Source organism: Amblyomma maculatum, chromosome 10 (assembly GCF_055883805.1).
Source record: "Amblyomma maculatum isolate TAMU_Amacu chromosome 10, ASM5588380v1, whole genome shotgun sequence".
NCBI classification, from domain to species: Eukaryota; Metazoa; Arthropoda; class Arachnida; order Ixodida; family Ixodidae; genus Amblyomma; species Amblyomma maculatum.
This window is the reverse complement of record NC_139353.1, coordinates 40,245,956-40,533,180: the sequence shown is the minus strand read 5'-3', so window position 1 is coordinate 40,533,180 and position 287,225 is coordinate 40,245,956. Positions and strand designations below refer to the sequence as shown.

Sequence of the window (287,225 nt, the reverse complement as noted above, 5' to 3'; positions counted from 1 at the left end):
ACAACACTCGGAGGCACAGTGTCTCAAGTGAGCACAGACACAACACAGCCACTGAACACAGTAACGAGTCAGCAAGGGCATAATGTGCGAAGGCACAGTCAGTGAGATCACAACATGAGCGCACGGAGAGGAACGCAAACGAACGCGCACAGCACAACGCGAGGTAGCCACAGATTGAACACAGAACACATATGCACTGTGGCACAGGTGAGGCGAAGCGCCAAAATGTCATAGGCGCGTGATAAGGTTGGTGGACTCCAGGTAGTCCAGAAGTGCAAAGAACGCACGCTGGACTTTATGTCGGGGGCCGCGTGGGAACAGCAGGTCGGCGCAGGTAGCTGACGGGAACCCCAACTTGCGATAGCCGGCACAGAGTTCAAGTCTTTGCCCATCGTAGGCCGGACAATACACAAGTAGGTGATCGAGAGTCTCCACAGCACCACAGTCACTGCATGACGGAAGTCCGGTGCGGCGAAGGCGGTGGAGTCGCTCCGCTGTCCAAACACAGCCGATGCGCATTCTAAGGAGGGTTGCGCGCTGGGGAGCCGTGAAGTCGGCAAACTTGATTGTACGTGGAGCCTTGCCGGCTGCGACGCGGGCGTCTGGGTGGGCGGCAAGTGTCCGTTGTAGAATTCTTGCCCTAGCCACATCAAATTTGGTGATGGAATTACAGACAGGTGGATCGCCAGTGTGGGCACTCTTGGCTAGGGCATCAGCCCGTTCGTTGCCTGGGATGCCGACATGGGCAGGGAGCCATTGTAGAACGAGGTTCGTACTTCTGTCCTCGACCGCTCTAAGCTTGTTGCTTAGGGATTGTACAACAGGTATGTTGTACTCAGGCTTGCGTAGGAGCTGCAAGGCTGGTTTGGAGTCGCATAAAATGGCAGCAGCGGCGACATTAGAGCTGCTAAGGAGGAAGTCCGCGGCAAGGTGAAGTGCCGCTAGCTCAGCTGTTGTGGAGGAGGCTCTGAAAGGGAGTCGGCAGACAGTACTTGAGCAGGTGGCAGGAACAAAGCAAGCAGCTGTTGCGGCAGTCCCATCCCGTGCCACCGAACCGTCGGTGTAGATTAGGAGTCTGCCGTGTAGTTCCTCGTCTAATAGGGCGGCGGACTCTTGTCGCATTGCACATATGGGTGTGTTCTGTTTGGACCGTATTCCGCTCACTTTGAGTTTGATTTGGAGTGGTGGGCGAGAGTGAGGGGGAGGCCTCAGGGAGGACTGTGGAGGGAGGTCCGCGATCTCGGTGTTGAACGTGTCAGCTATGCGACCCATTTTAGAATGAGGGTCATTGTGAAGCCGTTCGAAGATGGCAGCAGTGTCAGGGGCTCGCCTCATGCGCTCGACCGCATTCAGGGCAAACCGTTCGGCGCGTAGCGAAACAGGCCACTGCGCAGCTTCCGCATAAGTGGCTGCAACTTGGGAGAAGTGGGGGAGGCGCAAGAATTTGCGGATGGCACTCCGCTGGTCAGTGTCGATGGCTTGCCATAGGAGAGGGGGGATGTTGACGAATGGCAGTGCATAAAGGATTTTCGCCACTGCGATGCCATTGTAAAACCTGATTGCAAGAGACGGGGAGCACCCTTCACCCTTGGATAGCAACTTGTTGGCGGTCAAGGCGACTTGTGAGGCTGCTTTTCTGAGGCAGGAAACGGCGGTGCGCCAGGAGAGTTTGTAGTCAATTGTGAGCCCCAAATAGCGGGCCGACTTTTTCCAGGGAAGAGGAACCCCTCCTAGTGTGAGTGGCGGTATGAGGTACATAGCCGCAGGGCGTGGGTGAAACACAAGGGCTTCGGTTTTTGTGGGGGACAAGGAAAGCCCGACACTTTGGGGAAACTGTTGGACAGTGAGAAGGGCAAACTGAAGCTCTGCGCGGACGGTACGGCCGCAGAGTGTCGAACCGCTGCAGTAAAGGGCTATGTCGTCTGCGTACAAGCAAATGCGCACACCAGAGTGGAGGGCTGTGATGCGGCGAGGAAGCTGTGACAAGACGAGGTTAAACAGGAAGGGGCTGAGTACACTGCCCTGAGGGACGCCGCAGAGGACACTGCGGGGGGAGCTTGAAGAGGAACCAGCCTTAACTTTAAAGGTGCGGTCAGACAGAAAGTTTTGGACGTAGCCAAAGAGATTCCCGACTACACCGAGGCCGCGGAGAGCATCTAAGATGGAGCTGTGAGATATGGAGTTAAAGGCATTTTGGACGTCCAGTAGGAGGAGATATGCGCAAGTCGCGCGCCGCAACAGCCGTCGTCCATCACCTAAGCGGTGGCGGGTGCAATGACGGCCAACAACAGATAAAAATTCGGTGGCAGGCTGGCCCCCGCCGCAAGGGGCGTTGACCTATCAGTCCCAGCCCCGTAGGGCCAGGAACAGCTGTTTTCAAGCCGAGCCAACGTTTCGACGAGGGAACTTGTCTTCTTCTGGGCTTGCCGAAACGTTTGGCTTGCCTAGCGGACTGAGGCTCCCCCTCAACCTTTCTTCAGTTCTCTTTCATACCGTGTAGCCGTCTTCTCTATCTCGTTTTACCCTGGATCTCAGAATGTTGAGGTTTGTAGCCGCCTCTAATATTGAAATTATGTGCGCAAGAGCCTGGATCGGGGCACTAATCCCGCTCGTGACTTGAGTGAAAGCTTTGCGCGCAATGTGCCTCGATGCGCTATTTTCACTTGTCAGGCAGAGCCCTCATGGCACGCTCACCGTGGTCTTCTGTGCAGGCGAACATGCGGCGCAGAAATTTCGCACCATGAAGACTAAGTACAAGGACCTGCGGCGTTCCCGCGAGCTGGCTGGTGCCGCGGCCGTGGGCAGGCCTCGATGGCGCTACTACGACCTCATGGACGACTTCATGCGCACGTGCGAGAGGGAGACTGGCAGCGGTTCTGCGGAGCCTGTCATGTGAGCAGTCCCGCCTCCACTACCGGCAGGATCTCGATCAGAATGTACTATAGTTGGGGATCGTTAGGATACTCTGTGTAGTGGTGGACACCGTGAACGAATAAGTTTGGCAAAAACTAAGCGTCTGTGTTTCGGTTGGTAATAGTCAAGATTCGATCGTTACGTACCGCAAGCTCTTGTGGCAATCGTCGCCTTGTGCTTATGCGCCTGGTGGCCGGCATGTGTTGGTTGTTGCGGCCCACCCGTTAAAGTTCAGACGAGTCTAGAAGCAGATTAGATGCCGCTATAGGTCGAAAGTGCTTCGCACCCAACTGTAGATCGGGCCAGCGGACTTGCTTGGATCGAGTTTTAATTTTTAAATCACCTTCGGAGAATGGTAACTGGAACTGTGGCACCGGGAAATCCCAGGGGCAGGGAAGACGTTGCAACCGATAAAGTATGTCTGCTTCAAGCAATTATACTGCACTGAGTTCGAGGGCAAGGTCCTTTTGAATGCACACAAGAAACCATGCACTACCTCTGAAGCATTTTCTCTCGGTAAATATCTGAAAAATGAGAAACAAAATTCAACAAAGCCTCCTAGAAAACAGTCTGTAGCCACGAATGCTAGGTTATATGGCAGCCGCGTAAATACCCCACTTCTTCGCGCCCACGACGTTATTTCCGATAGCCAACCGCTCGGCATGGTCAGTTTAGAAATAAAAGTTAAACTTGAGGGGCGGAACTCCAGAAGAATTTTCGCGCGTTTTCGCGTCGCTCAGCTAAACGCCCATTTCGCCAGCGAATAAAAAGTTCCAGATTCACTACTGGTTTCCTTTCGGTCCCGGCTCTCGCGCCTAGCGTAGGAGGCGTTCAGAGAACGAGGGCGCCGGTTCAATTTCCAGCTGCGCGGGGGCAGTAAATATGTAGGCGAAATGCAGATTTCTAAGTACGTGGAGCCCCCGGTGGACGATGTCCACACTGCCAGCATTGGCGCATCGCACTTTAATGCTAAAGGACTACATAGACCTAATTTATAGTTGTGTACGTGTCTTTTCTTTCAGTTGATGCTTTGGACGCTATATACAGTACATGGATCACAGCGTGGTATTCTCCTACGACCGCTAAATAATTTATGACTCAATTTTTTCCTTTAAGCTCTTTAGATTTCATGAACATAACGATGGCTGCTGCAGCCTAACAAGTAGTGAGGTTAAGGTCACGTGAGGCGGGAGGAAAATTGCAATCACTGATGCGCAGTTTTACTGGACTACAACACTTAATCTAGTCTGCTTCATAGCCTGGGAGGTCAATAAATGAAGCTTAAGCATTTATATTGTCGCTTTTCTCATGACTCACGTGATCTAAACCCTAACTACGCGTCACAGCCATAGTTCGATGGATCGAACCAAAACAGCATCAAGGAGAAATTCATTAAAAAAATTAGCGCTTGTAGGCGCATAAAACAGGATGATCCATTTGTAGTAAAGTATAAAGCATCATACCGAAGATAAAAAAAAAAACAGTAAAAAATGTGATGTCCGCATCCTATGAAGCAAAGTTTTAATGTGCGCGTATATTGGCCAAATATAGCGGTGTGCGCGTTAAGGCCGACTGTTCATATAAGAGGATATAGAGTTACCCTATTAAACATTCTTATGGATGAAGCAAAAAGAGACTTGGTCTAAATGCATTTCGATAACGAGCTCCGTAGGGCGAGAAGGTCGCGCCCTCTTTTACGTCCCGCCCATAGTAGAACGCGAAGTAACGTGTTCTTTGTTGACAGCAGTTGCAATCCTCGCATGCCCTGCCGCGCTTAAACAAACACATACGTACTATCGCCAGCAGAAGTTGGCGGGACACGACTCTTAGGCAGTGGTATACCTTTGCACTCAGTCGCTTCGTATTGTTCGTAGGAGATTGCTTCCCCACGTCCTGCCATACTTTGAGATATATCAGGATGTTCGCTTACGCGACTGCGGCAAGATAAATTTAAAAGCACGACCGCATCCCGTAAACGTTTCCTGTCGATTCCTGTCCCGCAATCAGTACGGCCTCCGCAGATCCACCGCTTGACGGGCCTGCAGGGGGCCTGCTTCTAGTGGCGCCCCCTGTCCGCTTTCAAACAAAGTACGAAAAGCGCTGTCGTGAGAAGTGGCAGCACTTAAAGATTTTTGAACTCCAGCAGTAATCCACCGGCTGCGCCCAACTACTTCCTGCTTTCGAGTCATTCGGAGTAGCATATCAATAGTCTATAGCTAGACTATCAGGGACGATCCCCGTCGTCAATACGAGCCACACATATATCTACTCATAAGCATGCCGGATTACGAAACTTTCTAACGACGAGTTTCGCAACCCCTTATTTTTCTCAGTGTCAGCTATCGGGCACATAATCAAATCGGCCTCCTTACCCCACCCTTCTAGCCATCGAACGTGAAACCACTCTGACCACCCCAGAAAAACCCCAGAAACCACTCTGACCACACTTCTGCTGGCGATAGTACATATTTGCTTCCCGCAAACTTCTGCTGGATATTTGTCTGTCAGTTGTTGGAAGTCGTCAACTTGTATTTACTGCCTCTTCTTTTGAACCCTGTTCCATAACGCATTCCTGGATGCTTTAATAATTTATTTCTATAGCTACACTGCAATTTTTCGCGTACTTATCACAGAGCTCAAATGTTTGGTTGCTTAGCGTAGCGAGGCCTGCCTTAATCAGATGTGTGCAATGGCTCCATAGGTAAACATGCTTTGCGTACAACCCTAACAGGTTTTTTAGCGTAGCTTTGTTGGATTCGTCAGTAAGGAAGGTCAGAGCGTCGGCAAAGGCCTCTTACTTCAGTGACCACTGTGCGGATAGGAATGCCCTGCCACAAGTGCGTTCTTCGCCCACCGTGTCTTTTTCTGTGCAGAAATTGTTGTCATTGCATTCCCGAAAAGTCGTCGCCAACTAACTGAGAGAGAGAAAACGAACTGAAACAGAATGCTACTAAGTGAGCGGTTGCATTTTTACGCAGGGTGATCTCGAACATCTTCTCGGTTCCCGAGGCTTCGGCGTCGCGAGCTGGTGCGGAACGTGAAGCTCCGATAATCCCAGAAATGTGACTACTACTACTACTACTACTACTACTACTACTACTACTACTACTACTACTACTACTACTACTACTACTACTACTAGTAGTAGTAGTAGTAGTAGTAGTTAGTGCCCGTCATGTATTCATGCATAGCGAAATCATTTTTGAAAAGGAATTACATTACGTTACTAATTACAATCATGTAATGTGTGACTGTAATTAAATCACATTACTAATTACTGCTTCCAAAATGTAACGCAGTTACTCTTAAATTACGTTTTGGTCTGCGTGCATGCTAAAGACTAAACAGACTAAACGAATAATAACTTCTTTCAAAGAGCGTTCCGAAATTCGCCTTTTTTCGGGTTAAATTTGCGAGCTGTAATAATATTTTTCTATTTTTTTTTTATCACAGAGTAACAATCAGGGCTATGTTTCAGGCTGATAACCGGAGGAAAAAAAAACGGAGTTTGCGACAAAATAATCCAAAATTCCGCGTTTTTTGGCAATTAATAATTACTGGCAGTAAACAGCTTGGACCAGTTTTCGGACACGAAGCATTTTATTCACACAAGATGGTTACCGATTTTTTCCGCCCTCTTGCTAACACACATGATCATCTGCATGAACAGCATATAGGTTTCCATACGAGACTTGTCTAGTCTTCGCAAATTTCTCGGCCTACATCATCATGTCTGCCTACATCATCATGTCATCAGCAATGTCAACGCAGCATTTGCTAGACGGGGTTAGCGCATATGTTGCTTCGTATCAGTGGTCCACGAATTCAGCGTCTGCATTAGTGAGGTTTGCCTCCAGCGTGTACTGGTTAAGCTGCACGCGATGTGAGTCTGCGTAGTCGTCACGGAATTGGCACGGGAAAATTCGTCCGTCAAATGCACATAACGGCAGTCAGTGCTGCCTAGCGAGTCATCAGACGACGGACTCAGGAGCTGCTTCTGGAATGGAGCTTTGTATTGCTCCCAGTTCAGTTCCGATGGCAAAGTTTTTCCAGAAATTCAAGAAAAATTACCTGATTTTTCAGGAACATGCTCGGGGTGCTGTGCCATAGCCGACGCAACCAAGGGTCACTTTGCGCTGCTGACTAGTTTTGAGGCAGCCACTCAGCGCCCTACATCGGGAAATAGTCGTGAATACCCATATGATATCAGCAGTTAGCGATCCGGCAACACAGAACGCCGCCGATGTCAGACGCCAAATCTGTCTCTCCTTGCCGATTTTTAGGCTCGTCCCAATTAAGCTTATCTTTCGAGGCGCCTTACAGGCCTACGTAGTTTTGTCGACATAACGAACAATTGTGCATATTACTAAAATTAATTTCGAAAGCATTAATTACTTTTGCTGAAAATGTAATTCCTTAAATAGTTCATTATATCACAAATTACCGGTAAAGTAATCGAATTACTGGCATGCCAGGTTCCGGCACTTCTAAAATCGGGCTAGTGAACGTCACAGTGACTAATTTTTATCCTTTCTTGCTTATAATTCTCTCGCTATATCAGTACATGGTATCCTCGTAAAAAATAAGAAAGAGAAAAGAACTTTATAAATTGCTCTGGTCTGTTTACAGCAGGTTGCCTGACGAAAGAGCCGAGGATGATGGACCTCAAAAGAAGTGAGTAAACCATTACGAGTGCTGTGTAAGCACTGGCTTACTAGAGAATTAGGCTAAAAAAGGGAATGAGAGAAAATTTGAGGAAATTACATGCCTACATTAGTCCACTGTTCTCACACCGCGAGTTCGGGTACTGTAAGCACATTCCGGAACAGTCAACGCTAATGCCCAGTTTGAGGTAATTTTCGAGTTTTAACCGTGAGAGAACACAGAATAGATTACAACAGCAAAGCTGACTTCTAGGTTCTCCCGGCCTTTGTCATCCCCGTGCTGAAGATCAAGTGGCTCTTTGACCTGGAGGGATGTATACAGGTCTTTTGTATGACTATCCGCAGCACCGATCGTCTATCTTATCAGTCCGTCTTTACGGTTAATCTCTGTACCGTAACTCGCTGGGGTGTCATCATGACGAATGTTCTAACAAAAGCTTTGCTAACCGCCAAAGCTATAGGCTCACAAACCATTATAAGCATTACATATCTGTCAATTGCTAAACTACATAGAAAAAAATGGCCGTCATTATTTTTTACTTAATCCAGCCACAATTAGAAATCGACATTGCTAGCCCATCGCTCTTTTAGCATGTGCTCAGCAAGTACTGTGTAAAGCAAGCGCAGGCCGGGAACTTGCCCCCGTGATAAGTCGCTATGGCAAAATCCTTGGTGTGCTCATCATCATCAGCCTGACTATACCCTCTGCAGGGCGAAGACCTCTCCCATATTTCTCCACTTAACCCGGTTCTGTGCTAGCTGCATCCACTGTGGGCTTGATACGTGCCTCAAAAGCGTTACCAAATTTGGCAGCGTCTTTCAATTTGTTTGTCATGAGGTCTGATGACGTCACATGATTGCGTACTAATTAATGCTCGGCCATGTAACTTGCGAACTACCACCTCCACGAGATGCGACCGTAAGGAGGAAAGAGGCAAACATCAAACGCAGTAACATCAAACATCAAACGCAGTTGGTGTGTTGCTTGAGCTCTAAAAGCTAGTGCTTCTGTTGAAAATGTAGCCTCAACTGAACCGAGCTTTCTTGCTCGGTGAAATACAGTGAAAAGCAGTGCACGTGCGCGACCGAAGAGTTGAACTTCACGGGCTGCGTAGAAGGGACCGAGCAAAGAACTGTTGTTGTATTTACCAGATGTCGCAACAAGCGCCAATGCACTTGTGGCTCAGGGAAGCATTAATGAAACGAGCGCGGCGCACCCCTCTCTGTTTCAGGCAGATCAAGCTGGAGCCCCGGGAGGAGGAGGAGGATGGGGACGATGAGTCACGTGACACGCAGCGCGCCGAGAGCGTCGGAGATGAGCAGCTGCTGCAGGACGGAGACTCGCGCACCACCAGCAGCCGCCTGTACACGCGGCTACCGCAGCGACAGAACACTGCCACACTAGAGAATGGGGCGGCTTCGACTCGGGCTTCGGCTTCAGCGGGGACGCAGGATGCTTTCCACTACTTCGGCATGATGATCGCCGACCGTCTGCGCCTTCTGCCCAGGGTGACGGCCCTGAGGGCCCTGAACGCCATGCACCAAGTGCTATTTGAACACGAGACTGGCTCCGACCGTTGACTTGTGAGGAAGATACCTGTTCTCTAAGTTGCACACTGCCAACGGATGGTCTCCCGCAGGTACTAATTCCCAGGGAGTACAAACCATCGGCACAATGGTGGGACTATATTGGCAATGCACCGACCCTATATTGGGCCGGACATTACCGGTATACTACCAATATTGGGCCAATATTTTCTGATGCTTGGGAACCGTTGCGGTAGATATGAGCGATAAGAGATCGAGGCATGGTGCATGGATGAACAGAGACGCCATCGAGCAGTGCAAGTGATGTTGGACTAGTCGTGAACCATGTTTCAAACTGAAAGTGGACAGTGTGTTGTTACAGCTGGAATTTGCTGCTAGCACTGCCACTGAGTGGAAGTACGGCGACTTTTTTCCTGCGTGTGCTCACAGGCACCGCGAGCATAGTTTGCACCATACAGCGACCGGATTTTCTGTGTGCTAGTTCGCTTGTCGAGTCTTCAGTGAATTGTCCACGAAGCTGATGGGAGCTCACCATCCGATGGACTAGTCAGTCATTGTGCTGCTGCAGGACGGCAATGGCATAGGGACCAAACATACGCGGTTCAGAAATGCAGTCCGTGTGTGTCAGCAGCTTTTGTACATATGTTTGAATGCCACACAGATAGCAGCTGGTGGTTTTTAATCTTTCCTCCTCAGTGACTGCTGTCTCAGCTTATCAACAGAAGCAGTACAGGATGCGTTTTTGTTTTTATTCTGAAGTAACCTTGCGTAGTTTTATGAAGGTTTATTTTTCTCTGTTGATCTGTGGCTGATGCGTTCGTAGCCGGTTCATATACAGACAGAATATATCAGTGATTGTACCGCTAATATGAGTACATAATGCTACAGCAAAGCAAGACACTCGGACTTTTGTTGACTTTAGTCAAACACTATCCAGTTTACAGAAATATCAAATATATGCATTGTGTCCTACTTGTATCTACAAGTTTTGGTTCCTCCTTGAAACACGCAGTATGCTGCCCCTATTGTTGCAGCTTTAAAGAAGCACTTGACAACTTCTATAGTTCACAGATTCTTTACAGTAGCGTGCAAATAAAGCAAGAGTAGAATTACTTGATAGGTCTCTACGCCGTCCCCCAATGCTTCTTTCAAGTGCGACCCGAAATCTGCCTATAAAAGGAAATAAAGCGGACAATTAAGCCTGCATGCACAAGCCTGAGACACGCCTCCTCTTCCCTTTGCCCGAAACTTGTGGAAGAACAACCGCCACACATTCAGAAAGTTCTGAGTTCGATCCGCAGTAACGGGACGTATACATACCCATTTTTTTCTCTAACGGGTGCGGGATTTCCCCCCTCCATGCCTTACTGATAAAAATTGTATGAGGCAATAACCTCACATTTTCTCCCACAATCTCACTTAATTCACATACGAAATCACATATGTCTCATATAATTGCATAAGGTCTCATAGTTTCTTGTACATTATCATAAATTATGTACAATATTTTATGATAATGATTTGCACTATATGAGAGTCTACGCGATTAGATGAGATTGTATGAGGCTATTGCCCCGTAGAACTTTTGGTTTTTCAGTAGGATATATATGGTACTGGACTTCTGTAGAGTGGAAAGGGGCTTTCTGTGAACTTCGCCCCTACCTCGATGCAAAATCTACCCTCGAGCGACTGATATATGCTTTGTCTGCTGAAACCCAGTGCACCACATTTTTTTTTTTTCGCGCGATGTAACCCGTAGAAATCCGGACTCGCTCACGACTTCAGTGATTCTCTCTTAAGTGAACTTCGACAGTGACAATCTTAAAATTTGCATCTGCTGAGATACGCTGGTGAGAACGCACGAACTTGAACTTCGAGTCCTTGCGCCCCGTGTAAAGCACGAACCACCTTTGCAGGCAGACGTAATAGTAACTGGGTTTGCCTCATTAAAGTATATCCCTGAAATGCCGCTTGCGGTAACATTCTAATGCTAGAAATCCATAGAAGTGGTCCTTAGAAGTATTCGAGTGAAATTTGAAAGCTTTGTGTGGAGCGAATAATTTACAAATAATATTTAAAAAGTGCTCCTGGTGACAGCTCACGACTGATTGAGGAGACACATACCCGTGCGCACCGTGCACAAACCTCCATGTGACGTAACGCAAGCTTGCTGGGCGCACCTGCTCATTGGACGCTTCCAAGTTACGAGGGCGGGGTGATGGGGCGCCGTCGCGACCTCTTTACTTCTTCCTTGCGCGCTGGCGTGGGCTGAGTTCAGAGGGGAGAGGATGAACATTTTTGATCGCCCATATCTTCAGAGCGAATAAAGGTAGATTAAAATTATTGCGCTGCGGTGACGATTGGTGGAATACCTATTGCTCGCGCGCGTTTTCTAGTCTTCGTATTTAGCTTTTCATGGGCCCTTTAAGGGTACAGAGGGCTTCGTGGAGCGCTCTTCCAAGCGCACGGCCGGGAGAAAGCTGGGCACTGGAACATGTGACACTTGTACCCGTTTGTACAGGTGGGTGTCTGTGGTTGGGCTTCGAACCAACTGCTACCCACAGCAGAAGCAAACGCCCAAGCCAATATAGGCCGTTCGGTATGGCTGTATGTGCCGTGGTGGTCAGCAGACACCCCTTGCATTGTGACATGTTGGAGATTACATAATGCATGTGATATTTTCACCACGGACCCTGGGATCACTGTAAATACGTGTTGAGTGACCACCAAGAATGCTTGCAAAAAGGTGCTTTGCGCACACCGGCACCGCAGCATATGCTGCTGCTCGAAAAGCATTCGCTAAGCCTAATAGAGGGGACTGTTGAATTGAGTCATTCCCATTCGGCACCCTTAAATAAGCAAGGCTTTTGAACACTACACTCAGCTCACACCGACTTCACATTTAGTGCTTCATGTGCGGCTTAAACACTGACAGGATACTCTTTAACGGTTTCAGGAGAATGGCCTCAATAGCAGCAGAACGGCCACCTAACCTACACATGGCAGTTGAGGCCCTACTCTCCAGAAAAATCCAGTGTCGGCGTTGACAGCTGAAAATCTCAAAATCACCGGCAACCTGCTGTGACATTGAAAATTCGTAGCAGGTTGCCGGCCAAAAAAGCCTGATTTTTCGACAGTGTTCTCACGCTACAGCCACGTGACCTAGCGCGGGAATTTCAAACATCCTACAAGGCCCACGCCGAACGTGACTTCATTTATGAGTTGGGCTGAGTGCTTGGGGCGGGGAGCAGAGGCCTCCTTATCTGGTGGAACAAAGAAGTTGTTATCAAGCAATCAAAGTGAATTCAAGTGGAAATTAAATGCGAATTGAAGGTCACTACATGTAAACATTCATCGAACTATTAAAGTGATTGGTTTCGCTTTCAGAAAAACACATCAGGTATGAGCGGGATTCTAACCCCATGTATTCCGTTAGTGCTTCCACCGACACGCGGCGAGAACCAGCGGTACAGGCGTATGCAAGGAAATTTTGGTCAGCTGCTCTTTCCGAGCATGTCCCCGATGCCACACATTCTCCTCTTCTGTTGATGGCAGCACTTTGCGAAATGTGAAGGCCATGCGTTCCCATGTTCCCTTTCATATTGCTTCTAGCTGTACCTTACAGGCGCATACTAACGAGTGTGTGTGTGTGTGTGTGTGTGTGTGTGTGTGTGTGTGTGTGTGTGTGTGTGTGTGTGTGTGTGTGTGTGTGTGTGTGTGTGTGTGTGTGTGTGTGTGTGTGTGTGTGTGTGTGTGTGTGTGTGTGTGTGTGTGTGTGTGTGTGTGTGTGTTATGAGAGAGGACCACGGGCCGCTATGACGTCATACCTTTGAGGAATAGGGGGCCCCAAGCTTTGGGGCCCCCAAGGGGCTTGGGGCGTCGAAATGCGCATGCGCAGAACGTAAGGCGCGCTTGGGGTCTTGGGTTAACGCTAGGGGCGGCCCCTATTTTTCGGAAATAGCGTTCGCCCCAAGCCGCCGTTGGGTCGCTTGGGTTACGGCAACATGGCGGCGACCGGCCAAGCGGCGGCCGCTCGCCTCGGCACACATTCGTCGTCACCGCTCCATGGTGTCACGCGTTAATGGCAAACGAAAGGCCAACGAAGCTTATGCTATGTCTCATGATGCCCGCACCACCAAATTTTAGCAATAAAACGCCGTATATTTTCTGATTGCTTCCGGATTTACCGAGCTGCTAGGCCTAGCGAGTTCGCCTCGTTTGGTTGCCATGGGGACCAGACGGCGGAAAGCGCGGAAGGTTCAAATGAGTTTTCCCGGCCTCGGCCTGGATTGACAATTGGCTGATTTCGTCTTGTATAGGGACCGGGCGCCCGTTGTATGGCGCCACTGTCGCCTCGGTGGAACAGCGCCGCCCGCGGCGGAGTGCCGAAACAACGGAATGGCGAGGCAGCTGAGCGGCGCAGTCGTTTCCGTTCTGCGAGGCGTTTTTGAGCCTGTCCCTACCCGTCGTTTTGCGGTGTGGCTTTGAGAGCTTTGAGCTGCTTTGAGTAATCGCAAGGAGTATTTTTTGACGGGGAAATCTTGAAAAAGAAAAGGGCCGTTCTCGGCAGGGCGTGCGTGTGTTTTTTTTTTTTTTAAACCGCCCGGCGCATGTTATTTCTGTTATATACTCGAAAATGCCGCGCGCGTGATTTCACCATGCGCTAGGAACACCTTCGTTAGGCACTTCTTAAGGCGACTTCGAAGACGGGAATTGCGCCTGCACTGTGCGTCTATCTTATATTAGGTCTAGTCGGAATCTGCCTGAAGATCAAATACCGCCGAGCCGTGTAGCCGTGTAGTAGTGGTAGTTGTAATGGTCAGTGTTCATGTAAAATGAAAAAGATGCTGCACCTCTCTTTTTTGGTAATAGCTAGGCTCAAACGATTCAGAGCAGAATAATAGCAAATGACATTCCAGTTTCAACCTTGCAACGAGAGCTGTAAAAGGAGAAAAATAAACAAGCAAGACAAAAGTAGGATCCTATTTATGGTTGGAATAGCAAACACACATATACTTCCAGGACTTCCAGCACAATTACGCTACAATAGCTCACTGAACCCGGTCTTGAGACCATCAAACTTAATCATAATATAAGCCAAATGAGTAATACCACCTCAGCATCATTTTTACATATAGGGCAATGTTCTTGTTGAGCACGTCGGAGCTGCTACATATAATTGACTTAGAAAATATTATACTATGCATGCCTTTCTCCCGACATGCTGCGGAGGTTGTGAAAAGAAAAAAAAATTAAATTTCCTGCTAGCGTTCTCTCAGCGCACGAAGTTCAATGCGATTGACCGCACCTACCTTGAACATCTGAAGGCAATAGTCCAATACTGTCAAACTGTTAAATACAATCGAAAAAAAAGCACAGTGTGATGTGTTGTAAGATAAGCCACCGACAACTAAGAGAGCGTTCTATTGTTAAATGAATCCCTCTGATGGCTCGTTCGCTAAGGTGGTGTACTTTCTCAGCGTACCACGAACTTGCGGGGCCGATACCTAGCTAACCTGATGAGTGTGAGAGGACACGACCATGTATGTAGTTTTCTATTTGCACGTAAAGGAATCCGGATAACTGAAAGCCATTCCTTTTACAACTTTGACACTGCAGCTTGCCGGACTGCTGCTAAATCTGTTTACATTGGCCACACCTAGAAGCAATTTCTGAGAGAGGTAAAACGGTCTTGTCATACTACGCCACAATCAGGAAATCTCACGTTCACTAAAACGCCGATGAGAAACACATGTATTTAGGCGGGCCAGGAAATAGACACTGCTGAGAAAATACGTAAAGCCGTGTCAGGTGCAACGTGAATGCGAAAAAAAAAAAAAAACTGCTACACGGCCTTCGAAATTAGAAAAAAAAAAATACTACGTTTTTGCTCGTTTCCACAAATTAAATTGTATTTTTTTTTCTTGTTCGACTTTTATATGAAGCCGATAGCAGATTTTCTGACAATGCGGTATTGATTGAGCTGTGAAATGAGTGATTTTATTAGGCGAAATGGACATGCCACAAACAAATGTTAACAAATTCTAAGAGTATCAACCAGAGCTCTCAGTGCATTTTTATTGGTTGACAAACGAAAAGAAGAAAAATGACTAGATCATGGCAATAGGAATTGTTCATGTCTCCTATCTGCTCTTTCAGTTAAGAGAAAAAAGTAAATTATCTTTGACTATGTCAGCGAAAGTATCCGCACAAACATTGTCTCTGCCCATCAGTGAAGATCGTAACGCAGCCCGAACGACGATGGTGGAGCTGCCTTTTCTTTTTCCGTGCTGGGATTTTCTTGTACACAGGCGAGGAAATGCTAGCGTTGTAACTTACGCTGTTGGGTTACTTCCATTTCCAATTGTCAATAAAGTGAATACAGATGAAGGAGTGCGGCTTCGGCTCCGAGACTCTCGTGCCGTCACTCTGGGGAACAGAAGGCACAGAGCATCCGGTAGCAAGCGGAATTTTAAAAATTCGACGCTTTCCATGACCACACGGTAACTAAATACGTAGATTCGTGCCTTTGCCTTTCAAAGAACCATGCTCAGGTCACCCGCCACTCATGCTTCTGTGGAAACCCGTAGAAATGAATCGACTTAAAAACGTCCGACGAGTTTGCGTAGCTGCAGTGGAGCCAACAACGCACCACGTTTCGCCAGCCTTGTTCGACCAGACTTCATTTCACTGGACATATTCACACAATTAACAAGCCCACCTTTCTGTTCTCTTGAGGATATATTCAGGCATAACGTCATCTAAACCTTAGGATTTCCAATTTCCACACAAACCAACGACAAACAGTACCCTCCAATGCGTTGGCAATGTGCCGGCCGGGGCCGGCGCATTCCTGCGACTGAGCGATGCGCCGAGAGGCGGCGCCACCCGTTCAGCTGTCCGGTCCCTATGGCAAAAACAGTTTATATAACTGGTAGTTTTAATATAGTTTTGTGCAATAGTAGCACTTTTTGATGAACAAAATAGCGTTGTTGGCTCTTATATATTTAAATGCTTTTTCTTGGTTTACCGTCGTGGCGCTGCAATCAACGAACGCAAGCCCGGCTCCGCTGCGTCGGGAAAACCCCTATTCTGAAAATCGCCGCTCGGCTAGCACGTTGCGCCGCCGCACGCTATTTCCTTGGGGGCCCCAAGGCTTGGGTCCCCCTATTCTAAAACTCCCTATTATACTAGATAAAATTTCAGTGCTTTCGCGGCCAGAAGGCTGCCGAGTATCTGTAAGGGAAAAGCATAGAAGATTACGCGATGGATGACAGCTACATTTACTGCAACCTCATTGGAAATATAAATCGCGGAAATCCGTCCACCGTATTCCTGCCCTCCGGATTTGCATGTGTACGCTATGTCGTGCTTTTCACTCCGTCACCAGTGAGTCCTGCGGATTCACTCTTGAGCGCGAGCCTTTGAGGTGTTCCTGCCATTCTTGTGCTCCAGAATTCAAGTTGTCGTCGTTGTTGCCTCAGAAAAATTCACTGCCGTCCACCACCTTCATCGCTGTCCCCTACTGTACGTCACTATGCCAAGAAGCACTTTAAACTAGGTAATTATACCAGGGACCAATGTATAGATGAGCCCCTCAGTGTACGGTATAGGGGAACGAAGCCTCGTATCTTATTCGCATTACTTGAACTTTCTGCGCTGAAAAAGAATTTGGCTCTTAGTATTTTGCCCCCCCCCCCCCCCCCCCCCAAAAAAAAAAAAAAAAGAAAAAACATCGGTGAGGTAGTGGGACTCCTTTCCCTAGGTTCGCACAAGCTGTATATCGTGTGAACTCTTTAAAACATTTATGTTATTTACTTAGAAGACCGTGAAGGATTGGGTTAACTGGAGGGATATGGAGGAGTCCTTCGCCCTGCAGTGGGTATAGTCCGGCTGATGATGTTGATGTCTTAGAAGACTTTTCAGATGACGGAGAGACTTATTAGATGGCTTAAATGAGGGCTATTAATTCTTGGCTAGAAAGCCGTACATATCACGGATGTCGAAAATCGCGAACGCATACGACGTAAAGACTATTAATGGGAATGAATTTGGTGGTGCCGTGACTTGTTTCGAAAGCGGTGCTGACGTCACCGAGTTAGATAATCTACGTAATACGTCGAACTGAGAACCGATGATTACACCAGAGCGGAAACCAAATATAAGAAAAGCACACAAATGCCAGCATATGCTCTAGTAAAGTTGCTATAGGACTGACGCAAGACGCACATATCGAGAGGGCCACTGGGACCTATATACATAGTGCTTGCGTCATGTAAATTCAGGACTCATACTCTGGTTATGGTAGCGATAGTGATAATTATGGCGCAATGTGCGTCGGTCCATCCGTAGCCGCTGCACAAGTCGTCACTCTTATGCAGATCTGAAGACGAAGCTCGCCTCGAAGCGTCAGTATGCAGCGGCTTCAGCGCGTCGCGGCTCATCGCATACACGTTTTTTGGCCAACAGCCGAGCGGCGCGCGCGGACTTCGTTAATAATGACCGCGCCGACTCCGCCGGTTGCCCGCTGGGAGGGACTGGGAGAGGAGGAAGGCCGCTCCACAGAAGGGGCGATTTTCATTGTTTCAGCACAAAATGGCCCGCTGACTTCTTGCTTCTGGGCAAGGGGGAAGTGGACAGCAGAGGGCTGAGGAGAAAAACCTGTTGTGCCTTGCCACTGTCCACGCTCCTTCCACGTATACCAGAAGCGTGTGCCGAACAGAAAGAATTCACAGGCATGTCTTGGAAGAGGAGAGAGAGAAGAAATATTGAGCAAGGAAGACAAGAGAGAGAGAGAGAGAAAGACAAAATGGAAATATAAAAAAAGGAGCCTGCTTGCTTGCCAGACGGGACAGCCGAGTATTCCGATGTGTAAAAGCAAAGTTGGCTACGCAGACAGCCTTGAGCGAAAGCAGACGTCAGTTTTTGAGCGTAAACAGAGAAAAATGCGCTGCCGCAGCCTCTTGGAAGAATGCCTGCGGGACTACTTTCGCGCACCTTTTAACGCGCCTTTGCCTGCGTCTGCATTGAAAGTTGGCAAACTTTTCCATGCGGTTAACAGGGAAGGAGAAAAAAGAAGAGAGTTTCGCGCAAAACACGGACGGACATCAATTACAAATGAGAGCACAGGACGAATGAACATTGCGCACGAGGCGACGTGCGTTGCGTTACGGTGCGGTACGTTACCTTCAAAATGGTAAATACCAGAGGTGTATACGCAGTGCGTTGGAAGAGGAAACTAGACCTATAGGTGCGGACGTGAGAAAACGGCAGCACGCTAATCACGCTGCGCAGTCGGACATAACTAAACGTTAATGTGTCGTTCAGAAAGCGCAGTAATCTCTACTGCCAGGTTGCACATACCACATCTGCCATGATTTCTTTAGTGTTATCCGCACCTGTATATATAGCACAATGACGGATATAGTAGGTGGAAGAAGTATCACAGAAAGAAAAATGACACCTATAAGGATATAATCATAAGTACGCGCCTTTGCGATATGTCATCCGCTTTGATCACGATTATGATTAGTACAAAGTGCGCAATGGCAGCGTCGGACGAAGCGCACCACCGCGCAAAGTATTTTTCTTTGGCACGACGGGCAGTCAAATACCACCTTAACGTAAAGGCGCTGCAGAAAACTAGTACAGGAGGCCAGATTAAAGACTATGTACCAACCTATCCACCCGATATCACCGGTGGGTACCGGGCGACACAGGGGATTGCCCATAGGGATCCGCATTCTTTATCCAGGGATGCCCCGCTTTGTCCAAGGCTGTTTACTCAAAAAGGGGGGGGGGGGGGGGGGTTACGACATGAAGAAGAAGCAGTTATTAGTTGTTGCAGTGCACTACGTTAAAAGACACACACGATTCCGCTCTGTTACAATCTTCACGCAAAAAAAAAAGAACAAAAAAAAACGACATTTTTTCATTTTAAATTCATGACCAATTCATTTAGATATATAGGGCGGTTGTTCAAAATAAGTGTCCTTGTTAATCCCAGTCTTGTTTTATATATATATATATATATGAAATAACGGTTTCAAGCGCGTGAGGAGAGTGCTTCTCACTGTAGCTCACTTTTAATTTTAGTGCAGCTCCCTCGATAACCGAAAGAAAACCGCGAAAAAAGATTTATTCCCCTCAAATGCTCCCGCAGCACCAAAAGGGGTACTCAGGTTAACTGCATATTAACCTTATCGCTTCACAGAGATTACTAATGCAACTTGGCCGCCTTGGAGAGTCATAGATGTGCGAGCCCATCTCCAGCGGCTACATAATTAGACCAGAGTCTCGAATCTACTTGGAATTTAAATACTTTAATTCCTTAGGAAACAGAGAAGTGGTCTTCAAGCTTTTTAATTAGTTTTGGATTTCCCCCTGCAAGACAATCTAGTCGAAAAATACTATGGAACCATGTGAAAAACACGACAAAATATCCTCTAGTTCTGTCGTGAACGTCAGATTTTTCTGTAGCTCTGTAATACTTTTCTGCTGTTTTCTGTTGTAACCACAAAAAATTCTGATGTCATTAGAGAAATTTCTGTTGTCACAACAGGTTTCCTCACAGAAAGCGCTCAGATTCTATCATAGTAACAGAAAATTTTCTCTGACTGAACGGCTAAGAAGATTCCAAGCCACTTTATTATATAGAATTTGTACGGGCTCAGCGCCCGTACCCTTGCATAGACGTACAAGCTGAGCTTGGTAACGTCTCCGCCTTGTTCCACATGTGCTGTGTGCGCGGATATACAGAGAGCCCAAACTAACTTTAGGCAAGGGTTAAACAATGAAACATTTGGGGTGGGCCCCAGAAACCACTTGTATACAGCTGCCAGCCATCTAGCGCACCTTAGGAATTTCTTTATTTTCAGTTAACTATTTAGTATCTAAGATTTTTTTCCTAATTTACTATTTCCTTTCGACACTAAATGTATTTGCAAAGCTGGAGAGCACCTTGTGAAACCACCATTCCATTTATTTCCGACAAAGAAAGCCTCGCGTGTATCATTTTTCCAAGTCTAAGAAAGAATTTAAGCCCGCGAAATATAAAAAAAATATCACGTGACTGGCGAATTCGTGCACCACGATTGTGCTGCTCTCAACCTGGGTTTCAGCGAACAAAATCAGCTGCGGCCTTGGCTCCACGACCCCGTTGCAGGCGACAGGCCTATACGTCTGCGGTGGTTTCTTCGTCTGCTGTTGGCAGTCTGCGCACGTGATAGTGCAAGTCGTAGCAAGCTCCCCGCGATGGATGCAACTATCGCCAACATATCAGCTTACCGCTGGGATTGCGCTGTCGAATCACGACCGCGGCTAATTTCGTTCACTCAAACCACGATTGAGAGCACCACAATCGTACGCACGAATGCGTTAGTCACATGATATTTTTATTTTTATTTCGCGGGCTTCCTTTAGAGCTTGGAAAAAAGATATGGCCCCGCCGGGGTGGTGCAGTGGTAAGACGCCCGACTACTGTGCCGGAGTACCCGGGTTCGATCCCGACCTCGGCGGCTGCGTTTCGATGGAGGCGAAACGAAGAGGCGTCCGTGTGCTGTGCGATGTCAGCGCCAGGTGGTCGAAATTACTCCGTAGCCCTCCACTACGGCTCCTCTTTCTCTCTATAAACTTTCACTCCCGCCTTCCTCCCTTCCCTTACGGCGCGGTTCAGGGGTCCACAGAAACAAGTGTGACGGATACTGCGCCTTTCCCTTCCTGTGAACCAATTTGGAAGAAAGGTACACGTGAGGCTTTTTTTATCGGAAATAAATGGAATGAGGGTTTCAGAAGGTGATCTCGCACTTTGCAAATCACATTTATTGTCTAAAGGCAATACTTAGTGAATTATAAAAATATTGATATGGGGCAGAAGTCTAGCACACGAAACCACAGCAGGTGATGGGCAAGTGTTCACAGCACAGTAGAGCGGAACACAGCAAGTCTTCTTCTTCTTCTTCTCCCTCGTTGTAATGGCACATATCCCAACGGTTTCTTCAGCTTCGTCTTCCTTTCGCGTCACTACTGTTGATCGTCCTCTTCTTCAACATCCAGCGACTCAGGGCATATATGTAACAAAATCTTAATTACTAATGGTTTATTGGGATATAAATAATTCATATGGTGCGCCAGATGGCTGGCAGCTGTTTACATGTGGTTCCGTGCTCGTTTGTGGAAGGTGAAGCGAAGTGCGTCGAGCGCTGGGCCCTCATTGCCTGGCTCATTGGCTGTCTCTCATCGTATATATGTTTAATCCTCTTTTGTAAACATATTTCTCCCTGTTACAATATTATGCCGAAATTTAAAAACCGTGGGCGATTCACAAATGCAGTAGAATCTTCAGATATGCATGGTGCGCTGCGCCTTGCACAAGGGCCTTATTGAAGTGGCCGTAATTACTAGCGCAACAAAATTATGCAACATGTTATTAGCGATTTTGAAAGCTGAGGTAAAGGAGAATAGATGGACAAAGTTAAAAAACTATCAAAAATGGATTTTTCTTTTCCTTTAATTGACCTCAGTTTTCATTGTTCGCTGTTTTCTTGAAATTAGCCCTTTAGCTGTGTGATAGATAATTATGCTGAGAACACAGTATATAATTATTTCTGTTCTGCCATAAACGTTATTTTTTTAACTAAAGCCCTGTAGAGTAGGTAAAAATTCGTTTCCTGTGCCCGTTATGAGAAATTGTATATAAGCATCTACGTTGTCCAAAAAATCAAAATTAACTGAATACAAATAAAAGCATGCATATATTTAGTCGGGCAATTTTCAGCTACCTAACGTTAATATATTTTATGTAATTCATAACGAAATTTGGCCAAAACAGCTGAGAAGATAAGCGCGGCACTCCACCTCTTCGTCGTTATTAGAGAGATTTAGCACACCGTGATCCGCGATCCGCTACCGTGATCCGCCACCGCGCGTTCCATTACGCATGCCCAGATCACTGTGATGCCGATAGATGGCGCCACATACTTGATGTCGGCGCATTGACCTGCCGCATCGGAACCAATCAGCTTGTGCGGCCCACGAGCGGTAGAGGGTCGCGGTGGCCGATCGCGGATCACGGTATGCTAAATGTCTCTACTAGCTCCCTGTGCCACGGACAAAATTTTGGCAGCAAAACCAATTGGAGCTCTCTTCTTTTCATTCTCCAGGGAACAATATATAAAATTTTGAAATAATATAAAAGGTCGACCGGCCCTCCTTTATTCGATCTTACGTGGAGACACCCTATAAAAGTAAAAAAAAAAGAGTAAAGGTGCCAGTTAAGTTGTTGAGAAGTGTCGCGTGGAAGCCGAACTCCGTTGTCGCCTAATAGTTACAGCGAACGCAAATAATAATAATGATAATAATAATAATAATAATAATAATAATAATAATAATAATAATAATAATAATAATAATAATAATAATAATAATAATAATAATAATAAAAAGCAGACCAACAGGCTGTGACGTAAATGATCATACAGTGCCACTAACGGCAGAAATATGTACACGTATACTCTGCCTTTGACCCGCAGTGAGGCAAGATTTTGTGCGTTGCTTCCGTGGAACAACATGCTTACCCCATCTATGCAGCTGTGATTTCCTGCTGTCACGGTCAACGCTCGAAACGACCGTCGATGACGATCGACACCGCGGCGCTACAGATGCACGTATACACACACCGCAGTCGAGAACGTACTTTGCTAAGTTCCTGCACGTGCCGTCATAGAGTCAAACAAACAAACAAAAATATGCGGTCTGTTTTAATTGTCATCAAAAGTAGGTCTAAACCAGAGAAGCACATTTCATACATCTGATGACTTATGGAATGGTCTGACTCAAGTCACGGCTATGGATATGGCTCGCATTTCATTTTTTTTTAATTGCCACAGTATAGTTTCTTATAGATCAAAGTGTTTTATGTAGTGTTCAGTGAGGATCAGCGAAAAATTCACAGATGCAACTAATTACATTATGTGCTATCAGATGTAGCGTTAGAATATGCTAATTCATTTGCATCGAGTTTTGCGTCATTCTTTCATCGTTTTGATTTCGAACCCCTGCCCACCTTTCTGCCCTCAATCAAACTTCCCTTCGGGTGATCAATAGCTGTCGGTTAGATATGTCCCTGAATGAGTCTAGAGGAGGCGACACGGGTAGTAAATATACGTCAAAACGTACGGTTGGTCACTTCCGGGCTGGAAACATCATTTCCTTTGTGCTGGCACTTCAACCAAACGACGAATTTTTTGATAGACGAAGAACTTTTTTTTTTTTTGTCGACGAGGTTTTAAATGCTGTCGCATCAAAAAACCGAGGCATAAACGATTGCATCTGCCGCTTACAGATTGAGCGTATATTGAGCCTAGTGACCACTGAACACACCATTGCTACTATGGACGCTTCTCTGTCCACTAACCAACGTCATATAGTGTACTGCTGAATAAAAGACACCGTTATAGCTGACGAGTAAAAATCACTTATGGAAATAACTTCGAGCACTAACTGAACGACCTTGTTATGGCCAGATACCCCCCTCGTCTCTCTCTTTGCTCTTCGGGCGCAATTGAAAACCCACCGGGGTGGTGCAGTGGTAAGACGCTCGACCACTGTGCCGGAGTACCCGGGTTCGAATCCGACCTCGGCGGCTGCGTTTCGATGGAGGCGAAACGAAGAGGCGTCCGTGTGCTGTGCCATGTCAACGCATGCTAAAGATCCCCAGGTGGTCGAAATTACTCCGCAGCCCTCCACTACGGCTCCTCTTTCTCTTTCGACTTTCACTCCCACCTTCCTCTCTTCCCTTACGGCGCGGTTGAGGTGTCCACAGAAAAAAACAAGTGAGACAGTTACCGCGCCTTTCCCTTCCTATAAATCAATCCTATTCGAACTCTCCGGAATTCATGACTGCGCTCCGTAGTCCTCCACTACGGCTCCCCTTTCTCTCTTTCCACCTTCACTCCCACCTTCCTCCCTTCCCTTACGGCGCGGTTCAGGTGTCCACAGAGCAAGTGCGACAGATACTGCGCCTTTCCCTTCCTGTGAACCAACCAGCGCCACGCTGAACTCCGCGAGAAGAAAATATTCCGTTTTTCAAAGCTTATCGTGCTACCTAGACAACAAGCTGATCCGAAAACGGAATTATAATCAAGATTTTTTACGTCTCTTCTGGCTTGTTTTCATGCGGTCAAGAAATAAAAGGCCGGTCGCGTTCACTGCTGCAATTCGTCAGCGGAGGCGTACATGACCTGGCGCACAAAGTCCATCGTTGTAAACTGCTGTTTCAACACGACGGCGTTCAATGTCTCATTCTCCAGATAATCATGCTTCGACATTGTCAACGAAATATCACGGGCGCATATGCTTCTTGGCGGGTGGTAGTAAGCAGGCGAAATGGCGAGCACTGACTGGTCGTCGGGTTGTGTGACGTCACGGAACTACATGGCATGGCCGAGCTGCCACCCAATGTTCGGCCCTGAATATGACCAGTTCATTACAAACGTATGCCAATATCTGGACAACATTGCGCCAACATCAGGCCAACATCGGGCCGACATTGGGCTCCGGCTTGTGCTCCCTGGCCAACTCCTTTGAGATGAAAGGGTAAGATATGGGTGTCGAACCCTACAAGAGCCCTTGGATCTCGAGCTACAGATACACTGTACATCTATATCGGGCGGTCTTTCGTATCACATGGTAGCTTCCGAGTGTATATGCCAAGGTGTCTGAGATATTAGAGGTGCGAATTAAAGGATTAGGGATTAAGCGAGTAGTAATAAAGTGCATTTAGGTGACACGCAAGGAGAGGCACAGACTGCCTTCTGTGATCATCACGTCATAACTTAAAAGACGATGCATAAGACCTGCCCCGCTGACATTTGACCAACAAGTAACCAGGACACAAAACGAACATTTATATTATATCGTAAGAGCTATTTGGTCTTTGCGAAACCGGTAGACTACGTCTATGAAAATATAGAATTAAAAGGACGGCGGCCCGCTATTACATCGGTTGCGACATCATCGCCACTCACGCATGGGAGCGGCGCTGCTCGAGTACGAGCAGCTCACCAATGCAACGCCCCCCTACGACCTCTTCTCGCCCTGGCCCGCTGCTACGGAGGTTCAGCGAGAGATTGTCGGAATCGCGGGGAAACGCCCCACACCGTCCTGTGCAGTGCAGCAGCTGACCAGAGCCGTCATCTACGAGGAACTCCAACACCACCTCCTCGTTTACACCGACGGCTCCGTGGCCAGAGACAGTTGCTCGCTAGCAGCGGCGGCTACCATCCCCGCCCTGCAACTGCACAGACAGCTGCACCTGTCATACCTGGGTTCTTCCACCACGGCGGAGCTGCTGGGCCTACGCCTAGGCCTGGATCTACTGCTTGAACTGACTCCGCCGCCACCCAGGTGTGCCGTGCTATGTGACTCCCGCGCTGCCCTCAGCCGCCTTCGAACCACCGGCCGGGGAACTCCGCTGCTGTGCCAGATTCGCGCACGTCTCAAGCACTTGGCGGAGCGTGGCTACGCTATACGGGCACAGTGGATCCCCGGGCACTGCGGCATAGAGGGCAACGAACGTGCCGACGAGCTCGCGACCGCAGCACATGAACTCCCTCCTAGCGACGAGCAACTCGCTTTGGAGGATGTGCGTGCGGTAATCGACGATCACCTCCGGACGCAGCACCCCGACCCACGCATCGCAAGAGGTGAGCGCATTCACAGTGTCAGCGGCCGCTCGCTGACTCGGCTGCAACGCGCAATGATCCTCCGTGCACGCATTGGATGTGTGTGGCCTGGGGAACGACGGATGCGCCACGGACTTGCCAATAGTGACGTGTGTGACGGCTGTGGCGAGGTAGAAACTCTCGAACATCTTCTACTGCGCTGCACCGCGCTAGCCGAACCACGACGTGAGTTGCTGGCGGCTTACAGAGCGCAGGGGGTAATCCCGGACAGCGTAGCTGTGCTCCTGTGGCCGCCGGGCTGTGCGCGCGCCCGCGAGAGAGCTCACGTGAGCTTGTGTGAGTACATCGAACAGGCGGGCTTGATGACCCGCCTATTTCACCTCGCCAGATAGTGCGCGCTGGGACTGAACGCTCCACGTGTGCTATTTCCCACAATAACGGCTGATCGCCCACGACAGCCGTCAGTGTTTTGTACAGTATGCAAGTGCGTGCGTAGTGAACAGTTGCCTGGACGTGGAGCTATTGCGGAGGCCCGCCCGACGTGCCGAGTACTCAGTGACCTAAGACATTTGCGGGTGGGCCTCATGCAAACTACTGTATACTGTACCATAGTGTATATATTTCTTTTATTTTTACCTACTCTTTTCTTTCTCCCTATCACTCACCTCTTTGATTTCCTCTACCTTCTCCTCGCTATCCCTTTATTTCCGCCGCCCCAGTTCAGGTGCTTCAGATATAAGATAGCAGATACCGGGGCTGGCAAACATCTTTTCTTTCCTTTTGTACATACAATAAATAACCACTACAACAACAACAACCCCCCCCCCCCCTCAGGGGGATTACAGGAAACTGCAGCATCACCTGCAGCTCCAACGAACTGCTCAGTGACAAATATGACAAATTAAAAAAAGTTGCACGGTTCCATTGAATAACTGGCTGCCAAGATTGTGTGTCACCTCGCGAAGTGGGCACGGATAAGGTTTCTAAGCAGGGTTAGCACACACACACACAGACACACACACACACACGCGCGCACGCACACACACACACACACACACACACACACACACACACACACACGCGCGCGCGCGCGCCCGGTTTCTTTATCTTTTTAATGCATTTGAAGCCATCCGTTGGTTAGTTCTGTCCCCATAAAAAAAAAAAAAACTGAGTTTATTTGTGCTGTAAGCACGCATGTTGAACAAGAATATGCACATAAAGGTTTCCGGTGATTGTATTATGTCACCGGATAAAAAAAAAAGAGCACCTAATTTGTGATGTAAGGACGCAAATTTAACAACTTACCAAGGTATTCCAACCTAAATTCAAAAGCCAATGTCCCACAGAAAGAGAAGGAAGTGCGTGTCACGAGCAGATGTACGCCGTGAAGAGCTCGGTCAACGAACGAAATCGTAAATAAGAGTTATGCCTCTCCAACACACTAAAGCTCGTGCTTCCTGCAAAGGATGTAAGTTGTCAGAATCTTAGTCGCCCATAGAGTTCACGAACCTCACAAACGCGCGGCGTCACTAATCTAGGCGAGGTGAAAGGAAACTTCCGGAAAATGGAACCGATCCAACCACAGCCGCGCGAATTAAGCATGCTCTACACGGCGTCGCTTAATTGCTGAGGCCTAATTAACAGCTGAAAGACCAAATGAAACACGGTAGACAAGTTCCAGATACCAGCCATTCTCGCATGCACACACACGCGGACATATAACATGATGAAAGCGAGCCCGGTTGCAGTGTCAATCCATCTGCAATTTTGAATGCAAGCATACACGTGGCTGGTATTAAAAAATAATGATAACTATAACTCAGTGTCACCACAAGTGCAGAAACCACGGATGGAATGTTGTCCACACACAGGTACAGGTTATGAACCGTGTAATACATATATTGTAGTTCCTTTTCGAAGCATGCTTAGAAGTGAACATCTGACTCGGCGAAATGAGGCATCCTTTTTAAGGCGAAAGCCTTTAATGACTCATGCTGTCGTGGAGAAAATCTATCCCGCGTTTGCGGTGGCTCTGATTGGCCGAGGCGGGATGACGTCATAGAAGTCTCGACCAATTACAGAGCACTACCACAGTATGCGCGAATGCGTGCCTTTTATATGACCTATATGCTAATCAATTACTAATTATTTACCTACCTAATGTCTAATTAATTATTACTTATTAGTACCAGTTGCGTAGCAGAATGCGGCACTCAGGCTTTCGCCTTTCACTACTTTATTGTTAAAGTCCCTCGTAATTTTTCTTTATCAGTTCTACAAAACGACGAACAGTATACGTAACGCGTCAGTGTTTTGTTTATGCTAGTGTGGGAACTTGGAAGTCCTTTGTAGCAAAACAAATTATAAACTTCTTGTGGGGTACACTTGACAAAAATTCTTTGACAGTAATTGTAATTAAATTGCATTACTCATCGCTTTGCTAAATATATAGAAAATGTAAATAATCATCATTCCCAATTACTGCTCGCCGTAGTTACTAAGCAAGGACTTTCGAAAAATAATCCAATGACATGTAGATTATTCTTTATATAGTTTTGGTACGCATATAAAGATGTAAACAGGCTTTGCAAATAACTCCAGATATTCTAGTAGAACGAAAGGAAGAAGATGGTTTGCACGGTATAAAAAAGAAGAACTGAACAAGGGTAAATAAGGTACGCCTCAGGTCGCAGGTGAGCCAACGTTTCGACAAGTGGACTTGTCTTCGTCTGGGCATAGCGATCATCACTGGCAGGGGTTTAAATACGCTTTTGCTTCCGAAGAAGAAAAGCTGGGGAGGGGGGAAAGTGGGTGCGAAAGAGTGGGGAGGAGAGGATGGGTGAGAAGAAAGTGGGTCATGAAGTAGAAAAAAAAAAGAAAAAAAAAACATCTTTAGTATGTACTTAGCAGCCGTGGAACCAGGGATTCTGTAGCCTGCAAAAGAACTAAAAGCGGCAGTACCAGGAAAAAAAAAAAAAAAACTACAATGCCGGTTAGGTGATTAGTCACCACTAAAGACGGTTTGGTGAAGATACACCTTACAAAGGGAGGCTATACAAAGGGCTTTGGTAAGGCATATATCTAGGGGGACAATTCTTAAAAGGAGGGGGTAGGGCAGGGGGTACATAGTCACAGGATAATAACCGCATAGTGAAAATAATAACCTTAAGTATGTATCTCAACCTGGAACCGGAGATCCTGTGGCCTACAAAAGAAGTAAAAGCGGCAGTACCAGGAAAGAAAAAAAGAAAGAGACGAAATCACAGTACCCGGTAGATGATTAGTCACCACTTAGGCGGGTTTGGTGCAGATACACCTTACAAAGGGAGGGTTTGCGAAGGGCCCTGATAAGGCATATATCTAAGGGGGACAATTCTTAAAACTTTCTGCAAAGGGGGGGGGGGGGGGGGGATACAAAGTCACAGGTTAATAAGCGCACAGGGAACCACAACTGACATGAGAAAATTAAAAAAAAAGAAACAAAAAAGAGAAAAATGATAAAAAAAATTGTTTGAGGACAAATTCAAGCAACAAGTGATAAGGAGGAAATGTGTTTAGAGGAACGTGTAGGGTTAGGCTATTGCGGAAGGGAATAGGGTGTACATGCGTTGTGAATAAACTGTACAATTAAGGCTATGTGAGATTGTTTTCCCGAATAGTTATGATGGAGAGGGAATATACCGGAGGGATTCTAACGTTCCCTTAGAAATATTTATTCCTGTTGGTTCCAATGTTCTAAATTTATGAATTAGATACGCCTCTCTATATTTTCTGTCCCTTGCAGATTTAAAGCCTGACTGGAGAATATATCATTTAATTTCTTCGAACTTATGGTCTTTCTGATTGAAATGCTGGGAAACTGCTTTCAGGAGGTTTTTGCCTACGTCTGCCCGATGTCCATTAAGCCGCATGTTCATTGGTTGTCCTGTCTCTCCGATGTACTGTTTATGGCAAAAGGAGCATTCTAGAAGGTAGATAACGTTTGACGATGTGCAGTTAAAGCCTGATTTTATGTGAAAAGCCAAATCGCTTGCATTGCTTTTAACCGTGCTGTCTTTTTGTATATGACTGCACGTCTTACATCTAGGTCGAGAGCAAGGGTGTGGTTGTGTTGGATGCTTGTTGTCGAGTTTAGAATGTACTAGAATATCTCTGAGGTTCGCGTTACGTTTATATGTCACCCTTGGTGCCTCCGGAAATATTTTCTTGAAGCGTTCATTACACGTTAGCATGGAATGGTATTTCCGCAGAATATTGTTTATGTTTGGAAGGGCATTGGAGTATTTAGTTACAAAAGAAGGCTGTCGTTCGGTGTTGGCCTTTGGTCGTTTCGTGAGCACATCGTTGCGGCCCTTCCAAACATAAACAATATTCTAGTGCAATGTCCTAAAAATGTCATAGCCGTCAATGCCCACTGCATGGGAGGTACGGAACGATGAGGAACAAGGAGGCTTTTAGTGTTCCTAGGAGAGCAATGGTGTCTAAACAGGCAAACACAAAGTCCATTGCGCGTTTCTGCTGCCCATGGCAAGATGAGGGACCTATAGTACGCAGTCCACTCTTCGATGCACTTGGCTGAGTGACTCCATTAGGTGTTCTTATTGGTCTCGTTCATCAGAATACGCGCGGCAGCCTTACAAAATATGCGACATGGTTTCTGCTAAGCCGCAGTTGTCGCAGTGTGGACTGTTCCCTCGACCTAAACCTAACTCTAAGGCGCTTGCGAACGCAATATCTAGACGTACGCCCTTATCTCAGCCATTTGGATGCTTTGGTCTTCGTGAAGGAAATTAACCTGTAATTCTGATTCTGACGGCCTCTGTTGGCTGCATCATCCGCTTTCTTTTTTTGGTTGGCTATATCAGTGTTTCTCAAGTGGGAGTACGCGAAAGCCACGCTCAAACGCACACGCACACGCACACACGCACGCACGCACACACACACACACACACACACACACACACACACACACACACACACACACACACACACACACACACACACACACACACACACACACACACACACACACACACACACACACACACACACACACACACACACACACACACACACACACACACACACACACACACACACACACACACACACACACACAAAGAAAAAGAAAGAAAGGTCGCGCGATAGCTCTGACATGGCTGGACACCGTTTTGCAGCATTAAAATCACGTATGTTCAAAGTCTACTTTATTACTCAAACCGAAAGAAACGGGAGAGGAGTGCGTCGTCTACGGCGTTTGTTGATGGCGACATCAATAAAACTCGAGCTCTGGGAGTACTGCTGGACGAGGCTACAATGTAACGGTCTCGGATGTCCGACGAGTGAACGGCGCGGTGTTGGGGTGTTAGGAGGAGCGCGCCACGTCCTCTGGAGGCCGTGGCACGCTGGTTTATCAAATGTGCTTTTTTGTTTAGAGGCCAGGTTAGCCTTGACAAAATCCTAATTCCATGACCTGCTCCCGGAACTGCAGCAGCGGTCCGCAACAAATCGTCCCCTCCCCCTTTCCTGTCGATCTCGAAAGGTCCCCACCATTTCCACAGGCCCACAAGGGGTTTCCGACACATCCACGGCTGAGAACCACTGGGCTATATGATTCGACAGTGAACTGGAATACACAGGCCCACAAGGGGTTTCCGACACATCCACGGCTGAGAACCACTGGGCTATATGATTCGACAGTGAACTGGAATACAGTGAAATGTAATAGAGTGGCCCACGGCAACAGCGTAGTGATGTACGCAAACGTATGTCAAAAGAAACCAGTTGGTAATTAGTCTTGTTTATTAGGGTGGACAGAGATTGTGGGTTTCGGCGCAAGATGTATACAGGAGACAGCTTCTTTAGCGCCGTCAAAATCCGTTTTCGCGGATGATGTGTTCCGCTGTAGGCTTAAAGAAGTCTCCTCCGAAGTTGAGCTGTCGGTGAGGGCATAGGTTCCCTAAGGATATTTATTTTCTTAGAAGGTGACAGTAACTTGCAGTAGCGCAGCCTGTGTCACATGGTTCTTCTTTACATTTGGTATAAACTGCTTGACCTCGAGAGGCGAGAGTGCCCAGGGAGTAAATGTAGGAGCCAGTAATTTTTGTGGCTGGATAATAATAGGTAGGTGCTGGAGTTAGCTGGTGCTACTATTTATTATGCGGACATAGCGTAGGATATGTTTTTTTTCCCTTAAAAACATGCCGGAGATGGAATCCCCCAGTTTCCTGAGGGGCGATGACATCCAGGAGGAGGCCTCTGCTTGCGCCATTGCTCCTGAAGCAGAAAAGCCGTTTGGAAGGCCATGGCAGACCCGCTACCACTTGTACCGCGTGGCTTTTAGTGACCTCTTACCTGCTGAAAATTTTAAGCAATATTGTAACATATATATAGGCGTTTTGAATCAGAACTATGGGATACAGTTGCAGGTTAATCATGTTCCCTCCACGAATCTGAAGATTTATGATGCTGTGGCAGTCTCGCGCAGTATTTTTATCATAGATGTCCAAGAGAGAGCTCTGTTCATCCCAAAACCAAGAAATTCGGGGGATCGTACGTATAAGATAGCGTTCATCCACTTGTGATTATGTTAATTAGGTATTAATTAAAGACCCCGTTCTCCAGAACATCCAGCGTTGGCGTGAGCGACAAGTCATGGGCATGACTCTGGCAGGTGGCATGACCGTGCTCTGATTGGTTGTCGGGTGGTGTGACGTAACGTGACCACGTGTCACAACCGAATTGGCTGGAGCTGTTAGCTCGGGCTTTGGCCTTTGAGATGGAAGGATGGGGGGAATCGATTTCCACGGGTCCCCTGGATCCAGAGTCCGACACGCTGTACCTAGGCCACTCCGGTATTGTCGCACACGTCTTGGTTAAAAAGCGATGATTCAAATCCATGTCGGATGGTCTTTCATGGGGTATGAGCATGATTGAGATACTGGGGCTAAAGTACTGCTTATAAAACGAGTAGCCAGGTAAATGGACGCGCACGGGGATCCGCAAAGGGACCCCGAAAACGGAAGCCAATGACGTTACCGCGTCATACTCTTAAAGACGGAACTTAGTGTCCCCCCAAGCCATGTCAACATTTTTCTCTGGCGAGAGGTGAAGCTCTTAAGAATCCGGACACATGGCGATGTTCATTAGAGCGCTCTGCGGATTTCGCGGCGCAATCTTGATGTGTTCCAAATGGAGATATCAAGTGCGTAAATTGTGAAACGTAAGTCTTCTTGTAGGTTTCATGTTGTTTATCAGGGTGCTGTCGAGCATGAGGTGCCTGAGCGCGAGCCCGAGGTACGCCCTTTCCTACTGCGTGAAACATTATTGACCCATTCGGGGTACTTTAGCTGCTTTTCTAAACCATTTGCAATCCGCTTGCATAGCTTCTTTCTGAGGCCAAGATTGCACAAGCCTGCGATTGTGAGAAGAGTTCAGTGGAAAACAGTAAGCAGCGACATCGGTGTCAATTGGAAGACAACAGTCGGGATATGCCCAGCACGGCACCCTATTCCAGTCATGAGACGAGGCAGTGACATTATCAGTTCGCAGACCTGTTTTGGAGAACCCAGTTTATTTCTTGGGGGATACTTACTTCAGCTCTCTAAGAACCAAGTTGTTCGTTTTTAGATAAACCACTCTACCAGCTTACCTATATATGCCACTCGGTAGGGCCGGATGGGCCGGAGTGGTGCGTAGCTTAATTATTGGCTGCTTTCCGGCTTTCAAAACGAGTACATTTTAGTGCGAAACTTCACTTTCACTTCAATTTATTACCTTAAAGACCCTATAGTGGAGGTGTTATATAAACATTACTTAACACAACCAAACCTAACCAAAAATGATGTCCTGTCAGTCCTTCGGGGTGACCTTTCCAGAGAAAAAATGTTGCACCCAATGTTGAGCCATAGCTGTACAGTGATGTTTTTATGATATATATTTTGGCATCATACTCGAAACTTTTAAAATTATATATGAGTTGACGATAGTGTAAAGTTCAATTTTATTCACAATTAAATAAATAACTGTAATTAATTAAGACCTGCAATTAGCATATAGATATTTTACTCAATATGAGCTATCCAGCGATATTTAACTTGATGCTTTGGCATAAAGTTCAATTTTTAATTAGAGCTAATTACAAATTATGAATAATTCCTGCAAAATCAAGAACAGGTAAGCATGGACAGGTAATTTCAATGTGAACACAAGATAACCGATGGCCCCTAAGGGTAAGAGTGAATTCCATGGAAATTCTACAAGCTTAACAGTGGCAGTAGGAAGTTGGTGGGCAGAGTTGGAATTTGCAGCGATTTAATGGATGTATGGGCAGTGCTGGGTGAATTGGGTGCATCGGAGATCCGTTTGTTCTGCAGTGGGTAAATTAGCGGTGACTAAATGATACTAACAATTAACCCAGGGCAATCATATTCTACATACAACAAAGTGCAAAGTAATTTCAATTAAAACTTATAAAAATTTTAATTAGACTTACAATTAGTCCAGTGATAATATACATACTCAACATAAACTAGCCAAACGTATATGACTTCATGTGCCATAAAGTTGTTTTTAATCACATAAACTAATCAACTATAATTTATTTACGGCGCGTAATTAGTAAAGCGACCAGTATGTCATGTGGTCATGCACAACATCACCCTAGTGCACTACTAACAAAACTTGTCGTAAGGCAGGATAAGTCCCAGTTTGACCTTGGCTGAGCTTGAAGGTCAGACTGACGAAACGAGGCGTTTTCTCAGTTTTGCCAAAATTATAGCTATCGCTCTTCAAAAATTCGTCGGAGCAGATTCGGCGGAGCTATCGCCGCAGTCAGTCACCCCGCGTGTTTAAATGCCTTGGCGCTGTGCATTGCGCGCCTTCGTCTTCATCATCTTCTATAAACGCGGAGTGGATTCCAACACACTGCAGTCACATTGCCCTCTGAAGGTATTTAAGAGGCCCCATCCACTCCTACTACTGCTACTACTACTACACCTGGCTTGTCGAGGCCACACATAGGCCGCTGTTTATGTGCGGACTGAAGGGCCAGAGCGCAGTTGCCGTTCAGGGAAAATAGAGGCACGTGGCACTTCACCGTGAACGCCGTCGCAACGCAGTTTTTCCGGTACTATACTGCCCGACGCAACATAGTGCCGAATGCACCGTTGTTTTCCCTTCGTTCTTCTCGACGCCAGGGTGGCGACTCGCACTTGCAGGCCCACGCAACTATTCATATGTTGTGCAATAGCTGTGGCTTGCTGTCCAAGGCTTTCCGCGCATCGCTCCTGCTGTCGAAGCAGCCGGCCTGCCATACAAGAGACAGAGGCTTTGCCTACACAAAGTAGTGGTGCTTCTTTTCATAACACCAGCTTCGAAATTAATAACTTTTGCTACGAAAGTATTGTCTGAAAAAACAAAATTAAATGCATTCTTAAAATTCCTCATCAGGAAGGTGGTACTTTATTACATCACAAATTACTGCAAGAAATAAATTTCTGTAATTAAGATACAGAAATTAAATTACCTCTATGTCTGTCCTGGTGAACCTCATTAAAAAAACAAAACACGCACAGTTATTGCTGCCAGACTTACAGGGCAGTCAGTCTTTCACTGAGGTAGCTCAAGAGGGGGCAAAGGAGAGTTCTGTTCTACTTCGTTTTGCGGGAGATTTGAACGGCGTCTGAAACTCTTCCTCCTTTCTAATAGCTGCTCCAAATTTTTCCACCTTTCTGTAATCAACAGCCGCGTTCACTTTAAAACCACTGCCAAGAAGAAACCGCAAAATACAAAATATTCGCACCGGGTCACGCAGCAACAGCAGCGTACCACAAACACATTTACCACAATTCACTTGGCACAGTGCAACCGCAACCTGTTGGACAAGTGCCTTAGCGCTAACGCAGCTCTATGTGAAAGTGGTTAGCAGATTTTTCCTTCAGTTTTCATGCAGTGAGCCATAACCACATTACATGCCTAGTTTAAACTGACGAGAACTTATTCGCCAAAGAAACAGCAACCTTTTTTTCCACTCGCGCCCATCTAGCGCGAGAAGTGAAGCAACGCAACCCACCCCAGGTGGAAATTTTCTGCTGGTTTCTTGCTGGAAGCTGCTGGTTTGTGCTGGAACCAGCAGGTAGCCTGCTGGATTTTTGCTGGTTGTACTGGTTCCAGCAGGGTGCTTGCTGGTTTTCCACTGGTCCCAGCAGGCGACCTGCTGGTTTTCCACTGGTCCCAGCAGGCGACCTGCTGGCTGTGCTGGTTCCAGCAGTGAGCGTCTGCTGGTCTCAGCAGGCAACCTGCTGGCTTTGCTGGTTCCAGCAGGGTGGTCGCTGGTTTTCTTTGCTGGTTTTAGAATTTTGCTGGTTCCCTCCTGGAATGCTACTGGAACCAGCAAGTAACCCACCCAAGTTTACAAACGCATGTAATGGAGTTCATTTACGCACGTGAGAACTTGTTGCATTGCCCTATCGCGAGCTCATTCATTCTACAAAAACGTAGCACGGAAAGTATATACCCGTTTTTACACCATGTTTCTGCTCCGTGATCAAAATATCACCGTAGCTGCGAAAGACACCTTTTTAAAGAAGCTATGCTTTTTTTTTTTCGGCCGGTAGCCGCAGTGTTATACCGCTATGAGCTATTGCAAACATCAAAGATGCAAAAAATGTTATCTGATCTTTACGAATTTGTTTATCACGGCGTAATGCACGAGGCTGCTGTCACCATCATCTGCTAGCGTAGCAGACGACGCGCCTTCGAACGATCTGGTGCAACGATCAGAGCAGAACGAATACAATTACGTGTAAGATGGTATACAAATAGTAATATTAGCACAATTTGAAATATTTAAGGAGTATTTTTTCGTACCGTTTGACAAACGCGCATTTTCAGCGCTTACGACACTATCGTAACCAGTCTCCGGTTGACGCTCAACAAGCCAAAAGAAGCCGTTCCGAAATTTAGACATTTACGTAGTGAGCTGTTCTGTGCTGGCTCGTGTTTGCGAATGCAGGAGTATTTTGTGCTTTTTACAATATTTAAACGTCGTCGTCAGTATGAATTATTTAAGGCATTTTACCTGAAACATCTACCTAAGTTTGAACCGATCAAGGTGGTGTAACAACTTCTGTCAAGACTGAGAAATGTGATGTGACATCTGCAAGGCCTAGGACCTGCGTGTGTTTGGTAAGTAAAAAAGTGCATCTCATTTCTTTTTTTTTTTTTTTTTTTTTTTTTTGTAGTCCTCGCGTTGTGTAACGTCTAGTGGATTTGCGAGAGCTTATTATAAGCACGGAGGAAAAGAACAGTGAAGCAAGCGGGAACAGTGACTCAAGCGCGCATCACTGCCAGCGCAGTTCGGCAGTGATGAGAGCCGCTTACTAGTCGAGTGACTAGTAATTGACTATTAAGTGAGCTGGTAATTTTGTCGTCCCTAGTTTAAAATAGGCCATATCATTTTGCCGAAGTATCATTGGTGCTATTTTCGGCAAGTAAAATATCTTTGTCGCCCGATTGTTTTTCGCTTTGTACGAACAATGGTGAACAGCCAAGGATTCAAAGAACGTCTAATCGCAAGTTAACACACTGTGCAAGTTAACACACATTCGATACGGTTCGTTGCAAATAGACTAACTAGACTGTCTTTCCATGCCAATCCATTTGCAGGGTATGGGTGTATGACGAGTGGCATACCAAACAAGGTTAAAAGAATATGCCGCTAAACAGTCATGTCTGGCTAGCAATGGGTATACCTCTAATCTCTCTGATTTAATTTAAAGGAGCGAACAGTCTACGAGTCCAATGTAAACGTTGGGTATAATTTTTTTTTTAGGTTTGTTGTTATTAACAAGAATGAGTCTTATGATGATTTAGGGAGAAATAATATTGCATGAAAAGCGGCATTGTTTTTCCTTCCACATTTCATTTAATATTCTTTCTCCCTAAATTATCTTAACACTCATTCTTGTCAACATCGACAACAAACCTAAAAAGAAAAATTATCCCCAATGTTTACCTTGGACTTCTAGACTGTTTGCTCCTTTAAATTGTATCATAACGAGCCCCTCATTTCATCTAACCTTTCTGGCAATACCACACCAGTTGTTACGTTGCATCTGCCTAAAGCAATGCAGACACTTTCCTAGGAGTGGCGTTCTCATGGTTGAATGAATGAAACACCATGGGTGCGTGTGGGCATTGGTGCAGTCTGCACAGGCACACGCAAAAGCTAGCCATCCACACATTAGTAGAAGCGCTGCTCATTGAAAATTTTCTCTAAACGTGGTTTGCATCACACTTGACCAGTTCTCATGTGGATTTGCACCAAATATGTGGTTCTTGGGTAGATGCTTTCAATTTCCATTATTCATATTTTATGTGCAATAGCATGGTTTTGGTAGCATATTTTTCTGGTCTGTTTTTTTTTTCATGCAGCTACCTTCATGGCACCATCCGAGTTGGAGCTGGAGCACACCTGCTGCAGTACCACAGTCTCAAAGGGAAAATGTGTCCATGCAGATTGCAGAATTTATATGGGCATGGAAAATAAAATTAAACTATGAGTCATGACTGAAACCTCTGCTGTTGCCATTATTTTCTTTGTGCAGTCCAAGGCAGTCGCTGCACCAAATTCTCGTAGGCTGACAAGCCCCCAGAGAACCAATCCACCAAATTCTGACTATATGCAGCCCTCGGTTGAAACCTAGCAGCCAATGGTTCCAATAGCCGCTGGTCCCAGTGGCTGTTGGTCCCAGCAGCTACTGGTCCCAGCAGCTACTGGTTCCAGCAGCTACTGGTCCCAGCAGCTACTGGTTCCAGCAGTGCTGGGTTATTAGCAGATTCCCAACAGCTGCTGGAACCAGCAGCTGCTGGTTCCAGCAGCTGCTGGGAATGTGCTAATAACCCAGCACTGCTGGAACCAGCAGGATCCCAGCAGGAAACCAGCAGAAAATTTTCACCTGGGACAGATCTGTGCAACAAGAAGACAAAAGACGACGCTTAATAGCGGTGCGAATTGCACGCGTCTTTCTCAGATGACTGCGCGGAGTCGGCAGCGAGCGCTTCGCCGACGCTGCTACAGCCGATAAAGCGCTCTGCTAGGGTGGACAGTGTATAAAAGCGGCACTGCACGCAGCTGTTGTGCAAATAAACAGTTATCTGCATGCCGAGGAAGCGGCCGACGCCCTCCCTCGCCGACCCGCTCCTCAGCTGGAGTTTCAAGCGATGCGGCGAGTAGACCGCTAGCGCCATCTCGGGACTGGCACGCGAAACTGAAAGAATGAAAAACACCGAAGGGTCCGTTGACGTGCCTACCGCGAAGAGGGTTTTTTCCATGCCGCGAATATATGAACGGGGAAAAACGCGTCTCAAGGCCCGAGTCAGCAGACGCGACGCTCTCGGAGACAGGTAGCAATGCGAGGCGAGCCTTTAAACTCGCCGCTTGAAGTAACAAATGTTTGTTGTCCTGACTTGACGGCTTCGTAGCCTTCGCTGCTAAAACACCTCGGTTATAGTGCTGTACCTCGGTATACTAGTCCTGACCCCCGTTGTCCTGACACTGCGGTGCTAATGCCGTAGTCAACTGACCGTCAGCGATAGTGAAACGTCTGGTTGGACTCAGGAACTCTGCGACAAATGCTGCTCAAAGGAAGCCCTGCGATCAATAAATGGCGTTGTTTCATTGTCATCGCATCGCGTTCAAACCGGCCTGCATGCTGGCAGGAGAGATGGGCGGGTGGACAGAGACGCCGTAAAGACAGACACACGTAATTTTGTTTGGGTGGGTTCCTTTATAGGCGCTTGCAGATGCGCTCGATTTGCATCCAAGTAAAAAAAAAAAAAAAAAAAAAAAAAAAAAAAAAAGAAAGAAAAAAAAAGAAAAAAAAAAAACTTATTTATTTTGCAATGAATTTGAACTGAATTTTGGCTTGTGTCCGCGAGAGCCACTGCACGATAGAGCCCGGGCTACTGACCTCAATTATTATTAACCAGATAGCACGACGCATCTATTTGAACTTTCATGAGACAACAAGGGCTCCGCCAGTGCACGCGGCAACAGCCGCATACTACATGCACCGGCGGCGTTCACGTCGGCGTAATCCTCCTCTGCAACAAGCTAAACAGAAAACGAAGCCTTTCAGGCAGATCGATCTCCTATTTATTTCGCAAACAGATGAAGAAATAAAAAACTGGCTGAGCTAATCGTAGTGGCTTAGTTACCCAGTCAGCATGAGTTAATGAGAGAGACCCGTGCTTTGTCTATTGCCTTGCCTAGCAGCGTCACGGAAGGAAGCCGCTGTCAACACTGACGGCCTGGTTCAAAGAAGACTTTCCAGGAGACCCGCTGCCAGTCGTATCTTGCAAAAGGAGCACGCCAGGAGAGCACCGCTGTGTGATGCGCGCTCGTGCATGTGTGGCTTGCGCTGTTTATTTGGCCAAGCGGTTTCGCTTTCTCCCGCGAGCGGCCCATTCATGCTGTGTGAAGTGGGACTTCGTGAAACAGCTAGCTCCGTAAAACACACGACTATAACGCGAGAATATTTTGTTCAAGGTGACTACAATCGAAGTACACAGGGCTAGGGGAAAAATGGAGACAGCAAATACCAAAGAAACGGATATTTAAGACTCATGACACCAGAAACGCGCGCTACATCGTCGGCGGCAGAAACATTAGCTGCTGGTTTAACTTTGCTTAACCTTGGAGGGAAGCGAACGCTTCATGTACAAGACTGCGCTCATCGCCAAGCTTGGATTAAACACGTTGTGCTCTTCTCCAAACGTTAAGTCCTTGTTCATCGGTCTCTTCGGCACGCCGACTTTTCAGGGCCTCATTCCGACGTGTTTCGTGTTCCGACGCGCTACTGTAGCAAGGTGTTCGAATTCCCTCTCGCGCAGTGTTGTAACCTATAGCAAGGAGCCCGGGGGTTTCTATTTATGCACGTATCGCCCCTAGAACCCTCTACTTCTACGTCAGACTGACGTCATCTCACGTGATCTTGACCTTGACAGTATCGCCAGTATCGCCTCTCTAGAGCCATCTACTTCTACGCCAGACTGACGTCACCTCACGTAACCTTGACCTTAACAGTGGTCACGTGCCACTTGGTGGCCTACGTGACTATGCCCCAATTACATAGCGACCATGCACCAGGCTTCACACAGAAATTTGACCTCTATTTCTCCCTCAAGATGAAAATCGTGCATACCTGACGGCTCGAATTACCTGGAGCGGTGGTGGTAGTGGTTATTTTATTTATATACAAAAGAAAGGAAAAGATGTTTGCCAGCCCCGGTATCTGCTATCTGATATCTGAAGCACTTGAACTGGGGCGGCGGAAATAAAGGGATAGCGAGGAAGGGGTAGTGAAGCTTTCGCTTCAAAAGCCACCGACACGATAAACGCACGCAGTCTCTCGTGCAGCAGCAGTAGCAACAACCGTCATCACCGTGACACCGCTGTTGTGTGTTTCGCTTCTTTCCACGCTCTCCACAACTATTTCAGTGCACCATCTTTCCCGACGGTGCATGCCGGGTCGTTTCCACGATCATTAGAGAGATTTAGCTTACCGCGATCCGCTACCGTGACTCTCTACCACACGTGAGCGGGGCGCTCAAGCCCCGACGCGGCTGGTCTGTGTGCCGACATCCAGTATGTGGCGCCATCTATCGGCGTCAAGGGGGGTCCGAGCATGCGCAGTGGCGGATCACGGTAGCAGATCGCGGATCACGGTAAGCTAAAACTCTCTATTACCACCGTCTCCACTGCCCCTACGCGCAACACCGCTCCAAGGACGTTGTAAAGTTGGCTGCTCCTACAAGCTAGCAAGTCTAATGGTGAAGGTTGCTGTAGCTATCTTGACGAACAGCAAGACAAAAATCGCGTTATATTGGTAGCTTACTTTCGAATAGAAAGCATGGTACATTTCGACACCTCTAAATTAATGAAAGAAACTCACATATTGCGTGAACAGGGTATCGAAAGTATCAGTGCTCGTTCCAAGACGTTAGTGTAGTGATGCTGTGTTCTGTTAGGACATTCGTTAACAGACATTTAAAAGGAACGATCAAATACCTTGCACTATAGTCGTATACAACCAAAATGAAGTCACCTCGCCCCTCTTCAAAGCTATGCGTGCATCTGAGTACCCTTGCTAGCATGGCAATACAGGGTGTAGCAGGTGGGAGGCGTTTTGACCACGCCGCAATCGGATTATTCAGGGCGTCATGAAAATAGGTCGCGGCAACACTTGCTGAAAGGCCTGTTCTGAGGGGAGCTATCGCTTTTCTTTTTCTTCAGTTGTATCCAAACGTAAAAAAATTCTGCCTGTAACGGTGAAGGTCGTGGAAGCTTCAGCCTCGTTCGACGATGTCTAGGGAAAAATGCCGTAACATGTTTCTTTCTAAAGTTTGGTTTGTTTTATGGGATTTAACTTCCCAAAACAACGCAGGCTATGAGAGGCGTCGTGGTGGAGGACTCCGGAAATTTTGACCACCTGGGGTTGTTAAGGTGCGCTGACATCGCTCAGCACACGGGCGCCTTGCTTTTCGCCTCCACCGAGAACCAGCCGCCGGTGCCAGGATTCGATCCCGCACCATTGAGTACAGCAGTCGAGCGCTCCAACCCCTGCTCCACCGCGGCGGGTTCTTTATGAAATGCATTTACAGTACACCGAGCCTGTTTCGTGTTTCGGGCACAGTTGTTGGTTGAATTCTTCCAATTACACCGCTGTATATCGCAGTGAAGCCGCTATTCCAAACGACATTGTGTGGTGAAGTCGACCTGCGAAGCGTGCCTGTGATTGGAGACCTTTTGTTTAGCTCTACCTCTGACCGCCACATTCTACCGCTACCGTGCGAGCGAGGTCACCGTCATGACGACAGATGGCGCCACATTCCCGTCCAATGGAAAGAGGGCATGTGTTTTTTTTAGGAAGGCTTTCACACAGCCCCAGCGAACTATATGCCGAGGAGCCAACCAGTGGTGCAACTCCCACGCAAGCCGCCAGAAGCCCAACGGCCAGCAGAGACAGAGGTCAGATCGCTCCTTGCAACGCCTGTTGCCGAATCTGGCGAAGTGATGTGGAGCGAATGAGAATGTCGCCGTAGAACCTCCCAGATACAGGCTGCAGCCGGACGAGACGGCCTGCTCATCAGGGATGGTCAGTCAGAATGGTCGGGAGATGCAGCCACTGAAGCCAGAAAAGACCAAATAAGGTCAACTGACAAGACGGCGGAAACCTGGAAAGAAGATTAGAGTCCGAAGACGCCAGAAACGAAACGCGGTGAACGTTGCGTTCCCTAATTTACACGCTGGCAGACGCTAAGCGAAATGGGAGTAATAATACAAGGAAATGAAGCAGAAAGAGATAACACTGTTTGGAGTAGCTGAAACACATCTACGGGGCATGGAGAGACCCCCGGTCAATTAACCTTGGAACTAGACGGGCTGCAACCGAGAAAGCTCAGCCCGAAAAGGAGAAGGTGTTGGGTTTTTATGGCGAGGAGGAGGCTCCTGGACACCGCTCTCGGTTGCCTACGAGGAGCACGCTTGGGTGTCTGGCTATATTCATGCAGTTCCAGTAATGGCATGCGTAACGTACCTAAGTGTCTCCCCTAACCAACGTGACGAAAACTCTAACATCCTGCACTGCATAAGGCATGACATCGAACGCTGGGGCCCCAACCGGGAAGTTCTGATATTGGGCGACTTTAATGGCCACATTGAAAAACTCGCGCTACTTCGACCATAACGGTACTCTCCTGCTTGAGCTGGCCTGGGAGTTATCGCTCAAAACCACTCCCCACAAACATGTCCAAGGACGACCACGAGGGTAGGCGCATGGCCAGGGCAGAGGCCTTAGCTCACCACTACGAAGGGCAACCCGGAGTGTACCATGTGGACGCGTCCGGCCCTCACCAAGACGGGTGGTACACGGCGGCAGTGTTCCACGAGCCCAAAACGGTAAACGGGCATTTAAAGCCCGAAGCGTAACACGGGCAGAGCAGGTCGTCATTGCGTTAGCAGCAACACACTCTGATTCCAAAACAATCATAACCGACTCGCGAGGGGAGTGTAGGAACTTTCAACAGGGCTGGGTCCCGTACCTGGCCTACCGGCTACTAAAAAACAGCTCGGACCTGGCCTACCGACTACTGCAAAACAGCTCGTACGTGGAAAGTCCATCCCGCCGCTTCATAGTCTGGGCTCCGGCCCATTCGGGGCTAGGAGGAAACGAGGCAGCAGATGACGCCGCCCGCGCGCTTTCTAACCGGGCAACCTCGTCTCCTTCCTCCTCAGAAGAATTCACACGAGACTACACTTTCAGAGAAAGTTACGCGGCTGTACCAAAACAGACACAATATTTACCCTCACCCGTGTAAAGGGTAAACAAGAGCGGAGGAACGCGTGTTTCTTCGCCTCCTTACGAATACCATGATGTTCCCGGCGTCACTTAAACACTTTGACAGTGCCTTCTCCGGGGAGTGCCCGCACCGCGGGAAAATGTCCTCGGACCTTTTCCACATGGTGTGGGCGTGCCCCTCCAACCCTGCCTTTGCACCTAACCCAAACACCACCCGGGAGGACTGGGAGACGACCCTACTCGCCTGCTCCGACCTGAAAGCCCAAACGGCCTTGGTCAAACGAGCAATGGCGGCAGCGGAAGCCACTGGGGTCCCGTACTAGGGACTCCACCTAGTGTTTGTGAGGGGAAGGGCACTAAGCCTGACCCCAGAGCAACCTTTATGTAACTCTCTATTTTTATTAAACGTTTTCACCACCACCTCGAGATAATAAACCTACGAGCTGACTGTGAGGGAACAGTCTCATGGTGTGCCCGAGGCCAGAGTTCATCCATTGACTATGAGTTCGTGTCGCGGAAACTCTGCTGCGCACTACAGAGAATTCACATCGATGTGGAAGGCCAACATAGCTTGGGGAGCGATCACAATCATCTCATGCTGCGGTTCAAAACATCCACATGGCATCGACAACCTAAACGGCTTGAAGGCCCAACACAGATTCTCCCTGCTACAGCATGTGAATAAGTGGCCGATGAATTTGAGCTTAGCCCCACCGAGAAGAGGCAGTCTCCTATGACGAGTACATCAATGAACTCCGCCGCATTATGCAGAAGCATGTGAAGATGACCAGTGCGCGTCGAGGGGTCTGTAGAAAAAACTTGTGGGATGGAGAGGTTAGGGCAGCGCCGTGCGCCCGTCGTCTTGCCAACCGACAACACCGTCGGGCTGTTAGATATCCTGACGGCGAAGATATTCAGGGTAGTTGGCAAGAATATTTGCTTCGAAAGCGGGAAATGCAGGCCGTTACGCAGTTGAAAATAGCCGAAGCCAACCATAAGACGCTTCATGACATCAAGAGCGCTGGGAAGGGAGCAGCGTCCAAATTCTGGATTAGTGGCACGACAGTATGGCAGGCCAGCACAGGCAGAAATCCGCAACGAGTCAAGTGGGGCAAAGACGGCTGATCTTCATCATTCCTTGACCGAGCAGATACGCCAGTTATACGCGGCACCACCAGCACTGAAGGAGCCTTGCACGAGTTCCCCTACCTGTGGGCCTCCAGGGAGGGCTCTAATGGAACAAGAAATTTGGTCAGTGTCGTTGGGAGCCATCGATAGAGCAATCGCCCGGATTAGCGCGCGCACAGCCCAAGGACTGAATGGCATCCCTGCGGGGCTCGAAAAGCCTGGGCAATGAGGCGCGGGCACAGCTTGCCGGTATCTCAAAGATATGCTGGCAGGCAGCCCTCTGCCAGAAGACTGGCGCCATGGCAGCTAGTGATCCTGCAGCCAAAAAAGGGCGGTGATGCCGGCCTCTTACGCGACTATCGGCATCTCACTATCACCAGCGTGTTGAACAGGGTATATTCGCACAAGTTCTGAAAGCTTGGATGACAGTGTGGGCCGAAGAGAGCAACCGCTGAACTCAGTTGCAGAATGGGTTCCGACGTGGCCGCCGCCTTGAAGACAATCTGCATGTCTTAAGCCAATGCATAGAGATCGCGCGAAAAGAGGCAAGAGGGCTGGTGAGCTGTATCCTGGACTTAGCGAAGGATTATGACAGCGTCCCCCAGGAATAAATGCTGCAACAGCTGGATACAATTGGAATGCCAAAACCTGGACAGAGATGCTCCGACGTCTGTGGTAGTCACCCTCAATGGATCTGGTCGGGCGAGGTGGTAGTGGGTAAGGGCCTGAAGCAGGGCTGCCCACTGTCACTCTTGTTATATTTGTTATACACGGCGAGTGTTGAGCGGCGGCTACTGACATCGGGTGTTGGCTTCATAGTGGAGCGGATGAGCGAAGGCATCAGGGAACGGCAAGTGTTGCCAGCGATGGTGTTCGCTGACGACATGGTGCTGCTGGCAGGAGACGCGAACGACCTGCAAGCCCTCATTACCGACTGTGCTGAAGCACTGGCGCCTCTTGAGTTGCAGTTAAATGCTAAAAAATCGGCCGTACTTGCTTTTTCTGGACCTGAACCCCCCTGTCCCCTGGTGTTGCTAAAAGTACGTGAGCAGCTTCCCCTAGCAACCCATTACCGCTACCTCGGTGTGACCTTCGGGATTGAGTCTGACTATATACTGCTGGTCATGAGCTGCATTAAGGAGATCATCCCAGCAGGCTGGTAACATTCTTCGCAGGAGATGCTTGTGGGGCTTTAACCGATTTCTCATGGTGCGGGAGCTGTGGAAGGCGGTGCACGTCCTTGCCCTGACCTTTGCCAATGCGGTGGTATGTTCTACAGCGCCAACTCGCGAATGGCTGGAACGCAGTCAACGCACTGTTGAAAGGCTGGCTCCAGGCTGCCATGGGAACGTTGAAAACGAGGCAATTCAAGGCGACCTTGGTTGGTCGAGCTTTGAGGCGCGAGAAGAGCGAAGCAAGGCGTCGTATGACGGCAGGCTGAGACTCATGCAACCGCACTGATTAGCGCGACAAGAGTTCGATTACGTGCACCGTAATGGGGTCCGCAGCAACCCCGCAGGAAGTATGGCTTTTTCTCTCAGCCCGTACAAGACGAGACGGAACGAAAGTGGGCGAGAGCTGTTGAGGCTCAGGTGCGAAATGTGGAAACCGAGAGTTGGAAGGCGGCCATGGAGGGAAAGTCCACACTTAAGCTCTACAGCTAGAGAACACGAACAAGAGGTTTGTGCGGAACCCCTCTATGACAATGACATCTCTAGCAGCCTCCCCTTCGAGGCACGAGCCAGAGCCCTCCGAACTCTGGTCTATCACCAGCACTACGATGCTAGTGTGCGAAGTACGGTGTGCAGAGGGTGCACAGTGAGCGAGGAGACTATCGACCACCTGGATATCGACTGTGCGGGCCTCACACCAGCGCCGACAGAGGGCACTGCACTCCCAAAGGCGGGATAATGAAGCATAGGACATTGTGGGAATACAACAGGCATGAGGTTTTGAGGGGTATTCAGAAAGGAATTATGGTTCTCGGGCTTACTTTCGGAAATGCGGTTTTGTGCCTAAAATCAGAGGTAGAATTGACATTAGAAATAAAGCAGCGAGCCGTCGGACGATTAGCACTAGGTGCCCACGGCAAAACCACAAATGAGGCGGTACAGGGAGATATGGGCTGGGCATCTTTCGAAGTACGGGAAGCTCAGAGTAAAATATTATATGAGGAACGCCTGAGGAAATTGGACAGTAACAGATGGGCTGCTAAAGTATTTAAAGACCTATACCTAAAAGCGTTGACTCACAATGGAGGAAAAGAACTAGGAAACTAACCAGTAAATATGCTGGTCACAAGTACGAAGAAATAAAGAGCGTTAAGCAACAGGTGAAAAATATAGAAGGTAAAAATTGGATAAATTCGTTGGAAAAGAAACGGAGTGTGGAATTATACCGAAAGTGGAAAAGGCAGATCAGGAAGGAAGCTTTCTTTGATAACTCAAGAGGCAGTGCCCTACTTTTTGAGGCTAGATCAGGGTGCCTTAGAACACACTGCTACAAAAATAAATTTAACAATGAAGATGTCACATGTGCTGTATGTGGGAACTGCAGTGAAACAATTGACCATATTATACTCGAATGTAATGGTATCCATCCGGAAGTCGATGCAGGCGCAGTCACTATTCCTGAAGCTCTGGGGTTTAGAGATACCAGTGACCGGGTGAATAAACCGGCGGTGGAAGCTAGAAAAAAACGACTGGAAGATTGGTGGCTCAAAAGCAGAAAAGTGGCATAATGTTAGTAATGTATAAACAAAAATGGAAGAAATAGAATGATGGTATAGTTAACCAATCTAAAGCAATTAAGATATAGGGAGAAAAATGAGCATGATAGCTACTGCTACCACAACCTTTCAAAGGGGACGCTCCTATATTCCATCCATCCATTCGCTTGGGTTCAGTATACGTCACGCTACCGACAGTGCAAGTCAATTCAAAGAGGTGGCCAATATCAAGAGCCGCCTAAGAGAGTGATGGAAGCTAGTCCGACCAAAATAATAGCTGAAAATATCTATGTAATTGTATGTGTTCGTGTACAGTAGTTAAAAGTGAGCCATTTTAGGATATTGTTCTAATGTAAAATCCACCTATTACAAAGGGGAAGGCCGCAACATCCATCCATCCATGACGGCGGTTTCGGTACGCAGGGGCCGACCAGTGCGTCCGAGACTGACGACGCGAGGTAGCGCTAGAGAGTAGCGGTGAGTAGGATGCCTCGATGCGAGGAGGAGGAGGAGGTAAACTTTATTAAAGAAGAGGTCGTAGGCGCGGGGTGGGTTGACGTTCCCGTCCCCGCGGTGGGCTCCTCTTCTAGGCCGGACGCCAGGTGGCCGACCGACGATGTCGTTCGGCGACCTCTTCAGCCCGCTCCGTGACTCGGAGTTGAACCTCCGGGTCGGAGCTGAGCAGCGCGGCCTGCTACTGAGATTGGGTAGAGAGCTGCAGACTCTGTGATGGCTTGTCTTGATTACATGAGTATAGGATGTGTGGTGTGTCTGCCTTTTGATATCCACAGAGAGAACAGACAGGGCTGAACTGCTCTGGGAACCATATGGAGTACATGTACGGATTAAAGTGTCTGTTTGAAGCTGCCGCCAGGTGACTTGTGTTTTACTTAGAGATCGATGTGGTTCTGGGAAGATTTGTCTTTCTTGAAGTGGGTAGTAATTTCTTTGTAGGTTGTCATCCGCTCCCTGGCCGACCTGAGCTCAGGGCAGCGCACCTCCCGGTTAACTACGAATCCTCGGGCAAATTGGTGCGCTGCCTCGTTCCCAGGATGGTCCGAATGGGCAGGGACCCAGATCAATGTGATAAGGCGGGTATGGGAGATTTTTTGTAAGATTTTGATGGCTGCGGAGTGGGCCCTTCCTTTTGCAAAATTTCGAATTGCGGTTTTAGAGTCGCTAAGGATGTATTTGGCAGTGGTGGAGGTAATGGCTAAAACTATGGCAGCCTCTTCGGCCTCCTCCGGAAATTGTTTTATTGATTGTCGCCGATGCGAGGGGAAAACCTCGAACCCTACATTTAGATCCCACTCGCCGGCCCGCGCTACACCTGTGCGCGTGCAGCGCGAGCCGCGAGCGAGTCCTGCAGTTTTCATTGTGTTGGCGCCGACGACATGGGCTGAATCTGTTTGGTTTGGTTTGTGGGCTTTAACATCCCAAAGCGACTCAGGCTATGAGAGACGCCGTAGTGGAGGACTCCAGAAATTTCGACCACCTGAGGTTCTTTAAAGGCCCACTGTCCACCCTCCGGTCGAAAATATTTTCTTCCCCGGTGACTGTGAGACTTCGCGCACAGAACGCAAGACCGCAAAATGTTTTTGAAAAGAGTAGCTAATAACGCAGTTACAGCCACCCCAATCACCCGATTCTGTTGTGTTTCTCTCCTTCCGTTCCCTCGCAAAGGTTTTCCACTCTCCTACCCGGTCGTCTAGCCTCCGCAAGACAAATTCCCCTTCCTCCTCCGCGTTTGGCGGGAGGTGGGGCGTGGCATTCCGCCTGCGCGAAAAAAAAAAGAAAGAAAACGGGCGAGGGAGCGCGCGCCTCTGGATTCGGTCGGGCCGTGGCGAGGGAAAAGCGCGCAGCGAGCGGTAGACACCCATCCTTCTCCCGTCAGTCAGCGAGACGGACCAATGGACGTCGTTCGCGGGAAGTACGTTATTACTGCGGCTCGACGGGCCAGCGCAGGAAACGGGGAAGCTGGCTTCCCGAAGGAAAGCATGAGAGAGCTTTGATTTGTATTTTCGTTGCTTTGCGGCGCGCGTGTCACTGTAGCATTTTGCACAGACTATCTCCGGTACCTGATCGAAACACTGGGCTCCTTCGCCTAGAATTTCCTTCCCTGGACAGTGGCCCTTTAACGTGCACTGAGACGCTAGCACATGACAGAGATGTAAAATACTAAACGCATGGAGCTGTCGTGACAACGATTGACATTCGAACACCTCAACAGGACGGTAGCGCATTCATGCGACTCGGCTGCATGCATGTGTCGTATCATGTGAGTCGTGACGTCACGCAAAGCAGTGCTCTCCGGGCCCCGCGCGGGAGTTTCAATTTCGATTCATGATTTTCGCTTATTTAAAATCATTGCTCGCGCCTTGTAAAAATGAAATTCCGTGCTGGGATGACCAAGTATTTCCACAATATAAATCAACCATTAACCCAGTACGGATGAAAAGTAGCCGCGGGGTTAGCCTTAAAATGTCCTCCTAATTTCTACTTGCTAGAAGTGGGCCGATCTTAGAAATAAGGCAGTGAGACATGCCGCGGCACTTTGTTGACAGTCATATCTTTTAGCTGCTACATTTGTTGCTTACTATATGCAGGCAAAACTGCGGGAAACGTGCATTGCAGGCAGTGAAAGCTTCACTTCTGTCTTTAGCGGGAATTTGTCCTGACAGGAGGGCGCGGTTATCGTAGCAAGGGGGACCGAGAGGAAGGCTGCCGGACACGGTATCACGTGAACCCCGAAGAGTTGAGCGCCGTCGTCGTGCTGGCCACGGTGGACGTTGATTTTTCACCTGCGGTGAAAAAAGCACTGTCATGTTATTATGCACAATCTTCCGCATTTTTAACATGTTAATTGTAATTAGTTATAAATTGGAGGAGGGTGCAGTATGTCGTTGCGAGAGCTAATCGCGTTACACGGTGTCGTAGCACAGCGAGAGCCCCTATAATCACTCGCTCCTTCAGCGATGCGCCACCTGTTGGGCGGCGGTGAGCCCGTTTGGCGCGTCGGAACCAATCAGCGCGTGCGCACTTGCGGCACACGGTACCGGATTACGGTAGCCCATCTCGGGGGCCCACTCACACTTCCTACCATTGTTCACACTTGGGAGGGCGACATACGAGGCACTTTCCCCAAATGGTCTCGTTTGGAACAAGACTTTCGGTCTTGAATTCATCGGCAAAAAGAATCGAGATATGGAGCTTCCGTTCACTGCCGAAGGTTAGCGGTTTGCGAATCCGCCTTTTTCGCAAGACCGCTCAGCGCATGCGTGCCTCTCCCCTGGTTGAAAACAAACTACCAACCCCAGCTGCGCATGTGCAGTTCTTGGCCTCCGCGATCGGCGCAGCGGTAGCTGATCTCAGAGGCCATGTATAGTTAATATTCGTGACAGGCGTATGCGATAGATGGCGGTAGCTGTCAAGAACACACACCGTCATTTCGTTGACCGCTGCATCTCCCAAGAACGTTTTCAACCAGTAGCAGAGGAATTTTCAACCACCCTCAGAGGGCGCCACATTTTGTGAAAAAAGGCGGATTGGAGTCACAAAGCAGTGGCACAACCTTTGCACAACCTAAACAGTGGCACAACCTTGAATGAGCCTTAACGTACCCCGTGACTGGCCGATCGCGCGGCGCTCTGCGCTTTCGAACGGCGATAACAGATCAAATCTGAGAGCTGAGCAAGCGCACGAAGCCGCCTCCAGCGCAAGTATTATCCGGTACGCTGTTCCATTTCTAAGAACGCACGCCCTGCCACATTGTATCGTTTGCAAGGAGCTGGTGGGAAGAACAAAGAAGCCTTTGAAAGATGGGTCGCTTTGTTACCTTCTAGCACGGAGCGAGAAACCTTTAGGAGTGGAAACTACGCTGTTTGCGGCGACTAGAAAAAGTCACAAGCCCACGGGGCCACTATCATGCTGGCGGCGCCTGTCGGCGTGGAAACAAATTACCGCCGTTGTGGTTGTTAAGGTAGGGTGTCTAGACACCTTAGTTAAGGCAACCAGTCCAGGTTTCGTTTTTTCGTCGCTGCGGCTTCTACCATGCGCCGCATGCCGCCGCCACTGCATACGGTCGCGTCATGCTCCGTGCTGTGGGCGCTATAATTGTGACCTTATCTGGTCGCCCGCGCTCGCTCGCGCTGACGGGAGTTTCACCTCCTAAATGGTTTCTTGCTGCGTGCCTTCTAGCGACTGAAACAATTACTACTGATTAACAGAGGTGAATCAAGCCGCTGCGACTTTTCCCACGTCACAACCGGCTACCCCAAATCATATTCGAGGTAGTACTTAGCTTTTATGTTCGTTTAAAAATACCCTGAAACGATATTTATTGCAATATTCTAATGCAACAAATACGTAGAGATGGTCGTTGTGAGTAGTGCAGTCACGTGAAAACGCACCACCCTAACCGCACACTCTGCTTGCGAATTTAATCGCATCATAACATCTTAGCGTGTTCTTTTTTTTGGTCTGTTCTGTTAATTCTTACGTAAAGTTTTGCGCCACCTCGATGCGCCCGTCACGAACGGCTCGGCATCAATAAAATGTTTCTGCTCACCCGATGACGTTATGAACCAGATAACGAAGCAGCACAGGATGAAGACACCAACGCCAGCGGCAACTACGTTCCACGGCATCAGGTTCCTGTAAAAATTAAGAGTCAATTACAGCTTCAGAAATCTTCAAAAATAGGGGGACACTTAAGCTCCGCCATTAAGGCAAGACGCGATAGCATATAATCACACACGGACACTATTCACACTGAAAATTCCCACCTGCCATGTTCCGCACGGAACAACTTAATACTGCTTTCGCATCATCAGTAGGGGCAGCTGCGTGCATTGCTGGGATTTCCCGGTGGCCGCGCGTGGAGGTGTCACTATTCCACGTCGAGCAAAGAGTATGGTTAGTGCAATAAGAGTTTATGGAAGGGTGCATCTCGGGATTTTTCACTCATGCCGCCGACAGACACCGTGCAGGCTTCCCGGGACACAAGACCATGCTACCGCACAATATCTTGCCTCTGTCTTGCGCGTTATCAGTAACAGCTGAAGCGTTCTGTAAGCGGTTCTTTTATAGGCATCTCGCGCTGATGTAAACTCGAGACATCATACTAAGAAAGGTTCATTATATTGCAAGTGTGCATGTCATTAGATGGCGGTACATGTCACCGTCAGCACGTTTTCATCATCATGTGGCAAAGATAAAACTGGCTTTTGACTCTGTATAGTCGCACGTCTGTTTCCGCCCTGTCGCTGCTTAGTAGTCTGATGATGACGAGATATATCACAACCGGTTGTAGCCGCTCATTGTCTATAGTTTGATGCAAATTAGTAACCGCCACACGCAATTCCTTCGCGCTTTCCTCGTTACCTAAATAAAAAGCTATTAAGAATTTCGATGCCTCTGGCCGGTTGGGTACAGTCTAAAACTGATTGTTTATTGTTCAGCATAGTAATACATGCATCGTGTAGCATCTGTCCATAGTTAATTAGCAGCTGCTGCTTTTTTAAGTTGTATCCTACAATAGAAGTGCAGCTTTCAATATTCCTCCAAGTGTGACGCCATATTATGTCAGCTGATGCATGTTAAGGTGCATGATAACGATAATGGCTGGGGAATATCGGTTTCATTTGAAGAACCGTTATTCAATTTCAGACCTTTCTTATTAAATGCTCTCTGCACAGTATGTTTGAAGTGAGATTATTTTACGCTCGGTGAACTGGCCTCAAGGGAGTCGTTTCGCAAATCTTGCAGTCCTCCGCAACCATCGAGTAACGAACTCCGCTTGATATACGTCCGGCACTATCGCGCCACTACATAAAGACATTACAGTCAGACTAGATGTGAACTGCATCGCCTTGCCACTGTTCGACTTGTCATCCACCACATTTAGTCTAACCAGCAGCCATTCGCTGAAACACTATAAAAAGCAAAAAGTTCTATTAACAGCAACTGAATTTTTTTCGCTGTCATTTTTACCTTAGATGATTGTAAACCAATTGTTGTCTAGAGATTGTCTCCTCCCTGCTTCTCAGGCCATGCGTGACACGTTCACACTGGGCCTAGCTCATGTAGTCAGCATTCAGTTCAGTTCAGTCGTTCAGTCGTGTCCGACTCTTCGTGACCCTATGGACCATGTCACGCCACGCTTTCCGGTCTCTCACTAACTTCCTAACATCACATAACTTCATCTGCAGTGCCTCGAGGATGCCATCTAACCATCGCGTTCGCTGCCTGCCCCTTCTCCGGCGACCCTCAACCTTTCCCAACATCAAATCTTTCTCCAGCGAGTCCTCTCTTCTCATCAGATGACCAAAGTAGCTGAGCTTTAACTTTAGAATTTGACCCTCCAATGAGCAGTCAGGGTTTATGGTCGACAATATCGACTGATTTGATCTTCTGGCAGTCCAAGGAGCTCTCAAGAGTCTCCGCCAGCACCGCAATTCAAACGCGTCAATTCTTCGGTGGTCAGCCTTCTTCACAGTCCAACTCTCGCATCCATACATCACAACTGGAAAGACCATAGCACGAGTTATACGGATCTTAGTTGGCAGACTAATGTCTCTGCTCTTTACTAGGCGGTCAAGGCTAACCACAACTCTCTTTCCCAGAAGCAGGCGTCTCCTAATTTCATGGCTGCAGTCTCCTTCCGGGGTAATCTTGGAGCCCAAGAATAGAAAATCTGTCACAGCTTCCACTTCTTGTCCCTTGATGCTCCAGGACTTGATAGGGCAAGACGCCATGATCTTTGTCTTTTTAATGTTCAGTTTAAGCCCAAACTTCTCACTCTCTTCTTTTACGCGCATCAGAAGTATCTTGAGTTCCACTTCTCTAGTCAGCATAGCCTTTACGTAAATATAACTTGGTTTACAGAAAAGGAAATGCGCAGTATCTAGCTGTCCCACAACCTGAACCAGCGCTGTAAGGGAAGGGAGAAATTACGTTGGGAGTGAAAGTGGAAAGAGAGAAAGAAGTGCCGTATTGGAAGGCTACGGAGTACTTTCGACCACCCGGGGACCTTTTGCGTACACTGACATTGCACGGCACACAAATGCCTCTTCTTTTCGCCTCCATCGAAACGTAGCCGCCGGTGGTCGGATTCGAACCCGGGTACTCCAACACAGTAGCCGGACATCTCAACCATTGCGCCACTGCGGTAGGGCCTAATACAGTCGTTGCAGCTTTTTCTTTTTTTTTTAAGGGATGACGCATTTTTTCCTCTGGTCGCGAAATGGTGGTGTGTACTTACCGCTCAGAAATGTGTGTCGGTGCTGTAAGGAACGGAAATCGCAGACGTCGTTCAGAAACCTGTGGCCTGCTCGCTTGTGGGATTGACTACACGCATAAGCAAAAGGGGCGATCCCACCTAGTGCATCCTTCCTTCCATCTGACAAGGCAAGGGCAACGCGGTTGGGGTAAATGCATGTCCTTTTTAGCCGCTTCTCAATTTTCATTGCTGAGGCTTCTATATATGAGGGCGCGTATGCGTGTACACGAACAGTACCACGACGGAACACTGGACCGAAAAAGTACGCCTACTTACTCATAGAATCCATGTTGGCTGCTTTGAGTTTTTCTTCTTCTTCTGTAATATAGACAACTCCTGAGGTTCGCCGTATACAAAGAAAACTAGGAGGAACAATGGATGGATGGGAAAACATTTATTTGCATCGGCTTTAAGAGGTGAGGGTTCAGTTTGATTGCTGGCCGCGCCAGATGACCGCCAGTTGCGTCCTGTATAATATAGGACATAAAGAAATGGAACTGTACAAATTGTCAATTCAGAGGACAGCAACAACAACGAAGTAACATGTGCCATTTAATGTTTGGACCATTATCATCGTGCAAGCCACACGTGCAGCGTTTCTTTCGAAAAAAAGAAATAAAGGAGTGCGAGGGATTCGGTTTTAAACCGTGTAGCGGGGCTCTTGTGGAAGCCTCAAATTCCTTTTAGAATTGTTTGTGACCTTTTGACTTTAAAAATGCACAAGACACTGCACACGACACGAATAAAAATCAGCAACTCTGCTTAAACTGATAAGAAGCGTGCACTGTTTGGCACGATTTGGCATGGTTTATTTGCTTGGAAGTTTGGCAACGTGTGTCTTCCCTGAAAAAAAAAAGAATTGGTTGGTTTTGAAGAAAGGAAAGGCGCGTTGTCTGCTAGCTCAACCACTCACCGTGAGGTAAAGGAGGAAGGTGGGGATGAAAGATGTGGGGCCCTGCACCACAAATCTGTGGGGCCCGTGGCGCGCCGCGCATTCGAAGGCCGCGCCACTTCCCAAATGCTCCCTGTGCGCTGCCTGTTTCCCTCTCCCCGCTCGTTCGGGGATAACCGGTCCCGTGCGAGGGGGCTATAAAGGAAGCCACGCGTCGCCGTCTCGTCTCTCTTCGCTCCTGCTCTTCGTTCCTGCTTTGCTCCTGGCGCTTCTCCACGGAAGACGACCCGCAGGCTGCAGCCCCACCGACGACAACCCCGCACCGCCTTGGACGACCCCCTGTGAGATTAGAGATGTTTGTTACACGAACCGCTGAGTATTTGTCGTGCGCATCCCTCGGGCACAGGAATTGCCAACTGGCGCCCAACTTGGGGCTGCAGTCTGCGGGTCGTCTTCCGTGGAGAAGCGCCAAGAGCGAAGCAGGAACGAAGAGCAGGAGCGGAGAGACGAGACGGCGGTGCGTGCCTTCCTTTATAGCCCCCTCGCGCGGGACCGGTTATCCCCGAACGAGCGGGGAGAGGGAAACAGGCAGCGCGCAGGGAGCATTGGGAAGTGGCGCGGCCTTCGAATGCGCGGCGCGCCACGGGCCCTACAGATTTGTGGCGCAGGGCCCCACAAAGAAGAGACAGAATGAGAAGTGCTATTGTGGAGGGCTCCGAATACTTTCAACCTCCCGCAGATTTTTTACCCATGGCTATATTGTAGGCTTCGCATAGGTGTCACAGTTGCTACGGCAACCAGCAGCGAGGCACATGTACGCAATTTTTTCGCTTGGCTCTGACGATCATATGAATGCTCTCGCACTAAATTTAAACTTTTCGGTTTCTGCACTTTGGTTTGGTCTGTAGAGTGTGACGTTCCAAAGTGACTCAGGCTATGAAAGACGCCGTAGTGGAGGACATCAGAATTTCGACCACCTAGGGTCCCTCAACATGCTCTGACATCATACAGCACACTCGTACTATGCAGGTGCTCTGTGGCTTGAATACAAGAATTTCTCTGAATCAGTTATGTGCTGGGACGGCAAAATTACAACCAAGTCTGGTCTAGCATAACCTACGTGTTAAGCATATGGCATCCCATTGGAAGATGAGGGGGGGAGAGATTTAACAGGCGAGGAAGATAGCCTTGACAGCATGCCTCCGAAAGGAAGAGAACAGTGCGATCGTTGTGGACGTATCGTTATTGTCGTTACTAAACAGGAAGGGCGAAGTGTATGTTTTGCTATTAAACAGTTTTTTTGCGATGTTTATTGCCTCGGGACACAAAATGATTGTTGTGAAGGATGAAGGGTACGGTCAAATAAATGAAAAACAAGTTTGGCTGATGTAATGAAGTCGATGAGTTAACGATGATGCGGTCCCTGCGTCCAAGCGGCATATGACGACGGAGGGGGGGGGGGGGGGCGCCGGCCACTCTGGTCTCGGCTACGGCGACCGGCAACGCCGTCCGCCGACCAGTGCCGCGCCGTCGGCTGCAGACTTCGAAAATTTTAATGAATGAATAATGCCATTAAGCATAATTTTGGCTACAGTGAGCTGTCGTGCTGTCCGTGCGTTAGAACTGTAAGAACGCTACAGGTGCGAAAGAGCAGCCGAAACGAGCTGACCAGCAGCATCGTCTCTTACGTCAGAAAACTGTGCAGTGACGTCACAAATACTTGTTTATGGTTTTTTCAGTGAACCTACGTCACAGTCAATGCGCTAACGATAGGTCTGGAATGCAAGAGCGAGCATTTCCACGAAATTTAAAAAGGAATTAAAACATTTCCTACGCTTCCCTTTAGTCTGACACTTGACTGTAATGGTCTTTAAACTCAAAGGATGCGCGTGACAAGTTTTGCGCAGCCTTTTAATATGGCGTCTCTAGTCTCTACCCCTTTAACGTTGAGAACTTCTGACATGAATTTCGTCGATATGTGTGAGAATCAAAAAATCGCCGTAGTTGACCTTTAAGCTTCACCTTAAAAGCAGACTTGCTAGCGAGGCTTAAGGTACACCCTCCTCCAAAGGAAAGTGTATATATCTTAATGAGAAACCGAGAGGGGAGCCTACAAACGAGCAATTAAAGCTCTCCCACCATACGCTACAGGAGGAGCTCAAGTGCTTGCATCCAGATCCCCCGTCTCCATCTCATAAACATCAAACCTTCGTGTTGCCTGTTGCTATCTGTGTGACAGTAGTTGCGGAATCCCTCCAACCGGCAGTGTTCCCGCACTGATGGCTCCCGAAGCTGTGGGCATGCGCTTTGCTGACGGACAACTAGCGCCATCTGGCGCCTTTGGACTGGCGCCGTGAAGTTCTCCAGACCACTAATTCCAGCCAGCCTCTAGATTCTTTACACCTTCCCGATGCCCCAAAGTGCACCATAATGGCAAATCGTAGCGGCTATTTAAATCCGCTTCAATAATCAGTGTTTTGGCACCGATGTGAGCGACACACGACGGCGAAATTCATTAACGGATATGACACTTCCTTCTCGCTTGGGCGCTGCTTCGCGGATTGGTTTAGCACGCACATTGATTTTACAATCGAATAATCATCAATTTACTATGCAGAAAACAAATAAAAGGTGTCTTCGTTCCGCATGGGTTCTTGGAGTGCTTATAAAGACAGGAACTGTAAACTTCTTCATATACGGTGAACCTCAGGGGTTGTCTATATTCCAAAAGAAGAAGAAAAACTCAAGGCAACCAACATGGAGTCCATAAGTAAGTAGGCGTACTTTTTCGGTCCAGTGTTCCGTCGTGGTACTGTTCGTGTACACGCATACGCGCCCTCATATATAGAAGCCTCAGCAATGAAAATTGAGAAGTGGCTAAAAAGGACATGTATTTACCCCAACCGCGTTGCCCTTGCCTTGTCAGATGGAAGGAAGGATGCACTAGGTGTGATTGCCCCTTTTGCTTATGCGTGTAGTCAATCCCACAAGCGGGCAGGCCACAGGTTTCTGAACGACGTCTGCGATTTCCGTTCCTTACAGCACCGACACACATTTCTGAGCGGTAAGTACACACCACCATTTCGCGACCAGAGGAAAAAATGCGTCATCCTTTAAAAAAAAATAAAAGCTGCAACAACTGCATTAGGCCCCGCCGCGGTGGCGCAATGGTTGAGATGCCCGACTACTGCGCCGGAGTACCCGGGTTCGAATCCGACCACCGGCGGCTACGTTTCGATGGAGGCGAAAAGAAGAGGCATTTGTGTGCCGTGCAATGTCAGTGTACGTAAAAGGTCACAGAGTGGTCGAAAGTACTCCGTAGCCTTCGAATACGGCACTTCTTTCTCTCTTTCCATTTTCACTCACAACTTAATTCCCCCCTTCCCTTACAGCGCTGGTTCAGGTTTCCACGGAGATGTGTGACAGCTAGGTACTGCACATTTCCTTTCCTGTAAACCAAGTTATATTTACATAAAGGCTATGCTGACTAGAAGAGGTAGGCCCAGTGTGAACATGTCACGCATGGCCCGAGAAGCAGGGAGGAGACAATCTCTAGGCAACAATTTGTTTACAATCATCTATAGTAAAAATGACAGCGAAAAAGATCAGTTGCTGTGAATGGAACCTTTTGCTTTTTATAGAGTTTCAGCGAATGACTGCGGATTAGGCTAAGTGTGGTGGATGACAAGTCGAACAGTGGCAAGGCGATGCAGTTCACAGCTAGTCTGACTGTAATGTCGTTATGTAGTGCCGCGATAGTGCCGGACGTATATCAAGCGGAGTTCCTTACTCGATGGTTGCGGAGGACTGCAAGATTTACGAAACGACTCCCTTGAGGCCAGTTCACCGAGCGTAAAATCATTTTAGGAAAACGTAGCGCAAAGAAGACAAGGACAAAAAAAAAGAAGGAAACACACACGAGCGTAAAATCATCTCACTTCAAAACATACTGTGCAGAGAGCATTTAATGAGAAAGTTCTGACTTGAATAATGGTTCTTCAAATCAAACCGATATTCCCCAGCCATTATCGTTATCATGCATCTTAACATGCATCAGCTGACAGAAGGTGTCACACGTGGAGGAATAATGAAAGCTACACTTCTGTGGTAGGATACAACTTTAAAAAAGCAGCTGCTAATTAACTATCGACAGTTGCTACACGATACGTGTATTACTCTGCTGAGCAATAAACAATCAGTTTTGGACTGTACCCAACCGGCCAGAGGCATCGAAATTCTTAATCTTGTAATTCGATGTGGCGGTTGGCTTTTTATTTAGGTAACAAGGAAAGCGCGAAGGAATTGCGTGTGGCGGCTACTAATTTGCATCAAACTATAGACAATGAGCGGCTACAACCGGTTGTGATATATCTCGTCATCATCGGACTACTAGGCAGCGACAGGGCGGGAACAGACGTGTGACTATAGAGTCAAGAGCCAGTTTTATCTTTGCCACATGATGATGAAAACGTGCTGACGGTGACATGTACCGCCATCTAACGACATGCACACATGCAATATAATGAACCATTCAGCGTATGATGTCTCTAATTTACTCCAGCGCCAGATGCCCATATAAGAGCCGAGTACAGAACGCTTCAGCTGCTACAGAGAACGCGCAAGACAGCTAGAGGCAAGATATTACGCGGTAGCATAACGGTCTTGTGTCCCGGGAAGCCTGCACGGTGTCTTTGTAGGCGGCGTGAGATTCAGAGATGCACCCTTCCATAAAATCTTACTGCACTCACCATATTCTTTGCTCCACGTGGCATAGTGGCACCTCCACGCGGCGGCCACCGGAAAGTCCCAGCAATGCACGCAACTGCCCCTACAGATGATGCGAAAGTAGTATAAAGTTTCTCCGTGCGGCATGGCAGGCGGGAATGTTCTGTGTGACTAGTGTCCGTGTGTGATTTTATGCTATCGCGTCATAGCCTTATTGGCAGAGCTTAAGTGTTCCCCTATTTTTAAAGATTACTGAAGGTAGAATGGACTCTAATTTGTACAGGAACCTGATGCCGTGGAACGTGGCAGCCGCTGGGGTTGGTGTCTTCATCCTATGCTGCTTCATATTCTGGATCATTACTTCATCGGGTGAGCACCACCCTTCTGTTGATGGCAAGCCGTTCGTGGCGGGCGCATCGAGGTGGCGGTAAAGTTTACGAAAAAATTAACAGAACAGACCAAGAAAATACGCTAAGACGTTATCATGTGAATTCGCAAGCAGAATGTGCGGTTAGGGTGATGCGTTTCTACGTGACTGCACTACTCACAAAGACCATCTCTACGTATTTGTTCCATTAGAATATATTGCCATAAATATCAATTCAGAATCTTTTTAAACGAACATAAAAGCTAAGTACTACCTCGAATATGATTTGTGGTAGCCGCTTGCGACGTGGGAAATGTCGCAGCGGCTTGATTCATCTGTGTTAATCTGTAGTAACTGTTTCGGTCCCCAGAACATAACAAAGCGACCCATCTTTCAATGGCGTCTTTATTCTTCCTACCAGGTCGTTGCAAACGATACAATGTGGCAAGGCGTGTGTTCTGGCAAACGGAACAGCGTAGCGGATGACGCTTGCGCTGGAGGCGGCTTCGTGCGCAACTCTCACAGATTTGCTCGCTTAGCAGAGATCAGCGCGATCGGCCAGTCGGGCCATTCCCACTTGCGAGCCGCAAAGGTAGTGCGACTGTTTAAACGGAAACGAGACAGTCGCGCTTTGCTCGATCTTCCTGCTTTGTGACTGGAATTTGCAAATAGCTAATTATCGTCAGTGAACGGAAGCTAGCTCCATATCTGGCTTCTCTTTGCCGATGAATTCAAGATCGAAAGTCTTCTTCCAAACGAGAGCATTTCGGGAATGTGCCTCGCGGGTCACCCTCCGAAGTGTGAATATTGGTAGGGAGTGGGCCTCCGAGATGCGCTACCGTAATCCGGTACCGTGCGCCGCAAGTGCGCACGCGCTGATTGGTTCCGAGGCGCCAAGCTTGCGCACCGCCGGCCAACAGGTGGCGCATCGCTGAAGTATCGAGTGACTCTAGTGGCTCTCGCTGTGCTACGACACCGTGTGACGCGATTAGCTCTTGTAACGGCATACTGCACCCTCCTCCAATTCATAACTAATTACAATTAACTTGTTGAAAATGCATAAGATTGTAAATAATATGACAGTGCTTGTTTCACCGCAGGTCAGAAATCAATCCCCATCGTGGCCAACACGAAAACGACGACGACGCTCAACTCTTCGGGGTTCGCGTGATGTCGTGACCGGCAGCCTACCCCTCGGTCACCCTTGCTAGTATAACCGCGCCCTCTTGTCAGGACAAATTCCTGCTAAAGATAGAAGTGAAGCTTTCACTGCCTGCATTATGCACTTTTCCCGCAGTTTTGCCCGCATATAAGAAGCAAAAAATGTAGCAGCTAAAAGACTGTCAACAAAGTGCCGCAGCATGTCTCACTGCCTTATTTCTAAGATCGAGGGGCCCACTTCTAGTAAGTAAAAACTAGGAGGACAGTTTAAGAGCAACTCAGGCTACTTTTCAACCGTACTGGGTTAATGGTTGATTTATAATGCTGAAAGATTTGGTCATCCCAATTCACGATTTCATTATTTACAACGCAGAAACAATTTTAAATAAGCAAAAAACTTGAATCCAAATTGAAACTCCCGCGCGGAGCTCTGTGAACACTGCTTTGCGTGACGTCACATGATGAAGACACATGCATGCCACAGATATACCGAGATACGCTAACCATCCTCTTCCTCGACACATGCACCCCATATACAACGAGGAAAGGAGGCAAAAGAGAGCAGAAGCACTCAAAAAGCGCTTCGAGCCACTAGACAGCAAGGCAGTTGCATAATACGTTGATGCGGCGAGTGGGAACAATTTGAGATCATACAATGGAACTGTTGAAGAGCGGCGAGTGGGAAATCGGGTGCGGCGGTAGCCTCTGTAGTCGGCAGCCGCTATCAGAAGCCGCAACTCCGAAACAGCTGAAGAAGTTGCGATAGCGCCCGCTTGCGTTGGAACGGAACAAAATTCATAATTAGTGACAACAAAACAGCCATCTACAATTACGCAAAGGGCAGGATCGCACCAGAAGCGGTGCTAATCCTGGTCAAAAAACAGTTGAATAGAAAAGTCAGCTTAATATGGACCCCAGCGCACGCGTCTGTTCTTGGTAACGAGGCGGCACACGAGTTAGCCCGAGATCTCTACTTCCAGTTAACCGTGGAGCCGCCCGATTGCCAGAACATGGACGAACGTCTATTAAATTACATAGAAATAGTCGAAAATTATAGAACATGCAGAAAACTGGTGCCACCACCAGATAAGCATCTGAACAATAAAGAGGCGATCGCATGGCGGCGTCCACCCGGTCTGGGCCTATCACGTCCAGAAAGATGAGCGACAGGAGGATAAATGCAAGCAATGTGGGGAGAGAGGGATCCTCAACCACGCAATTTGGGAATGCGGTAGCTCCCCCAGGGGTTAAGACAAAAATACTTAGTAGAGAAGCTTGAAACCCTTCTGCGGAGCGAGGACCCAACTCTTCAGAAGCAAGCCATCCGCCCGGCGGAAGAGGCCGGAACCAAAATCTCTTTGCCTGCCTCTAATCGCGGAGGTCCCGACCCCCGTCCCCTAGGCCTGCGTGCCGGGGGCGAAGAGTAGGGGGCCTCCATTCTGGTGGAAATAAAGGTTCTCACTCACTCACTCACTCACTCACTCACTCACTCACTCACACACACACACACACACACACACACACACACACACACACACACACACACACACACACACACACACACACACACACACACACACACACACACACACACACACACACACACACACACACACACACACACACACACACACACACACACACACACACACACACACACACACACACACACACACACACACACATGCATGCACGCGCTGCCGTCCTGTTGTTGCGACTGAAGGAAACAGTAAAAGAAAAATTGGCTGGGTCTTAGCTTTGGTTAAGCCTGGTTGCGAAAGTAATACATCTTGGCTACGCCTTAGCACGGCTTGTGATTCTTCACTGGTGAATAAACACGTGGATACAGTCAGCTTCGCTGTTCAGAGCATTCATCATGCTCCAGTCTGGATTATCGTCAGATGAGCAGGATTCACGAGAAGATCGACGTACCCGCTTAGCTGCATCTTGAGCACGCTGTCGAGCGAGATGCTCTTTACGCTGTTCATCTGTCGCCGTAACTCGCCGTTGCTTCCTAGCAGCAGCGAGGCGACGCATCTTCAAAGCAGACACGACAATCGCTAAACTTAAGCGCAGTGGGGACATGGTGGGCCGCATGCTGCGGCGGGTATCGGACCGGCACGGGGGTCTCCGGGACGTGCCGCGCACGCCTTGCGCAGACCCACGTTACGACGTGCGATAACTCGCCGTCGTATTAGGAAAGTGGCGGGCACTGAACCTCTCAACCACAACTTCCACGGAATGACTTAATTCTCGGTCTGGGGGTACTTTGCACCTTCCGGGAGTTGCGAGAGGCCCATTCCGCTAGCCAGTACGGACGCTTGGCGCAGGACGGGGCCAGGACGTCTGCTGAAGCGCCTTAAAATCGAACCACGTACTTGTGCTCGGGAGGATGACACTCGCCATATCCCCGAGGGTTGGCGATACACGCTATGGGTGGACTCCATCCCACGCAATATGAATCCGGAGCTCCACGAAGGCCATCGCTTAGCTCGAGCACGTGCGCTGCACTCTCCAAACCAAGGGTCTACTATGTCGATGTGGCTGGTCTGCCCGTTCGGGCCACTACACGGCGGCGGTAGTGCACCGCAACACACAGGTCAATCGGGCCAGGAAGTCGCAATTGCCCTCGCGGTTTCTGACCCCCAATGCCGGTCACCACCGACTCGAGGTTCGCCTGTGAATGTTATATGCGCGGTGAGGTGGGTACACTGGCTCACCGTTTGTTTTACAATGCGGTCCGCGACGTGGAACCCCATCCTAGGCGCATCGTGTGGGCGCCGGCCCATGAGTGACAACCAGGGAACCCTCGTCGGTCGGGGCCCAAAAGGCTCTGGTCCGCCATGCTCGCGAGGTGGCGGGCACTTGTGGCGGCCCGGACCGGGGCTGCTGACCAACTGAAGCCAGCGTTCACAATTTTCGCCGGCTCGCGTCCTCTCATAAAGGAAATAAAACGCTTCACAAGCAAAGCGGGTGCAATTACAGCCCATAACAGGTACAACTTCCTGTAGCAAGCTATCCCCCGCCGCAAACGGCGGTGGCTTACCAATCCCAGCCCCGTAGGCCCAGGAGCAGCTACTCTCCACCCACCTCCCACCTCTTACGTCGCGGTTCAGATGCAGACAGAAGCAAGTGACAGATACTGCGACTTTCCATTGTACCAATTATTACTTGGACGTTCCCGTGCCTTCGGAATGCGTTCGAGGAAAAAAAAAAGTATTGAAAACGAAACTTCAGCAGGCTGATTACATGCCTTGGCGCATTGTGCCCGTAAGCAACGCAGGAGGCTCTGGAGTCTGCGTTAGTCAGTGACAGATTAAAATGTGTACCCGTCTTCGGGGCGCATTTAAAAAATGGCGCAGAAGAAAAAAAAAAAAACTTAGATTCCACTCTCGTGCGACTTATGACAAGCGATGCTGTTTGCGTTTGGTTCAACTAAATTATCCGCGATTATACTTCGAGACTCGTCCATTCCTAACCATCTTCGTCAGCAGAGAAGTGCGACAGATACAGCGCCTTTTCTTTCCTGTAAACCAATTTGAAACGCCGCCGATTCTTGCTTTGCTGCGTCTACTTTTGTATGCTGTGGTGCAGCGTTCGGAAAAGCACCAAACAAAAGGCATAGCACGAACACTGGTATCGGACGCCTGGCGGGGTTAGCTTCGTATATGCGTGAATCGCCTGGAAAAGTCGTCGGCCATGACCAAATGTAAAGTCATGATGACGTCAGTTCCGGTTATTAGACATGACCGGATGTGACGTCATTACACCATGTCATGACCAGACGTACGGTAAACTGCATCAAGCCTAGCTTAACGCACGAATTCAAGGACTTTCCAAAACTCGAGCTTTCAAGGACCGCGCGAACCTTGCAGTACACACTTCATGCCACTTTGGAATGCAGCAGTCACGGTGCTAACTAACGTTGGTGCTAACACTACTGTAGTGTGAAATTTAATAAAACTGACGAGCACAATGCTCCTGGCTACAAATACCTATAATTGTGAATTCCAAATTAAGGGTCAGAGCACTTGATAGTTCTTCTGCTCGTTTCAAAATAAGGCAGGCTGGCAACAATCGCGGAGCCAAGATTGTTCTGCCAAAATCGGCAAATACGACCAAAACCTGCACGAGGCAGGTGTGCTTCATTCCGACGAGTCACTATTCCACCATCCATAGTTGTCAATACATGCAAGAGTGCAGGGAATGCCAAGTACTTTATTAGTGGCGAGTGATATCTCTGGCTTGCTCAGACTAGAAATTCGAAATGCAGGCTTTGGGCAAGTGCTCTTAGCCAAATTCAGAAACTGTCCCACAGCAGGCAGACTGCATCAGGACCTGCAATTGGAATCCACCATAACGGCACAATAAACTCGGGAGCCCACAGAAATAGTGCACAAGGTGTTAAATTTTCATGTGCAACAAAACACACCAAAAGTCCACCAGCTCATATACTTTCACATAACACCTTTTTACATTTATTGTACATTCCAAACCTTGCACATCATGAGTGGTGGCACATAGGAAAATGTTTGTTTCCTTGAAGGGAAGTGGTGATTCGGGAACGCAAGGCTGCTTGCTGTGCAGGCGGTGAAATGACGAAATGTTCAATTTCAAGATGAATGAAAAAGCAATAAAGCCGTGACCTGGCAAACAGTTGATGGAAATGTGCTAGCTCACGGTAAAATTATAAAAGAAAAGTAAGGAAAGGTTTGGGGGGGGGGGAAGGCTAGGGAACGGGTCATGAGAAAAACCGTGCGCACAGGGAGGGAAATTCTGATCATTGCTGAAGTAGTGGGCAGCTTGCTCACTGCCAGTGAGAAATGGGCTATGCGTTCTTCAGTTCAGGACTGGCTTTTGGACGCCTGCCGCCGAAGAAGAATGTAGATCTTCTCCTTGATCCATGCCTTGTTGTATGGTGCGTAAGTATTTGAAGTCTTCTGGTACCTATAGAAACAAATAGACAATTAGGCTTTAGCTGAGCAAAAGGTTTACTGTATTCGAAAGTTGTACTTCCCATTAAACCCTCATGCACAGCTGGCAACCAGCGACAATTTATGAAAACAATTCTGTTTACCAACCAAAAAATAGTGTGCATCTGTGCATTACACAGACTGCCATGCTTCACATGGCGTCTCGGAGGTGAAATATTCTATCAGTACACACGGCACTACCTGCAGCTTGCGTGCAGACAGCACCAGCCCTGCTCTCTGCGTTAACTTTTTCGGGCTATTTTCTTGCTAATTTCACTATTGTTAGTTACTGGCAAACAAAAAGTAAAATGCGTCCAGAACACTGACATAATTTTGTGATTGGGTTGTGCTTGAAGGCCAAGCCCACTGCTGCATGCACATGGGGAGCGTGCCTGACAAAATTAACCAAAATAAAATCAAGCACACTGCTATTTTCCCCATTTACCACCACAAAGGTGTTGTGTTGAGCCTTCCCCCTTATAACAGGCTTTCAATCAATAAAATCAAATTTGCTGAATGAGGCCTTGTTATGGTTGAAGAAAATAAAATAATAGAAGTGTCTTTAAGTTGCGTTTATAGCTCCACAATTCATTTTTATGGCTTTGGTTAGGCATATGCTTATTTATTGTCCTATCTGCTTGAATGTCAAAGCAGCACGATGTATGAAATTACCAACCACGTTTTAGCTTTCTCTGGTTCAGCAGCCTGCTGAAGCTTTCGCAGGGACACGTTTGAAATTAGCACGAATGCAGAAGCTCAAGACACACCCGTAGTCTCGAGCAGCACATTCCGTGTGCGCGCATCATTCGATCAGTTCTTTCTTTCTACCTGTCACAATACTGTTTTTATGCATGCGTGGTGTAAAAAACACACTTGAAATACTGCTCTCTTCATTTCTTTGTGAGCATGACTATATGAAAAATGTGAAGTGTGACATATTGTTACCATTAGTTTTGCCAGCACATTCCAAGGCTGCAAGAGACAACTGCACAAGTTAGGTGCACGAAGCGCAATAAAACAGACACGGGCGAGTGCATGACATGCAGCACTTTGTGCTCGCAGCCGCCCTTTAATCTAAGCATAATGTGTTTAAACTATGTCAAAATAATTAGCACACTAACTCATTCACGAATAACTGATATCGCAGAAAATACAAGCAACATCGGCCACATCCTCATGAGTTTGCCAGCCCTTACTAAAGCCTAGCTAGCTGATAAGCTGACCTGCGGAGTCACCAGCCAGCCGCATTGTCACCACTCAAATCATCCAAACCGGTTTCGGAAGGACTATTGAAATGGTGTCCGTTTGCGACACTAGAAATACCTTCTAGCCTCTACAACCAAATTGCACATAGACACCTCCTTAGAAAACGCTGCTGGTGTTGAGACCGGCCACCTGATGAAACTCTAAATTGGCCAGTTTCGAAACAAGGATTCCTTGATCACAGGATGCTGGCATGCAGTTTGGCATAGTTCGGCATGTGGTTGCGGGGGCTCTTGCCACCACATGCCAAACCATATATATATGTTGTATTCTTTGCAAGAACGGACTGTTGAGGAGTTCTGCCAAATGTCCTTAGGTCTAGTGTCAGAATTATTACAGGAAGCCTTTTTAAGAAAAATTTTTGGATAGTGGAGCTGTTGCTTTGAAAATTTGTTGGTATTTGTACCTTGGCATGTTGATCTCAAGTTCAAATACAGTCCAGCCCACTTATAACAGCCGCAGATATAACAAACGCTCGCTTAGTACGAACGAGGGCGGTGCTACCGTCAAAATATATATTGGGGCAATGGCACAGTGTCTTACATAGAACGAACTGCTGTGGCCTCAACACTCAGTTAGAGCAAACGCGAAGCTGTCGGGGCCCCCGTAGTTGACCGAGCCGGCGGTGTTTGGCGCGGTTTCGCAGGCGAATTTCGCACACTTTGTGTTTCCCTGACACGACGCAAACACAGAGCGCACAAAGCGTCCTCCAGCGCTCCTTTGCGGGTAAAATAAAGTAAAAAAAGAAAAAGCACGCGTTGAAAAATGAAAACGAAAAAGCACGCACGCGCGGTGACGAAAGAGAAAGTGGAGCCGCCCGCGTTGCTATGATGCATCCACGTGACCTGCGTCGGCCAATCCGGAATGTCAGGCGCCTGCTCTTCCGGCTCAAACCGGTTCTCCATTTGTTGCTCCGTTGCCATCCCGCGCTGAGGGCATTGCGCCGTCGATTCTTTCTGTGCGATGGCACTGCGTTGACATCGTTGCCACATCCATGCATTTCCCAGATCGGGGAGTTAAAGGCTGCCTCAACGCGTGAGCCCAAGGGCTTGACTTGCGCCTGGTGCGATGGAGGACTGTACGCCGACCTCTTCAGGTGCTAAAAGGAAAGCTGTCGACATCGCAACGAAGATTGCCATTGTTAATGAACTTGCTCAAGGTGCAAAAAACTGCGAACTGGTCAAGAAGTACGGACTGTCGAAATCGATCATTTCAACCATTGCTAAGGGCAAGAAAAAGATTCTTGGTCCTACCGTGAATGCCGAACCGACGACTAGAAAGCGCCTTCGGAAGGCGACCTCCGCGGACGTTGAGGACGCCCTGCTGAAGTGGTTCGCTGACACCCTGTCTCGCAACGTTCCGATCAGTGGACCGTTCATGCTCTCCAAGGCTTAATGACTTCGCCTTCCTTTTGGACTTTTCCGATTTCAGCCCAGGTAATGGATGGCTCCACCGGTTTAAGGCTTGCCACGGAATTGTTTTCAAGGCGGTCGTCGGCGAGGCCGCGTCTGTGAACGAGGACGTCGATGCGTGGCTTTCCGATAACCTCCGAGCTATGCTCTACGGGACGTTTACAATGCCGACGAGGCTGCATTGTTTTATCAGATGTTGCCATCTAAAACGCATGCCTTGAAAGGCGACAAGTGCGCAGGAGGGAAGAACAGCAAGTTGCGCATAACCGTTCTGTGTGTCAATATGGACGGCAGTGACCGGCGGCTGCCTTTCATTGGCAAGTCACGTAAGCCGCGATGCTTTGGAAGCTACGTGCCCATACGCTACAGGAACAATACAAAAGCCTGGATGAGTCGTGACTTATTTGCCGAGTGTCGAGTTCGACCGCGACATGGCCCGAAAAAACAGGAAGGTCCTGCTCGTGCTGGATAACTGTGCGGCGCACCATGTGCAGCCTTGCTTGAGTGCGGTGACAGTGCTCTTCTTGCTTCCCAATGCAACTTGCAAAATTCAGCTGGGGGATATGGGCATCATTCATGCGTTCAAGGTGTGCTACCGGCGGCACGTCATCCAACGCTAGTTGATCGCGATTGATGCTGCCATGCCAGTTCGCATCAGCTTGCTTGCCGCCGTGGAGATGTTGAAAGCGGCGTGGATGGAACTCACCACAGAGTGCATAGCAAATTGCTTCCGCAAGGCGGGTTTTATGGGCCCAGGCACCCAGGATGCCATAGATCACCCACCGGAAGGCCGGTCGCACGAGGACTTGTGGCAACGCGTCGTTGACACGCAGTTGGCCGGACCTGACGTTGCCTGGGACGATTTCGTTTCTGCTGATGACGATGCCGACATTGCGGAGCCATGCACTGACGAAGCTATTGTGCGTGAAGTGCGAGCCCTTCCTGACTGCCCAGAGACCGACGAGGACGATGACTAGGATGCTGTTCTACTGCTGGTTGCTCTGAACGCTTCAACCGCGATCGGTTACATTGCATCGCTTAAGAAACTCGTGTGCAGCAGAGGCCTTGGCGATAAACATATTACCGCGCTGGAAAAATTAGAAACGGCAGTGATGCGATCAGCTTTGAAGAAGCAGACATGCATCACGGACTTTTTTAAAAATAAAGTTACCATGTTAGAAAAACTAGACCTGTTCCATGAAGGACACGTGGCAACTTGTCTCGCTTGCTCTTTTTGCCCGTATTATAGGTGGTCCACTTACTACGAACTTTGGATACAACGAACAAATGCCGCGTGACGATCAAGTTCGTTATAAGTGGGCTGGACTGTACAGTTGAGCCTCGCTACAACAAAAACTGACGAGGCGCACGAAAAATTTAGTTGATTCGAAATTGTTTTTTAGGCAAAAACAGTACAAAAACACCGTCAGGTTGCACAACATAGTCCCAAAACATCATCGCAGTTTTGCCAATCACCGGAGGGCAGCACTTGTTAGACCAGTCCATGACGCTGCACAGGAGCACAGTCACACACTTTTTGCTAAGCTTCCCTCTGCTGTATGGCTGGCCCTTCATGTGAAGCCTCTCTTGGAGGGGAGGAGGTCGTAGAAAAGTCCCATTCCATCGGCATTACAGATGTCTGATGTGGCATACTCTTTCATTAATTCCGGCACAGTAGCCGACGTCCAAGCAGATGCAGTGTCGGCGTCTGGAGAGGCCAATTCACCGCACAGCACTTTACCAACGATTTCATGCCTGGTATTAAAATGGATCAGCCACCCTGGTTTTGAAATCAGCCAGCTGGTTTTGAAATCAGCCAGCTGGTTTTGAAATCATCAGTGCCTAGCATACAGGCATAGCCAAGCGCCTTTTGCTGCAGCATGTTTCCGCTGATCGGCACCTTCTTTGCGCGCACGTCGAGGAACCACGTGTAGAGAGCCTTGACAAGGTCCTTGTAAGCCGCATGCGTCAGCCTTATCCGCTTCGCGGATCTCCCCGAAGAACTTGGGATATCGAGCCTTTCGACTTCAGGATAGTTGACAGCGTGCTCTGAGATGTTGAAGTTCGCTGCAATATCTCATTTTTCCCTGCTACTGGATGATTCGCGCCTTCTCTTCAAGAGAAAGGAACTTGCGCTTTCTGGATGCTCGTGTCAACTGCAGCGCACAAGCACGAGAATAAAACAAAATGAAACATAGCTTGGCTCTGCTATGCCTGGATATCGTAGCGAAAAGCAGCGACTACCTCGGGATCAATAGTTAATTTCTCCAGTCTTCACACCGTTCGCCAGCAGCTAAACTCTTCTTGGCTTCCATGTCGAGCGAGTCTAAGTTCACCGGCATTCTATAATTTGTTTACAGGAAAGAAAAGGCGCAGCATCTGTCACAGCGCCTCCCGGCGTTGTTGGAGCACACTCATTCCCGCTTGGTCCTCATAGCCGACATCACATCCTTGACACCACTCTAATTGAGTGACTTAACTATTTTAGTCTGGTACTTTCAAATTGCACGCCAATCGTAGTATCTGTCACTCACGGAATCCCGCTATCCTCCTCACGGTAGACAAGTGGCATTATCAAGAATGTTTCACGACCCGGGGCATGGCACAGCGGTAAAGCGCTTGGCTGGGGATCCAAGGAATGGATGTTAGATTCCCAGAAGAAAGGAGTCGCCCACTTTTTAAGCGTTGCTAGGCAACGCCGGCAGAGCTTGGCAACGCCGGCAGAGCTTGGCGAGGGGGCTGTGCAGCTGGCCTTGGCTGTGACGTCACTCTGTCACGGCATACGCGAAGCTCGGCTCCGACCCTCGTAGCGAAGCTTTTCGCTTCAAAACTAGGGCAAACACGCTGCTGCTGTTGCCAGACTACTGAGTCCTTTGGCGACGGACTGGTTGCAGCTCTGGCTTGGAAGAAAGCGGGAGCTTGCACCAGCGCCTTGTCGCAAGGCAGCCAGCCCGATTGTCATCACCACCAAGTAATGGCGGTCTTCATGTGCATTTGAATGAGTGGATTAAATGGTTCCAGTGAAAGCTTAGCGAAACAAAGCAACGCGGACCTACGGAAGTGCACAGATGGGTGGCGATATGCTTGTTTAATTGCAAGCTAGATTTTTAAACCACGTTTCGCATAGCAAAAATCTTGAAGCAGAAACGCGTCCCAAAAATGTTTCATTGTGATGGGAAATTTGTTCCATTACTTTCTGTGATGAGCTGACGGGGAATTGGAAATATTTCGTTGAAGCGACGTTCGTTATAGTGGGGTTCGACTGTATGAAACTAATTTCCACACACACACACACACACACACACACACACACACACACACACACACACACACACACACACACACACACACACACACACACACACACGTTTTAGGATGTGTGGATTTATGAACACTTCTGACAGGGTTTTAGAAAAAAAAAATGCTGTATGGTGCTCATAACTTGTATACCCCTAGATTCCAAAAGTATCAGGAGTGGAACATGCAGAATTCTGGCTCTAACTAGTGGAAAAGTTACTTGGTGGTTGAAATAAAATTTTAGTAAAAATTAATTTAGAAAACAACTGTGTGTACACCAGGTTACCATCTCAAACAAAGGTCAGTGCAGTAAATGGTATGTTGTCCGAGTTTACGACCTGGTACTTAACAGACTTCACTACTCACTCTGTCTAAACTAACTGGTTGCTTTCCAAGAATAAAATGCATGAACTTATCACCGCATACATTCCCACTATAACCGTAATGGAGCGGCTGACATGGCTGTGGTTTAATAACAAAAAGAAACGGTACTATCGAGCAGCTAAACACTTAAGCAGCTCAGTCGCGTGGGAAAAATATAACAGTAACGACAAAATATTTCAGACGCTTACCGCAAAAACTGAGCAAACCTTTTATTCAAACACGTTGCCTAACATACTGCGAACAAACCCTAGGCAGTTTTAGAAAATTGTTAATCCATCGCCTCACGAACATTTCTCTGCTTGATCACAGAAACAATCCTATTCCTGATAAAAATGTACCAGAAGTTCTGAACTCCGTATCTTAACCTATTTTTACTAATGAGTCTAACAATGAACTTCCCGATTTTCCGCGATACAATCACAGTCATGCCTGCCATATCTTTTCATGCCAACGAAACTGCGAAGCAAATTGATTCTTTACAGGTCTCATCCTCAGCCGAGGTTGATGGCATCAAATCCAAACTACTAAAAAAGCACCAAAACCAAACATATCACAAATATCATTCTGTCGCACATATTTCAGCAATCATTATCATCTGGAGTGTTGCCACAAGACTGGAAGGCAGGCAAGGCGAATCCAGTTCCGAAAAAAGGTTCGCCATCTTTACGCCATAGTTATCATCCCATATCCCTCAAGCATTTGTTCAAAACTAATGAAGCATGTTATCTACACACACATCACACATTTTCTTATATCTGTAAATTTTTTTCACCCTAGCCAGCCCAGCTTTCGTAAAGGAATGTCATCTCACACACAGCAAACTCTATTTATTAATAAAATTAGTTCCAGCCTAGATGTCAACACACCAGCTGATGCATTGTTCTTGGATTTCGAGAAAGCTTTTGACAAGGCTCCTACAGACGGCTTCTACTTGAATTTTCACATTTGAACCTTGACCACTCACTCTCATTTGAATAGAAAACTTCCTCACTAACCGAAAGCAGTTTGTGCATGCTAATGGATATTCCTCATCCTTAAGCTCAGTCGCCTCTCATATGCCACAAAGTACTGAACTTGGCCCTTTGCTTTTCCTAATGTATATTAATCGCTAACAGGAACGATACCGAACTGTTACAAAATGACTTGAATTGCATCAAATCCTAGTGCGGCAAATGGCTCATGTCCCTAAACACAAATAAGACATTAATTACATTCCACCGTAGACAGTTCTTTCTTTCACCTACGTGCTATATATTTGGCTTTAAAATTTCCACAGTTGACTCATAAATATCTCTGTGTAACCATTACCCATTCCCTCTGGTCTACTCACATCTGTAACGTTACTAAAGACGCCAATTGCATGCTTGGTTTTTTACGCCCTAACTTGCGACTTGCACCTCCTTCTGTAAAACTGCAGACCTATTTAACGCTCGTCCGTCCCAAATTGGAATACGCATGTGCAATTTGGGACCCTCACCAGTCTAACCTTTTCCTCACTCTCGAATCAATCCAAAATCGCGCAGCAAGGTTCATTCATTCAGACTACTCATTCAAGTGTTACTGATCTGAAGACAAAATCTAATCTTCTTTTCCTTGAATCACGTCATAAAATGGCCCGACTGTCTTTTTCATAAATTTACCATTTATCACTTGGAAACTGTGCCATCATGCCTTGTCACCGCATGTCCCATAGACTTGTTCACAATAAAGTAGTATACCCGCCATCCGCAAATACCACTGCACGTCTAAATGCTTTTTTTTTGTCCAGACAGCAAAGGACTGGAATCGCCTTCCTGCCGATGCAGTTCATCACGCTTATCCAGCACACTTCAAAGAATTCATTGAAAGACTCGCCAATTAATTGTAACAGCCCACCCCTCATGTAATACTCCAACAGGGATATTTGCAGTATAAATAAATAAATTTAGCCACAAAACAACGCAAAACTGACGCTAATCTGATAAGTAGAAATCGAGAAATTGCAAAAAAAAAAGAAAAAAGAAAGAAAGAAAAGAATAAAACGTTTTTAACGTTTTCCTCTCCATACTCAATTAAGCAGAAGAAAAAAATGCCGCAGGCAAGTAATTTTCATCAGTTCCTCACTGATGACATTTTGCAGCAGAAACAAAGCAGGCTTGGAGAGAGCTACTGAGAAAGGGTAGGCGTGCGGTCCATACATTGCGGACGTCGTGATTATCTTTTGCGCAGTATGCATCGCGATTGGCGAGCTGCGGCCGTGCACCGTAAAAAAATCTCTACTGCAAAAGATCTGCGTGAATGCGTTCCCCACACTTCTGTGTACTAATTTTTGTATGTTGATGTCATTTTTTTTTTTGCAACCCCATGAGAATCATATTACCAAGATTCTACCTCATATGCGAATTCTGAACGAAAATATTGTGCAGTGCGCAGCAGAAAATCAGCAGTCACTCCCTGCCATGTATACTATGTGAATGAGTGTTCTGTTAAATGATCAAACTATCATCTACAGTATGTAATTTCAGAATTGTAGAGCACCCTATTCAGTATTAAATCCCCAGTAATTTAAAGTGAGATATTAAATGCAAACAGCACCCCTAACAAGACGCACCCAGTGTGGCTTCCTGATGTATGCTGGAAATACTTTTTTTACCCAAGATCTAGCCCATCTGTCACCTAAGCCTTCAGATTACCCAACCTATCAGAAAGTAGAATGAGTCTTGCAGCAGCAAACTTTGCACAGCCTCAAAGACCCATCGAAGTAGCTCTGCACTATGGCCCCTCACCAGCAAGAGATGCTGGAGGGTTGCGTCGTAATTGATAGTGGAATTCATTTCTACTTTCAATTCCAAATCACCTTTGCCGCTGTGGCACACGCCGACGTCTCATACACACATTCAGCAAAATGTTTGCCTTTTCTCTGTGTCAAGAACAGAAATTGAAAATCACATCAGAATTTGAACTTGACACTGTGCAGCACATAAATGTGGGCCAGGTAACCCTAAACATACACACAAGAAGCTGCAACACCAAACATGAAATGCAAAGATACTTGGCTCTGGCTTGGTTTGGCTTTGACCAGCTCCTTAGCCGATGCCGATCACGCTAGTGTGGCCGTTGATATTACCATGCATCAAATTCCGCGGTGTCGGTTTCACTAAAACCATTCTCATGCATACAGAGGCAACTTACGCAGTGTCTCCCGAACAAATCAGAAGGGTCAAAAGGCATGCTGTTCCATTAGGGCAAACAATTGTTTTTTGCTTCTTGCCTGATGTGTGCATACTCACACTAGGCAGCTCAGGTCCACCAGCTGGTCCACATAGTCGAAGAGCTGGCTGATGTCATAGGTGATGGAGGGTGTGTTCGGGTTCTGTCGCTTCAGGTGCTCCTCATAGATGTGGCATACACCCTCCATGCATTCGTTCACAGACTCAAAGTCTGAGTAAGTGCGGGTCTCCGGTTTCCCAGGCTGGACTAGCAGGATTGTGTGGGACTGGGAAGGCGTAGGGTACAACATGTCTCACCAAAAGGCAGGAACAAATTCTGCACCGAAACTGCAATTTGATGCTTAACCACATGCCGCAGCTACCAACTTTCAAGAGCAGATAAGTGAAGGCAAGCATTTTTGATCGTTTTTTAAATGCCGCACGAGATGCCAGTGTCACTCAAACCGTGCGTGGGCACCGAAAGGAATACTTCAGGGCAAGAAAAAGGCAGAGTTTGGTCCCCTGCATGATAAAACACACTCCCCGGATGACCTCCAATCATGACATTTAGAGCTGACCGAGATGGCACAAGTGCTACAGCATGGCAATAAATTTCCAGTCATTGAAACCTTCTCCCTCTCGTCACTCAGAACAGGTTTCTGCACTGCGGTAACGTAAGTTGCAAGTGTTATCACTTGCATGCGAAAGAACCTTTAGACTGCACTTGTAAAAGCCAAAGAGGCAAACTGGTCAGTATTGTAATCGTGCAGCATAGAACACGCTGCCCATCAACCCTTTTAGGTGCTCTCAACACAAATGTGCACAAGTGCCCCAAATGTAAACTGAGCACATGAGCAATGAACAGGCTACTTTCTAGTATGCTCGAGCTGCTGAAGCTCATGCAGATAGTAAACATGTGGCAGACGCTGTTTCAATGCTTGCCTTATAGCCAGCATGGGCAAAGCCATGATTCTTCTATCAGTGTCTGTCAGGGGTGCATTTAATGTTACACTCGGGAGATTTACCACTAGCACAAAGCGCAGACTTTAAGGCGAAAGCCTTTAGTAGCTCATCAGAGGCATGTATCCAACGAGACAGGTCCAACACAATCCAATGCAATCAACGTAACAAGCCAGACTAGAATCCAATCAGATGGCACCACTTTTTTTGCGTGCGCTCGAGTTCCACGACCCTCAAGTGTGACGCGGTCGGGAACCTTCAAAACAAGAATGATTCAGTGCATCATTCTTGACTGAATCGCAGAGTATTGCGTGTTGAAGCCGAGGGGTTGAAGGTTGATGAACTATAAATTTATTGCCCCCCCCCCCCCCTCCCCCCTTAAACCCTTAAACATTTCTATATCAGCCTGGGCACCCAACAGTGTCTGCTCGTAATGAGGGTATGGCTTCATCAATCTATCCCGCACCGAAGATGCCACTCTCTTTCCCTGGGTTATCAGCGGGGTGTTGCCAAACAAACTATAGTACAACAAAGGCTTTCGCATTGTCACTCTTAACAGGTCTTAAGTGCCTCCTAGAATTTTTGCAGCCGGCATGTCCTTCTTCACCACGAGTGCAATCGACTTGTATGCTCGCAAGCCTGCCATGGTTTGTACATCGCTTCATGGTTACCCTTGAACCGCCAAATTAGGACCTGCCAATGGTAAGTCCTTGCCTTAAGCACCAAAAGTGCCCCTGACAAACGGTGAAGTAGCAGCCCGGCTGCACCGATGTTAATGTTAAGGTTGGCAATAGAACTGTATGATGGGTCCACCAGAGCACCTGCACTTATTTCCATTGATACAGTGAGCTGGAAGTAAGTTTTGCCATGTACTCTGTTTTACTTGTGGATCCCTTGTAGAGGCCAAACTCTCAGCCTTTTCTGAGCGTATGCCACAGCTGGTGGAAACTTCAAATGGATTTAACATTCCCTCCTCACACCAAAACTGGGGTGCTCTTACCCACGCAGCAGCACAATCTATCAAGCAAAAACAAAAGGCACAACCAATAGAAATCCACACCACATTGGTCGTGTCACATCGTATGAGCGCCTGTACATTTTTTCCCCTTAGATAGTAGTAAAAATAAAAAAAAAGGTATTTATCGAAACACTGAGCATGAATGCCTACCCTTGGACGCAGCAATATAGATTAAGTTTTCAGCTTTTCACTGCCACCTCCATCTTGCATCAAAATTTGCTTTCTTGAGGCCTGTTAAGACTATTTGGGCTGAAAACCAGTTACGAACCGAAACCGCTACCTAAAAACGGTTAAGCTGGATTTCTGCACGCCTCAACAGGACAAATATATTCACTGAAGTTTTCACTTGAATGAATGGACATTAAGCTCTATGCTGAGCACTTCTGCTACTGACACTTCCTGAAAGGGTTTCGCTAAGGTTAGCTGGCATTTGTATTCCTTCTAACCCCAGACCTCAGCATTTCTAGGTTTTAAGATGTTCACGCCATTTAGCAGCAAGGTTTTATAAAGACGACCGCTGCATAACTTTACATGCTTTTTTCTTTACTCAGCCTACTTCCCAACGCACGCACATAAAAAAAGGTTTGGTTTGGTTTGTAGGGTTTAACGTCCCAAAGCGACTCGGGCTATGAGAGACGCCGGAAATTTCTACCACCTGCGGTTCTTTAATGTGCACTGACACCACACAGCTCACTGACGCCACGCGAAACGCAGTTAGGAAACCACGTTCATGGAAATTCCTTACGTAGGCGCGGGACTTAAGGCTACAAGGGAAGACTAGTTCGCAAAACTCGCAGCTCTTTTCCAACTTTCAACACGCCAAATAGCAAGCAAAAACGGGCACTCCGAAAACTTAGGCTAGTGCGTTTGACCTGGACGAACAGCAGACTTGTGCCAACTCGAAGTCACTGGAAAAACGCTTCAAGTTTCGCCGATACAGCTACATGCGCGAACTGCAGCATGCAAGAAGTTCTGCGTGCTGCTGTCACGTCATGCTCAGTACAGCAAACTGCACACAAAACCAGCCCAGAGTGCAGACGCCGGTCATCTCAAAACTTTAGCTCAGCGCGTCATCACTGATAAACACAGCTATTATACTTGACGGCGTTGAAGTGTGCACATTCAAATCACTCGTTAGACACGAATGGGGCTACGAGAAATTAATTGCAGCGCTGTATTTGCGGTTCGCGCTGAAAGCTTAGGCCTAACGTTGCTCGCAGCGCGGTAGAGACGCAGTTCGTCTAGCCGAGACAATTCGAATACATGACAATGCTATATGTCAACGGGGCTAGTACTTTCACCTTACCATGGCTGCCAATTTACTGATAAAGTCTCCAGGCAAAAGCTAATTTAAAAGCTGCACCACAGACGAAAAAACTCGCGGCCGCAGTACTTGCGCTAGCGACCAAGAGCAAAAGCGTGCAGTGAACTCTTGAACGCAGGACGCACGTAGCTTCGCAGCTGGTTTACGCCTGTGTTGCTTGGTGCATAGTCGTTTCGTGCCGATTCTCGCCGACAGAATTCTGGTCTAGCAGACGACACTGTGTAACACAAAATATGGACATCATGTAGTCCTCGTCGCAAAATGTAAACTAATGAGAAAGTGTACAAATACTGCAGTTTCTGCATTATTTTTTTTGCTTGTCACAGTAAAGCAATTGGCGTGGACAGCCCTGAAGCACTTGAAGTACTTCGCACGCACCTTTCGCGTTCGACTGTCCATGATCTCACAACTGTTCAAAAAGAAAAAAAAAAGCATGTCGGCGCGATGTGGCTAGCTTGTTTGCGTTTTTCAAGTCACCTGTGGACGTAGGCATGCTTACCTTACTTGTACGAACGCGAATACTTTAAGTTGTTCCATTACGTGTAAAGGCAGCGGAAATATGCAAGATATGCAGTCCACTGCCTCAGACCACCATGTGCATAATGGCCGCCTAGACGCAACGTATGTTGCCGATAGCGCCCGGCAGACGGTCAATCACGATTCCTACGGGCCTGTAACTTGCGTCGGCCTAAGACCAAGATGCTAGATTCTACCGGACGTTTATCGTGATCGAAGTAGGAAGAGCGGGTCCCATCACTGGCGCGATGGCGGACTTCGTTATGTTACTCGCGCTGGCTGGCGCGATGTTTGTCGGCAGCTATATGAGTGGCCTGGTTCCATTATCCGTTCCCTTAACTGAGGTAAGTTTTCATTCGTGCAGTCAAAGCGCGTGAAGCGGCATTGTAGCTGCGCCTTATCTTTGTCATCCGAAGTGAATATCAGTGGGGAAAAGGGCCGAACGAGTTGCAGCCGCGCGACTGACGCGGCAGCAGCGGTTCACCTCCCGTTGAGCGCACATATGTTCTGGTTGGTTTTGTTTCTCTTTCCTCGATTCAGGCTCGGCTCCACCTGGTCTCCGTGTTTGGGGCAGGTCTACTAGTAGGCACGGCACTTAGTGTCATCATCCCCGAAGGCATCAGCACGTTGTATCTTACACAGATCAGTAAGTACGACCTTGACTACGTGGTGACTTGTCACGACAGCTTGCTCCGGCAGCTTGCTTTCGGATGTAAATCGTATTCTGTCGTCTGCTACGGCTTGCCCACGCGGGGTTAAAAAGGAAAAAGAAAAGACGATCGGTGCATTTAATGTGACCGTGAACTCGCTTGCGCATAGCTTCGGAACTTTCTTGCGTTGACTTTGGTAGCGGGCGCATCGTCCAAACGGTGGCACTACCAATATTATACCAATATCTGTCGCTTCTTACGGTGTATGACAGACCTTAATAATTTCTCGCGAATAACAGTAAATACGCGGATCTTTACGTCCCTTAATGCACATTTTTAGCCCGTTTTAAGAGGTCCTGAACACGGAAGTGGTAATCAGCAACGACCAGGCATGCCGATGCGAAGTTTTTACATACACGCTCTTACATACAAAACAATTCGTCTTTTTTAGTTCCAATGATTATTAAATCATGTTAGCTCATTTGCATTCTCTTTTCGTTTTGTTTCTCCATTCATTCAATTACGACGATCTAATATGTCATACTCCTATTTGCTGTCCTCGTAAAATTTTATTACCTGAAGTTTTTTGCTCAGTTCTAATATACTTGATGCAACCTCACTTAATGCAATAAAGAAAAAAACTCATCCATTAAGTTTACAAGCTGCTCAGCTCTGTGCGACTTCTAGCTGCCGTGCTTTACCTTCTTTACAGCGACCGCTTGCTTTAGCACTATTTGCGTGAAAGTTCAGTGATGTGCACCTCCTGGAAAAAGTAGCCCTTCTGTCTCATGAGCACATCCTTTTTTTTTTCCCCCGTCCATTTAATTACATTGATCGAACATGTCGTAGCGGTTATCAACTTGTGTCTAAGGCATGTATTACCTGAATTTGTACACTCTGACAAAATACTCTTGAAGCTGCATGAATGAAACACAATGAAACAAAAATATTTTCCATTCAGATAAGTTCCGACTCGCAAGCAGCCCAGCTCTTGACGACTCCAGAAGCTTGCTACTGGAGGCGACTTGTGCAAAATATTTTCCTGCGCAGAAGAGCTGGTGCATGACGTGCAGCAGGGACCGGTACAGGGTGGCCAGAAGCCTGGTGACGCTACCCTAACTGCTGCTGGCGGTGTAAGCCATGGCCACTCTCACGATGATCTCCATGGGAAGCTGGAAGCAATCGACCCACGGAACCTTGTTGGCATCACGCTAGTGCTAGGCTTCCTGTTTATGCTGCTGGTGGACCAGCTCATCTCCCAGCACAGGCACCACAAGGCTCTAGCAATGGCTGTTAGTGGTAAGTCACCTCAGCAGCACTGAGAAATGAATGGATGCAGGCTTGATACTTCAGGGCATACCTACTAATATGGTTTCATGCATGAGGCTGAAACATCAACTCAGCATGACACTACTGATAAAAACAGATAAAAATGCTTCTCTTGTGCAACAAGAAAAGCTGTAATGCCATTCTAGGTAGATTGGCTATATCAGCGGTTCTTTGAAATGGCCTGCACTATAACCTGTTCATTGCTAAGCTCTCTTGTCAGTCCATGATAGAACCCTCAGTACATCACAGCTCTGTAGGATTTTAGGTTTGTTTACGTCGTGTCATGTCTTGTAGCCGAGAATTTGCAGGTTTTTTTTTTTTTTTTTTTTTTGTCTGCTTTGCTCTATTTCTGAGTGTTTGTGAGCTTCATGCTGACAGCCTGTTTGTCTCTGCACAGATCCAGAAAGCACGAGCTCAGTGCACACGCATGGACGCAGCTTCACGGCCACCCTAGGTTTAGTTGTTCACGCTGCAGGTTGGTACGGATTCGCTGCACTACTTGACGTGACTTTGGAGCAGCGCACATAATGGACACACGGGGCCTCTATTTGCAATGACTCGTGGCTTTTGTTTTTTCAATTTGTTGCAGCTGATGGCGTGGCCCTAGGCGCTGCAGCGACAACTTCGAATCTCGACACTGAGGCAGTTGTCTTCCTGGCGATAATGCTACATAAGGCAAGCCTTTATTTCATGACTGTCAGCTCCATGTAGATATCTGGTGTCTTCCATTGTTAGCAATGGGTGTTCGGAGCCTGTCAAATTTTTTGTGAGCTAGCTTGTAACAAAAAGAAAAATTCAGTACAGGCATTTAGAACTTACCTGTATAAATGCAAAAGCTCGCTCACACGGTGCACTGCAAACGATGCACGGTTGGCCACGCTTCCTCCTATGGCGCGAGCCACTATGTGACCAGTAGCACGATGCCCTCTCCACTCCTCCTCTTCCTCCTCTGGCAAAGCCTTACCAAGGGGTATTTGTTGTGCTTGCCATCGCCCCACTCGCCACTCCGGTGGCTCGTTGCTATGGCAACCAGCGAGGCACGACAGAATTTTTTTTTTTTTTTACTTGCTGCGGACGTTTCTTGTCAACACCATGAGTGAGCCAAATAAGACTTTTGCATTAAAATTGAGGTGCATTCACAGCAAGGGAAGGAGGGTTTTTCTTTTCTGCTGGTATAGCTGCATGTATTCTCCTGCAAATTAGCATTGTTAGTTGTTGCAAAGCTGCAGTTCCTCGCCACAATCCACATAGTGAGCAGAGAGGCGACAGCTGGTAGTACACACCAATACGGCAACTCTATACATCATGGATGATGTATAGGCGTCGCAGTTTAAATCTATAGATCAGGATGGCACACTTAGTGGTCACACTACTATTGTGCAGTTGCATAACGCACAAACCTGCATTGGAAGGGCAGGCTTTTAAAGCATAACTTCAGGGAATTTTTGAACATTTTGAGTTTATTGTTGCATTATATTTCTTGGACCTCTCTATCTTAGTTTCGATTAGCGGTTTTTCAGAAACAGTGAGAAAAACAGTTATAAAAAACTAAAATCTCAATTTGGTTTTTGCCAATGTATAAACCTATAAACCGATAAACCAGCATTGCAGATTTTGTCACGAAAAACCTTTTGTGTGCACGTTTAGTCGTCTACCTGAGATGACAAAAAGGAAGCTCATAATTTTTGCCTTCAACGAATGTAAAGAAATCATCAATAGGTGTGCAACCTTTGATGCCACAGATGCAAGGTTGCCCATAGAAATCGCCCCAACTGAGGCCATGAAACAGGGAAATTGTAAACAACTTATGCAGAAATGAAGGCTACTTGACTGCGCGAAATTCGGCATAGAAGACTACGCAAAACCCTCTGTGAAAGTTTCAACAAGGAGTTTCGAGAGCTGTTGTATAATATTGTCATCCAAAGGGATTCTCCTTACACTCCCAGACAACTTTTTGTGACTATGCAGCTAAGGCTACCGGGGCGGAGCTTTCATCGCGATTTTACTACACCAGTAGTTCTGACATATCTCATCTCGGTTACGGTTCATTGCAGAAATGCGTTTGTTTACACCACTGAAGGCCGAAGTGAATGTAAATTTGGGGTTAATGATGTTCTATACGTTGTCAAAGCTAGCACATTGCAAAAGTGTACAAAAACCGGCAGGCAGCAGCAGCAGCCTATGTACGCTTAACAGGATTGCTGACAGATGGCGTCACCATAGCATTTGCACGGCGTAGTGTACCAATCATAAAATGCACTACACTAACACTGTACTGGCTTTTCTTGTATAATATTGATGTAATAGTAATGTGAATATTTTCGTTATAGTATAATATTCTAGAGCACGATCCTCGAAATTTCTGAAGGGGATATATTCTGCTGCGCAGCGAGCTGATGCGTTTCGGCTCTGCAACTTTGACTGTACAGCCACAAAAAGTTGGCCGCGAGTATAGATGATTTTCTTTTCTTTCTTTAGGCTCCGGCAGCATTTGCCCTGGTGTCTTTTTTGATGCACGAGTCTGTGGAGCGTCCTACGGTCCGAAAGCACTTGCTCGTTTTCTCGTTGGCGGCACCATTACTAGCCATCATAACCTTCCTGGCAATAAACAGGGTGAGCTCCCGTTTTGTTTCTTGCGCACAGTACCAATATGCAGACAGACAGATGTACAGGCCATCTTCCACTATGTAATCTAGTTCAAGTCTACATGCCATGCACTTCACACGCGTGAACAATTTTACCACATGTGCTGGTCGTTTGTGCTGCGTGTGTTCACACCTAATTGATATGTGCTGTGGAGCTGATAAGCAGACAGACAGATGTACAGGCCATCTTCCACTATGTAATCTAGTTCAAGTCTACATGCCATGCACTTCACACGCGTGAACTATTTTACCACATGTGCTGGTCGTTTGTGCTGCGTGTGTTCACACCTAATTGATATGTGCTGTGGAGCTGTCTTCACGACAGTAGGCCAAATAACAGGCTTCTTGATTACAAAAGGAAAGAAGAAAAAAACAACTTTTGATTGGACAGAACTGCCATTAACAAAGCAACAATTTGGTTTCCAGTGCCAAAGCGGGACACTTACTTGATTAAGCCAAGCATCACAGAGTGGCACTAAAGCTCAACAAGATATTTGACAGAACTAGAAAAAATGACAGGACTGCACGTCTGCTAACTGCACCGTCATTGTCATCCCCACTATCATCATCATCATGATCACTATTGCTACTATCATCAACTAAATGTACCACCATTGTCAACTCTACTATTATCCTCACACTAAACAAGAATTATGATCGAGTGGTTTGCGTGCTTAGCAGTAATTTTGTGCGGCCATTTCCGCCGCCCATGAGCCTTCGCCTTGAAGAACACATTGCAGTGTTGCCAGCTTTATGCTTGTGAGCAGCTGATCCTTCTTGTTGCAGGGTGCGCCCCAGTCCATCGCATCACACAATGCGACGGGTGTTGCGCTGTTGTTCAGCGCTGGCACATTCCTCTATGTAGCCACAGTGCACGTGCTTCCCGAGCTGGTGGTGCGCCACAGCACACACCAGGCAGACAGTCGAGGACGCATGTCGTCAGTCCCAGCCGAGGGCTTCACCCGCATTGACGTGCTTGCCATCGTCATCGGCACGCTGACGCCCATGGTCCTTACCGTCGGAAACCACGGCCACTAGTCACTCGACTAGTCATCCTTCCGCCTCCCCTGTTTTGTGCTCAGAAGTGACGTTATATTATTGCTGCTGCTTGCCTGGCAAGACTGGCAAAACAAAACTGTGTTAGGCGAGCGGCTGCTATCCACGGGTTCATCCACTGTTGCCGACCATTTGCACTCCGACTGCATTTGTTCATGTAGACGCCGAGAAAGCTTTGTTGACCGCCTTTTTTTCTTCAAATCACATACATTTTTTTTTTTTTTTCAGTGAAATGCCGATTTTATAATTGTGAAGTGGTGATCGTGCTAGCATTGCCATAGCTGCGCCCATTGGTCCTGGCGTGATGGTTGCAATGACTCTACTGCCTGGATTTTATGATTGGCGCTTCTTTCATATGTGCGCCACCATCAGAACTTGCTCTTTTTTGACGATTTCCACGTTTTCCGGCAGTGCCGGACTGAAATGTAAATGTACATTCCGTTTAGGCGACATACAGCTGTGGGGTTGCATGTTGCACTTCTATGTAAATTTCTGAACTGAACCTTCTTGGTAACGTGCCTCCATCCCTTGAGTTCAATTTTATACCGACCTGCTTTAGAATGCGCATCTTGAAAGTGATATAAAGCCATTTAAAAAGAAAAGTGTGTACATATTTGTCAAGAAATGCTAAAAAAGAATATTTGCCATTGTTTAACAAAGCGTGTCCACTGTTCAGAATTGCTTCATGACCTTCAATGACAGTACAACGTGCAAGGTGTGGCAGGTCCATTTAATATGGCAGCTGCATGTGTTTTTATACTGCCTGAATCATTTGTTTTACCTTCACTAAATGTTGGTTATTGAAAGATGCCCAGTGTTAGAACATAGGCATTTATACAAACTACTGAAGTGGTGTATATAACTTAAAGCTGCCTCCACATTTACAACCAGAAATAAATGTACAAATCCTCAAGTACTCCATTTCTCGTCACCACCACCGTGTAAGCTAACGAGGTTCTCGCAAATGTGTTCGGTACCTTGCACTAATACGAATTTTTGAAGTTACACGAAGGAAGAGTAAAAGCCTGGGGCTCAAGGTGGCTTGTAATGTAAATCCGGGGGTTCTCACAACTCCTATTTTGCCACTTGTTGTCTGCAGTTTGTCTCTTCGCATTTCTGCTGTATAGTTTCTTTGTGACCTGTCCTCAAGCGGTGCTCCGAGGCAAACATGAAATTGCCCAATATTCACTTTGTTTTGTCTTCACTCAGAAACACACCTTTGCTAATATATTTCCGCCTAACAGTTCTAATGAGCAGCTCAAAGAAGAAATCACTCTTCTTGTACTTCTAGGATCTCTCATTGCAAGTGGCGCTTCGTTTTAAACTTGGCTTTGATTTATGTAGAGGAGCTCTGCTGTATATAAGGGTGGTCACCTGACTGGAAAATTTTGCGGCTGTAAACTTATAAGGCTATAAAAAAAAATTTATAAAGAACAGGTGCTTTTGTGCCTTCAGTCCTGGTGAGTACTTGTTTCTCTGAACATTTTCCAGCCATACACAACTACTGTGTAAGTTTCAGCTAATTATAAACAGTAGAAGAAAGGCTTCGAACAGCGCATTCTCTATGCAATACTTTTCTTTTTATTGTCGACGTTGCTATGTATGCATATGAACTCACAGATGATAAAAACAGTTTCTCCGGAGCTCATCTTCTGTACAGAGAGATGGATGTGAGTTCATTAAGACGAGAGACCTGTCGAATCCAAGCGGTGCAACGTCGATGCTGCCGAGTGGGTTGTTGATGCCGCGTTAAATGATGCTCGGGCGACGTTTTGTACACATTTGAGCACACCTTTCTCTGAATGATGATACACACAAATAGTGGTAAAGAAAAGATCCACCTTGCTCACTAATGACCCTTAAAAAGTACCTTTGCTAGACGAACAGAACTGCAACACAATTCCGCATGTCTATACATTTTGGCTCATGGCTGACCCAATCCTATTGTCTTCCAAGGTGGTACAGTTATTGTTCAAACTAGGCTCTGGGCCAAAACTTCAACAAATGTTGAAGAGTTTCACACCTAGCAGGTACCTCTGTTCATGGACAGGATGAGCACCGAAGGTTAAATCTGGCAGCAATATTCAGCCACGCTTTTGCCAAGCTTTTTGATGACTAGGCCATCAGGTCACTTACGGTTTTGATACGGCGTGTTGGAACTGTCGCCTTGCCAGGCATGAACTGTACATGAAAGCAATTGAATAAGAATGGTACAGGATACGCTCTTCAGGGAAAGCAAGCTTCTTACAAGCTGCAGGCGCTTACTATACCTCACTAAGCAGCACCAAGCCTGCAAGTGTTACACAACTAGGAAGGACACTCTAAAGGACGAAAATAACCAGATAGCTGCTATCTCATGAAACGGCCACAATAAATGCTGATGGTCCTGCATGATGTACTCAAAAGTGGTGGTTCTAATGATGAGTGTGACTTCATAACAGCACAACAAAGAATAATGGCATTAACGTGGTGCTCACTGATAACAAACTACAGTGGATGAAACATATCCCCTACAAAAAAAAAAACAAAAAAAAAACATATACAGCATTGCCAAAGAATGGGAGTGAAGCCGGCCTATTAAGGACCTTCTCAACTCAATACCATCCAACAGGCCAAAGGGCAGGCAAAAGTTCAGCAGTGCATACATCGGGGTCAGACCACTTAGCAATTCAAAAGTCTGGGAAGAGAGTCCTGTAAATAAGACTTCCATAACTACTCAGCTGACAACATATGTAGCGACAAAATGTACACTCACCAGTTTTGAGCGAAATTTCCGCCACAACTCTGATGTCTCGGTTTGTATCATGCGACAACAAAAAGCGAGTAAACATGTGGGTTCACAAGGTCAACACCACCTGGAGAGCTGTCACAAATTTCCCTGAAGGATGTTATTTTCCACAGTCCAAAAAGCTGATTTCCAACAACCTTCCTGGGTCCATGTGAGCTGTGGTTACATATAGCCCTGCTTTTTTCCTTTTTCTCTCCTCCAAAGAGAGGCAGAGGCAGCAGCAGCAGCCTTAAGATTGCCGTGTAGCCTGCAGCAGCGGATATTAGCTTCAGAAAAATAGAAAACAAGCCACTGATCGATGATGCTACGATGTCTTTTGCCTGTACAGCTGACGGTGAGTGCAGCACATCGGGGGAGGTTGTCTCATTCATCGTAGATGGGTTCAAACTTCTCGTCTCCCAGGGCATTGATGCTGGGTGCATCGACGGCCACTGACGTTTCTTCTCTTGCCGGCGCTCGCTCTCCCATCTTGGCGGCGTCTTCCGGCAATGTGGTGTTGGCTACGGTGGCATCCGCATCCTCCCTATTTGCCTCCCCTTTGGAAGGTCCAGTTTCGCCTCGTGCCAGCTCCTGATCGCTGGGAGCTGGGGGCAGAAATACGTAACACGTTTAGCAACTACATGCCAAAAACCATAATACAAAAGCAGTTGAACCTGCATTCAGCTGACTGCAGACAGACATCTTTATTTAGTAGCTAAACATGTTAACATGACAAGGTATTTATGGCAAAGTTAACGCAAGGGCCCATACTAAAGTTAGCAGCTAGCTGTATAATACGCCCGCAAACTGACAAGGCGCCTAAAAGCTGCAAATGTGACTCACTGCTGTACAGCTTCTAAAACAAACAAATAATATAAAAATAAAAATGAAATGTACAAAAATAAAAGTCATCTTTTCAAACATTAGCATTCACAATAAAAGAAAGGCTTATCATCAGCAAGAGCTTTAAAACTTGCATATATGCATACAAGCAGCAAGCACTAGAAAAAATCGGTTTATCGTGAATGTCATTGTGAATGTGTCAGCAAAAGCGATGTACGAATAGCTAAAATAAATCTCGCGTGCCACAGAGTAACCAGAGATTTTTAGAGCAGAGCGGTGTCCACCTAAGTTTCCACAATGAAAGCTGCTAAAGGCACAGAGATGCAAACATCGTTGACGAAAATTTTAGTGGGCCGTGCATGTAACCGCTTCATCTAAAAATTTCTGGGGCATAGTCTAGCAAAAGAATCTAAAAGCACATCACTGGTGACATGAAGCAAGCATTGCTTTTTACTGCAGGGCACAATGAAGAGTGAAAAATGCAATTCCGTAAAAGGGTTTACTGCAGTCCAAGGCAGGTGGCCACAAGACATGTTTTCAACAGAGAGACACACAGATTTAGCTCCCATGGCTAAGTGTCACCTGAAGACATGGCAACTAAACATAAACATTATGAAAGAGAAAGCAAACATATTTATTCTGTTTTCAAAACTGCAGCTCGAGAACCCTGTCACTCAAATTCAGTAATAGGCAGGATGATTGTCTTAGCCTAGCTGTATTCCCTGATATGTATCAGTAGGGGATGTGTGGCTAAAGGGTCGACTTTTGAACTACTGCACCAATTTCGATGAAATTTTCAGACGACGTATCTTCCCCTTATTAGAATATACTCTAAGTTTCATCACGTTGGCAGAAATAGATAAAGAATTGTAGCTGTCATAATGAGTAATTGAGTGTCTCATCTTGGGACAACATATAATTTCAAAACTAATGAAGACATACTAACCGTTTGTGCTTGGATAACTTCTAGGTAGTTCATTGTGCAGGTTAAGGCCAACTGGGTTCTTTCGGTTCTTTAAGACATTCTAAAAATCTGAGCATTTTACATATTTGATACTTTTTTAATCTTAAAGAATAATTAGGAATCCAAAAAGTACTTTACCTTGTTCAGAACAAAATTTAAGTCCAGGAACCACTTTGAAAACAGAAATGGTAGTTTTTCTAAAGATAGTTCTCTTGAAAAAAATGGTACTTGAGAAAAACGAGTTCAAAGATTTCCAAACATGCTATTCAAATTTATCCCCTAAATAAATTAATCAAAGTGGCCTGGTGCATACGCTGAGCCGCCCTTTTCAATACAACACTGCTCTGCGGTGACTGCTTCGAGCTGCCTTTTACTTTTTTTTTTTCACCTTTACAGCTGTCATGCGCTCTTGCCTGCACTCGTGCAATGCTTTCTTTGGTTGCTTGCTGGGGGTGCTTCTTCATCTAGGCTCATTTTTATCTCCAGCTTGTCCAGCACTTTGGTTAGCCAGGCTCCCAATAGAGCGAAAACAGTGTTGGAAGGATACAAGCTGCATTTTAGTCAATCCAAGCTTCTATTTCAGTTCACCAGCCAATCCGCTGTTGCCACAACCCAAAGTTTGCCTTTTCTTTCTGTTTTTCTTTTTAGCCACCCAATATTCTCTCGATAGCAGGTCCTTTTTGTCTAGAGAGCGCGAAGAACAAGCATTCTAACTTGGGGATACATTCCGCGTAGTTTTTTGCCCGCTATGCAGCTGTGTCTTGAAATCAGCGTTTATAGGCGCTTTCGATAGTGAGTGCGCCCCATCTCACAAAGAGATTAATTTTAATTTTCTACTGTGCAGATGGCAACCAAACTTTGTAAAACAGGTAAAAAAAATATTCACAACATACAGGGCGTTCTGCATTTATCTGTCCGAGTTGTGAAAAATCCTCCTGTGCAAACTACTGGACTATTTTGGCTCAAACGGCGATCACAAGGTAACTTGTTATGGTCTACGCTTTTCGATAATGTAATTTAACGCCTAAATCTGCCGGCATTTTCGAAATCGATGAAAAAGTGGAACTTTTCGTTGTGACGGTCGAAGCGTAGACGATAACAAGTTACCTTGTAGTCGGCGTTTGAACCCGAACAGTCCAGTCGTTTGCACAGGAAAATTTTTCACAACAAGGACAGACAAATATGGACTGCCCTGTATTACTACCACCTCATTGATATGTTCCCTGTTCATGCACCCAAACTAGTGGACAGTACAAATATCCTGTACAGTTACACTTTCTCCTCCAGTTAATAAGTTCCTGAATAACGATATTTCGCTGCTACGACTTCCGAAATTTCGACAAGTTCTAGTCTCATAATACATTTAGTTATCAACCAACATGTACTAACACACAAGTGGGCTGAAACGAGGCACAGCACATGAAAAGCTTTCACAATGGTGCAGCGCTCACCCACTTCAATGGCTTCTCTGCAGTGCCAAAGTGCAAAGCAGCGAAGCCTCAAAGAGCGTGCTAGCATGGTATGAGAGGACCATTCCCGCAGTGACATGGCATAGAAGAAGATAAACGCAGTGACTACCTGCATGAAGGCGAAACATCTGCAAACTACAGAACTACAACTGTGCATAAGGGTGGGTCTGGTTTGAGGAACATAGTACGAAGAAGAAGGACACAGCGACACTCGGCTATCACTATGGCTTCTCCAAAGTGCAACAACGTAAAAAGGTGAAACATCCAGAAAAAACTAGGAACAGATCTTGGTTCACCACTGTCGCCACTGGAATGGATGTTTCAAAATCTCTCACACTAAGAACGCAAACACAAGCTGAATTTTGAAAGCACTGAGACAAAAGGACCTGTTCATACCTTATGCTAAGTCATGCCAATCTTTATGAAGTGAAGGTATCAACAGATGGTTTTTTACCTCATTCAATAGTTAGGTACATTCTTAAAAATCAGGCAGTTGGACCACACATTTTCCTAAATATTTTTCATTTCCAGCATTTTTTTAAAGTATGTACCAATGATAAAGTGCGAAATGTCTTGCTTTGCAAGAATTTATATGTTATATTTGCAACCAGCCCACAAAAAGTGCACGTTCCCTGAATTGTGGCTATACAGTAAAACCTCGTTATAATGAACAGCTAAAAAATCAAAAAGTAGTTCGCTATATCCATAATTCGTAATATAAAATTTCGTAGAAAATACATGCAAGAGCAGCAAAATTCAACCAGAGAAGGCACAGCAACTCTGAGGGCACTTACTTGGGTCACGTTCATTTATTTACGCGCAAAAAACTGCGTTATCGCGGCCTGCTTTTTTGTGTTGACCGCGTTCCCACTGCCCTCAATAGCACTGCATTGGCGATGCAGTAAATCTGCAGCAAGCGCTTCTTGTGAAGTCGGAATGTTCTCATCGTCTGCACTGTCAGCCTGAGCTTCGTCTGCGGGATGTTCAGAAACTTCTGCAGCGATTTCAGCATTCATTAGTACAGCCGTGGTCGCTGCGATATCGTCGCCGCCTACAAAATCTGTTGCGGGCATGTCACCAACAATAGGCGAAAAATTGTTCCAGGTCTCATTGAGCTCGCGGAGCTCTGCTTCTGTTTCGTCGGGATCATCCCCATTGTCACTTGATGCACGGGCCTCTGCTGGAACAAAACCTGCGTGCTGAAAGCAGTTGGCAATCGTTTCGCCTTTCAAGCTGTCCCATGCCGCTTTAATGCTCCCAGCAAGTCGATCTTCAAGTCATGCTTCATACGAAGCTTCACGAGAAGGGTGTCAATCAGTCATTTCTTGTAAACTGCCTTGAAATCCCTGATTTTATCTCGAGCTTGGTCTTTAACGTCAGTGCTGCTCTTTTTTTCATGTTCAGTGCCAACACAGCACTACACACACCTGCGCACCTCACTCGACACAACCACCAACGCAGCCTCCATCAAACGCTACGACGGCCACCCGTTGCTAACACTAAAATGCAAAAGACGCAAAAGGGCAAAAGCAACATTCGATCGTGCCGCTACCGCCGCTGCTGAAGCAGCGCTGTCAGCGATTGTGAGATGCGAACAATTTCTGTGGTTGTCAACCCTCAATGCCGACGTGGCATCTGTGGCGCTGTCAACGCCTGCGAGGTAGTCCTGAACGTTTGCTGCACCGCACAATACACTTGTAGTGCAACAAAGCCTGCCTCCTGCTAATAAAATGAGGTAGTGCTTGGCATCGCAAAGTTTGTTATATCCGTTTTATGCTTAACCGCGTTCGCTATGGGAAGTTAAAGATACACGTGTTTGACAAAAATATTTTTTGGAAGAGTTAGATATACAGTGAAAGCTCGTTAATTCAAACCTCGATAATTCGAATTTTCGGATAATTCGAACTACACTACGTGGTCCGGCCAAGCTCCATAGAGATCTGTGTATAAGAAAGCCCGTTAATTCGAACGCGAGTCGGTTCCGCTACGGATAATTCGAACTACGCGCCGCCGCGTCTGGGCGGCTTGGCGCACATCACGCGGGAAAAAAAAAAGTAAAAAAACACCTCCGCGATCGGTAGGCATAATTAGAGGCTGCGCACGTCCAAAACGGGGATAGAATAAGGAGCCAGGTAAAACCATAGAATAGTGGGTAAAACTTAAATGGCGCCATGACCGGCGTGGCGGCCGGCGGCATTGAAGGGAGGGGACGCGGCCGCGGCAAGGTCAGTGCATGGCCACGCGGCGGCGGCTGCCTGCTCTCTCTTCTGCGCAACCTCCGTAGCTCGCAACTAAATACTCGTTAATTCCAACCCTGTTAATTTGGAAACAGGGATAAGTACTGTCGGCGCGGTCCCAGCCAATGCCCATAAAAGGCTATGATTTTGGACGGACACTATGGGTTAATTTTTTTTTTCGATAGCCATCCTTCCTTCCACCCATCAGTCGTCAACGGAAGCTCGCGAGTCAGCGGCGATCATGACGCAGCTTTTAGCACCGTTCATTCCGATGATTGGAGTGGCAGTAGACGGCGCCGCCCGCCCAAGTCGCTCATAGCATGGTAAAGCGAACATACTGAAAAGGAGGCTTGCACAACCGGACAAGCGCTGGCACTTTGCCAAGTTCGCTTTCCTCCTCCCTACCCGAGCTAAAGTCAAAAGATAAACACGCCGTTATCTCCGCGCAGCATCTTGGCGCACTGCCAAGAAATGCGTTGTGGACGGTGAAGGCGGGAAACGGAGGGACGCGCTAACGACTGACACCTTTATTATTATTTTTTTTTCAGATTCGTAGGCACAAATCAGGGCTGGGTGGGTTCATTATGTGAGCGAGTTCGTTACGCGACTAAATACGGTACATTTACCGTAGTACAAACGGTTTTGGTCCGTTTTTTCGAGGCCATTCGATAATTCGAACATCGCATAATTCGAACTTTTTTCCCGGTCCCGTGAAGTTCGAATTAACGAGCTTTTACTGTATTCAATAATTCGTTATATGAGTGTTAATTATATCGAGGTTTGACTGTATGTATTAATAAATATTTTCAGCCTAAGAACATATTCCCCTTTTTAAAGGGACAACGAGGACAACACCATTTTAAATATTTTTTAATAGCAAGAGTTGACCATACGGCTTTTACCAGAATATGCCGACGTTTGTCCAGCTGCATAAGACTATTCTATTACCGGTGTCTATTACCGAGATAGCTGAGATTAAAAGACTTCCTCCCAAGTTCAAACTCGTGTCAACTCTGCATCAAAAAGGACTCCATGATCACTGTTTTGAAGTGGATGGTGCTGTAGCCACACCTCTGGGATCCAGCAACCTGTGTCGACACACACTATGGAATCAGCTGTTCATGGTGACACCCGTTTTGTTTTCGACATTTTCTAGTTTTCATTGAAAGAAAACAGCACACTCTGTGATGAGTGTGCTGAACTATCGATAGTGGTCAACTTCATTTAGTCCACAGTCTCCCAGTAAAAGGCCACGTGAACCTCCTAGCGATGGTACCATTTCAAGCAGGCGACCACGAGATCTCATGGGGCTATGCTAGCTGACACTGTGAACAGCTAGAATGAAATAAAAAAGGCAGACCATCTTCTGAAATCCACAAGGCAGCTCACCTGTGGCCTTTGCCTGCTCCAGAGGATCCCGTTTTCGACTTGCAGCTTCAGGCTCGGAGGTGTCCATTGGCTCCGTGGTCGCGCTGTCATCTGCTGTCAGTGGTTCCGTCACTTCGCCGTTGCCCGCGGGCGCTGCCTTCTCCCCAGCCTCGTCGTGCCTCTCCGCAGCTGCTTCTGTCTGTGAATCCTCGGCGCCATTTTTCGCTGCTGCGGCCTCCTCTTCAGCCGCCGCCTTGGCCTTGTTTGGGGGTCCCCTGTTCTCTTTGTCAAGGTGGATTTCTTCCTCTTCTTCTTCTTCTGCTGGTGGTGCATGGTCACGGTGGTAGAGCTCATCAATGGCGTCTAGCTCCTCCTTGACCTTTGCACGCCGATTCTCAATTATGCCTGCACGAAAAAAATAAAATAAACAGGAATGAATTCCATTTGAGGGGAAAAAATATTGGAATGTTGGATTATGGAATGGTTCCCCCCAGTACTGCCAAACCCACTCGCGTGAATGTAGAATTCATTTTGTGGAAAACATGGGCAATGGTATGCTACTTTTACGATGAAAACTGTGCGACGAAGACAAATTTTCGCAGTTCTGTACACTACTTTAATCTGCATGCGCTAATGGGAGTGTTGGAAGCAGAACTGCTGCATAATGGCAATGTCTCTATGGCTTCTATCAGCATCTTCACATTTGGCTTCACACATGAGGAAAATGGTGAACACCATCCTCTCCAGCCTCTTTTAAATCCAGGGAATAGATTTCCATTTTTACTCTCTTTAGCAGGTGGCAGGGTGGAATGGAGTGGAACGGGTACCCAAGAGCTGTGCTCTGAAAGTGGGCCTGTTGTGTTGAGTAAACGGGACTGGAAGGTGGCAATGACAGCGCTCTGTGACAAGTTTCACTGCACAAAAATCGCACATACCAAGGACGCGTTTCTGGGACTCCTTGAGCCGTCTCTGCGTCTCCGGAGTGTGCCTAGCCGGCTTAAACATGATGTGCGGCTTGGCTTTCGTGTGGATGAAGTTGAGCAGAAGTAGCTGGCGAGCTTCGGCCTCTTCGTGCTGCGAGTTTGTAAACAGAAGGATGTCACAAAAGAGAGAGAGCTTCATTCTCAATTCCTTCACAAGAAGCTCGCGCAAGTTGGTACGACACTGCGGCTTTTAAGCGTCAACAGTGGCAGCCGCGGTTACTCACCAGGCGTGCCACTTCAAGCTTGAGCTCGAGCCGCCGCAGGCCCTGCTGCTTCTGGCGACGCGCCAGGAAGAGGTCCTGGCGTTCCTTGCGCAGCTCCGCTTTCTCCCGTTCGGCCGCCTCCTCCAGCTTCTGCTCAATTTCAGCACGCTTCTGGGATTGCACCTGGTCCTTGCGCCTGGTCTCCTCGCTCTGGAACTTCTGCAGGGTGCCCATTATCATGCCAAACATGCGCCGGTTGCGCTCCAGGCACTTTCTGTCGCCCTTCTGAGCCGCGCTCGCCTCTCGCCTTGTCCGCACAGACTCCTTGGTGGGTGCCGCCACCACAGAGGACTGCACCCCACCCTGCGTTCACCAACAAAGCATTCAATGCACATCTCCTGATTCCTCATCCAATTCAAGTAAACGCCAAGGAAACCAGACAGTAGTGGCTTCTGAGCCTCACTTTTGTGCAACACTTCTGAACAATGTGTTGGTGTTCAAATCTTTTGCAAAAAGGTGGCATTTAGCAGTGGACATTTTTTAATGCTGGTGTTGAATAAGACCCACAAGTTGTTTGCCACAGTACTGAGCCAAAAAGTACTTCTCCCCATTTGCAGGAACAGCAATGCCATCTGTCACTTCGAAGGCAAAAACTTCAGTCTTAACTTCAGTCCATGGCTCTTACATAGATTCCAAAATGGGAGTCTTGTGCCCTCTCACACCCTGACCAGATGGTTTGGACTGGTTCGGTTTATGGGGTTTAACATCTCGAAGCAGATCAGGCTATGAAAGATGCGGACCAGTGGAGGGCTCTGAATGATTTCGACCTCCTGGGGTCCTTTAAAGAGCAACTGCACAATTTTCTGATGAATCTGTTATATTCAAGGACTCAACTTTTATATAGGCCGTGAGTAAAGAATGCCCATTTTTGTTGCACCAACATCCAAAATATTGAATTGACAAGTATGAGTCGCGCTTCTCCCCATTGCATTGAAGAAGTGCAGAGAAGCACATAGTGATGCCATGAACAATAATATTTCTAATTGTATTGTCTTACTCACCCATCACAGTACATTGTCAGGTGGCACCAAACAATGCTTCAAGGGCTTTGCTTCGAGGGGCTGTAACTTTTTTCTTCAAAGCAATTGTTTCCATGTTAAAAATGTACCAGTACCATCCATGACTTCATTACGAGCCCCCTAAAAAAATTCTTAAGTTCTGAATTAAACCGGTAACTATTCTGCAGTTTTAAGGCTGGAGGTAGTGTGTTCCAAAGTGAGAATGATGTAAAATGTACTTTACGGTTTGCTTTCCATAATTAGTATGCACTTTAGGTAAATTTAAGTTATGATTTAGTGCAAATCTTGTTCTGTTCGTATTGATGAAGAATTCATTAGAAATGAGAGCCACAGGAATCAGATTATCAACTTAAACAGAAAAACACCTAAATTATATTCTATGAGTTCAGTAACCATTATAACATGATTGTCATGCAATAGGTGCATTGCATTAGAGCTGTGTGAATTAAATGTGAGAATCCTAATTGCTCGATTCTGTCAAGTTTGTAACGACGACAAGTGTGTGTGTTGACCCATGAGAGTCTGCCATAGTTAATGTGGGAATGAATGAATGCATGATACAACAACATAAGAGTAGGTATAGGGAAGATTGTACGGGATTTGACAAGAACTCAAATTCCATAAGCAATTTTCTTTTCGATGTGATTTATATGATGATGAAACTTTAGACTAGAGTTGAATCTAACTCCTAAGTATGTGCAGCAATCGCTGGGAGGAACTGTGTGGTGACTAACTGAAATGAAAGGAAAAGGATTAGGCAGTGACGAGCGCGAAGTTAACAACATAAATTTTGTCACAGTAAGATTGACTTTTGAACGATTTAGCTTGGACCAGGCCATAATGCTAACAAGGTCATGGTTAAGTTTGCTGACTAGAGAAGTAATTCAATTGTCAGAGCTTAGGATCGCGGTGCCATCAGCGTACAGAAGACAACTGGTGGATGTAAGACAGTTAGGCAGATCATTATGTAAAGTAAAAAGAGAAGCAGTCCTAAGATGGCACCTTGAGGGACGCCTATATTAGTTGCTACTTTTGAGTAAGTGCCTGCAATACTAACAACCTGATTTCTATCCAGTGAGCAACTAGGAGGTAACGATAAAGGTGGGTCTGTAATTCCAATCGTATCGAGTATAATAAGTAGAATGGCGTGATTAAGCGAGTCGAAAGCTTTAGATAAGTCCATGAACACAAGGCCAGCACATTTCCCATTATCAAGCGGCTTCTTAAGTTTTCTGTCAAAAAAACAAGTGCTAGATCAGTAGAGTACCCAGAAAGGAAGCCATACTGACACGGAGAAAGGATGTTAAACTTGTCAAGATATTTTGTTAGGCGCTTTACAATTACTTTCTCAATATAAATAAAACATGGTAGCACACAAATAGGTCTATAGTTCTTTATTGAGATGCAGTCACCTTTTTTAAAAACTGCCGTTATATTGCCATGCTTTAGTTCGCGGATGAAAACGCCTGTTCTAAACATCAAATTAATGACTGCAGTTAGAGCATGGCATATGAGATTTGCAATTTGCAATTTGCAATTTGCAATGACTGGGGTTAAGGTTATCCAAGCCAGCACATGTCACTTTGAGGCTATTAATAACAGCTAAAACTTCTTCAGGTGTAGTTGGAAATAAAAACGAATTCCGAAGAAAACAGGACAGTATTGCAATCAAACATAGCAGTAAACAAAATCCACCATCAGATGCTTCTCCATGCAGAATCTGTGAGCATAGGAGACAGCACTGCAGCTGCGAGAAGCATTCATACCTGACCTGATATAGGACAGAATGCAAAAGCCATATAGTACAGCGAACGTGCTCTTCCTACAACTAAGCAGGCTAAGTGTCAAGAACTCAGCAAACAGATGTTGTGTGTCAATGCACAGAACAGCTGCCAGGATAAAAAAGAAGGCAATATGGTAGATGCACAGTCACACGTAGACCCGTGCATTCGGAATAATGAACCAGCATGGGAAAAAATGCCTAGTATGAGAACATGCTTAGAAAACGACAAATTGTGTGAAGGAAACAGTACTTAACCTCGTGAAAATACAGCACCTAATAGCAGAAGGACATTCAAAAACTGGTACTAGCAGGGGCAGTAGCCATAGCACATTACAGCGTCTAAGAAACTTGACCTCGACATATCTTTAGGTCAGTTGAAGAGGGCTTTGAAAAGGGGCTGCTTACATTTGTCCAAACGTCTTCTTTTACATTTAAAAAGAAAACTGGCTACCTAGAATAGAATAAGCATTTAGGCAAGGTGAACACTCAGTCTGCAACATTTACATTTTTCCAGCTTGCCTTTAGCAGCAAGTAACAGTTTGCATAAAGCAAAAAGTACTGCGATTTCAAAAGAAGTTGTATCATTTTCATTTTCAAATTACAAACGTGGTAGTGGCTGCAGCGATACCTTTCGGGGTAGCTCCTCATCCTCGCCACTGTCCTCTGCTGGAGCTTGAACAGGTGTTCTGTGAAAGCCAAATGATGAAGCAAAGAAAAGTTGTGCTAGCTGTACCAATAATATCTCTGCACAAAACTGAATGAACCATAAGAACAACTTCAATATCTGGCACCCATGAGACAGCCTCTACTCAAACTCTCTCTCTCTCTCTCTCTCTCTGTGTGTGTGTGTGTGTGTGTGTGTGTGTGTGTGTGTGTGTGTGTGTGTGTGCGCGTGCGTGCGTGCGTGCGTGTGTGTGTGTGTGTGTGTGTGTGTGTGTGTGTGTGTGTGTGTGTGTGTGCGCGCGCGCGCACCACTTCACTGCAGTTTTGAAATTTACTTTCAATCTCGTGCTTATTGTGTGTGTGTGGGCCGTCATATTGGCACTCTATAAATAGCTCAAGGAAACAACCCAGGTTGATGACACTTATGGGGATACACACGAATCCTCTATACCATTGTAATGATTGCACATAATCGCCACATAATGTTACACTCTCTCCATTCGAGAGGTTTGAGAGGGAGAGCACACCTGCCACATCTACTGCCTTTCGTACACCCACAATGACGCCACCACGGAGGCCTTGCCTCTTTCCCCTCGTGAATCTGGAGAGGCCTCCTTTCTGGTACAAGCTTGCTCCTCCCCAATGTCTTCTGACTTTTGGCAGGTTGATGTGCATGCGTGCAGACCACGTTTCTGCCAAGGAAACCGCCGCTGTCCCCAAATCGTCTGGCCATTGTAAGAGACTGACTGCCCTTGGTCATCATGTGAGCAAAGCCACACAAGGTGAGTAGAACATTCCTTCCTCCTTTTCACGCGAGCTTTCCCCCCTTTGTGGTTTATTTCACCCCCTTATGCGGGCGGGACATTCACCCATTGCGCTGGTTGTTTTCGAGTGTTGCCATTACGATTACTCGAGAACAAATACTTTGAGTAGACAACTCGCGTCCCCAAATCCCCGTCCTGGCCCGAGTCTGCCGTGGTGGCGACTTATCACACTACAGGTTGGGGATCACAGCTCGGATTGTTAAGGCTGACACACTGGTTTTAGAAGGCAACTACTGCAACTAGTCCTTTTGAGAGATTACAGGAATAACTTGCAGACACTGGACAATTTCGCCAAGAAAAAAAAAGAAAGATAACTCAATACCCACTACAAGTGCTGCACCAATAAACCCAACAAAGGTAGCCCAAGTGTCCATAACAAGGTTAGCGGAACCTTCAGAACAGGCAGCCTCGTCTACTTGTTTGATTGAGAGCAATGTTTCAGTCAACAATATAAAATTTTAACGGTGCATGTGGCCAGAGAAGTCAACAAATCAGAAGCGAAGAGACAACAAGCAGGCTGCTCACTACTCGAAAAAGGCTCGGCAATGACGCCTTTTCTGTCGAAGGCAAACTGCAACTGCAAACTTCAAGTTTAAACCCCGCCGGCGGAAAACGTACATCTGGCTTCAATACTCTGAATGGCAGAAAAGGGGCCCTATGCAGCGTCTGTGTGATCATCAGAGATGAAAGCGTGGGAAAAGGATTGTTTCAAAAGCTCAGTGCTCAGGTTCGCATGCTATTCACGTGATGGCATTGCGCACATGAGGCATTTCGTGTCTCACAGCAAAACGATGTACCACAAAGCTGCAGTACTCTTTGCAAGTAACTTCCTGCATGCGCTTGAAGCAGAATCTGCATGCAAGCAGCTTGGCTGTCAATCGACGAGAAGTTTCTCCCAATAACTGTATCATCCCTGTGTGTACTAGGCAAGGAATGCCTCTGAGAGGACATCGCCGCCTTGAGTTTGATCAATATAATTGAAAATTATGAAAAACTTTCGAGCACTCGTTCGCATGAAAGTGAGAGGCGGTAATAAGCAAACGATGAGAGGTAAGTCATAGGAGAGAAAGGGTAGGCTTTTGCCATTCTCCTCTTAGCAGACATCTAAGAGACCCTCTAATTTTTATTACATGTCAAATCAACACTTCAGTCAAGAATCGTGGTTATATTTTTTCTTCCTTTTTGACAATGTACTTGTGAACGCATTCCCTTGCTTTGAAGTTGTGCAAAAACCAACCACAGCAGTGCTTTCTTCAGAGTGAATCAAAAAGTTCTTGGCACTTAATTACAACATCAGTGTGGTGATGTTGAATGCCAGAAAACATACCGAATTGGAGGGCCTCCTATATTTCTCCGTTTTGCAGGCGGAGGTCCTGTCCCAGCATTTGGCTTCCTGCAATGTTGGTGGAACATGCACTCCAGTGAGCATCCCAGTTTGGGGGCAGGCGTCAATGCGAGAATCGTCGCGTTAAACTTTGCACCCAAGAAATCATTCGCCTACGGCGCTCAGAGCTTTTACGAGGTTGCAATTTTGCTGCGGTTGTAGAATAACTCTCGCAGTGAAGCTCACATAAATGCTGCTGCCCGATTCCCGCTGACAACTCCACCAGTATCTTCGCGGTACTCACAAACGGTTACTTACGCAAGCTAACAAAATGAATCCATGGGGCATTAAAATAACGTTCCTTTTAAAACGTGCCATTTTAGCAGCGGATTTACAACTTACTATTGTTTTAAATTATTTCACAGGTGCCTTTAGTTGCTTTCAAAACGCATCACATAAACCTGCAACATAAGCTGCGGACAGCGGTTCACTATTCGTCAGCAGGGTCGCGCGCAGCTGGTGTAAGCAGCCTTCAAAAATGCTCCCACGGTAACTCACGTAAACCTACGATAGTATCCATCTGGACTCACCCCAAAAAGCGATCCCGGCTTCCTTGCTCGGCAGGGGCTCCTTGTGCGGGTCCGCCCTGTCGTCGAGCCTGATTTCTGCACGACCATATCAAAATTAACGCACATATCGAAATAAACAGACTCACTAGTGCCCAGAACGTGAAGCGCGGTGGAGAACACTGCCATTTGAGATATGTTCCGTGCCGGTGTAGCTCACCGGCACCGATCATCACGAGTAAAGTAAGAAGTTATTCTGAGACTAAGACAGCTCTTCACATACCTTGGCGTTATCCCTCAGCATAACATGTTTGCATTAGCGAGCTATAAGCAAATAAAATGTGTGCGTTGTTTTGCATCATAGAAATCGGCGGCTTTTCTGCGCCGATGTTGCTGCGTGCTTATCAATTCACCTGAAGGAATACGGCGCGACTTAATGCTTACCTAAACTCCTCTGGATCTCTGCCGGTGAGCTTCTTGATAGTTTCGTCAACATCTTTGAGACTTTTCTGTGCTGCTTCAAACTCTGCTTTCAGCTGTGAAAACACGCTAGCAGTCGTCGCCATCTTACACTTGATGATTCAGAACCGCAGATACTGCTTTGTACTTAGTCTAACATAAATCAAAACAAAAAGCTGAAAATAACTGTCAAACTATTTTGAAGTGTGTTTTTAAACTAAATTTTGCAAAAGTTAAGGTAACTCACATGCTTGTTTTCTGCGGTACGCATAGCAGACGACGAAAAGGAAGATGGCGGACGACGCGCTGTTTGAGTTCTTGTTCATGGAAATGACAAGCTCTATATATTGTCAGGACGATGCGGCAGAAAGGGTAATCACGCATCAGTGCGCGAAACACCATGCTTCAATATAATCAAGCCGTGCTACCGTGCTGCTTAAAATTTGTTATACCACGCACCCACATACACCGTTCGTGTCCTCCCACCATACAAAATTGCCGTTTTAATTACAAAACTATTCTCGCAGGATGCATCGGTCACCAAGCTGGAACAGATCGGTTTTTCTACGGGATACCGATTGGTAGAACGGTAAGCTGTGAAGCTATTGAGGATGAACTTGCCAATTTCATGTCGTTGCTACTCCGTCACCTGTGCAAATTCCCGGAAAGATGCTACCTATGTGCTTGTTCTACGGGTGCAGGCTTACAAAAGACTGGCCTAGGTTCAAGACCGAGCTTGACGTTATCAAATTCATCTGCAAAGAGTTCTGGTCTGCCGTGTACAAGAAGCAGATCGACAACCTGAGGACAAACCATCACGTATGTTTCAGCTAGAATTGACGCTTCCGTGTTGGTGTGCGATGCATGGTTGGGGACGCATTGTGTAACTTTTCCGTCTTCTTGCATGCAGGGTGTTTACGTTTTGCACGATAACAAGTTCCGGTTCCTGACACAGCTGTCGAACAACAAGCAGTACATCGAAATGGCCCCAAAGGTGAGTCTACCTCTCATACGAAAGCCTGAGGCGTGCAGTAATGCACTGCTCTTCCAGTCTTACTTTGCGAGGTATATATGGTTCCTTCACCAATTGGTTCGGTTTATGGCACGTTGCAGCCGCTAGTGCATGATACAGGGTCCTCTTCCGTACCAGTTCTCTAAATGTTGCAAGGAAGCAAACCATGCGTTGCATACTACGTTTCAGTTCTCAACTTTTGTTTTTGCTTAATGAATGCCACTTAGCTTTTAACTTGGAAATGCTTGCTTTTTACAGTATTTGGCCTTCACCTGCGGCCTCATCCGCGGAACTCTTGCCAACCTGGGTATTAATAGTGTCGTGACAGTGGAAGTTACCACCATGCCTGCATGTAAGTCACCAGGGTGGTAGCATTGAGTACACCTAGCTGACAAACAACTTTTGCAGCCCTAGTGAGTAGCTTGGAATCAGAAACTTTGAATGTGTGGTTGTGTGCACTGCACTATCTTTTGTGGTGTGGTATACAGTCTGCACCTTCCTTGTGTAGAGCGTTTGAACAGTGGGCTCCAGGCAACGAGAACAAAAGTTCTATAACAGACCATTGATTTCGGGTAAAGTGTTCATTACCCACCTGGCTTGAAGGGCTAGGTGTCCCTACTGCTCAAGTATTGCCCATAACACTGAGCAGCAGTGAGGGATGCCATTTTTGTTTTTGGTGTAGTATACCACTCGAGTTCTCTACATCGCCGCCCACTCAGTTAACAGGAACACTCAAGCACGTAGTCTGGACAGACATTAGCGCTGCCCGGTGCTGGCCACTAGACTCTGAAATGTGCTGCAAGTTGCATGTGGGTTGCTGTCCTGCATCCACCTTAGCATGATTTCAGATAAGGTGGCTAGTGCTGAGCAGCACTTGGTGAACAGTGGGAATGAAAATGGTAAATGTGACAATAAAATATGAAAAGGGCACGAGGTGTCGAGAACAAACATTAATTACAATCACGATACTCTTGCTGATGTTAAAAGCAAGAAATTTATTTGCACTCAACAAGAATTGCATAGAGCAGATGACAGGTTGCCTATTGGAGTTGTAGAGCAATATGTAAGAAAGAAAGAAGAAAGAGTCTTGGAGGCATCAGAAACTCTGGTTTAGTGCAATAGTTAAGCAGTTTACAGAAATAGGGTTGTTGCTGCCGTCATGATGATAATTAGGAGGCCACTGGGAAAGGGCTTTGCCCTGGTGTCAGCGAAGTAAAGTTAAGCTCAGTATGACCTGCAACAGACTAACAGTTTCCATATAGTAGTTTTTACTTCACAGCAATTGAATTCACTGATGTAGGAGCAGATTTGTTGGTCACCCTAGGAGGGGTTGTTGTGGGGACAATACCATTCAAACCATGCATTTCTTGGGAGTTCTTGATGGAAAAAATTAGCTTCAGCATGGTTTTTACGTGTAAAAATTATTGCTTGAGGGGGAGGGGGGCAACTGCCTCTTCGCCACTGCTCTTTAAATCTGCCTCTGTTGTGATGCAGAGCACCAAACATGTGGCAGCACTGTAGGTAACCTTAGTCTTGCAACTGGAAGCTAAATGCATAACTTGCACTTCTTTGTAATCTGAGCTCCAACCAGATTAGTAGTGTGCCACGTGGGAGTGTGTCTATACAATCAAAGGAATTCAGCAACCACATAATAAATTGCATCAAATGCCTGCGAGGTAAAATTGACGGCTTGAAGTAAGAAACATTTCAGGTGCTGTATTACGCGACAATCACAAAACAAAAACTATTACAAACCAATCAACTAGCCCCGCTTCAGTTGGTCAATTCTGAGTGCTGGACATGTGATCCAATAGGAGCAGGGGTTAATAAACAGGCTTGCGATAGCTTTCGAGGTGTGATCATTGAATAATTTGGCTGCAGGTGTCTTACAGAGAGAGTGAAAGTTTTTATTGTGAGCACCTCATTACTAGTAAAATAAAGCTTACCTTTCTTACTGGAAGTACTCAAGGGTATTTATGACTGCACAGCAACTGGAATCCTTCTTTTAAAAAAAAGCGCTAAAACCCAATTAGGAAAAGTGGTAGGCAGAGAAGTACAATACGTATCTCCACCACTTGATTAGAGGGAGTATTCAGAGAAATGGACTGGGAACAGTTAGGAACGGTTAGTGGACAATACCTCAGTAATGTTATTTGCTGATGGCATTGCTTTGCAAGCTAATTGGGGGCGAATTGCAATGCAGAATGGTAGGTTAGAAAACTTTAGTGTTCAGCAGCTTGGACAGGATTAGCAGTTTAGGATAGGTAGTGGCAGCAGATCTGGAGTGCAAAAGGGAAATAAACAGAATCTGATTGGGATGGAGCATATTTAGAAAGCACTCTCAGGTCATGAATTGCAGCTCACCAGTACCTCTCTCGAGGAAAGTATAGCCCTGCCATGTAGGGCACTCGACTGCTGTACCCGACATGGAATCAATCCCTCCTGTGGCGGCCGCTTTTCTATGGAGGCGATAAGCTAGGCGCCCGTGTGCTGTGCAATGTTAGTGCAATGTGACAATCAAAAAACAAAAACTGCCACAAACCGATCAATTAGCTTCGTTTCAATTGGTTGATTCTGACACCAGGTGGTCGAAATTTCAGGAGCCCTCCACTAATGTGCCTCCCATAGCCCAAGTTGCTTTGGGACATTAAACTCAGTAAACCAACCAACCAACCAAGTATATGATGGCTGTATCTTACTGGTATCTCAAGGGCAGAAACATAGAGAATATGTAATTGAAAGGGTTCAACCAAATTGGCTGGACAGGGCATGTACATGAAGGCATGATAACAGACAGTTGCTAAGGGTGACGAACTGGACTCCACGGCAAGGCAGATGTAACAGCAGGGTGGGAGAAAGTTAGGCCAGCAGATCAAATTCTTAGAAAGTCTACGGGTATTAGGTGACCTCAGCTGGCATAGTACCGGGTTAATTGGAAAGATATGGGAGAAGTCTTTGCTTTGCAGTGGGTGTAGTCGTGCTGTTGATGATTTCTTGTTGTGTATCTATAATTGTAAGTACAGCCACCCGAAAAATTAACTGGCATGTGTGACGGCCACATTTTCTGTGATTCTGAGCGGTGCAGAGGAGTTAAGCTACTAAAATTCCAAATATAAGCAAAAGCTCACCGAGCCTTAGCTTAATCTTGTCCTTCCAGCAAGTTTTGTCCACCCCAAGGTGCAGGAGCATAGAAAATGCGGCTGTCACACATGCCCGTTAAAGATTTGGGTGGCTGTACATGGGTAGTGCAAAATGAATGTGGTTAAAGTGGCTTCTTTTTTTACTTTGCAGGCAAGTTTCAAGTTCAGGCTGCACAGAACTCATGAAAGTGGTGTATTTGTTTTCATTCATGCGTGTCAGTATACGAAGTGTTGCATAAAGGTCAGATATGGTGCTTGTGTGTAAGGTCTGCTTACTGACATCATTTAAAGCTATGATTGCAGTAGCTGAAGTGCAGCATGTTATGGCTTACAGGTCACAAAGGGGATTAAACAAGGTAATTAGGTCGTCCTGGAGAAGGATGTGTAAGGTGTGAGAAAGCTGGATTCTTCTAAAACACCTTGCTCTGTAGTGCATCACAAATGTACTTTTTAAAGCTCAAAGAATTAGTGAATTCAGCACTCCCTTCTTGTGTACAGCGTCATGACATGGTGGAATCAGCACTTGCATTTTTTGCTGACTTCAGTGAACTTATGGTGCTACACACTTATCAGACACCGCTATCGGTATTAAGACATATGGACAAGCAACAGGTCAACAGTCAGATTATATTTGAAGCAGTATGGTATTTACAGAACACTCCAAAGGATGAAGTCCATGAACAGTCCGGAAGCTAGACTCTCAGTCTCTGCTTCACTGAGTAGCTTTGCTTTACAAGTTTCAATGATGACGGCAACCACTATTAATGCCGGCTGGAGACGAGGTGTAGCTCACAAGAAGGGTGATGTCCAGGCATTCAAGGTCTGTTGGATAGTGTAGGAAGCAAACACTATGGCTGCAGTCTTCAGCCGTCCCATTCCAGTGACCGCTGCAAGTGCAAGGAACGTTAACTGCAACAACAAAAAAGATGAGGCTCTAGGATTTTGAACAATGCTTCTCTCCTATAAAAAAAAATAAAGCTCAAGGCAAAAAAAAAAATCAAGCGTACATACTGCCAATAACCAGCTTTTGAATCATAGAGGGCAGGACTCTCTTGACCTAAAAAATATTCCTTCAGCATTGTTCTACGTAAAATCTTAAAGCTATTTACTAAAATTATGAAACACGCACAGGCAATAGGTATCTCATTAATCCTTTCCGCAATGCAAAAAAGTTTTTTAAGCTAGCTGCATTAACACCAAACATGTGAGCGATGAGCGTGCCCCCTTAACTCAACCAACACCAGCGCGCAAGAAAAAAAGAAAAGCCGCGACGGCACCCCATCACGCCTCGTCCTGCCCGGGCAACTTGGGAGCGTCAAATAAGCGGGCACGCACCGCGACCCCGCTGACGTCAGTAGGGAAGTTTGCGCGTAGGGATGTGTCGCCCTAAAAATTATTTGTACATTATCGGCCCCAAGCAAAGCTTTCAAATTTGACTTGAGTACTCACTAAGACCACCTCTCTGGATTTTTTGCATTAGAATTTAACCGCAAGCAGCATTTTAGCCCTTTAAGCTTTGGAGAGGAGCAACCTTTCCCCCTCAGATTACCAAGAGTGCAAAAAGATTTTATTTTTGCGCAGTCACTAAACCCAGTCGCCTGACTTGTCTCAGGGTATGCGGGGGCCTCCACTGGTAACGATAATGTGCGACTGGAGCACGAAGCAAAGCTGCTATAAATGTTTATCCAAGCAGGCACGTCCCAAAAACTTCCGCTGCTGCCAGTGCAAGTGCTCACGGGAAGGGGGCAGCAGTGTTTCTGCTGAAGCATTCCAGGGCAAGCAGGTGGAGAAGCACCTACCTCTGCAGGCCTGCACCTGCGAGAAGAGGAAGAATGCTGCCAGGAACAGCTGCGACTGGAAACGGTCGCAGCCCCACAAGTTGGCGGGCAGTGCCAGCAGCTTCCCATAGCTGCCCAGCACCATGGCTCGCGCCAGCAACTTCCTGTAAATGCAACAAAGGCCTGTTTCGTACTGGTCACCAACTGTCAACAGGATGTTGTGCCGACAGGGCTTTGCATGGATGGCAGGTTAAACCACGGCCGGTCTCAAGGGAGAGAGCGCGCGCTCTTTCTTACGGTCTTCTCAATCGCCGCGGGAACAATGGGAACGTTTCTCCTTGAGTTTCGCTCTCCGCCACCGCAAGGGGCGCGACCTGCTCACTGTTCGCTCCGCGTCTGCTTCAGCGGCGGTGGGTGGCTTTTGCCTGGTTTCGCGCTGTCGCTCGCGAGTTTCGTTAAGTGCAGCCCCTAAATTAAAGAACACAGAAGGTAGATGCTGCAGCCGCATGTCGTCAACGTACTACACACCGTGAACGGATATAAAAAACACTGCCGTTCAGCAAACGTTCGACAAGCATGGCATACATTGCGGCATGGTAGCTACTTTTGTCCATTTTAATCCGAGTTTTTCCCAAGTCTGTACAAGAGTAGGAACAAAAAAAAACTGAATGGGAAGTGATCACATCGAAGTTTCTTCAAGGCTAACATGACAGCAACTCGTCTGCTACAGCAAAACCGACTTTAGCGCTAGATACGAAACCATTCATGTAACACCGAAGATGAAAATATCATAAAAATGTAATGTAAATTGCAAAACGGTTGCTTGGCGGGCTAGTTGGTTCATATCTAACTTGTATTGCAGCGCGAACCACAAGAAGGGACGACGACAGACAGAGTGAAAAGAGCGCTCTTTTTACTCTCTGTCGTCGTCCCTTCTTGTGGTTCGCGCTGCAATACAAGGTAAATTGCAAAATGCTTGCATGATATAAAGTATTAGTATAACCGTCAAAGTAAACGTTGTAGGGTTGAGTTTTAAATGTTATTACAATTCATATATTAGCCAATGTGTGGTATCATAAACATTATTTTAATTTTGCAAATAAACATTGTTTTAATGAAATTTTTACTTGGTATTAAGCTTGTTATGAAAGCAATAAAAAATGGTTTGATATTCATGACACCAGTTGTGCTCGAAGTGGTAAAAAGAGGCCAATAAATGATGAAGGTGATACTCGATGCAGTGACTTACAAATGAGTTCACCTGCTATATCGAAAGTATGCAAGAAACTCCTAAAGCGTTAAAGAAGTACACTCTCACTGAAGACTCATTTCAAGCCCTATATAGCGACCCATTGAGGCTCTCTTCGGGAAAGTAAGGTTAATGTGCGGAAGGGAATGAGATATGCTAGATGCGAGGGCCGTAACAGCTAGCGGCACATGACTACATTGCCAAGACGGACGTTTCATCTGAGAGCAAAATCAAGGCACTGAAGAAAGTGATGGCATCTCCTACTATCCCATTTCCCACTGTCACATATTCCGGTTTACCTTACGCCGCTGGATATATCGTTTAGTTAATCAACTTCGGGTGTGACGCATGCGCTGTTCTTCTTGAAACTAGCGAAAGAAGCAGCCCCATGTAGCACGCTCTTCTACGAGGCTAATGCAGTTCTAGTGAACTGCATTAGCTGAAACCAGAGCTTGTTGCCCTATAGGACAAGCTTTTTTTTTTTCGAAAAAGCTGCCGTGCACCTATTATACACACAAATGTTCTTGAAGTACTTAAGATCCTGATTCAGTCAACATTTCAGAATTCAACACTGAGTTGCCCTAAAGGAATTGACAACAGCTATGTTATTAGGTACGCTTCTTTGATATTTGAAACATTTCTCAGAATTCTTCTTCTCAATTAATTATACCAGGAAAGTGACCGAGAGGCCAACTCCTTATGTGCACAAGCCGTGCAGGAAGATTTTGAGACTGAATTTTCTAGGCGCAGGTCGCATTTTGATGAATTGATGAACATATAGTGCAATGTGTAACTTTGAAGGACAATGTTTTTTATTGTTTGCGGCTCTTTTCGAATCTGCTTAACTGTTTATGCCCATTTCCTTGATTAAAAGTAGTCGCGAGAGTACATATACATCTTCGGTCTTTCAACCGACTGATGTGTTTTGAACGAAGCTAGAACAGCCCACTCCACTAGACAAGTGAAATTTTTACTATATGAGTAAATTTTTGTTCTTTACTCTGAATCTGAGACGCGCCATGAATTTTTGCCGGTGCCTCTTCTGATCTAAACGAAAACGGTAGCGGTTGACAGAATCTCCACCCAACAGTTCACCATGCACTCACGCCAGGTCGCGTTACACCTGCTTAAAACATTCAAAGGCACATTGCATAGCCTGGTAAATTTATTTTTGTACAAAACTTAGGGGTAAAAAATGTTGAAGTATACCCGAAGCTTCATTCTACCGTGCACGGCCGCACTGACGAAGGAGCGCGCGCGTGAGCGGATTGTTGACAGTATTTTATTCCTTGTACACGATAAATGTTCAATGATGATTACGGACTTTGTATAAACCATAAGGGGCGAAATGTCAGGACCTGCCGGTTGCAATTGACGCGGGCTAAGCTAAAAACGAGCGCGCATTTCCCTTGCGCGTGAACGGCTGTAGTGGAGGAGCAGCAGTGGGGCGGTGGCGACCCCACCGAGGCGCGGCGGGCGGTGGAAACGGACCCCATTGGAGAGGCCGTAAGAGAAGAGAAGCGCTCTCTCCCTCGAGACCGGCCGTGGTTAAACATACCACAAAAGAGGTCGGGAGAAAACACAAAAAGACAGGATGGGTGCATATGTGCTTCTACTATGCACCTTGTCTAGTCTTGCCACCCTTGGTGCCGTGTTTCACCAGCCTATTACTGACCTAGCTCGAGGAAAAGCATTGGGTCTCACTGCTATTGGTGCAGTGATGTCAAAGAGGCATGGTTCTTAAGAGTTCTTTGCTCATCTTCCTGTTTCAAATTCCTGCCAACATGTTTGTCTGTTCGACTGTTTGACAGCCATATCAAGAGTTCACCACTGCCCTGCTGCTACCAAAATGCATCACAGGGGTTCTCGCTGGATGCTCAACTTTAGCAGGAAAGCTACAGCATGCTTTTGGAAGTGCTGATAAATGCAACATACCTTTCTCACCTCTGACAAGACTGGAAGAACCAAAAAGACTACAAGCAACTAGCCATGACACCATTTACATAGTGCAAAATCTTGGTTGAGATAAAAAGAGAGTCAATGCTAGTCAGCATGCGGGTTTGATTTTATCGCAATCCAGGCAACAGGAATATAGGACTCAGCAAGTTTTAGGTTTAACAGTTGAAGTTAACTTTCGGGACCGCCCCTAGACCATCGTTATACGTGAATAATCGTGTTCAATGCACTGTCAAACGCAAGTTCCCGTGTGTTGGAACACGTAACCCCATTAGGCAGATAGTAGATAACTAATTTCAGTTCTGTTTGGTTCATTGTTTTTTTTTTTTCCCCAGTAGGCAGCAACATAGAATAAATACTTATTCGGATTAGGATGGTGGTCTCCACTGTCAACAAAAATAGTGTATAGCTCGCGTCAAGATGCACTATGATTTTGATACCATTCAGGTGACTCTGCTACTTCTACTGCATCTTTTTTTTTTTTAGAAAGCAGTAGCAAAGAGTTTGAAGACAACTTCACAAATTCTGACTTCAGCTTGGATGATGAACCAAGCAAATATCCACCTGGAACTTCAAATATGGGCCCAAGAAATGCATACTTTCAACTTTAACTTGTGGTTGAGCAGTTGCACGTCCTCAGTATCCATGTCAGTTGCTTTACTTCCACTCATTGGGGTGTCAGCATTTGTCAGGTGACTTCTTCAGAACTTAAACAAGTGCGATGTTCCTTGTGCTACACTGAGCGGGGTTTGAGCACCTCACTTTCAGAGAACAGCTCCGAGAACAGATTTGAAATTACGATGGCAAACTCGACTCCACAGTGCCATCCTCTACAAAATGTGTCAGCCATTAACCACAAAAAGTTCGAAAACCCAGCAACTGGAAACCATGCTACGAGCAGAGGAAGATAGAGCTGTAAACAAACGTTTTTTCCAATTATGAGAATGGCACACCTTCAAAATAGACTTCACTACATAACGTATTAGTTCGTTGGTAATTCTGGCTTCACTTTTGTTAGTGCACCTGGGAAGATGGGTACGGGAGACTCGCAACTGCATCAGTTTACGAACAGCACTAAAATTAGAAATCTGCCGATAGGCTCGCAATATTTCTATAGCTGAGAAAAAAGATGGTGTAGCATATTTTGTACAGCCTAAATAATTTTTACTGAGGTGTTTTATTATTCACGCCTTTTTCTGCTTTGAGTTTTTTCAGCATGTTCACAAGGTGATGTTTTTTATGCATGCATAAAGTTAAACAAAACAAATCGTAGGTTGGTTGGTTTTTGGGGTTTAACGTCCCAAAGCGACTCAGGCTATGAGAGATGTCATAGTGGAGGGCTCTGGAATTTTCAACCACCTGGGGTTCTTTAACGTGCACCGACATTGCACAGCACACGGGCGCCTGGCTTTTCGCCTTCATCGAAAAGCGGTCACCACGGCCGGGATTTGATCCCACATCCTTGGGCACAGTAGTTGAGCGCACTAACCACTGCACCACAGTGGTGGGGCTATTTTAAGGTTTGTGCCAGAGGGAACGAGGATAAACGCAATTGATGCGCAGTCCCAGATAGCTCTGCCTCTTTTTTTGTTGGGAAGCTTTCCCTGCTTAATAAGCAGAAAGGTGCTGGGTTCTCTGCTGTTATCAGGGCTGCTGTAGCTATTCCTCTTTCATGAAAAGCGTAATGCCTGAGGAAAGCACTCCAGCAGCACAAGCAGCAAAATGCACCCATGCCCCCGCTGCTGTAGCCAGGGCTGGAAACGTCGTTAAGGCCAGCGCCTTGTGCCAAACAACCTCCGACTTCCCCTTAAATCGCATGTGTTTGAACGACTGTCTAAGTAAGATGCATTTTAGTATTTGTTATAGCAGAATCATATAACTATTTCATTTAATACAATTCATTCCCCAAGACCCTCCGGAGCCATCTGTTTTACTCTAAGGTCTTGAAAAAGTTAAAAAGAAAAAAAAAAAAAATGCCACGGCCGGGGTTAGATCCCACATCCTTGGGCACAGTAGTTGAGCGCACTAACCACTGCACCACAGTGGTGGGGCTATTTTAAGGTTTGTGCCAGAGGGAACGAGGATAAACGCAATTGATGCGCAGTCCCAGATAGCTCTGCCTCTTTTTTTGTTGGGAAGCTTTCCCTGCTTAATAAGCAGAAAGGTGCTGGGTTCTCTGCTGTTATCAGGGCTGCTGTAGCTATTCCTCTTTCATGAAAAGCGTAATGCCTGAGGAAAGCACTCCAGCAGCACAAGCAGCAAAATGCACCCATGCCCCCGCTGCTGTAGCCAGGGCTGGAAACGTCGTTAAGGCCAGCGCCTTGTGCCAAACAACCTCCGACTTCCCCTTAAATCGCATGTGTTTGAACGACTGTCTAAGTAAGATGCATTTTAGTATTTGTTATAGCAGAATCATATAACTATTTCATTTAATACAATTCATTCCCCAAGACCCTCCGGAGCCATCTGTTTTACTCTAAGGTCTTGAAAAAGTTAAAAAGAAAAAAAAAAAAAGCCACGGCCGGGATTAGATCCCACATCCTTGGGCACAGTAGTTGAGCGCACTAACCACTGCACCACAGTGGTGGGGCTATTTTAAGGTTTGTACCAGAGGGAACGAGGATAAACGCAATTGATGCGCAGTCCCAGATAGCTCTGCCTCTTTTTTTGTTGGGAAGCTTTCCCTGCTTAATAAGCAGAAAGGTGCTGGGTTCTCTGCTGTTATCAGGGCTGCTGTAGCTATTCCTCTTTCATGAAAAGCGTAATGCCTGAGGAAAGCACTCCAGCAGCACAAGAAGCAAAATGCACCCATGCCCCCGCTGCTGTAGCCAGGGCTGGAAACGTCGTTAAGGCCTAAGCCTTGTGCCAAACGACCTCCGACTTCCCCTTAAATCGCATGTGTTTGAACGACTGTCTAAGTAAGATGCATTTTAGTATTTGTTATAGCAGAATCATATAACTCAGGGGTTCTCAAACTGGGTTCCGCGGAACACAGGGGTTCCGCGGGCTGTCTCCTTGTGTTCTGTGAGAATCCTCAGAGCTGAGGGCAAGCACTGCTCTCAAAGAGAAATTTAATGGTGAAGTCTTGGTGACATTTTGGATGGGGACTGCTCCACTGTTTCCATGCCTCTTTGAAAGGGCAGTGGACATTTCGCTTCCCTTTGCAACTACATATGCATGTGAACAGGCATTTTCAGCCCTCGCTTATCTGAAGAACAAGCACAGGAGCTGTCTTGACCCGGCAGCTGATATGAAACTGGCTCTGAGTGCTACTGAGCCACGCTTTGACTTGCTCTTAAAAGGGAAGCAGTAACACCCATCACATTAGTATTTGTATTAATCTATGCAATAAACATTTAACCTTTGCAACTCTCTCTTCGCAAAAATGCACTCAACAACATTGCTCGTAAGTGAAGGCAGGGGGGGAGGGGGGTTCCCTGCAACTTATTGAAGGCTTTTGGGGTTCCTCCAAGCAAAAAGGTTTGAGAACCCCTGATATAACTATTTCATTTAATACAATTCATTCCCCAAGACCCTCCGGAGCCATCTGTTTTATTCTAAGGTCCTGGAAAAGTTAAAAAAAAAAAAAAAAAAAAAAAGCCACGGCTGGGATTAGATCCCACATCCTTGGGCACAGTAGTCGAGTGCACTAACCACTGCACCACAGTGGTGGGGCTATTTTAAGGTTTGTGCCAGAGGGAACGAGGATCAACGCAATTGGTGCGCTGTCCCAGATAGCTCTGCCTCTTTTTTGTTGGGAAGCTTTCCCTGCTTAATAAGCAGAAAGGTGCTGGGCTCTCTGCTGTTATCAGGGCTGCTGTAGCTATTCCTCTTTCATTGAAAAGCGTAATGCCTGAGGAAAGCACTCCAGCAGCACAAGCAGCAAAATGCACCCATGCCCCCGCTGCTGTAGCCAGGGCTGGAAACGTCGTTAAGGCCAGAGCCTTGTGCCAAACGACCTCCGACTTCCCCTTAAATCGCATGTGTTTGAACGACTGTCAAAGTAAGATGCATTTTAGTATTTGTTATAGCAGAATCGTATAACTATTTCGTTTAGTACAATTAATTTCCCAAGACCCTCCAGAGCCATCTGTTTTATTCCAAGGTCCTGAAAAAGTTAAAAAGAAAAAAAAGTAGGTCAGGTCTGTGCAGGGGAATATGAGTAGGCCACAGAGATTTGTCTACAAAGAGTGCGTGTGTTTGTCTTCGTGTGTATTCCTGCAGTGCTCAGTGTACAAATGACAGTAAAGCTAGTTGCTACATATTAGTATTCATTATAGCAGAATCATATAACTATTTCATTTAGTACAATTCATTCCCCAAGACCCTTCAGAACCATCTGTTTTATTCTAAGGTCCTGAAAAAGTTAAAAAGAAAAAAAAATCTTACGCAAGTCGTATTTTCAAAGGGAGCCATTTTACCATGCTTTTATTATAAAGATTTAATTTTTCCACTTTTTAATTAATATGCTTAAATCTTCTGTAACTTTTTTGTCTAAAAGTTTTCAGTAAGAATTTTTTTTTTATCATGTTATGCCTAATGCTTAAGGTAAATCATCATGCAAGTACGAAAGAGCTTTTAAATAGCTACAGTTTGGTATATGTTACACGAGATTTGTTCAGATATTGTATATATAGAAGAAAAGTTTTTTCTAAAAACTCTCAAAATTACCTGTATTTTAGAATAATTTGTGCGCTGCTTCTGACCTCCTCAGCCTGCAATCGGCCCTGGTGGTGCGCGAAGGCCACACTCAGACTATGGGCAATTAATTTTGATTGCGAAGGTTAAGGCCAGCGTCGCAGGCCTTTAACAGCTAACACTAACAGCAATATTTATATAATTATTCTACCACTCTAAGTTTGTTATTTTGCCATAAACAAGCATCTTTAATCTGCAACAAAACAAACCTCCTGCAGGAAAGCAACCAAAAGGAATGTGTTATTTTCAGTTTCTACAATATCGCAACACTGTTTTCTTCAGTTAGAAATTGACTAATTTTTTTTGTGTATTGGTGATTGAGTATTTGCATAGCTATTCGCACCTACCTAGCTAAGAGTAGTGCCATTATTACACAGTCGTATCAAAAACGAATACTAGAATGAATCATGTTTTATGACTCTTAGCCTGAATACCACATCACTACTTAAACGCCTTCAGCCGTGGCTACTGGAGTCGTGTATCCTCTTATGCTCCAATTCCATTCTTCCTGGCAAAGCTTTCCTCATTCTAGCCGTGGCAAGTGTATGTGCTAACCATCAAGAAAAGTTTTTATAAAATGCCCTTATTACCATGAGCTGAACCACTCACCTGTCGCACAGGCAGGCGGACATCCTTGTAAATAAAACAACCAGTGCAATGAAGACTGCATTGCCTGTGAAGGAGAGAAAAGAAGTTCTCAAGAGTGTGCAGAACATGAAGAATGCAATACTCTTACCTTTGAATGCACAAGCTCAAGTAGCAGTAACAGGTGATAACAAATAACTGAGCTTGAAATTCTTAATGAGTTGAACATGAAGGCTATTTTTGCAAAATGAAAAAAGAAGCTAAAGCACCACTTACTAGCTACAAGAAATATGCAGATGATGTAGAAATGCCACTCCAAGTCGTAGCCAGCCTTGTGTGTCTGCTGCCTTGACATCCAGTGCTCTAGTGCCTCGCCAAGCAAGAAGAGCAAGGCAATCTTCCAAGGCCTCTGTAAAAAAAAAAAATGATCAAAAGATGTGGTACACCTGCTGTCTATATGAGAAGACAACCACATGTCGCTGCTACACTTACGCCAATGCCGACATTGAAGATTATGTGCCTGTACGCCTCCAGCTTTTGTAAGACTGCATCGATCAGGACTATAGAGAACTCCGTCTCAATATACTCATCAACCACACGGTTGCAACGGGACTGTAAGGAGTAAAACGATTAAATTAGAGCAATGAACATAAAAAAAAAAAAAAAAAAGCACGTAAAAAATTTGGTGCCAGTTTGATTCAGTCTGACAAGGAACATTCACTACTATAACCAGACTGGCCAGCCTATGTGGCATGCATAGGAGAGGAGTGAATGAGGGGGGGGGGGGGGGGGGGGGGGGAAGGAAGGAAGGAAGAAATGAAAAGTGGAACGGGCCTGTCTACTGTTTGCGGAACCACCAAGCAAACATGAGCTGGCCACCATGTACAACATGTAGTGCACGACCTTGCTGGCTATGTGCAAGCAGGCAAAGCATCTACAAAACCAGGTTAAGTACCCTTGTTCGAAATGCGAAGAAGCACTCGTCTATAAGCATGGTCTTTGAAACTCATTGGCTTGAACAACATTTCGCCTTTCCTATTTCTAGGTCCCTGTGGTACATGTAAAAAAAAATCTGAAGGGCACTTAAGCTCTGCCTCTTAAGGGTGTGATGAGGCAGCATCAATGACTCCTACAGCTCGTTGTTTGCATATGTGCACTGTACTACTCGCTTGATCACAAATCCCTTAGTTTGTGCCACATTGGCACACAGTTCAATGTAAGTCATCATATATGCAAGGCCATCCAGCACAGATATAAAGCACTACTTTAACCAAGCCTTAGAAAACATAACCGCGTGGCCTAGGGGTGGCATATCTACTCGAGATCCACAGGTCCTAGGCTTGATTCCACTCTCACCCGCCAATCTCAAAGGTGCTGTCTAGGTTAGCACCTCTTGTTAGTTCGATTTCTAGTCATGTCATGTGGTTTCGTGACGTCACACAACCCGCCGACCAATAAGTGCCCATCCGACTACTACTATCACCTACCAGAGGCATGCCGAAAATAATTTTTTCTCACAACGCCGGCGCCGCATTTTTTACAGAACGGGACCTCCAACGTTATCGCTTTTAATTCCGCATTCAAGGAGCGATAAATCAGGCTTCCATCGGTCTAGGCAGCAGTTTTGTACGTGGGTGTCTGATCATTTGGAGAAGGTACTTGTAAGTTGACTAGGTTTTGTGAACCTACTTTCAGTCTATTTACTCACACATCGGGACAACTTCAAAAGGTCGGGACCGTAGCTCTTGTACAACTGCGGCTGCATCTCCCCGCAGTGAACACAAGCGTAGCTCGGCTCCATGGCGACAACTCCTACGCTGTCAATAGAGTCTCGTCTCTGCACAGGGTTGGGACGAGGCGGAGCGGGGCAACAGGTGGCGACCTAGAGATCGGTTCCTTCCGAATCACTTCTTTGGTTCTTCTGACTTTGATTCGGGGACGCCGCTCTTGAAAGAAAAGGTTTCTTTCAACTTCTGCAGCAGCGATTGTTCCTCGTTGGTGTTCTCGGGGCTGTGCAAGTTCAGAAAGATCACCTTGGAGCACTCGGCCCGCGTCAGACCCGAAGCAGACGACACGGAGACCCTCGGGTACAGTCTGCCGTAGCGGTCGGAGACAAGGGCACGCAAGCTGTTCAGGCGACGCGCGCACTCGTTCGGGTCCGGCAGTACGGTCTGGTCGCTCTGGCGGAACTCTTCGGCCACTCTACGCCTGATGAATTCGCCCAAGCATTTGCCACTTCTCGAAGGATCAGCACGCCAAACGCTGCAAAGTTTCATGTAATCGCGGTACAAGTTACCTGCCATTTGTATCGCGCGAATATCGAACTCGCATGAACATGGGTTGGATTGTCAGTTGGATTGTCATGGATGCAGATACCAAAAGCTCGCGCTGCTGATACAAATTTGTGCCGCTTAAAAATTTAAATAAATCGCACTAATTACACCTTATAAATTTTACAACACACTCAATTTGAATAATATTAGGAGTTTAATTTTTGTGCATACGACAGTTTGATTTTGTTTTGTTTCAGTTTCGGAAGTAATGCCATTGTAATGTCGGCATTGCAATCGCGCCAGTTTTAAACTTCTTTGACCTCTTCGACTGAGATAACAATCTCGCACACCCTCTAAACCAAAGACCGCAAAGACAATGTTGAAGTAGTAGAAGAAGACGACAAAGGTGATTTCATGTCGCTTGTTTGAGCGCTGCTCGAAAGTCAATTTCTCGTCGAGATGGCAGCGCGACCCGCTTCTGTTGGCGGCGCTAACGACGACACTGATCACGATACACTAGCGCAGCGGTCGACAGGTCGGTACTCATAAGTTTAGGTCACCCGCTATGTTTGTATAACTTGAACGAATGGCACCCAGTCTAATCCTTTGTTTCTCAGGCATCAAGAGAAGAACCATGCAAGTAGCAAATTAATCCAATGCAGCGTACTGCACGCGAAGAAGACGCATAAGAATTTCGACCTCATTCGATACTGTTCTCTGTGCTCTTGCAGAACGTTTGATGAAATAAAGCATACAGCACTGACTACCACACCAGAGCCTTTCACATCACCTCTGTCCTGTGCTTGGCTTGCCGTGGTGCTCATTGGCCTGTTCATCATAGTGTCCGTCATTCTAGCCCTCTGCTATCTCTTCAAGAAAGGTATGTATAATCGTGCAAGGTCGGTCAACAGCTTCTTTGATAAGGCATTGAAAGTTCCGATGAAATGCCAGGGACTGCAGTTTGTGGCACAGAAAAGATGTTAGACTACAACCAGATACATCTCTTCTATCATGTCCCATCCCTATTATATATATATCCCGATCACATGATACGACATATTGACTGATATGTTGGCTGCATTCATATTTATTATGTATAACGCAGTCACCTTTTTACTGCCCTTAGGTCACCCACCCCTGCCCGCAAGCCCTTCTGTCTTTCGTAAGTGCTGCAACTGATGCTATGACAGTGCTATTTATGCTTAACTGTTGAAGCATACTTAATTACTTTAAATTACTAAGCCTAAAACTGGAGTCACAACCAGAAAAGTATTAAGATTACATAAGCATTATTTCTTATTTGCACTCTCCACAATAGTTTGCCCGATACATTCATTCAACACTTTGCCTTTTGTGTTTGGTGCATAGCCTTTGTTGTTTATGTGGCATAAATCTGAACATAGTTACACATATACAGAAATTTTCACAGGAATAGATTCTAAATGAGGGGATAATAGCCATCAAATTCATCTGATCATAGTTAATTGTATGGCTAAAAAAGAAAGTGGATCAGTTTTCTCAGACCTTAGCATTTGAACCCAAGACCACCAACTGCATTTTGCTGAGGCGCTTTACCAACTAAGCTAACCAGGAAAGCTAGTACTGTCCATGCATCAGACTTACCACGGTACTCACACATATGGGTCGCTTGAGAGTTCTACAGTCTATAAAGTATAGCTGTCAGCTATAGCATGCATAAGCGTGTATCCTTCCTCTCGTTCCAGCTGTGACCGCACCCAGCCAAAAGAATAGCGACCGCTACACCATAGCGGTAAGTATAAGAAACATGTGCTAGGCTCACAGTGCAACATCCAAAAACTATAAGTGTGGTCGAATCTCAAGGTTTTGTAAAGAATCCAGAAGATTTATTTCTCTTGCTCCCAGTAATCGTCTGGCATCTACTTTTTCATATTTTGTGTCCCTTATTCTACCTTATTCTATTACATGAACTTTTCCACTTTAACAAATAACATCGCTTACAGCACAACAGAACTAAGAAGTCCCCAGGCACACAGGATTGACAGTTAAGTTGTATATAGTAGGGTACGCACCTCAGCAATTTCTAAACAAACGACAGTGGGAGTTGTTCTCGTCACGCAGAAATTCTGAGCTTTAGTGGTGCTTTAAGTGCCTCAAGTCATGTCTCAACAACAAACCATGAGGTATTGGGGCTTGTGGCCAAAAGTGTACGTTAGTGAAATGAGCAAAAAAGAATGTCAGGGTGAATTCTGTGTGCATCTCTACTTTTAACAAGCATTAGCATTTTTCAGAGGTCTGCAGGAACACGAACGCTTGAGTGCAGTGGGGCCATTTGGGGGCCAAAAGGCTTGCAAGCTCCTAACTCCTATGTGAATAGTAAAGTTTCTATGATGATGAAGATGATGTAGTTCTATCCTTGGCCACACTAAAAACTGGATCTTGAACTTTTCTGCTGTTCTTAGGATAGCCAAGACTAGATTGCTGTAACTCAACTTGCATGAAAAATGAACTGCCTTTTGAGTTTACTGCTTACAGGGCCTTTCAGATGGCTCGTCAATGGCACGTGGCTTGCTAGAGTAGCGAGCACTACTGCGCAGGCATGACAGGGAAGGTGAAGCGGCATTGGCTTCATTGATTGACAGCACAGGGGTACTGCTTACAAGTGCATGTTTCTCGAAAGTGCATAATGTTTAGTGCGAGACAGCCAAAATTTATTAAGTCACAGCATCGAAGAAAATTGAATTTCCAGAATTCTAAGAACCGATAAGGTTATTGCTATCGGCCAGCTACAAGTTTCTAACTGCAACCAGGCACATAACTGCAGTAGTTAAATAGTTATTTCTCAAAGTTGGCTGGCTCACTAGTTAACATCGTCCTTTTTTCTCATGTCTACCAACACTGGTGTATTGGTGCTGCAGAAACCATCCTCATACCTGAAAAAAGGCCTATTTTTATATGGTCGGCTTCCCTGAAACACCTGGTATGTGAATGTACAATAGAATGTTAGTGACCTTTGCATATATAGAAAAGACGAAAAGACAATGCCATGACATTTGCATGGCTGCGCTCTTAAAGTCTCTTCTAAATTTGTATGCTAATGTTATAATTGCTGTGACATGGTACCAAGTTCATAAATAGTAATGTATATGTTTCGTGTTCTTTTAAATTGTCATCTTCAAGGCTGTCACTCTGCAGCATACTAGGTCACTGTTTTATATAGGTATAGTACTTGTCACTTTTTTGTGGTCTCTAAGTAGACTGCATTAAATTTGAACTCTTAATTCGAACTTTGGTTTTATTTGGTCTGCTATTTTGGCCCCATCAACATTATTATGTGCATTAAAAACACGTCAATCGCTTTTCAATGGAGGCAAAAAGCCAAGCGTCCATGTGCTGTACGATGTCTGTGCACATTAAAGGTCTCCAAGTGGTCGAAATTTCCAGAGCCCTCCACTAAAGCACCTTTCATAGTCTGAGCCACTTTGGGATGTTAAGACCTCAGAAACCATTCTTAGTTTTCCTTTTGTTTTAAGGCATGGTGTAAAGCTTCAAATTATCCAAAATGTCAATGTAAATTGGTCTGTGGAAAGGAAATGTACAGTACCTGTCACACTTTCTCTGCGGACACTTGAACTGAACCATAGGGAAAGTGTGGAAGGTGGGAGTGAAAGCGGAAAGAGAGAAAAAGGTGCTGGGTAGTGGAGCACTATGCAGCAATTTTGACCACCAGGGGATCGACATCCCACAGCACATGGATCGCCTTACTGTTTTGCCTCCGTTGGAACGCCACCACTAACAATCGGGTTTGGACCTGGGTACTCTCGTTCAGTAGCCAAGTGTTTTAACCACTGAGCCACCGCGGGGGCGCTTATCTAAAGTGCCCAATTATTTTTAGAGCGATATCTCTACTTCTCCTATGTACAATACTGAGTCATGTCCTCTAAGAGCTACTTGCGTAGCAAAATGCGCTCGCTACACCAGAGAGAGAGAATAAACTTTATTGATACAAAGTGACTACGCGGGTGGTTCACCCAGGTCCGGGAAACCATTGGCGAATACGGCCCTCCAGGCCTGATCGATCAGCTGGCGCTGAAGGGGGAGCTCTGTGTGAGCCAGCTTTGCCTCCCACTGCTCATGGCTAATTTTCTGTAAACCGTATGATTTAAGTTGTTTGGGGCGGTTCCAAACCATGCGGAGAATGTCGGATATCTCTCCACAAGCCGGACATGCATTTGTCGGTTATTGCACTGGCCAAATCTTATTGTGTACAAACTGCCCTGGTGTAGAAAGTAGGAGGGAGAAGGTAGTGCAAAGAAAAGGCACAGTATCTGTCACACTTCTGGGTGAACACCTGAACCTGTCATAAGGGAAGGAAGGAGGGAGTGAATTAAGAAAGAGCTGTCATAGTGGAGGGTTACAGAATAATTTTGACTACTTCGAGATCTTAAAGTGCACTGACACCGCACCATCAGCACCCATGTTCCAACTAGGGAGCCTCCACAAAGAGTCCGTTTTTAGGGTGGTGTCAACTTAAATAGGGGTGGGGTGAGCAAGCACCAGATTTGATGATTCAGCCATACTGTATGGACAGCGACCACTAACTTTAGCGGGCCGCTGCCATTTTTCCAGAGCCCTTCATTACGGCAGCTTTTTTCTTTTAATACCTCCTTCCTCTTTCTCTTAGGTGTGGCACATGTCGGATACTGCGCCTTTACTTTCTTCTAGACCAATTTACAATTTTACTAATAAACATAGAAACCGCGGCAGTTTACTATAGTGATCACAAGGCTCTGTTCGTAATCGTTACAGCATGAAAAAAATCAATAAAATAAAACCAGCCTTGTGCCATATCAAAATGTGCCTTGTGTGTGTAGCCTTGTGCCATATCAAGCCATATCAAGGTTCAGCTTCAGCAGAACTGAACCTATCTAGAAGTTTTTACCAAGGCTCACTCAGTGATGAGCTATGAGCATTTCACACCTTTCTGCCGCTACAATCAAAATCAGGTCTTCACCTAAGCTCATTATTTGTTCTATACAGCTAAAATCCAATGTTTCCTTTTTTCCAGGCCAACATCACTCTTACCACAAATGATAAAAATGATGGTACGACGGCATCACAAAAAACGTAGTTACCAATTCCCAGTAAATAAATTTATATGTAAACGTAAGTGCTGAATCTGTATTCTATGAACAGATGCAAATAAATTGTGCCAAACATAGCTGAATGTATGCAAAACATGCTGTACAACTCGCACGGCAGATAATCAATGCAAGAAAACTAGACAAAGTTTCAATTTATTGCACCATTCATATAAAAAATAGGTATGTACATCCCTGCCTACGGTGGCAGCATTTGGAATGGAAATTAAAACATGAACGTATGCCCCACGTGTATCCAGGAATTAGACCTCACAGCTTTGGTTGACTAGGGACATTGTGTGCGGCCAACTCCAGAAAACATAATTGATAAGGTAACTTCTTAAATGCCTCGTATGTACTATAAATTAAATAGTAAATATATCTAAATGCTAGTTGATGTGTTTTGAGAATGGATAGGATCACATGTCTTGTACCCTCAATTGAAAAGTATAGGATTAACTTTGAAAACGTTGTATCGGAAAGCTGCGCAACCCTGCTTCGAAATAACGAGGCAATAGGCCTGTAAAATGCTTTTCCGCAGAAAAACAAAGTTCCACCATCACCGAAGCTCCCACATTGTGCTCCCACTACGGATGGAAGCTGTGAAAGCCTTTGCCCAATGTTGCCTTTTGCACCTCGTGAAACCGAGCCAGGAACAGTGGCCTTAGTGCTGGCCGTGCAAGGCGGAACAGGTAGGCAACGCTGGGTACACTTTGCACTGCCGGGCAGTCACCGCACTCCTGAGCAGATGGAGGCAGAGGGTACGACGACGTTCGGGTCACATACTCTGCAACCCGGACCCTGGCTCGGCTTGCCATCTGCGGTAGGGCAAAGACGACAGAATGTTAACGACTTGGTTCAGCCCTCTACTCACAGGACGACATGTTGTGAATGACTTGGTTCAGCCCTTTTCTAGCTAATGAGCACTTTCTACAGCTTGTGAATGGCTTGGTTCAGCCCTACAGCTACTCAGAGGAATGATGATCTTAGTTAGTGCCCATTAGTTCTCACTGGTGTTGTCAGGTGGCACAGCAATGCAATTCAGAGCAATTCCCACCAGCTTGCGAGCTGCGTATTATTCTGGAAAGACTAGAACATGCACCAGTGAGTGCGTTTTAGGTTCTAATCCCCTTTCTCAGCAGCAAAAGCAGTTGGTGCAATATCTAGATAATGCACAAATTAACCAGTGACACCCAAAAAGATGCCTGAGACTGGTTCAGAGCAGGAGTCAAGAGCGCAAAAAATTAACCAAGGTGGAAAGCTAGAAAAATTTCTCATGGCTGAACCGGCCTAACAGAACAACAGATGAAGCAGACTCTGTCCCGTTGCACTCTGTCGTCCAGTTACAGCATTCTACCATAAACTCTGCCTTGGCTCAATCTTAGCGTAACAGCTATTTAGAACAGCTATAGAAAGTTGCACTGAGGCACAAAAAGTACCACGCCCCTGCTTTTACGAGGATTTCAAAGTGGTTACCATGGCAATAAAAGCTAGAGCAACAAAAAAATAATGACAGCCTATGGAAAGCAACCGGAGGTCTGTGTTCATGCATTCACCATGCTATCGCCTGCAACAAGATTTAGATAACGAGGATATCGAGAGAAAAAGAGCAGAGTTAAAGGAAGTTCGAACCTAAATGTGAAGTCAGTCTATAAAATGATAGGGCATTTTTCAAAAATGTAAACTATGACCAAATAGTGATTTGTACACCGGAGGCACATTCGCACCGGTAAATCGTAAAGGTCGCACCAACAGTTCTATGTGTGTCTGTCTGTACAAACAGCAAGTATGAAGAAAGTAACGAATAAAAAAAAGCAACATTCTCTCAATTTCACCAGTTTGAACTTCCGGTGCTGTCTAGCACTTGTTCTAGAAGCATGCTCAAAACGCGACGGGGCCATTTTGTGAAGAGGGCCTTCTCGACAGTGTACGCAAAGCTAAGCACTTCGATTTCATCTCAAATGCAGATGCTCGATCATGCAGATGCTCAGATAAAATGACTGAGATGCAAACTGTTTTCAATTCTTTCTTGTCCCTTGAAGGCCGAATTAACGAAAGGTTACTGTATTCAGAAGCGATATGACGGCACCATGCGGTGTCATGCAGGTTCTTTCTCTGCGCAAAACAGGTATACGGAATCCTGTATAAATTTTATATTGGGTTTTTCAGTACGGACAACACTTCTGTACATTTCCAGTCTAATTTTTTTGCAAATACCATATTAATTCTGAAATAAACAAGACGAGCAACGTTTATTGTTACTTTTTTTTTAATTGAACAAATATTGGTAGGCATTTTTTTCTCATATTCATATTCAATTCGCATTCGAAAATTTTAAAATCTGACACAACCCTAATTAGAGCTGAATCCAAAGACCAGAATAAATAGGTACAAAATTAGGGCTCACGAAAAAGTTATGCAAAATTCTCATTATAGCTGGAAAAAAGCAGAAACCTATTAAATATACGATTTTTCCACACACTGATTATGATAGCCTCATAGCCCCAATGAAGGATGGCAGGCAGCAATCCTCACCTCTTCCAGCTGCATCCCTGATTGGGGTGGTCCCAGGTCAAGGGTCACGTATGCCGGGTCGCCAGGTGGCCCACTGCATGACAGCTCAGCCAACGAGAAGCATCGCTCTAGTGTGCCGTCAGCTTTGCTCAGAAGACAGAGGCACTGGAAATAAGCACACACACAAAAAGCCAATTTTTTTGCGTGAAATTAGTTAAAATGCACTGCATTTTTATACAATTTAATCATGTACAATTCATTGATATGCAGATCACTCATCGATACATTTATTGTGCAGCCTATTCACCTGCAATTCATTCAGGTGCACTTAATTGGAGTGCGATTGAGCCATGTACGTAATTCATGTGTAATTCATTTGTGTCCGGTTCAATTTGTGTGCGATCCTGTCATATACAACATTTTTTGCCTATAAAACAGCCCTTCCCACAATTGCTCCAAATACATGCAGTAAGGTGTGAAAACAAAATCATAATGCCAATGTGAATGTTTCATTAGCAAAAATGCCAGGAATGCATACTGTAAAGCTTAAAGAGGTTGTTACTGTGCAGACTTGAAATTTCTTTATATTTTCTTTGAATGACAACCAGTGTTACGCTCTGGCCGATCTTTTTGTTATCAACGCATGATGACTAAAGCCCAGGGACCAACTCTGAAGGAGATAAAAAACATCAGTGTGCCTTGTTTTTGACGACAAAATGAAGTTTGCAAATATTGAAATATCAAGGTAGAAATCAAATACGTACATATGAATAGGAAGAAAAAATGTGCTCAAATATCAAATTAAACATGTGTTCATTACAAACAAAAATTCGGAGGATGACAAATGTTGCTCATTATCTTTTTCAAGCTAGTGTACTGTCTTTGCAACTGAAATTAAACAAAGCTAGGCTGCTTCAGCACCATGCAAGACCAAAATGTGAAATTCATACGAATGTTTGACCCTTAAATTTTGTCATCAAACTAACCCTTCGTACATACAAGAGAAAAGTTAACTGGTACTTCTAGTGAGAGTACCAGTATTTAAATATATATTTAAGTCAAGTTTTAATCTCTTTTCTATGTTTGTTTGTATGCACCACCTACTTGCCAACCTAATTGGCATATGTGTCCAATGCTGGGAAGAAACAAGACAGAGATGCAAGCTTGTAAACTCAATTCAAACATCAACACTAGGAGAACTTAAGGTTATGTACCAGAAATACTGTTCTTTTTCTCCCATGTGTGCAAGGGACTTAAATTTAACTAAACTACAGTAAAACCCTGCTACTGATTTTATTATTATTATTTTTTTTTTTACCATGAAAATTACACCAGCCAGGAAGCATAGTGGCCAGGAATGTGCGAGAAAAAAATTTGTTCATTGCCGTCTGCCTTTAATTGCTTTCATTTTACTTCTAGAATGGTACAAGTTTCTCTGGGTATTACAAGGCTTTAAGGCTCTATACTTGTCTGTTGGAACCCAGAAATTCCATTTGTAAGCTGCAAGCAGCAGGAAAAACGCACATTACAGAAACGCACTTCAGAGCGAACCCGCACAACTGGATATCATGCAACACTATACATGCGGAGTTTGTCGTGGACTAGTTTCACTTCCGTGTCTTCGGTTGTTTGCACCTGCACCGCAGCAGTGATGGAACTGTACCATGGCCGCAAAAATATTTGTGCCATCCGTAAATGTGTTTGGCAACAGCATGAGTGCAACGTGCCAGAAGCCGCTGAACACCGTGGTGACAGGTCTGGAGTCCCATTTTGGCAAGCTTTGTGTGCACTAAATGCGGGCAGTCATAAAGCACCATTTGCAACGCGACAACCTGCAAAGCTGCCACAGCTGTGACATAACAGCCAAGTTTGTATTGCATGAGCCTGTATGGGAGCTTGGACAGGACTGGCTCATGCAAACACAGTAGCCACGGAAAAGCAACACCTGGCAATGTAATAGCAGCGTCCTACGAAAATGCCTGGCTTCCACAGTGCCAAAATATTCATATTAGGGTGGCACAATTTTGAACAGGAATGATGCTCCTATCTATAAAGTACTAAAATGAACAAACTGGTACAATGAGAGCTTCACAAACTCATTTAGCAGCAAAGGTGCCTTTATGGGCTACATTATCAAAATATTTCTCTCTTCGGGGCCTGCAAGAAGTGCTCAAAAACTTAAGCCTGGCATATTGTAGGGGTGGTAAATGTGCCTCGCCTTGGCCCCATCACCAAGCACAAACCAAGCGCGATAAAATGAGGCTCGGACATACCTGCTGTGTCAGGACGAGAATGAGGGGTTGGCTGGTGCCTTCGTCCAGCAGCAAGTGGACGTGCAGGACGAGTAACAACTCTTGGCCGGGCAGAACACTCCGGACCCTGGCCTCAGAGCTGGCCGCTTCGTCAAAGGACATCGCCCGAGGTTCGTGCCGACGCTGAGTGAAATCGCCCCAGCCCGCTCCTTGCAAGATGCCTGTGTAGCAAAAAAGGAATGTGTATACATATATTAAAAAATGGAACAGGATTAGAGTTCTTATGCTAGGCAGTGGCTTCATGATGCAAGCTAGACCTAGTGACATCAGAGGAGGCCGTGTTGCCACAGAATGCATGTCCACAGCATTGGTGCACCTGCCCATACTTATAGGTTGCAGACGGTCTTACTCACTGCCGCATTTCACATTTAAAACTATCAATATACATTGAACTATTTTTCAATCCCTTTTGTGTTCAATATTTCCGGGACGTATCACACTTTTCCAAGGTCATGCTGTCTTTTCCTTAGAGTTTAGACTACTAGATCACTCAAATGACAAAACCTTCGCAGGAAATTAGCTGATGCTGGTGACAATGGTTTGATTTTAATGGACATAGGGCACCTTTGTTAAAGACTGCCATAGCTGATTAGGTTCGGCTAGCAGCACGATGATGGATGAAATGCCTATTTTTACCAACTGTTTCAACCCACAGGCTAAGGACTGGGCCAAGAGAAAGCTTATTGTCACCACGGTATTGTCGCCACTATGTGACAGCACCTCCCACATACAAGTCACATGCCCAAACCTTACTGCTCTGGCAGTCAACAATTACACAAAAACTTAGGCAGATAAGCTCCCCCTTTAAGGGTATGATGCAACACAGCTATATGGGCTTCCTTTGTGGATCCACTTGCTCCCATACATTCACTCTTCTACTCACTTGATCAGCAATGTTTTAATTTATGCCTCTATTATCCCACACACACTCATTAGCATACAGCAGCAAATACCACATTGTAATAATGAAAGACCACGCGATATATATATATATATACACACATTTAAAGGAGCAAACAGTCTACGAGTGCAAAGCAAACATTCGTTTCTTTTTGTTTTTTTTTCTTGTTTATACTGTTGACATTTACAGGAATTTTGTCTTATGGTGATTATTGGAATAAAGAGCATTAAATGCAAAGCGGAAGGAGAAAACAACGCGCCGATGGTGGGACTTTTTATATATATATATATATATATATACCGTATTTACTCGCATAATGATCGCACTTTTTTTTTTTAAATACTGACGCAAATTTCTGGGTGCGATCATTACGCGGGGTAAATTTTCTACAAAAAATTTTTGAGCACTGAAAACGCAAACAAGTTGCAGGTCAGACGTCTTAGAACATATATCTCGATTACAACCAAAAATAAAAGCTGAGTAAGGCTTACCTTCACAATAAACACGCACATTAAGCATCACATGGAGTGCACAATGCCCATTTATTTTTTTTCGTCAGTACTCTAATCAAAGTCTGAATCCTCGCCATCCTCGCTTTCACTGCTGCACGACTCATCAGAAACGGCAGTGTCGTCGCTGGGAGCATCTTCACAATCCCACAGGAAGTCATCTTCCGTTCCATCCAAAGCGTTAGATATGCCTGTCTTCTTAAAACTCTTAGCCACTACCTCGTCGGGGATACTGCTCCACGCTTCTGTGATCCACGAGCACAGCATCTCCACGAATGGCCTTCTAATCTTTCCGCTCGGCGTCAAATCATGCTGGCCCATCGCCATCCACTCAGCATAAAGTCGTCAAACGTTGTCCTTGAACGGTTTGTTCAAAGATACGTCGAGAGGCTGCAGCAGCGAAGTCAGGCCGCCAGGAATGACTGCAATGTCCGTGCGCAGCTCTTTCAGCTTGGCACGCACGCTGTCCACAAGGTGAACCCTAAAACTGTCCAAAACCAGAAGCGAGAGAAGCATAAATGCTCCTGGTCTTCTTCCCCAAACAGTCTTGATCCAGTCGACCAACAGGTCTGCAGTCATCCACCCTTTCATCTGTGCACGTATATGGATGCCACGGGGAAAGTTTCCCTTCGGAATAGTCTTCCGTTTGAAGATCACGTATGGTGGCAGCTTCCGCCCGTCGGCCGTCACAGCAAGCATGACTGTGCATCGCTGTTTTTCTGCGCCAGACGTCCTCACGAGGACGCTCCGAGCACCCTTCTCGCTCACAGTTGTATTCCGGGGCATGTCGAACGTCAGTGGAGTTTGATCGGCATTTCCAATTTGCGACATGAGGTAACCGCATTTTTCGCGAAGCCTAGTGACGAAGTGATGGAAGTTTATCACTTTGCTTTCATACGCGACTGGGAGCCGCTGGCACAACGACGTCCGCCACCTCAGGGAAAGTCCATTCCGTCGCATAAAGCGAGTCGTCCAACCGGAGCTAGCGCGGAAATCCTTTGCGGCGATTCCCAGCTTCCTGGCAGTTGTGCGCGCCTGCGTCTGTATCATTTCTAATGAAATTTCTAGTGAAATGGCGTAAACTCGCACAAAAACACAAAGCACGCTACGACGCTGCCGAATTGCAAAATGGCGAACGCCGCAAAGCATGGAATCATGGGAACTTCAACGTTACTAGACTAGGTTGGGAACTCGTCGGAATGCATTCGCTGCGGGATGACTGCAGATCAACCACCAGGCGGCTCCATGTTCGGGGTGCGATCATTAGGCGGGGAATTTAGAAAATGGAATTTTGACCTCAAAATTCAGGGGTGCGATCATTATGCGAGTAAATACGGTATATATATAAAGCCCTCTTTAACAGAGTCATATAAATATGCCTGTGTGGCTTAGATGCATCGCATCTAACTCGAGATACAAGAGTTCCGGAAAGTTGGGTTCCCATCTCTCCCTTTCAACTCAAACACGAAGCCACGTCACATGACCTCGTGATGTCGCATGAAGTGACTGATGACCAGTCTGTGCACGGTTATGTCACCTGCCAGCTGCTCCCTTCCAAAACCACGCACTGGATTTTTCGCTCACAATTTTTCGCAGATTTTCTGGAGAGTGGGGCCTTTAACACTGTCGCATTAACAGACCTGGCCACCAGCACACAATCACTGTCGCCACCCTGCTATCAAACAGCGGCAGACGTTGACCATTTAGGTTAGGCAAAGTCCGAGCCAGTCAAGTAATCGTCGCCAAAGCAGTTGGCCGAGCAACAACATTCAAGGCACAGAAATAAGAGAGCGAAGCGGAAGCCCACCTTTGCCTGTCTGTGCCACAAGCTCAGCGGCCCCACTAATCGGCTTGGCCACGGCACCCATCAGGCCCCGGCCGACCCCTTTGACGAATCCGGTTGGCCCTCGGCTCTCTTCGTGAATTAGGGCTTGCATGGGGTGGTCCACAATGCCAGCCACAGCCCCTGCAAGTTGCCATGCAAAACGTTTCCAATTAATAGTAAAGCCAAGATTATCGAAAGCCTTCACAGCCGATCGCTCTACCGCCAGCTCTCTCAACTCCTAATGCAGCTAGAATGCCTGTTTAACTGTCCCACCTTCTGAGTCCTCTTTTTCTTTCCCTACACCTTAGAAATCATTTTCACAAGGAAAAAAAAAAAAAAAAGAAAAGGAGAATGGTGATAGCCTACCCTTCCTCTCCTATTATTTGCCTCTTATCGGCGTTCATTGCAGTGCTAAATATAATTATAATTTGTTTACAGGAAAGGAAAGAAGCAATATCTGTCACACTTCCACCGGCATGTTTTAACAGTACACCATCGCTCCTGTCGCGTGGCGTTCCTTGGCACGCATTCAGTGGGATTGTAGATGGCAGGAATGCTAGATCTTGCGGAATATGACAAATCGCACGCACGGGATTTCATTTCATGAGCCTAGAAAGGTTTTAGACAAAACATGTTCAAGCTAAAATAATAGAACAGCTGGTAACTGGGCTACTTAAGTGACAGATAAGCAGTAAGAATGTGCAGAAAACAGATCCTAAGCGCATAAAGACAGGGCAGGAAGCAACTATATTGGTCCCGCACGAATGCGTTGGTAGTAGTTTTTTGCTTTTACAGTAAGCTTTCTGCACGGAAGCAGCAAGAACCCCGCATTTTTTTGGTGTAATTCACGTGTATGAACGTGGCTTAAGTCCCTGTTTTTGACGTCCCAACGCTGCTGTCTGAACCATTCTCGTGGTATGGCATACCTAGCAGGCTGATCCCAAGAGTTGTCAGCCCCTGGCCGATGCCAGCCGACGGACCAGTGCGCAGCGATTCCTTCCAGGCGAGGTGTTCAGGGTCCAGTGACAGCCTGTCCAGATTCCGAGACACGCTGGTGGCAAGCTGGGTGACAGAGCTCAAGGCACCTACAAAAAGGAAACAGGAAAAGCACACATTTACACTACCAGAGCTGAACAAAATTTGGCCCCTTTCTATATTTTATTTTGTTGATACAATTGAAAATGGATGGCTACTGAGAAGCTAAACATGGCAAGAGAGGGGATGGAAGCACAAAGGACATAGCACAGCAGATTTTTCTTGAGTGAAGCCAAATCTGTGTACACAGAGGTTTTGCATTAAAAAAAACCAAGCCTATCATGCGCCCAGGGACTCAAATTTAGTTTGATAATTCGAATTTTCAAATAATTTGAACTACCCTACTTGGTCCGGCCAAGCTCCATAGGGATCTGTGAACTAAAAAGCCCGTTAATTCAAATGCGAGCTGGTTCTATTATGGACATTCCGAACTACGCGTCACCGCGTCTGGGAAATGGCACGCAGCACAGGGAAAAAAAAAAGAAAAAAAAAAAAAAGAACCCTCCTCGAAAGTAGCACAGATGCCTGTGCATGCCCGAAATGGAGACAGAAGATGAAACCAGGTAAAACCACGGCAGAGTGGGTAAAGCCTAATTAGCGCCATGACCGGCGTGGCGGCCGGCGGCGCCACAGGGTTGGGGCTAGCGGCCGCGGAGGCAGCTGCCTGCTCTCTGCCAAGCAACCATCCGAAACTCACAACTAAATATTTGTTAATTCGAGCCCTGTTAATTCGCAAATACAGATAAGCTCTACTGGCGCTGTCCCAGCCAATGCCCCTGAAATGCTATGACACAGATGCTACTGGTTGCATGGAAAAAAACTCTTCCCCCTTTTTTTTTTTCAGAGGATTGTCCGTCCATCCACCCATCAGTCGTGAATGGAAGCATGCGGTCAGCCATGATCATGACGCCGGCATTTAGCATCAGTCATTTAAAAGAGGCTTAATGTATTGCGCGTTCCAACGACTGAGTGTCAGCAGACCACGCCTGCCTCAATTGCCCATGGCATGATAAAGCGAACATACTCAAAACAAGGCTTGCGCAACCGGACAAGCGCTGGCACTCTGCCAAGTTCATTTCCACCCCTTTGCTAGAGCTAACCTCAGAAAGTACAAACACACTGTGATGTTATTGCTGCACAGCATCTTGGTGCACTGCCAAGAAATTCACTGCGGACCGTGACGGCTCGAAACGGAGGGACACGCCAAGACACGCCAACGGCTGGCACTTCCTTTCTATTTTTTCAAATTCTTCGGCAAAAATCGGGGATGGGAGGGCTCATTATGCGAAGGGGTCGTTTTGCGTAAATTAACCGTAATGCAAATGGTTCTTGTCAGTTTTTTCGAGGCCATTCGATAATTAGAATATTGGGTAATTCAAACTTTTTCCCCGGTCCCGTGAAGCTTGAATTAACGAGTTCTTACTTTATCTATTTCTGCAACCACACATAAACTAGACTATCAATTAGCCTCAAAAACAGCAACACCCTGGACAGTAAGGTACAGGTGTGGATACAAGATATAAGTAAACGGAGTATGCTATTCTGTCATGACTGCATTCACGTTTTTCCCTATCGGAAATAACGAAGTTTTACTTGTCCTTGAGAAAGCGCACCAGCGTTGCCTACCAGTCTGTAGAAATCGCAGTTGTCAGTGTCAATTGGGTGACGCGTTAAAAAATTTTGGAAGGCAATAGCGTGCTCCGTTTACTTTCGCCCGCACATGTACGTCTGCTCACTATATCGCTAGGGCAAAAAACAAGATGGGAGACCAGCCACATACCCATTTTCGTCATTACCCACTCATGCTTTCATTGTCTCAAACCACTGGCAGTGAAAGCAGAGAAAAAAGAGGGGAATAGGAGATGTCCTATCCGCGAAGCTCACCTGAAGATATGTGGCGCAGCATGGTGGAAGCTCCGTGCGAGATGCCCATGAAGAAGGCCCAAGGGCGACCCTGTGCCAAGCCCCTGTATGGAAGCACCACCATAGCCGAGACACCGGACCCTAGGGCGCGTACCAGACCTGTTGGGTTGCCCAGCAGGTCCAGGGAACCCACTACCCAGCCTGCAATCATCAGACGACAAGTTAGTGAAGCACATGTCACAAGGGGCAATGTTCCACTCAATCAACTCGTGAGTGTGACATGACCAGCCAAGACCACTTTTGCATCTTGTTTGCGATGAGCAGCGTGACTTAGACGAAGTTAAAACGAAAGACACACAAAGGTGCACGCTGACTTTCAGTAATAACTTTCTTGCTTGGAGTGTGGAAATAAATAGGCTAGGCTCCAAACAAGAAAAATAGAACATGGTAACGAATGAAGCCTGTACATAAATATACACAATCAAATTATTTCCACAATTTGAGCAATAAGATTTTTTTGTTGAATGTCAGTGCTCACCCCCGTACGTCTTAACTTTTTCGCTTCGCTTAAGTTGTAAATCACGCCGTTCATCTCAAATAATGGCTTAACAACTCGCCAAAGCTTCTGTTACACTGACTGAACTTGCCAAGTCATGTTGTAATAATAGCTGCTGTCGAGCAGCCAGGACACAGAATCATGTGCATTGTTCCCGCAGACCATAAAGAGGAGGAGAGGCACAACAATGTTGTTGACTTTTGCCACAAGTGTTTAGCAACAAAATCTTGCCTAGAAAGTGCTCTTCAAACAACAAAAGTTGTCAAGGCCCTTTCAGGTGGAAAACGCACCTTGGGCAAATGACGTGTTCATCCAAACAAGGTATCTGAAGTGCGAGGCAAATGCACAGTCATTGAAAGAGACAAGCAGATGTCTACCCAAACTGGAAGTAGCCAGAAAAATTAAGCCCTGAAACACCAGTTTATCTCTAATTCAAGCATGCTGCTTGAGATCATCATGTCTGTTATTGCGTTTTCAAAGTGCACATTATGGTCAAAAAACAATCTCTAAAGCAGCCTGAGCTAAATGGTTCATACCATGCAGATGAAACCAGCACGAACATTCAAATGGAAATTCTTCCAGAGCAAGCGAAACAAAGACACATGGAAGGAAAACAAAGACAAAATAAATAAACGGATGCTGAAATGTTGTTTGCGTACACCTTGTACCTCTCTTGCTCATCTTGTTAGGATTGAAATTCTTCCCACTTAAGTAATGTACAGACTATATCTGAAAGGATGTCTTTTGCTCAAGCGCAGTCTTGGAAACGGCAAAAAACGTCACACGGTCACACGGCTCCAAGCCCCTCACGCTAGCACGGCCTCTCAAGTCCACCATGGGTCTCACCTGCTCTCAACAGTGCACCCGTCACATAGTGGCGCGTCAGCAGCTGGCCTAGCTGGTAGCAGCCCGTGACCAGGTTCCTCCGGCTGAATCGTGCAAAGCTCAGGGGCGTCCCATTCAGGGACAAGTACAACTTCAGCGAGGCGTGAATGCTGAGCTGCACCACCAATGGCTCCAGCACGATTTCCCGCACTGACACCGTTCGCATCAGTGCCAGCGATGCGTCCGCCACCTCCTGTGGGAGTCGGGGCTCACGACTGGCCAACAAGGGTGCACAGTGCCAAGCTGGACGCACAAAGCTCGACATGCGGGCCAGCCTGCACGAAGATGGTGAAGGCAGCAAAGCTAATTGAATGGATCAGGACGTGTTGCAAGAAGGCACGAATCATAAGAAAACTACAGCCTTCTTCAGTTCCTAAGACATGGCAACAGGAGAACTTGCTGCATGGCCAGGTGGCGATTGTGCTCAAAAATGCGTGTGTGTACTCTTACGTAGGCAACGGCCAAAAGTCATTACCTGCTGTGATTGGTCGTCCCTGCAAGAAATCCTTCAAGTGGCCGTGCAATACACATGACAGAGATACAAAGATAACACAACGAGAAAAACTGCCTTCTTAGCTTTCTCTCTCTCTCTCTCTAAAAAAAAAAATAAAGAATAATAATGCAGAAATATCCAAATTCTTGAAGCATTCCTTTGCTTCTGTAGAAATCCTTAACTTATACAATAAGCGCATATAAACAAAGAGATGCAAATAAAAAAAAAAAAACTCTGTGGCAAAGATGCGCAGTATTTTTTTACTCGGCTGAGGACTAGTGAATAACAGAAGCACATTATAAATAACAATTTACTTTCACACAACTCAGCATACAAAATAAAATAATGCAACTGAGAATTCTGACAAAATATTTTCAGATGCCGCGATTCAGAGCTGAAGGTCTCATGAATTGTCACTGTTCCTTACCTGTAAAGCAATGTGTCCTCCAAGAAGAGCAACAATGGGCAGAACTTGACAGTCAATGAATCTGCAGTCAAGCGACCGTCGCGGAGAACTTCGAGCGACAGGGTGAGCGATGCAACAGCATTTTGGCAAGAGGATGCGCCTTCTGTTGACGGAGAGTCACCTCTGGGCACCAGGACAACGGGAAAGTCATAGACTTCATTCGACGACTCATCTTGTGACAGCTGGTTATCAACCTGAATCAGACAGAAAAGCATGTAGCAAGGATTAAACATGAAAGGCAGGCAAAAACTAGAGAAAGTAAGAAAGGCAGAACGAAAGAGAAAAAAAAAATTTACAGAAATCTGCATTCCAGAAATGCGAAAGCAAGTGCGTTGGCTGCTCTTTAGTAGCTTCTCTAAAGTGTCATGACTCAGCACTTTTGAGAGTCATGACTAGGCACTAGTCATGGTCATGACTGACTTACACAAGTCATGGACTCCATAGTCATGGACATTGGATCCCTGATCTGACAGACTCATGGCAAGTGACTATGACTCATGACTAAACTATAATGAATCACTTGATGTGACTAGGCATGACATGACATTTATATACCACTTGTCATTACATGCACATTTATGACTATCAGTCTCATCTAAATGTGACGTCCTAACACCTTATCACACGTTACACTTTGCTTCCATGTTATTACAAACATAGCCAAGTAAGGCTTTTCACCTTAAAAAACAATGCAGGCTCATGTCGAACCCGGATATATCGAATTTTGGTTATATCGAACTCGTGGAATATCCCCTTGAAAATCCCATGTAAAAGTATAGGAAAGCCGCGTCATATATACCAAACTTAATTTCACCGGTCATTCGATATATCGAACTCCGCACCACGCATTGGAAAGTGTGCCTTCCCCAAAGATGATTGCATCACCCTCGGCCATTTGCCGCGTGACGTTTTCAAGCCACGCACGGAAGGAATGAGAGGGGAGAGTTTGGCGACGGCTGGTGTAGGGCAGCGCCATGCCCATTCCCCAAAGACGCACGCATCTGAGGTTATCGTTTCCCGCGCGCCAGCACGTGACGTTTGCAAGCCATGTGCATGAATGAACCAGAGAGAACAGGTGGGAACGAGAGGGGAAAAATGCGATAGAGCGAAGCACCAGGGTGTGCCCATTCTTTTGCCGAGCTATCTCTCTCCTTTCTTTCTCCCGGCCTTCGTTTGCAGTAGCATGCGCTACGCATGCGCCAAACCAGCTCAGCCCGTTTTCAGACAGAACGTCGAACGCTTTCTCCAGCGTCTGTTGCGGACCCTCTGAGCGCGGCGGCTGACGTGGCTATGACGCCTGCGGACGTTAAGAAGCGGCAGATCTCTCTCTCTCTCTCTCTTCTTTTTTGTTGCGAGAGTAATCCATTCTTATCGTGCTGTATGCACGGCGTAGCGTAAGATCTGCGGGCCTTAAGAAGCGGCAGTTTTTTTTTTTTTTTCTTGTTCTTTTTTTTTTGGGGGGGGGGGGGGGGGTCGTTTATTCTTCCATGTATAATTCAATGAAAGCATGCGGTCAGCTGCGATTATGACATCGGCTTTTAGCATTTTTCGCTTCATACAGCATTTGCAGCTATCACGCTTTCCAATTATTTTATTTTATTTTTTATTTATTTATTTATTTGTTTGTTTGTTTGTTTGTTTGTTTGTTTGTTTGTTTGTTTGTTTGTACCCTCAGGGCTTACAAGAAGCATTATAGAGGGGCAGTGGACTACGTCCGCCTCAAGTGCAGCGTGATAAATCGAACCAGGCTTGTGCAATCAAGCTATCACGGGAACTCTGCAAGTTCGCTCCCCCCACCGCAGGAGCTATCAAAAGATAAACACGTCGTGACGTTATCGCTGTGCAGCATCTTGGCATGCTGCCAAGAAATGAGCTGTGGATGAAACGATCCAAACGGAGCGGCGCGCCCCATCGACATGCAAGCAAAAACGCTCGAGATTTCTGGCGCGCGCGGCGACACAGAAACCTTGTTTTGAGCTGCCGCGGTGGCTTGAGCGGCGAGAGGGACGCAGTTTCCACAAGTTGGAAATTTTTCGGTCTGTCGCTGCCGCTCGTCGCTGAGATCGCTCAATCGCTTGCATGTGAGCGAGCTGGTCTTAATGCTTTTTTTTCTTCCAAATTCTCAGGTGCAAAAGTGGAGGGTGGGTTCATTACGCGAGTGGGTTGATTACGCGGCACATACGGTACCGTTTTTTCGCATCGTATGTGCCATCACAAGCCGATTTCTGTATATCGAATTATCGATATTGTTACGATGAAATAGCAAAGGGGTGTTTATTTACAGTGATATGGCAGTGGGATAAGGTGAAGCCTACTAGCCCCAGGCACCAACGCTTCGTCTTCTTCTTCTGCCTCACCATCACCATCCCTCATCGTCGTCATTAGCGTGACATTTCCCCCCTACTCAGACAAAGCCCTCTGGGCGTGTTCGTGAGTCGTGCGAGGCTGACACGGCTTCAAGCGGGCAACATGACACAGTTCGGTTTTTGCAGACCGGCGACCCGATGCTGTCAGGCGGGCTATCCCATAAGTTAAATCACTAAGGCGTTTGATAACCACATATGGGCCGTCATAATGGGCCAAGAGTTTTTGATGTAGGCCACGGCGCCGAATTGGACGCCATAGCCAGACTAAATCACCTACAGAGTACGTGACCCGCCGGTGACTGGAATCGTATCGCACTTTGGAACGTTCTTGTGAAGCACCAGACCGTAATCGGGCGATTCTCCGAGCTTCTTCGGCGAGACAGAGGGTCTCAGCCAGGCAGGGGTCTTCACGGCTTGTGAAGGGCAGGATAGTATCCAGAGAGTAGCGTGGCGGTCTGGCGTAAAGCAGAAAAAATGGACTGTATCCAGTCGTCTCATGCGTGGCGGTATTAAACGCATACGTGATGAAGGGCAGTATGGTGTCCCAGTTCTTATGCCCTGCGTCCACATACATGGCTAGCATGTTGATAAGCGTTCTGTTGACGCGCTCAGTCAAGCCATTTGTCTGGGGATGGTATGGCGTCGAGTGTCGGAAAGTTACGGCGCATAAACGCATGAGCTCTTCAACAACATCAGCAGTGAATTGTCGGCCCCGGTCAGTGATGACAATTCGTGGCGGCCCGTGTCGTAAGATGACTGAGTGCAGCAAGAAAAGCGACACCTGATGCGCCGTAGCAGATGGAAGAGCGGCGGTTTCACAATAACGTGTGAGATAGTCCACGCAGATTACAATCCAGCGATTTCCATCCACGGACTTCGGAAACGGACCTACGAGGTCAATGCCTACTTGATCAAACGGTGCTGTCGGGGTCTTCACAGGGTGCAGCAAGCCAGACGGAGTTGCAGTTGGACGTTTGTGGCGTTGACATTGCTTGCAACTGGCAACGTATTGTTCAACCGTCGAGCGCATTCTGGGCCAGTAAAATCTTTCTTGAGCACGGTGGAGTGTTCTAACCGATCCCAAATGCCCAGAAGTTGGATTATCATGCATAACACGCAATACGTCCGTGCACAACGTCTTGGGAACTACGAGTAGGTATCGCTGGCCGACAGGCGAATAACTCTTTTTCCATAGGAGGCCATCATGCACACAAAAACGGCTTGTAGGTACGTTGGCTTGGGCAAAGAGAGGCTGCAGACTGGTATCATTTTGCTGTTCCGTTTTGAAAACATTCGTGTCGGGGAACGCTGGCTCGAGGGTCGATATATAATTGTCGAAATCGTCGCTTTCAGGTCCAGTCGTGGCCATTGGCATCCTAGAAAGACAATCTGCGTCTGCATGACGCCTCCCGCTTTTGTAAACCACGGCAAAGTCATATTCCTGTAACCGGAGGGCCCAGCGTGCGAGGCGACCACATGGGTCTCGAAGGTTCCGCAACCAACAGAGTGAATGATGGTCAGTTACGATAGTAAACGAACGTCCGTACAAATATGAACGGAAACGCTGCACAGCGAAAACTACAGCTAGGCATTCCTGTTCGGTGACTGTGTAGTTTCGCTCCGGCTTGCTCAGGGTACGACTTGCGTACGCGATAACATGCTCTCGTTCATTGTGCCGTTGGACAAGGACTGCACCAAGACCGATTCCACTAGCGTCCGTGTGTACTTCTGTCATTGCAGTAGGATCGAAGTGACGTAAGATGGGTTTCGATATTAAAAGAAACTTCAGTTGACGGAATGACGCGTCGCAGTCTGGTGTCCAGTTAAAAGTAGAGTTTTTGTGGAGAAGGCACGTCAATGGGTAAGCAACGTCAGCAAAGCGATGTATAAAGCGTCTAAAATACGAGCACAACCCTAGAAAACTGCGCAACTCCTTCACTGTCTGCGGGGGTTTAAAAGACTCAACAGCGGCAGTTTTCTGGGGATCCGGCATTACACCATCACCATTGACAAGGTGTCCTAGCACCAGCGCTTGGCGCTCTCCAAAGCGGCACTTTTTGGAGTTCAGAATTAGGGCGGCGTTGTGCAGGCAATTCAAGACACGTACTAGACGGTCATTGTGTTCTTGGAAGGATTTCCCAAATATCACGACATCGTCCAGATAGCAAAGACAAATGTCCCATTTTAAGCCGCGCAAAACTGTGTCCATAAAGCGTTCGAATGTAGCTGGCGCATTACACAGCCCGAATGGCATAACATTAAACTCATAAAGGCCATCTGGCGTTACGAAGGCTGTTTTTTTCTTATCTGCAGGGTCCATTGGAATTTGCCAGTAGCCAGATCTGAGATCAAGACAAGAAAAATAGGACGCACCAGAGAGGCAGTCGAGGGCATCGTCTATGCGAGGAAGAGGATAGACGTCCTTTTTCGTAACAGAATTTAAACGCCGATAATCGACGCAGAATCGCCACGAACCGTCTTTCTTGCGTACAAGAATAACAGGGGCAGCCCAGGGGCTAGATGACTCCTGTATCACCTTTTTCTGTAGCATGTCCTCCACTTGCTCATGAATGACTTTGCGCTCAGATGGGGACACGCGATATGGCTTTTGACGAATGGGACGAGCCGAACCAGTGTCGATGCTATGATGGGTCCGATGTGCAGGGCGAGAGGTTGGTCCATCTGTTTCAGAAAAGTCAAACATAGGCGAAAAAGGTAGAAGAATATCCACAAGAGCACGGCGTTGAGGTGAGCTGAGATCGGCGCTGATCATGCGGGAGATTGAAGTTTCATCAGCAGGCAAAGGTACGGTGGCACTCGTAGCATCTGTGACCAAAGCAACGACGTGGGGCGCATCGGGTCCACAAGAGGCAAGCTTCAATCCCGTTGGTAAAACTGCGGGCTCGGACGATGGGTTGATGGTCCATAACGAGGCACTACCATGATGCACGGATATCATACAGTGAGGGATAATTACATTTTTCTTCAGGCATGCTGAGTGAACTGGGTGCACCATGGCCTGGAATGAAACCTTCTCAAGAAGTGGAACGGACACGGGGACGAACATGGCAGACAAGGGTGGAACTACTGTGTCTTCGGTAATACTAAAAACTGTTTCTTCATCACGGCCACTTTCAAAAAGTGTCGGCAGATGCGAGCCATCAAAATGAACCTCTTGACTTCGGCAGTCCACGGTAGCGCCACAAAACTTCAAGAAGTCCATTCCTAAAATGATGTCATGCGTAGAGTGGGGTAAGACTACGAATTCGGCTTGAAAAATTGCACCACCCACAGACACTTGCGCACTACACACACCCAGTGGCCGCAACGCCTCTCCACTCACACCACAAAACGTTGAAGCACGGTCATATTCAAACATCACTTTGCGTCCCAACAAGCGCCTAAACTGATTACTCATCACAGACACAGTCGCACCCGTATCCACCAAAGCTAATGTATACACACCATCAATAAACACACGAATTTTGTTTTTGAGCATTATAGTTGGAGGGATGTTGGCACACAGCACATTTCCAGCGGCCTCACCCCCATTGGTCGCGCTGGTTAGTTTTCCTGCTGATGATGCTGAGGCGACATGGGGCGCCGTCGTGGTGATGGAGAACGACGCGCACGGAAGGCGGGTGGTGGAGTAACACTTCTATCAGATGCAGGGGAGTGGTCGCGGATATTCTGGTTATGGATGTTGCGGTAATACCCACGCTGAGTATTTGATTGTTGAAAAACGGGATTGTATTGCCGATTGTTGGGTACTGTTGGAAGCGCCGGGCGGTTATAGCGAGGTGGGAACCTACTGCGGCAGTATCTGGCGATGTGACCTTCGACGCCGCAGCGGTAGCATATCGGCGGAGAAGGTAGAAAATGCTGTTGCGAATAAGAGCAGGGAACAGCTGGGTGCGTCGTAGGTCTGTCTGAATGCTCATACTGCTCAGGAATCCTGGTAGATCGAATGGAAGCTCTATGGGCACTTGAGGCGACGTCATACCTTGAGGCGTCAGGCACCGACGCATTCCGGTTGGCGAAATGCATAGGAGGATAGTCAATGGAAGCTGCAACTTCAGGAGCTTGTGGGAAAGGCTGAACGGTAATCGCTTGTGGTGGTGAAGCCGGCCGCCTAGATACCCTCTGGACAGAGACCTCAGCAGATTCGTGCAGGGGAAGTGGGTTGAGCCGCAGGAGTTCTTCCCGCACGATTTGCCGGATCGTCGACGGAAGATCTAGTTGGGCGTGGTCATCAAGGCTGGCCACGGTAGGCACGTTGGCCAGCCGCCCAAATTTTGGCACAATACGACGCGTTCTCAGAGCTTGAAAAGCGCGGATGTGTTTAATGACATCGGAGACGGTTTCAAGGCTGTCTTTGGCGATTAAAAAGTTGTATACGTCAGCCGCGATACCCTTCAAAATGTGGCCGACTCTATCTTCTTCGGGCATGTTGGAATTGACACATCTGCACAATCGGAGGATCTCTTCTGTATAAGTGGTACAAGTTTCATCCGGCAACTGAGCTCTTTGGGCAAGGGTCTGCTCAGCCCGTTTTTTGCTCGGTACAGAGTCACCAAAACGCTGTTTGATCTCGGTGGCAAACCGTTCCCAAGTTGTCAAATTGTCCTCGTTATTCTCGAACCATGTCATCGCCGTGTGAGTTAGAAAGAAGACGACATTTGTGAGCATGGTGATAGGGTCCCACCGGTTGTACCGACTAACTCGTTCATAATGAAGTAGCCACTTCTCAACGTCCTCACCTTCCTCTCCTGCAAACGGTCGTGGTTCCCGGTAAGGCTGGCAGGGAATAGAGCTGGAGGGGGCAGGCCTGTCACCAGCCTGGCTTGCAGCGTCGCGGCCGGCACGGTTAGAATCGCTGTGGTCCATGATGTTTGGAAGCGGTGGCAGTCCAGCAAGGCGGCGACTACGTCGAAACTCCAGTGGTTCTTGCTGCGCCGTATTTGGGGATCGAACGGAGCACCTTCCACCAAGTTGTTACGATGAAATAGCAAAGGGGTGTTTATTTACAGTGATATGGCAGTGGGATAAGGTGAAGCCTACTAGCCCCAGGCACCAACGCTTCGTCTTCTTCTTCTGCCTCACCATCACCATCCCTCATCGTCGTCATTAGCGTGACAATATATCAAACTATTTTGCGATCCCCTTCGAGTTTGACATATCCGGGTTCGGCTGTATACTACAACTGGCACATAGACTGAAAAGTTACCGTATAAGTGGTGTTAACTTGCTCTTCCTAATAGCTGCTACACAGGCACCTCTTCACTGTGCTGCTCAATGAATGGCAGTTATAGACAGTGTTTAAAAAGGAAAAAAAAGGGGGAGGGGGCAGGAGAATAAAAGGCAGTTCCAGAAACTGTCTCTGACTGCCCAACAGTGAACACATGTGCATTGTACAGAGAGTTAGCACTGCAAAATGCTTGAATGGGATGCACGCAACTTCAATCACGGCCAAATGGTGGTTGGTTGCTGGTGAACTACAATAAAAAGGCACCTAGCTAATCCACCAAGCCGATCAAATTGCTCAGGCTGTCCCTTTGATCCTGCACCACACTAATTGTCACACCCCAACCGTATTCAGCATGTGAAAAATAAATGGCACATTTAGGCAGCTTATGCCTAAATGCTAATGCACTATGGCGACCCAAAAATCAGATGCGTGAAAACTGCCCTTTCCATATTTTATAAGGACCGTGTAGTATCACCTGTGAACAAAAAAGTTGAAAGGTGGTCTGACTCAGCCAACTGATGTAGTACCATGAGAAAGCGTCCCACTCTCTACTGCCTACTGACCTAATTTTGGGGGTAGGCCACCCATATTTTGGGGGTGGGCCAAGGCTTCCCTGGAAGTGGGCCAAATCAGTTTTGAAACTCAATTTCCAAATTCGAATTTTGAAATTGCGCAAAGTCAATTTTGGAAGTCAGCGAAGTTCATCGGTCAAGCCTTCTCTCATCTTTAACGCACCATAAGAGGGCAATGCAACAGTGGTGTGCTTGAATCCACTGCACACTGATGGAAGCTGATGAAGACAATCACATAAAATGCACAGCGCGAGAAAGTGGAAGTAAAACATACAAGATGATCAGCCAAAACAACAGCTACGAGGTTCCATACTCGCTTCCACAAGAAATTCCTCAGTTCGAATCTTAGTTCAGATCGAATGTTAAGCTTTTGCACCTTCACACTACTCACCTGGAGTCCACCAATGAAAGTGAAGATGTCATAGATGACTGCTGGTGAGGCGTCTGGCTGGCTGTTGGCCGCAGGCGTTGGAGAAGAGGTAGCCCTGGGCCGGCAGGCGCATGACACAGAGTCCATGCTGATGCGAACCACTTCGCGGAGGCACTTTTTGTGGTCGGCAGCATCGCAGCTGTCGCACAGCACGATGCAGAGTTCATCAACATTCAGTGAGACAAAGCGGACGGAGTGGTAGAGAGGGGAGAGCGGTGGGAAGTCTTCGGGTGGCACGACGGGCATGTGACTCTGTTCAGCCTGAAAAAAACAAAACAAGGGTGAGTTAAGTGCAAATCCCAGTGCTGTCTCTTAGGAGACTTGTGGGCCACAAAGTGATACCCAGCAAGTCTTCCTCAACTGCAGCTGCAACAAACTACATTCAGAACAATGTTTCAAGTAACTATGCTAAACAACTATTTCATCAGCAGGGTCAGGTGTTCACATATGTCTTATCTGTACCAATGTAAAATTAGTCGTGCACAGGCTACTCCGCTGTTAAGACCTAGTTCGCATGTGCTGTCAGAAAAAGCGTTTGAAAGCAATATGCTGCTGGATGAACATATGTATTGCCTGCTGGACAAATTTCACCACAAACTGGTACAAACACGCAGAAAGATAAAAACATATTTCAGTTGGTATTCCGGTGGCAGAACTTATAAGAAGGGGAATGGCAGGAGAAAGGAATACCAAACCAGCCAAATGCTGATAGGGACAGTCTTGACCTTCAGGTTCGAGGAATGGCATCAATGCGCCACATAGGAACAGTGGCACCGAAGATGCAGCGACTAGTCCACTAAAGGTCCCAATAGGTCCCGAGGAGGTCCCGATACAGCCTTGAGCTCTGGGACCTCCTTCTGTATTATTTATGTAATACCTGTTTTCATGAATAAACAAACTTTCTTTCTTCTTCTTCAAAGAAGCTTCAGCATTTCTCTTTTGCAGATGAATCATGTTAACGGCAACTTTTTTGACCTGTCTCAAATTACATTTCCCTTAGATGACGTCCCTTCACTCGCAAGCCATTTCTCTAAGTTACTGTAGTCAGTACTACCCATTTGTTTTTCGGTTTGCGTCCCACCAGTGACTCACCATTGCCAGGAGGTCGTCAGCCGAAATTCCGTCCGGAGCGCCCCGGACTTCGATCTCGCGGGAGGGCAGCACCTCTCCTATTCGACTGCGGATTTCTTTCGCTGAGACCTCTGCTCTGCTCACCACTTGAATGAGCAGGTGTGTGGTGTGGCCAGCCTGCATCCAGAGTAAGAAGCTGTTTCATGGCACCCTCATGCAATTTGCTTTCATGCCAACAAACACCGCTGAAATCGGAATGCGAATGAAAGAATGTAACACTAGGCAGCCAAGTGTGAATATGTACCATAGCTAGAGCATCAAACTGGGGGCGGTACTGATTCGCAAACACCGCTCAAGTCACTGACGAGAAATGAAACGACAGGAATGTTTACAGGAATGAAGGTGCGGGAGTGTGTGAATATCGGAAATTTCAAATACAAATTGAATATCTTTTCTGTTCAATTCGTATTCTAAAAAAAGTGATATAGTATTCGAAATTTTTGGAATATTTGAAAATTACCGAATAGATATAAAATTTATTTCACCGCACTGCTCGCTTCACTGCAACGCTTGGCTGCGCCAACTATGCAGTGAAGCATCCTCGGAACGCGAAGGGACCGTTTTATGAAGAGGGACCTTCCCGACAGTGCACACGAAGTGAAGCACTTGAAACAAGGTAAAAAAAAAATGTCGCACTTACTTTTGTTTCATCTTATATACAGATAACTCTCTTGCAGGTGTTCATCAGATATAATTACCGGGATGCAAAAGGTTTTTCACAGTTTTTTCAGGCCCATTCGATAATTCGAGCTTTTGGCTAATTAGCATTTTTTTATGCTCCCTCGTAGGCTGAATTAACAAGAGTTTACTGTAGTCACCAGTGATATGACAGCTGTACCCAGTTGCAGGCCCATCTTGTACAATAAACCGTTACATAGAATCATAAATAAAATTTATACTGGATTTTTTCAGTATGCTATAACACACTTCTGTGCAATTCTAGTTAAATTTTATTTGCAAATACCATGTCAATTTTGAAGTAAACAAAATGAAAAGTGTCTGCTATTTTTATTTTTATTTCACAGATCAGATATTTGATATTCGAAGGAATTTTTTTTTTCATATCCGTATTCAATTCCTATTTGAAAATTTCAAGTATTCGCACCCACCTAGTAAGGTGCAAAACTGTTGAATTCTCGTCTAAATGCTTTTTCAGCTGCATTTTAAAACACCGCAAAATCATTTACGTAAAGCGTAGTACAAATCTCGGGTACAGCTTTGAGAATAAATACTACATGTGGCAATGAGAAGGCCAGACAGTGTCTAGAACCTAACAGATCCGATGCAGTCCTCCACCATATCCCAAGAACTACAATTTGAAAATATGAAATCTCGTTTGCTCACTAAAAGATCTGCAAACCGGGATGCGGGCTTCGCTCTGCACAGCCGTAATCTACAGCAGGCAGACAAAGACATCTCACCCTTTGGGCCGATACGCGGACATCTCCGAGTCCCGGGATGTGGACGAATTGGTTGGCCACATCCAAACAAGTGACTGGGCTGCTCCAATACACATGCTGCGGTTCGGCATCTCGCATGCAACCAAGTAGTAAGGATGGCGTTCCTGCTTCAGCCGGTCCACTGATCCCGTTGCCATAAGCAAGGAGGCTTGGAGGTGTGAAGTGCATGGAGCATCCTGGTCCCACCGAAGGCAGCAGCCAGAGGTCTGGAAGGGGAATATCAGTGCCAGTGAAACAGTATATAGAGTGAATGTGTGCACCAAAAAATAAACTAGAATAGTATGTCTACTAAGCTAGCCGCAAACAAATGTAAAAGCCAGAACAGAGACTCCTCAATATGTTTTTACATTCGGAGAATGAAAGCAACCAAAAGTAGCAGAGGAACCCCTGCGCACCCTGGCTTGCACCTCTTACTGCCCGAGATGCATGCAATAAAATAGTTCCAGGTGTATTACCCTTCGAAAAATGCCTGAAGTCAATCCATAATCAACAATGCCCTGCTGTAAGCAATTACAGTATGATAAGCCCCAAAAATAAAGAGTTTAATAAAGATCTGGGGTTGAGACAAACATGGATGCCAGTGCTCAGAGAAACCACAAAGGACTTATAGGAATTCTAGCGTTCTGCAGAACCCAGTTTGAAAACCCCTAAGCAGCAAGGTGCAAGAAGTTTGAAAATGTGCTCTCCTGAAGTCATGCCACTGATAGAAATTGGCTGATTCAAGGAAATTGAACCACTCCTGCATGACACAATCTTTGCGACTACATTGTATGACAGCAACGTAGAAGCTAATGTATAAATATCAAGGTGAAATCAGTTCTTGTGCATCAGAAAAGGAAAAAAAGAAATAAAGGTGTGTGAATGTGGCAGTTTTTGGTAGTACCACAGTGAATGGAAAAATAAGATTGACTGCAAACCAAACAGAATAATTCTCTAATAGTTTCAAATATTTTCAAAAAAATTTCGATTAGTACAAGTGCCTTAAACTAAAAGCAATCACTTTTTCATTCCACATGATGCAGCTATTAAAAGAAACAGAGATACTGCAAATAGATTTTCCTTTCACCCATCATGAGCATAACTTGGTACATGTATGGCTCTCCATACATTAAATAAGACAGGCAGAAGTATGTAGAAGTAAAATTTTAAAATTTTAAAATTAAATTTTAAATAAAATTTTAAAATTAAAATTTAATAGTAGATACCTTATTTGCAATTACGTGAATAGCAACTGCATAGTGTCTTTTGACTTGATGCTCATATGACAAAGGAGCATTGAGTGCTATCATGAAGCACAGTACAGTGGCCAATTATGTCTTTACTAGAGAAATGACATTAGTGGCTGATTGTCAGGGGGGGTGCACAGGGAACTACTGGTAAAATAGAAGACAGCTTGCGAATTGAGCCCAAGAGCAGCAACCTGATTTGCAATACGAGAACCATCCCTACCACATTTCCTCGTGACACCTGAAAATAAATTGCCAGTTTTGAAAACCGCCCTAAACTCAGGGTTCACAAACAAACTAGTCTGCTCGGCCCTCACGTATTAGCCTTGGCAGACTACATGCCCCGTGACACGTCCGAACACTGTTGCGAACAGGTAACCAAAGGCAAGAAAATGGAGCCGCACTATTACATTCCCCTGCGTATCTGATTGTGTGGTCTGGCTTCGAGCTCAACGTTTTTGTCCTGCACTTCTAACCAATAAAAACTGATAGTTACCACGGTGGTCACAGCAATACTACTGCAGGAGTGCATGCGGGTTACAATTAAGCCTCGTAGTGACTTAATCTATTCAGGCCTAGCATTACCATATATATTAAAAGCTACTGCTGTTAGCGTGCAGTCGATTCTATGAGGAATAAACAAGTTAACTCATGTGACAAGTAAAAATACTGTAGTTTGGAAATGTTGTGATGTTTCATTGCCAGCTTAAAAGAAATTCAATCCCCAAGTGAACACTAATTGCTCGAAGTTTTAAATATTCGTCAACCCATAAAAATAGAAAGAAAAGACTTCAGCAGCCGAACAACACAAACCTTTTGTGGGGCCGTTCTCGGCGAACACGAGTGTGGCACGTGTGGCGTTAGAGATGCGCAGGAGTGGGTTCATGTCCCGCGCAACCACGATATACACGCTTCCCTCTCTCGAGTGGCAGGTGACTACGAGAGGCACGGTCGTGTAGGATGCCCCGGCAGTCTTGAAAACTGATGTCGACCATCGCACATTCTTTGTCTCTGCTTCGAGGGTCATGGGAAAGCCCCAGAGCCTCTGTCCGCCCTCTACTGGCATGTGATTCAGCGCAAAGCTGACAAGGAGGCGTCCATACATGGCTTCGTCCACTTCCGTGTCGTCGATGCTGCTGCTTCCGTTCCAAAACAACAGGGGAACGACGTTTTGGGCGTGGTGAGTATTCGGCGGCAGCGAACACTCTGCAGGCATTTCCACAGCACCACTCCAGGCTTGCGTCTGTTTGCGGAGAGAAACAAACAGTCATCGCCAGCAGCAGCGTTGAGCCTTCCGTTTCAGTAGGATGCACAAATAGTAGGTCTAAAGTGTCTAAACTTTATGCTCGCATTGACTTTCAATGACCAATGTGGTTCTAGGAGTGAAAAGGCCAGTTTTCCACTCCAGCACATGCGGGAATCAAGGTGTGGAGGGAATGAAACACTACAGCGCAGCTGACCCAACTTAATAAGTGCAGAGCTCGTTTTAACTGCGTGCATTTGTTAAGCATGACAGCCAGCATAGACTACATTATCACAAATGCGTGTTGCAGTAATAAAAAGCGAGACTTACCGGATTGTCCTGCATGACCCTTGTTGTGAAGCCGGCTGCTGCCAGAGGCAGGTCGGCCTGGTTGCTGATGTAGACTGCCGACTTGAGGGTCACCACGAGACAACCCTCAAAGTCCTGTGCAAGGGCTACCAGCCGACACACCTGCACAAAAGGACGGACCCTCTTCTCAGCGTGATGGCTGTCAACAGCAACGCAGGAAGTATATTTCGAGTGGGGGTGCTGGACAAAATTCCCTTTTTTTTTTTTTTTTCCTATTGTTCATATAGTTGAAGAGTACACGGCCCCTCTATGCCCTTTCTCACGTTTCTGCAAAGAGTGAAAACAGCCGGCAAGGTTCGCTCAGCTTGGTCCCTGCACCAGCTTATTCTTTTCTCACAATTGCCATTTTATGAAAAGAAAATGATCCTTAGCATCTCTGATCCTTGCCTGTTTTAGTATTTTGCGGATGTCAACAACATAAAATGCTACGAAAACGAGGAAGTCCGAAGTTAAGCTACAGCAAAAAAGAAGTAAGCAATGAAGTCAGATGCAGGAAGAGGCTGAGCCACAACATAAAAATACTTGTTCAGACTTCTCCGCAGTGGTCCATTAATGACACTGTCTTGATGGACCACTGTTAATGGCACTGCTTTCTGGCATGCCGGTAAAACAACCAAAAATGGTTCCAAAACCTTTTTCTATGTACTAATTCAGTAAGACAGGCATCACAATGTCAGAAAATAACTAGGTGTACTGATTAGGATACAATTTTATATCAAAGTGCAAATGACAACACAATAGCTCCATTTTTTTAACCTAAACCAGCTACACCAGTGTAGAAAATATCCTACGCCTTCAATGGTATTTTGCTACACTAGTGTAGCTGCCGTAGGTTAAAAAAAAAATGACCCTAATGTGTCATGAGAAGCAGTAAAGGAAGGCATTTGCACCGGTAGGGCCTGATAGAATAGAATACAAGCTTTTAAGCACAGGCCTCTTGCATAACAATTCAATAAATGCGTGGATATAGAAATCTTTGCGTGACTGCTGCTATCATATAAAATAAATATTTATGATATTTCCGAGGGCTGTGTATTTTGCCTTGCACATGTTGTGCAGGAGATGGACATCAAGGCACTCACAGCATACGAAACTGATCCGGGGTAGCGGAAGCAGATGCAAACGGGCGTGGGCTCCGACAATTGCAGTAGGTCGGCGTCCTGATCGGCCGGGAGCGCGTCACCCTTCCTCTTCTGCAGCAGGTACGAAGGGTCCACCAGCAGAGGGCGCAGGCAGCAATGGAGGGTGCTGTCCTCTTCAATGGCCAGGAAGAACGGGTCCTGCAAAAGCCCCGCAGGGAGAATGTGAGTCACACCTTACACCAACTGAGGCATCATCCACAAATGTGACAGGTTAGCTACGCTTAGTGCTGGTATAATAGCACTGATGGTAAAACAAAGAAGTTAACAGTACAGATAAACAAATTCTACCTCACTAGTTACGTTCACCCCGACAGGTTTCTGAAGAGAGCCTCAGAATCCCCTGCGCTCGAATGCAGGGACAGCAGGAATCCGAAGCAGGCAACCATTTTTTATTCTTCTTGTCAGCGTCAATCGAAAGGGTTCTTCTTTATCGTTTGAAAAAACTTTTAGGTGGGTTTCAGTTTGAATCATTAACATGTTTTCTGAATCCCGAGACGAAAAAAAAACAAAACATTGGTTGCAATACAAAAAGGCTGGAACCGATGTAAATCTTGCGCAGAGACCAACTATCACCGATTTACTAGACAATTTTTGAGGCTGTACTTGTCATCTGTCAAAACACACTAACCTTGCTGTGCTTATATAATTATTCTTAATTTTCATTAATTTATTTTTGGAACAGTTATGTTATTATTTTTTCCCATTCAGTGGACTTTATTTTTAAATTGTAATTAAACCTCACGCTTTGCTACAAAGCGTATATAAGGCATATTTATTTACACAAAATTTTACATTTGTTTACTTTCACAAAAGTCTCTGTCATACCAGCCCGTCAGGTTTGTTCAGAAACTCGAACTTTGTCCTTGGTATCAAGAGTGCAAAGATAGTGGTTTCACGAGTAATATTACACAATACAATTACAAAATACATTTCGTTTCACTGTGAGCTGTTCCACAGTAATATCGTCGAGCATACTGTCAAAGTGCTCGGACCACATTTTTCATGTAGAAATGTTTTCGCACCTTTGTATAAAATGATGTGCAAAACAGGCCTCCGGCCACTTTCTTTCTTTCTCTCCATCTTCATTATTTTCTCCACCTGTGCTCGAACCCCTAGAGACCCCATCTGAGGGGGGCCAGACATAGAGCACTGGAGGCCACAAGTCAAGGCATTGTGTCCACCAACCCTTACACAACTTGTGAGGTTCACTGGTAGCAGCTGCCAGTCGGATTAGGTCTGACCACAGAGTCTATCAAAATTTTTTCAGACTCTTTGTTCACAATCCTGGCAGGTCAAGTTAGCTGTTCCTGCTTAAATGTTCCAATCATCATTGACGGCGGATATATTTCACCACATATCTACGTTCCTTTTTAGCATATATGCTCAGTTGCGTGAGGCAGCCTTATACAGTAGAGCACACCTATTCAGCTTCAAAACGCAGCTGAACGAAAGTACAAAAATCTCCACAACACAAGCGCTTACATGAAGGGGGGGTGGTGTGAATGCCTGCTCTCGACCCAGAGTCCAAACACCATGGTCACCGGTGAGAAGCCGGAGCTCTTGTCCCGTGCAGTTGACGAAAAATGCCCAGGGCTTGATGTCCACGAGCACAGTGCCAGGGTAGGGAAGGTTGGGGTCATAGTACTGCTTCACATGCAACTCTGTTTCCGGCATTTCGGGAGGGCACTTCGGGCTGCGAGAGGTTTCAAGGCAGAAACAGAAAGCACACGAGCGGAAACTGAGCAGACGCATTTTTAACCAGGTAACATACGTGAATATTGGTTCTGACAGCACGCCAATGTGGTGTAGAAAGCATACCTGGCTACTGCGGAGAATAGGACAAGCAGCCCCTGGTCTATTTTCAACTTCCTTCGGTATACATTAATTTAGCAACTACAAATGAGGACACATACAGAATATACAGAGATGTACCCTAGCTGTAATGCCCCAATCTGGGATTACCACAGTAACATTTACAACTACATAAAATCGAAAACTTGACGAACTTCCTTGAGGACTGGGCGCAAAGCCAGAAGCCAAAAGATGCACTGTAGCACTTAGGCACAGAAGTGCACAAGAATGCACTTTTTTGAATACAATTATGGAAAAAGTATTCTTTACTTATTGTACTTTTGCGGATGACTTGGTTTATGTTAATGTGATCACTGCGTTTGAGTACTGTAAGCCAAAATAGCCGCATTAAAGATATTGAGAGGAGAAAAAAATAACGTCTTCCACAGCAGTAAAATGGCCCTGACCTTGGGTTTATGGTTGTGAACAGCTGTGTGAGGACCCCCTTTTCCCAGAGGTGGTCGACCCTGGCCGTGCGCTCGACGTTGTCGTAGGGCCACTTGGCTGCGTGGGGAGAGTTGAAGCTCCAGTCGGGACTGCGTAGCTTCCACAGATCTTCGGGTGGCGTGGTGGAGACCTCGTGGTCAAGGGAGGGCGGCCTCAGCTCAAGCGCCGGAGACGAAACACGCTTGCCTGCAATTGCATCGAGAAACTTAACGCGCAGCCAAAACTAATCGGCTGAGTTTGCAACCCTCCAAAGCACCATTCTGGATGCCTATTCAGGTTTCACAGCAGCGAGAAGCATTATCAGTGCGGCACATGAACACAAGACATAAATGTTTTACATCTTGCTTGTCTCATGCTTATGTGCTCTTTCACCATTTCGCTCATCGAAGTTATGCTGTTTTTAACCCAATGCTAACTAACTACACTTTAGAAGCAAATTCACATGACTTTCAGGAAGTAAATCCTTACTATCGAGGTCCAAGACACCTGCAAACAGAAAAATAGAAGAAGACTGCGAAAATTTCAACTTGAGACCACTCAAGTGATCCACCCCTCTTTTCCTTCCTACTGACCTGGTCCTAGCTGGAAGGTGAGGCTAGATGGGAGTGGGTCCACCAGCAGGGGCCAATCCTGGCCCCGGCCGGGCACTGAGAGCGAGTGGTAGTGATCGCCCGCAGCTGCTTCGAAACCAGTCCGGCCGTGCAAATGCACCAGCAGGCTGCAGGGCAGGTGGCTACGCAGCACATGAAGAGGGGCAAATGCCAGCACCTGCACCGGTTCCAGCAGTCAGTTACACTGATGCGTAATGATATAAGAAAGTAACCACTCACTCAAGCAAAGCCGTACAGGTATAAAAAAAAAAGGTAATAAAGCTTTCACAAAATGTTTGTTTTGGTCTGGTTTATGAGGTTTAACATCCCAAATCGACTCAGGCTATGAGAGACGCAGTAGTGGAGGGCTCCGGAAATTTCGACCACCTGGAGCTCTTTAACGTGCACTGACATCGCACACCAAATGGGTGCCTTGCTTTTCACCTCCATCGAAAAGTGGCCACTGCAGCCGGGATTCGTTTTCCCATCCCTGGGAAACAGCAATTGAGAGCCCTAACCACTGTGCCACCACGGTGGGGCATAAGAAAAAAAATGTGTCCTTGTCCAGATGACTTTCTTTAAATGCAACATTTCTGTGAAAAGCCCAGATGAAAGCTAGACTGCAACTTAATTTTTTCATCAGAATTTCCATTTTCCTGCACAAACTCAGAACATGGTTTACTGTTAGCTCACCACTGCATAATTTGACATAGTGACTTGTCCTGTCTTGTCAGTAAAAAAGCAATGTGTGTGTGTTCAATACAAAGACAGCACAAAATTACATCAATGAAATGTTCTTGGTGTGTGAATGTCTTCCGTTTTACAGTGATGAGTTTTACCACTTATAGCTCATTATTTACTTCAATATTCCATTTAGTGTGCAATTCATTTCTTAGCTTGTACTGTAATAACTCAATGCAATCATTGTAGGAAATCTGTATTTCCTTCTTCCAAGCTTGAGCACCACATGACTCTGCTCCTCTGTTTCCATCTACCTTGACATGGCTCGGGACCCAGCATAATCTTACGTGTCCTTGCAATTTTGGATTTTTTCTATGCTGTGAATGATGCCACCTATTAAAGGGACACTAAAGAGAAAAATGAAGTGGGCTTGCATCAATAGAACGCCAGTTCCTAGTTACAAAAAAAGCCACTCTTACTGAAAACAGAGCTGTTATAAGGTAGTAAAGAGGAAGAACAGAAATACAGGTATCGCAGCCACAGCCGAAATGGCCGAGACTCATAACAACAAATCACGTGACTCGCAAGGGATCCCGGAGGCTGACAAATGCGAATTACGTTGACCGTTTGAACGTGGTAGTCGGTTTTGTCTCGACTATGATAACATGCTTTTATCACACGTAAACGATGATGAAAAGACGAAAAAAACAACGTAAATGTTGCAAGACCAATGTAAAAATATACTCATTTCGTCCGCTTGTCGGTAGATGCCGCTAGTCTCTCAGCTAACACGGCGCTACAGGCGTCATCTTCAGTTTCGGTTATGTTCAGATTCAGGCACTTCGTGCGTGCTCGGATAGTTTGGTTTGGGCCTGCGACGCCTGAAATATGAGCTCGAGGCAGCAGATGCGCCTACCCTAAGTGCATATCGAATGAAGATCATGACTCGGCACGCAGTTGCAAAGTATTCTCCGATCCCCGTGCGCCAGAAATCACAGAGTCTCTTCTTGCGTCGTAGTGTGCGTCATCCTACCCTACTACGTAGGAGGAGAAAAACAGTTTGAATTCGGCCAGCGGGAACAAAAAAAAAAAAAAAAGCCTCAACTTCTTATCGCAATATCTCAGCAATAATTCGATTTTTTGCAGCCGGATATGCAGCGACAGTGTCGCCAAATGCCGTTTATTAGATTTTGATACCATATTTGGGTGTCTTTAGTGTCCCTTTAAGGATTTACCTGTATTTTCGAATTGCAATACTGTGAGTAAACTCGGGAGAAGCAGTGTAGATTTTTTTGTTTTGATGTTCTGGTTTATTATTTTTTCTATGCCTGCACAAACAGCAAAACATTCGGCAGTAAATATGAATGCACGATCCAGCAGCTTTACTAGGTAGCACTTTTCCCCAGTCACTTTGCATTTTGTATTTAAGACCACTGCATACTATTGTTGATTCATCTTTTGATTATGCACTTTTTTAAATATTCCTAAAGCTGCTTATTTATTTACTAACTGCTGGTCTTATTTACTAAGCATGGTCTTGTTCCATGTGAACTTTACAAAATGTATAAAAGCTAAATGATAACTAAAGCATTGATGTTGTACTAAAAAAAAAATGCGATGTCTTATAATTCTTAAATATTTTTAATGCACATTATTCTCGTGCAAATAAGAGGCATTCATTTATAAGTCATGCTTTTTTATGACTGCGTATCGCCTGGTTACTGTACGTTTTAGCATGCAGCACAATTTGTCGTCACTACAAGAACAAAAAAGTCTGAACAAAGTAGAACTCAAGAATTAGTTTCGCAACCCACCAGAAGGTTTGCGGATGACCCAAAGCAGCCGGCAAAACAATAGCACCACAGCTGCAGCTTTCCAACTTCATCGATGTCTTGCGGTACCTGCAGACAAGAACACCGCGCGTCCATTTTGCACTAGTAATGTGTCATCCGCCATCTAAAAACATAGCGAGGGGAGGGGCTCAGTAAGACGTCGCATACCTCCACCACTTTCGCCCAATCCTTAGAGCTCATGGCATCAAACACTATTTCGCTGGACCACGGCACGGCATTGGCTCTTGCTTGGCCACCCGACACCTGCCTTCGCAGTGAAAACGAGTGCAGCTTGCGGGGGTTGATGATAAGGCTCCGGCAGGCTTTGTCGCCAAGGTCAACCACAAGGTTGCGGGTCTTCGGCGATGACGACTTGCTGTGGTCCTTGTTGTTGTCGACCAGCAACCTGAGCTGGACTTGCAAGTCTGTCACTAAGTGGCTCCGGAGTGTCACCTGGCCGGAGATGATTACCTGCAATGGATTTTGACATTTTGTTTTTCAGTGCATGTTAAAGGTTCCAGGTGGTCAAAAGTACTCCACAGCCCTCCACTGCAGCTACTCTTCCTCCTTTTCTACTTTCACTCCTCCTTCCTCCCTTCCCTTATGGCGAAGTCAGGTGTCCACAGAAACAAGTGTGACAGACACAGCGCCTTTCCTTTTTCTGAACCAACTATTATTATAATTATTATTATTATTTTGACACTGTGAGCCACATGCCTGATATTTCTCGACATTCTTTTTGTGGCAGAAAAAAAAAAATAAATGTTAGAAAACGAACACTGGTTACCATATAGCACAACGGGAGCCTAGCAGTGATGTCTAATCACCTAGTTCATGAACCAAGCCAATTTAAGTGCATAGTAAATAATCTCAGGTGGTTAAAATTATCCAGAACTGTTGATAACAGAATCTCTCGTAATAAACAGGCAGCTTTGAGACACGAAACCCCTAATCCTGTACACCTTACCACGAGCACAATGACTCAAATTCTTGGATGGAAATATCTGGGTCGCACAATGCATTATGTCGCAATCTATCGAAGAGTAATTAGGTATTCAGGAGGACTTCACATCAAATCCGAGCAGCAAACAGTGCTGGAATTCTAACTGGCCCATTAACTCCAAGTGGGGGCACGGGTGTACGTCAAAAGACATCAACAAAAAGTTAATTCATAAATTTCTTCAAAGAATAGCTGGATTAGAAGTTAATAAAAAACAGCACAAAAACGAAGATGAGACAGTTTTCGTTTTTATGCTGTTTTTCATTAACTTCTATTATACACCAACTAGCCCGCTAATATGCTCTCTTGGATCAGCTGGATATTTACTTGCTTAAATTTCTTCACTATGCTTCTAAAGGCCTAATTCCATTTCTCCATCGTCTGCTTTGTGCTTGTGCACATTTTCAATTTGCACTGTTACGTCTGGTGTATACTGTCCTTTTGGTAGCAAGCATAAATGTAGTTGACAAAAATTTACCATGTTATTTTTCTGTTCTGGCATTCTGACTAAAATAAATATTGTTCCTCATGGCGTAAAATGCATTTTTTTAGCTTTTTTTTTTTTTTTTTCAGAATATGTACAGAACCTTTACAAGTGCCCTAATGATTGTAGATTTAACTGCCACAATAATAAAATATAATTGTGTGGTTGTTTTTTGGGAAGAATTAAAATATAATAGTACCACTAATAAAGTTACAGTAGTACCACAATCAGTGGCTTTCGTGGGTACTACTATATAACAAGGTGGTACAGTAGCTATGTATCGGTACCAGCGTCAAATTAAACACAACACCACCAAAATAAGAGCAGCAAAAGGAGAAGAATTTTCAGCTGAAAGCTACTGAATACTAGCACACTTTATTTCTGCCTACGAGAATGGCTGCTTGGCAGAGCTGACAAACCCTTCTTGCAATTCCTCTCCGAGGGACAAAACTTGTTCGTTCCAGATTTTGTGTCATAGTTAGCCTATTTGCGTTTAGTAGTGATAGTATGTATTTAATGCTGCAGCGTCATTACCTGCATTTCGACTCCACGGCCTTCCTGCATTCTGACAAGGACGGTGGACGAGGCTGACGAACCGATGGGAACTTCAACTGAAACCTCCTTGTCGCAAATCAGAGCAAAGGGACTGCTCCACTTCCACTGCTGACTTTCAATTCCAAGGTGTAACATCTGAAACAGGCAGGCAGCAATCAACTGTCTAAGCATGCCATAAAAGCCGATCTTGATAACAGCCTATGTGTCAATACATTACATTAACATCATATTATATATGGCCCACATGGCCCAAGCCTGAGTAATCATTCTGCAAAAATTCCTTCAGACCTTGAAGAGTGACATAAGGAATGTCGCACAGGGTACGAACTTGCCTTTCAGAAGAACTATGAGCGCACGATAACGCAGACACTAAAGGCTACTGAATTGCACTTTACACAATAGGACTTTCCATTATGTTCAGAAGCCTGTGCCAGTCCAATGGAATCACGAGGTTCCCAAGAAAACTATTTCACGGAAACACTTCTTAGACTGTGCCTCAAACTAGTAGGAATAAGAAAACACTTAAAATCGTAAAGCAGCCATATTGAAATAAAGAAAACAAAATGGAACGCAAAGCATGTGCGAGAGTGAACCACATGAGAATGAGTGCAGGACTCACCAGTGGTGCTCGGGTGCTCTTCCAAGTGTAGGCGTGCATGTGGCCTGACTGGAGCGATATCTTCTCCACGGTTCCAGCCTAGTGCAGCGATCAAAAAGCCAAGGTGAGAAAGTGTTCTCCCTGAGCTGTTTTATGCCTCCTTTTCAACGGAAGAACATCTCTGTTTTTGCGATATCCTGAATATGCTAGTAAATTTCGACTTCTTCAGCTTGACCGCTCCTGTCATTCATCACACAAGATGTGGTGGTGGCGACAACAAAATCAGCAATAACAAACGATAAAAACTAGAAAAGCAGTTTGGTCAGTGTTATGGCTGCAAGTTGGAGTGCTTGGAGCCCAGGGCCACAAGCATGCCGTTTCAGTAACTGGATTACACCTTATTCAGAATGAGTATTCATACTCACAATCTAATAAGAAGGCAGTGACACGATTTTTGAGGGGTACTATTGATAGAAAAAGTTGTCACATGAAGTACAAGGTGCTTGCGTACCTGACCAAAGCAGATGGTATCTGTCGTGTTGTTGCATACAGCGACGTAACTTGGAAGAACACCAGTGTGTGGATCCTGTTTAAAAAAAATAAAAAAAGGCCATGAAGCATCATGCTGAAGCAAGCGCTTCCATCACCCAGAATGATTGCAGTTTTCAGCAAGCACATCTCCAGAGAAAAATGCACATCAGACAAGTTTCATAAATGAAGAATACCGCAAACGAAGGGGAAACAAGAACTGAAAACATCACACATGCCCTCCAACTTTCCCCTCTGAGGAATCAACAGATTCTAGTGCCAAAACCCAAGCCAAAACCCACCTGACTCCACAAAGCAGCTGCCGTGGACAATGTGTGCACCACGGGCTGGCATAAGCGGATAAAGCAGGGGTCCAAGGATGCCTCAACTTCTACAGCAGGTTCCTGCGATAATAACAACAAAAATGTTGAAAATTCTCAACAAGGTTAAGAGCACAAAGTACTCTCAAAACCTTCGGCAACCATGTGCTTAGCAGACGACTCACCCTGTTGGCTGGCTGGCAGACGACGGCTGAGGCCTTAACACCCACCGAGTCGAGGACACCGATACGAGTAAGGTGAAGCAGTTCCGTGACATCGCATGAAACGTAGCCATTTACCTAGCGGAAGAAATAGAGCATGTCTTCTTTAGAGTACAGCGGCAAATTCAGAGCATGGCTCAGCGTACTCTTAGATAAAAAGCAAGCATACCAATTAACGATACACCGCGATCAACAGATCAAGGCAATGAGACCTCCTAGTACGTGCCCGGGTCCTTGAAATATGAAAAGGTGTTTTGTATTTCAGAGAACAGCAAAGTTTTAAAGACGAACACCGTAGTGGAGATTCCGGGTGATTTCAATTACCTGATGTCTTACTACGCGCACTGATACCGCACAGTGGACGGTTGCCTTACGTTCCGTCTCCATCGAAACAAGGCCTCCATAATCGAGATCGGACATGGGTCCCCTGGTTCAGTAGTGGAGCGTTCTAACCACTGTGCCACCATGGCAGGGACTGAAGAAAACTGTACGAGCAGTAAATGCAACAGGAATGCTAACGATCGATCCCCGATTCAGCAAAACGTGCTTCAAAAAGATTTATAACTGAACAAAACGTTTCTGTTCTCCCACGCATAACCACACATTCCAGAATGTTTTCTGAATTTGGCAAAAGCATGAGTGTGACACGACAACTTGTGAATATTCTCTAGTAGTTGAGTTCAACTCATCTTAAATTGAACACGCAAATAATACAGCACTCATATCGCAGAGGACGAACACAGTAACAAACTATTCACAGGTGCAACGCAGTGGAAGAGAGTTGGGCATACCCCAAGGTTGGTTCGATGCTCCCAGCCGGTGTATGAAAGGCACAGGTGGTCAACGGACACCACAGCAAAATCAAAGTTGGCAGGGCTTGTAGTCGAGTTGTCTAACTTGAATGGCCAAAGGGCCGCTGGTGGAACTGGGAGGAGTAAAATAAATATGTGCATGAGCAGACATAGAAAGAGCAAATAAAAAAGGCGCTGGCAACTAAAGTATAAAAAATAAAAAAAAAACTATTTTCCTAATAACTCAATGTCCTAGCTGCAGAGGCAACAAACACTAATCCTGAAATCTGTTAAGGATGAGAAAGTCCTGATGGTGAGTAGCTGGCACTCCTCTTCCCATGCTTTGTACAGAGCGTTCTGCCTTTATCTGTCTGGGTAGTAAAAAATTCTCCTGTACAAATCACTGGAAGATCTAGGCTCCAAACACCAACCACAGGGCAGCTTGCGGTGGTTTGCATTTCATGATAACTAATTTAACGTTCGACCTTGCGTAAATTTTTTGGAAAAAAGAAAAGAAGAAAAGAAAAGGAAAAAAAAGAAGCTGCATCCTGCTGCGACAGAACGCTTCAACAAAAATAAAGGATTCGACTTAACAGGCTGCGCCATCTGTTGAACTATGTGGCCTGTCCCCATTCTGTTCAGGACTTATTGCATCCTATTTCGCCAGATGGCGCAGCCTGTCAAGTCGGCTGCTTTGTTTGTTTTGACTAAAAGTTCTGCCGTAGTTGACTGCAGCTTATCAGTCAGGCAAGCTCTAAGGCTAAATTATTTATAAAAAAATGTAGGCCATAAAAAGCTGCAGTAGAACCTTGTTGATACATTCCCGGTTCATACGATTTCCCATTTCATGCGCTCAAAATCATGAACAGTAAAGCATCTCCCAGAGAGTTACACTATTTTTTTCCCAGTTAATACTTTCCTGGATAACACAATTTCCCAGTTACTGCGTTCAAAATTTCGACAAATTGTGGCTGTATGTATGTCTTGCGGACAACCGGACATGTGCTAACGAGCACTCATGACATGAAACTAATCAGTGGCACTCATTCGTCACAGTTGCTTTCCTACAGTCATCATCATCATCAGGATGACTGTAGCCTAACTGTCATCATCATCATCATCACTGCAGGGAGAAGGCCTCTCCCACATTCTTTCAATTAACCCGGCCCTGTGCTAGCTGCATTCTCTTAACCCCTGCGAACTTCTTAACCTCTCTCGCCCACCTAACTTTCTGCCTCCTCCTGCTACGCTAGGTGCAAAGGGGTGAGGCATCAAAGAAAGCCAATGAGCTAACATGCAAAGTTTCCGTTCCTGCGGAAACATGACTTCATGAAGAGAAACACAGTAGCTTCTTTGTGGTGCGTTAAGGGTATAGGAGTGAAACATTAGATAACTTTTCGCTTGCATAGAGCTGCCCGGGACTGGGGGATGCACACATGAGCAAAAATGCTGCCACTGTAAGCCGTTGAAATTTGCCTCCACAAATCGTTGGTGTAAAAAAACGAAGCATTCGGAAACGCCCAAGGAAGCGATCCTGGCTGCTCGTCACTGCCTTCTATGAACTGGATTTGTTACTAAATCTCTTCTCCGCTGAGGGCAATGCAAATACTAACTGAATTCTGCGAAAGCCAAAAGAACAGCAGTGCATACTTTATGTTTACTTTTATGCAGTAAGTCTCAATTCTAAATGCCTGTACCTCATTCAGCAGCTAATTTTTTAAAAATCAGGCGGTTCAGGTCATACATTTTCCTGATAATACATATTTTTCGGCATTTAAAAAAAAACATATCAATAAGGCCCAAATAGTCCAGTCATTCGCGCAGGTAATTTTTTACAACTTAGACAAATACCATTTACATGCTCAAGAGGATGCCTTTATCTCAGAGTGCAAATGCTGTAACCAGGGATTCGCTTACCTTTCTGGTCAGCGGGTACATCCAGCGTGACGATGCACGCATCAACAGCCACGCTGGCTCTCCAGCGGGGCACCAGGGCTGGGTCAAAGTGAGAGTCCACCCGCATGCATGCGGCCAATGCCAGAGGAGACATGGCAGTGCCCGAAGTCGGCTCTTCAGAACCCCTGCCAGAGCGCCAAAAATATTTGTAAAAATAAATTAAGGAAGAAAAAGCATGCAATCTGTGCAGTGACACGCCAACTAAGTAAGCTTATTAAACAGAAGTTTACAACCAATCAATCCTTCTCACATAAAAACTGATTTAGGTAATGAAATGTCAGCAACATGGCATGGTTCATTGCTTGAATCGTGCAATACCCTCCAACATCTGTCATACTAGGCTCGTAACGGGGGTCGTCCCATTGAGTTCTGGGGATGTCCCTTGCTTACTCGGTTCCACAAGAACCTATGCCCAAGCTTGCCTCAACTCCAACCTTTCCTTTTTAACTCACTCTGTTTTGGGACTAATCATACCATAATTTCCAATGAAGGGTTGTTTCTACAGCCAGTTAATATTCCTTGAAATGGGGCATCTTTTTAGAACCTGTACATCATCAGGATCTATATCACGCATATGCAAGGCAGGAAGTATGCCCAACACTGCTTAAAGGCCAACTTAAACTAATTTTTTTTTTTATTTATCTTTTACCCACAGTGCCATTTGACATTACAGCGCCATTTGGCTGCAATGTGATCAGTGAGTCCTAAAGCTAATACAGACGAAGTTTCATACTCTGTAGGAAACTATTTCTGTAGTTACAAGCGTTTGAAACCATTTCAGCAGACAACGCATACACTAGGCGACTTGTCGTAGAGTTGGACAATTTCACAAATATGACATAGAAATGGGTGCTCGAGAACCATTCTCAACCCGGGCTCATTGTGTGCGAACGGTCTGCGGACAATGTGCAATCAAAGGCTTGAGGCTGAAGCATGGCTTGATGGTATTAGGTCTGTTACAATGCTGAAGAATTTAAAATTTCTGCCGCAATTACCATGCCAAAACAAATGCAGCCGTCAGGGGTACGAACGTGCTTGGACTGCAAGAAACAAGCGCATCACGTGCATTTCAGACATACGAAAAACTGGGGGGAAACAAACCGTGGTTCACGTTGACGGTTGCTTTTCGTTCGCAGTGCTGTAAATTCATACAATCAATGTTCACATCTCTCATAACACTCGAAAAAAAAACCCACCCACTCGCTGAGGATTCTGCAAGAAGCAACAAGCTGTCAGTATTCAACAAATACAGCTCCCGAGGACCCAATTGCACCCGCTTCTGCGTCGTTTATGACTATTAGTGATGGCCACCCTTTTTCCAGTCTCAGTTCGAGAAACTAGGGTTTTTATGAGTGATTCCTGAAACATTTTCTTCACTTACAAATGTCACAGTTCGCTTTTAAAGCCCTCTCTTGGTGTACTATTATAATACGGTCTTTTTACGGAGCGAAAAATTTTGTTGCAGTTGGCCTTTAACGGGAGACGCGTGAGAAAAAAAATGGCGATTTTCATTTAAAAATTCAGTTTCTTGTTTTTGCTTGTTTTATTATCTTTAACCCTTTCTCTGTCATGTCCACCAACACCAGCCTCGAACTTAGACGCCAAATGATAGATATCTGCGACATGAGCACGTGAAGTGACATACCAGTGAGCAGCACTGAGCTGCTTTTATGATGCCTGCAAATTTCAAACACGGCACCTGCCACTTCTGTGACGTTGCAGGAAGGTAGAAAGAACACTTTGCATTTTGCGACTCCCTCAACGGTTTTCAAAAAAATCAGAAAAAAGTTTTTTCTGTTCCCAAGGACTGCACCCCACTCTCGAAAATGCCGCCGTCATTGGCTCAAAACTGCTGTACCACGTGTTGTCTGTCGGGCTGTCGTGCTACGGTTCAATCAAGGACACACAGGCTTTGAGCAAGTTTTGGAGAAGTTAGGTATCCTACCTTCTCGGGAATTGACTGTACTAAGTAATCTGAGTGACAGTCTGCGAGACTCAAGGATGTCTGCTAAAGAAACTGCTGAGCCTAAGTCCCATCGTCGCCACATGGCGAAGAAAGCTTGCACCGAGGATGCTTTTCGGAGGCAACGCGAGGGACTTGCGTACGCTGCAAGAGAATTCTAATTAAATGTTACTCTGTAGCTATTCAAGCAGCATTTTCCCATGTTTGCTTAAAAAAAGCATCTGATTCATTCATTAAATGTGTTTTGAAATTTTAGAACCTTCTTTTATTAGTTATTTTTAAGCAACCTTACTGCTTGTGCAGGACATTGCTTCAACATTGTATCACTATGAAATTTTGTACGGATGTTCTTTAATATTTCTTATTGCAATTTCTTGTTGTGAATCAAATATAAATTTGCACAAGTATTACAGTTGCACTAATAAAAAACAACTTAAGGAGTAATATTTTTATTAATCCTTAAAAAAAATTATATAGCTAGAACACCTCATTCTCATTGTGCAGAGTGCATCACAAGGAAGGAAATGACATATTGCTTACTGCTTTGTGATTTTTACACTGTGGTCAAAAAAGGTGCACAAAAACACCCTTATATTTCAAATGCATGACTTGCAAAAATTCAACCAAACTAGATAGGCAGGAATTAACACCAGATTTGAGAACAGCTCCTACAAATTGACAAAATGCGAAATTTTTCACCACCTGACTCTAATCTTAAAAAAGTTGCTAAAGAACGCCCTGAGAGGTGATTTTCTCTAACCAGACCTTATAGGTGGCTGCTCGGGTGGAAGAATGATGACCCTCCAAGTATCCGCAACCGCCACGGGTGGGGGCTGGTCCCCAAAGAACGCCAGCGCGGGGAGCTCCAGAAAGCAGGGCTCGCTCTCTGACAGCTCAAACTGCTGGCACGTCACAAAGACCTCCTGGCACGGTTCCCAGTACTGAAGGTTGCACCGCAATGCCTGTCACACATGAATGCAGCAGCATAACGTCAAAACAAAGACTGTCACAAACTGTTGATAATCCCTTCCCTCTTTTGTCCATTCTATTCTAGTCCCTAGCTATAGCTGTATACAGCGCAGTCAGTTAAACAAGGCTTGATAAAATAATGGCCTTCCTTTAATACTTACATACTTTTCAGTGGCAAATGCAACGGAAAACATTTCTCGCACACAAATTTCAGAGAAAAATATGTTTGCCTAAGAGAATGTGTGACATAAATGACTGCACAAGAACTACATACAACACAATTTCATTCCCACAAAAACCAGTCTTTGTAGCATCGTTATGTCTGCTGTACTTACGGGTGGAGCGGAAGTGCTTGCTGTGCCCGTCGACGAGAAGGGAACTGGATAGACGTCAACTCGGGTCAGGACCCGTGGCTCGGGGTAGCGCCAGGTCATCACACCGGCGTCGCCATTCTTGAGCGGACGGCGAAAGACAATCTCGTTCGGGTTGGGAGTACCTGAAGTGCAGGAACCCATTAAAAATATGGAATGCCAAGATGTGCTGGAAACAAGACTTGCCATCGTCTTGGATGTACTGGAAGCTGCCATTGCGCAGGTCGTCACACCACGACTTTCCTTGGTGGGCTTTTGCACTGCCACTGGCTGTTTTTGGTGTTTCCAAGACTTTTCCCCGAGGAGCTATTTTTTCGAGCCTTTCTGTAACAGACTGAGAAAAAAAGAGAGCCGAAGGTGGTGTTGTTGGCCATTTCATGACAATGGATAACCACTGTACAACTCATTATTCACAGACCGTAGTGAAGACTTGACATCGACTCCATCATCATCATCATCATTATCAGCCTGACTATACCCACTGCAGGGCGAAGGCCTCTCCCATATTGTCACGGGTTCTCTCGTTACCCGGACGGCAGTCGAGAAGGACAGAGTCAAAGGACGGGGTTGAGGCACAGGAGGCAGAGAGCAGGCGCTTTACCAGGCAAAAGCAGCGGCGTCCCAGAACCACGCGCACTCCGCAGAACTTCGTCTTCTTCTCCCTCCAGAGCTGACACGGTTAGCGCGGGTTACACTACTCCTCCCCCTGGAAGGCGCATCGTCCCGATGCGCGCTCCAGCGTAACTGAAACGTTAAATCGAGCAGAGCTCAGAGTCAGAATACGTGGTTCTAGCGTTCACAGTAAGTTTTGAGGCGAACCACATGCACCACTTCAGGATGAGGGGGCCGACGAGATGTGCTTGGAACAATCGGAATCACCTCGTAATTTACGTCGCTTATACGGCGAACGACCTCGTATGGGCCAAAGTAACGTTTTAGCAGCTTCTCGCTGAGACCGCGACGGCGAACGGGAGTCCACACCCACACTTTATCACCAGGTGCAAAATGAACTTCACGATGCCGGAGGTTGTACCTGCGTGCATCGACGTGCTGGCGGTCTTGGATGCGTAGGCGTGCCAACTGTCGGGCTTCTTCTGCGTGCTGGGATATCAGTTGGACATCGTCGTAAGAGTAGGCCTCCGGCTCATGGGGAAGCATGGCGTCAAGCATGGTAGTCACCTCTCGGCCATGCACCAGGCGGAACGGCGAAAATCCGGTTGTTTCCTGAGTTGCGGTGTTATAAGCGAACGTTACGTAGGGAAGAATATCGTCCCATGTACGGTGCTCGACGTCCACATACATAGATATCATGTCGGCCATAGTCTTATTAAGGCGCTCTGTGAGCCCATTCGTTTGGGGGTGGTATGCGGTAGTTTTCCGGTGGTGCGTGTTGCTTAAACGCAAGATCTCCGCCATTAGCTGGGACACGAACGCGGCACCGCGATCTGTGATCAAGACTTCGGGAGCACCGTGACGCAGGACGATGGACTCGACGAAAAACTTCGCTACATCAGCCGCTGTTGCAGAAGGTAAAGCTCGCGATTCAGCATACCGTGTGAGGTAATCCGTAGCAACAGCAATCCAGCGGCGTCCCGAGTTGGACGTAGGGAAAGGTCCTAGCAGGTCCATGCCTACCTGCTGGAACGGAGTCATAGGCGGCGGAATAGGGTGAAGATGTCCTGCGGGTTGTACGGGCGGAGTCTTACGTCTTTGACATTCGCGGCAGGTCCTGGTATAGTGACGAACAGTCTTAGCAAGTTGAGGCCAGTAATACTTGGAACGAATTCGTGCGAGTGTTCGGCTGTATCCCAAATGCCCGGAAGTTGGGTCGTCATGACAGGCGTCCATAATTTCATTACGTAGGTCAGCCGGAATAACCAGTAGCCAAGACCTCGCACTCGCTGCGAAGCTCTTTTTGTATAGCACATTGTTGCGAAGACGTAATGCGGGTAGAACGCGCAAGAAGACGCGTGGAATGGTGCCTTCTTGACCTTCCAGATGGGCGATTACTTCACGGAGTTCAGTGTCGTGTCGCTGCCGTGCTGCCATATCGACCGTGCTTATGGTACCTATAAAAGCATCTTCATACTCGTCGTCTTTACCGTCAGATGCTGATTCTATAGGGGCTCTTGAGAGGCAGTCAGCATCTGTGTGCCTGCGACCGGACTTATAAACTATTGTAACATCGAATTCTTGCAACTGAAGGGCCCACCGTGCAAGTCGCCCTGAAGGGTCTCTCAGAGTGCTGAGCCAACATAGAGAGTGATGGTCGGTAACCACCTGAAATGGGCGTCCGTACAAGTAGGGTCTGAACTTGTTAATCGCCCAAACTACCGCGAGGCATTCTTTTTCAGTGGTCGAGTAGTTAGTCTCCGCCTTCGATAATGCTCGACTTGCGTAAGCGATTACACGCTCGGTCCCGTTCTGTTTTTGAATGAGTACGGCTCCGAGGCCCTTGTTGCTGGCGTCTGTATGAACTTCAGTCTCGGCGTCCTGGTCAAAGTGCCCGAGTACAGGGGAGGTCTGTAAGCTTTGTTTAAGGCGGTCGAATGCACGCTGCTGTTCATCTGACCACTGGAAGGCGACGTTCTCCTTTGTGAGATGAGTAAGTGGTGCAGCGACATGAGAAAAATTGGGAACAAAGCGCCTATAGTAAGCACAGAGGCCCAGAAACCTCCGTACAGCGTTCTTGTCCGATGGTGTAGGAAAGGAGGTGACGGCGGCTGTTTTATCGGGATCTGGACAAACACCCGCGCTGCTGACGACGTGGCCAAGAAATTTTAATTCATCGTAGGCAAACTTGCACTTTGTTGGCTTCAGAGTGAGGCCTGCGCTTCTTATAGCTTGTAGTACTGCTCTCAGGCGAAGAAGATGATCGGAGAACGTGCTTGAGAAGATTACAACATCGTCAAGGTAGACCAGACAAGTTTGCCACTTCAGTCCGGCCAAGACGGTGTCCATAACGCGCTGAAAGGTTGCTGGGGCGGTACAGAGGCCGAACGGCATCACTTTAAACTCATATAGACCATCCGGGGTGATAAAAGCAGTCTTCTCTCGGTCGCGCTCATCAACTTCGATTTGCCAGTAACCACTTTTCAGATCTATGGATGAAAAGTAACGGGCATGTCGTAGATGATCAAGTGCGTCATCAATGCGAGGAAGGGGATAAACATCCTTCTTGGTGACGTTGTTGAGACGGCGATAGTCAACACAGAATCGAAGAGTGCCATCCTTTTTCTTTACTAGTACCACTGGAGCTGCCCATGGGCTGTGCGAGGGTTGGATTATATCGTCGGCCAGCATTTCTCGCACTTGGTTCTGAATAATTTCACGTTCTTTGAAAGAAACTCGGTAAGGCGACTGACGAACAGGGTGAGCAGCGTCATCGGTAATTATTCTGTGTTTGGCAATGGTCGTCTGGCGAACTCCGGATGACGTAGAGAAGCAGTCTTGGAATTCTGCAAGCAGCGCTATCAATTCGGCCCTCTCGCTCACAGAGAGATTGGGTGCAATGCTTACACCCAAAGGTGCATCGTTCTGCTGCGAAGAGGATGAGCAAGCACCTTCCGACAGGGCAACAACTTGAATAGGGGCGGTAATGCTCTCCATGGTACCGAGAGCCGTGCCTTTCGTAAGGCGCTGGGGAGTGCCACAAAAGTTGGTGACTAGGACGTATACGCAGCCAGTATCCAGCTGCGCGATACCTCGAGCAACACCAAGACCCCGTTCAAGGAGCAGTTGATCACTTCCTTCCAGCAGAACTTCGCCAGAAGCAACGTGGTCGGACGTGACAGGGAGAAATACGCTAGACTGGGGCGGTATGGTTACGTGCTCCGCCAAGACGCGTGCCGTGCAAACTTGGGGCTTTGTTTGCGCCGAGGTATATCGAGGTTGACTAAGCGTGAGGCGGCGGTCGGTAAAGTCGATTACAGCGCTGCAATCACTCAAAAAATCCATGCCGAGAATAATGTCTCTGGAACATTTCGATAGTACAACAAAGGTAACCGGGCACCTGAGACCGTTAATCTCAATACGAGCAGTGCATCTGCCGATTGGGCTCACGAGGTGGCCTCCAGCGGTTCTGATATCGGGGCCATCCCACTGCGTCGTTACTTTGCGAAGTTGGCGGCATAGCTCCCCACTCATAACAGAATAGTCTGCACCTGTGTCAACGAGTGCCGTCACGTCGTATCCGTCGATCACAACATCGAGGTTATTGTACACTGTGGCGCGACGGTCGTCGGAAGCTCCGTCGGGGAGTTCGTCGTGAAGTTGGTCAGAAAGCTCGTCGGAAAGCTCGGCGGGAAGTTCGGCGAGAAGTTCGGCGCGAAGTTCGTCGGGAAGGTCGTCGGGTTGATCGTCGGTTCGCGTGGGGGAGCGGGGCGAAAAACGTGGAGGCTCTTTAACAGGAACGGGTTCGGCAACGTCACCTCCAGACGTCGCCGGGCTTAGTTTTCCCGATGAGGGGACAGGCTTTGCCGTCGATTGCTGCGAAGGGGAGAATCGTACCGGCGGGATGGTGTCGAGCGAAGGTCGCGACGTGAAGACCGGTCGGGTGGTGGTGAACGGCGCAGATAGTCCGCGATGTCGCGGGGTTGCTCGCCGAACTCCGGGCGGGGAGCATTCCGCTGGAAACCACGAAGACCAAGCTCGCGGTAAGGGCAGCGACGGTAGACGTGGCCTGCTTCTCCGCAGTGGAAGCATAGTGGGCGTTGGTCGGTTGTCCTCCACGCGTCAGCCTTGCTCATCCATTGCTGCTGCGGACGAAGATCGTACACAGGGACACGGGGTTGTGCAGGCAAGTACTGACGGCGAGCAGGCGGCGGTGGTGGCTGCTGCGGCGGCGGACGACTAGCAACGGACGCGTACGTCTCAATGGGCTGAGTGGGTGAAGAAGCAGCGGAGCACTGTGGATAAAGGGCACGTTGTACTTCTTCGCGGACAGCATCCGTGAGGGCGCAGGATGCCGTACCATCAGCAGGTGGAAGCAGCTGCCGTATTTCCTCGCGTACAACTTCGCGGATGATCTCGCGTAGGTTTGCGGTGTCGAGGGAACCGACAGGAAAGCGAGCAGCTGAAAGGTTGGAAACGCTGGGACCTCCAGCAAGGCGACGATAATGGTCCGCTCGCGTAACCAAGGCTCGCTCGATGTTCGTCGCCTCATTTACAAATTGTGCCACTGTAGTCGGCGGATCACGAATAAGCCCGCCGAAAATGTCACTCTTGACGCCCCGCATAAGTGCACGCACCTTTTTTTCCTCGGTGGCACGGGGGTTGGCACGGGAGCTAAGTCGTAGGACGTCTTGAACAAAACTCGTTACAGTTTCGTCGGGTCGTTGTACTCTCGTTTGCAGAAGGTCTTCTGCTCGCTGTCGCCGATACTGATTGGCGAACGTCCGTCGCAGCTCTTCCTTACAGATGTCCCAGGATGTAAGGGAGGCCTCGTGGTTTTCGAACCAGTGCCGAGCCGTACTGTCCAGGCAGAAATACAAATTCTGAAGACAGTTTTCGGCATTCCAGCCATTGTGGCGGGCCACACGTTCGTACTGCTCCAGCCAATCCTCCACATCTTCGGAGGCATCGCCATGAAACGTGGCAGCCGCTCGAGGAGCCATCGGTAGGTACACCACGGACGGTGCAAGAAACGAGTCCGTCTGTTGACATTGGGTCGTGGTACTCCGGGCCATTGTAAGTAGTGAAGAGCCTGAGTTCGGCAACAGACCAAATTCAGGGGCGAGCCCTTGAAGTCGCCGACTGGCACGTATCTCGGCCTCCTCGTCGAAGGGGCGGCGGCTGAGACTTGGGGGCGAACTCAGAGTAGCGGGTTTTGAGGGGCTGTGATGCATTTACCCTGCGTCTCCACCAGAATGTCACGGGTTCTCTCGTTACCCGGACGGCAGTCGAGAAGGACAGAGTCAAAGGACGGGGTTGAGGCACAGGAGGCAGAGAGCAGGCGCTTTACCAGGCAAAAGCAGCGGCGTCCCAGAACCACGCGCACTCCGCAGAACTTCGTCTTCTTCTCCCTCCAGAGCTGACACGGTTAGCGCGGGTTACAATATTTCTCCACTTAACCCTGGTTCTGTGCTAGCTGCATCCACTTGACCCCTGCGAACTTCTTAACCTCATCCGCCCACCTAACTTTCTGCCGCCCCCAGCTACGCTTTCCTTCCCTTGGAATCCAGTTTGTTATCCTAAGCGACCATCGGTTATCCTCAAATACTAAGTAGAAGCTGCATCAAGGCGCACAAACCGTTGTGTTATAACAAGCATTAGTTAGGGTACCCTGGCATAACTACAAAATGACAGAAAATTTTAGCTGTTTTAACATAATTCCCAACCAACTTGCCCAACAGGCCACTTTGCTTAGAAACTTTAGCTTTTGCAAAAAGGTGCAGGAATAATTGACATTTCAAATATTGTCATCACAGTCATTGCAAATATTAAGTTGTGTAGTGCAGATATCCACACATCTGCATCTGTGCTGTCATTCTAGCCATGTGATAATGTGAATAAAATTTTGTTGTCATTCGATTATAATTTGAGAAGTTGACATTCAGAAGCCATAAAATATACTTCATGGCCAAGTAGTGGTGCTTACTATTTAGGAATGTCCTAGAATAGCTATCTGGGCTAGTTGGGGCAAGTTTATAAAAAAAAACAAAAAAAACAGCATGTGCATATCGTACAAAAAGACAACACAAAACAGTGTTAGCGCCATTTTTTTTTTTTTTTTTTTCAGAAAGAGAGCACAATGCTTGCATTTGCAGCGTGAAACTGGCAGCGTAAATTTATATCAATGCCATATTTTAGGCGCTAGTATTAGTTCATGCATAATCAACCAACTTTTCTCAGTGTCAACTTCTGTGAAATTACTATGGTACATTACTAAGGTTACCAAAGCTTGGTGACATTAAAAGTGCTGATCATTGATATACCTGCTTCCCAGCTAAGAGTACTTATACATACTTCCACTCATAATTTGCATAACACATTTTTAGTGATATAAATCGGGCCAATTTAATCTTGTGCCCTCTTGGCCACTCTGTAGTTTTCAGTGACAGAAGATGCTTAACACTGAAGCTGACTGAATTTTTCACTTTGCTTCTATGTTTACACCTCTTGTACAAACTAGCCTGATGTGAAAACAAACAATCAAGACGGTGCAACAATGGTTATTTAAGGGGTACAGAGCCTGAAATTGCAAAAAAATAAAATTTTTGAAAATGACATTTTTGATGTCTACAGGCAAAGTTCTACATACTAATGGATTCATTCTCTGTTAGTGCTTTTCTTGTTTTTCACAACACAAATTTTTGACTGTTTGCTAGTTTAGAATAGCACAGGCAAAGGAATAATTTTAATTACAGTGTGCTGCTACGTGATTAAAGTATACAATGTTAATAACTGATTTCTCAATTTGTGCATGCTAATTTTTTGTGCATTCTAATTTAAATTGCTGGTCAACAAGTCCTCCCTACATTTAACTCAATAAGTTGTAAGGTAACCAATATCAAGAAAGTACTTCCTACATAGTACCTCTTTTACTGTGTGCTATATAGCCACATGTTAATACAGTCAAACCTTATAATAGCGAAGTAGTACGGGGCGCGAAAATTTGTTTGTTACATCCGATATTTGTTATAAATGTGCGCACCCAAATTCCTGTAAATAAGTGTGCTAATAAAACGAAACAAAATGCGCACTAATATGGACAACACAAAGGTGCGAAAATGCACAATTTTTTAATTAAAAGCTTCATATAAACATGAAATCTTGCTTTTAATTCCGTGTTGGAGAGCAAAAATGAATACTATGAAGGGATTCTAGCTCCGTGCACAATTTGCGCTACGGAGCCAATGGACTCGGGGAGTGTAGCACGTGTGCACGGGTAGGTCGCAGTGGCAGTGGCATGGCAGGGGCTCACGCCATGACGAGGCAATGGTGATGACATGCCAGTCACATGCCTGTCAGCCGTTACATGGCCGGATTCGAGCAGCAGCGGCGGCGACACTCGAGTTTGGCCATGGCCATTCATGACTTCCAAGATCACTGCGCGCAGAGGTGTGATCTCGAAGGCCAAAGGTCATTGGTACTAGTATTTATCGCCGCCACTAGATGACGTGGCATGCGAACGCGCGGGCGATTTAAACACACTTTGGCGGTGCTGCTCGAGTCCGGCCATGGCCGTTCATGACCTCAGAGATCACTGCGCGTGGGGATGTGATCTAAGAGGCTGACGGTACTTTTTGTGTCCGCCGCTAAATGGCACGGCACGCGAACGCACGGGCGATTTAAACACACTTCAGTGGTGGGCGATTCGATTGATTGAAATATTGCGTTTCTTGATGGTTTTTCCAGCTCCTTTACGCATTTTTTGCCGTTTAAATGCAAAGAACTGCTTCGTTATAACCGATCAAGAGTCAGATTTTGAAATTTTTATTTCGTTATACAGAAATAACTCCCATAGAAATAAACCATACACCAACCAAACTTTGATTTCAGTTTGTTTTATCTGATAATTCGCTATATCCGTGTTCGTTATAGCAAGGTTTGACTGTAGTAGTTTTCTTATCAGATTTCTTTTTTCTATTTTTTTTGCAAACAAGTAAGGGAGATGTCTAATACCTTGAAAATTAACTAACATATCAGAAAAGTCATTATATACTTTATATACTTGAAATCAGTGTAGAAAGCAGATTGAGACTGCACATTTTCATTGCATAGTCTGAAAAGTAGAGAAAGAAGTCCAAAGAGCCCTGCCCCCCTTAAAGTTATCGTACACCTCTGGACCAATCTTCAAAAATTTTTACAAGGTAAAGCTTGGATGACTTATGAGTAGAGGTTGAACCCTACAGTAAACTACAAAAAAGGAAGAGGGGGGGGGGGGGGTAATAAAAGTATGGCAAATTCTATTTTCAAAATTCAGTTTATATAAAAAAAAAGGTCAGTTTTTGCTGCATGCAAGGCATACCTATCTGGTTTTTGACTGAGTTACACTTGTTGAATATTAAAGTTGAATATTAACCAAGTAGGGATGAAACAGTGGTACTAGTATATCATTGGGTAAGTGGTGTAATTGTGCAATTTGAGATGCTATATCTCTAGCTTACACCCTTCTACAGACCAGGAAGCAGCAACTGCTAGCAAAATAAACTGCTTGTAATAATACTCCTGCAGCTACACATTTTAAAAAGGTTTACCAACAGCATGTAGGACACTGACACGAAATTCATGAAAGAGCGCCATGTTCATGGCTACCACTGTGACAGAGCAGCAACTTCATCACTGCCACACACACTATATGATGCCTCGCCCCTCCGCTCAACCTAGCACAACAACCCAACCTCAACTTGCATCTGCCGGCCATCTCATTTAGCTTTCATTACTTTTTTAATGACGATAGCAATTCCTTCTCCAGGCACAGCACCAAGCACTACCATTTGCACTCTAATTGCTGGCGAATAAACTGTTCACGATAAAAATGATGTAGAGATAGACGCCAAGTAAATTTGAACCACACAGGAAGGCCACATCAAATTTATTAGCACTTTATTCACAGAAAATAATAACCGCAAGAAATAAAGACAAACTGGAATTTGTGTTCTGAAATAAACACTAAAGACTGCTGAATCTCAAAAAAAATAATAATAAAAACCGACAAATCCAACTTCTGCTTACGAGAGATGCTGAAAGCTACATAAGCCACTTTTTCCCATAGCGCTCATCATCAAGGGCACCTGAATCATGAGATTTGGTTACATTTACTTCACGAGTGACCCAAGGTTCCCTTTTTAAGAATGCTTCATTCTAATCAAGTGATATTTCATCAAATGCTGGAATGCATGAGGTTTATTCATCAGCAAGGGACAAACAAACAAACAAAAAAGAACCTTAGTACTGATCACTGGCTGCATATTACCGAGGCGCTTTCATTTTTTACCCTAGACCAGACTTTTATGCATGCTGTTACACAAGCATCAACGACGAGGAGACAAGAAAAGTAACGTTACAACTCACAGCCACGAGCTGCGCCGTGTGGTGAGCTGCCATTGTGCAAAATTGCAGCTGCGTAGGTCCGAAATGAAGAGGAAGCACGTCACAGTGGACCCTCAGCACACTGTGAGCAGTCGGAAGACCGGACAACTGCTCCCAGAAGCTGTCTGTCCACACCACAAAGGTAGATGGTCCCACAAGTGACACACACTGCTGACCGGCCAGGGCATATAGCTGAAGTGACGACAGGGTATTCTTGCTCTCAATGCTCGATGGGACACCTGCATGTGGAGGGTGAAAGCTAACACTAGGATCGGGTTGGTAACATCCAACCTTTCCGCTGTCCAACAAAGTTTACGAGCAAAATTTTGTACTGCCTTAGACACAGATAATGCAAAGCCTTTTATGCCCCTTTGAATTAACACAGTCTCACAAAAGCATGTCATAAGTATATGAACTTATACTAAAAGGAGTTATGTAGTCACAGCCGCATATCTAACATAGCACAGAAAAATTTTTGCTTTATCAAACATAACATTCTGATACTATCAACTGCACTGTATTCCCATCACCCCATTTTCGGACAAGCTAAAAACAAAATTGGCAAAACTTGTTGAAACCCTATGTACACTAAAGGTGCAATCAATTAGCCTACTGGTAGTTGCACTATTGGATGAAATAGGTATAGTCAGTATAGATTACAGCATAATAACCATTATATCGCATCACGTGAAGCAAAGGCAGTAGGAGGGAGCTATGCAAACAGGCAGTTTGACAGGAGCAAACAGTGCATGTCCCTCAGTATAATGTTGACAGAGGGAAAGATGCCTTTTGAAAAAACTAGCAAGAAAACATTTACAAAATGAAATTACAAATGCCTGTCTACCTTACCCAACACTGAACAAAACCAGCGATAACGAACAGGAATGTTTTTTTCCATTCAAACTCGACAATTAAAAAGGGGCACTCGTTATTTCATCACTGCAATACCCAATTCACTCAAAAATTTTTTCCCGAGCGAACAAGCATCCTGTACAGTTCTTTCCATGGTGCCACATGGGGTGCGTGCACCATGTTTCGAACTTCATTCGTTGCTAACGCTGATCATAGGGCTTCGAATCTTAGATGCCGTGATAAGGAAGAAGGGAAATTTCAACAGACCCTGTGAGGAGCAAAGCAGTTCCACGTTAGAGGCATGGCTCTCCAAAGCCAGCACCATCTTGAACCCGTGGTGGTGGTTGTGCTGGGCAGGGAAGTCGAGAGACAGGACGACCTGATCCATCTCCAGTTTAGTCGAGAGCCTGCGTAGTGATTTTCGCATACACACACACAAAAAAAATCCAAAGTAAGCCTGTGTGTTGTGGCAGAAAAAGCAGAGTTTCCACGCTGGTAGCTCTTCGTCAAAGCAAAAAAGATGTGTTCGACATATAAGATATTGAAACATACTGATGAACAAGTGAGAGCATTTTGTTGTTTTGTAACCAGTGAACTAATCAACCGACAGTAACAAACAAAATACCACAAATTTGAAGAAGCTGTTGCTTTTCATATGGCTATTGCCATTCCCTCCAACAGAACACAAAGTGGGAAAGAGACTTAATATGTTACACACAAGCAGTACTGACCTGAGCATGCTTTGCAATGTTTAATTAATCCATTAAGTGTTTATTCCAAGAGTTGCTCTGTTAAGTGTATAGGCTGTAAACATTTAGATCCCTGCATGGTTCACATGGTGAAACAGGATATAGATCTTATGCCAACAACCACATGCGAACATCATGTTGAGTTAAAACGTAAAGTATGCTACATTCCTTTCTTTGCTGATCAACAGTGATTTGTCTATACGAGGCATTCTTCGTCTTTTTAGCCTCAGAAAGTTCCAACAGGTTCCAAATAAAAAGTCTCGAGAAGCCTCAATGTGTCGGTTTTCATTCCTTCTACATAGAGTGAGAAATAGGACCACAGGACCCAAGAAACACTTCGAGGAACCCAGTTTGAGAAACCATCATCTACGCCAATAAGTGTTCATCTCAAACAACATCTGTCGTCTCCACAGTGCCTCAAGGTGCTGTTTTCAGACACTCATTTTTCAAAATTTAAATTACTGGCCTGTCGTACAACTTGTACCGTAATATTTGTTTGTTCGCAGATGACTGAGCCATCTACTGCCAGTTCCATAGCAGTACCAACACTAAGCCCGAAAAATGATATTTGTTTATCACAATGAGTCCTGGTGCGATAAGAGGTTACTGACTGTCAACACTAACAAAATATCATTACCATACTTGACAACCTGAAGAATTTCGAACCTGCAAAAACATACCAGGGTGGAAGGGTATTTAGCAAATTCTACTTTTTTAGACTTGAAGAGACTTAGTTTTGGTAAACTGCTGAAAAAAAAAAAAACATTTGGTGGCCAAAGGAGCTTCACTCATCAATCTCCTAAACGACAGTTGAGTTATTTTCGCCTGAGGCACGAAACAGACACAGGAGATGGTAACAGAAAAAAAAAAGGAAGGCCGATATGAAAAGCTGATCTCATGAACAAACGTATACAGTGAAAGCTCGTTAATCACAACTCGTTAATTCGAAATTTTGGATAATTCGAAATAGTCATCGTGGTCTGGTCCGCAGTGCATAGAAGTCTATGCGCGTAACAGCTTGTTAATTCACTCAAAAATTGGCGCCGCCACCCATAATTCGAACTGCGCGCCGCCAAGCGGCGCTGTTAAAAACCATCGTTGGAAGCTTTCACGGCAGAACGATAGATGGCACAACCATCGGGGCGCCGCTAGGATGCTGGAACAAGTACTAAACAGTCTTTCCTGTCGCGACTCCTTCGAGGAACGACGTTTTAGTGTTATCGACCACGGTTTCGTGTTGCATTTCGTGAGCCCTCGTTTTGCACGCCGCTTGTTGTGAGCTTGTGTCCGTGAGATGTGTTCGCGTGGGAAATACTGTGCCAAGACGGTGAAGGAGAAAGTGGCTATTTTACGCGAGGTGGATGAACGGAAGGCCAGCAAAGTGGAAATCGCGAAAAAGCACGGGATTCCACCAAGCACGTTGTCGACGTACGTCCGAAATAGGAAGGCCATCGAGGATGCCTATGAAGCCGAAGATTTTGCCAGCAACAGAAAAAGGCTTCGGTTAGCCAAGTATCCGGAAATTGAGACCGCTGTGATCACGTGGGTGAAAGAAATGAGAAGCGCTGACATTCCACTGAGCGGCCCAATTATCATGGCGAAGGCGGCCGATTTCGCCCTGCGCTTGAATGTGGAAGATTTTGTCGCCTCCGAAGGATGGTTTCACCGCTTTAGAGACAGACATAATCTTGTCTTCCGGGTGTTGTCTGGAGAAGCCAAAGAAGTGGATGCAGAAACTTGTGCCACGTGGCGAAGCGGTGCTCTGCAGCAGTACTTAGAAAGCTACTCGACACATGATATATTCAATGCTGATGAGACGGCTTTGTTTTATAAGCTCCAGCCCGACAGAACAGTAACATTTAAAGGGGACGGCTGCGCTGGCGGCAAGCGAAGCAAAGAGCGGATTACTGTTCTGGTCGCCGCTAATATGACCGGGACGGAGAAGGTCCCTCTTTTTGTTGTCGGCAAGGCACATAAGCCTAGATGTTTCAAGAACATTAGGACGTTGCCGACGGAATACTCCGCCAACAGCAAGGCGTGGATGACGGGCGAATTGTTTAAAAAATGGCTCTTGAAATTCGATCGGAGGATGGAGCTAGGGAAGCGTCAAGTTCTCCTCATTGTGGATAACTGCTCGGCACACAAAGTCGACGCCGAGCTGAAAGCCACAAGGCTCGTCTTTTTGCCCGCCAACACGACTGCGGCCTTGCAGCCGATGGATCAGGGGGTGATCAGAAACATCAAATGTTTGTATAGGCGCCACATGATCGAGCGCATGACTTTGTGCACTGGAAACCAGAAGACCAGCACCATCACATTGCTCACAGCAATGCACATGTTGGTGCGTGCATGGGAGCAGGTCACGCCGTCCACAATTGCAAACTGCTTCCACCACTGTGGCTTTGCTGCCGGAAGTATGAAAGAAAGTGGCGACGATGGGAGTCCGGAGCCTCTGCCTGCGGCTGTGCGTGCTGTGCTGCAGGACGTCAGTTTTGATGATTACGTTGGAGTAGACAGCGATGCAGCAGTGTGTGGTGCCCTAAGTGATGAGGACATTGTCGCTGAAATTGTTGGGGAGCAGTCTGTCCCAGAAGAGGCAGAAGACGAGGACGACGACGAGGAGCAAGAGCCTGTGCGTCCATCCGCGGCAGAAGTTATGGGAGCGCTGAATGTCGCGCGCCTTTTCTTCAGCTTTGAAGAAGGGGAAGAAGACTCCCTGCGTCGCATTCGCATGCTAGAAGACCGAGTGAGTACGGTAGCCCTCGGAGAGAAGAAGCAGAAGATGATAACAGACTTTTTTGCTAAATAAATGTTTTTCGTGCCCTCCGGGCATCAAACGCCTTCATTTTTGCTCACTTTCATTAGTTCGAATTTTGGTTAATTCGAACTGGCCTGGCAGCCCCGTGGAATTTGAATTAACGAGCTTTCAGGGAACAGACATGGCGACAGGAACACAGTAACACCTATACTGCGACAGGTTTATGGAGATAGTTATCAAGTATTGGGATATGAATTCGTATCACCTCAGGTAGAAAATAAGAATCACAATAATGCTGCAGCCGCTGCTGATTATTTTTTCTAAAATTTGCTGCAACATTCATAAGTATCACAAGGCGAGTTGAAATTTGCACACATTATGTAAAATGGAAGAGTTGGCTTGTATGCATCAGTATCTTTCCAACGAAGGTACTGTTAGCCATTACCTAATTATGAAATTTTCAATTTGGTTATCTCCACTGTTCTCTTGTGCAAATGTCTAGGCACTCATACAACCTTTGACCTTTTTTGGTCAATGCCTTGTTTCCCTCTGCCATCATTTAACTCTATTTAGCTCTTGTCTGACCAAAATTCCAGTGTGCATGTGCAGTTTGGGACCAACATGAGCCATTATTTTCCCAACACTCTTGAATCAGCATGGAAACGAGCTGTCTGGTTTATGTGCTCAAACTTCAGCCTGCTCTCATTCAGCATAACATTTCAAGACTCTGGCTTTTCTAAAGTTTTATTATTCACAGCTATCCAACTCTACAGTCCCCTCCTCTTACTGGATTTTGCAACATATCATTCAAAATATAAAAAAGCTGCATGTGCATAATACTGTGCATCTCTTCTTGGTTTTCATACAGACTGTGAAAGAGGGGAATGATTTATCTTCCCACCGAAGGCGTGCTCTGGTCTAACGACCAACACCTGAAGAAGACCATTAAAAACCATCTACTGATTCTATAATGCCATCCCTTATGTAATATCCCACACCTTCTGAGCACTTCTAAATAAACAAACGCTCGGAAGCTTGTTTAGATAGATAAACTAGGGAATGCAAATACCAAATCATTAGCAGCAAAGTTAAAGCACTAAAGAAACAGCAATAGTTTCGAGCATCAGCACAGGCAGCCCAAAGTAAAAATAAAAATAAAAAGTGCTTTTCACCAGCACAGGCAAGAAAGGAAACAGAATTATTGCACACAAATTTTGTATATCTTTATTAGGCCCATAAGGCTTGCCCAGCATTTGGTAAGATATGAAAAAGGAGAACAATGTAGTACAAAATTACAGTAACAAATAATGTCTTGTAGGCTAATGACCAAGGCACATTCACTGCATTGCATGAGATTATGTTACGAGGTATTATGTCATGAGATTATTACTAAATGGTAAAGGGGCAGTGTGAAACACAAAATTAATAGTAAAAACTCTATTTGCAAACTATTTGTGATTTCAAATATTCACACTCCGCTAAAAGCAGACCAAAAAGTAAAACCAAAGAGCAGCATCAACCACCACTGACCTCCATTCACCGGAAGAGGCAGCATTAGCATCTGTGATGACATCCTCCCGTAGACCTTGTGAATCAGATGTTTTCGGAGACTCATGACGCAGTGGAGCCATAGAGCCCTGTATCTGCGACCACTGGTCTGAAGCCGTTTCTGCAAACTGGAGGGCCTGGTCCACTTTGCACGCACTCAGGTTCACCCGTAGAGGACGGCCAATCTTCACACACAGAGTCACTGAGGGAAGCATTAGGAGGACGCCAAAGAAAAAGCTTGCTGATGATATCTACTCTCGATGCTAAGCTGAACTAATCATAATCAGCCTTTAAGAATATGTTTCTTTTACACGGCTAGCATTTTCTGGACAGTGCGTTCCCTGATAATTATTGGCTGGCTGCAGGGCAGCTGGCCAGCGAAACTTGTATGCGCCTTGTCTAAAGTACGGTGCACAGTTCACTCTCAGTACATTTTTACTACGAGAGACATTACCAACGGCTTGCTTTAGTGCCTACCAGCCAAGAAATTGCACAGGAGGGAATTAAGCAGAATCGAATCAGAAAATAAAATAAAAAGCAAGAGAAAGTAGGGCAGTGAAATAGTCACATGCTAGAAGCCACACTAAGTTCATGGCAGTGATCCAGGCTGTGCCATTTATTTATTTCCACTTCACAGTACTGCGGGCCATCCTGGTTCAAGCAGGAGAGGAGTGCAACAAATAAAAGTGTTAAATCGGAGCTAGTCACAAGCACTACGACCTACCAACCGCCTGCATTGCAAAAAAGTAAAAACAAGCAAAATGTAACAATTTAGGAAAACAGGTACACTCCTAGAATGCCAAATACAAATCATCAAATACAAGTTAGGGAAGAAAATCCCACCAAATAGTGAAGAAAAAAAAAAAGTTTCCCTAAGTGCATTAGCTTCTGTGAAAGTTGGCTGCCACAGTTAAGCGTAGCAAATTGTTTGTGCTGTAAACAGTTTTAGCTGTTACAGCTTCAAACGATCTAACCGTGATTCATTTTCATTGCATGAGCGTACAAGATGAGCAGCCAAAAAATTATCATGCATCAACTAAGAGGGCTGCTGAGTGGCATGTCTTACCCTGGGGCATGAGGAAGCCATGAAGAGAGAGGGTGAACAGGGATGGTGGAATTCCCGTTTTAGGATGCGGCTCTCCAGGCCTTGTCTCGAGCCACGGCTCCATGAAGGTGCCAGGGCTTGAGAGCTCCGACAGGCATCGACCTGCCGAGATAGTTCACTATGCATCGTCCCTCGACGCTTGTAACAGCCCAAATCCATAGCCCTTAATCATAAGTGCAAAACAACGTCTCTCCATGAAAAAACAGCACAATGAATATACTATGCAGCTGAAACACCTGGTTAAAAATTGCAAAAGGGTTTAGCGGGGGAATGCAGTTGATCCCGGATATACTGAACCTTGTCATATCGAAATATTGAAAATTGCCGGGTCAACTGCACTGCCTTGGGCACCTACTGGTAGGGCTAATGGTGTAAAACCGCTAGACGAGGTGAACGCCGATTTCATATGAAAGTGGTCTTCGGATGCGAGTGTCAACGGCACTTATGCCGCACGGCATGAGAGGCGAGTAGCGCGAGCTCCGATCTGTCCCTGCCAAATATTTCCATGGAGCGGCATGTGGAGGTGCGCCCTGTGTGCCCCTCTTTTGACGCTTGGAACCCACGCCGAGCAGTGGGCTGCCAGTATGCCGGCGTGCAGCACCTCGCTGCAGGAAGCGTGCCACTTGCGAAAGTATACCATACACACACCTGTATTGCAAAGGAGTTTATCTGTAGGCATGCTTTATATATTGAATGATCAATATATCAAAATATTTGGCGATTCCTCTCGAATTCAATATATCTGGGAACTGTTGCATCTTGGTCCCCGAGTACTGAAACAACTGCAGGGATTTTTTGACACACCTTGCTGACAGTGGTTTAGTTTAGCCTCCATGTAGAATGCTGCGTTTGCTTGTTATAGGCACACAATCGATTCGGTGGAACCTCGTAACACACATGGAAATACCCCTTGAGCTTGAACAATGACATCGTACGTTTGCAATCCATGACCTAAAATGCAAAGTGAATTATCAAAAGTAAAACTACATGGCGGGTTGTGTCTGTAATTGAATGATAGTTGCAAATAAATGCAAGAAAGAAATAAAGAAAAACAAATTACTTTAAAACCAGGGTTGGTGCCTATGGGGGAACGAATCTGATGACTTGTAATGAAGAACAGATTAGCGAAGAAGGATATAAAAAGGGCGCTCAAGAGAGACCACACAAGCACAAAGAAAACACTGACCAAGCAAGAAAATAAAGCAAAGCAGATTTAGCTACCTAACTGAGGAAAACGGAGGCATTAGAGAGACAGAGTGGAAAAAGAGAGATGTGGCCGTTTCAAGCATGCATGCAAGGAGAGTAGTGGTGAGAGTGTAAGGTCATCGTCTAATGCTCGCGCCAAGGGCACCCTTTATGTGCTTGCTTGTACCTTCCTCCTCGCATTCATGCGTCATTAAACGCATGAAGAGCAAGCCATCCACATTGGCTTGCTCTGCAGGCGGGCATCTTCCCCACGCTCTCCGTAGTCTGTGGTGCTTCTTTCAAACACAGCGGGGTATCCCTTACAGCTATAACGTCGGGCCAACATGCGCAATGTTTTGAAGAAACATGTGCGTTCTTAGAGTAAGTCTTGATTCTGTCCGCAACATGACAGAACTGCTGAAGTACGGTTCAAATGCATGTGGCCGTGTCGACGCTGTAGGGTACAATGTGAAGAGACTCCTGTGTGCTTTTTGTGGTCGTGTTCAAGCATTTGCATTATCACATCTAAGAAGTAATATCTATGCCAAAAATTTTTTAGCCTCTTCTCTCGCAAATTCAGCCTTTAAAGGGAGAGATCTCGGAGTTGCCACAGTCTATTTATAATGCCTTCAGTGTGGTTCGCCCTGGACAATGTTTCGTGTATTAATGTGCATACCGAATAATACATGTAATAAAAATGCTAATATATTTAAAATAAACGCCTACGCAATGTCTCTTCTTGAAGTGGACTGTTATTCAACTTCCGAAGAGAGACAGAGAGACCGAATAAAGCTCACCCGCTGCTCGGAACCCTGTGGGCACACCGCCGACTTGGATGTCGAAGCATGACATTTCGGCCCGCTGTTCCGTGGAGGAGCAGGACAGGAATGCATGAGGCTGAAGCACGACTAGGCGAGCCAAGGGCACCACCTTGCCACTGCTTCGCGAACCCTGGTGGGAACTGGTGCCAAGGTCATCACCCGTGCGACTGTCCGAGTCTTCCGAGGCATCGTACCTGCCGTAAGCACAGAAACGAGCGACTGTTTTTGTGAATGAAAGCCAGAAAATCTGGTGGCAGTGCAAAAGAGTGTCCCAAGGCAGCTCTTGTACATCATTAACACTTCCAGTAGGTGAGAGCCAAAAGAAACACTATATGATCGCCGAAGTTACATGAGCCTTTTGTTATCCACTTTTTTTTTGTGTGAATATAAGGTTAGAGGTTGTCATCACTGCATTCTTTTCATCAACAGGCCTTTCCATCTACAAATCTGTGCCCTGTGGGACATCTCGCTAGGTGTTTATGGTTTGGTTTGTGGGGTTTAAAGCCCCGAGAGACTTAGGCTATGAAAGATGCTATAGTGGAGGGTTCCAGAAAATGCGATCTTTAACATGCCCTGACATCGCGCAGCACACAGGCACATTACTTTTCACCTCCACTGAAAAGCGGCCATCGCGGCCGGGATTCAACCCCACATCCTTGGGTACAGCAGTCGATCACCCTAACCACTGCGCCACTATGGCAGGCTAAAGTTAGGCGCTTTAGGCATGAAATGCTTTTAGCTCCGGTTAACGGCGACCTTGAGGGGACATTGAAATAACACTGACAGCCAACATCCGGGCACCGATTCTCCTCCATCTGGACACTGATTTCTTTTCATCTGGGCACTGAAACGAGAACATCCGAGCACCGAACGAGACTTCACGAGACAAGTTTGCTCTCTCAGGCTTCCGCGCCCTCCCCAAGGATGGCGCCACAGTAGCACACACTCGCGCGCAGAATGCTGCCCGATGGCAGTGGTCGAGGCAGCAACAGCTCGAAAAGCATTCGGAAATTCAGAATTAAGTCTGTCACTTTGTTCCATCATCAGCTCAGGGCGTTTCTCTCTCTAGCAGATTTGTATGAATGCTCGGGGAGCACCCGTATCCACTGCTTCTCCTACCTTCTTTTCAGGCCAGTGTCTCTTTATGGCCGCGTATGCACCTGCACCATTCCGCATTTCCCTGCTGCCATCGTCAGAGCTGCTTGAGGCGAGCAATGGAGCCTGATGAAATCAGAGGTAGGTAGTATCTTGCAAAAAGCAAGATCTTTGTGACACCATGGACCACAACTGCCTGCCTAAGACTGCACAATCAGGTGATTGCTTTGACACAAGAAAATGCTACGAGAATGACTGAGCACGTAGCATTGTTGGCAGAAGAAAAGCTCAGTGTGCTGCGCTATTCCCTAGACCCATTTCGAAATCGTGGCTAGTGCCATCACCAACCAATGTGCTATGCGCGTAACCATTTTATGCTTACGTCTACTCTCAATTACGGGAGAGGCATAATTCTTTTTCACAGCTCCCAATGAATCTTCACGCAATCGTCTGTGCATACTATAATGGTAATGGCTTTATAGCTATCCCCGTAAGACCTAATAGTTATACTGAAAAAAAAAAAAAAAAAATTCCACCTTTTTAGTTTCATCCTGAACCTTGAGTTCAGCCTCGACAAAATGTGGCAGGTATATCGGTCATTCATTCCATAGGCACGACAAAGAACGTGCTTAAACATTTTGTTTTTCTTTTGTGAGACACAAACAGATAGTTTTGGGTTTCTGCAGTGCTGTTGTGTAGGCATCCCTAGACCGAGAACAAATTTTCAAATTGAAGGATCCAAGTATATGCAAGTATAATCTTAGAAGTATATCAATGTAGCTCTTAGAAGTATCTCTTAGAAGTATATCGAAGTATAATCCAAGTATATCCAAGTATAACCACCTGTAGTGTGGTTCTAACAGTGAAAATGGAACAGCAGTAGTAAAAACAGATGAAAGATTCACAGCAAAACTGATCTGAACACGTATACAACACGTAAGAAAAATAATACAGATAAAACACTCAATGTCGACCGCATTTACTACCCTACAAGGCACCAGGACTGCAGTGCTCGGTCTCTTTTTTTTTTTTTTTTTCAATGCTATGCTTTTTGCTTGCCTCCTCCTACACATGGCATTCTTCCCAGCAGCTTGCAATCAGCAGTTGCGAGCTAGCAACACAGCATCTGAAGAACTTGGCTGCTCATAACTGATGTCCACTGGGCAGTTTGCATCATGCAATCAAGCCCTCTATCGAAAACGCACTACTAGCCACTCGCTGCTTAAATAGATGCACTGCTTAAAATGTGATCACAGTCAAGATTTGTGCTGAAAAGCCTACAATCAAGGCTTTGGTAATTAGTGGTTCTTCTGATTTCTTCTTGATTACTATCAGTGAGCAGTGATCTTCAGTGGCGCAAATTATAAGGCATCTTTGAGGGGAACCCTTTCTGGCAGTGACTACTTGATTGTACAATTAATCTTTGAAAAATGGTTTAGTTTGGTTTGTGGGGAACATCCCAAAGCAACTCAGGCTATGAAAGACGCCGTAGTGGAGGACTCCAGAAATTTCGACCACCTGAGGTTCTTTCACGGGCACCTTGCTTTTCACCTTCATCGAAAAGCAGCCGCCGCAGCCGGGATTCGATCCCGCATCTTGGGAACAATAGTCGAGCGTCCTAACCACTACACCACCCCAGCGGGGCTATTTGAGAAATGAAAAAGACCCCTGCACTCCAAGCAATTTAATGCATGCAGTGCTGACAATTAGGGGAGTCCAGACGAGCCCTCAATTGGAAGTATATACGCAGTTTTCAACGTCGTGTAGCTGCCTCAGCAGCCAATGCCAGAAGCTAGCATAGCAGAACAGCTCTGCCAGCCGACTGGCAAAAGTTGAAAAATGAGGCTCACCCAATGTCTTCGTCGTCACTGCAACTGGGTGGCGAATGTGACAGTTTCCTCTTGTCTGCTTCCACTTGGCCGAGGGTCAGCGAGATTGTCGAAGCGGTCAACAAGAGGTCGAAGGGCACAAAGCCGAGCCCCATGCTCGGAGTACCCGCCGCCTGCACGGACTCAACGGCCTCGGAGAGCTCGCTCCCCAAACCGCTGTCTCGACACTCCGGTGCATGACGAAGCGCAGGAAAGATGTGCTTCCCCGTAGGAGTGGTTGCTGCGGCCAGCCTGCCCACAATGCTCAGGTATTGGGAGAAGATCCGGTGCACGAGCGCCACTTGGTCCAGACTGAGGTGGCAGTGCAGGTCCCGCGGTATGCTGGCTTCTACCGAGTGGCCGCAGACAAGAACCTCCTGCGCGGCAAGCGTGCAGTTTGCGTGAGGTACGCCATATGTGTGCAGTAGAATTTTCTTAATTCTTTCAGGCATCGTTTGTCGTTTCAATCCAAAACAAGTAGTTTTTGGCCTAAATACCATATTCATGCCTCAAGAAAGCCACTTCAGTAGTTTTTCAAATGTGAGTTCGCATAGTATGCGATCGTGTACAAAGCACCTTAAAAGGTGGAAGGATCTACTATAATCCAGACATACGGCTTGATTAAGAGTCTACTTGGGGCATATTGGGAGATTTCTCAAAGTTCCAAAGTTAGCATAAATGTCTAGGTCTTGCCACAACATTAAAACATTCATACTCCTGTCCCTATACCAAGTAAAGCCTTATCATCTAGAACTGAAATTGTCAGCGCCTTTCTGTAGCACATCTCTAGTTTTCTAACGACAGTTGTTTCTTCTACACTAAGTAACAGTGCAAAAGAAAAAGTTGATGTCATAAAATATAAAAAACTAACTTCACTATATGTCAGCATTTAATGCTGTGATAATGTCCTGCAAAGAGAAAGCACCATTTTCATGTTTTACGCATTCAAACCAAGACACTCCTAATCCCTCTTTGATGCTGCAGCCAGCATTCTCACCTGGGAGGTTCCATCAGCCATGCTTTCCACAAAGATCATGGCCGGTGCCAGAGTGACATGCAGGTCACAGCAGGAGGTGACAAAGTGCAAAGGCACTGGTGCCTTGGAGGCCCTGGCCAGCACGTGGGCGCCAGGTGGTTGCCGGTTCCACTCAAAGGCTGGGTTCTCGCCCATGAGGGTGGTCACCGGTTGGCCACTACCAGGCCCCAGAGCGGCACCTTCATCCCTGCTGCTCTGACTCACCAGGTCGCACCAGTTCACTGTATTCCAAGAAAGAAGGTGTCACTTTAAGCCCTTACCAGAACCTTAAAATTATTTTAATTTTTTTAATCTACATAGGGTTCAGGCTATTTATGACATGGTTATGTATTTATGTCAAAATGACATAAAAGCTACACATAAATGGACAAACAAGATAGAAAACATTGATAATACCATAGACTATCATTACTACAGTGCCTGTGGTGTGGTTAACGTATCTTCATGTCACATTCATTCATTTTCTTTATGTGCTTACGTTGGCATACAGCAGGCAATGTATATATATAGTGTGAAGAAAGATATGGGCATTTTCTACAAGGCAATAATGAAGAAGACCAGCATTCCTTGCCAGCCACCTTTCCATCTCTCACGGTTACAGCCCGCTCGACTTTGTTGACTACTAGATGTTTTTTTCCCCACTGCTCCGGTGGAACTGAGTGTCACCATGTGAGCCTAAACCCCATGTGACATTTGGTGGAGGTTCAGTTTGACATCCTCCCCTGTCCTGGAATTCCAAAAATGCACGCTTCTGTCTCTCACTATGTCTAAAGACACCATCCCCCACTTCTTCACAGGCCATGATTGTGCAGTCTCCTCAACATGAAGCGCCCTTCCTCGGGCACCTCTCAAGACTCACGTGTGCACAGGAAGAAGGAGGACAGTCGCATGTGGTACTGCCGGTCCTCCAGGTCTGAGCCGACAGCGTTCAGCATCCCCTGTTCCTGTGCCCAGGAGTACAGGTCCTCCCGCAGAGCGCGGCGGCACAGAGGGTTCTCCACCTGTGGGCTCAGGGAGGCCGCCCCAATCTGCACCAGGCAGACGTCTCCACAGCCCGACAGCCTGCACAAGCAGTTTACGAGATATTCCCGTCAAATGGTACCATTTTGTGAAAGGTGTCACACATGACCAAGCCCTTGCACAATTTGTTGCCACACAAAAATGTTGGCCACATTACATCATTGGCAGACCTAGGCTTGATCTTAGAAGCTACGAAAAGCTGTGTCCAAGCTCTACATTTGTTAAGGAGCACCACAGATCTTGCTTCGAAGCCCACCTCTCGGATCCGCTTTCGTCCACAGGGAGGAATATGCGGACAGTTCCCGAAGAGAGGTAAACTAAAGGCAGCGCTCGACTGTTCAGGTCCCAGCCTGCTGGCTTATTGGCTTGGTTCTTGGAGGGGACGCTGATTGAAGGCGTCCACAGAAGTTCGAGAAGGCTTTGGACTGGCACGGCCATGTCTGCCACCACACCAGCGACGCAGGTGTGCAGAACCACGTCCAGAGGGGCCAGCTTCAGGTCCACTTCACTGAGGAAATGTGGCTTGAGGGTCTGCTTCTCGGCCTCTGTCAGAGGTGTGAAGTCTTTTCCTGTATGAAAAAAAAGAAAGGAAATCAACTGTCTCTGAGCCACATTTCGAGTCTTAACCTTGAAATACTCAAATCACACTCAGGAGCTTAGCCTCTTAATTCTGCTGAAATAAGACATCATAGTTAACTGATAACAATGACTTAAGCATGCACATATATTTCTCATAAAATGCTTAATTTGAACATAAGGCTGCTCAAGATTTGGCCATTAGAGATTGCTGTGTAATACAAACTATCAGACAATATGAAATAAAGCTTAAACTGAAAGTGAGAAATTAGAACTTAATTTCTGACATCTGCATTAAACAAAGATGTAAAGAAAAAAAATCTATTTATGCATCCTAGTGTACTGACCATTTACAACAAGTCAGTCGGTGATTAAATAATGCTTATATTTATGAGCTCAACTTTTCCCTCAAGCTATGAATTTCGCAGTAAAGAAAGCAATGAAGACGGCACAACAGTACACTCCACAGATTCAATATAATGTACTGAGCACTTTGCTTCTACCTCTGTTACAAGAGGTCGCACCCAAAGGAAACTACTATTCACTACAAGGGAGTCTTACTGGACTTGTGGATGTTCCTGCGAACATGGGCACACAGGGCGGACGTCCAAGTGAGGTTCAGGAAGTCGGCCTGCTTGTTTTGACTCAGGGAAGACGAGTTGGCCATCACTTTGCCAGTCTGACGGTTCAGTTTCTCAGTACAGCTGAACACCACGCCTTCGTATGGGCCGGCCTCCCAGGACGAAGTAGAGGCTGGGCTGATGTGACAGAAATGTGCATCGAATTTGAGATAAAGATTGGAGAGAACCATCAAAGCATACGGCAACACTTCAGCTACAGCAAAAAAGTGAAATTCTAGAGAGATTGGGAAACGTGGAAAGCACTTTGTGCCTCGGTCCATTCTGAAGCTTTTGTAACCGAATGAAGCATGTCATGTCGGCAAAAGAGACTTCACCATCTGCAGTCATGCAATCTACGGATCATGTGACCAGAGGGTGATACGAGTCGCTTCACAGCCGTTACATCTTCATCCCAAGGGAGAAAAGTCTCAATCCTTTCTCTCCTCCTTTCCAGTTGTTTATTTGTAGGGAGGTGCGAATGTTCAAAATTTCGAATAAGAATGATATACGTTTGTTATTCACTTCGTATTCGATTTGAAAATCTGACATGCAATATTCTACAATTTTCAAATTCACTGCAGATTTCACGCTTCACAGCAGTACTTTGAGCACCTGAACTATGCAGTGAAGCATCCTCAGAATGCGACGGGGCCTTTTTGCAAAAAGCGCCTTCCTGACAGGGTGCGCAAAGTGATGCACACCGGGAAAAAGATTTTGTTCTTATTTTAGTTTCGTCTCAAATGCGGACAATTATCGTGCATGTGATGTGTTCATCAGAGACAATTACTGTGACGCTAACGGTTATCGGAAGTTTTTTCAGGCCCATTCGGTAATTCGATCTTTCGGTTCAAACAGGAAATTTCAATATTCGCACATATCTATTATCAATATATATATATACATATATGTATATTTTTTGCTTCACTGCAATGCACTCCGAAGAGTTGTTTCACAGAGCTGCGCAATTCATAAATGCACAAGCATGCCTAAGGAAACTGCAATGCAAACCATTTCTGGAAGCAGCTGATGTTGAAGGAGGACATCTTCAGCTTGACTTTTGAGTACACTTCCTGGACGTCCAGAGAAGCAGTCACATCTTCCGCCTCCAGCTGGAGCCACACATCTGACATGGGCAGGAAGAACAGTCACAAGCAGTTTAGAGGCCACAGCTAAACATCTACTGTTCAGTTCAGTTCAGTCGTTCAGTCGTGTCCGACTCTTCGTGACCCTATAGACCATATCACGCCACACTTTCCGGTCTCTCACTGTCTTCCTAACATCACATAACTTCATCTGCAGTGCCTTGAGGATGCCATCTAACCATCGCATTCGCTGCTTACCCCTTCTCCGGTGACCCTCAACCTTTCCCAACATCAAATCTTTCTCCAGCAACTCCTCTCTTATCATCAAATGACCAAAGTAGCTGAGCTTTAACTTTAGAATTTGACCCTCCAATGAGCAGTCAGGGTTTATGGTCGACAATATCGACTGATCTGATCTTCTGGCCGTCCAAGGAACTCAAGAGTCTCCGCCAGCACCCCAATTCAAACGCGTCAAATCTTCGGCGGTCAGCCTTTTTCACAGTCCAACTCTCACATCCATACATCACAACTGGAAAGACAGTACTGACACTATATCTGTACCGCCATGAATTAGCAGAGACAACACTACGAAAAGCAGTCTTAGCATCTGTCAGGAGTGAACCGTTCAGAAAATGAAAAGGAAAGCTCACTTCGCACTGGGTGCTTCAAACGTGGAGCTTCGCAATAATAAGCTCATTTGTTCCTAATGTACTGAGATGTTCGTTAACCAAACCTCACATGCATGAACCGTTTTTGCATTCACGTTTCTCTAGGTTGCCACAAGTACAAAGACCTCTCCACGGTGGTGCAGTGGTTGGGGCGCTTGGCTGCTGTGCTCAACGATGCGGGATTGAATGCCAGCCACAATGAATACTTTTCAACCGGGTCGAAAAGCTAGGCGCCAGTGTGCTGTGCGACCTCGGTGCACGTTAAAGAATCCCAGGTGGTCAAAATTTCCGGAGCCCTCCACTACGGCACCTTTTTTCATAGCCTGAGTCACTCTGGGACGTTAAACCTCATAAACCAGAAAAAAAAAATTAAAAAAAAAATGCCGTTAGCATGCATTATGAGCAGCAATTTTTTTGTTTTTCAGCAAAGCAATTACTCAGCAGTACATGCTGGATATATCAAACCCAGATAGTACATACAAATATTATTCATATGGCATAGTATCATCCCCTTAAAGGTATGATACAAAAGGATAGCACTATTGTTCACCAAATTTGTCAAAATCAAGTTCAGTGGAACATTCCATATATTGAATGGTGCGCTGCGTCCACGTAAGAGGATTGATTCCATTCTCTCAACAGTAGAGTTCTATGAGCGGTGTCATCTCGAGAAAAATAGCAGAAATATAGTTAAAATGAAAAAGGGGGCAATTAAAGCCCACATTTTTCGTTGCTTTTGTGGCGCAATGGATCAATGATGCGTTTTCGAATGCCAAAACAACAGTTTGAATCCACTTAGCATGACTTTAAAAAAAAAAAAATTAGTAACATATTTCATGCGGTGCGTTCCCCTTTAGGTTGCATTATGTGATGTTCTTTTAATATAAATAGCTGTAAAATCAGCTGTGTGCAAGCTGGGAGGCAACATCAAATGCTGTGATACAGTCGAGCCCACTTATAACAATATTCAAGTGCCACAAAATTTCCATTGTTATAACCGATAATTGTTATAAACGGTTTGCACGAAAAAAAAGGATAACAACTGCAGAGAGGAGTCACAGACGGCAAGTGACATGCGAGCTCCGCTGAGACATCGTTTTGGAGGCCCCGAAAGGGGTCTTGTAAAAAATACGAGAAGGTTGCCGCGGCTGCCCCTCAGCTTGAGAAATCCCGAAGTAACGCTGGGGTGAAGAGAGGTAGAGAGAGAAAAAGACGAAACTTTTATTTAAAAGCAGAGGAGATTGGAGCATGCAGGCCCCAAGGGTGAAATCACCGCAAGCATCTCACCACGTACATCTCACTGGCTTGCACGAGAAAACCCCATGTCCGTTAACCTTGCTTGCCTCACGTGAAGCGTGTCGACATACTTTTCCATGGCATCTAGGTACACCACGTAGTGCAGCGGAAGGTCCCTCGCGAAAGCAAAGCCCCAGAGGGACTGAATCAACTGCAGGGCCTCTTGCGAGAACAACGTTGAGGCAGCCTGCCCTACCGCGTCATCGTCGCTGTCGTCGCCGTCACTTCCGTCGTCAGGCGCCTTGTCGAATGCGTTTGCACCCACTGTCAAGCGAAGACTTTTCTTTGTCGAACTTCTCAGAGGAGCGAATGATCGTCAACACCGTTGGTTGCGATAGTGCGTACTCCTTCGCGATATTGCACTTGTCGTCTCCAAACCGATAGCCGTGCCGTGCGCTTTCTTTTCACCGGCAATGTTGTCCGATAATCAGCGGATGGATCAGCCATCTTACGTTTCGGCGGCGATTCAAACGAGACGAAGAAACCGCGTGGCCAGGAATGACTTCGACGCAATCAACTTGCACAAACAACCAAATCCGTTTGCAGAACTGTGCAAATGAGGGGTCAGCGGGTGAGTGAGCAGATCAGCGGATCAGCGCTGTCGGCGCGTTGGCGAAGTCTATTTGTGTTTCGGAGGGTGGCGCAGCGCAGAGCTATGGGCGCAGTCCATTTGTGTTCCGAGGGGTGGAAGGGCAGCGGGAGAAGGGTGCGCGGGCTTACAATGCGGAGAAGGCCAGAAAACAGGTTCTATTGTGTGAGCGCGCGGCGGGGAGGGAGCAGCAGCTGGTATTTCTTTCTTTTTTTTTTTTCTTTTCAAGGATTTCGCATTCAACTACCTTTTGACACGATAACTTAGGAGCGAGACTTCATTGTTATAACCGATAATGTGGCAAGGGGGCATTGTAGTAAGCGGGTTATTTTACCATTGAAAACATACAAAAGTGCACGGTGCAGCAGGTTTTCATTGTTGTAACCGATACATTGTTAAAACCGGTATCGTTATAAGTGGACTCGACTGTATAATAATAATTATAATTGGTTTGCAGGAAAGGAAAGGCGCAGTATCTGTCACATTTGTTTCTGTGGACGCCTGCCTACGCTCGCCCTATTTAATTTTGTAATTATTTGAGTAACTATTTCCTGCCTTCAATGGGTGTGCGCTACCTTTAGGCTGCATTCAAAGACATTTCTGTGCCAGAATTGCTGTTTGACTTGCCAAGAGACAACCAGTGAGAAAGAAGAAGTTCCAGGATCCTACTGTTGAGAGATCAGAATTGCGCGTGTAAGAGGTGTTTCTCCTAATTGCACTGCCCCAGGCACTTCAGTGCGCGCAAAGCCGAATGATTTACGTGGCTTTGGGGACCTGCTGGCCATGCCGCTGTAAAACTGCGTGAGGGGGGTGAACTTGGAACATGCTGTCAGGCACATTTTTTTCAGCTCTTAGCCTATGGTCAGCGATGCTTTCTTTTCAAGCGGCAGTTTTGAAAATAAGCATGTTTAACATCCCCATTCCTTCTTACAGCAACCCTCATATTTGCACCAAGTGCGAATACTCCCATTTGCATAAAATGTCCAGAGACAACCCACACAGCTGCCAACGGCTACTACTTTCCAATGAAAGTGAAAAGCAAGGAGCCTGTTTACTGTACAATGCCGGTGCACATCAAATAACCCTAGGTGCTTGAAATTTCCAGAGCCCTCCACTAGGGTGTCTCTCACAGCCAGAGTCCTTTTATGGCGTTATATGCCCCCATAAACCAAACCAAGGCTATCAAGACAAGCAGGCAATGACTCACATTTAGCCAGCGAATCATCTCCACTCTTGCCAAAAAGGTTGACTCCAACCTTGGGCAGTGTCCACTGAAGCCACAGTGTCAGGGTGGGGACTTCAAGGGATGACTTGGACAACGGACCAGTGGCGATGACAGGAGCTGTGACATTTTTCTCGCCTGATTCACTCAGGCTTGTGCTCCTGCCCAGGCCCTTCGGTGCCGAGGTCTGCCGCTGGAGGGCCCTCAGGCCCATTGGCTCCGGAACGTTAGGGCCCGGCTGATGAAACCAGGCCATCGTATTTGAGGCATTGCTATACATGGTCGCCAGAAGGAGCAGGACCTGTCTGATCTCATTCAGCTGGAAATGTAACAAGAGCAACAAATGTCAGGGGAATAAAAACTGAAGCCCATCAAGAGTTTCTTTTCACAATCGCCATCGTCATCAGCACAGATAATAGCACGAACAGCAATTGCAGATATATCAACCAGCTTCCCCACATAGTGAGGGCCGTTCCGAATTCTCTTGAGTTGTCCCTTACAATTGCACTCGGCCGGCCCCAAATGTCCCCATCTAAATCATGTAAAAATGGGTTTCAGTTTTGTTTCCCGCAGTACCAGGCAATTATATTGTGGTGCAACTGCCACTGATGCAGTTGCCATCAGTGAAACTTTCCATGCTTGAAAGCAATAAATAAAGGCAGCCTACTGGACCAAGACGTTAATATGCTCGCAGATGTCGAAATGTACCTGAGAGCATAAATAAATACAGAAAATATTTAACCGCAAGATAGGCAACAACAGTCAGTTGTTCAAAGCTTTGAAACACTCGTCATAAAAATTTCAACAAGATTTTGCATTCACACATGCAGCACTATAAAGAGGGAATAAATGTAACAAGAGCAATCCAAAAGAAATTTGTAATTTCTTTACATTTTCAAATTTTAAATACATGAGACTAGGGGTGTGAGAACATTTGAAATTTCGAATACGAATCAAATTTGTTTGTTATCGGTTCACAGTAGAAAAACTGATATTTAGGATTTCCAAATATTCGAGAATTACCGAATTACATTAAAAATCTACAGCAGTTTCCCTGCACTGCGTGCTTCACCCAATGCTTGATTGAGTAGGCCGTGCAGTGAAGCATCCTGAAAACACGGCGGGGCCGTTTTATGAAGAGGGCCTTCCCAACAGTGTGTGCAAAGTGAAGCGCTTGATGCAACAAGGAAAAAACGTCGTTCTTACCACAGTTTCATGTCAAATGCAGACATCAATTGTACAGGTGTTCATCAGATACAATTACTATCATGCAAACGGCTTCCGGCAGTTTTTTCAGGCCCATTCGATAATTCGAGTTTTCGGTTGATTCTCAGAATTTTTCTAGTCCATTGGAGGCTGAAATAATGCTAGAGTTTACTGTATTCGGCATATGAGAGCTCCACCAAGTTTCATGCAGACCCTTCCTGCACAAAAAACTGGTACACAAAATCCTGCACAAAATTTATACTGGATATTTCAGTAGGGTATTTCTATACAGTTGTACTTTATTTTATTTGTGAATACCATGTGAATTCTAAAATAAACAAGATGAATAGCTATTTTTTCATTTTCCATTTTTTATAATTATTATTTTTTATTTTTTTTTTTTCACTGATAAGACATTCGATATTTGAAGGCATATTCTTCCCATATTCATATTGAAATCATGCATACTTCAAAATTTCAATATGCACATACTCCTAGAAATTTACAAGTACAACAGTGAGGACACATAGTTTAGATATTTTTAATGCCTGGGCTATGTTGCAAGCGTGACGCAGTATGCATACCTGCTTCTTGGACAGACTCAGATGGAAGGGCTCCACGTCAACGTGGATGCAGAGGCCCAGCTGGGGCGGCTTGTGCTGAGATTCTGAGCTGTGGCTGGAGGTCGTCAGTGCAACCGTGCACGACAGGGAGGCGGGCTTGAGCATGTGGCGGACGTGCAGGGCGCGAGCCTCAAATGCAGCCCACGAACTCAGCTTCACACACCACGGAAATTTCTCCCCTGAATGGCCACGTTTGAGCAAGCAAATATGGTAAAAACAGCCCACCACAAAGTGATATTCGCAACATTAACAGCACAAAAAGTTTGACTATCTTCTAAAACAGCACAAAATGATGGAAGGACATGCTTCATAGTTATTCCGCTAAGAAACTTGTGGGTCAGTCTGCTGCAAAGCCCTGGTGTTGAAGTGCCTGGTAGTTTTAACAAGGTATAAGAAATAATTACAAGGGCTTTGCCACAATACTGCATGGCCACATCAAGGTAGAAGAGTCAATTATGAAAGCAAGCGATACACCGGCAGAGCACACTGACATGGCTTCCTTTGCTCTCTCACAAGCACCTGCCAACTACTGGCATTTATTTTATTTATTGGATACTTGCATTTTCATATGGCATTAAAGCAAGGGGGTGGGAGGGGGGGGGGGGTACAAACTTAAAAAGGAATTCAAAACAATGTGCATAAACAAAACCACCATGTTTCACAAAGCTTGTGAAACATTATTCACTTAATGCTACTAGCAATGCTACTAGTCGGTCAAAATACAATGTGGGGAAAACAAATGCAGCAATTAAGAAAGAATAAAAAAAGTGCTTCATCGATACAGAGCCAAGGATTCTAGGTTTTTTTGTTTTACTTCAGTCTTTATTTGTTTTGATCGCAAACCCCTGAATAAAATCTGGGGTCTGACAAAGTTCCGCCAAGCGAGAGCATTTGAGCAATAGCTTTTCGTTGTTGCCACAGTTAGCCGTGTGATACTGCCAGGTATGATTAAATAAAAAATAAAGAAAGCTTAAACACATTGTATGCTTTATACAGGGCTGGCAATTCACATGACCAGAAAGTCGATGGCTGTCTGAAGAAACCTAATTCCTCACAACCTAAAACAGTTTGTGTTCTAAACAACAATCTGAACAAGGCAGCTTCCACCTCTTTCCGCACTCCTCTGCCACGGTTATGTTAACTTCCTTTTCTTTGCACAGTCAGCCCTACTGTTCCTAGCATAAACTTTCCCTTGAGTTGGAAATTATACTCTTCCAACAAGTGTGACAACTCTCCACAAAACATTACTGCATACCAGCTCAAGAAATATCCCTACCGTCGGCAGGTCACAAAACTTTGCCAAAGCTGGCATGTAAGTCTGCCCATTTGGTCCTTAAAAGATCTGCTTGGTGATTCGTGTAGCAGTTGCTGATGTGTACGACACCACTGACAGTGCAATCATCTGTCCCAAAAACAAGGCTGATGCAGCTGCTCTACTTAGTGACTGATCTACACTTGTGAGCCACAAGAAGCGATCAAAACCACCTACACCACCACCACTACTGTGCCGATGCCTACCATACTACCGAGCACGCTGCTGCACAAGACCTTCCCCAGCATCCATACGTGCAACGCATGAAGACTGCATTATAGTACCTTGTACCTCCATGCTACAACAATAAAAGGCTGTGTAATGGTTTGAAGTGCCACTTCCAAACTAAGCATCATCTACAATGTCTTCCTGTGTTAAAGGGATGCAATGTAATCTTGAGATAACGGGGTGAAGAATGTGGTTGAACTATTTGTGATCAGGATGACTTTCAGTGCCATCTCTTGCTAAGCAAACAAAGCCAGATGGGGCCACGCTAATCGTCGCTGAAATACCCTATAAACAATTCTCATTGCTGAACAATGCGGCCCCATTGAAAAAATAATGTCTTCTCTCCGTGTTCACCCATAAAATGACACTTAACACAACTCGTTCCGATTTTTGTTCTCAGCAAAATGCAATTTTTTTGTATTTTGTGGCTTTGCTGACTATCATTCAGCAGCAAAAAATGCATTCATTGCTGATAATTTAGAGTTAAAAATACACCAAGACTCCACGATCACTGGCTAAAAGTGAATGCTAGAATGCTCTAACTCCTGAAATCTGTAGCCAGACAGGGAAGCCCTTGACACCGTTGCAGTTGGCAGGCAAAAAAAAAAAAAAAAATAAAGAAAAAGCCTTCATTTCAACATGTCCTGAAAACCCATTTAGCATCTCCTGACAACACTGCTGTTTCTTTACTGCAGCTTTTGGAAGCCCTTTGCTATAAAAAGACAGGCCAGGCACAAGTGAGACCACGTACCAGATGAACTGTCGTGGGTTTCAGGTGGGCCCGGGGTGGCAGACTGCTTGGGACGAGAGTCGGCAGAGACTACATTGGTGGCCGGCAGGAGGGCGCACACCACGGTGCCCTCGTGGCCTCCCTTCACTACTCGACGCCATTGCAGCAGTACACTGGGTACGGGCTCCACCGAGCCGGGCTGTCGGTGCTGCCTCGGAAAGGACAGCAGCATGGGCGAACGGGGGAAGAGCAGGCAGATGTTGGCAATGTCCGCCTGCACGAAGCATTCAGAAGAAACTGATTATAAGGAAAGGAAAGGTACCGTGACCTTGAAGAGCGTAGGAGGAAAAGATGTGCCGCGAGCTGTAGTAACAAGTAATATGTTTTTAAAATGCCACTTTTGAGAATTGATGCCACAGTTGATGACGTCACTTTTTGAGGTGAAGCCATTTTTGGCATGTGGTTTTATGACATGACTGTTTGAGAGATGATGCTGACGCTGCTCTTGGCAGGCACTTCTACAATGCCACTTTATGAGGTGAATCCACTCTTGGCAAGTGGACTTTCTGAGGGACGAAGCCACTTCTGAAAGGTGGTTTTATGATGCATCTTTTTGAAGGATGATGCCACTTTTTGAGGCGGAGCTTTTGGCAGGTGGTTTTCTTTCTTTCTGAGGAAATGCCACTTTTGATTATGCAATTTTTTGAGCTCCCACTACTTTTGGCAGGTTGCGTTCTGACATCACCGTTTGATGAAGCTACTTCTTGAGTAGGTGATGAAATTTTTGGCAGGTGGTTTTATGGTGCCAAATTTTGACATGAGACCACTTTTGGCAGTAGTTTACCCACAAATACCTTCCTCGATCCCTACAGGTAGGTTAATTTTATTAATCCATTATTCTATGTAGAGATAGTGCAGTGGTGAAAAGATCAGACATCTTATGATAGGCAGTGCCTAGTTTCAAAAAGCCATTCACTGCAGTTTTGTTGCAAATCAGATTAGGCATAGTAAAGCCTAGCAGACGGCATGTCACTGCAAAAGCATATGCCGTGTATTCTTGCAGGTAAGCTTATTTATTGGTAAGCTTATTATTACCCTTTACATGTGGAATTATCTATACATATCCAACTACTTTGCAATCCCCTTCGAGTTACGGATATCTAGTTTTGACTGTATTAGATAATTTCACTAAATCAAAATGGTCTAACCCCAGCTAGCATCTTAACAATCCATGCTCAGCAAGACAGGAACGAAAGCCCCAGTGATAATCCACAGCACCTGAACAGAGAAGTTTTTCAAGTGGAGGTAGATGCTGTACAGCCAACTGTGAAAACCCTTGGGCTGCTCTGGTGCCTTGCTGGGGACGGACACATCGCTATTGGTTCGCAGCAGCCTCCGCGGACCAACCAGGTCTGGCGGTGACACCAGGCTGGTTGTGGTGCTCTTTTGGCTACCGCTTGCCGAGCCTCTTGCATCTGTGCAGGCAGGAAGAAACACAGTACGGCATATATGACACTGTACATGCGGTTAACCTGCTCAGCCTAAAACAAGATTGGCCATTAAAAAACAAAGCACAAGTTTTGCGCTCTCAGAATGCACGGCAATTTCTTTTTTAAGCTGAATCAATCCCTTCATGGATCACTGCCTTGTCGTGGCGGAGGGGCTTGCGAAACTCGATGAAGTCGTGAGCTCTGCTGTGTAGGGCCACCCAAGATAGACAGGTCACGGCAGAGAGTTCTGACAAAATGTGATTCACTGGAGAAGGTAATGGCAACCCACTCCAGTATTTCCTGCCAAGAAAACCCTTTGGCCAGTCACAATACCATTATCGATATGGCGCCGGAAGATGAGCCCCCCAGGTTGGAAGGCGTCTCACATGTTACTGGGGATGAACAAAGGGCGATTCCTAGTAGCTCCAGGACGAATGAAGCGGCTGGGCTAAAGCCAAAAGGACGCTCAGTTGTGGATGTGTCGGGAAGCGACCGGAAAGTCCGATGTTGCAAGGAGATATATCACATAGCAACATGGAATGTAAGATCTATGACGCAAGGTAAACTGGATATCGTCAAGCGAGAAATGGACAGATTGAACATTGATATCTTGGGTATCAGCGAGCTCAAGTGGACCGGAATGGGAGAATTGAACTCCGGCGACCATTATGTCTTTTATTGTGGGCACGAGTCCAAGAGAAGGAATGGGGTCGCTCTCATAGTAAACAGAAGAATGGGCAAAGCAGTGCTAGGGTACAACCCCAAAAACGACCGAATGATTTCACTTCGGATCCAAGGTCACCCTTTCAACATAACAGTTTTCCAAGTCTATGCACCGACCACTGCTGCTGAAGAAGCTGACGTAGAGAGATTTTATGCGGACCTACAATGCCTTTTAGACCGCACCCCATCATCAGACGTCGTTTTCCTCATAGGAGACTGGAATGCTAAGGTCGGGAGTGAAGAAATATCCGGAATTACAGGCAAGTTCGGTCTTGGTGAGCCAAATGAAGCGGGGCAGAGGCTAGTAGAGTTCTGTCAAGAAAACAACCTGACCATAGCGAATACTCATTTTCAACAGCACAAGAGGCGCCTGTACACGTGGATTTCACCGGACGGTCTGTACAGGAATCAGATCGATTATATTCTTTGCCGGCAGAGATGGAGAAGCGCTATACAAGCAGTAAAAACAAGGCCTGGGGCCGATTGTGGCACCGATCATCAACTTCTTGTTGCCAAAATTAAGCTTCGATTGAGGAAAACACAGAAAACTAGAAGGCCTTTCAGGTATGATCTGGATCAGATTCCATTAGAATATGCTGTGGAAGTGAGGAATCGATTTCAAGAATTAGATCTAGAAGACAAAGAGCCCGAAGAGATGTGGACTGATGTTCGTGATATAATACAAGAAGTTGCTACTAAGGTAGTTCCAAAGCAAAAGAAATGCAAAAAAGCAAACTGGTTATCTGAAGAGGCTTTGCAAATAGCTGAGGAAAGGAGGATGGCAAAAGGTATGGGGGAAAGAGAAAGATACAAGGTTCTCAATGCGGATTTTCAGAAAATAGCAAGGAGAGATAAGAATGCCTTCCTGAACATACAGTGTCAAGCAGTTGAGGACAACAGCCAATTAAGGAACACAAGAGCTCTGTATAAGACAATCAAAGATATCAAAGGAAGCTTCTGTCCTAAGCTGGGCGTGATAAAGGACAAACGAGGCAAGGACCTCACTGAAGCCTCAGAGATAAATAAGAGGTGGCAGGAATACACAGAAGAACTGTACAAGAAGGACCCGGATGTGCAAACCCAACATAGGACGGTTGTGATTACTGATCTCGAGCCGGGCATCCTGAAGAGTGAAGTTGAATGGGCCTTATAGCCAGCCTTGCTAAGAACAAAGCTAGCGGAATTGATGGTATTCCAGCTGAGTTGCTTCAAAACCTCAACCACGACGCTGTTAACACACTGCATACATTATGTCAAAAGATTTGGACAACCCTGCAGTGGCCACAGGATTGGAGGAGGTCAGTTTACATCCCCATTCCAAAGAAAGGCAGTGCCAAAGAGTGTTCCAACTACCGCACGATCGCGCTTATTTCGCATGCTAGCAAGGTGATGTTAAAAATCCTGCAAGGTAGGCTGCAGCAGTATGTGGATCGGGAGCTTCCGGACGTGCAAGCTGGGTTTCGCAAGGGCAGAGGAACTAGAGACCAAATTGCCAACCTTCGCTGGATCATGGAAAAAGCAAGAGAATTCCAGAAACCCATTTACTTCTGCTTTATTGATTATGCGAAAGCGTTTGACTGCGTAGATCACAGCAGATTGTGGCAAGCTCTCCAAGAGATGGGAGTTCCAATTCACCTCATCTGTCTCCTCAGGAACCTTTATGAAGGGCAAGAGGCCACAGTCAGAACTGGGCATGGTCTTACTGATTGGTTTCCGATTGAGAAAGGGGTGAGGCAAGGCTGCATACTGTCACCCTGCCTATTTAACCTATATGCAGAGTGCATCATGAGGAAGGCCGGTCTGGACGAGTCTTCAGCTGGAGTGAAGATTGCTGGAAAACGTATCAACAACCTTAGATATGCGGATGATACCACTTTAATGGCAGAAAGTGAAGTGGAACTCAAGAGACTTCTGATGCGCGTACAAGAAGAGAGTGAGAAGTTTGGGCTTAAACTGAACATTAAAAAGACGAAGATCATGGCGTCCTGCCCTATCAAGTCCTGGAGCATCAATGGACAAGAAGTGGAAGCTGTGACAGATTTTCTCTTCTTGGGCGCCAAGATTACCTCGGAAGGAGACTGCAGCCATGAAATTAGGAGACGCCTGCTTCTGGGAAAGAGAGCAATGGTTAGCCTTGACCGCCTAGTAAAGAGCAGAGACATTAGTCTGCCAACCAAGATCCGTATAACCCGTGCTATGGTCTTTCCAGTTGTGATGTATGGATGCGAGAGTTGGACTGTGAAAAAGGCTGACCGCCGAAGAATTGACGCGTTTGAATTGTGGTGCTGGCGAAGACTCTTAAGAGTTCCTTGGACTGCCAGAAGATCAAATCAGTCGATATTGTCGACCATAAACCCTGACTGCTCATTGGAGGGTCAAATTCTAAAGTTAAAGCTCAGCTACTTTGGTCATCTGATGAGAAGAGAGGAGTCGCTGGAGAAAGATTTGATGTTGGGAAAGGTTGAGGGTCGCCGGAGAAGGGGTAGGCAGCGAACGCGATGGTTAGATGGCATTCTCGAGGCATTGCAGATGAAGCTATGTGATGTTAAGATGATAGTGAGAGACCGGAAAGCGTGGCGTGACATGGTCCATAGGGTCACGAAGAGTCGGACACGACTGAACGCCTGAACTGAACTGAATCAAGACAACCCCTTTTGCCTCTCTTCAAAAAAAAAAAAGCTTTCTTGTTTTAAATGGCCCTGGCTTTCAAAGGAGAACACAGGTATGCTGGAAAGACACTACTGCTGGCAGCACATAAAAGCACTTCGGTACAGACAGTACACAAGCTTTTTTTTTCCCCTCTATAAGAAACTGAGATGACTGCGTCCACTTAAGGAAAAACCTAAGCAAGTTTTTCAAAAAGTCTGATATAAAGGGCATAAAAACAAGCTTCCAGAAAACTCTTTACATGTTTTTTGTGAAGAAAAGTATTTGTCACGTATGTATGCATGTGGAAACAGCAAAATAAAATAAATAAGATTGCAAAGGTTCAACCAAGTTTCACGAATATTGGTCATGGGCCGTAGCCGCTGTTGCTGCTACGATCTTGGCTCGCTTTTCTGCGCTCGGTAAGCTTCTCAGCAATCCCATAGCCTGGCTTTTTTTTTGTTAGATAGTCTCAACAGCCTGGCTGGCACTGTTGCGGTCTGGTTCTTTAGCGAGAGGGTGTATGTGTATGATGTATTTAATTAGGTTAAATCAAGCAGCGGTGGCACAGATAGAACTACATGAAGACAACGATGTTCAATGCACAGCGCAAGAGTGTTTCACAGTTGGAACCTGACGAAGACAACAATGTTTACTGCAAAGCACAAAAGTGTGTTAAAGTTTTAAATGAGGCGTGATTAGCTGCGGCGATAACATAGTGCTCTCATGCCTGGCCATGGCAATGAAGACAACGGTGTTTGCTGCACAGCGCGAGATGAAACAAACATGAGTATGTGGCACCACCTGTGGGACGCATGAGGCACTAAGTCCAAGAATAATCCGAAACTCACAAACGAACATAGCAGTGTTAACGCTCAAGTCGTTACAATATTTCCCGACCCATCGTGCTGTAGAATGACTTTACAAAGTATCCACAATGAATGCAGTTTAGTTAAATGACTGCACCAATTTTCTGAGTACCTAAATAGACAGTCCGTAAAGAAGCAATGCAGTTTCACAGCAGCAAACTTAAGGGCCTGTAGTTCTGATCAACGTTTCGCTGTCAAGGTAAATGAACAAGAATGCACCACGAACCCTGTGGAACATCTAGAGACTTTTCGTCTGAGAATGTGGGCAAGCCGTCATCGCTGGCTGCTGGCGAGAAAGGTGCGGCCACAGAACCAGTGGTGTGAAAGTCGCCTCCCAGGGGAAAAATAAGGGGCAGGGGGGCAAGCCAAGTGACCAAGGCCGGGTCTAGGACAACCGCAATTCCCTTGACCTTGAGCACCACATAGCCATTGGCTTCAGCTGTAAGACAGAAGAGAAAGCATCAACACCATCACAACTCCCAAACTGAAACAATTTTGAATCCAGTGCTTTCTTCAAGCTGGTAGCCTGCACGTAGTCTGAAATGTAACTTCACTGTAAAGCACAAATGGCGGCACAAGGTTTTGACTAAGAGCTGGTAGCCAAGTGCCAAGATGCTTTCCCATCTTCCCAACAAGCTAAATAAATTCACGAGGCAGAAAAGGACCCAGTCAAGCATGCTGGGAAATAGTGTAAAGCAAAATCTAAACGATAAAATACTTTGCAGCATATGCAAGCCATATAAATTTATAAGCTGAGCAGCAAAACAGCATTATGCTACATGATAGTGTGTGCTACACTGTATACAGTAACGTCGAACTATAATAACAACAACAACATTCTAACAACCTCGTCCGCCACTGCAGACAAGGTTGGCGTAGGTAAACACCCTCAAGTTTAGGGTTACAAAATATAAAATTATCCCTGAAAGCAGAACACTGGACAGCCACCACTACAGCTCAGTTGGTAGAGTGCAGTGAGTGACATATGGAGGTCGCGGGTTCTGATCCCACTGTTGGAATGTGCAGGAGTTACGGGTGTGCAAATGTTAAAATTTTCTAATATGAATCAAATATGAATATGGGAAAAAACGCCTTCGAATATCACATCGAATATCAAATATGTAAAACGAAAATTTAGAAATTAAGAAATAGCTAACAGTGTTTGTCTCGTTTATTTCAGAATTCGGATGTACTTGCAAATAAAATTAAACTAGAATTGCAAAGCAAAGTATACCCTGCTGAAAAATCCAATATAAATTTTATAAAGGATTCTCTACATCAATTTTTTATACCGGAAGGGGAAACCGGGTGGAGCTGTCATATCGCTGCTGAATACACTAAACTCTCATTAATATCTAGTAATCATCTATCTAGTAGTAGTACTAGTAACAGCCACCAAGCAACAAGAAGTGCAACAGGCTAAAACCCAATCAGGGTTCTTTTTACTAAGGTAAAGTGTTTAGCATGCTTATTTATGTGAAAACAAAAAGAAAGAATTAAATTCTTGCAGCTATGCATCACCTGTATTTAAGCTCCAGTTTAGTGGGACCCTGGCTGTGGCTCGAACCCAGGACTCTTCCACATGACTGAGCTCCCGTTCTACATCACCCTCATGTCTTGCAAACTGGGGGACTTGTGCTGTGTTTTCCGGTGCACGCAGGAGGCATATACTCTTTTCTGAAACAAGGTAAGGAACAAGCCTTTAAAAGAAGTCTGAACATACTTAACAGATGAAAAGAAGGAATGAGAGAAGCCTCAATTTGAGGAAAGTGGGGAAGTTGGCCTTAGTCTTGCTACTCCATATAAGGCTAGTAGAACCCCGCTATTGTGAACTCGATATAGTAAAGTGAAAGTGAAGTCTTAGTTCGTCTTCCACAGACTACTGTACATCTTTTTTTCCCCTTTATAGTAAAAGCATATCAGACAAAAATCGGTTATAGTAAAGTGGGTCTGGCCGCGGCGACATACTTGTCACGAAATGACATCGCCACATGCGCGCGGCACTGCGCGAAAAAAAAAAAAAAAAAATCTTTTTTTTTTTATGTGGCTTTACCAACAGGCTCAACAGCTCTAAGAAGAAGCCAACTTTACACAGGCCATGAGGAAAAGCATGCGGTGTGTAGGAAAAAAAACACAAAGCTGTCTCAAACATTGAAATGCGGCGGAGTGGGCCGTTCAGAAAGTAAAAAAAAATAAAAGTGCATCGAGAAATGGAAAAGAAAAAAAAAACAGCTGACATTTGCAGCACTGTGCGTAGTGAAGCACGAGGCAACAGTGGCAAGAAGTGGAGGCGCGGCGTGTGCGGCTTTGCCGCGCTTGACTGTGACACAAATTTTTGATCTACTGCCTCTTAATGACAGACACAGTGAAAGACGAGGCCGTGTTCATGCAAAGCATTGGTTTTCACACGAAGCCAAACTTGGTTGTATTTGTAGCCACGTTGCCCTAATGCTTATGAGGTACTTTCACAAGTTGTAAACCAAAAATTTTATAACTGAAAGATATAAAATGGCACAGATAGGTGGTTAGAGAAGGATGGAAGATATTTTGGAGTGTTTTTTTTCATAAACCAACAAGGCGTGTTTAGTGAGTAGCCGTTTATTTACCGGGCAGCATTATTAGGGTGATGTCATCACCAGACCCTCATATGGAAAAAGATTTTGGCCGGTCTGGGTGACTAAAGGTCAAATCAGTAGCTCCATATTTACCTTTATCATTAAGTACCACAGAGAGTGAGACGACACTGGCAGAGTGTGTGCATGCGGCAGCATCTTCCGATGAGCTCCAAGAAAGGCCGCCAACAGCCAACTCTATCGTGGAACTTCCTGCATAAGCGTAAAAAAAAAAAGCAAAAAAGAATTCACAATATTACTTTTCCAGTGTAATGGTCAATTACAACATTACATGACACAAACTGTAAACACACACGCAAATGTTGCATCAAAGAATGTTGCTGTCACACACATTAATTAATTGAATTCTCCAGGGCAGACATTCCCACTAGTGAAGAGTCATATATATATATATATATATATTTAAATAATATCAGATACATGCACAAATCACTCCTCTGCAATGGACAAATAAAAGCAAAGCCATCACACATACAATGGAACCAAATGCTTAATTCCATCCATACAATTAAAACTGCTTCATCACCTTTTCAGTCTTTCCATTTCATATTACATGACCTTAGGGAGAAGTGTTCCACCACATTTAAAGTTATGACTTCATTGTAAAAAAAAACACACCACCATTACAGTTCTTCGAATTCATGCTTGAGCTATGTATTTCTGTCTTGAAATAACCACGGCAGGTGTAGAAGCTCTAGAGAAATGCTGTCAGGCACAGGTGGACAAAACTGTAACCCTACTTCACATGGCAGCAGCTCAAAGAGAAAGTATCGAGTGAATTGCATCTGTGTTCTCCCTATTGGACACACTTGTCATAACACAATGGAGTTCCCTGTGCGGCCCACCTTCGTGAACAAGATTTCCAAGCAGAGAAGATGCTCCGAGCGTTGTGGTGACCGCGGGGCCAGAATGCCAGGACAGCGCAACGCCCAGCGCGGCCATTGCACGCTGCTTGCTGGCCGAGAGGCGCAGTGGACCAACCTCGACCGTACTCCACGACCGGGCAAGGCTTTGTGGACCGTGCGCCAAGAAGGTGGGGCAGGCAACACAGTGCGCGGTCAATGTGGCCCAAGTCGGGTCCAAAAGCACGGCTCGAGCTGGCGGACGAGCCGACGCCTTGTTAGACGCTGCCGCCAAATCCACAGCCAGGCCCCACAGCTGAAAAAGACGAATAAAATCAACCTTTTTCTACCTTTAATATATGAAAAACCTTTGTTTTGCCTAATTCCAAGCACTTAAGACCAATACCTACAGTGAAGCAGAGCAGCCTCAGCCTTAATAAGAATAAAGAGATGGGCATTTGACAAAAAAAAAGTGTACAAGAGCAGCAGTAATAGTTATATCCTTCTTAGGATATCTGCCAAAGACAAATGGTACGGATGGTGTACATAAACAAAGTCGTGATATAGAGGTGCACTCAGTGAATAGCTTGAGGTGCAGTTAGAGGCAGTACCAACACCAGAACTCCTGTTACATAAACATGGTAGCAATGAAAGACAAACTTAAAAAGAAACAAATGAGTTAGAGTAAAAGGCAGCGATCGCACCATTAAACTATCACTTGGTGGGATGAACACACCTATACTAACACAGCTGGCATCGTAATGGACAAACAAGTGCCACACATCTGTGACGGAACGTTCAGAGTTGCTATCCTGCAGTTCTCGCACAACCTGTATGTGTTGTTCAGCAAAAGCTTTATCCCGTTCATCAGTGCATTGAGTTATTTATACATGTAACCAATTAGGTTAATTAGGCAATTTGCAGAAAAAGTTGCTCACAAAGTCCTAATTATAATCAGTCACTAACACCGCAATTTTCTACTACAGTCAAACCCACTTATAACAATATTGAAGTGCCATGAAAATACCATTGTGATAACAGATAATTGTTGTAAACAGGGTTAAGCAGAAAAGCAAAGAAAACTGCACAAATTTGAGAAAGTTTAAGGAGGGGAAAGTGGCTCACACTTTACACTTATTGCCAGGCAGAAACCCGTAATCAGTCAGTTTTGACTGCCTCCTGGCAACCTTGTTGTCGTCTTTCTGCAAGGCGTCCAACTGCTGCAAGTAGCCGAGTGAAAGATTTTAGAAGAAATGGCACAAAAATGATCATTCTTAGTGTTCTCCGGTGTGGTTCGGCTAGATGTGACGGTTACTATAACCGATAATCTAATATGAGAGCAATGCTATATGTTGGTTGTTTTACTATACATGAGCTGACGGTGCCGCGGTTGTTTACTGCTATATCCGGTATATTGTTCAACGTGGTATTGTTCTAAGTGGGTTTTACTGTATTTGGATGCCTCCATCCTTATATCATATTTTTTATCGAGATACATACAGATGGCAACTAATGTTATGAGAGATTTTTTTAGTAATCATCTCTTTTCTGCACCTAAAATCCCATGAGTCATGTAATCAGATGAGGTCACCCCTACCTTAGCTTGTGTATGGGAGAAGCACTGCTGCCTGACTGCTTCAGGCAGCATCCCTTCGTCCATGGCCAGGAGGGACGTCATCCTTCTTGGATACATGGGCTTCGATAGCGAGATGTCTAGGCACTCGAGCTGAAGCTCCAGCAGAGGCAGGCAGGAGCTAGGCAGGGCGCTGGATTGGTTCAGTTCCTCTCGCGAGTACTGAGCAAAAAATAAACACGCAATTCAAGAACAGTAAGTATACACATAGCAAAATGGCAAGCCATTCTATCACTTGTCGCAAGGCACGGTCCAGTGAATTACACCCTAAAGAAAAAGTCAAGAAAAAGTTACTTATGCCACAACCTCCTCTCCTTCTAGTGTTGATTCTATTTGTGATTTGTGGTCTAAGATGTGAAAATATATACCGCTGACTATTCAAGTCCGGCTACACTTGTGGTCTAGCTTGATTGCAAGCATTGAAGGGATACCATATCAAATTCTATTGCGTGTTTTCTGCCCTAATGACACGCAGGATGCTGCTACACGTGGATCATCATGCGGTATTCGCCTAATACCCTTCACTCTTCCAGCACCGCTCCACTGTATTGGTGCACTGGTTAGCGCACTCAACTACTGTGCCCAAGGATGTGGGATCAAATCCCAGTCGCGGCGGCCGCTTTTCGGTGGCGACAACAAGCCAGGCGCTCATGTGCTGTACAACTTCAGTGCACGTTAAAGAACCCCAGGTGGTCTAAATTTCCGGAGCCCTCCACTACGGTGTCTTTTGTAGCCCGAGTCACTTTGTGACATTAAACCCCATTAAACCAAACCAAACCAATCTTCCAGCACCGTGAAAAACAGAGAATTCTGAGGAATCTTGGAAAAAGCGTTTTTATAAAAGCAACGTTTAAACAACTTTCGTGTAATACATACGAAGATATAGCTACCTAAATGCACTTCCAAATATATGAACACTATTTACTTAAGTCTTATAAATAACATCAAAAGAATACATTTCACTACAGAATTTCGGGAAAACATAAAATGCTGAAAAGGCATTAATATAAAAATTAGAAACAATAATAAAGAATTTTCAGAATACACAAGGGGTGCTACAATGCCTCTTCTTATTTTTGAAGCTCATCCTTTACGTATTAATGGTTCTGAGACAACCAAGTAAGACAAGCAATTCTAAAGGGTCCTGGAAGAACTTTCTTTATTAAACAGAATATTTAAACGGGTCTGCTACAATTTGTGCTAAAATGCAGCCATTTAGGTTGTCTTTCAAATACAAAAAGTTTTTTTGTTTAACTTCATGCATAAAAGAGAAAACCCTTGCTATGTGAACTTCCCTCCCAAAAAACACACAAAAATAAGGAATGCATAAATATCAAAATAAAACACAACAATAAAAGCAATCCAGCTAGGCTGACTCTTTTATTAGTCATAAAAATGTGGTGTGCCAATGTGCACATTTCTTGTTTTTACTACTGTTAGGAAGCAGTGGTTACATTTCGGCTCCTCCAGTGGTTGTTGCAAGTCTGACGTACCCGATCTTAAAGCTAAATTCGCAAAATGCATTGAAACCAAATTACCAAGAACCTAACATGACATGTGCTCAACTCAAATTTGAAAACGTACTGTTCTTATAGTGCCAACATTGCTAAATTGCTAAAAACGTTCATTTTCAGCTTGGTCTTCCTCTGCTCAAAGCAAGCCTCGCAAGTTTTGCGTTGTTGAAATTATCATGATTTGCGACTGGCATGCTTTGCAGCACGTTTTGCACACGGTGGTGGGGCGTGATGTAGTTTGCCACTAAAATTGAAAATCGACTCTAGGAACTGTTCTCTGGGATCTATGTGCTCAAACCTCACTCAACTACCTTGCCGGGGTCTGGAAATTTCTGACTGCAGCAGAAAATTCTGAAAAAGAACTGGCTGCTCTTACTGGAATAAAGAACTTTGTTCTGAATGCACATGTAAAAAAGAAGCAATCAACAATTCATGATTTCTTCAAACGGTCTAGTCAGCCATAGATTTCCAATAAACTTGTTCTGGATCCTTCACCTCTGCTGTTTTTATTGTGTAATAAAAGAGTAGAAGTGCTTAAAATGTGATTTAAGTGGATACTTAATTATAATGTGCACTGTAATCTTGCTCAGAGTCATATATGCGAGAACTTCCGATAATTCAAACTTCTGATAATTCAAACAAAATCCTGGGATCCCTTCAAGTTTGAATTAATGAGAGTCTACTGTATGAATGCCATGTGCTAAAGTAATGTGGATGAGATATCCAGAATGATGTACAGGGTCGCCCACTCTTAGTGAGAACAAGAATGATCTCCTCACAGAACCGATGCGATTAGACCACGCATTGAAACAAAGTTGGTAACTATACAAAGCACTGCCTTGGGGTCGCTTTGAGCCTGCACCATGTTTCTTCGACGTGCAGTCACCTCGAAAGCAATGGCACTTTGAAGGAAGCATGCTTGTTCACATTAAGAGTGGACGACCCTGTACATGGTACTTTCTCCATGTGGTTAGCCCCACTGCACAAGGAGTGATTCAGAGCTCCTCTAAGCAACAAACTAGTGCCTCAAAAAAAAAAAAAGAAGACATGCATCGTAATCTCCTTAAGAGTCGCTGTCGCATGCTTTATATACTTATGATGAGATTAAGAAAAAGGTAACTGGCCTGTGTGACCCAGTACAAAAATAATTTGCGGAAATGAAATCAGCAGTGCAGAGATAAAGTGCCATGGAGGCTCTTACTCGACGGAGCACAGACTTCTGTCGCGGGCTGTCTCCGGTCGAATGTGTAGCCGGGCAGAGTCGTATCCGAGGCTTCAGTATGGCCAGACGATAGGTGCGGCTGGGAACAAACTGGCAGAGGCTCTCCAGCTGCTCTTCACTTGGCAGGGCCAGTGGGAATGGCAGGGGTGCTGAAAGTACAGAGACATCCACAAATTTCTTCACTTAAGAAGTATTCGTTTAATGGCCGTTCACAAAACATTGCAAACAATTATGGGGGACACTTAAGCTTTGCCTTTAAGGGTATGACGTGAAAGCGTAGACTACCACCCCAAATATTAAGCCCCACTTTAACAAAGCCGTATGAATGTGCCTTAGTGGCCTATGGGGATAAAGTGAATACATGGGTCCTGGAAGGCTGATTCTGATATCACCCTCCTATATGAAAGGAGAGAACCGAATCGGAAGCTCCTACCAAACGTAGTGTCAGGCAACCCTACATCCAGTTAGTACTAAGCCATGTCAGCTGCCGGCTACTGCCTGCCAGCGTCATCCAAGCTCGTAGTTTTTCACTCATAATGCCAACGCCGGCGGAGGACAGCCGATGCCAGATTTTCGTTAAAAGGGGCCTTTAACGCTACTGTCATGGGTTACCACATCAAAAAAAAGACTGCATAGGTCAGACATTATTTGTACTATCGTAATGCTCTGCATTGTGAACTAGCCCTTCACTGATGGCCGAGTGAACATTGGTTACAACAGCTTGCTGTGAAATGCAAAGCACGTGAACAAATGTAGCTCAACAAAGACAGTCTAAGCATATATATATATATATATATATGTATAATTAAACGTGTTCATCCCCGAAAGCAGGAGTCAAAGAATGTCACAAAAATTCACAAACAGCAGTTTGTATGTTTGGATCATAACTAAAACTCAACATTTACAGGTGCCTAGCAGAAATAAGGCTTACACACACCCAGTAATTACAACCAAACAAATTTGACAACATACAAGAACATCCATACTTTATCATAAATCTTTTCATGGATGCAACATTTCCACCCTAACCTAATTGCACTCAGCGACCAAGGTTCCAATTACACCTTATGTTAAAATCTGCTAGCAGTTCAAATTCTACAGAAACATAAAATTAATTCGTACAGCCCAGAAGCATCAGTCTCAAAAGAATGACTATGTCCATGTCATAAGTTACAAGGGCTACCACTGACTAAGAAACTTTGTTGGTTACCAATATTAAGGTTACAATGCAGAATGCTGATGCATACATACATGACTATAAGAAAAAAATTAGCTGTCGTTCAGCTTGTAGTTAAACCTGCAGTTACGCGAGAGCTGTTTGCATGGCTATGCTTAGGTTCGGCCTGAAAGTAAAGATATGGCTTTTGCACATACTGTAGTAGTTTACTCTATGGCTTCAGCTTTATTTATGTGATGGGGGCCCTTTTGGCCTCTAAAGTGCGATGAGGCAAAAGCCTCTATTGCGCGGTGGTCCGAAGCCCTCCACTACGGCATATCTTTCTTTCTGTTTTCCCTCCCACCTTCGCGATGACGTGCTAGTGTAAGCTACCAGACAAAATATAAAGCCTCGCTTTAACCGAGCTGTATGAGCGTGCCTGCGTGGCATAGGAATAACGTGAATGCAAGGGTTTTGGCAGACTGATTCTGATGCCACCCTCCCACATGAAAGGAGAGGCCTGAGTTGGCAGCTCCTGCCAAACATAATGACAGGAAGCCCTACGTCCAGTTAGTGCTTGGCCATGTCAGCTGCTAGCTGCCGCCTCCCACGACTTCTTCTTCTTCTTTCTTCGCTCTTCGGACAGGCACTAAACAGGCACGGCGATATTGGCAAGACTGTGGCCAATGTAGCTCTCACTACAAAACTAAAGCAAACCAAAGCACACAAGAGGTGGCAAGCATACCAATTTCTTCCTGTCCATAGGTAGGCCTTGGGGGTCCATTTGTAATGCACTCCAATATCCACTGAACACGATGCACAGTTCCACTCGTGATGTCAGCAACGAGGGGGCCAATCACAGAGCGGCATAGTGAGCGCTCCACCCAATTGGAAGTCTCGAGGAAAGTAGCAGTGCAGGGTTCATCCGTTTCACTAGAATCTAATGGAATAACAACAGAATGGTATAATACTGAAGCCAGAAAAATAACAAGCAGTGGTCTCGTTATGTTACAGAGCTGCACATGATCTTGTCTATGAGGTACACAAAAAGCGATGTAGTAAAGGATAACTGGAATTTAGCATGCTCTTTTTTTTTAGTCTGATTACTTGTCACAGTACGTCACGTTAAGTTTGCTGATATTATTGGGATAATATCACTATATTCGGGGACAACCTTCTTTAGCTAGGTGGTGATAGTTACAGAGTCAAAACATATCGGATCACTCCACAGCAGATTATAGTCCCTGAAGGAATTTTGCTGGCCTTGCTCTGGAATATTATCCCTGTATGGAATTGTTAACATCATTAGATCATGATTATATTACAATACTAGCGAGTACAGCACGAGTATAGTACGCCATGCACATATCAATAGCTGCAATGCCTGTCGGCAATCCCAAGATGCATAGGCAAGCTTCGTCTACTACGTCTCCTCGCCGGTTTCAGTATGCTTTTGCAATTGAATTTTCGCTGACCTCGTATGTCCTGTATGCTACTGATTAGTCCCGGATCTATGCTCACATAGACCTTCATTTGCATAAAAGAATACATTTCTGCGTATCTGGCTGTTTGAAAACTATTATTTAAATTTAAACCGTAGCAGGGGGCGGCAGAAAGTTAGGTGGGCGGATGAGATTAAGAAGTTCGCAGGGGTCAAGTGGATGCAGCTAGCACAGAACCGGGTTAAGTGGAGAAATATGGGAGAGGCCTTCGCCCTGCAGTGGGTATAATCAGGCTGATGACGATGATGATGATTTAAATTTCATGAGAGAAATGAAATCCCCAAACCATAACTGAGGCCAGACATGCCTTAATTACTTGGCATGGTAACACAGTAACAAAAGCTCCTCCCCACTGTAGCATTGGTTGCACACTCACAGAACTATTGCTACCACCCCCAAGTCAGCTTCTTAATACACTATAAGCATCTCTTTCATGCAGTGATTTCAACACGAACTAATCCCACTTCACCCAAATGTTAAGCCTGCTCTAGTAGATGTACGGGTGCCCCAAACATAAAACAGAGCAAGAGTTTGTAGAAAAATTGTGCTATTTAGCCACGAGCACCATATGGTGCACTTAAAAGGTGTACAGCAATGGTCAGCTAAATATGCCATATGTACCCATGATGTATAAACATTCAATAGGAAGTGCACCTCAATAAAGGATTTTCACCATTTCACCATTTGCATGTTAAGATTTATTTTTGGGGCACCTAGAAGCAATGGAACATGATGAACTGCACTAAAACGGGCATGAACATACTACAAAAGGAATGAGCCCATTTCAGCAGAAAAAAAAAGGATAAGGTAATGCAAGAAAACATAATGCCACAGCATGATTTACTTACAATTTACAAAATGGGGTTATCGGGTCAGGCGTCAAAGCTTGAATCAGAGCTAGACAAGGATGTAATACTGCCACAACACTGTACAATTTTGGGGGTGCAAATGAGACCTGTACTTTGCCCACTTTGGCTCAGCGGTGTCCCATTATTCTTCACCCTTTAAAATGACGATATTTGCACACAGATAAAATTGTACAAGAAAAAGACTGCTTCTGAAACAGCACACCAACATATGCTACCTTAGAGACAATCTAACTAGGGTTCAATGCACTCAGTGACGTGCTTTTCACTAACTCCTTATTCAAACTCTTTTTACAAACGCCTCCTACTTCATCAAGCAGCAAAATGTGCCACTCGGTATTCAATTATCTTTTCGCTTGTGTGCTTTGTTTGTATATAAAGACAAAAAAAAGAAAAAAGAAAACCATGTTAAAGCATGTCCAGTCCTTTCCTGTGCTATCACACAACAAACATTCTGCTTCAGAGCCTCGATTTTCCGCCTAAGTGTCACAATCTGTGACAATAACAGCGCTTGCAACTCAGAAGCAGTGTCTTTATTGAGTGCTTCTAGTACAGCTGATCACTGATGTATTGAGCCCGAAGGGAATCGTGAAATAGTTTCTATACACAAAACGTGGCAACAGGCAAGCTTATTTATAAACCAGAAACATGAATGCAGTGCACATATGATAGCAGCATGCTTCGTGTTGTTATACTGGCAACAAACTGCTCACTGGGGGTCGCTAAGCCTAGCTCACTTCACGTTGCATGAGAGCCGTTGCAACCATTCGGTTAGGTAAGCTGGCTTTTCAACGGGTGTACTGAATGCCGGTTTCACTGCATGGCAGAAGTGGTTCATTAAAAGCAAATCCGTCAGGCCGAAAACCACCCTTGAGCACACCACCTGATGTTCACTTTGCCACACAGTTTTACGACGCTAACACTGTCAGCTGGTGTCTAAGGCAGTAAACCTGACCCAGCTTTGTGGGCAAAAAGTGATTGCGGAAGTGCCAATAAAAGAAGTGCTCCTTGCAGGGGTACGATGCACAGCTCAATATATTGAATGCTGTGTTGAATGAGGGTCCGAAACACACAATCAATATTGCTATACTCACACTTGGGATTTTTACGGCATACTCTGAAAACACGATATAAGCAATAATTCGATACATTGTGGTTCAATATATCTGTGATCCCTGCACAGTTGATTTCTTGAAATATGCACAGAAGTGAAACCCAGCGGTGTAAGTGATGTTGCACATACGCTTAGATGGGTAAAGTCAGAGGAAGCGGAGGAGGACACCCACCATCCCAGTCCTCGGGTACCTGCAACTCATACAGGTAGTCCATGCAGAGTGCTGGGAAGCGTTCAGCCATGGCCAGCTCAGTGAGCCGTTCCACATGTGCGTCCATTCCAGGCTCAGGTTCACGGCTTTGGCCAGAGTTTTCAGGTGCGAGTGGGTCGAAGAGTGAGCCCGTTAGGTGGTTGTAGGTGTGGCCACCAGTGGTGACCCCAGCCCTCAGGTACATGTTTGCACCCTGCAAGGGAGTTGAACAAAGACTAAATGTTTGGCAAGGACGTATGCGTCTCAGTATTGACTTGTTTTCAACTTTTCTGTGTTTCACAGCCGTCCCTGCATGTTTCATCCATCGATCATAATCTAGTGTGCTGCACACTGCTTTGTGCCCGTAAAACTCTCATCGAATCTTCAATTTAGTGTACAAGCCATACCTATGTAATCCTACATTGGATAAAACTTATCTATGTCTTTTGAGTTATTGTATCAATTACAATGCTGAGTCACAATGTTTTATTCGTGTGTCATTCACTCATCAGTAGAAAGGCCTTGCTAGTCACACAGAATGTGCCATACACATATTCTTCAACTGTGTTCTCTTATATGCTAATGCAAAAAAGCCAGCACTAAACTTTCATGTAAATCGAACATAAACTCGTATAGTATTTCATCCAATGGGGATTTTTATGTCATGCATAAGTTTTAATCCAGATGCCCTAGCCATGTCCATGCTCTTAAACTGAGCCTCACAAGCACTCAGCCACTAAAACGTTAGTGCCACAGAACAATCCCTAGACCCTATACATCCCTTAATCTCTAAAGTACCTAGTGTGAGCTGCAAGGCACACCTTAGACCTGCCGCTGTGTCGTGCTGATTCGTCAAATCCGCAGGCGCACCGCTCCAATCCCGAGACTGCCGCACCCGTGATTCCCACTTGCAGGTGTACCCAGGTGAGCCCCTGGAGCGCCATCTCATACGTGGTGCCGTGCAACTCCAGTTGAAGTAGCGGTCGCCCTTGCATGTTCTGTCGACGTGATGAAGAGGCCCTGCCCAGTGAAGAGTCTTCCCTCGTCGTCTGAAAAAATGACTCAATATAAGGCGTCAATTTTTCTCCAGGCGGCTGTAGAGTTGTTCCGAGAAAAACTTTATGAGACCTTGGAAATTTATTACACTAATTATAAATTTGAATTCAGTGGCTGAAACATAAAATTTCTCCAAAGCACATATGGTTAACTCTCAATATTCCAAACATAAACAGAACTAACAAACTGTTGGAGTTAAATGGTTTCAAATTACCAGGAGGCTTCCAATTGCACTTGGCGTTAACTACGTCAAAGAACCAGTTAAAGACGGTGCATGTGTTGTCGCCCCTTCAGTCCCCATTCTTTTTGCTGCTTTCGTTCGATTACCAGTTGAAATCAAACTGGAACTTTGGATAGAGCATGTTTAATTTATGACACTCTATTGTAAGCAGAAAAAGCGAACCAGTAATGAGGCAAGCACACTTGACAGCAACATGCAGAATCTACTCTGTCTTCTTCTTCTTCTTTTTTTTTTTTTTTACAACCATGTTGCCTTTTTACTGCATTCACATTTGATGACGTCCTTGCCAGCTCACCTTGAAGACGCAGGTGGCCTTAGCCACGTAACAGCCCATGTGGTAAAGCGTTGGCCAGCCAGAGTCCACCAAAGTGGGGTCACCCACTCCATCGTCGACCCCTGTCATCTCTTCTTCCCAGGTGGGGAGGATCTGTGGCACCATGGACCACGCCCATGCGCCCCAGCCCTGTTCATCAGAGGCAGCGCTTCCTTCGCCTGTTGGCGAAAATTCGACAAGGCAAATGTATCAGACTCTCGTTCAGCAGCGCCATAACGAAAGAACTCTCAAACTTCTCACTTTTTTATTCAGCGAAAATGTAAGAGCTGCTCTCCCATTCAATGTGCCAACGGTACAACAAACGGTGTGACAAATGATAACACCAATGATATGACAACTTGACGCAAGACTCACCAGCAGCTGTTGCACCGGAAGACACCCAAGATGCAGGGGCCTGCGGCTGGTCGGTTGGCGAGGGGGCATCGCGCAGCTCTTCACTGGGGTTGCAAGCGAGGCGGCCATAGTACAGCGCCAGACAGAGCTCTAGGAGCCGCACAAACAGAGGCAGCTGCTGATCAGTCAATGATAGGTCCAGCCGCTCGCATGAGATGTGGAAGCGCAGGGCAGTAGGATGACCGCTTCCGTCATAGCGCATGTGTAACCGCCCCATCACAAAGCACCGGTACAGTAGGGGCTCCTGGTAAGCCTCAATCTTGCCACTGGCATCGCGCTAAATGGAAGAAATGGGACATCAAGTGAGGTTTCGGCAGCCGTGAGCATTACCACGGAAAAAGGGAATAAGCAGATGAAGTACTACAGAGGTCAGACATTAGTGCCAAGGTCACTGCAATGGCCGCTGTATGTCTACCAATGTACTCCGCAAGCAAAAGCACATCAAGCTGATTACAGTAGTCCATCAGCTCATGATGCACTGCAGTGCCCGAGTATAAAAATATAATGACACAGTTGTGCTTCTTCTCCATCCTCATTGTTGTCATCACCACCCATGTTGAACTAAGTGCAAATAATGATAATGAAAACAAGGAATAATGATGAACTTCTCTTGGCACTATAGTGCACCATTTCAGGTTTCATCGCAAATGATACAAGAGCAAGCAGATGTGCCTAATCTACATACACAAGTGTTGCACATTTTTCGTATTAAATTTTTAAGTATAGTAATTCACCACTCTGTGCATGCGCACCGCCCCCCTCTCGAGTTCCACTGTCTGAAAACAGACAACCAGCTTCTACTGCACATGCTCTGTCCATGTTAGCGACAATTGCAAGTCACAATTGGCAACCGCTGTCAACCATGCTTACCACCTTACAAGCACATTTCACGCTTTGTGCAATCGGACCACATTGCAGCACAAATTTGCATTTGTTTTCAACTAGCTTTTTTTCGATAACAAAATAATTTTTGTGCATTTCCTAGCATAGCATGTGCCACATCTTATGAAGAAGGAGAAGTAAAAGACCATGCAAGCAAAGGTACACGTATCGATCAGCAAAGCTAATGGTAACGCATACCACGCACCTTGTCTAGGCAAATAGTGACGTCCTCCATGGAGACAAGCTTACGCAGTACGGGGTCTTCGGCAGCCAGCTGAGCAAATGCTGGTTGCCAAGAAGCGTCGGCAGACGCCACTTCAACAGCTTTGACATTGAGTGAGAGGACGAGGTCTTCTTCTGCATACTTGAGGATGACATTGTTGAGCACAATCGTTATGTTGTGCAACACACGTTGCAAAAGGCCTCCAAGGTAGCCTCCTGGAGGCTGGGCGTATGTCTGGGAAGAGCTCCCGCCATCAGGGCTGATGGCACGGGCCGAACTGCAGAAAAATCATAATGCATGCTAGTGTGCCCACATGTTTTATTAAATGTTCACAAGCTCAGTCAACTGTGCAGTCCACAATGTTTTCTTAATTATGCTTATCATCAACTGTGCCTCTTTTGAGTGTGACTCACTTCCCTTCTTGTTTAAATCAGGCATAGTTAGTGCTGTAAGTTTCAGAGTACAGTTGCTAGAATACCTCTAAGAAAGCAACAACTTGGCCTAATTGGTTTTACCCCATGGTGCTTTCATAATAATAATAATAAATTGGTTAACAAGAAAGGAAAGGCGCGGTATCTGTCACACTTGTTCTGTAGACACCTGAACCTCACTGTAAGAGAAGGGAGGAAGGTGGGAGTGAAAGTGGAAAGAGAAAGGGAAGCTGCAGTGGAGGGCTCTGTATTCATTTCGACCACCTGGGGATCTTTAATGCACTGACATCTCACAGGACAGCTGCCTTCAACACGATAAATTCTTTAGGATAGATATGAAACAAATTAGACACAGACAAGATGCTTTGTCTTGTCTGTGTTCAATTAGTTTTGAATCGTAAAAACTTTAGTGCTCCGAAATTAGCCTACATCTGTTTCTCAATTGTGCACAGCATTTGCACAGTTCTTAATGTAACAGTATTAATCCTCAAACCTCCTGCCCCCTTTCCATTCCTCCACATTGCTTAAGGAGACACCAACTTCGCCAGGTTTCTATACTTCCCGAGGATGATGCCCGCTTGTGCAATGAGTTCCATCATAATATAGAAATCCCTCTATTAGACCCAGAATCCCTATTTTATGCATTTTTCTCCCTTCTACCAGCTTTAAAACTGTGGCAGCTAGGAATGGAAGTGAAACAATTTTGACTCCGAATTCCCTAAATTTTTGTGAAAATTCTCTTTCTGCCAAACTTTACCAAACTTCCTTTGAAAAGAGAAAAAAAAACTACTCAAAAGAAACACCACTGCTCCTGTGCACCTGCAATATAGGCTTCTCCGTTGACTGTAGTGAGCTACAGTCATGTAGACCTCAGGTATGCATGCTTGTTGGTATTCTGACATCGCAGGTCTTCTCTTGCACAGCTTGCTGATGCAGCAGCAACATCGTAATTCAATTATGGCAACGATAAGGAGGTTAATCCCTCTTTATCCCAAGTAAAGCTTAATTACAGACTCAATCTCAAGCTTAATCCCAGTAAAGCAGTAGTGTTGCACATGTGTATTCAATCGCCTTCTTGCCAGTTCATACAAACATTAGGATCTCTTTCTCCTAGATAAAATTGTTTTCAACACTAATTATTTTAAATTGTCATGGTAAAAACCATGCCCAACCCCTGTAGAGGCACAATTCCGCTCATTCTGTTCACCTTATTGAGACATAGCTCAGGTTAACGAATGAGCAAATAATGTAAAACAAATTTAAGCTTGCAGCCAACCAAATTTAGATGGCAAAATATAGGTCAACCTTTGTATATTTAGTTATCATGCAATAGGTGCACAGGATCAGACACCAAGCATAATTACGGCTCCCTCGAATAACGCTCCAGACACACTGCCAACAAAGGGTGCACAAAGAACCCCTAGACATGAATAAAAGGTTACCTAAGTGAATGGCCCTGTACAGGCCTGTGATGTCATCTCTTAAACAAAGCATAGTCAAATATGAATGCACGACTCACTACGTCATCAACTTTAAAATTGCCGCCCAATGTTGGAACATTGTGAAGAAAGCAGTAATCAGTTCCATTTTGTTTGCGCACTACACATCATACCTAAATGCGCACTTCGCACTAACCTTAGCATAATAATTCTCAAATAACCTAATTTGAAAGGATGTGCTGCTTAGGTGTATAGAACTGAGTCAAAGAAACGGACATAGATGCTTAACGTCTATGTCTGTTTCTTTGACTCAATTCTGTACACTTAAGCAACGCATCGTTTCAAATTATGTTTTTCCAATGAGCCCAGTCCCAAGTACTTCTTAAATAACCTGCCCGGTACTGTAATTTAAATGTTCATGATGAGCCAGGTTTCAATGCTCTGCTAAAGATGTTCTTGGCCCAATAAAATAAAAATGTGACACACCTTGTTCGCCGGAACCGAGCTGCTGATGGTGCAGAAGACATGGAGGACGAAGAGGAGCTGCCCGATGACTCGCCCAGCCGCAGGACGCACTCGATGGTGTTGATGGTGATGACAACGGGCTCGGAAGTGAGCTTGGTCCATGGCACGTGGATGCGCAGTTCATGAATGTGGCCATTGACGAGGCGGAAAGGAAGCCGCAGCTCCTGCTCCAACGCCTCAAGTCTGAGGTCCAAGTTGCTGAAGACAGCATCGCCACCCCACAGTGAAAGCTAGGGGGTCAAAGATATGCAGGTTGACAATGGTTATATATGTTATCCGTTTACGGAAGCAATAACACGTGAGATATGAAGGATGCTATGTACAGTAGAAGGCTTTGGATTAATTTACACTGATCACATAGCACGTGGGTGTTTTTGCTTTAGCTTTCATTAAAATGCAGTTGCTGCAGCAGCGATTCGATCCGGTCACCACAGCCACCAGGTTAACTGTGGCAGGCACTTTCAGGAACCAGCAGGACGTCCCATCATGCATCATTGATTACAATGCACAAGGTAACAGAATTAAATCTGTAACACAGGTTGCATTGTTTTGGACTACAAACGATAAATATAATATATGAATGCCACAGGCAGTTCAGCAGTTGAAAAACTGAAACAAGGAGTGAAGCTAGGCTGAATGCAACGCCTTCAGCCGACTGCGCCCGTTGCCACTTTCTGCTAGTACCCAAAGCTTAGGAGGAGGAAAAACCTTTTATGTAATCAATGTTAGGTTGAAGTGCATGGCTTTCCTTGGGTGATGTCCTCAGTCGAGGATTCACTACCCTGCATGGTCACTCGATCAGCTGTTTCTGGTCTTTCAAGTCTGAGCTGAACAAAGCAGTTTTCCAAGAGAAGAAAGCGGGGTGGAGAATGGGTGACTGGTGACTTTATGCTCACAGTTGACCCCTGAGAGCACCTAGTGAATGGCAGAACCATCAAACATGTAATGCATGGAGAAAGTAATACAGTTTTACCATGCCATGAGCAGCGGTTGAACTTTTCAGTGTTTGTTTCCTGAAAATTTAGTGGACATTTTACACTGTTTATTTCCAAGTGCAGCACTCTTTTTTTCTCCTTTTCTTTTGTGACTAATGCAGCATTCCTGTGAGGTCAAAAGTCATTTAGAGTTTATTTTGCCTATTTTGCCAGCCTGGACACGATTACCTCTAAATGAAACACAAATGATTTTTAATTATCTGTAAAGAAATTCACAAACAGCAGTGCTTGGAGAAGGAAAAAATAATGAAAGCTAAATAACAGAACTAGTAAATACTCATAAAAGCTGATTTCTAAAAGTCAAATTGCTATGCTACCTTTAGGTATTTGTGCTAGGCTGAGCATGGAAGGCATCATGCAGTCCACCAGCTGATGACAGAAATGAAACTAATGCTTAACTAGCGTGGTAAAACACCATGAGACATCCGCCATGAGTATACAAGGTTTCAAGTATCTTCCTAATGTCATGCAGAAACATGCTTAACTAAAAAAAATGTAAATGGGTGATTCTGAACAGTACAGCACTAGCAGGCAATGACTGGAATGAGTTGGGGCCTCCTGGTATATACAGGCCTCAAAACGCGCAACTGCACTGCTTAATCTTTTGTGGGGTCTAGGGACAAAATTGTCCCCTTCATTCAAGTGCCGAAAAACAAACTATGATGCACTCACAGACCATATTTTGCATGATCACTACTACTGAACTAAAGAACAAAATATTCAGCGTGCTTTCATCTTTAGTTTATAGGCCTACATGGCGTTCTATGTGTTTTTACACACAAAGGGGTGCAGTTTGATGATGCTAATTTTGTAAAAAAATATGTATACATTGAAAATTCTTGAGTTTTCCAGCTTCTTCCACCAGTTAATTAGTTAACTACCTGGTAATACCCCTAGAAGCAATTTTCACTCGAAACATAAGTTTTCTCGTATGTGAAAAACACCAACTAAAATTGGTCTACGAAGTTATCGGTATAAATGTGCACCCTTATTCCTGCAAAACCACTCACTGAATTGGCTTCAGAAAGTGACGTCATTAAACTTCAGGGGACATTCCGAGTGCCATTTTACTAATTCTTGCACATAGCTATTATGTCGTATAAAGAGTAAATCCAACGATACCGCTGCCTCACTACTTTCATCGTTTCTGTATTTTGTAAATTTCTCCTTCGACTGAGTGCAAGTACTACTCGATAGCCAGCTAAGAGTGCTGTGCATGTTAAGGATACTGACTGTTTTCAGATAAAATTGATTTTTCAAATTTTACCATTGCATACCTTAAGCTTCTGTTTTTTAAGTTTAAACAGAAAGGTTCAACTGCTAATCATGAGGTGGGCTATGTGGCTAGGTTCTAAATCTTTCCTAGGAAGCCAGAAAAATTCAGGACAATACGAACCTATCCGTAGCACTGATAATTATTGCTACAAAATCTATAAATGGAGGTCGCATGAGTACGCTGATGTCTTTACTCATATTAGTCACATATGCTTAACTGTCAAATCTATAAAATGTACAGGGGTCTGATAGATATTTGATATATAATTGCAACTGACAAAAATTGCTCATTGTGGTACTGATGTTTATTTGATATACTATCATTGCTGGCAAGTTAGAGTTTCATTTCTAGCTCGCGATCACTACACTACACCGCTGAAGCTTAGTATGCTTCATGGCATCATACACCTGTAAAGATGCACACTACAAATGTTTCGGCAAAGAGGCGCATGACTGTCACTAGAACACAAGCAATCAACAGCTCATAATTAATTCATGAATAGAACATGGGTTCCCTTGCATTCATCAATTACTTTTATACCCGTTCAGAGAAAACATACCCTTTACTAATAAAACACTAGCTTCGGTTTACACAACACCTAGATATCGTAGAGATGATAACGATGTCTTTTTTCTATGGCAAGGAAAGAAACAACTAATTTTGTGACAAGGCAGCGCGCAAAAAGTACGACAAAATTTACTCACCAACCACTTAACAGCAATCGAACTTGCTTGTTTAAGCTAATTAAAAATATAACTAGTTTTCTTTCCCCAGTTTATTTTCCGCTTTTAATTCCCATCAAAAAGAGAATCAGAAAGAGGCTACGAAATAAAAGCAGCGCGGTTACCTGAGAATCTTCGGGCCGAATATTCTTGACGTACTTGCTCACATAGCTGAGAATAAGAGGAGTCACGTACGACTCTATTTTGAACATGACTCCTCATAGACGTTCCTCGCTCTGCAAGAAAGCAATCGCGCATCAGGTAGAATACTACAAAAGAACTATAGCCATCGCCGTCAGAACAGTGCGGTTGACTTCAGACGTCGCGCTCCGGACATAATATACACTTCGAGCTCGCGACAAACCCAAACAAGGGAGCGAGTCGCCGCGGCTGATAATGGTTATTTACACGTAGACGCGCGCAGACGCTCACCTACTATCTCCTTCTACAACGGTCCATGTTTTCGCAAACCACAGGCTAGCGACAGTTGTGCCGAAGGTCGACGCGAACAGGTGATCACGCAACGCTGGCCCGCTTCTTTCGCGAAGGGCAGCGGGCAGCTACCACACTACCAGTGGGACTGGCTCTGCTTGCCAGCGCAGCTGATTGAAGCTTGTGTATAAAGTTTGTCATGGGCGCCGCCATCTTGAATCATTGTTGCCGCCGCTACCCTCTTTCCTCCGCCGAAACATCGATTATTTGGACTGTGATAACCTCTACTCATGTTTTACGCGCATTCAACATGCAGTCTACTGTACAACGTCATTCTAATGGCGATTATACCTGAAAATGGTGTCTAGTTGCAATCATTTTTACTTCCTGTTAACGAATGAAGTAGGAAGTAGCTCCAGCTGGAAAAGTCCACACTGTGCAGCGCTCTTCAAAGGTTCCCACAACAGAGGTTTACTGCAGTGACTATATTACTAGCTTATGGGCAGACCCCATAACTTCTGAGAAACACGCAACAGTATCTGCTTTCGAAGAAAGCTACTTTGTCATATGTGTACAGTTGATGTAGCTAGGCTCACCTCGAGTTTTTCTGTCGAAGATAGTGTCTCTTGGTATTGAAAAAAACAGTGGCACATACACCCCGAGCAACTTTTATTTCATGCTCATGACGGTGGCAAGAGAAATCCTTATATTATAGAAACTGACATTCACAATGTCACGATAAATAAACACGATATGAAAACAAAGGGCATTTAATATTGCACGTGGTGGCAACATAAGTACATTTCTGACGTAGACAGATACGTCATTGGAAGGGGCTAAAAGTTAAATACAATGTGTACAAGCATTGTCATCCAGCCTGTCTGTACCGAGTAAAAACGACGACTCTCCCTGAAAAGTGAGTGAGCACGCCCGATGACGACGATTGGACACAATATCACTGCAGAGCACCTGCTAATAAAACAGTTCCAAAACACTCGTGGTTTCACATCAGTCCAATTCAACAATTCTTGGTGTCACAAAGCACACACAAAATGCACACATCACACACACTTCCTCTTTTCCTTTGGGTGATGTCTGGTGAGCATGCTCTCAGGAAAGCATTTTGCTGAACTGCTGTAGATGGTAGATGCTGTTCGACAACCTGGACAGGAAAAAGGACACAGTATAACAGCAGGCACAGTTCACATTTTCATAAATAATGGCAGCAGAAGCAATTATGCTGCAAGTAAAAAAATGCAAAAATGGCAACTGCTTTAAAACCAGAAAAGAGAGTCACTTCACTGACCACAAAAGTAAGGCAGACAAATAGCATTAAAGGTCCTGTGAAACTGTTTTGAGAGTGGCTGTAAAATGTGAGCATTACATAGACTAAATCTTGAGTGTTCATTCTCGTACAACCCTGCTGCGATGGTGCAGTGGTAAGACGTCCAAATACTGTGCTGGAGTGCCCGGGTTCGATCCGGAACACCGGTGGCTGCACTTTGATGGAGGCGAAACGAAATGGCTTCCGTGTACTGTGCGATGTCAGTGCACGTTTAAAAATCTCCGGGTGGTCGAAATTACTCCGCAGCCCTCCACTACGGGACATCTTCCTCTCTTTCTGTTTTGGATCTCGCTCTCTTGCTCACAGCAACGATGCTACATACTCCATAAGTGGTAAGGTCATGCAGCTTCCGGTTTCGCACTACTGCCGGCTGTCTCCGGGGCGGGGGAACATCTCTGCCAGCTGGCACAAACACTTCCAGACTCGTCAAAGGAGTGAAAAAAAAAAGCTAGTTGCCGCACGATAACAGATAGCACCACTCCACCCCAGCCTTTTGTGTTCAACCTTTCTTCTGTGCGTCCCTTCTTTTTTGAATAGGTTTGTTCATTTCATTTGGGCACTTTTCTTTTGCTGAACTTGCTGTCTTCATTGTTTTGCTGAGTGGCAAAAAAACGTTAGTGGTCAGAAACACCTCTACTGTGTAGTACTTTGCTATTCCTGTCATGTTGAGCGAGGCTGGAAACAGCGAGGTCGCGCTTGGTGGCTTCCCGTCACCCATGTGAATGAGTGAGTCTAGGAGAGGAGATGAGTTTTCCCGGTCAGTGGCATCGTGCACCTCCTTTCTGTATCCATCCCTGCCGGGATAACCAGCATGAACACTGCTTTGGGGAACGACCTTGCTTCTTTGCGTTCTGGCCCTCTCCTCCTCTCACTTGAGGGTGATCTCAGTGCTTCATGCCGCATTGTCACACTGCTTGTTCCAGAAGACCTGCTTGTTCCAGAAGATACGATTTTAAGACAACTGTGCATTCACTAGATGCGCCTTTACTAACGTCAAAGCATTGTGGTGAAGTGGCAGCGTCCCTGTCCTGCACGCCAGTGGCCCGAGTTCGATTCCCACATAGACCACAAGTTTCTTTTCTTGAAGTGATTTCTTCAGTCTTGAAGTAAATTTTCTTTGCTTCAAGTAAACCTCAGTTGTCAATCCAGCGCTGTCTGTGCATTTCTTTTCTTGTGTTTCGGTGTCTTTCGCTGGTTCAATATGTTAGATTTGCACTAACTAGCCTAAATGGTCACCATGTTAAAGTTCATTTCTTTTCTTATTCTTCTATAATGAGTCCAGTGGACACTTTCTGTTTCACACATCCTGTTCATGCCAATGATAAAGCAAGAAATGTTCGCATTAAAGAAAAAAAGTGAGGCAGTGGTAAGAAAGGACCTGTACCTGCCAAAAGCATTGAAGAGAGAGACAATCTCAGATCGAGTCAGATGGAACCTTGGATTCACTGGAGGTAGCCGTGATTTGTCAGTGAAGAGGATCTTCATAGCTGTGCCAAGACCCTGAACCTTTAAGACACAAAGTAAGAGAAAACATCAGTACAAGTAACTGCACTATTCTATAGCATTAACTCTCTGTGCTCCAGAACATTTGAGTGAGCCCACCTGGAGCTTTCCCCAAAGTCTGCACTTGTCGCACCCAACACAGTCCATAATCCTTGAGATGTTCCTGAAGTGTGCCTTGAACTCCTCCTAGAAAAACAACAAAGGCATCAAGCATGTACAAGCAGAAATACCGCTTATTGGTATTTGACACTATACACAAACTCGGTAAAAGCGTTTCATAGTAATATACCCCCTACACCTTGCAAAGTCACGGCTCTGCATAGAGCAGAGCCATGTTGATACAAACTACCTTTTTTTTTCAAGAAAGGCAACAAATGCTGACCTCACTGAGCTGTTACCTTAAGTTTGAGGGCGTCTTTCTTCCCATTGAACATGGCGCTGTCATTGAAATGGTGTGGAAAGTCCCTGTGAGGCGAGAAAAAGAAGCCACACGATTGCATCAGACAAAGCATTTCTGAAAAATTAATACCAATCACATCCAAATTGCTGGTATTTCACCCATGTGTTGCATTGTGTTTTGTTGTGCTTAAGCAGCTAAGGCTATCATGAGACAAACATCAACCCATATAGTGAGTCACTGTTTTCCCTAGCTTTCAACCAAGGTGCATTTACTGATCTTTATTAACAGATATATCAGAGAGCAAAGAACACCGACACCTAAAGAAGAGCTGTCACACGTTTTTGCAGCAGCCAAATTTTTTGAACTCTCGCTCTGCTGGCTTAAAGCCACATAAATTTAACACCCCAATAAATTTTTTTTTTTTTAATTAAAATTCTAGCTAGAATGGCCTTTCAGTACCCATACCACCATCCGGCAGCTGAAAAATATTGGTTTCGAAAGAGCCTTACTCGTTGCAAACCTGACAACAGAGTAACAAAAAACACGACGAGTAGAGCTCGACAGGAGCCAAAAACGACAGTAGGCTCGTCCAACATCTCCCAGTCAGCACAAGAATAAGATTTAAACAATGCCTTGGTGGGAAATGTGGATTCAGAAGCACAAACCACATGGGATGTGGTGTGGATGTGGCCCTCAGGTCTCATGCCCTTAGCAATAAAGTTTTACAATTAGTGAGCAGGGTTTTTCACAGCTCACAGTGGTTGTGGAATTTTGCGAGAGAGTATCAGTTTGGATGAGTGCTTTACAAAATATGCTACCACATTCAAATGAGGAGGGTAATGCAATGCAAAAGCTTGCCGAGCTGGCTTTCAGATATTGCTAGTTTGTAAAATGGTGCTACTTACATTTTTTGAACGTTAAAGACAGATGCCATTTGCACATTCGATCATGTGGAAGAAGACATCATTCTGATGGCAGCACCGCACTCTGTGGTGCCATTTGTAAATGTGCAATATGTGATGAAAGCCGACTCAACGAAGTTTAAGATGACTACTTCTGAGATTAAATATGTCGACGCACAAGGCCAATTGAGAAACTGGAGTTTAATGTTGATGGCCTTCAATTTCCCAATATTGCCCCTTAAAAAAAAAAGAAGACGATTAGTTACATTTAGTTACCTAATCGTGCAATCATTAAGCTCTATAACATACACAATGCCTGCATCACTGTATAAACCACCTGCAAAGACTCCACTGAGGCACCTTGCATAGTTTTCAAAGTAAGTATCTGTAAACGGTAACAAAAAATAACCCAGTGGAGTGATGCAATAAACAAGCCAGCCTTTCCAAATGAAGCATGCATACTAAGCATAATTTAGCCTAGTGGAAAGAAACAACAAGCACCTCGCAGCATCGAGGAGCGCCCGCACAGCAGCGGGGACAGTCTCGTCCTCGGCGCTCGTGTAGAATGTCTCGTGCAGCAGGTAGGGCGCCGCCTTGGCCAGGGCACCCAGTTCTAGGAGGTAGACGAAGTAGAGGTTGCGCAGCCACTGGGGTCCCTCACCCTTGGTCATCCTGGGGCTGAAGCGACGCTCAAACTCAATCGCGTTGGGACCCCACGAGGGCTGGCCCAGTGGGTCACGGCTCAGGTGATTGGCGCACAAATGCACGTTGATGCTGGTGTGGAGACCCGAGATGGCGCGATAGAAGGCCCTCTTCTCCAGGCACATGGCTGGAACAAATGTCAATGGCATTGAAATGAAAAATTTTCAAGCATGGTTTTGTTGCACACCTGGCATACTGCAGTCATTTGATGAAGAAAAGGTTGCTTTTCTCCAAAGCAAATCAAATCATTTTATTTCACCAGATGCTTGCTGGTTGGAGCACCTGGGCTAAAAGCTGCTCAGGGCAGCTTGATGAGACCCAGGTGATCATTACAAGATAGGGCACGGTGAGCATGAAAACACTTCAAAGTAACCACTTCAAAATAAAAAAAAGCAAACAATGAAACCGAAGCGTTCACACGTGCGCTACACAGGCATTCAAAAACCAAGGTATAGAGTACATAAAATAGATTACAGATAAAAGATTCCACATAAATAACAGCCAGTACTGCTTGAAATGGCAAACAATTATCAGTTATACAGTATTTGAAACACTACAGCACGTATGCAACTAAAAAAAAAAGCAAAGTACAGCAAACAAGTGAATTATATTATATGATAGGCTCAACCACTTCACAAGCATGTTGCATAAGACTAACACTGAGAGCATTGCTCCTGCAATTTTTATTCAGATATGTTAAGAAATTGCTTCCTCAACTGGTTTAGCATGGGCTTAGCATTCATCATAACTGTACCTAGTTAATAGTGTTGGGAGATTATGTTTTAGTAACTGGTTTTTATAATTGCGTTGCCATGCCACACAATGCGGTTTCCACCTGAAAAACTTCATATGACTGATGTGGAGGGAAATGAGTTTGCGCATGATCTATTTCATGAGCGATTTGTGTTGATAAACTGAATTCATATAAATCAATTACAACTGAAGTTTTGGTTTGACAAATTATTTCTGTGCATGTTTTCTAGTTCTGTGTAATCCTTTGGGATGCTGTTCAGTTTGTTCAAATTGACGTCCAGTTTCTAGTATCTCATCAAGCGACATCAAAGCGTAAGCTTCCAACCAGCCACGCATTCAATGTTTGCCTTGCGTGCCCAAGGGCTCAAATTTGTAAGCGGCCTCACACAACTGGACATGTGCTCAAGCTTTGGCTCACACATGCAGGCATCCGCACGTTCACAAGTTAGACTGCACGAAGCATGGATGACAGCTGGTGAAGATGTTAATATATAAAGCACATAAACAATTGTGGGTTTAGCAATGCTTATCAAATGTAAAAGGAAGGCTGATTTCGTGAACCACACCGCATCACATCACATGGCAATGGCTCGCGACGTGTTTTAGATGCGACATTTTCTGCATCCCATGTTCAGATTTGGTTTGGTTTATGGAAGCGACCCAGGCCATCAGGGATGCTGCAGTTGAGGGTTCCGGACAATGTCGACCATCTGGGGTTCTTTACCATGCACTGAAATCCTACAGTACACGAGTGTCTTGCTTTCCGCCTCCACCGAAACTCGGCTGCCGGGATTGAGCTTAGATCCTCCACTTCAGCAGTTGAGCGCTCTAACCACAGAGCGAAGCAGAGAGGCACCTAATGTGTCGAGTCAAGCTTCAAAGGCTGCTGTCATGTCTGCTTCCTATGGAGTCAAAACTGTCAAGTCTTCTCATTTCCACTAAAGGTCAGCGAACATCTAATTTGGGCTAGGAAGCAAATATAATGTAAAAATTTGGTACAAACTGAATGAGAAATTTTTGGTTAAGTTCAAATATTTGCACATGATCTCAGATACAAGTAAAGGTAGTTCAAACTAAGGGCAATTAAGCACTTTTTTACAGAGCACAGTAATGAAAGAAAAACAGGTACTGAAAATAAGTTATGTTTTTAACCATTATCAGCATAATTTGTTATAGCCTGCTGTGGTGGCTAGGAGTTGCTGTGGTTAGGAAGTTAAGGTGCTCGACTACTGAGACGGGCAGACCGTACTTGATGGCGGTTGCGGAGGCCGTATTTCAATGAAGGCAAAACACAAGACACCGTGTACTGTGCGATTTCAGTTCACCTTAAAGAACCCCCAAGCGATCAAAAGTATCCAGATCCCTCCAACAGGCACCCCTCGTAGCCAGAGTCACTTTGAGACATCAAATCCCATAACCTAATTATGCCTGTAAGGTCTACCTGTAAGGAATCGTATAGTAATAAACTTTATTATGAAGAATAATACCTTCTTGACTGACAATCTTTGACAGTTTCAATCAATGAAAAAAAAAAAAAGTTTGCTTTCACAGTTAGATGTCATGCTCACATGCTCGCTTGCTAACTGCTGCCATAAGAACTGTAAGAGGTCCATGCAGACACTCTTCACTGGAGGAATGCCACCAGCAGTCAATAATTAGAGGGGCAAGGTGCAATGAATTGCTGGCAAAATAGAGTAGGAACCTTTAGTGACAATAAGGGAGTAATTACATATTGACATCCACCCAAGCACAGCCATACGGCTAAAAAGGAAAGCTGTACAGGTTTCTCAGAGGCTGCATAGTTAGGAAAACTTCGTCCTGGTCCAGTGACAATGCGAGCAGAAGCAACCCTTCCATGCTCCCTAGACAACGCTAGAAGACCAAAGGCCGGTTGTGATATGCGCTACCCCAAACACACACCTGCGATATCATGCAGCTCTCGCATGTTGGTTTCACCAGACTTTAAGCCCTGTGATAGGCCTGAATACTGACGCAAACCGCAGGTGAAAAAACGAAACCATGTCATTATGTGCCCCAGAACACACGCCACACTGATCATTTTGGGGTTACATGGGCTTGCTTCGAGACCACGTCTCTGTCATGCGCTTTTTTTTTTCTTGTTCATTATGGCCCAAGATGTGCAATTTATAGGTTCAAACTGTCACAAATTGAGAGAGGTTGCCACAAAGCAACCACAGCACACACGTTCCACATCCTTGCTCATTCCACAAGTGTCACACTTTTCATCACAGTAATAAAAAAATAAGAGCATCCCTGCTATTTGTTCTACAGCCAGCTGTTGACTACGTTATAGCACAAAGCCATGACGAACTGCACTTCATTTCCAGCCCGCAGGCATGCAACAGCAATTATATATGTGATGTGAGATACCTGAAGTACTGGTTGTGCCTTTTGCTTTTTCACACTGACCATCACCTTCCCACAGAACCTATATTTGGTTTCACAGTCACTTTTTCCTTCTAGTGCTGCATGGGCATCAGGGGGGGATCCTTAGCCAGGCTGATATGACAGTTGGAGAACATTTATATCAGGAACCAGAAATTACTATTCTGGTTTTATAATGCACCGTGTGACCTTAGCATAGTCTGTATTGTTTATAAATTGTTTAAAGGGCAAAGGCAAATGCTATGTTGCACACCTAAGTCTTAAGCACCACTACAAAAGAAAAAAAATGATGTTCGGCAATAAATTTAGGGTATCTACGCCTTCAAAAGCACGGGCGAAACCAGATGCAGAAATATACAAGAAAGCAGTGAGTAACTTCACAAAATTAATAATTTCAATAAATTCATGGAGTGTGTAGTCACCCAGCAACCTTCAAATAAACTCTACAGTTGTAAAAATTGAGCTGCTTTTCAAATCGTTTGCTTATTTTGAATGTTGAATCATAAAACCGAAGCCGAATTTGCTCAAATTAAGACCTAGCTGCCTTACATGGTGCAAGAAAAAGACATTCAGAGAGCTCACCATTGAGATTCTTGGAGGTTGTGTACGGACCGTAACCAACATTGGGCCTGAAAACAACATGACGCTACATTACCACAAAAAGTTCAAGGGTCCACTCACGTACAGCTCTCCAATTCATTATTAATATCACCAGAAGAGACCAGTCATTCAGCATCCCACGCACGACCGCAGGGCACTTTCCAGTTACAGCGTTGTCCGATTGGTTGTTCTGCAGACGAACAGCGGAGGATGTGTCACGTCTGCAGAAAAGCTGAGCTGACAGCACTAACTGGCAATTGCTCTTTGCATTTGTATGTGATCTCATGCATTTCGTCCCTGTGGTCCTGCAGGGGACGCTGTGGGGCTGTCTGATCAATGCTCTTGTGATATTACTAAACAATTGAAGAGCTGTACACTACTGGCAGTGTGCATTGTGATACCTGCATTTGCATGAATCACTGCTCTGCCGCAATCTTACCAGCAAACTTTTGCTGTGCCTAGAAATGGGAAAAACAATATTATTTAGATACAATTTTAGGTATAAAAGAAAGATTTGCTCACAAGCAGATATGCTTACACTGGCAAGACCATTTCACTGTATGCGAAAAAGAAAAAAAGTAAAGAAAACTTAGATTATGGTCAGAGAAAAATTGCTAAGAAAGAAATAATGCTATGCTAACACCCTTTTCGTTATCTCTTTAACACAGAGTCTCGTCACTGTCATTGTCTTACTTGAAGCAGTTCTCCTCATAAATGCTCCTCCAGATCCTGTGTGCAGAAGCCCCAGCGTAGCCAGTGTAACGCTCTGGGTTAAGGCTCAGATCAACATACTCCATGCTCGCAGATGACTCATCTGTAATGAAGGGAGATCATAAGCCTGGCACATGCCTGTCGCGCCATGCTAAGTCAAGAGACGTTACAGCCATGTACTGACAACAGAAGTGCCCCCTCTCTCTTTTTCCGCCATGGGAAAATAGGACACTCAAAGTTTTAATCTGGGAAGTCCAGTCAAGCAGGTTGCACTGAATGGATGCACAAATCAATCATAACAAAAATTATGCACCTGATGTGTAAGTTCACCAATTATACAAGTAATGAAGAAACCATTTTCAGGCTGCACACAGAGGCCACAGAACTTAGTCTTTTTTTTTTTCTTTTTTTTTTTTTTTTTTGAAGCTCCCATAATGCAATAACGGCTGACATCGGATGCATGTGCAGCAGCCAAGGTAAGAAATTGTCCTTCCTTATGAACCCCATTCTTTTCTTGACCAACTGATTGTAAAGTTTAGTAAACAACAATGTGGAAACAACAATGAACAACAGTAGACCTGTAAGCTGAGGTGGAAAAGACAGTCCAAGGAAGGACATGGGGCCGTCTACATGGGTTAGTTGGGTGAATCCAGTTCCTAAGGTAAGAGTAAAAACTACAGGACTATGGAGCCTTAATCTTAATGATATATCAGCAGATAAACAGAAAAAAAAAAGCACCAGAAGTGTGGAAAACCAAAAGCGTTCCATTGAAGCAATTGAGAGTTCTGCATTGAACATGGCCTAATGATGTGATGAAAACGTTGGCTCCAACACTACTCACCACAGCAAAAAAAGAAAGAAAGGTTGGCTTTCCATTGAAAGACTTATGTGCATAAAAAAGTACTCTCGCAAGACATCAAAGAGATTATGCATTATGCAATCTTCCCCATCTCCACGATCAAGTGCACTCCATCAAAAGAGTCTATTCTCACCGTCTATCTCACAGAAGTTGTCCTGAGAGTCATCATGCTTCTGCCACCTTTCGAACTCCCTGTAGCTCTCATCACTGTGTGCAAAGCAGAGAAAAGCATAGTGAATATGCATTGAACGCTTGGCTACAATAGGATAGTAGAAAGCACTAGGGAGAGGTGCAACAAGTACCTATTACTGATATGCGTTTTCTCTTCAGACTTCATTGACTGACACAGAGAGAGCTAACACTGAATGGATAAAGCACTGAATAAACAAACTCAAAGAGATGATGTTTCGGTCATAAGACATCACACTAGCGTAAGGAAATAAAATATGGGTGAACCTCAATTCAAATCAATGCATCCAGGAAAAACTTTTAGTCTGGCTTGAGCAGCACAATATGATATGTTTCGAACCAATATTGCACAAATGAGATTGACAAGCAGTTGTTTGGAGCAAGAGCTCACATACCTTATAGTATTGTCAATAGAACCCAAACCATCATGGTTCTCGTCACAGGAGTCCTGTTCATTGGCCTCCTTGGAATACTGCAAGGAATATTTTTAAACATGTGAGCAAAGTACCTGAAAAATGCAAAAGTCTGAGCATTGCTGGTGCACATGGTGCATCACATTTGCTCTCATTGTTAACTAAATGCAGCATCATTATCATTGCTGATGCCATCATTGTCATCGCTATCATCCTCGTTGTAGATAAGGAGAACTATGATGTGTGCTTCACTATGCCGGGAGTGGCGCAGTTGGTTAGAGCGCTCGGCTGGGGATCCAAGGGATGGAGGTTCGATTCCAGGTGGAGAAAGGATTTTTATTTTTTCTGATAACATCACCATGACATCATTTGATTGACAGCTATAGTGTGACCGAACGAATGAAAGCCAAAAGTATGGGCTATAGAAGACTTTCGAAACCCTTAATTTAGAATAAACCTGCAGTACTGTGAAACCTTGCAACAGTGCCAGCCAGTGCAATTCACATGGTAAATGTCCATTGTGCTAGAAACTCTCATAGTGCGTGATGCCAGGAGCATTCTGCGTCACATTTAGTTTAAAATGCACCCCTGTTTCCAATGAGAATGGTAACCTGGAAGCAAGCATTTGAGGGCTCTATCCGTTTCTCGCACTCATGAAAACAGAAGCAGCATAAGATGATGTCCTCTCATGGAGTCCACATCAAAGCTGACATCAAGCAATACTACACACTCAACTTTCCGTAATTATTAAAGCATCCTTTGCTCAGCCGGAGGCTTGTCCTTATTTGAAGGCTTGACACACTGCTTTCAGTTCTTTTTCTGTGGCTGCAATCACTGGCAAACCTCTCCCTTGAATGTGCATTCACAAAATTGACACTTCAGCAACTTTACAGTGCTGCTCTGACTTAAACGTGCTTCTACATTCGGGCTGTCCACTCAGATGGAAAACATAACTTAAAGGTTACACTTAAGGTTACAAAGAAGAGTTAGTGTGCAGTCAGCAGCAACAGTTGTAAGCGCATGGGCGGTGAGAAAAACCTGAGGCTGTACAATGCAAGGTGTTCAGAAACTACACAGATCAGCACGTGCGGCTCTCAGTTTCAGTAACGCAATAGCTGGCCGCTACAAAACCGATGTTCCCACAGCACCTGTGCTTTGTAAGCTATGGCGGCTGAGCCAATAAACAATTTTATTAATTTCCATGAACAGAAAAAAAAAAAGTGCCTTAATTATTCCGCGGGCAACACCAAATAATGCTTCAGAATGCACCTTGCGTCGTACTTGGAACCAGGTATGAACAGAGTAAGAATTTATTTCTTTTTCTCCAGAGTTATTCATTGGAGCTAAAGTGGCCCTCGCCAACAAGCCTGCAAACCACAAAAGAAGCCATCTTTCCAATGACCTTGGATGGTAATGCACGTGGCAGGCAAGTGCATAGAAGGAGGCACAGGCGCGGAAACAAAGCAGTATAGGTCACTGAGAAAGGGAAGGTATGGAAAGAATTGGATGGAATATAGAAAGCGAAAAAGACAAAATAGGCGCAATATTGCAGAACTCAAGACATCGAGTAAAGGAGGTGATGGCACGGCAGCTGTCGCATAGGAACCCTACGTGCATTTATGTATTGAAGGCCTTGTTTCACTCAATTGTGGCATCCACATCGGAGGCGTTGTCTTTGAAATAAGGTTGAAGTATCCCTTGCAAAATATGCTTAAAACGATAGAAACTGGGATCCTTACACATGCAATTTCAATGATGAGTTAAAAAGACAACTGTCAGAACAAAAACTAAATTCAGATATTTTAGCAGCAGATTAAAGCTGCAAGTACAATTGGAACTCTGAGTGCTAAGAATGTACGCAGCTGTTAGCTTCGGGCCTTTGTTTGCTCCTTTCAGGTTATATCTTGGCAGCTGTTCCAGCTGGGCAGTAACTGTTTGAAGAGCAATAGAACATTCAGGAGGGACACCATTAAGTATTTTCTTTTTTTTTTTTTTTTACCTTGGACATGCTTCCATTTGGAATGTAGCTCCTTTTGTGGCCTCTGAGGCTCTGAGGAAGGCTGTCCTGTAAAGTAAAAATTGGATTGGCAGGAGTTAGGGGAAAAAAAAAAAGTTAAGAGAGGATTGCATCAAATGTTTGAAAATAATGGTAAGCCACTGTACCATACACAACAAGAAGGCTATTGCGGACGCACTTTATATGAGCACAAGATATTGGTAAACTCCACTGCTTAGCTTCAACATCCCTCCCATGTTATCTGGCAATTAATATGTTATAGTGCACGTGGACTCGGACATGGCTTCCTGTCAATAAAGGTCTTGGTTATTTTGAAGGCCAAATACAGGCAGACAGGACATGCACGAGCATATGTCCTCTTTCCTTTCTTTGGTCTGTCATATTGGTAGAAATAATATCAGTGATACATTACAAGGGAACGACAGGGTCAAGTATCTCTGCAGGGCAACAGCAAACAGTGCAGTGGTCAAGTTTTACTGTGTAATAGACCAACTGTGCAGCACACGTAAAGCATTGTGTATCAGTAGACAAAGGCTGCAGTGATTGCAAAGTGATGCATAATGTTTCATAAATTAGTTCGCAACATCTACAGTTTCCCAACTATGGCATACCCGATCTAAAATCGCTGCTGCTAATGTTTGGGCAAGTTTCACAGCCCTTTTGGCAAAACAGACAAAATGAGACAAAGGCACAGTGAGCAACACGTACTAGGCAGGGCATTAGTGTGGGCTAGTTAGAATTTTGTAAAAGTACAAGTCTAGCACAACACAGAGGACATAAACTCAGACTAACACACACACACATGAAGTGTGAAAGAAAGAAGCTTGGTTCACGAACAAGTAAACCAACACTCACAGTGCCTGCCTTGACGACAAAAAACAGAAGGAACATTGAGAACAGCAGCATTCACAGTTATCACACAAGTACCCCACACAGTTATGTTAGTAAATTAAGATAACCTTCAGGCATTACTGTATCACCATAACCCATCATGCACTGAGAATAAACAGATCATAAAAAATTGAGCCTAGAAATTTTCTGACGAAGTACAAGGCCAGAAAGTTGTATTTCTTGAACATAAAATGTAGATTCAATGCTAGCATAGATGACCTACTTCAATGCTTTTTGTATTATCGAAAAGGGAATTAGCTAGCTTTGCAGCATTATATCAGGTGCACTGAAGGGGAGTGGCTTTTTGAAAAGTCAAACTAAAAGTTAAAGCATGTATTTATTAAGCTGTAATTTATCACAACATAAAACAAATGCAAAAACATTAAGTAGCACACATTCAGAGACAAAATTAAAAAGTGTATGAGAAACAAGCTGGTACCTCGCTGCATGTAGTCACTGAGCAATCCCGAAGGGCACAGCGACTGTCATCGGGCCAAAATGGACAAGGCCGTTTAAGGTTCACCTGAGAAAATGAAAGTTAAACTCTGTTACTTCGTAAGTGATGCTCCTAAGTATATATGCAAATATGCTCCTCAACTACTTTTTCCTTCTTCATGGTCCTTCCGTGGTCAAAGCACAGGTGCTTTGTTAAAAACAAGCAGTATGCTGTATTTCTTCAGCCTGATTGCACTCCTAGCTTTTGTAAAACAATATGCTCACATGATATGTGAAATGCAGGCAACCTTTATGAGAGATTTTTTTTTTTTTTTTGTTAACATGCAAACACCGAAAACACGTCTATGTGACACCTGGCAAAAAAAAAAAAAAAAAAAAAAAAGATTCTGTTTAATGCATCACTGATAAAGGGAAATCTTAAAAGCTAATACTATTCTCAAACGAGTAAAAATTAATGATAAACACAAGTCGTATACTTCCCAAATCACTACATGTACAAAGAAAAAGGAATATCAATATGGACACCATATGCATTCATTTACCTTGAAGAACCGAAAGTAGTCCTTCAGCAACAAGCTCTTGAGAATGGGATAGACTTTGAAGTTGTTGAAATGATCGATGGTGTCGATGTTACAAGCACAATCATCTACTTGACCCTGCAACTGCAGTAAGAAACAAAACCCAACCAGTCATTGCTTATTCGGGTTCAATGAACAGTTTCATCTATTGTGTTGACACTTGACAGCCAGGTACGTTAATTACGAGGCCGGCTCAGTATAAGGGCCACATACACAAAAAACAGTGCGGCACATGTGCTAACTCCGAAAGGGACAAAAATAAAGATTAGGTGCCCGCCATAGGCACAATTTGTTTTTCTCAGGAAGAAACTCGCCTATACAGTACAGATATATGACATCTCGGTCAAAAAAAAAAAAAGAAAAATCGAGTCCCATGAACAATAGGCAGTGCAGAAAAATGCGGACACAAAAGTCACCCATATGGGATCGGGTGTACGTTTGCTTACGTGCTGGAAAATGTCTGACGACGTTCGATCGCTGCACTGCGCATTCTGGAAAGAACACACCTGGCCCGTCAGTGCAGCCGCGACAAGTACGGCAGCAAAGGCCGCGGCAGCTCCAATAAACCGACAACCCTCATGACTGCGGTACGGTATAAAAGTCTCCGAAACCGACAACGGCGCGAAAATTATCATTTCAAGAAGTCGCAACGCGCGCGCAAGCAGACGACGCGCGCGAGCGAAAGGTAAAAGGTGCCGCGCGGCAGTGCTGCAGCAAAAGTGTGCGCTTTCAATTTGCACTCGATAAGGAGCACGCGAAAGAAGTGAGACACAAGCGTGCAAGGGGCGAGGAAAGAGCACACGATCGCGTGACCAACAGCTAGCCGCGGGTATCGTCGCCAGGCACGAAAAAAGAAACCGCCAGCTTTCTGTTTTGCCCCTATCCCCCGACCGCACCAGTTTCGATTGCAGTCAGTCGCGCGACGCCCGCATGCAGGCAGGCAGGCAGGCAGCCGCCAAATGCGGTCTGCTACAGCGCGGGGCACGGCCTCCAGCGTAAACTTTCAACTTATAATTTCATGAACCATGTTCCGTCTTTTCACCCTGTACATGCGCAGGGGCAAGGGCCCCGAGACGGACTTTAAATGCCGATCTATCACCCGACTTTTCTATTCACTGTAGATTTCCGCACGAGCAATTTATGTACATGAAAAAGAATACAGACAGCCACGTAGCTTAACTGCTGGAAAATATAAACATAAAAGGTAGCCGACGCAGGAGCAAATACCCCGCGCACTTCTTTTCACGGCGACGTCGGGAAGCGCCCCTAAAGCTTCTCCCGACAGCTGCCAGAGCCTTTTGATGCGCAGTGCGCGCTCGGCATATGTTGCTTTAGGGTGAATCGCGCGGGTAAAAACTAAATATACAAATCACTTTCGTACCTGTCAGACGTATACGCATTAAACGCTGAAAACGTGTCTCTTTCATGATAATTCGGTCGAGACACACATAAGCGAAAGCATGAAACAAAAGGAAAGAAATAACGCTAACAATAAAACAAGCAGAATACGCGCAGATGAGCGTGCTCGGCTTCCCGTCGATCAACCGCTCCGCGCAAACTTCGTTGCAGTGCGAAAGTGAAAGTAGGAGAAGCCGCCTTCACAGGACGCATATCGAACGCGGGGGCGTATGCCGCGGGGTCACGCACATCGCCCCGCCGAAAAAAAACCGGTTGCACTATACGAAACGGAAGTCACGGAGTTCTCTGCCATAATCAGATACAAGGAGATAAAATATGGATCAGAAGTGAGCTATGCACCTGGAAACAGGGGGCAACCGAGCTGACGTCACATTGATTTGTGACAGCTCAGCGGGATCTACCTTGGGCGGGCTTTGCTCAGCGCGAGAGTTCCGGCGTGCAACCGAGCACGTAGGCGTAGAAGCCGCATTCATAACGCAACATTGCGGCGCTCTCAACCGTGACGGTCGTGCATTGTGGTCGCAATCTCAATAAAAACTGATTTAACAGGAAGCCCAACAACACACGAGCTGTTCTGAATAGTCCGCACTCGCAAGGCTGCCGGCCCATATGAAGCAGTTTTATCTTCCGCATGAGAGACGGCTCGGCAGCTGCGTTAGCATGGTGCATTGCAGTGAAGCGCAAGGAACCAGTACGCAAGGAAGGTTAGAGATTGCGTGCGCATTAAAAATGTTCCATACAATGCTTATTTGTCCGTAACAGTAAAAAAATTAAAATTAAGCCGATGCGACACTTCCGTAACGTGCGCGCCGACGATGTGCGCTGCATATTTTAGATTAATTACGGTGCATTATACATCCATGGTTAGAGGTGGCCGAAGTACACGTAAGGACCGCCTGTGTTTTTAACTACTACAGTTCGCTTGCACTACATTGTCTTCCCCTCAGAACGCGATCCACGCACTTTACTTGACATGACAGGTTTCACAACACCACTTGCATGCAGTTTTGAAAACAGAACTCGGAGAAAGCAATTGATTGGTATGCCACCCGCTGAACAGTCAGCAGATGCGTGTAAGCAATTGCACGGTTTGAATTATCCCATGCGTCTTGTGCCGTGACAAATGACGTAAACCGAACATGCAAACTGTACGCATACGCAAGTTTTGCAGCTATACCCGTAGTTATACGTGGCATTGGCTTAAGCGCAAGATTAATCCGCGATCCCCCGTCAGAAATCGGATACACCGCACGCCAGCCGCACGTATGTTTTCTGCATCGCTTGAATGTATGCGATATTGCACGCTACAAATAACATCGCGACTTCAGGAATGCTTTTGAGCGCTGACAAGGATATTCCCGCTTCTGATTCGCTGTTCTTGCATATCAACGTATCAACCATGCGTGCCCAGCTCGACACACTTACGATTAACATATACGACCTTAAACTCTGCTTCACATCGCTTTGTTAGCAGTCAGAATTAATGCACTTTACTAGTCACTAACATGAGAGGAAAATAATGCAAAATGCACTGGCTCCGTACAAATGTGAAACGGCCCACAATACAGCTGCAGGAAACAAAATAACGAAATCACTGTCGACCATCATCAAGCGGCAATCGTGAACAGACATGGTTGTCTTGTTAACTAACATGTTTGCCCGCCAGTCACATTTTAACCTACTTGTAAAAACGAAACAATGCTTATAAGAGGGCTAAAAATTATGCAAAATACGCGATTCGACAAAAACAATCGGTCTTACCAAGCAAAAACAGGATTCCCTGTCGGTACCACGCTCGTTCCGGGAAGAAGCCCCAATCGTAAGCGCGAATAGAATAAAAATCACACAGTGGTTCACCATTGTAACACCGTGTCAGAGTCGAGAGAAGTTTGATGAAGAACGCGACACGCAACTGCCACACCGATTACGCGTGCTGCCGGCACACTGCACATCACACATATCACCGCAACACTTCCTTGAGCGAGAGCTGCTTCTCCTCTACACCGTCCATATCGACGGCATCACGGGCCTCGTATTTATAGGCACGCTTTCGTACTCGGGGCATTATCATAACGATAACAAATAATTTCAAACAAGTAACGTTCGATATTAGTATAAAACATTCTTATTATTTTTTGCATTATAATTAGTTATACTATTTTAGGAAGATATCTTTAAAGTGTTTAAAGGCCGGATCGCGGCCGATTCAACTTTGAGAAAGGGCGCAGCGCCTGCAACAGCTGATGAGGGTACTTTGAAGACATCTAACGAGGACACTGATAAAAACTCGTAATTACTTCTGCTATAGCTGTTAATGACCTGAAGCTATCAGATTGTTCGGTAACGCGCCCGAACACAAGAAAATGAATTCGGCAGTGACGCGTGCAGTCTGCAAGCTCCTCCGAGCACCGGGCAGCGGTCTCAGAAAACTTCACGGCAAAACGCCGACAGTCGATCCGGGTATGACACCTTTTATCGTGGGAAAGAACACGAGCAACGACTTTCTTTGCTGTGCAATTGGCAGCGTTTAAGCAGCCTGGAAAATACTCGCGCTACGTGCGTCAGAACTGTGTACAACGTTCATTTTTGTTTTGTTTTGTTTTCTAGAAGTATATCGGGAAATTATGGCGAAGCCCGGAGCGAAGCATGTTTTCTTGTTTTCGTAGGTATCGCCAAGCAGTTGAGCAAACGTTCCATGGTGATCGAAGCGCAGGCAAAATCTGCGGAGACAAAGCTTCTGCAACAGCTGAGATCACGAATACTTGCGACGGGCCCGATTACTGTGGCCGAGTACATGAAGGAAGTCTTGACAAATCCTATGTCCGTACGTATTCTGTTCCCATCGTGTCTACTGCAATGAAAAGAAGCAAAAATAAACGTTTCTACGCACAAATGTATCAACGTCGTCGTTTCCTTTTTTCAATTTCAGGGCTACTACATGCACAGAGATGTGTTCGGCAGTTCGGGAGATTTCACGACGTCGCCTGAAATATCTCAAATGTTCGGAGAGGTGCGTAATGTTCACCTGCGACGATGTTTTGAAGGTTGTGAAAACCTTGTCTCGTGGCTCTATTCCAGCTGATTGCCGTGTGGTTCCTGAACGAATGGGTCAAGGCTGGAAAGCCGAAGCCGCTTTACATCGTAGAGCTTGGACCGGGACGCGGTACTCTTTCGGACGACATGCTGCGGGTGAGCATTATTACCCTTGTAGCGTAAGCACCAAGTCGTTTAGTGGAGTGTCTGTGGTTTGTGTATCCCCCGCGTCGGCTGCGCACGGTATGATATCGAACAGAATGAGGTCACATTCAATTAAGGTAAGTTTTGGGACGATTTGCAGCTTAATTAAGACATACTTACTTTCACATGTAGCCACGCAACAAGCTTGTCTTTCTTGTTGAAGAACCTCCCTCGTCGCAGCCACGTAATCATGACCTTGTATTCTTTTCTGCACGTTGTGGTCTCTATAATAGCTATGTATTCGCTCAACCGTAAAACAACGAGCTTTACTCTGTGTAGTTCAGTTGCAGCGCAATACCTGATATTGTTTGACTAACTCGTTTACACAATGTTCAGTTACCCCACATTGTGCCAACATAGAATATGTTTGTTGAGGCATTTGCTTTCCACAGGCGCATGTTGTACAAACTATATCCCTCGCAACTCATGGATCAGTTTTTTGTCACTGTCCAGTCCAGAAACCAGGGTTGCAGTGTATGGTTCATGGTATGGCGCAGGTGTTCTCGAAGTACAGTGACGCCATGGAAGTGGTGTCTCTGCACTTAGTCGAAATCAGCCCGCACCTGAGCCAAGTGCAGGAGCTCAAGTTGTGCGGAACTGTCAGCGTTGTGAAGGACGTGCTCGAACACAACCCGGTGACTCTACGCCTCCCAGTGAAGAAGGACAGTGAAGAGGCAAGTCATAAATTTGAGATAAGCGTTATGACAAAAATATGCCAAGTATGATGTTTATTTGGCACACCAGGCTCCTGAAGGCATGGTGCGACAGCTCCTGCTTTAGAATAAACTTTGCACTCGCATAAATTCTGAGTGTTGTTGTTTTGTTGAGGTGATTTCATTTCAGATGCGCTCCACTAACCAGTGGCCATTGTTACGTAAGATATGATGTTGGTCCTGATCTGAGTAAGCGACATGACCCTGTACTGCTTTTCACATAGGCCTCTTTTAGCAAAGTTGGCTCATTATGCTCTTACCATACATGAGCAAGTCTGCGAAAAGAAAAAGTGCTTCGATCACCAATGCTGCTCCTCATGTGCAGGCCACTTACAAGCACAGCATCACGAAGCATGGTGTTCCTGTCGGCTGGTACCGACACCTTCACGACGTGCCCCGCGGGTTCTCGTGCTTTATTGCCCATGAATTCCTCGACGCCCTGCCCGTACACAAGTTCCAGCGCACCTCAGAAGGGTGGCGAGAGGTCTTCATTGACCTTGACGACGGGCCGGGTCCACACCACTTAAGATATGTGCTGTCTCGAGGACCTACACCGGCGAGTTTCTTTGCCAATGTGAGTGGCATGCAGCTCTTATTGGGTGCTTGCTTTGCACGGGTGGAAAAATGCGTCCTTGATCTGGTTTTAGCAGCTGAATGGTACAGCACCGATACCACCTTTGTCAGAAGTAACCGAGCAGAAGTGCATAATGGTTTTTCGCGATTGTAATGCCAAAGTGAATGCGGAAAATTTGAGTAGGGATGCAACCGACTCTAAAATATTTGACAACAACGAATGTCTGATGTAAATGCTCCCTAATGCATGATCCCCCAAGAAATCCTTCCTATAATGAAAGGTGCCTAAAAGGAAATTGCATTGAATCTCCGGCTGAACTCTCTCACCATGTTGTGGTTGTGACCAGGGACTTCCGCAGGCATGGTATTAAGTCTTGGGATCCGAATGTGAACTTGTCTGGCACTTGAAGGTCACATCTGGAATTTTGTTTAATGAGTTATTGATGGCACCATTCTGACAGTGGGTGCTAAACTACTAATCAAGTGGCTAGGTAATAGCGAGTAGAAGAAAAATAGTTAGCAGTTCTAAAGCCGCGTTTCCGATGTTCTATTGATTTCCAGGCGTACTGTTTATTAGGCTCAGACGTGGTGTTCCTGTAAAGAAAAGAAACAGCCGCACGTATTGTGCAGTGAGTGACATATGTTCGAGTTGTGAGAGTGATGCAATTTGGTCATAAAATGAAAAGGATGCCTGCAAGACAATGCAAGCAGATAATTACAAATGTGAAAAACATTACGTGCTTTTATACTTTACCACATGGCACTAAAGGCAGTATGTAGTAACAACAAACTTGAAAGAGCTTGAATTCATACCTTCTTATTTTTCTTCTCCTCCAGCCCAATGCAGCTTCACAACAAACCCGGTCGTGGTCCCAGCAGGAGACTAGGAACCACAAGAAAAAGTGTATTGAATTTTGCAGATCCGTTCCCCGCCTTACTTTCCCGACGTTCCAAATGAGCAGGAAAGCAAGTGCTTGCCCAATCGCTGTAATTACAGGAGCTTTGTCTTGATAGTAAATGCACAAGGTATTCTTGCAAATGGTACAACTTCACAGCACCAGCCAAAAAGTAGCGTTGAGCGAGTTGTGTTAAGTGGAGCACGCTTTCTATGCAGCACAGTGCACTGACAGCATCAAATCAGAAGCTGCACATGATACTTGCTTACTTTTTATCATCGCACAGAAAACATAGAGGGAGCACGCTTATATCAGCCAAATTACACTCGCGGCCAGGGAGCAGCAGCCAGCGACTGCAGTCGTAGTGTCGTCGCTTGGCCCTGCGCCTACTTCACCTGATGGCGGAGCTGCTCGGTTATTTTTGGCAAAGAACATATTACATTCCACTTGCCATGTGCTTTGTTTTCACTTAACAGCAGGTGGTTGAAATTTTTGGAGCCCTTCACTGCGGCATCCCTCGCAGCCCGAGTCATCTATGGGTGTTACGCCATATAAACTAAACTAAACTGTTGTCAGATGGCGGTTTGCACTGATGAAAGTTCTGTCAAGACCAGTTATTTTTTTCTGCTTGCAGCGAAGGCATCCAAACGTATGTGGTATGCGGGAGCGTTGAGTAGAGAGCGAGGGAAAACTAACTTCCCAGAATTGCTACAACACACGATTTTCAGTGGAGTCAAGTATGAGGTGGGGGAAAGGATGCCTATATCTCAGATTTCTCTAAATTTATGTCCATTGCATCAATGCCTGACATGGAGAAATCTCGTCAAAAATGTTACATTGTCATTCATGTGCATGCATCGCATTTTTCCCTGTTCTCGTGTTGCAGGTGACTGGTGAGGAGCGAGACCACGTTGAAGTCTGCCCCGAGGCAGGTGTCATTGTTCAGGAGCTAGCGAGTCGCATGGACGAGCATGGAGGCTGCGGACTCGTCGTCGACTACGGGCACGATGGTGACAAGACGGACACGTTCCGTGTGAGCGCTTAATTTTCACGCTTAGCCCAACCTAACCTAAGCAACATAGAGCTGCGGCCAAGGTTTATGCATTACTGGCTCTGGCGTTTTTTACTTACTGCAGCAGTTACAACGTGTGACGATGAGAGCAACTTAAAAAAATTGCTTAGCTAGACAGCAAAGAAATATACTTGCTGCATATTTATCAGTGCCAAAATTTTGAGGCAAAGCAGTTAATGCTTTTGAAGAAGAATATGGAAACAGTTCTTGACAATTTTCTTTTCTTTTAGCTGATGGGCTGCCATTATGTTGATGGCAGGATGTTAGCACTTATAGAAATAAAAATATTCCTCTGTTTAAGAAAGATGTAGTTTCCCACCTGTGAACCACTGTTTCAAACTATTTATATAGTGTGTTTTAGCGAACTTTCGAAAATTCCTGAAAATAATGGGTTCGAAAAATAGAAAAAAAAAAATCTTTTTTGAACAAACTTGCAGTTGTGGTGGACACAGTTTACTGCAAAGCCTCTAATTACACAGCGAATTAACTAAATCCGTTAAATTAAATGTTCAATATATTGCAGTTTGGTGCTCTGTCCCAATGGGGAGTTGAGCTGTAAACAAGATGATCACATATCAGTTCATGAGGCGAAGGAAAACTCGTCTTCTAGAGCCCTGCAGCGCAAGGAAAGCCAGCACATTATTCCATATAAAACCGAAACTAAGCGCAAGGGACAAAACATCTGGTGATGATGTGTGCAGTTAACGGCACTGCAGCTTAGTCTCTGGGATTTCAGGACCAAAGCCGTTCTTAGAACACCGCAGATTGCACGTTAAACCCCAGGTGATTGAAATTTCCGGAGCCCTCCACTACGGAGTGTCTCATCGCCTTAAGTCGCTTTAGGACGTTAAACCTTATAAGCCAAACCAAACAGTAGGTTGCTTGGCTGCCTTCGTTTAGGCAGTGCGTCCAGCATCGCCATTCCGTCGACCTATGCTTGAAATAGCAGCCAAGCTACTGGCCTCCGATCATGGAAGTCCCTAACCCTTCTATGCATGGTTCACCTTTCAGGCATTCAAGAACCATGCCCTCCACCCTGCGCTGTCCGAACCGGGCACAGCAGACTTGACCGCCGATGTGGACTTTTCCTACCTGAGACGGATTCTGAAGGACAGAGGTGCAGAGTTTGTTTTTGCGCCCTTGTTGCCGGCAAATGGCCTACCTACTAATGAAAGCTGTGCATTTCTTTTCAGCACTGACCTTTGGCCCTATTGCCCAGGGAGAGTTCCTTAGAAACATGGGCATCCACATACGTCTGGAGGTAGGCTGGAACAAACTTTTTTCTCTCATTGCTTGAAACGTCCGTGCTTCCAAAAGTCAGCTGCACATGACTAAAAGAGAGCGCAGGCTCTGAATACCTTTTTTGCAGCTTACCTAAATTATAAAGCTGCGTCACACTGTAATAGTGCAGTTACCACTGCACTCACCGCATTATTATTGCTCTTAAGAGGTGCAGGGTTTCTTTAAGCCGTACATATTCTTGTGGGTGGTGAATCTCTGCCTAAGCAGTAGTGATCATATTATGTAAGTGAAATCTCACACCTTTAAGTGGCAGTGCTGGTACATACTACTGGTCATGCTTTGGCGATAGGGAAGAGATTGCATGGCCAGCACGAATATCTCCTCTGCCTTTCACCCTAGGCGGGAATGACCATTTTCTTCACATATCTAACGAATTCACACAGCGAGGCATTTTGTCATGTCTAGAGTCCGTATGGTACCAGTGATATCACCTTCACCTCCTGACTGCCCATGTGCATGCCGAGCTGAAGGGTGGAGGATCTGGGCAGGCAATGCAGTGCACACACCCCTGTACATGCCGGGCTCCCTGGTGTTAATACCACTTCAAGATACATGCTCAACTACACTTAATTCAGTGTCTGAAAAGATATTTTCCTGAACGTACAACAGGAGCAGTGAAGTAAAAGATTCAACACTTAGTCCTAAAGAACAAGAACCAATTTCTATCAACTTTCGCTTCCAGTGCGAGGCTTGCAGCCATATGCCTGCTTCAAGTTTTGTAATATAGACTGGACGTGTGCTAAATCATCAAGAGCACATCAGATCAAGCTAGTACTTCCCGCTTTTCCAATGTAGTGGACAAGATGTGATTCATTAGTTAACCTTCTTTAAGCACTGGCTGAAGACTTTAATTAGGAAATTTTATTTGGACATAGACCACCCAGTAAGGACTGGCCGTGTGCTAAATCATCAAGAGATGATTGTCCGCTATTGTCCTGTCCCCTCCTCGTCCTTTGTGATTTTGAGCGCTTCGCTGTGTTGACGATGAACCAACACGCCCAAACATTTTCCCTTCTGAAGGACTGGCATTGGGTAACAGGCCAAGAAGATATCTGCATTTCATTGTGAATTAGAGGCCCCCCTAATCATTTTTGTTGCAAAACGAGTAAATTCTTTGTAAAGGCCGACCATAAATTTTGCTGTTCCAGAAACTCCTGGCCAACTGTCCACCTGAGGCTCGCCAGGACTTGCTGACAGGTTACGATATGCTGACCAATCCGGAAAAGATGGGGGAGCGGTTCAAGTTCTTCGGCATCTTTCCGAAGGACATGCAGGAGACACTCAACGCCAATCCTCCCGCAGGGTTCTTTGCGCCTTCCTAAAGCAGCTGCTCCCATGCAGGCACTCGTAGAGAAGGAAAACTGGCAGTTTCATTCCTGCTGGCTTCCTCGAGAAACATGGCTTTCCCTCGCATAACATTTAATCAATAATTGTCTCTGACTATGCCAACTAGAACGTGCTATGAGGCGCCTTCACTACGAGCAACCACGATGTCTCGCTACATTACGCAGTTGCTGGAGTTTTCTTTCCCGATGAACCAAGCCACTGTCATCATTCCGCTCTTGAACAAAACGGACCAGGTGAAAGACGATGTAACGAGTTCAGCAGCTTAATTAGTGAAACTGCTTTGTTTAGTCAGCAGAATCACATTGCTGCAGTGTTTCAAACTTGATGCTTCGGAGACACTGCAAGAGGGGAGACTCTTAAAGGCTTAGCTTAAGGGATTTTTTTTTTTTTACTTTTTTACACTTTTTCTAGCTCACTGGGAGCTTTTCTGGAGAAACTTAAGCGGCCAATCCAAGCATGGTCTTAGTCATTTTATCTAGTGGCAAGCCAAAGCAGTGTTCATTTCTCCTAGCAGCTAGCGTGACGAGTGGAAAAGGGTCGGGCAACACAGTACACCAATTTTTAACCAGATGTGGGCATTTATACTTTTGCTTGTCTTCAAGGTGCATCAGTGAAAAACAGTTCTATTATCGATTTCGTGCCTTGTTGAAAAAATATGAGCAGCTAGGACCGGACACTATTTCCGCCAAACCATTGAAGAGACCGGTGAAAAATAGGCAAAATATATACTTTAATGTCCCATGACGTTTACACACGTAGAACAATCTCTGTGCAAAGTGTATACTCTTTCCACTGAGCCAACAAAAAGCATTAGCTGTACGTTTTGATACGATTGTGAAAAATAAAAAAAAATGCCTTACGCCTTGCTGATCCCTGTGCATTTATTGCTGATCACTGCTGCCAGTGCTAGCAATGAAAAGCAATGGAACTTTTTAAAGAGTTACTTATGTCCCTTTTGCTGGTCACAGGGGATTGTGCAAAAGGAGCAACTTCTCGCATAAATCCTAGTCAACAAGTTTCTTTTCTTCTTCCTTTGGTAGTTAACAATGCAGCAGTGTGAAGTTGTTCCCTTGACCATGCAAAACAATGCAGCCCAAATAGTTAAGGTCAGTCTTCGTCGCGACGTGGTCCAGTGAAGGAAGGTTGGTGAAGTCACCACCAGGCTTGCACAGCCTGCCTCGCCAGTTGGGCCTCCCGCGGAGTGAAGCGCAGGCCGACAGCGATGGCGTTGAGCATGTGCTTGCGTGCGGGGGCCTCGTTGCACAGAAGGTACTGCAGCACCACATTCTTCAGGTACTGCAGGTTCACCTTGCCGCTGTCATCGGGGCCTGGCATGTGCTCTAGCTGGGACAAGCGTAACCTGTGCAGGAGTTTTAGTCGACACTTACTGGGTGCATTTTTTTGCTTTTATCGTACCAACATAACGTCAACCGATCTGTGGTCATCTTTCTAAGCTTTGCTCTGTGTCCGAACTAGTGACTGCAAAAAAAAAACGTAGTTGGAGAGGAAAAAGTCTGATAGCTTGCGTTCTGCTGTACTGTCGCTTGAACGGTTACAACTTCATAAGTGTGCCGTGCGCTAACGGCAATGCAAACACTGCTGGTTGCCCCTATGTCATCGTAGCATGCATGAAGTATACCAGTTGGAGCGCAGAAGTCATTACATTTATGACACAGCAGTAACTGTGAAGTAACCACAATCTCGGCACAAAGTGGAAACTGCACTGTTCTTGGTCTCCAGTCAGGATAACTGGAGACTCCCTTTATTCGGGCAATTTTTTTTTTCCTAGCAGCAAGCTCTTGCCACAACAGTCATGGCCTTCTGGCACGAGGGAACCGTCAGCAACAGTGACATATCTATTTTTTACTCTTCTGAGGTCATGTTTTCTTGCCCACATAGCCTCAGGCATGACCATTCTTAAAAAAAAAAAAGCTATTGCGAGTCTCTCAGGGAGCGAAAGGGGCTCCCTAGTGTACGTCTGAGTAAAAGTGACGTTCCTTCCTATGGGAATGTGGGGACTCACCTCAGCGCCTCCCTTTCCTGGGCGTCCTTCTGTTCCTTGAGTAACACTGACCGCTGGAGGTCTCTGAGGGCCGACTCCACGTCCCGTTTCTCCCTCAGGGTCCGCAAGAGCTCGGCATCCTTGCGGGCTAGCTCTTGCGCGTAGTGTAGCAGCTGGCACTCAGTCTGCGGCGCGACAAGAAAAAACTTGTCGGGCACACTGCGTTTCCTAGGTGCCCCTCTTACTGAAGTAGAGCGACGCATATTCAGACTTCCGTACGTTTGCAGATATCAAGCCACTTTGAAGCTTTTCACACCTGCCGGCTGGTGAAGGTTGCCTCATGTAATATCCCGCTTCAGGATCCTTTAAGTACACATAAGTAAATGTTTTCCCCCCCTCAGGTGCCAGGTCAACAAGATTTTTAAAAATTAGGAGGACGCTTAAGCTTTGTTGTGTAGAAGTAGATGTAATAGCGGGCATTCATTTACTTTTTTACCTATGACAGATTACACTGCAATGATAATCACACTTAAGTTTTTACTTTTATAGTAATGACGGACTAGGGCACGACAACTCACCACTTTCAATTTCTTTAGCTACGATAAACTATGATGCAATGACTCGGCAGTTTAGTTGTTTTTTTTTATGCTTTATATATACAATTATTTTAATTAACCATAATTAATTAGCCATGGATCCCTTAGCCATGGATCCCAAATTTTCAGCCAGATCGATAAACTGCAGGCCTCCATTTTTCCTACCGCTTTCCGAGCACTTTCTACAATTCCTGACAATACACCCACGCCGAAATTGGGATATGACAATGGCTTTTCGATCGAACGAGCTGTGTACGCTTCGAATAAAATGTTTTTCTTCTGCATATCAAATGGAAGTACTATAAGTACTACAAATGTTAGCACTGGAAATTCTTATGTCCCCATATAGGCCTTTGCAATGAGTGCTCCTGGACGCTGCCACATTGTTCACAAGACTGTCATGTGCTTCTCTTACTAGCTTGGTGGAAGCTGCAGTCAAACTGGTTTCCAGCAGTCCAGAGTGGAGGAACTTCGAAAACTCCCTCGCCCAATGCGCTGGCCTATAGAAACAAGCAACTTTGCAGCATCTCATCTGCCATGGTGGACCAAGCAACACAACATAGCTGTATGGAGAAAGTGTGGTCAATAAAGAGTGGCCATCAATCATCATAACAAGAAAAGCAGGCACTTGGACTAAAAATAGGCAGAAAACTTCTATTTGGAAGGCTAGCGCTCGCGGTTGCCTTAGAGCAGTTCATACTCCGATGCTCCAGCAAACGAGCACAGTGGTCACAACACGATGCCCGCTTGAAAAAAGGGGCCCTTACTGAACAGCATGAGCTGTCTATAGAATTGTACGCCATTTAAGAGCAAGTCATATCAAATCAAATCTTATTCCCACCATGTTCTCAACGGATGAAAGACTATGGAAAAAAAGCTGCCGGTAGGCAGCTTGACGAGTCCGCAGCCTTGTATATATACATATATAAGGTTACGATATATACACAAGCGAATACGGTGTTCAGTTCTAAATAATTTTGCAATATTGCTTTTTGCAATTTTTGCCTTTTACTCAACTTGGGCACCCAAAAAACAGCCAGGCATGCCAATGCGCAGGCTATCTTAGCGATTCTCCAAGTAATGATTAGTGGTGCTAATTGGTGAACCATCAAAGTGAAGTAGCTGGTTCGCCTGCATAAATGATGCCTTGGAGTGCTTTACAGTAAACACCATTTGTTTCCATGATGGTACCTCACATTGTTGAACGTGTAACAACGAGCACGTGCTCAATTTCCACAGACGGCCACAAGCATGCAAAAGGACGTGTAGTGTGCTCTGCTGCCCACGTGTGAAGTGCAAGAACAAGGAAAAGAGTGAGGCGACGTCCGTCCAGGCATACCTTGCTGTTACCATCCTTGGATGTGTAGCCCAGGTTCTTTGATAGCAGCTCGGACAATAGAGGGTCCAGCCGGTCACCTTCACCATCGGAGCTTGCATCACGTTCCCGAGAAGTCTCCTGAAATGTCACACTTTTGTTTGTGGCTCTGAAGCTCTAGAACTGGTGCTCTTTGTTAGTGAAATGGCAACTCTAACCACATAATGTTGATTTGCTCTTCAGCGAGTATGCTGTCCCCGACTGCCAACACCACGCAGTGCTGTCAAAACGGTAGCAGCATTGGGTTCATTTGTCGCACTGTTTCCATCAGAATACCTGTTGCATGCTCCTTAACTGCAGACATGCCATTTGACTGTTAATATAAAAGCTTGATGCGGTCGGTTTTTCTAATTCATGATGTTTAATTCTGGTACAAGTTACAAGCTGCAACGAAGCACGAAGTTGACTGTTTCCACTTTCGAATGTCGGTACACCCCGTATATTGCAAACTTGTTATTCATCCAGAGATGGTTTGGTTTATGCGGCTTAACGTCCCAAAGTGCCTCAGGCTATGAGAGACGCCATAGTGGAGGACTCCAGACATTTTGACCCCCTGGGTTTAACGTACACTGCACAGCACACAGACGCCTAGCTTTTCGCCTCTACCAAAGAGTGGCCGCCACGGCCGGGAACTTATTTCGCATCCTTGGGTACAGCAGTCGAGTGCCCTAACCATTGCACCACCACGGTGAGGCTCATCCGTAGATGTTTAGAAGTATATGTAGTTTTACCATGCACGTGCCACTTTTCTGAACTGCTATCTTTGTGAACTAACTGCAAAAAACCCCATAGCTGAATGAAATTTCAGCTATGGGGTTCATGGCAGCAAACTGAAATTCGTACAAGTGTTACTTAAGTTTTGAAAACACACGAACATGAATATTTAGCTGCCACAATTTAGAATGCTGAAGTGTGAAAATAGGAGAACGCTATTCGGGTGTGTTATCTTGCTACCGTACAAGCCTGAAGCAAGTGAAAAGAACGCACTGTCCTATTTTCCCCACTTGCACGACAGCGGAAAAGGGTTGGGTGGCATCCTTCCCAACCATGCTCACCATGGTGAGGGGGCTGCCGGCAGCCTCACACTGCGCCTGCCAGTCGTAGCGCTGGTTCTCGGACTCGAGGCTGGCGAGCGTGGCACGAAGCGCCTGCAGTTCGCGGTCTTTCTCCTCCACCAGAGCAAGGGAGCGGTCACGCTGTGCCTGCATCAAGGACTCCAGCTCCGACAGCTTGCTGCTCCAACGTTGCTCCAGCCGCTGGCACTCCTGCCGGTGTCGCGTCTCTGTCTCCGACAGGGCATGCTTCAAGCATATGGGTGGAGATCGTCAACATACCATCATCCTATCATTATAACATCAGGTGCTCTTTCTTTGCAAATCACCTGGATTAAATTTCCAGGGTTGAACGAGAGAAAGAAGATGGATACACAGTATGAGTTCACAAGCTGAGCCAATGTTTCGACAAGGCGAATTGTCTTCAACGAAGACAAGTACAAAGACAAGTCCCCTAGTCGGAATATTGGCTCGGCTTGTGAACTGAGACTCTCCTTCCAACCCTTGTTCAGTGCTCTTTCATACTGGATTAAATGCGATATACAAAAGAGTGTCGCCTTTAAGGCAATCTGCTATCAAATACCATGCCAGCAAAACTTCAATACAGCCAAAACACTTCAGGTTTGTAATAAGGTATGCAGCGTGGATCAAGGCAGCAGAGCTCCCTTTTTTGAACAAAAAAAGAAGAAAAGAAAAGGAACACTGACCACATGAACAGAAACACAGGTGCCTAATCGTTGACTGGGTAGTAATCAAAAAGCAAATATACTAAGTGCTCCGAGCTAGCGGTTTTTGTGAGATATTTGCAGAACCTTGAAGGTTTATTTATTTTATTATTTTTTTTCAGCTTTGCGCTGTGAAGCTCAAAATATTTAGGTTTGGTTTGGTTCACAAGATTTAATGCCCCAAAGCAACTCAGGCTACAAGGGACACCGTAGCTTGACCGGCAAATTTCACTGCTGCCAGCTCCCACAACTCTTTTCCTTTAAGCTCGTTATAATCCTGTTGGAACAATCTGAAAAGTAATTTTAACTCACCTCTCACACAAAGGAATCAGATATGCAGTACACAGCCTAAACCAGAGGCTGCTTTCTTTCATGTACTGAGACTGAAATGAATGTCAACAAACCATAGAGAATGGCCCAGAACTCTGCAACACTGCAAGCCTCAATAAAACTGCTTTGGTACACAAAAATTGAGTGTTCATTAATCCTAGTCAGACTACTCTGTTCAGCAAGACACTGCTGGTAACACATATTATGCTCCGTGGCCGAAGAGACTGTGAAACTGGTGGCACTTAAAACCCGCACTTAGTTTTCATTCAAGGGAGCAAAAACCAGTGTACCATGTGTTCGGAATGTCCCGAAAAAGTTTTTTCAATATGCGTAGAGGTAAAGGGAATGTCACTGATACCTCAGGTGCGACACATTCCATATTCCAGTGACAAGATCATGCCAGGCTTGACAGACAAAGGCATAACCTCGTGCTGATGCCTTCATCTAACTGACGATTAATATCATTAATATCATTACCAAAATGGTTAAGGTTGCGTATCAAGCTCCAAGGACACCAAAAAATATGGTCAATTTCAAGCATGCTCAAAGCTCTGTATGGTCACATGTAACGGCACTTAATGACATCAGAAAAAGAAATTAAAACTGCCCAATAAGAGAAATGCTGCGTTAAAGCTCCTTGCAAAACCATTTGGCTGTCACAAGGGTGGCTTCCAAGCAGATTGTCAAATGTCAGCATTGTAAATATTTCATAGAGGCGGTGGATACATCATTTCCTGCAAAGGCTCTTGGGCCAACGTACCAGTAACCAGAACGGGGTACTACAGACCCCCCCCCCCCCCCCCTCTCTCTCTCTCTCTCTCTCTGTAAAAATAGCTGCATAAATTTGCTTGTGCCAACTGCAAAAGTGGGGTTACTTTTTGCTGGCTCCAAATGCTAGGGCAGTTAGAGACTTTGTATGGAGAAGGTTGTGCGGATAAGGCAGCCGCAGTGGGCAGAGGACAGTCTTTATGACAGTCAGGAGAGCCCACTCCACTGGTAAAAAGGGATCAATTTCGCTATATTAAAGAAGGCTTGGTGGAGTACCTGATAAGTGATGCTCAGATTGTGTTTTGGAAAAAGTCAGCCCTAAAAATTCCAGTCACTATGATTTTGGCGCTTGCAGAGCACTCCAGCCTCTAAGGTCACTGTCTTAAGATGGTTCATCCTGATGTGGAGAAGGCAATGAACAATGTGCTTCGACACAGTCTAGTAACATGCACTAGAGCCGAATCAAAAGGCCCTTCCATGCGTTGCCAAGGTATCGTTCAAAGTGACAGAGCACCTGTAGCTTGGATGCCGCTTCTCTGCTGTTCTCCTCCTGAGCCTCAAAGCGTGCGCGCTGCGTCCTCAGCTGCCCCTGGAGGTCCTTGACCTGCTGCCTCAGCCGTTCCAACTCTGCCACGACCTCTTGACCCTGGAAGTGATGGTTAAGAAGAAATTGCAAAGCTAGGACTGAGGAACACTGAGAAAACCGACAAGGCGTAACATGCCGGGATGAAAATGCAATGTGCTTCAGTTTCGCTGAAAATTTTGCTCATAACTCTTATTGATTGGCAAAACAAGCTAGTCATGTATGCTTAATGCCTCACAGGCACAAAGCTCAATTTAGGCTCCGCCACTTCTCACCATCTCGTCTCTGCTCTTTCCTACTGCATGTAATTATTGGCCACCTTGTGTAATATGCCATTCTCTCTCGTCACCGAGTGTAGAAGTAAACATGGACTGCACTACAAGGCTGCCCATTTTGGTTGACCTCACTGCTCAGGACCTCTTCAAGTGCAACCTGGAAAGTTGCGTATGTTAACGTAATTCGAGAAACTGCAAAATTACATCCGCTTTTCAGGCAAGTTTATTTAATTGCGAGACCTCCTGAATGCAGCGTCGGAACCTGCTCTATCTACAACAAGCTGGGGCTGGCTAGATAGCTGATAAGTCTGCCAAGGGAATGAAGAGGCGAGGAAATGCAAGAATAGAAAAAGAACCACACCAGTTACAGAACTTGGTGACTGCACTCCTCTCTCCTGCACAGCCTGCATCATTAAAACACTTGATTTAAATCAAAACACAATGGCAATGCACTGAAAACAAAGCGCAGCCCAAGGATCCAGGAAGAGACAGCAATAACACTGATAGAAGATACAAATGCAACGCACGTCCAGAGATGGTCTAGCTTTAACTATTCATAGAGTTTTGGTTCACACATGCCTACTTTCACCAACAACATAAGCTTGCACTGTTAGTATTCGTGAGGGGTGTAACCAACCTGCGAGAAGCCTGCCTGGCTGCCTCCTGTCCCCTGAAGCACAGACTGGGCGTGAACCTTGTACTGTTCGAACTCGTCCTTGAGCTGACGCAGCTCTTCTCGGCACTTGGCGTGCAGGCCTAGCACTTCCTCCTCGGCCAGCTCACGGAAGTAGGCTGTCCGCGATGCAACGACACATCAGGCTCAACACAACAACACCCAGGGATTTGTGTTGGTTTTGTATTAAACAGCCTAAACTATACCAGGCAAACATGACAACTTTGTAAATTCATGTTGGCTTTGCATTAAGAGGAACCCTGCTCCCAGCTTTTCAACAGGAAGAAAAACAATGAAGTGTTCGTCTTTGTAACTGTCGACTGAAGGTGTAGTTATGACATGCAGTGTGCAGCACAGCCTGAAGTTGCTCACATGAGGATACATAGTCAACATGAACCTGACATCATCGTGAGACCTTTGTTGGAGTTCATGGTACCTGCAGTAACCCCTTGGAACCTTTTGTAGTGCGACTTTAGAGGTCATGCGGACAGACGATGCATTCCATGTTTTGCCAAGAACTTTACTGGGCTTGATTTTATGAGCGTGCGAAATGCTACATCTGAGCCTTCAGCGCTGTGCACCAGCACTTCGCAGACTGGCGCGTGGTTCTTGAATGATTTTAAAGGTTCACTGTTGACCACCATCACTGCAGAGCTGGGCATTGTCAAAATGCAGCATGTAAGCAGTGTATCGCTATTTTATGCTTCATATGCTTCTCACATAGAGATCAAGAGAGGGAATACGAGACATAGACTCTGACTATAGAGTCTACAGTCAGCACCTGTGTCTCCTCTTTCCTTTTTTTGTCCTCTGTGTGGCTTTTGCATTGTTTTCCGTGTATGTAAAGCAGCTGAATAGAGCGGAGCTGTGCATCACCTTGAAGTTTTACCAAACTGTTTTTACTTCCAAAGCTTTACGGCCGGTGCATGCACTGTAATGCAGGCCCATAGTGAGCAGGCTCACCGATCAGGTCGACAGGTTTCTCGGCACGCTGGTTAGACTCCTTGAGCAGCAGACGCATCTTGCCAAAACGATCGAGTAGGGTTTTCACGTCCAGGTTACTGTCCTGGGATGTGGGTAGAGTTGAACCAGTGTTAAGACATTGCACATGTGTCACGGCGGACAGATGCACTTGCAAAAGTTGAAATTTAGAAAGACACCAAAGACAGCACTAGCCAATTTATGTACCTAGTAAAACTCACTTCTCTGGTTCTTTCTGGGTACGTCAATATTTGTCTGGTAGCGAAAGACAGATTTATTGTTCAGAGAATTAAATTTTTTCCGCTACACTATCCAAACTTGTGACATCTGCATTGGCAAAAATTGGCCAACGATTACATTTTTAGGTAATGCGATTTTTGAGCACAGCTGCTTCGGTTTTTAAACTATCAATGGCCGCAGACAAAGCATGCACGGCTGATGAATGGAGGCAGCTCTTGGTTTTGGCTTTGGATCAATGCGCAGCGATCTTTCACCATTGCGCACCACCCCGGGTGGTGCACTCACGGGCAACAGTTGCCACTGCTGAATAAGAACTGCCCTTACAGTACCCTCCTCCTCTGCTACACAGCTCTCATCTACTGTCGCCTTACCCTCCTTCCCCATTTCTTTTCACACTCCCACCATACCCTCCTCCTCCGCTTTCCTTATCATGCCCTCTTTGCTATTGTCACACTTTCATCCTCTGCTGTTTACGCCGATGTCAACCTAGGAGTGGGTTGGCAACAGAGTTATCTTCGGAGCTGTGCTCTGGAAAGAGGTTATGAGGACACTTAAGAGTAGACGTGATAGCACCTTTAACACCGCCTTTTCATTTCGCGAATTCTCAGCACTGAGAAGCTGGCACAGAGTTTGGCAAAGTGTTAATCATATTCAGTCGGTTCGGTCTTTTGAGAAAAGAAATATGCAATACCTCTCTCACTTCTCGATGGACGCCTACACTTACAATCAACGGCGTACAATTTGAGCTACACATGTCGTCGGTATGAATGCCTTTCGCAAACTAGCGTCCAATTTGACTAGCTGCGGATGCTAAACGGGAAGCAATACGGAGTGACACCACTCCGAGTGCTGCACTAAAAAGCGGCTGCATCACGATTTAGATACAAAATCATGTGCACATTTTTTTTCAAACTTGTATTTTCGAGGCACAATAAGCCCAGTACACTATCGCGTAAAACTGCAATGAGCATTTTCAAGTAAACGATGGTACCGACACTGCATTTACTTGTGAAATCGACCAGTGATGGAGACCCTTGTATTTCATTTTCCGGCCCAGATTTTCCAGCTCACAGAAAGCTTCGGTGAAAGTAATGTCATATTTGTTTGAATACAGTAATACATCAATACGGGTCAACCTCAATTTGTTCTCATCCTCCTTTCAAGCAGTAGTCACTCAGTTTTTCTAAAATATTCTAGGCTAATCTTGGGGAGCATTTATTATGTGAGTGGCACCCACTATGCGAGTAAATATGGCAACATTGGCGCAAGAGGCAAACTGCAATGCTGGCACATAGCGGGGCACACCTGGGACGGCAGTTCAGAGGCCCTGGCACCGATGCCCGCTGCGCTTGCCAGAGCTGCATTCTCCTGGGCGAGCTGGGAGAGACGCTCACGCAGGCGCTGGATGGCTGCACGGTCTTGCATGCGTAGCCGGTCGTACGTGCCCACTGCCTGGGATAACTCCTGTTTCGGGAGAGTTGGGACAATTGGAAGCATTCAAGGCACTTGCCTAGATCGTTTACAATACCCGACGCCACATCATGTAGCTGTGGCATGCCAAGCGTCACAGTGCCTCAGACTGCCAGACACCCTGTGGAAGGAAGTGCGCCTGTCGCGTCTGACACTACACAACATTGTTCTAGTGTGAAAGCGTCAATGGATGAAGTCTAACCGGCGCACCTTTCCCTGTATCACCGTACTGACAGGAGTTGCCAGCTCTGCTTTCAGGACCCTTGTATCTTTATTACTGAATCATTATTACTATTGTATCTTTATTATTTATTATTATGAATCCTTGTATTTTGTGGAGTTAAGACAGTACACTGTCCCCTAGGCAATTCCAGCACATTTGTGCACATGGTTAAACTATCTACACACATCAGAACCCTCCTCCTCCTGAGCATGTCTCTGGCAGGTGCTGGCGAGAAGGCAGTAACGTCAACTACATCTACCAACTACCAAGCTTTTGCACATTATACTCTAGGCTCAGCTGCATTACATGTCTGAAATTCTTTTTCTTTTGCACTGTATAGTGACGTTATGTTTGTTCCTGCTGTTCTACTATCCCACTGTGTAACCATTAATGTCTACTTCTTTCCTTGGCTATTCCATATTTTTCACCTGCAAAGTAATGCGAAGATGTTTCCTGCTTCTTTCTTTTTTAGATCCGAAGCTGCAGAATATTTTTATTAGGTGGGCAATTCGTGCAGAGAATGGGACTGGCTGAGCGAGAAACTGAGCAAGAGAGAGAGAACTGAGCGAACTGATGACTGGTGCATGCACAGGCAAACTGATGAATTTCGAAAAATCGGGACGAGTAATAACACCGGTGGCTGCAGTGAAGGGCAAGAGAGCAGAGAAGTGAGGTTGGCTAAGCAGGTAGGCTGAATGAGTGGAGAGACGAGCATGCAGTCGAGTAAGCGCATATTGCTCTGACTAAGCACACCTTTAAGTGCAGACAGATAAACAAATGACCGACGCACCTGCAAGCGACTCTCCAGGCTGGCCACCCTTGCCTCACTCCCTGTTGTCTGCTGGTGCAAACGTGCCTGAACGTTACCCGCCCGCTTCTTTTCTTGTTCCAGGGCAGCCTGGTGTTGAGCCTGAATAAAAGGGGGGTGGGGGGGACCAACCATCAGCCTTCAATGAACCGACCATGATTAGTGGCTTTTCAAAAAATCAATCAATAAATAAATGAGCCATTTGTACATGAACCACATCCATGAATTCTTCTTACACAGGAATCGGCAGAGTCTGAAACTCATAAAATTTGCGAATGCACCACTACCCCTATATTCGTTTTACTTTACTATATTATGCAGGTAAGCCACATCCACCAAAAACCTAGGGTAAAAAAAAAACAAGCGCCAGAACCTGTCTGCTGATCAGTTTTTATTTCCACTGTGAGGAGAATGACAGTACAGCCCACTATGTGGGAATTCCAATGCAGATGATGGCATTGCCTCGGAGTCTCCAGCCCATAGTATGGGGTTATGGGTTAGTCCTTAGTATCACTGCATTTCCTGGCTACTGTCTTGTCAATAAAGTACATTCTTAATCTTGGCCAAAGTAATGCCATTTCAAAATGAACTGAAATACATTTAAGGCAAAATTCAGACACTGCAAGGTCCTTTCACCTTCAACAATTCACAACACGACTGCTTCAGGCAGGGTTGTTCAAGGCCAGCCCCTGTGTCTCACCTTGACCTCTACCAGCTCCTGCTGCAACTTCAGGAGCAGGGGCGAAGGCTGCCGCAGCTTCTCCTCCGAGGCAAGCAACCGTTTGCGCACTTCGTCCAGCTCCTGGGTCAGCTTCTCCACCTTGGCCTCGTACTCTTTGGCCAGGTCTGCCTGCAGCATGGTGCACACCGATCGCCAGTCAATATGCCTGGCCCAGTCACTTAGTCTCTGTTGTCCATCATTATTCAGGTTGTTTCATCAACAAATATTCAGGTTGTTTTCCATCAGCAAGGCGAGGTCAGCACTTCCAACTGATCAGCTGATCACTCGCACACCCTCGAAAGGCAAATCTGTCTGTATCTAAATATACAAGCTACATTATTGTTTCCTTCTTTTTGCTAGAATGTTACACACCTCTAAGCTCAAGTAGGGCAGTTACCCAAGCTCACTCTGTTAGCATTCTTTGCTGGCAACAAGCAATCCACAACTGACCATGAACAAGAGCACAGAGCGGTTCCTCGTCAATGCATAACATCACTAATTGGCCCTTCCCATCCATGTCGGTTTCGTAAGGCTGTGCATAATATGGCGCCCACCTCTCAAAAACAGAGAGGGGATTATACTGAAGGATCCTTCTAGAAGGACAGGCCTTTTTGTATTTCGCCTGTCCCGAAAAATATGGTTACTGTAGCCGGCATTCAATCCGCGACCTTGGGAACAGCAGTCCGTTTGAATGATTAGTAGCTTTTAAAAGGATCAATAAATAAATCAACGAACCATTGATCGAGCAAGCTTTGTCCCTCACCTGTGCGGCTTTTCGTGTGGCCTCCTCAAGCTTGTCCTCCAAGTTGTCACGCAAAGTCCGTTCCTCGGAAAGCAAGCGCTGAAGCTCCCTCAGCATGGCTGCGTGGTCGCTCTGTTCTTGTTGACGAGCCATCTGTTCCTCGCGCAGCTTTGATCGAAGCTGTGCTCACAAAATAGCAAATAAGTCATGGCAATAAGACAATGACTGCTTAACTGCAAAGCCCCCAAACTACCTCACATTCTTGTTAGCTATTCGAACCAATTCACACTGCACTTCCGGGCACATTCAGAAATCGTGAATTTCTCGTTGACCTAAGCTGATGGCAAATTGCAGCAACATTTCAAACTGGCAGTACCTTGCACTTGTCACGTGAATCAACGAGCTCTTCCTCCACAAAATCGACAACCTGGCGCGGCCGCAGTGTGCTTGTGGGTCGGAAAACGCAGTGTAACACCACGTGGCTCGTCACTGCACCATGCCACTATGTAGCCGACAGCTGGCTACGAATCGACCGGCAAAGATCTTATCCCTCTATGTCACCATGATAGGAAAAATGGCATGTGTGAAAGCAGCTCAGCTCATGTAGGAAGCAGCGAGGACGTGGCATACGTGCGTTGCCGTGGTTGCTTTGCGGTGAACACTCTCAATTTACTAGTTAGAACCTAGAAACTGCATATCTTGGACCACAGTAAGCAAGAAGAAAATTGTGGAGGTTTAACCGCACTTAAGCCTGGTTATAACAAGCGGAAGCAACTGCCACAGTGGCTCAATGGCTGACGCTCGGCTACTCAACCGGAGTACCTGGGTTGGAAGCCGACCAGTTCGGCCGATGGTGACACTCTTTAAGTGACGAGGTATCTAATGGTCACCTTACAGTACTTTATGACAGCATTTAGTAAGCTCTTTTTCCATAGTCATGTGAGCATTACATCAAACATTATCTGAGTGTGATAGCAGACTTTATTCACTGGATGCAACTTAAAAAATGTAAGGAAAGTATTATTATTCCTAAAAATAAAATAAAGTTTGCTACGATTACTACAGTAGGATACCACTTTAAAAGAAAACAGAAGATAGTAACAATTAGCTGTGCACATATTATTCTCTTGCCCCATCACAACAGCAAACAAACTTTTTTGATCTTTCACTATATTAAACAAGCAAGACACATCGCAATAAGGTGGTCAGGTTCTTGTTTTCTCAACAAAAGAGCTTTAACAACAGGCTTGGTTTTGTTAGGAGGAATCCTGTGTGGCGGTCACTGCAGGCAATTTGCATCTGACTTACCAAACGATTCCTCTACCTTCATTTTATTTTATTTATCGGTACTGCGATCTTATTCAAAACCTCAGCAGGGTGGAGACTACCTTCCTAGTTGACACTACAGATATACTAAATTGTTTCGTTGATAGCAAAAACAAAATCTGTTTGCTATATCTTTGTTTCTGTCTATAGCTGCATTATGTGAAAAAATGTTTGAGGTTAGCCTGAACCACATTTACTCATATCTAAGAGTGCGCAAATATTGGAAATTTTCCATTTGAATGCAATATATTTGTTATTCGACTCATATTCGCATTAAAAGAAACTGAAATTCTGAATTTTTCTAACATTCAGAAGCCCTTCCCAACAGTGCGCACAAAACGTAGCGTCGACACTTTCATCTCCAATTCTGACAACTATTGTGCAGGTGTTCTTCAGATAAAATTACTGCGATGCAAATGGTTTTCAGCAGTTTCTACAGGCCCATTCGATAATTCGAGGTGTTGATTAATTCGGACATTTTTTCCGGTCTCTCGATGGCCGAATTAACGAGTTTACTGTATTCGGCCGCGATATCACAGCTGCACTCGGGTTGATGCAGGTCCTTCGATGTACAAAAAACTGGTATATGGAATCCTCTATAAAATTTATGCTAGATTTTTTATAGTGCGGTATACACCTCTGCGCAACTCTAGTTTAATTTTATTTGCAAATATCATGTGAATTCTGCAATAAACAAGACAAACGATGTGTACTACTTTTTAATATTACATTCTTTTTCACTGATGAGATATATGATATTGGATTCGATATTTGAAGGTATTTATTTTCTCATATTTGTATTCGATTTGTATTCAAAAACTTTAAAATTACCACACCTCTACTGATATTCGAAATCACTCGAAGATGCTCTATTCAGTTTGCACCCAAATCACTTGTATTGACTTTGCGCTCCAAAATTTGATATTCATACACCTCTAATTGTCATCCACAAAACCTGCCTAAGCAATAATGGCAACCAAGAGTGTTCCTTCATAACATCATACATGGCTGTGAGCCAACAGTAAATATGACAGTCTTGTTTATTCTACTCCATTTCACTCCTCCATCTCCACATTGGGACAAAACTAAGTATATCCAAAGCAGCCATCAAGAGACCTGGCTAACAAAATGGCGCCACAGTGAAAGAAAAGTGGATGACATGAAATTCCCACAAAAATGCCTTGCGTGCCTTTGTTTTTGCATGCTTGTTGTCTTGGCTAAAGCTCCTACATACAGATGCTTAACAAACGCTCAAATTCTCACAAAACGAGAAGGAAACAATGAAACCAAGCCAGACAGACATGAGAGCCTCCACTTTATGCCCTGATAACTTTCCTGACCCAGCACAACATAATCCATGCAAGGCACTAAAAGTTGACAGACTTGTGACCAGGCTCTGAGACAAACACTAAAAAAAAAAAAGTAAGGGGCGATAAATTGAACTGATGCCATGAAAGGCAAGCAACAGCTTTTTCTTTCACTCACCAATCTATCCCAATTCTGACTTTTTTTCTTTCACTCACCATTCTGATCCACTAGGATTCTGATTCTATTTCAATTACAATTCTATTCCAATTACGGTTCCATTCTTACCTCATTTCTGCATGTACCATACTTTCCGGCGTATAAGACGCCCCTTTCAAATTTAGAAGCTTTCAACAAAAATTTAGTATATTAAGACGCAACTCTATACGAGACGCACCTCAATTTACCCATTTAGGGCTTTCAAATTTAGCTGCTTTCAACGAAAAATTTATTATACTAAGACATAACCCTGTATGAGATGCACCTCAATTTACCCAGTTAAGGCAATGAGATTTGACTATGCATGCTAGCGCGTAGTCCCTGCACATGGAGTGGAGCATTTCCTTCTCTCAACCTGCCATAGAGGAACCTCCCCCAAACACCACCTGCCCCATTCGGAAGGTTGAAGCGAAGCCAATGGTGGACAGTTTACAGCTGCATCGCTTTGTCAGTGGCATAGCTGGTGCGATTTATGGAATCTTGGTGTAACCGCATGTGCCCTAACGATTGCTGAAATAAAATAGCGTTTTTTGTCCCGAATCTCTTTAATGTTGAAAGTACACAGTCATACTAGAAACGTGCCCCATTTAACAGGTGTTACCAAGAATCCATTTTTAAGAGGAGTCCATTAACAGCAGTCCATTAACAGTGACTATTCTGCTGCAGAAAGCTGAAAGGCATGCTTCGGCTCCAAAGCTCCTGCTTCCATTGCCAGGAACAGCAACCGCGAAATATAGCATGTTCTCAAGTAGCTTAAAATAACCATCAGCAGCTGTGCCCCCGACACCCTGAAATTTGAAGAATCTGCTTTCAGAGCCACTTGAGTGGGTCATGTGGCCAAAGAAAACGGGACATGCGATCCACTCACTGACATGAATCGGCATTCTATTTTTTACCTCTGCCATCTTGGCGTCCAGTGCAGCGGAAAGCTCAGCTGCATTCTTCTGCACTTCGTCAGCCTGACGAAGCGCAGCCTCCTTTTCCTGGATGAGTCGCTTGCGGTCTGCCTGGAAGGCAGCCTCCATGCGTGCCTTCTCTTCAGAGAGGGTGGACAGGGCTTGGGAGAGAGCGGCGACGTGGTCCTCCGGGGACTCATCTTGTACGGAATCACTGGCAGAACTTTCATCCTCCTTACCCTCAGTCTGCAAGGAATAGGATCGGCAGAGCTACACTGATGTCTGCCTCTTCTGCCTCTTCGACAGCATCAAGCAATCCAAAACAGGCAGGAAACGTTCATGAGAAAAAGAAGCCCAGCACTTTGAGAGGGTTTGTAGCAAACAGTGCTGTTCTGCCATCAATTCAATCAATAGAAGCAGTGAAAGCATACGCTCCCCTTTACCCTCTCAAGAGGTAGCTAGAGCACTTGACCACTCTACGCGTCACAAATATGCTACCACTGCGGTACAGGTTTGGTTTGGGTTTTAGGGTAACATCCCAAAGTAACTCAGGCTATGAGGGATGCCTTAGTGGAGGCCTCAGGATATTTTGACCGCCTGGAGTTCTTTAATGTGCACTGACATCGCACAGTAAACAGGTGCCTTGCTTTTCACCGAAGCAGCTATTAGAACAATAACAAAAATGCAATAATCCACACCTCACTTCACCTCATTTGGGAGTGTAAAATTGATTGATATTTCGCGACATGAATAGAGCAAATCCTCGTTGATACATTTCCCTAAAAATGCGAAAAAAAAACATTTACCCAGCAAAAACTCTTCCACATCATAAATTTAAGTGCAGATTAGCATTTCTTGACATATATGGCCAGCTTATCTTTTAGTACTGTTCTGCACTCATTCCCTTCCTCCCTGTGAGACGAACGTATGAGCCCGCACAGAAAAAGATTTTCAGCTACACCACTGTCTACCATAAGCAGGATGTTAAGTCTGAAGTCACATAAGAGATTATTATTGGTCTAAAATTTGGTGAGTACTGCTTGTAGTCCGCAATCAGAGTCAGCCTTTCACAATCTGGACAAACCTAACTGAAATTTAGGACAATCTCACTGTAGTTATCTAGTTTAGTTAAGTGATTTCATTGTGTGTTTGTGGCTTATGATGTAAGCAGTACACAAACGCATTTTCTTCTGTGCTAGGATGAACAAGTATAGCAACTCTTGAGATACGGTGATTATCCTTCCCATCGTTTGGAATGTGATGAACATCAGTAGGAATACACGACACATTCTTTGTCCAATGTTAAGAAAAACTTACTGACTGTTTAGATGCTGCTCTGCCTTCTTCACCTTCCTTTCTAGTCACTGACTCATTCGACGCACTTGAACGGGCTTTTTCGTTGGCTTTCGAAGATGTCAGTGCCTTCAAGCTCAATTCCAGGGCATCCTTCTCTTTCTGCAGGCTTTTGTAGGCACGAACAAGGTCTGCAAGGATACAAAGTGTAACTGTTTATTTGTGGTAGCATACACCTGGATACCCGTGCTCCATTCAGTTTCTGTCTCCCCGATGCACTTAAACTTCACGTCAAATCGCAAACTGTGTCACTGTAGAGAGGTAGATTAAAGGTTAGTAGGCGCGTTACTACATTACGGAAAGAAAATAAATGTCTCATTACCTCCGAGTTTCGTCTCATATCGGTGGAGTTTTTCTTTTTGCGCACAGATGATTTCGCAAAGCTCCCTGCGGTTTGCCTTGTCCGGTATGGTAGCCATCCCCTGAAATGCATCAAAGCTGAGGTCACCCACAAGCTTGGCCTTCTTTTTTCCAGCAAAATGCATAACATAATAAACCAACGATCAGAGTTACAGTAAACGAATAATAATCAAGCCGAGCAGGTGCCGTCAGGACGCAGTACTAGACGGGTGTCTTACGAGTAAACTGTCTTGCGTGGCCATAATTTCTGAAAACTGAATCAGAGTTAAAAGCATTTTGACAATTAGAAGACCTGTGACGTGGTGACATGCTCGCGAAGGCGAAAACACAATGATGTCAGGATGGTTTGTTGGCGTACCTGGCCTCGCTCTTCGAGCTGACAGCTGTTCGGAACGATTGTGGAGTGGGCTACCCTCGCATTCGACGTCGATTCAACCGCAAGGCATTTTGACAGCTACCGAGTTCTGCATGTTGAAGTATCGCTGCTATTTGACAGGCAACAAGCCAGCAGGCAGATTCGAACAAACACTAACGTTACATGTAAGCACTACTAAACGCGAAGCGAAAGAAGCGAATTGAACAGAAAAGCACAACAAAAAAAAAAAATGTGCAAAGGATTGGATCGGCTACTTTAGGCTTGCGTTATTTAACGCGAATCCGAGGGCAATCGAAACTACAACTGCTACAACTGCTACAACTGCGACAACCGAAAAGCGAAGTTTTATTACTGTGTGGTGCGATGTCAGTGCATGGTCAGTGCACGTCAAAAACCTCCAGGTGGTCATAATTACTCTGTAACCCTCCACAATGGCACCTCTTTCTCTCACCATATGTCTCATCACCATCCCTTCCCTTACGGAGCGGTTTAGGTGTCCACAAGAGAAGTGTGGCAGATGCTGCGCTTTCCTTTCCTGTGAGCCAATTATTACTATTAAGTCGAAAGCCTTTAATGACTCATATTCTGTCGTTCACAGGTGTCAGTAAGTGCGCCTTAGATGTAGGGAGGAAGGTGCGAGTGAAAGTGAAAACAGAGAAAAGATTGGTTGGTTAGTTGGTTTGTGGGGTTTAACGTCCCAAGGCAACTCAGGCGAGACGCCGTAGTGGAGGACTATTCCGACCACCTGGGGTTATTTAACGTGCACTGATATCGCACAGCACACCGCGGCGCTTCGCTTTTCGCCTCCATCGAGGAAGATGCCGCCGAGGCCGGGATTCGATCCCGCGTCCTTGGGAACAGTTGTCGAGCGCCGTAACCACTGCGCCACCCCGGCGGGCCCAGAGATTCCGCGAGATGTTCTTGCCTAGCATTCCTGCCATATCGGCAATCCCACGCTTGCCAAGGAACTTTGTCCGACGACAGGCGCGCATGGTGCACTGTACAAACACATTTGCCGGAAATGTTACAGATACAGTGCCTTTTCTTTACTGTAAACCATGCATGCAATTACAATTATATGTAGCACTGCAACGATTGCTGATAATAGGCAAACGATGAGAGGCAATTAGAGGAAGGGTTATGCTATAATAATAATAATTGGTTCACAGGAAGAGAAAGGCGCAGTATCTGTCACACTTGTTTCTGTGGACACCTGAACCGCGCCGTAAAAGAATGGAGAAAGGTGAGAGTGAGAGAGAGCTAGGCGGCGTAGTGGAGGGCTACGGAGTAATTTCGACCACGTGGGGGGGGGGGGATTTTTGACATATATGAGCCGACATCGCACAGCACACGGAGGTCGGGCAGGTAGATCACCGCCACTTGCGGCGGGGGCTAACCTGCCACCAAATGTTTTTTGTTGTAGGCCGTCATTGCACCCGCCACCGCTTCGGTGGTGGACGACGGCTGTTGCGGCGCGCGCGTCGTTCTCTCCCTCTTCTTTCTTCTCTTTTTTTTTTTTTTGTTCTGTCTGCACGAGGCAGCGGAGGTGGCTCAGCTACAGAGCCAGTAGCAGGCCCGTGCATTTTCTTTTCCTTCTTCCTACAGCCACAACATCAACACAGCACACGGACGCCCCTTCTTTTCGCCTCCATCGAAACGCAGCCGCCGCGGTCGGGATCGAACACCCGGGTACTCCGGCACGGCAGTCGGGCGTCTTACCATTGCACCACCCTGGCGGAGCTGGGTAGGCTATCACCATTTTAATTTTTGCAACTGTGTTGGCATATCTTTGGCAGTTGTCGGCACCATCGCTATACCACACCAGACTCGGTACCACCATGCACTTTCGTATTTAAGGTCCAAGAAAAGACTTTTCATTACATGCTACCAGCATTTAATGAAGTGTCCCAGTTGCAGTGACAGTTATGGGTGCTTTAATCCCTGTTTTACCTCCCCCTCACTATCTATATAGCAGGCTACAGTTAGTACCGCATGTCTTTTAGTTCACTGTGTCCATAATAAAGGGTATTTACATTCATTAGCTTGCAATACTGTTTTGGTCAGACGAGCAGTCTGCACTGTCAACTGTGGCGTGATCAAAACTGTAGGACATCTTGTTTGAGTGCCCTGCATGAGGAGCATGTTTACTATGAGCATTGTATGGAGAAGCTCTGTATAGTGCCTTTAACATAGGACAGTAATTTAGGTCCCTTAGCGTGCCCTAGGCAAGAGACAAGCAATGAACTTTCTATTTGCATATTTGAAAGACATTCAACTTCTTGACAAGCTATAGCTTCACATTGCATGTCACCCTCACGCATTTTTCACACTATTAACTTCGTGCACTTGCAGGTTACTGTCACACATTTTTTATGCCGTGAGCTCTTTGCAAGCTCATTTGTGGGATTATGCATCTCACTTCATTGTTTAACACTACTTGACGCATTTAATGGTCGCATTCGACCTCCCCATACACTTTAGTTTTGAACACTTGTCTCGTTTCGCCTGTCTTTCCCCATTCCCTTTTCTATGCAGTAACACCTCAGCAAATCCTAAATGCTGGCTAAATTCTCTGCTTTTCATTAAAGAGTTCTCTCTCCTTCTACATTCATCACAAAGGAAGACTACGTAACTTCTGCAGAAACATTGTAGTTAAAGCAAAATTCATCCTGGTATGTATATACTAAAAATGTGTGTGTTGAAAATGGTTACTTCTAAGCTGAATTAATTTAGCACTTTGCTGGCAAATGAATAACTTTCATTAAACTAAAAAGCAAAACAAAACAAGAAAAGACTATGCAACACTCGTCTTATCGGCATGAGGACATTTATGTGGTTAACATGCCGCATGCTAACTAATCAGCGTCATTCATAGTGTCATAGGCATCCCTTTCGGAACATACTAGTGTTGGAAAACCTATGTGTAGAAAATAAGCGAGGGAGTCATTGAGCTCCCAAAATGGTTTGTGAGAGATGTACACACATACTGGAGGTGAACAGAAAAGCTCTCCCTCGAACGAGCTGAGCCCCGAGAATTGAATTTCCGATGACAGTAACAGCAATTATTAGTAAACAAAATTGCACTGAAGGCCATGCTTTATTCTAACACAGACCAAAGAAAAAACAAAGACATCATGCAATAAACCCCTTTATTTCAGAAGCATTACATTTTGCAGTGACAAATGGAAATGCAATTAAGATTGCGGCAATACTGAACAAGTGCAATGCATAATGAACTACTACTGTGTAACAGTGTCCTTCTACATATTGATCATAAAAGTGTAAGTAAAACAGCAAGGGTACCCTGTACAGTACAGACTTGTTGAGTATTCTTTTGCTTTTATACTTGCTTTAAGAGCAGTAATGTATTATGTCATCGGGGTGCATCAGGCACTGCTGTTCTGACATAAACATACATGCCATTAATAATAAGTCTGTAAAGCTTAAGTTTGTTAAGCAGAAGTGCAATCCAGCATATCAAAAATAAAGAGGTTACTCCACCAAACACATTCTAAACATTATTAAAACCTTTCTGCTGCTTTGACTTGACCTCTAAGAACCAGGTAACACCAAAGAGAAGCACAGCTGGCTTCATGATGTGGTCATCAAAGAGCACCTTCTTGGCTTCGGCTCTTGTCAGCTCAACCACATCGATCATCTCGCCTTGCTCTTCGAGACCCCCACCAGCAGTTTTCTTCATGTCATCAGTAACTTCTGCAAAAAACAACTCTTCCATGGCACCTTCAATTGTACCAGCCCTGTGAGCAATAAAAAAAGGAATTAATAATTATTAACGATTATGCAGAAAAACAATTTTGCGCTATGAATATCTTTTATATGAACAGCTTCACACTAATTAAGACCACTTCTACACGCAACTGGGGTTAATATATGTGCACTTTAATTTTTGTATGTAGGCATATTATGCATCGATATTAAGAGTAAATAACTCAACAGTGATGCACATTGTCATATAGGCATGCGTACAAGGCCCTATCAGTGTGTTATGATGTTCAGCGAGATTACTATGAGATTAGCGTTCCACCAGGTCTGATAATAGGTCGTTCATAACAAGTGGCTTGGCCTCCCCTATATGACTCCATGCAACTGCTGCAAAGCCGAATGTAGGTGAAATACACAGCCTTCACTAATTTTACATCATCATAGTAACAATAATTCTGTGTCACAATTACTAGCTTGGTATGGCTATTGCACCTAAAAAAAAAAATGTGGATTTCAAAAATTTTCTGGAAGCGCTTCTTTAATTGTGCTAGCCAAGAAATATTGACTGCCTTGGCACAGAGGATGCAAGTGCTTCAGAGATTATAGACATCTTTCAAGAAGTCTCAGCTGGTGTCTCTTAAGAACACATTAAGTTCTCACAGGACACTAACACAAGAACGGTAAGTAGAAAACTGAGCATGCTCTGATATGTGCAGCTACTGATGTGGTTTGCAATTTACAATGAGCTCAACTAAAGAAGTTGGCACTTTGAGGGTATGTCCAATCAATGGCCTCGTGCAACTGCAAATCTGGGTAAAGCATTCAGCAAAGCATGTGCATTTCTCCACCAAAGTGCAGCACAGATAATAAAGCTATAAGCACTTGTGCTCAAGGAAGTAAAAAAAAAGAGCAGTCTCTTTCATTATAGCAATGCACACAAATATAAACAAAAAAAATTGCAATGCAATACAACTTACATCCACAACTTACTGACAGAACCGAGCGGAATTTGCTACTGCCATCAGAAGGGCTAAACGCGACAACAGTTGAGCAAGGTCATGCATATCAATAATTTTCATTAGTGCCAAACAATTAAGGGTCACTTCCAACAGTGCGGGTACCCCACGGCGACCTTGATGCTGAGCAAGCTGGCGTGCACGCCGGCCATGATGACACTCATGCTCGCTGGAAGCGCAGCCTCAGCCACACTCCTGTGAGACCTTTGCACACACTAACAGAAGCATGATCGTGGTCTGCCTTTTTGTGACAGTGCCACTGACAAGTATCCGCATGTGTCCGTTCATACCTAGCAGAGGTGACCCTTTGTATGTTTGCCAATGGCACATCGTATCCACACTCTTCCAATATTTCCTCACGCATGGTCTCCGCAGAAGTCAGCTTTTTGTTGTCAAGGATGCCCGCACACAGCTCAAGTGTTACGCCTAAGTTGCCCGGATGCTTGCGTGTGTCAATGGGAGCTCCCGAAGCCAACTCACGAGCTGGGATCTGACTGTAGTAAACCGCTGAAAAAGTTGAGAACCCATCCACATGATTATCAATACATGCCACCACCTTCATTAAAAATATCAGAAATTACTGAAAATAAGGTGCACATCCAAGTGAATGTATTAACTGCATGCAAGTAAAATGTGTGACTGCAAAGTATTGAACACATTAAATTTGGCTTGGTTTAACAATTGTTTGGTGGACTTAAATGTAACTATTCTCTCAGGCTAAACTGCAGTCTTGCCTCATAATTCACACAGAAGGTAGCATTTTGCAGAAGGGTACTCTTTAACCCTTTAGAACACCAACCCTGAGCTGTACTCGTCATGACAGTTCGTACCAATACCACCAATGACGAGTCACACCTTTTCGGCTCGATGTCGCGCTGCTTCTGCCGCCAAAAACAAGTTTGGGGTGTTAATTGCGTTGGTTGCAATTTTTAAATCCTAGAGGGTAGCATTTGCCTATGAAAACTGAACTTCATGCTTTTTGCACGTATGTTGAGCCTAGCAACAAACATTTGATAATGGTGCTACATATGAAGAATGCCAGAGGCATTGATGATCCGAGAAAAAAGTGCTTCTTGGAGTAGTTCTGATAGCAGCATTGCTGACTATCTCTAAACGGTACCCAATAGTGGCTCCAACTTCGCTTTTAAGCTGCATGTTCATGACGACGATGTGGTACAAGGACTGCCAAGTTCGCCTTTGTGCAAAACCCTGCTTCGAGATCTTCCACGACACATTAAACAACTGATTGTGAAAACTTGTCTGTGTTAGGATAAAGCAATATTTTTAAGGCGAAAGCCTTCAAGCTCTCATTGCTGTCAGCAGGAGCTGTCGGCAGAGGCTGTCACACTTTCGAGGAAGATAGTTAAAAATAAATAAACCTTGTCTCCACCGGGAATCGAACCTCCATCCCTTGGATCCCCAGCCGAGTGCTTTAACAACTGCACCACACCCCAGATCGTGAATCGTTCATCATAATTCCCCTTGTCTACCGCGAGCATAGCGAAATTCTGCGAGTGACAGATGCTGTGCCTTTAATTTCCTGTAAAAGAATTATAGAACGCCGGTGAACTTTGATGCATTCAATGGAATGCTGGTTGTGTTCGACAAGGGGCGCAACATGTACCATCACGACTGGTCATGACGTCACCAGGTGATTCATGCATAGACGAAGCTGACCCCGCCGGGCATCCGATCCAGGCGTTCGTGCAGTGCCTTTCATTTGGCGCTTCCTCGAACGCCGCACCACATAGCAAACAGAAACAGACCCAGATGTTTAGGAGGCATTAGTACAGCAGGCATCAGCGGCGTTTGAAATTCATTTACAGAATAGAAAAGGCGCAGTATCTGTCACAATTCTCCGCTGACACATGTACCACTTCCTAAAGGGGGAAAAAGGTGGGAGTGAAAGAAGAGAGGGAGATAGAGGTGCCATAATGGAGGGCTACGACCCATCGCGCTATAATGGCTTTCGCCTCATCGCATTTTAGTGGTCCAAAGTGCCCTCTAGAATTTTCGTTTGGTTTGTGAGGCTCAACGTCCCAAAACGACTCAGGCTATGAGAGGCGCCATAGTAGAGGGCTCCTGAAATTTCAACCACCTAGAGTTCTTTATCGTGCACTGACATTGCATAGCACACGCGTGCCTTGATTTTCACCTCCATCGAAAAGCGGCCGCCGCGGCTGGGATTTGACCCCACATCCTTGGGCACGGGAAGCAATATTTGTAATCACTTTCCAGTGTTGGTGTATTCCATCAAAAAATACTTTAAATTTCAGTATGTTGTGACCAGTTACAACAGTATGCATTAGAAAAAGCTGCCCTCAATAGCATTTTTTCTTCATTTTAGATTGTTGGGCAAGGTCTAACGAAAAACCAAAAACGTAATATATTTTTTGAATGAGAATTGCATGAAAAAAATTATGAGCACTTAAAAAATATTGCAGACTTTGGTAGGTTTTTAAGGAGCTAAATTGGCGGTTAAAAGGTTTATACCCTAGCCAAGCGTGAATTTGAGGTGCACTAGAATGACAAGGTGAAGAGAAAGGGGCATACATAAGCACTTTCTCATAACTGGATTCTATCGGCAGGACATCTGATGCTCTGCAATACTAGGATTCTTATTATTGTCCTAATTACTTCAGCTGTTGTATAAATTAAATTAGCACTGAACTCTGACTACCTTATATTACTTATTGATAATGACATTGCTCGCCTTGTTTGTTAGTATGTACATATGATTTCTGCCTATACCTGGTTTCCTCTTGAGCGCTTTTGAACTACCACCAGTCATTAAAGCATGCTCTATTCTCTTCTTATTATACTGAGCATGCTAAAGAACCATACAGGAGGTTGATATTATCAGGCCTCCGCTGCAGCGTTTCTCATAGCCCAAGTCGCTTAGGGTTGTCAAACCTCATGAACTAAACCAAATTTAGCACAAGGGAATGTGGCTTACTGGCTGAAAGTAACAATACTGCCCAGCACTGCTGATGTCAAATAAATTGTGACATGCAAGTCTACTTTGCATGAAAGATGAAATTTCTATAAACAGCCCACATAACATATTAACTTACTTCAAGTATAACAGACAAACTGCTGTGTACCGTACAGGGAATTCAACCGAATAGGACAGCCAAATAAGAAAGCTAAAACCCAAACATACTCAAACATTTTGATTCATTTCGTGATATTAGGACATGCATGACAAGACTAACCGCTCTAACAATGTCACTTTACCAAGCTTTACCAAGCTTTCCCAACAATGCCTGATAATTAGCTCTCTGCTTCCTCACTCCCACTGACAAAACAGAAAATTTTAAAATATTGCAATGGCCATAGCCTGTGTGTTTTCTATAGTGGAATATGTTCAAGTGGTTTCAGTGGCAACACTGTGAGCACTTGTGAAGCAGCTTGCATTCCTATAACTCCCTATTGGAAGTTGTCTAGAACATTTCAAGACTTGTTGTCAGGAATTCCCTTCCCTGTGACTTTCAGTGGTTTCCCCAGTCTGTAGATTAAATGTCTATAACTGGCAATCGTTCACGTGTCAAATACAAATGTGAAGTGGTCAATTATCAAACACAAGCAGTACAAATGTTTCACTAAACTTTTGATTCCACTATCAATCTTTGCTATCAAAGCCTCAAACTGGAAAGTGTGACATGCAGGATTATTAGAATTACTACACATCTCAAACTACATGATCAGATCGATTAGAAGCGGACAACATTGCACATAAATGCATATATGGTGGATGCAATGGACACTTCAGCTTGCGGTATGTAAATCTGCCATCATTTTTGCTTCCCTCTATCGTTAAATTCAGCCAATCAGCATACATCTACAGTTGAAATAATAGGTTCTCAAGATCATGAAGACAAAACGGTCAGTAAAGAAACGCTGGTTTTACCTGGGCGAAACTGCCTCACAAAGACGAGGACATCCCTGGTTGTATTATGAATGACAGCCGAGACACTGTGAAAAGGGCATTCACACGCCATTAGACTTGCAAGCATAAACATGTCACTGACATGGCTTAATCATTCCAAGCAAGTGATAGCATAAACTCAGTATGAAGTTAAAAATGTCATTTAGCAGAATAAGACCCAACTGCACTACAATAAATGGTGACAATTCAACCCTAAGACCGCGGGCCACCTGCACTTTTTCTCGAAAAGGTCAATGTTTTTGTTTTCTCTGGTGATAAAACAGATACACTTGAACAACAAAAGTGCGCCACAGAATATACCATGAGTTGATTATCCTAACTGAACATTTATATATGTTACTCAATTTCTTCCCAACACAGCACTTCATGCTTTGTGGCAATGCTGTTGATGTGTTCACTTTCAAACCTCAAAACCAATCACTTGACCAACTTTCAAAGTACAGTACAACCTAGTAATGGTACAAGCAAGCGTGACATGATGGATGGCTGTATTTGCGTGCATGCCTGCTTGTAACAACACTTTAGAGCTTAAAGTTATGAGACGTATTACAGCCTGTGTACGGCCTATGATAGCCTTTTCCATCAAGTAAAAGAAAATTCCTGTCAAAATATGCTTTCCGAACATTCAGATGATATATCCTCCAATTTCCAATATCTCCGACACATGTAGAGCAGAGGCGAAGGCTAGCAGAGTGGGAGGATAGGAAATGATCGCCTCGCCTAAATTTTATGACAGAAAATTGCAGACCAAAACGTGGCAACGGAGAAAGTGCACTTATTTGACACTATATGTGAGCAGATTTACCACACCGGAAAGATTAATAGACTAGGATATATCGCACTGGAGGAATGCTGCCGCAGTAAAATCCGTAGAAAAACCTCCGCACTTGCTTCACTGCGACAGCTTGCAGGAAATTCTTACGAAGGCCTCTTTTCTGTACGAGCACGGTAAAAGTATTTTTTCCCCCCTCTCAAAATCTACGTTCGTTAATTAAGTTTAAGGTAAATACCCAAGGTATAGCACGCTGAAGTTGAGACGCACAACGTACTACGTACCTGTCGTGACTCTCCATAAATTCCCACATTCGATCTTTTCCATTCTGCAGGTGCAATGTAAAAGGTAATAACGGCAACCAATTTACGATGGGATGATTTGTTACATACATGAATTTGACAGATGTGTTTCGGCGCAACGTATGCACAATTCTCACCTGCTTGTAAAACAATCGCTTAGGCTTTATGTACTCAGAATTCTTTAGTTCAGTAACTCGAATGTCGTCGATTTTATCCATCACTTTTCTCAGAGCGAAAATAGGTCATGAAATAAACACTGACATGCAACAGGCAAGAACTGCAAGGCTGCGCCTGCGCTGCGCCTGCGCGCCATGTGAGGACAGCGACATGTTTGTAAACAAAAGTGGCGCTATGATCGGCAGCGACATTGGGTGTAGCACTAACGTATCTATAAACGATGGGCAAAACGCAGCGTGCCTACACTGTGCCAAGCGAAGCTTCCTCCATGATAGAAATAGTTTGGCTTATGCCAAGGAGAGTAGCTAAGCACTTCTGCAGCCGATTACTGGAATCACTTGCGACTCGCGAAGGACGCGCGACCGGCAGTCGCATGCGACCAGAGAGCAACCGATGTTCACACTTGCGAATGCGACTTGCGGGTTGCTTTCCACATCGTGTCTACCTTGACTGTTCACCACATAGCGGCTCAGCTGTTACTCAAGGCAGACACGATGTGGAAAGCAACCCGCAAGTCGCATTCGATGGTTGCTCTCTGGTCGCATGCGACTGCCGGTCGCGCGCCCTTCGCGAGTCGACCCCGAACGGCCCGCGACAGTTGCTTTTCGACCGATGCGACCATTTGCGACTGTCGCTTTTCGACCAAAACGGTCGCGCGACCGCTTGCTGCATTGGCTTCCTTCTCCGTGGCCTCGAACAGCGCGCGGCTACGGTGGGCGGCTGTAGTAACTGATTAAGTTAAACGAAGACGAGAAAGTGCAATGTTTAAAAGAAACATAGTCATCACTGTTCAACTCCCGGGCATATTGCTAGCGCATGAAATGAGGACAACATATAAATGACGAAGTGAATTCATATGACGACTCTTTTGATTAGCTTTGTGCTGCTCACCTTCACTAAATATTATTTTAGCTCCCTGTACCTGCAACAAAAGTGACAGAAATTCATTGAATAAGAACTCAATCTTTTAGTTCTTCGTAAAATTCGCCTATGGTGCGCTGCCAAATTTATTATTATTTACGGGTTTTATCCAAACGTGTAAATGCTGAAAGGTGGAACAACATACATGAGCCACGTTTTCTGCATGTTTTTTTTTCACGGTCATTCAGTCGCAGCAAGACAAACTAAAGGTTATATGGAACAGTAGCCTCCTTACAGACGCACATAGAAAAAACATGGTTGCGTACTTTATTAAAGCTCCGGTGCAAAATATAAAAGCATAATGCAGGAAGCACAAATAAGCAGTTATAGAAGTATTATTCTAGTCCAAGCACAATACTTTCACACAGAACACCCTCACATGGCAGTACAGCTGATATCAAGACTTAAAGCATAATGCAGACAGCACAAATAAGCATAGAAGCAATAAAACATATTTATGGTATCAATTCACCAAATATAAATGTGAAGATGTAATTCCTACCTATCTGGTTTTTATAGATGCACACCGATGCATTCTGAACGTCAATATTTTAACCTGTACACAGCTGCCACGTACGCAGAGCGCAGCAAAATGCGAT

At 45.5% G+C, this 287,225-nt stretch overlaps 12 protein-coding genes, 1 long non-coding RNA gene and 1 pseudogene across 17 annotated transcripts in view; 6 read left to right on the top strand and 8 right to left on the bottom strand.

Moving 5' to 3' along the window:
- Positions 1-10,387, top strand: part of LOC146176246 (uncharacterized) — a 12,213-nt gene extending 1,826 nt beyond the window's left edge. Inside the window, exons 2-5 of one of the 3 annotated variants that reach the window (XM_084582559.1) lie at positions 2,712-2,892; positions 5,892-5,975; positions 7,543-7,587; positions 8,810-10,387. In XM_084582559.1, the coding sequence (XP_084438685.1) occupies positions 2,712-2,892; positions 5,892-5,975; positions 7,543-7,587; positions 8,810-9,158 (659 nt within the window). In that variant the 3' untranslated portion in view covers positions 9,159-10,387. The remainder of the gene's footprint in view (positions 1-2,711; positions 2,893-5,891; positions 5,976-7,542; positions 7,588-8,809) is intronic. The other 2 variants (XM_084582561.1, XM_084582560.1) reach the window with 2 other exon arrangements.
- A 26,365-nt stretch (positions 10,388-36,752) lies between these two features.
- LOC146176245 (uncharacterized) lies at positions 36,753-38,383 on the top strand. The gene is made up of 2 exons (XR_014701506.1): positions 36,753-36,994; positions 38,243-38,383. It is a non-coding gene; the product is annotated as an uncharacterized LOC146176245 (long non-coding RNA).
- A 4,295-nt stretch (positions 38,384-42,678) lies between these two features.
- Positions 42,679-47,208, top strand: LOC146176244 (uncharacterized; annotated as a pseudogene).
- A 19,691-nt stretch (positions 47,209-66,899) lies between these two features.
- On the bottom strand, positions 66,900-80,409 carry e(r) (enhancer of rudimentary). Its single transcript, XM_084582558.1, has 3 exons — positions 80,251-80,409; positions 77,048-77,253; positions 66,900-67,396 (listed from the first exon to the last, which is right to left on the bottom strand). Exons 1-3 carry the CDS (start codon positions 80,251-80,253, stop codon positions 67,294-67,296), a joined length of 312 nt encoding a protein of 103 aa, XP_084438684.1. The 5' UTR covers positions 80,254-80,409; the 3' UTR covers positions 66,900-67,293.
- Positions 80,410-80,695: 286 nt separating this feature from the next.
- Positions 80,696-87,889, top strand: Zip102B (Zinc/iron regulated transporter-related protein 102B). Its single transcript, XM_084582553.1, has 7 exons — positions 80,696-81,128; positions 81,325-81,430; positions 82,485-82,733; positions 83,161-83,238; positions 83,353-83,438; positions 85,242-85,376; positions 86,195-87,889. The coding sequence occupies exons 1-7, from the start codon at positions 81,033-81,035 to the stop codon at positions 86,444-86,446; spliced, it is 1,002 nt and encodes a 333-aa protein (XP_084438679.1). The 5' UTR covers positions 80,696-81,032; the 3' UTR covers positions 86,447-87,889.
- Positions 87,890-88,012: 123 nt separating this feature from the next.
- On the bottom strand, positions 88,013-104,114 carry Pnn (desmosome associated protein-like protein pinnin). The gene is made up of 8 exons (XM_084582552.1): positions 103,982-104,114; positions 103,562-103,636; positions 102,975-103,040; positions 100,789-100,846; positions 97,320-97,661; positions 97,048-97,186; positions 96,134-96,517; positions 88,013-89,836 (listed from the first exon to the last, which is right to left on the bottom strand). Exons 1-8 carry the CDS (start codon positions 104,101-104,103, stop codon positions 89,616-89,618), a joined length of 1,407 nt encoding a protein of 468 aa, XP_084438678.1. The 5' UTR covers positions 104,104-104,114; the 3' UTR covers positions 88,013-89,615.
- Positions 104,115-104,276: 162 nt separating this feature from the next.
- Positions 104,277-108,402, top strand: Trs33 (trafficking protein particle complex subunit Trs33). The gene is made up of 6 exons (XM_084582555.1): positions 104,277-104,368; positions 104,524-104,585; positions 104,698-104,815; positions 104,907-104,990; positions 105,267-105,360; positions 108,300-108,402. The coding sequence occupies exons 1-6, from the start codon at positions 104,288-104,290 to the stop codon at positions 108,332-108,334; spliced, it is 474 nt and encodes a 157-aa protein (XP_084438681.1). The 5' UTR covers positions 104,277-104,287; the 3' UTR covers positions 108,335-108,402.
- A 359-nt stretch (positions 108,403-108,761) lies between these two features.
- Positions 108,762-120,257, bottom strand: Arv1 (ACAT-related protein required for viability 1). The gene is made up of 6 exons (XM_084582554.1): positions 120,123-120,257; positions 118,907-119,026; positions 118,691-118,823; positions 118,439-118,502; positions 109,948-110,090; positions 108,762-109,035 (listed from the first exon to the last, which is right to left on the bottom strand). Exons 1-6 carry the CDS (start codon positions 120,213-120,215, stop codon positions 108,938-108,940), a joined length of 651 nt encoding a protein of 216 aa, XP_084438680.1. The 5' UTR covers positions 120,216-120,257; the 3' UTR covers positions 108,762-108,937.
- Positions 120,258-120,318: 61 nt separating this feature from the next.
- Positions 120,319-120,782, bottom strand: LOC146176238 (ubiquinol-cytochrome-c reductase complex assembly factor 2). The gene has a single exon (XM_084582557.1). It carries the CDS (start codon positions 120,715-120,717, stop codon positions 120,319-120,321), a length of 399 nt encoding a protein of 132 aa, XP_084438683.1. The 5' UTR covers positions 120,718-120,782.
- Positions 120,783-125,947: 5,165 nt separating this feature from the next.
- Vps13B (vacuolar protein sorting 13B) lies at positions 125,948-231,290 on the bottom strand. The gene is made up of 59 exons (XM_084582551.1): positions 231,084-231,290; positions 230,777-230,887; positions 227,620-227,888; positions 225,246-225,540; positions 224,120-224,435; positions 223,727-223,923; positions 222,956-223,183; positions 222,117-222,348; positions 219,208-219,402; positions 217,286-217,455; positions 214,535-214,732; positions 212,941-213,253; positions 212,171-212,287; positions 210,984-211,139; positions 209,689-209,901; positions 205,013-205,209; positions 203,756-204,008; positions 201,426-201,643; positions 199,621-199,954; positions 195,787-195,901; positions 194,720-194,916; positions 193,839-194,151; positions 193,422-193,624; positions 192,524-192,783; positions 191,509-191,903; positions 188,540-188,757; positions 186,519-186,659; positions 185,435-185,654; positions 180,665-180,804; positions 179,528-179,784; positions 169,697-169,844; positions 169,475-169,635; positions 168,936-169,132; positions 166,169-166,332; positions 164,252-164,385; positions 163,425-163,538; positions 163,222-163,323; positions 162,903-162,977; positions 162,413-162,490; positions 161,773-161,928; positions 159,923-160,225; positions 159,737-159,823; positions 157,224-157,419; positions 156,612-156,837; positions 155,836-156,046; positions 154,294-154,491; positions 153,173-153,313; positions 152,413-152,842; positions 150,335-150,579; positions 148,875-149,030; positions 147,744-148,043; positions 139,128-139,360; positions 138,169-138,482; positions 136,788-136,967; positions 134,795-134,953; positions 133,851-134,009; positions 130,595-130,794; positions 128,343-128,486; positions 125,948-126,625 (listed from the first exon to the last, which is right to left on the bottom strand). The coding sequence occupies exons 2-59, from the start codon at positions 230,861-230,863 to the stop codon at positions 126,395-126,397; spliced, it is 11,889 nt and encodes a 3,962-aa protein (XP_084438677.1). The 5' UTR covers positions 230,864-230,887; positions 231,084-231,290; the 3' UTR covers positions 125,948-126,394.
- A 445-nt stretch (positions 231,291-231,735) lies between these two features.
- Ero1L (endoplasmic reticulum oxidoreductin-1-like protein) lies at positions 231,736-249,257 on the bottom strand. 2 transcript variants are annotated; one of them, XM_084582549.1, is made up of 13 exons: positions 248,989-249,257; positions 245,773-245,892; positions 245,214-245,297; positions 243,866-243,931; positions 241,849-241,925; positions 241,398-241,471; positions 240,388-240,508; positions 239,677-239,723; positions 235,735-236,062; positions 234,330-234,396; positions 234,031-234,117; positions 233,813-233,934; positions 231,736-232,245 (listed from the first exon to the last, which is right to left on the bottom strand). In XM_084582549.1, exons 1-13 carry the CDS (start codon positions 249,085-249,087, stop codon positions 232,194-232,196), a joined length of 1,344 nt encoding a protein of 447 aa, XP_084438675.1. In that variant the 5' UTR covers positions 249,088-249,257; the 3' UTR covers positions 231,736-232,193. The 2 variants fall into 2 exon arrangements, with proteins under 2 accessions (XP_084438675.1, XP_084438673.1); XM_084582547.1 differs by lacking the exon at positions 248,989-249,257 and adding an exon at positions 246,255-246,504.
- Positions 249,258-249,429: 172 nt separating this feature from the next.
- LOC146176235 (protein arginine methyltransferase NDUFAF7, mitochondrial) lies at positions 249,430-257,237 on the top strand. Its single transcript, XM_084582550.1, has 10 exons — positions 249,430-249,687; positions 249,894-250,051; positions 250,157-250,237; positions 250,306-250,416; positions 250,962-251,138; positions 251,503-251,751; positions 253,533-253,679; positions 254,730-254,835; positions 254,912-254,979; positions 256,169-257,237. The coding sequence occupies exons 1-10, from the start codon at positions 249,591-249,593 to the stop codon at positions 256,340-256,342; spliced, it is 1,368 nt and encodes a 455-aa protein (XP_084438676.1). The 5' UTR covers positions 249,430-249,590; the 3' UTR covers positions 256,343-257,237.
- GCC88 (GRIP and coiled-coil domain containing 88 kDa) lies at positions 257,078-275,988 on the bottom strand. The gene is made up of 15 exons (XM_084582546.1): positions 275,749-275,988; positions 275,353-275,452; positions 274,995-275,161; positions 273,678-273,923; positions 269,953-270,111; positions 269,169-269,318; positions 268,451-268,570; positions 267,273-267,431; positions 265,710-265,812; positions 264,711-264,865; positions 263,730-263,861; positions 261,396-261,641; positions 260,305-260,421; positions 258,391-258,554; positions 257,078-257,727 (listed from the first exon to the last, which is right to left on the bottom strand). Exons 2-15 carry the CDS (start codon positions 275,447-275,449, stop codon positions 257,520-257,522), a joined length of 2,223 nt encoding a protein of 740 aa, XP_084438672.1. The 5' UTR covers positions 275,450-275,452; positions 275,749-275,988; the 3' UTR covers positions 257,078-257,519.
- A 2,910-nt stretch (positions 275,989-278,898) lies between these two features.
- Positions 278,899-285,875, bottom strand: LOC146176233 (uridine diphosphate glucose pyrophosphatase NUDT14-like). Of its 2 annotated transcripts, none has more exons than XM_084582544.1 (5): positions 285,666-285,875; positions 285,511-285,554; positions 284,416-284,480; positions 280,796-281,012; positions 278,899-279,524 (listed from the first exon to the last, which is right to left on the bottom strand). In XM_084582544.1, exons 1-5 carry the CDS (start codon positions 285,744-285,746, stop codon positions 279,278-279,280), a joined length of 654 nt encoding a protein of 217 aa, XP_084438670.1. In that variant the 5' UTR covers positions 285,747-285,875; the 3' UTR covers positions 278,899-279,277. The 2 variants fall into 2 exon arrangements, with proteins under 2 accessions (XP_084438670.1, XP_084438671.1); XM_084582545.1 differs by having other exon boundaries at positions 285,619-285,705.
- Between the last annotated feature and the right edge of the window lie 1,350 nt (positions 285,876-287,225).

Bases quoted from the DNA above. Each gene is read 5' to 3' on its own strand.
- Zip102B (XM_084582553.1), top strand. From the start codon at position 81,033: ATGGCGGACTTCGTTATGTTACTCGCGCTGGCTGGCGCGATGTTTGTC. The intron at 81,431-82,484 runs GTAAGTACGACC...TTTCCTGCGCAG, and splicing joins GTTGTATCTTACACAGATCA to AAGAGCTGGTGCATGACGTG. The intron at 83,239-83,352 runs GTTGGTACGGAT...AATTTGTTGCAG, and splicing joins TTTAGTTGTTCACGCTGCAG to CTGATGGCGTGGCCCTAGGC.
- GCC88 (XM_084582546.1), bottom strand. From the start codon at position 275,449: ATGGCTACCATACCGGACAAGGCAAACCGCAGGGAGCTTTGCGAAATC. The intron at 268,571-269,168 runs GTGAGACACAGG...CCTTTTATTCAG, and splicing joins AGGAGCTGGTAGAGGTCAAG to GCTCAACACCAGGCTGCCCT. The intron at 265,813-267,272 runs GTGTGCCCCGCT...CCCACATCCCAG, and splicing joins CCTCTGAACTGCCGTCCCAG to GACAGTAACCTGGACGTGAA.
- Pnn (XM_084582552.1), bottom strand. From the start codon at position 104,103: ATGGCGACGACTGCTAGCGTGTTTTCACAGCTGAAAGCAGAGTTTGAA. The intron at 97,662-100,788 runs GTATCGCTGCAG...TGGTGAACGCAG, and splicing joins ATGAGGAGCTACCCCGAAAG to GGTGGGGTGCAGTCCTCTGT. The intron at 96,518-97,047 runs GTATGTGCGATT...TTTTTCGTGCAG, and splicing joins GTCCCAGAAACGCGTCCTTG to GCATAATTGAGAATCGGCGT.
- LOC146176235 (XM_084582550.1), top strand. From the start codon at position 249,591: ATGAATTCGGCAGTGACGCGTGCAGTCTGCAAGCTCCTCCGAGCACCG. The intron at 250,238-250,305 runs GTGCGTAATGTT...GCTCTATTCCAG, and splicing joins TATCTCAAATGTTCGGAGAG to CTGATTGCCGTGTGGTTCCT. The intron at 254,836-254,911 runs GTGCAGAGTTTG...ATTTCTTTTCAG, and splicing joins ACGGATTCTGAAGGACAGAG to CACTGACCTTTGGCCCTATT.
- LOC146176238 (XM_084582557.1), bottom strand. From the start codon at position 120,717: ATGGCAGGTAACTTGTACCGCGATTACATGAAACTTTGCAGCGTTTGG.
- Ero1L (XM_084582547.1), bottom strand. From the start codon at position 246,443: ATGATAATTTTCGCGCCGTTGTCGGTTTCGGAGACTTTTATACCGTAC. The intron at 241,926-243,865 runs GTAAAAAAAAAA...TATTCCTTGCAG, and splicing joins CAAATGGAAGCATGTCCAAG to TATTCCAAGGAGGCCAATGA. The intron at 240,509-241,397 runs GTGAGAATAGAC...CCTTCATTACAG, and splicing joins CAACTTCTGTGAGATAGACG to ATGAGTCATCTGCGAGCATG.
- Trs33 (XM_084582555.1), top strand. From the start codon at position 104,288: ATGGCGGACGACGCGCTGTTTGAGTTCTTGTTCATGGAAATGACAAGC. The intron at 104,991-105,266 runs GTGAGTCTACCT...TGCTTTTTACAG, and splicing joins ACATCGAAATGGCCCCAAAG to TATTTGGCCTTCACCTGCGG. The intron at 105,361-108,299 runs GTAAGTCACCAG...TTTACTTTGCAG, and splicing joins AGTTACCACCATGCCTGCAT to GCAAGTTTCAAGTTCAGGCT.
- Arv1 (XM_084582554.1), bottom strand. From the start codon at position 120,215: ATGGAGCCGAGCTACGCTTGTGTTCACTGCGGGGAGATGCAGCCGCAG. The intron at 118,824-118,906 runs GTAAGTGTAGCA...TTTTTTTTACAG, and splicing joins TCTTCAATGTCGGCATTGGC to AGGCCTTGGAAGATTGCCTT. The intron at 109,036-109,947 runs GTAGGTGCTTCT...TTGCACTTGCAG, and splicing joins GCAGGTGCAGGCCTGCAGAG to CGGTCACTGGAATGGGACGG.
- LOC146176233 (XM_084582544.1), bottom strand. From the start codon at position 285,746: ATGGATAAAATCGACGACATTCGAGTTACTGAACTAAAGAATTCTGAG. The intron at 285,555-285,665 runs GTGAGAATTGTG...TTGCACCTGCAG, and splicing joins AGCGATTGTTTTACAAGCAG to AATGGAAAAGATCGAATGTG. The intron at 284,481-285,510 runs GTACGTAGTACG...CCCTTTTCACAG, and splicing joins TTTATGGAGAGTCACGACAG to TGTCTCGGCTGTCATTCATA.
- Vps13B (XM_084582551.1), bottom strand. From the start codon at position 230,863: ATGTTCAAAATAGAGTCGTACGTGACTCCTCTTATTCTCAGCTATGTG. The intron at 157,420-159,736 runs GTGGGTTGCGAA...GAACCGGTGCAG, and splicing joins GGTCATCCGCAAACCTTCTG to GTGCTGGCATTTGCCCCTCT. The intron at 134,954-136,787 runs GTGAGCTTCGCG...TCCTTTTTGTAG, and splicing joins GCTGCGCCACATATCTTCAG to GTGCCTTGAGCTCTGTCACC.